Source organism: Excalfactoria chinensis, chromosome 1 (assembly GCF_039878825.1).
Source record: "Excalfactoria chinensis isolate bCotChi1 chromosome 1, bCotChi1.hap2, whole genome shotgun sequence".
In the NCBI taxonomy this organism is placed as follows: Eukaryota; Metazoa; Chordata; class Aves; order Galliformes; family Phasianidae; genus Excalfactoria; species Excalfactoria chinensis.
This window is the reverse complement of record NC_092825.1, coordinates 80,687,578-80,898,092: the sequence shown is the minus strand read 5'-3', so window position 1 is coordinate 80,898,092 and position 210,515 is coordinate 80,687,578. Positions and strand designations below refer to the sequence as shown.

The window sequence follows — 210,515 nt, the reverse complement described above, 5'->3', positions numbered from 1 at the left end:
AGGTTGCGTCCATGTCTCTGTAGTTGTTCTCTGCTTCCACAGACCTGAAAAGCTCTTGAACTTGCACTTATTCTATCAATGCTCCTTGATGGTTTTTCATACATAAACTGGTTCAAAGACATTCTACATACTGCTGTTCACAAAACAGAATCCAGAGAATTCCACTTCTGTGCAATTGGTATTCTAAGACAGATCCCAAACTCTAGGTCTTCCAAATATCAAGGGGCTATTTTTTTTTAATTTATTTATTTACTTTTTTTTAGAGAAACTGAATTATATTAAGTGCATTGGTATTCAAAGTGGACCTAAAATGCAATGTTTTATCTCTGTGACTTCATTGGTTGTATTGAAATGGATTTGGTACCACGTTTCTTCCTAACACGGCTTTTCGTTCTCCAGCTGATGCTTTTTTTTTGAGAAGTCATTGCAAATAATGGAAGTGTTAAACCTGATTCATTCAATGTCTGTTCTTGGGTTTGTGGTATTATATCAGACTTGTACCATATGCCATCTTCTTTCACTGGAGCAAAAGGGTCACTTATGAATTTTCTTCGCTTTTAATATGATTTTAAATGGAGGAGTTACAGAAGTATTCTCCAGAGCAAGATTTAATTTTTATCCTGGTACTCAGGTTTCTTTTTTACGTATACGCATTCATAAATTATTTGCCACCAGGAAGATGCCTTCAAAGGTGATCTCCTAATTGTCTTCACTGATGTTTTGTGGATATGATGGAGATGTCCTGGGTAGCACAGATTGGAATATTTTCGTATGGAGCTCAACTGAAAGTTCAGCTTCGCACATGCATGTGACCTACAGTAGCATGTTAGAGTTAGTAATTCACCTTTCTCTTTACAGATTGAAAGGATTCTGGGCTTGAGGCACTGTAGGCTGTACAAAGTTCTTTCTTTCAGGCTGTACTATTTTCTAAAGCTAAGCATAGTATTGCATGTTAAAGTTATGTTCCAACAGAAATTTGCTTCTGCCTGTTTGTTTTTTGAAGTGAAACACAACTTTTTTCCTCTGCGGGTAATGTCATCTTTCATCGTTATGTAGATTATAATGTTTTTAGAGTTGGTTAGATACAAATTGTAAAATATTTGTTCGAAGAACTGATTTGTCATTTTGTTTTTAAAGACAACACATTTACTTACTTTTTTTTTTTTTTTTTTTAAATTTAATATTGAGTTACATTTGCCTATAATGGTTTGCACTTGCTCTGCTATTTAGGCCTCAGAATACTCAGCCACAAAAAAAGGATGTTAAAAGAATAATTATAATTACTACTACAAATGAGTTTTATAAATTTTGCTATATACTTCAGAATAGTGTAGTTCTGTTTATGGCTAGCTGCCCTTTTCAGCTTAAAATGAAGTGTTCATTTTATAGGGTTTTCTAAATGGATGAATTCTAGCTGTAGTAGTGACTTGCAACCACATTTCAAAGTTATTCACAATGCTCTGAAACAGATAACCCTGGTGATGTTCACTGTAGGCCCTAATATAGCCAAATTCAGTCTAAAAGTTTCTGGAAGATGCTTTTAGGCCAAAGTGACTCATAAGGAGAGGGGAACAAACATGAATTATTTCCCTTCTGTCTTTGTGTACATTCATCATCTCTCTGCATCCTCGCCAAAGAAATAATTTCTTTACGCCAAGAAAATAAGCATCCTTTAATAAATCTAAAAATCCTGTTGTCTTCCTCCATCTCACTGTGAGACTTCTTCACTGATCTCCATGGCTGTTAACAATGTTTTGCTTTTATTACTTGCTCTAGTTATTTCCAGGGTTTCCCCTGGCTTTCTGTTGAAATGTTGCAATGATTGATGCAGGGAAAGGGAACGCGGAGGGAAATGTGCACAGCATACGGCTGCACTGCACCTGCTGTCCCTGGAACGGGCCAGACAACTGTACTGAGCGGTGTTTATTTCAGGTCCCCGTCTATAGTGAGGCAAAATGTATGTCAGTTCTGAATTGCACTCTGATGTGTTTGCTGTCATAATTTGAACAGAAAGCTATGAAGAGACTACAAATGCAGGCAACAGCATTGAACAGTCACTTCCATTGCCTTCTTTCTGATACAAGGGAGAACATCTATGAACAGAAGAGCGGTTCACTCTTCCTCTCCATTTTGTTCTTAGAGACTATGCTGGAAGACCTGAAAAAGCAAAAGATGAAAATAAAAACCAAAACAACAGCTCTTGCAGCTGTGGGTAGTAGTTGCTGCAATTTGTAGGTAGACAATAGTGCTCTGGATGGAAGAACAATTTGCTTAGCAGCACCATATCCAAGCCAGCTAGCTGCTATCAAGGCATGGACTGTTTTGTGCAGGGTAGCACCATACAAATAAAACTAATCCCCTTACCTATGTCTGGTGCTTCAGTGTGCTCTCAGCCAGCTGGGGAGCTAGCTCCAAGATCTTCAGCGTACTCCTCAGAGGTGTGCTTGCTGGCAACTTGGTACAAAAAGCTGGCAGACAGATGTCAGTCATCCCAAAGTTTTGAACCACGGTTGCATTTGTTGACCTTGAAATAAAGTGTTGTGTTCCAGCTTCAGCTACTTCACCCACCTGCTCCTTTCCTCTCTCCAAAGACTTTTTGTAGAATTAGTCACTGTTGATGAGAGGTTGATTGAGGTTCGGCAAACGCTGACTCTGTGCTGCCTGAAAGTTATCTCGGGCATGCCCTCTGGTGTCGAGAAGTGGCATTGCTGATATAGAGGACCAGGGCTTTAGGGCTGGCAGCGCGAATTGCGGTCTTCCAGAGAGAGCTGCTAAGGAAGAATCCAGAGAACAAGCCTAGGGCACGGAAAATATGTGGCCGACTTGAGAAAGAAGGAAGCATGTTATATTTCTCTAAGGTGAGTTGGAGAAGGTGGTTGACAGTATGTGATTAGGATATGTCTGACCAGTGAGAATGGTATATTGTTTATGGCACAGAAGTTTGTATTGTAGTGATAACTGAATCTGAGATAACTAAATCTGTACCAGAAAGAGGTGATGTGAAATATTGTATTCATAATCCTTTAAAAACCCGGTATAGTATAACTAGGTAAGCATTAGGGCAATCAGTCATTTGTGTTTCAGTACTATCTTCAGAAGCAGATGCTCCTACCGATCTATGCTAAAGACAGATCTATCATATCAGCTAGACAGCCTTTGGCATCAACTTTCATGTTCTAACTTACCCTGTAATAATAGACCCCAAACTTCACATCTGAATTCACTAATCCTGATTGTGATTTTAAGTTATATCTTCACAAAGTGGAACATATTGTAAAGAGAGGCTTCAGGAGGATAGGAAAGGCAGAATTCTGTGGTGGAAGATTATAATGAAATATTGAGAGACAGGCTCTGTACAGTGTGGAAGGTGAAGCACATTTTCCTATTCAAACTGTCTAAAATAGACCTGTTGGTTGGTCTTTGCTCTAATTGGGGCAATGGGGACAAACTGGAACACAGGAAATTCTGTCTGAATGTGAGAAAGAATTTTACTGTCAGAGTGGCAGAGGATGCCCAGAGAAGTGGTGGAGTCTCCTTTCTCTGTAGATAATTGAAACCCACAAGGATGATTTCCCATATGGCCTGTTGTAGGGAACTTGCTTTAGCAGGGAAGTTGAACTTGATGGGCTCCAAAAGTTCTTTCCAATCGTTACAGTTATGATTCTGTCATTTTTAAGCTTGTTTTGAGTCATCCAGTTGTGATCCAGAATTATTTAGACTATCCGAAATTCAGTCTAATTCCAAGAAAATGTAGGCTTATTGAGATACATTTTGATTCATGCAGTTATTTTGTTGGAGGAGCTTGTTGCTGTCGCATGCCTCTATGTTTTTTGCTCTTTGCTTTTGCCTGTATTTTAGCACAAAGAGATACTGCTTATGCAAAAAATAAGTATTTAAAGCATTTAAAGATATGGTGAAAGAAGAGATATGGACAGGACACATTTGGGAGAAATGTTGCAGAGTAGACATTCCATTAATGGAAAGGCTACATTTGTGTTAACAGTCTCAAGTGGTGCAAATGTGTTGATGGTAGAAGAAATAAAAGTAGCTTTCTTCAGACAGCGAGGTCTTTCAGTACTCAGCAACTACACAGTGCTCAAAAGGACAGGTAGGTTTTGCTACAGGTGTTGTATAAGGTTAGGCAGTTTGTTTCTGTTAAGACATATCAGCAATGGGGAAGACTTCACAGAAGGAGCCCTTTGGACAAGTATTTATTTATATGTATTGAGTACTTGTTCAAAGAAGCTGTCTTCTCAGTAGTGTTTCAAAATACACACTATAGCACAGACAGAATGCGTTTTCCAGAATGTACTTCTGTATATTTTCAGTTCATACAAAGTGTAATCAGCTGGTTGGGTCACTGGTTGGATGACTGACATCAGAACATAGTGGTTAATGGATTACGTTCTGTCTGAATGCTGATAAAATGGGGAGTACCCACATCTTAGGACTTGTACAGTAACTTTTTTGTCAATGACCTGGAGGAGATAACGGGACTCTTGTCAAATTTTCAAGGGACACAAAACTGGGACAACCAGGTTATACTCTTGAGGGCAGTGCTTTTATCCAGAGCAATCTAGGCATAGTAGAGAAATGGGCCAATAGGAAGCTTAAAAAATTCAGCAAGCTCAGATGCAAAATCTTGCACCTGAGTGGGAATAATCACTGCAGTGACATAGGCTGGGGTCTGACTGGTTGTGGAGAAGCTCTGCTGGAAAGGGTCTGGGGATCTTGATGGATAGCAAGGTGCACTGGAGCCAGCAATGGGCTCTGACGACACAGCAGGTCATCATGGTACTGGGCTTCTTTAAAAGGCAGCAACACAATATATAACATGAGAGAATACACATAAAATCACAGGTGATTACAGAATTTTGGAATACTAAGAAATAATTAATAAAGGGCAAATAAATAGGTCCAAGTAAAATAATGCAAAAATACTGAGAACAGGGTGGTGTTAAAAATCTGTGATAACACTGATTCTCCATCTTTATATACTAAGTAATGATAATGTAGGAGAAAGTGCAGCACCAAATATACTGTGTTGAGCAATGAAGAGGGTATCAAGATAAAATAATAAACTCATTGAGAAAAATAAAAAATGCCTTTGTTGCCTCACTCCATGTCAGGCAGAACTTTGGAGAAGCCCACAGCGTGCTAGTAAAGATGAGTCACTGTCTGAGATTACAAGTGTCAAATGAGTGAGTGCTGGAACATTTGATTGACCATAGAACAAAGTGTCATGAGAGCCCTGCTCTCATTCTGCTCATCCCTTTTGACTGTTTTTCTTCCATTCAGCTTTGTCTCTGATCTCACTGATTCTGAGATGTGAAACTCGGTTCAGGATGAGGATGCAGTAATCCACAGACACTATCACAAATGTGCTGTTAAATAGGAGTACATCTCACCTCACTTTTGACCAATAGATTAGCAAGCTACAAAGTACTTTTGTTAATGTAAGAGTTCAAAGTTTTGCTCCTGGTAGTAAGAAAAGAAAGATGAGAAAGAAAAGCTAATTGGATCCTCTCAGAAGAGGAATGATTTTCCTTTTTGAGCAACACCTCTGTAAGAATATTCTTTGGTGTCTTTCTGTGGGCCTTTGGAGTAGGTCCTGTGACATGTGCAAGAAAAGGTGACCAATTATTGAGTCATATGCAAGAAAATAATAATTAACATTTATATAGCATATTGTATGACAAAGGCATTTTTCAATTGACAACACTGGTGTAGGATACAGTATAAGCAGACCTTACTTTGATGGAGATGGGTCAAGCGTGCTAAAAGTAAGTTTTTACTTCTAGTGAACTCAATGCTTTATTACTGTGCTTTACAGAAGGGAGAGAGGATTTCATTTTTTAAGATTGTTTTACACATTTGCCCTGTTTTAGATTAGAAAAGTAAGGAGTTGAGTCACCTTGGCTTTGGCTTGTCAAAATAATCAGACCTGATAGATGAAACAGAACTGAGCCCAAATTTCAACAAAGGAATATTTGTATTTGAAAACAAAATGTAAAATCCCATCTCCTGCTCTCCCCAGCCCCTGTTCCCCCACCTTTCTCTTTTCCTTCCTCTAGTCTTGTTTTTACTATAATCGCTGGTCTGGGAACTATTAAAATAGAACTCGAAAAGCTCTGTTCTGCTCCCAGACTAGCAGTGATACCATCTTGTTGGAATCTCTGTTTTTGAGATCTGCCCCAGAGAGACCCAGTGAAAGCTGAGGTAAGCAAGTAAATGTTTGAGTATTTGTCTTTGTTACTTAAGCATTAATGTGGTGCTGAAGAGGAGGAGTTGTGAGGGGGCCAAATCTTTAGCCTTTTACTTTACTTTTCCTGAACAAATGTGATCTGATTGAGACTTTCATAACTGTTCTTACCTCATTTTTTCTTGCCTTTTCGCTAAGGTTTATCAGCACAAAACTATCATGAACTGAACCTCCTGCATTTAATCCTCTCCTCATGCGATTGTAGGAGTCAAATGGGTGATACAATTCCAGGGTCGTGTGGATGAGAGAATCCCGAGGAACTTCTGTATTAGATAATTTTTGTTGTGAAGTGTGATGCACGCGTTTTAATTCTGTGAAATGAAACCAGAGGCTGCGTCTGTTTAAGTGCAGATTGTGGAGCAGCTCTCCAACAAGACGAGAAATGCAGTTTCCGAACTCAGGAACTCTTTCTGTTCCCGTGATTGTTCTTTTAATGTAGCAGGCAGCATTCGGTGAACTGCAGAAAGATGTAGGAAAGAGGAAAGCAGAAATAGGTGTGTTTTTTCCATTTGTTTTGTGCAATAGAAGTTTCCTAGAAAAGGCCAGTCCTGTAAGAAAAGTAGTGGACGAAATTACCTGGGTAATGAAGATGGAGGGAGCACACTGGAAAAAAGAGAGTGTTGTATTACTGAGTTTGGATGCTCAGAGTATGCTTGACATAAATTTGCTTAAATTGCATCTACTTATCAACATGTAATTGCCTCTGATGAAACACATACTTGATAAGGCGGGAGGAAATGCATTGTGATGTGGTTCTTTAAAATCTGGGCTCATCTGAGCTGTTATCTACAGGAATGATCAGAGGGGAAGGGACCTGGAGTCTGCCAGACTTTAAAGGGGAAGGTTAAGTGTTTGGCACACCAGACAAAGAAGAATTGTTTGGATGATGCATAGAAGGAAGAGGAAAGGTGGAACTGGCAGCAATGAAGTAAGTGGTTATGATAGCAGGAATGGGACTTAATTTATCTCTGTAAAATGGAAGAAAATCTATGTTGTCATATAGCCAAATAGGCAGTATGTTTCACTGAGATTTTCCTGAACTGAAGCTGGCCTTTGTATACTTTGTTGAAAGGTGTTCTGTGATCTTTAAAAGGAGAGTGAGTTGGCCATTAGACAAACAAATAGAGTCCACTTTACAGTACTAAAAAGATAGCTGAGTATGACCCAGAATTAATTTTCCCACCCCCTTCTCTTAAAAAACCACACCATAAAAGGGTCAATTTTCTTTTTTTAATTTTGAAGTGGAAGAAACAGAATATGCTTCATGGAGCATTTCTTAAAAAAGCCTTTCTATTTATTTATTTATTAATAAAGGAAAAAAGGGAAAAAAGAAAAAGAACACGTTTTTTGTGTATCCAGCTTGTTTTGCTTTCTGTCACTTGGAACACTTTGGCCACCAGGTGTGGTCAGTGTTTTTGGACACTCCTATCCATCCCCATGACCTTTTTAGTATCTTTTCATCTCATCCAAATTGTAGCTGCTGCATTTATCTATTCTTAGCACTCATATAAAACAAACTTTCAGAGTCTATATCCTCACAAAGACCCTTCAGTTAATGGTATATGGGAATTTCCATAGGGGTCTGTCTATAATGTTGACTTCCAACTCACTATTCCCAGATTTGGGTTAGTAAATCAGAAATAAAAAAAATATTTTTAAGTGTTTTTGACTGGGAGGAGGAATGACAGGGAGCAGAGAGAGAGAGATCACTGTTTAGTTTAATAAATGTAACCTCTTTGGCTCTCCTTTTCCATATAGCGAGACCAAATTCTTCCTTACTCATTTGTAATCTTTTTGTGTCGCTCCACCCTATTCTTCCCACCCTCTCAGTTATGGGCAGGACCAAGTGTTATGCTTAGTTGGCTCACTGTGGAGTGAAATAGAGTTTAGTGGAAATAATTAATGGTATTTCTTTTCCATTTACAATTATATAGTTAATGAGAAGGTCTGACCTCTGGAAGATGCATTCCCATTTTGCTTTTACTGAGCATTGTTCCCAGTGACTCAAAGCCGTGTACAAAGGGAAAAATATAAATTGCTTTTAAAGTGACAAAATCATGTATAACAAAACAAAAAAAGAATGTTTAGTTTTGAAAACACAAATCTTTCACTGAATAAATATTTATCTTGCCTATTTGTAATGTCAAGTCAAGCGTAAGTGGTATTACTTTTGCATGAAGGAAAGCCAAGTCTAGGAATCCTAAGCAAAATCTTGAGATTGCAGAAATGTTGAGCTCAGATGTCTGAGCAGCGGGAATGTTAATGTTGCAGGTTAAGTCCAGTTTTCATGGAGCAGTTTTCAGTTAATAGAGGTTCTGAAACATCTGATTTTATTTCTGTGAAATCTGAGTGATGAGTCGAGAGTCTGTCCTGTGTGGTAGAAGGACCCTGTGAAAAAGAAAAAAAGCAGAAGATGATTGTAGGGGGAGCCTGATAATCTTTTTTTTTTTTTTCTTCACTGCTAATTCTCCTTTTCCAGTGGGAGTGAATGATGTCATCCTGTCTCCTCCCACTGTGTGAACTACGCTTGTGTCAAAGTGTTGCTGCCTCTTGTCACAGTGAGAACCGTTCCCTTAAATGCAGCTGCAGTACTTTGGTGTGATACCTGTCAGAATCATTCACGGTGCGAGCTTGGGTTTGTAACCATGATGCCAAGATTGGTCCTTCTCCTTTTCTGTGGATATATTGCAGTAAACCTGGGAAGTACTCAGAAATTGCCCAGAGGCAAGTAACTATGACAACTTTCTGGGGTTTTCATTTGTTTTTCTTCTGTTGTGGGATTTTTGTTTGTTTGCTTTTAATGCTTGTGTTCTCCATGGAAATTTGCTTTCAACATGATGGGAAAGATTAAGATAACTAAAAAGGTAGAAGATCAGTCAACAGGGAAAGGTCCAAGCACCAGAGAGTAACTTCAAAGCTCCTGAATGAAAACAATTAGAAATGCTTTTATTTTATCTTGTGACTCTATGAGAAGTACCGTGAAGTAGCATAACTCTATTTATCATTATTTGAATAGTGTTGTGCAGATTTTTAGTGTAGGATCGTAAAGAATATGTGACTTCAGAAAGCACTCTGTGCTGCTGGCAGATGATTTCAGCTCTGTCTTGAAATAACTTTTATGCTTTCCATTTATGTCTACCATTAACATTTGAATAAGAAATTACTTTTATAGGTCAGATTGCATGCATTTTGAGGGAGAAAAACATGATTATTAAAAACAACTCCATTTCAAACTGTTCTTTCCACAAGAAAAATTAATTCCCCCAGACATTTGAGAATATTTAACTATTCCTCTCTCCTGGTGTCTGGGGGAACAATAGTTTTACACTGATGGTAGGGATCCTTTATCTTCTTTGCTAATGTAAACCATGTAATGTTGTCTTTTACTAGTATTTATTGCTGCATAAAGAACAGTCTTAGCATAAAATGAAAATATTTTTGTATCTAGATCGTAAAACACGTTGTAGTATTTTGGCATTAAGCAGAACTTTCACAACTGTTTCTGTACGGCACGTATTGCTCTTGCTTTGTAGATGTGCTTGCCTGTGTGCACTGTGCTTTGTAATGGATTTTACATCTGCAATATACTGCAACCAGGAACAGTTAAAAAGGAAGATGTGATTTAGTTCCTTATGACAATATTTAGTATGAAATCAGCCCTTTTTGGGCTTCCTATGAGATTCTGATCCATGGTGGGGTAACGTAAAAGTTCTGGGGAGAAGAAAGGTAACTGGAGAAAAGAGAGGCTGGATGTGGCTCTGGGCAGCCTGATCTAGGGTTGGCAACCTTGCACATAGCAGGGGGGTTGAAAGTGGATGAGCACTGTAGTCCTTTTCAACCCAGGCCATTCTATGATTTTGAAGCTCCTGCTTCTCTCATTTTTATTTTTAAATTTTTTTATTTTTTTTCTCCCCTCTTTTGAAAGTTACTATTTCTTTTTAAGCTGGCGTAAATGTGGAGTTTTCTGCATGCTATTAATGTGGAGTAGTGAAATGTGAGCAGCTGATACTGTGGAGTATCAACTGCAAGCAGTTGATAATACTGTTGCCATTCATGTTGAGTAGACTGCAAGACATGAACTTTATCCAAAAAGCCTTCTATAAGTAAACTATTGTAGCAGTCCTTATAGCATATATTAGAGGAACCTTCTATGTATTGTCAGTTTTGAAGGAAGAACCTATAAAACATTGCAGAAGTGAAGTTCTGCTTGCCAAATAGATACAGCTGCAGGTGGAAACTTCATTTCATGTCAATGAAACAATTCTTCAAAGGATGGTGAGATACTGGCACAGGTTGCCCAGAAATGTGGTAGATGCCCCAACCTTGGAGACACTGAATGTAAGGCTGGAGGGTGTCTGAGCAACCTCATCCATTGTTCATTGCAGAGGAGTTGGGCTAGATGACCTTTAAAGGGTCCCTTCCAACTCAAACAACTTCATGATTCTATGATTCTAAAGGCTCTCCATTGCAGTGTTAATGTCAGCCTATTTTATTTATTTATTTTTGTAACTGCAACTCAGGTTAATATTTACAATGGACTGCTGAAAAATAACGAGTATGTTAGTACCTATCTGTTGTCTGTAAAAGTGCAAGGCTTTGTCTGCAACACTCTTCTGCTTGGCAGAACATACAGAATGCTTTCCTAATCAAAGAGTATATTTTGATCTTTAGTTTTAAAATGAGTTGTAGTATTCTGTAAAATCCAGTGAGGTCCTTTTCTCTCTAAGTGACCAACTACTTAACTGAGGCTCTGCAGTCCCTACTTCTCCATAAGGACAAGTGGAGTCAACTTTATAACTTGAGGGAGAATAGCCTAGCTGAATTTGCTTTGTAATGATGTACATGCTTGTGAACAAGTTCTCTTTTCATTCTTAATTTTGCTTTGGAATTCATGTGCTCAGTTCATCTCTCCAGGAGGTGAAATACACTGATCTCTGGACTCGTGGACTGGGATTTCCTTTTAGTAATAGAAGGTGGAAAGAACATCTTGCCTCCCACAGCTGCAAAGGAATAGTGCCAGTACACCCCTCAGATGTCACTGACTTTCAGAACTATTGCAGAGGTTTTGTGTGGATGTGCTGTTTGGAGGGCTAGAATGTGTGTGGTTCACCACACCAAATATGTATGTTTTTGCTTTCACCTCCACAAGCATGAGTTTGTGCAGAATGACAAAGAAAGTGTTGTTGTTGCTGTTCCCAAATGTTCTTTACCAATAAATTATTTTAAATACTTTGACCAAGAAGGACTGGGCAATCACCAAACATGAAAGTCAACAGGAGCAAGTGCTGGATTCTGCACCTGTGACTGGGCAACCCTGGATTTGTGCACAAAAGGGGGACATGAGGCTGGAGAACAGCCTCACAGAAGGGGAACTGGGGGCTCTGCCTGTTGGCAAATTGAATGTGATTCCACAGCATGCCCTGGCAGCCCTAAGGGCCAACTGTACCCTGGGGTGCATTAGCTCCACCACTGCCAGCTGTGTAGAAGGGTTGTCCCACTATGCTCTGTGCTGCACGGCCTCTTGCCCTGCACTTGGTGCAGCTGTCGGTGAGTGCCACAGTGTCCCACAGAAATTTTAGGATGCTTCTATGTACTCTACATTGTAATAGTTTTCTTTACATAGAAAATAGGCCTCTCTGTATTTCTGGTGATGTTATAGTGGCCTCAGTACAGATGAACATCATTTGTCTGGCAATTCTTCATCACATCTACTGTACCAAAAAGCAAATGATGAACTGATAATGAGCTGTGTCACAATTCAGATTCTTTCTATTTTAAGATTTTGCAGGTGTTTTATTGAAGACAGAAAGATGGTCAGAATTATGCTTTGCCATAAAGGCAATGCCTTCTTTAGTTTTATGTTTATTTTTCAGTAGCTGAAAAAGTTCTGTAGTCCACGTGAATGTTCTCTATGTATGGGGTCACAGAATGGCAGAGCAGGAAGCGCTGGCACTCATCTAGGTACTTTCTTTTGTCAGGTATGTGGGCCACTGCTCCTTCAGCAATCTTTCCAGAGTTTCGTGTTTCATCAGAAAGAAAAGAGGCTTGGGCATTTTTAACTTGATGTTATCTCCTCTTTTATTCCACCATGTCAGTGCTATCCAATGTGTAATTCTTCACTTCAACACTGTTATACTTGGAATATTTTATTGATGTGAATGACTCATAGGAGGAAACAGTTGTGGTTCATAGGTGTCAGAGTTATTATTTGTCATACTTTCTCTGATTTGTGTGATTCCATGAAACATTAATGTTCCATCCTTGATGAGGACAGTGTGGCCTTTCTAGACAGGAGCTGACTGCAAAGAAAAGGTCTTACCTTTATAGGATGAATTTGAGAGGGAGATGAAAAAAAGCAATGCCACAGAATCAAGAATAAACAAGTTACAGGACATAATCCACAAGACTGTACTGCCTTGTAAACTGTGTTTCACTGGTATCATTCCAGCTGGACCCAATACAGATGTTGTTTAAGGCAACAGTTGTGGAACAAGTTCTTAGTGTTTGGTAAAACAGCATTTCATGGTTTTGACTTCGCTAGTTGACTTTCCAGTTACAACACAGATGTGCATAGAACTGCACTTTTTCACTATAGTCTGTTTCTGATAGTTTTTGTATATCTTCACGTCCTGTTTTCCCTTGTTAGAGCTGAAAAGAATTTGGAGTTGATCCCTTTCTATAAACTTCTAACTTTAAAACTTTTTCAAAAAAGAAGTCTTATTCATTTATCTATTTTGATGTGTTTCTGACCTCTGTGGCTTTCCTACTATTTGAATTAGTCATCAGGTAGACCGGAATTTAGGCCCATCCTTGTTCCTCTTTCCAGGAGTCAGGCCTGTCCCATTCTGCTTTCCAGGAAACACTAGGGAAACCTTAATTCACCTCCTTCCTTGTTGCTGCCTTCTAAGGAGAAAAGGAATAGACTTGAGATGCCTGATGGGACCATGTGAAAAATCCTGATTTACAGACCTACACAGGGAAAACCAGATCCAAAACTTTCTTGTTTCTGCAGTTGTCATCTGTGGAGATAAGTGGAGCAAATAATAGGTTTACTTTATCTTTTTGTTTGGTAAGTATACAGAGATGTTAGAAACTATTGCAGGTAACCACTAGCTAAGATTTGTTTTCAATGTAAGTATAACCAACATCCCTTTGAGAGAGCACTGTATTTACACTGCAGTTCCAAACTTACCATTGACACTTGTGAAAGGAGTGGGCTAATTTAATTCACTGCTAAATTTATTGCCTGGGCTATGTTATGTAATACTTCTTCCTAAACAGAGATTGAACAGCATGTGTTTTTACTTACTGGTGTCAAGCAGTTAAAAAAATGTTGAGTTATTACAACACATCACAGTCACTGTACTACAACAGCCAAGTTAATCTTCAATCTTTTGTGCCACATGAAACCCTCTGGTAGCTGTAGGGTGGAAGAACAGAAAATGTAAGATAGGAAAAAGATTGAAATGTGTTTATTTGAACATATAAGGAAGGTGTTGTGTCAAAACATTTCAAAAAGAGTGAAAAGACGTGCTTCTTGTATGTTTCTTTCTCCATGGTTTACAAAACCTTGTGGGGACTTTTTCAAAATACACAATTCTTCAGCCTTCAGAAAGCACACTGTAATGAGAAAAAACCAGTTTGGACAAAACAACCATTTTTCATTCATTCATTTACTGAAATGTCTGGAAATGGAAATGACAAATATTTTGATCTTCAAATATTTTTAAAATGAGTGGTAGTATTCTGTTAAGAGGGAAGGTCTGCAATGATAAGCAAGCTTAAATTCCACTGCATCTCTTTATTCTCCAAGTCATCAAATTTTCTTTCTAGTGATCCACATACTCATGTGATCAGGTTTGTGTGAAGTAGTTCTATTATATTTAATAGTGCATCATGACAGTGAAGTCACTTGAGAAATCCCAAAGGAATTCTTTATCTGGTGTAACTGAGTAACTAGGGTTTTCAGTCAGTAGAGATGTCATAGCAAATTTGTCTCCTCCTTTGCTGAAAGTGAAAACAACCCTTACGAATTCTGGCATTGTAGCTGTTCATTCAATCAGAGGTAGCTTATCATACAGACAGTTCTGTTCTAAGATTGCATGAAAAATGTATCACAACTTGGTACTGAGTGTCAGACTTCCAAGTCCAAAGATAATCTGTAATACCAGATTTCTATTTTTATGCTTGCTCTGGCAATGATGCGACAGTGATAGATGTGGGCAGGTTCTGCCAGGATTAAAATCCAGAACATATGAAAGTCCCTAAAATGATATCAATGCTGGGTGATCTGTATAACCTTCCACTTCTTCACTTTGATTTTCAGTTTCCCAGTATCTCGTTCAGACTATAATTTTTCAGTGTACTTTTCATGCTATCTTTTGTATCTAGCCATTTGAGCAATGCAGTCTATTTGACTCACTTGAGGAGGGTCTGTAAGCTAGATGATACTGCTTCTGTTTGGCCAGACCCATCTGTGGATACAGATGTCAGTCTGCACATCTGTTGAGGGCTGGTACTGTGGACAGTCACTGGGGCTGATGCTTTGGAGCGTTTGGTCTTACCAGGTGTGTTCTACACATTGCATGTGCAAACAGAAAGCTGTCTGCTCCAGGGTGAACAAATGGCTAGCAGTAACCTGCCAGTCAGAACTGTTTGTGCAGGTCCTAGTGGATTTCTTTTCCTTGGGGATATTCAGGTGCAGACTTGAAAGTGGTGGTGAACTGAATACATCTGCGGGTGTGGAATGCTCTAAAATTTGGCTTTTTGTGGGGTATGGTCTGAGATGCTCCCTGGCATAGACTGCAGCAGTGTCCTTTTAGATTTTCTATGAAGAAAGACAGATATCAGTGTTCTGAAAAGGTAGGGGCTCTAAACAGGACACTGTAAGGATAGGAGTCCAGTCGGTAGTGAAAGAGGGCAGCTGGAAGCAGATCAGATGCTACCCAAGCTTGCCTGGCACACCCTAGTTCAAATGCAATTGCTTAGAAACTAGGTTTCCTATAAAATAGGCTAGATATATGTTCTATGAATATGCTTAGGAAATTATCTATTTTGTTTTGCTTTGAGGATAGCATTCATGAAAATGATTCATGGCAAGAAGCAAGCCTTTGTGTAGGCAAAAAACAGACCATTCCCTCAAAACATACTGATCATGTCATTACTCTTTGACCAGACCAACCCTAAACCTTCCCACTTGAGCAAATCAGTGTGAGATGTGGTGAAGTAAATCAGAACAGGTCAAGCTTTTGAACCATCAGCTGAATTTCTACTGTTGATGAAGCTGTGATCATACTTAGATCACCAGAATTCAGTGTTCTTGTGCTCATTGCCTTAGCAAAGTGATGTAACCAAAACTAGAGGATATGCAAGTTAAGTTACATAAGGATGGTTAAAGTAGGAATGTCAACTCAGAATCTTCAGTACCTCAGTGTTACTGGAAAAAAAACATACAGGTAAAGAGTCAGGACGCTAGCTACTGGAGGTGCTTGATGCTGAAATTGGGAATGCAGGGCCTCATCCAAGCCAGAGAGCTAATGGCAAAGTGGGTTCTCAAAGAGGGAGGGAATTTGTAGTGTTACTTCTGCTTTTTTGTATACTCCTAATGTTTTACATTATTCTTGAAATCTGCTCAGGAAAAGCACAATTCAATGAAGCAGTGAGAAGCTGTAGTATTCTCTCCCATCAAAACCAGTTGTGGCATCAGTTCATAAATCTATAAATGGCCACAGAGTGTTTGGGGTGAGTCTACATAATTAATGCTTTGGGAGCCTGGCCAATTTTAGAGTACTGAAGTGTGTGTGGGATAACATTATTTTTGAACTTGAACAGGGAAAAAAAATCTTCTTTTGTCAGCTCCTTGCCACTGCTCTACATTTATTATTCACATTAATTTTTCTTTCTATGATGTATAAGTCTGGAAACATTTTAGAACACACAGAGTTATGCTTTGTTCAGTAATACAAATAAGTAAAGCTACATGTAAAACTGAAATGTTTTTCTGACTTTGACATGATTCCGTCATTACCACAGTTCAAGCCTGTACATGAACAAGAACGATGCACAGTGAAAAAAATGCACGACTTCAGGCCATATCGCTTATCAGTTTTGTTTTTAAATCTCAGTGTGTCTGCACGACATGTCCAAGCATATACTGAAAATAAAAGGCATGGGTGCAATAGTCTGAAAATTAGTAAGAATGCGAGTTGTGGGATGCAAAAATAGGAAGAAAATTAATGTTTGACCAGGAAATTTTGGCTGAGTTCCATTATCTCTGGCTCATGCAAATAGTGAGGTGGGTGGATTAAGTGGCACTATACTGCTCTTTATTTATAGAGCAGCGTATGATTGTGCTTGCGTGTTAGTTACATGATTAGAGAAATAGCTTCGTTTCGGTATGGGAAGCCAATGAAGAACTGTCTTAGGTAAAGGGGAGGGGACTGAGTGTTCAGCTGGCATCAGGTCTCTGGCCTTTGTCATAAAGCTAAACAACAGACACTTTCTTTTTTGAACTTGACTTCTGATATTGCACCATGCTGGTAGCCTATTACTTGCTTTTAACTATGCTATGAAAAAATTACAAGCATAAACACTTCAGAGAGGAACCTGCTGAGATTTAAAAAGAGTAAATGAAGAGTCTTAGACCTGGGGAAGAATAACTACATGTATCAGTACAGGTTTGGGGCTGATCTGCTGGACAGGAACTCTGCAGAGGACTTGGGCATCATGATGGGCAGCCCATTGGCAAGGAGCCAGTAGTGTGCTCTTGTGACCAAGAAGGCCAGTGGTATCCTGGGGTGCATTAAAAAGAGCATGGCCAGCAGGTTGAGGGAGGTGGTCCTTCCCTTCTACTCCGCCCTGATGAGGTCGCATTTAGAATTCTGTGTCCAGATCTGGGCTCCCCAGTTCAAAAAAGACAAGCATCTCCTGGAAGAAGTCCAGCAAAGGAAGACAAAGATGATAAAGAGCCTGGACCATCTCCCTCATGAGGAAAGGCTGAATAACCTGGGTCTGTTCAGCCTGTGGAAAAGAAGACTAAAGGGGAGAATCTGATTAATGTTTATAAATATCTAAAGGGAGGTAGGAGGAAAATAGATGAGGCCAGGCTCTTCTCAGTGGTGCATAGTGATAGGACAAGGAGTAAAGTCATAAACTTTAACACAGGAAGCTCCATACATACCTGCAGAACTTCTTTATGGCAAGCTTGACAGAGCACTGGAAAAGGTTGCCATGGGAGGTGCTAGAGTCTCATTTTGTGGAGATATTCAAGACCCAGCTGGGTGCCTACCTGTGTGACCTATTATAGGGAACTGCTTTAGCAGGGAGGTTGGACTCAATGAGGTCCCTTCCAACCCCTGAGATTATGTGATTATGTTCCCTTCAGCATTTCTTCTGGCTTGTCTAGGTCACTTTTGATAAGTATATTGCAATAAAAATTATTTCAATCTTCCAGGCTTTTATCAATCTTCCTGTACTGTTTAGTTCCAGCTGAAAAAGCCGTTTGTAAAAGCATTAGTATGTTGTTAGTGCAAGAGCTCTTAGAGAGCAAAGCTTCTAAATAATGTAATGAATATTGTGCTCTCTTCTCACTTGGAAGTACTTACAGAAATTTGTGATGAGTATCATATGCTATCAGTGTAGTTACTTACAGGGCATGTAAGGTCATTCATAGTGTTAAGGCTGAGAGGAGAAATTATAGATGCTCAGTCAAAGGAAATAGATGCTGTTAGTTGTGCTCAGTTTCAGTTAAGAAATCTCAGACACTGTGAATATTAGGGTTTTTTTGTTTGTTTGTTTGTTGTTTTTTTTTTTTGTTTTGCTTTTTTTCTATGGCCTGGCTTTTTTAGATTTGCAGGTGTTTTCATGTGCATTATTATTATTATTTTATTTCCTTTTGTAAATTTTAAACCATTTGTCAGATGTCAAGCAAAAGGGTCATGAGATAGGTCATCTTGTTTGTTAAAACCTATGAACTGTGAAGTCATGAAACAGTACGTATGTGCTTTATATAAGGTCTTAAACCAGAAATTTTCCCTTGGGAATTAATGTAATCTACTCTGCACTGAGTTTCAAGATCAGTGATGAAAGAGACATCAATTTCTACGTAGCATGAATTTGCCACAAACAATTGGATACATTTCTGAGTGAAGTATAAGTGAAAATATAAAGTCAGTAAAGCACAAATTCCCCAGCTGATGGTTCTGAGCATATATGTGTACATGCCCACCTTCTGCCCCAAAATCATAAATATTTTTCTTAGTAGTGATTTCTGTCCTCACTCTCAAAAAACCAGGAGGAAGTCTGTTGCTTCTTTCTGGAGACATTTTCTTGAGCTGTAGAAGCATTCCTGTCATTTCAAACTCAGAATGTGTAGCTGTAGGAGAAAAGAATCACCTGTGATCTCTCTTAATTTGTTGGGTTTCTTTGTGTGTTTGTTTTGTTGTTTGTTTTCTTTTTAAACAAGAAGCCAGATCATCAGTCTTGAGATTCACCTCATCTAGTGGTGCAAAATGAGATACGTTTTCCATCTGGAAAAAACTGTATGTGTTTGGAATCAGTCCTTATAGGACTCAGCTGTATTCAGCTAGTGTCTATGATGTGTGAGTGTTTGGTTTGGAGATGCAGAGCAGAAGTGAAAACACTTTATTAACTTTATTATCACTGCTCTGTTGGAAATTCTGAGCATGTGCATTATTATTACTGTGTGTGTGTCTAGAAGCTTCTAAACTAAAAGGAAATAAATTGTTAAAAGCTTTGCTGATAGAATTGAGAAGAAGAAATTATATCCCTCAAAGCATTACTAGCATTTGATCTTTGATTATTGCCTTCGGTAACTGATAAGGTTCCATAACTTATAAAGTTTTATAGCACAAAACAGACAGCACGCTTCAGATATTTAATTGCTTTATCAGCTGCCTATATCTGAAAAATAGGGAACTTAATACAATTTTAAAGAATATTGCCATTGCCAACTACATATCCAAAGCTGCTAATATGTGCAGTATTTGAAGTCCTATGTATCTTACATTTTATAAGACTTCCAGCAGTGAATTCAGATACTTAGCATGATCATGGAATGGTTGCAATATTGGAATTTTAGTGTCATCGTGACTTCTGAGAATGTATGATACCTTTCAGTTTTCCTCATGTGCTACATGTTATTATAGAGAGGTGTTTTGTTTTTTTCAGTTTTGCACAGCATAATGAACAATTTATAAATAGAAAATAATTCTTATTAGGCAGTACTAAATTAGGAAGGATATTTTTATAAAATTGCATAAGTTTAAGAATTGTTAAATGTCTTATGCTGCCATGGATCTGGTCTCCAAACACATAATTTCAATGTAACAGACAAATTGTTATTTTTCTAGCTGTTTCTAAAAGAAATAGAACATTAAATCCCTTTGTAATTAAAAACCTGCTTCTATTGATATATATCTGATTTCAGATACCTTTTATTAGTTCTTTTAAGAACTTGTGACAAAGGCTACTGACTGTATTGTGTTTCCCAAGAGGTAAGCAAAAGAGCACTGGCATATTAAAACTACACAGAGGAACAAACCTTCTGGATGCATAGATGTGTCAGAAGTGCAGCAATGTCCGCCTTGTGGTGGACACCTGTTTCTGATTGTTTCAAGCTAGTTAGTCTCTTAAATTTGGAAGCAGATCATTATGTGTAACCCATCTTATTATGTTATCTGGGCTAAGTGTACTCAAATCAGAAAGCATTCTCCTCCACTGAAATTAATTTAGGTACTGCTGTGAATATTGCTTGAGAACCAGAAAGAATATCAAGGAAGGGCTTTGGACTTTTAACCACTGGCTGCTACTCTTTGAACATGGTTTTCCATCCACCTTACGCTCTACCCATGCAGCCTTTTCTTCTTCAGTTTGGATGCAAGAATGCTTGTGGAGATTGTGTCTAAAGCTTTGTTAAGTCAAAGAAAATGTTATGTGCTACTTTTACTTTGTGCGCAAAGCCAGTAATAACATTACAGAAGGCAGCAGGTTTGGTCACACACAGTCTGGCCATGGTAAATTTGTGCTGGTTCTTCTGAATCTACTCTTTGTTTTCTATGTGCTGAGATCTGACCATTTGTTCTATATGTTTTTGATAATTGAGATTAGGCTGAAGAGTTCATCTCTTGGATGCTCTTTTCTGCCGTTCCTCAAGCAAACGTAGTGTGATATTTTTCTGTTCTTACTTGACAGAGGAAACTTGCCTCTCCCTGGTGCTTCTATTTGTCTTATCTATTTACTGAAGATAACCAATTTTACTGGATCTTCAATATCTGTAACTGCGAGATAGGAAATAGGCTATTAGTTGGAGAGGGTAGCACTTCTTGAGGATTCATGGTACATACATAACGTTGTTCTGCACTCCTTGTTGAGTTTATGCAGAATCTGTTGGGTTATTTGGCAAAGATGCAGTTTTAGCCTGGGTGGAGATGCCTTGGACCTGATTTCCTGGACAGGAGAGGAGCCAGGATGGGAAAGACCAGCTTTTTTGGGCAAGATGCAGGCACTGTCTCGTCAGCTCTGTCTAGGTGGAGTTGCATCAGCCCAAAAAGACACACCAGGCCAGTATGGAAAAAAAAAACAACAAACATCTAGTTCTGAGAATAAAATCAGAGGATCAGTACTCTGGAGATCATATTAAGAAGTCCAAATCAACCTCTATCCCAGTATGATTAAATGATCCGGAATCAGAGTTGTAGTGGTTGGAAGGGACCTGTGGAGATTATCCAATCCAACCCCACTCCTGAAGTAGGTGCTCTATAGCAGGTCACACAGGTGGGCATCCAGGAAGATGTTGAATATCTGAAGAGAAAGAAACTCCACAGCCTCTCTGGACAGCCTGTTCCAGTGCTCTGTCACTCTCGCAGTAAAGTAGTAGTTTCTCATGTTCAGATGGAACTTCCTATGTTCCAGTTTGTGCCTGAAAATGGATCTAAATTGAAAGAAGGGTTTGAGGTTCATTAAAAAGGTAGAAGTTCTTGTTTTGTTCATTTTCCCACAGACAAATAAAGACCTTTTAAGTTTTGTTATCTTTATGCTATTGATTCTAAATAATGCCTGTTGAAAATGGTTCAACATTAAGGATATTCAGGGAGGACTATCCACTAAAGGTGACAGACAGTCTTTGTTCTGTCCTTAACTGTTAAAAATGTTAAATTTTCGAACGATGAATTTTGTGTGCTAAACATTTAGATTAAATAAATTTTGCCTTTAAACAGAAATATGTTTACAGACTGAGAAATTGAATGAGTGGGACTTCCTAAGGTTTAAAAGAAAAAATAGAGTGGTATCATGTGGTTGTCAGGCCTCTGACTAAGGAATTATTCAGAAGTTTTACTCCCATTCCTGTTTCCACCAGAGCTGCAGACTTGGTTATTCTCAAACAAGTGTTTGTGTGTTTGTTTTTTTTTTTTTTTCCAATATTGTTTACTATGTGATTTTCACAAATAAAGGGAAATGGGCTGCAGGGTGAAAGCGCTGGGGCTGAACCCCTGACATGGAATTTCAAATTTAAGTCCAGATTCTTTTCAGCTTTATACCTCAAAAACAAGGATAGTTACAGCTCCTAGTCCAATAAAAAAATAATTTTAAACTAAAATGAGTAAGGATCCTTGCAAAGGAGACAGTAAAATGATGGAAATGGAACTTTGAAGAAATGCATGATTGACCCCAAAACCGATTATTCTGGAGTAGAAAGTACTACTCTAGTAGCAATTTCCAAAATCAAGTACAAGGACCAACCATTTGTACTGTGGTTGTACTAGCTGAAAAAATTGTTTCAGCAACGAGAGAAGCTAGAAAATGCAGAATGGAGTGTGATGTTATATTCTTTTTATTACTTGAAGTTATCTTGCTACGGCCTATTTTACTACATTTCCTAGACAAACTTAATTACAATTGTGTATTTTCTACTGACTGATTTAAGTTGACTTCCTCTTTATCACTTACCTTTTCAGAAACTTCTTAGCTCCTCATGTGCCAAATATCAGGAGTTAGACAGAATTTAAGTTGTCTGGATCCTTCTTCAGTGAAGTCTTTTTGTTGCTGTTGTTTATTGTTTGTTTTTGTTTTGTTTTGTTTTGCATTGCATTCTCCCTGTTTTTAAATTATTGCACCTTCACAACTTAACAACCTGAATTGATTACTAGTTTCTGGTTACCAATAAAGAAATAGGCCATAATAATAAGCCTTAAGATAACAAGATTTATTTATTCTACCTTTTAAGCACCATAGTTAAAATGGGAAATGCATGTCATTTATGTATTAAACCATGCCGCTGTAAGCAAAAAAGTAGCATTTCAAAATGAAGTGAGAATTGCTCCGCAATTTATTTCTTGAACCAGCAGAATGTCACTGAAATGAACAGAGCCAATTGACTGGGGACTGGAGAAAATGACACAGAGTGCTAGGACTTCAACAAGAATTATAGTTTGAAACTTTTTCATGACTCATCTCTCAAAATGTCCCAGTAGATCTTTGTGTAATAAATGTAGCTTTATAGGTAAGAATAACATTGCTTTTGTTCATCTGTTTTCTTATCTGCCTGAGTGGAGAGATCCTACAAGCCAAAGTTGAAAGCATATGAGCTGGGTTGCTTTTGCAAAGAAATCTGCATAAGTGTGTTTAGAAAAGTTAAAATAATGAGTGTTGACTCAACCTTTTTCTGAAGTACTGCTAAGCTAGTGTACAGTGTTGATATAATAACATCATTTCATTGGGGAACTTAAGTTGCAAAGACAAAACCATGTACAATGCTTTTAACTTGTCCACTTTTAATAAGAAATTGTTTCTAACTTTTTTTAAGGGTCTATATGGCACCCATTTTCATCGTTAATTTGGATTTTGTCTCTGTAAGCAATTATATTATTTGTATATAATCTGTGAGGGGAAAGATAATTTAACATTGTCCACAGCTACTTGGCTAGAGGATGTAAAGAAAACCAAGAAAGTCTTTGCACAGCAGTATGATGGAAGGCAATGGGCACAAGCTGGAGCATGGGAAATCCCAGCTAGACATTAAGATTTATTTATTTTTACTATTATTCTTATTCTTACTGCAAGAGTGGTAAATACTGGAGCAAGTTGCCCAGAAACATTCTGCAAACTTTGTCCTTAGAGGTCTTCAAGTCTCAGCTGGACATAGCCCTGGGCAAACTGATCTGATTAGGTCTGCATTGAGCTGGGGGTGCTGAAGTCCTTTCCATCCTAAGTTATTACAGTGTTCTGTGGTTGTGGCTTAGGAGTGCCTCTTGTTAATTCTACTGGAGAGAAACAGATCTATTTTTAAACTTTTCCCTTTTCAAGCTATGTTTGATTTTGAGCCAAGCAACCAATATTTCTCCATGTTTGGGAGCCAAAGAAAAAACAAAAATATAAAATAGCAAAAATAAAAGCTGCATGCTGTTAGATTATCGTTGCAGTCTTGGCTGGTGGTATATATGGCACCAGATTTGGAAAATGAAAGCACTGCTGTGAACAATTTGGAAGTAATAAGTGAGATGGTTCTCACAAATAGATGGTGCTAATATATTTTCTTATGGCATGCTTCATTTGTCTAGCACTTACAGAGGCATCACTAGGTCTTTCATTCATGCCCTCTAAAATCTTTGAAATAGAGAAAAATAAACAGCTTCAATGTAAGGCAAAAGGAATTCTGATGATGAAGCCAAATTTGCTGTAATACAGTACAGCTGTATTCACCCTTTTGTAGGGCAGAGTTCATGGCTTTTAGCTCTGTGGATAAAAATGAAAAACAAGATTGCATATGTTCACAAGAGGCCACATACACATTCAGTTCACCACTAGAGTTGCAGAGTAAGTGCAAGTATAGCGTCTTCTCCCACCAGTGTTTTTGCTAGTGAAGCAGGTGAATAGATAGTTCAAAATGTAAGGTGCTAGATGCATTTATTTCAAAATAAAAAATAGCTACTATTTCCATTTCTACTTCAAGCTTGTTGCTTTATTGACTCATCAGGTTTACTTCTGAATGTGTTTGTTACTTAACAAATTAAATTATTTAATTAATGAATTTTCAACCAGCTGTTGATGTATCTTCTTAAGCTAGAGAGAGAAATAGAATGCTCTTCAGCTGAAGACAGTTTATTTGATGTGCCGAAGATACAGTTTTGGTATGGGATAGAAACAGAAAAGAGACAGTTAATTCAAATTCCAGTCAACACATCATCCGATTTTTGTCACATTTCTTGAAACAGTTGAAAATCAAACCAGTTGGCTTTGTGTTAACTGCACAGCTATTATCAGCAGTACTGTAAGGATGCAGTACATTCATGGGACACAGAATTCTGCAGCATTCAGTTCTGTGTTGCTGAAACCAAATTGTTGAGGGGAAAAAAACCTCTTAGTTTTACTTGCTTTTATGTGTTGGAAAAACTGCTGTCCCCAACAGAAAACTACTAAACAAATACAATTTTAATGCAACTAGCCCAGTGATCAGTTCTGTATTTATCTCCTTACTTCTCACCAGCTTTTAAATAGCAATGGAATTACCAAAAATCTGTTTCTAATAATTACCTGTTACTATTTTACCTTTACAAACTACTTTGCAGCTGAGATTTCTTAGTGGGATGTTATAATATACAAAGGTCTTTGACTGGACATGTGCTGTGAAAGTAGAAATTGAAAATTAGAGCTCTCTGTTCTTCCTGTAGCAGTATGCTAGAGCTATCTGCTGAGAGCAGGATGTGGTACCAGCACTTCTGAATTCAGCTCCCTCCCTGTTACTCCGTTCTTAATTAAAGGTATGAGAAAAAGACAATACTTCATATAATTGGCATTAAATCTAAATCCAAGTAATGTCCAGCTAAATATTTCACACATTGTTTTGTGTTTTTCTTTTTTGTTTTGTTTTTTAAATCTGCTTTTGCATTTTAAAGGCATTAAATAGGCTCCTGTTGCCTGTTCATGACTGCTTTTATTTTTTCCCCCATCTACACAGTACTCTCAGCTGGATTCTTCCAGCGATTTGCAGCTATTTTCTTCCTTTTGAGGAGTTAAGAGTGGTTGGTTTCCTTATGATATAGTAGTTTTCACTGGGCTGTCTCAAAATCATTTCCTCTTTTAGGTGAAGCATCCTTTCACCTAGAGTTCTCTCTAACAGTGAAATGCCTCTGAAGTTTGATACAGTTAATATTGTGCTTTTACTTCTGTTATGCTGTTTGCTGTTTTTCATACTGCTATGGGCCACCACTAGAATTTTGTTGAAAAGAATACTTGCGGATCAGTATGGAATTTTTCTTGGTGGGCCTTGAGGGAAAGACTGTATTTCAGATGTAGCTGAGGATCTCAGGATCTTCCATTTAGTGATGGCCTAAAGTTGAATTACTCTACAAATTCAAATAGTTAACATCAGAGTTGCAATATTGCATGCCAAAACCAGACACAACAGAATATAAGTCAGAAAATTGCGACCTTGCTTTGCTCTGTGCCTGACAGTGTTCTTTTCTGTTTGCAAGATGTTTCTAAAATCTCTTTGTGTTGGAATTTAAGGGAATCTGGTTTATCATTCTACTCTTTTACCAGGGAGACAAGGGGAGGGGAAAGAAGAAAGATATTCCAGAATCATGATGCATCAGAGGTATTTTCTCAAAATCAAATTCATTCATACCGCAGTATGATTGTTTACCTGAGTGGTGGCCAAGATGGAGATTAAATTACTCAAAATAAGAATACTTCTGTTACTTGTTTAAAGTACCTTAAAATCAACACAAATGAAACCTGTTCTGCTAATGTGATCCCAAGAGTAATCTCCATTCACCTAGCTGTTGCCTTCAAGCCAGCTATGCCTGTGCTTCTCTGTGCTCTCTTCTGGCTACATAGGCCTCTCTGTGTATCTCTCTCAGCTATTCTTGGATCACAAGTGACTAAATGGGCATTCCTCACAGAAGGTTTCTTCATGGTCTTCTGCGTTTATATTCTTAGAGCATGATTCTAAGTAGACTGTACACAGGTAGGCACAAAAATGAAGAGCTGGAACAAGGTAAGGGTTTCTGGAAAGATACTAGAGGACTAAGCTGTCAGCAGGCATGAAGGCTGGTTTGCTTCTTGGCAGGTTCCCTGGTCCAATCCAATGACTAAGTCTCTCACTGACCTTCTTAGGGTCATTTAGTATGAGTTGACTAATATTCAGGTAGCAATAAAAATTAGGATTTTCAAGATTTCTTCCAACTTGGGCTGTTAAATGAGTCTGTAAATTGGGATTCAAGATCAGTAAGATGGAATGCAAGAAGTTGCTTCAAACTAAGAGTTGGTTTTTTTGCTTTTCCTCCTTGTTTATTTTGATCTGTAAAGTAACTTTATACTGTGCATCATTAAGGAGGAAGAGGAAGAAAGGAGGAAGATATCATGTAGAAGTTGTTTGTATAGTAACATACAAGTTGCCATGGATTTCCTCTGAAATGTTCAGTTTGTAGTTCTGTACTGTTTTGACATCTGATAGCAAGACTTTTCAGCATTGGCTGTGGTTGCATTTCCATCTGAGCACATCCAAGAACTAGTCAGCCTATGGCAGCTACCAGAGTTTGTTGAAGAGAATGTAGTATAGTCACCTGAAGTGCAGTACTTGTGTAATTGGGCTGAGGCCAGTGGGATGAAGTTCAACAAGACGAAGTGCTGGGTCCTGTGCTTTGTCCACAAAACCCCAGGCAACATACAGGCTTGGGGCAGAGAGGCTGGAAGACTATGTAGAAGAAATGGGTCTGGATGTATTGGTCCACCCTAAGCCGAACTTTTGCCAGCAGTGTGTCCACATGGCTAACAAAAGTACAGTGGCATCTTGGCTTGTATCAGAAGTAGTGCAACCAACTAGGAGCAAGGAAGGGATAATTCCTCTGTACTCAGCTCTGGTGAGGCCACACCTTTAGTACTCTGTTCAGTTTTGGGCTCCTCACTACAAGAAAAGCCACTGAAGACCTAGAGCATGTCCAGAGAAGGATGACTAAACTGGTGAGGGGTCTGGGGCACAGGTCTTATGAGGGGCGGCTAAGGTAGCTGAGATTGTTTAGTCTTGAAGAGAGGAGGCTCAGGGGAGACCTTATCACTCTCTATGACTACCTCAGGGGTAGTGAGCTGGGGTTCAGCCTCTTCTCTCATATTACTACTGATAGGACTAGAAGGAATGGCCTCAAGTTGTGCCTTGGGAAATTCAGGTTGGCTGTTAGGAAATACTACTCTGAAAGAGTGGTCAGGGGCTGGAATGGTCTGCCAAGGGGCAAGGTGGAGTCACCAAACCTGGAGGTGCTTAAGGAACATTTAGGTGTTGTACTGAGGGACCTGGTTTAGTGAGAACTATTGGTGGTAGGTGGACAATTGGACTGGATGACCTTGTAGGTTTTTTTCAACTTTGTTGATTATATGATTCTATGATCACCATATGAAGGCACTGGAGACATGCAACTTTGGATAGCAACAACATTCCAAACAGCAGAAACCACGAAGGAACACCAACAGACTTCCAAGTCATCTACATGGCATCAAAGTTTAGGATTATTGCCTCTGATTGGTAACAAATTACATTTATTAAAATTAAGTATTCACCTAACTTCCATTTTATAGTATCTTACCGCAGAGAGGGAAGCATATATGAAAGGATAGTCTTTGTTAAACATTTGTGTCTAAAAAGGAAGGAAGGCTCATAGTGTTTCATTCAAACATGAGATATATAGACTTCTGTATTAAAAATTTTAATAAGAAAAGAAAAAAGGATTATTTAAAAAATTAGCTGACGATCTATTTTCGTTTTAAGTATACAATAGTTTTTTAAAACATCCTCAATTGGAAGAGACCCACAAAGACCACCAAGCCCAGCTCTTGGCTCCACACAGGACCCTATGTCTGAGAGCATGCTGATAATATTTTTTATAACAAAATTGCTGATAATATTTTTATATACTTGCAGTGTGATGATAAAAGAATTTGTTTCCCAGATGAGGAAGGAACCACCACCCTTTTCCGCAGGATGGTGCCTTACCACTGATAATGGCAGAGAGTTGAGGTGTCTCAAACTACTGTCATTTCCTGGGATATGGCAAAGTAGCCTCTGAAGAATTGGGATGGCTTCCTGGCTTTTTTTTCCTGAGTGCATTTACTTGATCACTCTTCAGATAAAGGGTATAATTGATGACAAATGTTTTCCATCAGTTTTGCTTGTATCCTTTGTATAAAGGAAAGGGGCATGAAGAGACTGGTTTAGGTCTTTTCAGCCAGCTTGCAGACAACTTCAGGTACTCATCGCTACTACTAAATCATTTCAAAAACTGGGGACTGTGGCCTCTCAGTGACTCCAGTCGTACTCTCCAGATGAAGGGTAGTGGAGTGATTCCTGAGAACCAGTATGTATTTGTCTGAAGAAATGTTGACTATCAGTCTGCATTTACCTCTGGAAAGAAGAGAGAAAGGAGGAGGGATATGTCAGAAGAGAGAAAGAAGTTAGTGCTCTACCCTCTTGTGTAATGACAAGTCAAACATCTCTCATTGTTTTTCTTCAAATTTTAGCTCCTGAAGTAAAATGACTTTATGAAAATTTCATAAACATTCAAAACATTCAGTGCTTTAAAATGTTTCTTGGAAATTATGATTGATGTATTTGTGTTTTTCTGTGTGATCTAGTTTACTTCCAACTAGAAAATTACATTTCCTTCTGAACACAACTGAAAATAAATAACTGCTGTAGCGTTTTTATTCAGTTACCACTCATCCTCTAATTTTGCAGTATGTCTTAATGCTATAGCATTCTTACAATTTAATGTTTCATTTTATTTTATTTTGATAACAAAAGAGAATGATCTCCTGACTTGCCATTTTGTTATGTCTGGATCCTAAAGTATTGCTATAACTCCTCTATTTGAAGGAAAAGATTTTTCTCGTTACTTCACATACTCTTCTACTATTACAGCTGTAGAAGAAACTGCTAATAATATTACTAAATTAATGAGGGGGAAAAAGTAGACATGTTGGAAGCCACAATTTAATATAACAGCTTGCTTTCTGAAATACACTGAGTTGCCGTGAGACTCCGCCTTCAAACAATTGTTTGGTTGCTTGCACCTAACAAACTGAATGGTCTTATGTTGCTATAATGTCATATTCTGTTACTAAATACATATTTACAAGAGAGTACATTTTGTTCTTCTCCTTTTTTTTCTTTCTGTAGTGAAAAGACAGAGTCTGAAAGTTCAGATCAATGCAACAGATGACACTGTTTGCATGAGGTATCTTCGACCAAGCCAAAACACCAAACTTCAAGGTTTTGTCCTGGGTTATGGAAGCAGCTTCTTCTCTAATCAGTACATTCCTTTACCTTCAGAAGGAAACACCTACATAAATGAACTTGGTAAAGTATTATTCCTTTCCATGCTACTGTTGTCATGGTGTGGATAGAGACAAATGAAATTATGAATCTTTGGGTTTCTTAATTTGTGTTTTTATTGGAGTACTACTTTGGCTTTTTTTGTGTGTGTTTAAGGTTACACTGGGAAGAATTTCAGGTAACAGTGTACCTTTAAGCAGAATAAATAAGTTCTTGCTTGGAAGAGCTTGTTATTGATACTTGAGGGTTTTCGCTTGTGAGAATTTTTAATGCTAAATAAATGTATTCTATTGGCTGCATTAGAGATGATACAAGACAGTTTGCCTAAATCTGCAGTTACCTATGTGGAAGATGTTTATGTTTTTATCATAGCAAAAAAGCAGCAATAAAACAATTTTACATATTGTGTGATTGATTCCCTTTGCAGGAAATGTTTATATCAAAATGATGCATTTGCTTGTAGGGGCATGTTCTAGTTGTACACGTTGCAAAATGACCTGTACTTTCTGTGTTGGAAGTTACAAATAGAACTCCATAAGTTGTTGTATGGAAGAGTTGAAAATACATTGGAAATTTTGTATCTTGCTGATTGGGATAGGACAGAAAGAGTAAGTTAGGCTGTCTTTTTAACTCTGGATTGTCAGTATTGATAGAATAGGAAAACAGGAAAACTGAGACAGTTACAATTGTCTTAAAAATTACAAAACATAGATTTATTAGAATTTTACATTATAAAAAAATCTAATGTCTGAGAATTTTCCTATTGCTTTCTTTAATCTTCCCTAGTCTGGAATGAATTCAGGGTCTTGTATTACCCTCATCATTGCTAAAGATGTTGAACAAGACTCTAAAGATGAGAAAATCCATTATATGTACCCCCTCTATTGAAACTAAAACATTTTCCTTAGCATATCCTGACAGAGAAAGGCACAAGTGATGAGTAATACTCTCTTAATTATTTTAAAGGAGAAAATAATAATAATAATAAAAATGCAATTCACTCATGCTAATAAAAATTGTCAGTAAGTTTTCTAGTTGCACTAAACCTGATTGTAAGTTCTAAATGTCTCATAACTAAAAATGCACTCTGCAATGTTAGTACTGCTTTACGTACTAACATTTCCAACTTGAAGAAAATGTCATCTTTGAAAGGAAAGGTATAAAAGGTGCTAGCAGTAAAGGGTATATATTTTAAGTTGAAAACATTTGATTAAAGCAATTAACAGTATATTTGTTAAAAGTATTGCTTTTAGTTACAAGTTTTAGTGTTATATTATGTGCTTAGTATATTTATTCATGGGAATTTGGAAGCAGAGAACACAACGTATTTCCCATTGCATTAATCCAAAACACAACACTAAACAGCAGCATTGGCTGTGCTACTGTATGAATATAGAACTGGAGCTAAAAGAAGAAACATTTGTTGTGCTTTGGCTCTGTTTTAGAGTGACATGCAACAGAGTTAAAGAGAAGGCATTGGTGACTGCTAGCACCTCCCATAATTTCAGGGACCTGGTGCTGAATTTATTTCAGGATGGTTCTTAGTTTTAGGAACTATGGATAGGTTTAATTCTGTCACTCAGACACTCCCTTATATGGATATTGGAAACATCAAGATATTGTAGGGGGGCAGTGTTAATATTCTCAAGACACTTTCCAAAGGTGCAAGAACTACTAGGCCATATTGTTGAAACATCTTTGGTGACTTCTTGAACTTCTGGCACATCTCAAGTGATGAAATTGGCCTGGTATTCTATCCTCATATTAAAGCAAGGGGTTTTTGTCATTATTTGTTTTGATTGGTTGTTGATGTTTGTTTCTTTTTTAAATTTAGCCCCACAGATATTTTCTGTTCTACATTTTAGATATTCTAGCCAGTCAAGTGGCACTGTGCACTCTGCAAAGTGTATGTTCCAAACATTTTTCCTCACAGCAAAATGAGTTAGGCTTATTGAAAGGTGTTTGCATTCAGGCCAACAACTCTTTCAATCCTCTCATGCTACAGCTTATCCCACTTTTACAGAAAACAGATGGAATGTACATGCTGCACTGAAAAGTGGTTGGTTGCAGCTCATTGTGAACAGTATGGAAGCAGTGAATTCCAAAGGTGAAAAGATGTTAAGGTTTGGTTCTCACCAGTTTTAGTAGTTCATGGAAAGAGAAGACCTTTCCCAATAGCTTTAGAGACTGAAGCTAACCACAACTTTAAACTGGTTTAGTTGCTGAAATATAAAGATTAGAATTGGATATTCAAGGGCATTTGGTGGTAACTGGAAGGTCTGTTTTCCCAGCAGGATAGGGAGCGTTCCTTTAGAATACCATTTTGTGAGAACATGACTAGATCCGGGAAAATGGATTTCCTCTATCTAGAGAAGTGCATCTTGACTTGATAGTATTAAGATTGTCAAGGGACATGGTTTAATGGAGAAATATTGGTAGTAGGTGGATGTTTGACCAAGTAATCTTGGAGATCCTTTCCAACCTCGGTTGATTCTGTTAACATTAAACACAAAGTCATTAAGATTTAATAATTTCTGAAATCACAGATGTATGCTTATATATTTTGAAAGAAATAAATGAGAATATGATCTTTCTTAGAATTTACTTCCAGGAAAATTGTATGGCTTTGTAGAAAGTGTGACATCCATTCCCAGTTCATCTACTAAAATATTCAGCTCCTCCCTAGAGTGGTTCTTCTGTTAAAATAGTTTTGTTTTTTTTTTCTTTCCTTTTACATGGAATCATAGAATCATTACGGTTGCAAAAGACCTCCAAGATCATCTAGTCTGACCATTCACCTACCACCAGTGTTGCCCTCTAGTCATTTTCCTTAGCACCACATCTACTTTCTTGAACACTTTGAGGGATGGTAGCTCACTCACTTCCCTGAGCAACCCATTCCAACAACTGACCTCTCTTTCAGATAAGTTTTTCCTAAAATCCAACCTGAACCTCCTCGAGTGCAACTTGAGGCCACTGTCTCCAGTTCTGTCACTAGTTAAGTGGGAAAAGAGGCTGATTTACACCTTGTCACAACCTCCCTTCAAGGAGTCACAGAGAACAATAAGATTTCCCCTGAGCCTCTTCTCCAGACTGAACAATCCCAGTTCCCACAGCTCCCATAAGATCTGTGCTCCAAGACCCAGCCTTGTTGCCCTTCTCTAAACAGCCTCCATGTCCTCAGTGTCTTTCTTGTAGTGAGGGATCCAAAACTGAACACAGTATTCAAGAGGGACAATTGGTCGATTGCATCCTGCTGGCTATACTACTTCTGATATGTGCCAGGATGCCATTGGCCTTGTTGGCCACATTGACACACTGCTGGCTCATGTTTAGCCAAGCATCAACTAACATCCCCACGTCCATTTTCTGTGCAGAGTCTTACAACCACTCTGCCACAAGACTGTAGTGTTGCCAAAATGCAGTACCTGAACTTGGATTCATTGAACTTCATCCCATTAAACTTCACACTAAATAACTGAGCCAGCAATTGTGTAATATTATCCATGAATCAGGAACTGCCTGCAGATAGCATGTAGAAGAGTTCTATTGGGTTTCCTGGACTTTAATGAACTCCTGCTGGCATTAAACTCTTGAGCAGCTTTATGTATTGCTAGACAGCTCAGTCTGAATTAACATGAAATGTAAATGATAATGATGAGGTAGCATTAAAGTTTAGTATGAAGAAGAATCAGCATGCAAGATGTGTTTTCTTCGGTGCTGATGGTACTTCACAAGCTGACATGATAGTAAGTGACATTATTGTTGGTCAAGGAAGTTAAACGGATGACGTCAAAAGATATCAGAATTTAAATTCAGGTAAACTAATCAGCAAAGTGAAAAGAACCCATCCAAGTATTCTGAGCTTTATTTAGACTTTCATCTAAATCTCTTCAGTCTTCACGACTCACAAAGAATGTTTCTTTGAGAATTTAGCGCAAGTTTAATCTAACTTGGTTAGGAAGATAATAAAGTCAGTCTCCCTGAATGTATTGTTACTGTTGGAGGATCCCAAAAACTTGGATAGAGACAAAGAAATATTTATTTCTAAGACCATTTTCTAAGAATGGACTACAATTAGCTTAAAAACTGAACAAAATGTTTTCAAAGAAGCAGATGAGAGTTGGAACATACTTTGTTTCACCTTTCCTTTACTTGAAGCAGACTGTATAGTGATGAGGAGAATGTGCTAGCAATTCTGCTTTGTAGCAAATGTAATAATTTATGCAAGAAATTTGCATGCAAAAAGGGAAGAATTCTAGTATCTCCTTGCACACATTTTAAAAAGTGTAATTCAGGGATGTGTGCTAGATCATTGCTTAGCTATGTGTGTCACATCTAGTAATATTAGAAAAAACAACCAAAAAAATCCAGATAACAGATTCTTACTGCTAGTGTCAGCTGCATCCAGTGGAGGTGAGCAGCTGCACCCTGAGTTGGACAAACATACTACTGATTCATTTGCAAAAGCTTCTTTATCCTCTTTCTTCTTTTTCTGTGCTTGTTGCACCACAGTACGCTTTGATGCTTTGATTTGTCTGCCATTCTCCTTTCCCTGTAATGTCCCATAGTCAAATTTTTGTAAGCCTTAATATCCTGTTATTGTGTTACATCCTGAAGTTAAATATATATATACACATATATTTATTTATTTATTTCCTGGTCTTCTGGTATATGAATTCTAAAGCTACACTGTAACATTTCATATTAAAATCTAATTTGCGTTTGTTAGTGAATTTATTCTTACATAGTGTTTTGCTTTCAACTACTTTTCTGTATGGTCTTAACCATGAGCTGTATGAAAAGTGTATGTTTGGAATCATGCATGCTTGGACATAAGCAGAATTAGGTAGCATTTTGCAATGCACGTTAACTGCCTGCTTTCTCTGGTTAGAAAGCAAAGCTCAGAGCATATAGAATTGTTATATTAGTTTATATTAGTGACATGTTTTCATTGTATTCCTCAAGGCTGGTTGTCTCTCTAGGCCATGCAGATGGGTAATAAATTTTATTTAATTGTTTTTTATCATGAATATCACAGAATCTTAGTTGAACAGTTGCTTTTTTTTTTTTTTTTTTTTTTTTTTGGTAATGTTGCCAAAGTACTGGTTTAATTCTATCAACTTAACAGTCTTTGGAATGTTTCTTCCATAGACACAATGGTAGGCATAGTGTGCGTGTTTGTCTTACAGGCTATCTGAATGAAAAAATACTGAGTCACTGGAGTTGTTCAGAGAAGTATTTCATTTACCTGGTGAATGGCTCATTGAGCTGTAGTAGCTGTGGTGCTTAAAAGTAATTAGATAGATTTAAGAATATGTATTGCATGTATATGAAGGTGTGTTCTGTATGTATTGAATGCCATAGATAGAATTCCTAGTGTTTAACAAATCCTGGTGCTTCTAGTCTGTAAGTTAGAGGTTATTTTTTTCACATGTACATGACTTTATGAGAGTAGCAGTTTGCTCCAAACTGGCACTGCTTTATTCAGCTGGGAGTATTTAAACTTGAAAGAGCAATACTGATGACATACTGGAGCCACCCAAATGAATTATCAAAACTAAAATAATAATAATAAAAAAAAGTTGGAGAATTATAACACTAAGAATTAAGCATGGATTTGTTGACTAGCAATCATCTGGCACATCTGGTCATTTTCCTACTGAAGACTTAAGCCTGTCAATATTTGGACTTTGATTTGCAGCTTCAAGGGGTTTGTACAGAAACGGTTGCATGCCAGCTGAAACAATCTGTTAACCACAGTGTTTGTCACTCCAACCTTAATAATGGGTGCTATACAGGTTCAAACAAACAGATCTGTAATATTCATCTTTTAGCATCAGCTCATCAAGAAGGCATTAAGCTGCAAGGAGCCTGGAAGATTTTGGTACTGAATTTGTAAACATATTTCAAACTGAACTTGTTGAAGTTCACAGAGTTCTGTAAAGAATTCAGAAGGCACCAAAGCTGGACTATACTGTGGTTGTGGTAGGACAGTCTGGTCAAGATTGGCAGTGTGTTCTGCGGTATTCAAAATGGTCTGACACCTGGTGTTATCATGTTGCAAGGAAAAGATTGTCTTATTCTCTGATCTGGCTACGGAAATTTGAGCCTTTTCAGGAAATATGGAAAGATTGTCCTTTTTCATTCCCCAGAGACAGTGCACATCACTATACCCGCTGAGAGCTGCATCTTGAATGTTTTCTTCAATAGAGAATTCACATCTTGTCACTCTGTGGAGTGCTTTTTTGACTCCGGCCATAGTATTGACACCACATCTCATCACTGCTAGTGTTGTGATCCAGGAACTTGTCACTTTCAGCTTTGTTTTGGTTCAGTAGGTCCTGACAAACTTGCATACAGTGTTTTTTCTGTTCCTGTTTTGAGAATTCCTGGGACACACATGGTGAAAGCTTTGCAATATTCCAAGGTTGCCACTGTCATTTGCAATGCATTGAAGCCAATATTCAGCTCTGTATACTGTTCCCTGGTCATAACCCATACATTCACGTGGATGAGCTGACTGAGACACTCTACATTTCATGGATATGGCAGCTGTACATGGCCATCCAGAGCTTGACTTGTCTTCACATCACTGTCGCCATTGCTGAAACACACCATCCACTGCCTCACTGTGCTCACATCCAGTGTTTGGTCTCCATCAACATTCAGTATCATGAATGTCATTGGGTACCATCAGCCTGGAGGGATTCAGTGACACACCTCTGCTTCATTTTCACTTTTACATCAGATGCCATTTTGACATCCTGTCCCTCTGCTGCTACCTGTCACACAGCAACAAAATGTAGGGGAATACTGGTGGAAGATTCACTCTCTACAGCCATACCACCAGCATCCACCTCTGATGTTGTAGGTATATGTAATAAACTAGGAGAGATTACTTTTGGACCGGTCCTCATAGTCATCACTTTGTGAGAATTATGATGTTCTCCCAAATAGTCATGAATGTGTCGCATGAGGAAATATTACCTCAAGCTTTGTTGGTTTTATTTTTAAACATTTTTTTAAAATTTATTTTAAGGTATAAGCTAACAAATATAATATTTAAGAATAGTTTGAAGTGTCACTTATTTCTAGTTCCAGGTCTTAGCACACTAAGTTTCTAAGTAATTGTATAGGTTCTAGCAGAATTGTATGCCTCTATAGATATTAAAACATGTTTATTTTTCTTTATTTGAAGGGATAATTGCACTTTAGGGTTACTCTCTCTCTTTGCTTTTTTTTTTTCCTTAAACACACTCTTTCATCCACACTGTTCTGAGCAGTTGCTTTCAATGCTTGTGTTATGTGTATTTGGGGTGCAATTGAAGCCCATTGAAAAAACAATAATTAAGGTATGCATGTAGCATGGGTATACAAGATATATGCATAGTATCAGTCAAGTTAGTTTTTGCCATGTATCTTCATGTCCTCCAGACTGCATCAGATGTCTCTCTAATGTGTCAGAGTTTGTGTAAAAGTTGGTTTACTTCATTTCATATGAAGTATTTCCAAAAGATTTCCAGTTCCACAACTGACGCCCAGATAGCAGTGACTGCATGCATCCTTTAGAGTGGCTGAAGTTCTGCTGTGCATTAGAGGAAACTTAGGTCATTCTGGTAAAATTGAATCCAAATATGAAAATTCTTATCTTTGGCAGGGTTTTGTGTCTTTTATGGCTATGTGATCTGTTCTGGTAGCTTTTTCGCAAGAAAGCAGACTAACATTTTGTGGGAAGTGATGCAAATAAATTTAATCTGGAGTAAAGATGGAGACAGCTTTTTCTGGTAAAGGTTTAAAAAATATTTGGCAGTGGTTTTTATGTTTGTTTGTTTGTTTCCTGTGAGACAAAGAACAGGTTTTAAAATTATAGTAAATATAAATTTCAGAAGGTATGGAGGATGTGATTTATCTCTGTTTTCTGATACAAACTTACTCAATAAGGAAATCATTTAACTATTGCTCCCCTCTTGCATGCAATATTATTTTTACCGTGATTACCCTAAGTTTTCAGTCAGACTTAGCCCTTTGTTAGTTCTGTACAAATTTAGTCTCTTGATCTTGCGTGTTATTAACAAATTTATGTTCATTGAGGGTATCCAAAACTATCCATGCATTTGACAGTTATATCTCACAGTAAGTCTTTGGTAAAATATTTATAAAACAGGACTAAGTCTGATGTGAATACTGCATGAAACTTGTCACACATTGTTGTTCCCTGCAACCAAACAGCCATGAAAATCTTGAATAATTTAATATTAGTCTAAGGGAGTATACTGTGCTAGATTGCTGATGTATTTTGCTTGCTCTTTTACAATAAGTCGTCTTTACTCATAAACTGCTTACAATAGTTAAATGAACATGTGCAATCAGAAACAATATATTAATTTTAAAAGAAGTTATTAATAGTAGGAAACATGATGTTAAATGGTTCTAAAAGCTTAAAAACAAAATACAATGGAGAATGCGTCAACAAAATGTTGACACTTTACTGACATCACAAGAATATTTGCCATTAGTTAATGATGGAGGCTATTTTGAAGGGGATTTTTTTGTAGCTAAGCACTACTAGAAAAGGTGTTTGACAATATCTGAATCACCAGCTTGAGAAAGATCTGCTGTGGCAGCATCAGCAGCCACTACAGAGATCTGGTTATACTGAAGTGATGGAAGCAGTAGAAAAATAGCTTTTCCCCACAAGTTATTGCATCCATATAGTGTGCAAGTATATTTAAGAATTAGGATGCAGTATCCTTGTAGAATTTCTCAGTTCTGATGGAATAATTTTAAGAGTGTTTTATGGATTTAATTACACCATTCACTAGGTCATCAAAATCCCACTGGTATGTTCCATCTTGGTTGCTCATGTGCTTGGCTTTTAGATAGGAAAGGCTGAAAGTAGTTTGCAGATGGCAACTGCTTGAGGATCTCTCAAGTTTTTCCTTTTCATTTGAGCTTTCCTTCTCCTTTGCTTTCCAAATAACATCCAGCTTGAAATGTTACATGTATGTCCTGCCAAGTTCACATATTTGTTAACTCTTGGTCAAAAAGAATGGCAAGATGTTTTATCCAGGGATGTCTGATGTGTTATTCTTCCTAATGACTAGAATATTTCTGAATGATTTTTGAGTAAACCTTGAAGAAAATGTGCCTAGAGACCCTTAAAATTGGAGAACATACCAAATCTTCATAGAATATTGAGGTTTTTCATAATAAATTATAGGTTAATCCCTTTCTCAAATAAATGTTAAATCTATACTAATTCTTTCTTCATTTACAGATGCAGAGCCACGGTATTTGGTTTCAGTGAGACCAGCACGTGTTTCAAATAACAAGAAATCTTGTTCAGGTATTTAAGCACTACTGCATCTCTTTCTAATTTTAGCAAGATAATATCCTGTTTTTACATGGTTTTCTCTGAAAAAGTGTCTGTAACTGTAGGTGACTTACTGAGATGTGTGAATGCTATATGTGGGAAACGTGAAGGTTGTACAGTCCTTGAAGACAGTTCTTGTAAAAAGGTTCTACAAACAAGAATTGAAATTTAGAGTATTACAGGAAAAAAAAAAAAATCAGTTAAGATGCTTAAATGCACCTCCATGCATTGGTTGAAAGTACAGATCAGAATTTCATTGAGTTTGTTAAGTGAAGATATACTAGGGATCAAAAGGCATGAAAAGAAATCTGTTTCAGTAGCTTTAACTTTTGGGGAACTTGTGGTCATGTGTATATTTTGAGGAGTTATAGATAAATTAGATATTTCACGTATGAAAAAATGATAGAAAGAATATATGAATTTCCTTTCATTCATCCTCTTTCATACAACTAAGGTTCTGATTGGGCTTGTAGCAGTCCATTAACATCAGGTCCAAAATACTTGCTCTAGATCATTTTTTCATTTCCAACTATTTGTTGGAAAATCTTACTTCTGAAAGTATTTAAAAGCTTCATGTAAATAAAGTTATTTTTCCACACGAGTGATAGTTGTGCTTCTTCAATCAGAGCAAATTTAATCTAAGTATCACCCAAAATATAAGCGTTTTGAATTTAGTATGTGGTTAAAAAACAAAAATGTCCTAGAAACAGACAGTAATTCAGAGCTGCCTACAATTCAAAACAACAAGAATTTTTGTTGATCTTATTTTACTCTTGATGGAAAGTGCTGTTGACAGTGTAAATTATCCATGGACGCATCTGTTGTGTTAGTAGGAACCCTGCCAAGATTTCTTTCTGTCACACCGAAAGAGGAACTTTCTAATAATCTTAGTTACATACATACTAATAATCTAAAAAATAAACATAAAAGTTTTCATAGTCTAAAAAATGAGACATAAAGAAAATCTGCATGTTAGAAAGTTTTGTAAATTAATCTTTCCTGACCACAAAATAATAGTAAGATGTGTTGTTTCTTTTTGATTTACCCTGAATCTACAAGTCTGGAAGTGAAAAATCCCAGTATCTTCCTAGGTCAAAATAGTAATAAAACCCCTCTTTCTGTTGCCTCTGCAGCTTGATTGTGTGTCCAGTACCTGTTTGTTTTAAGCGCTCTCCCAATTTCTGTTCCTCTTGATTTCTGGATGTATCCTCCCTGCCTTTCTGTGAACTTCATACTGAACTTTTTTTCTCTATTAATGCTCAGCTAACTTCAGAAAAGGAGCAGTCTCTTTCAGATATTTTGATTGCTTCAATAAGAAGCCAACAAAAAGACCAGAGACACTCTCCAACCCTATTTTTAGACAATATTTTAGAAATGCTGAGAGAGAACAGTTGACCCTTTCCCTTGAAATTCAGAAGTAGGTCTTCATGTATTTGACTAACCAACTGCAAAATCTTTCCCCTATGTCATGCAAGATAAACTGACTTATAATTGGAATTACATGTTTCTTACCTAGGTCGGAACAAGAATCAAAAGCCTCTGCAGCTGGTAGTTGGCACTCTCACACCAACTTCTGTGTTTCTCTCTTGGGGCATCCTAGTCAACCCTCAGCATGACTGGACAGCAACAAGTAACTGTGCTAGTGACAGGTAAAATAACAAAAAACAGCTTTTGCAGTGATAATGTTTTAATGTAATATTTCAACCTTGAAGCTGTGCAAGTTGTTAACCAGCGCAGCTGAAGAAAAATGACAGTGTAAATTAAAACACTGCATTAGTTCTGAGTGCGCAGTAAGTTTTCTTCTTTACTTAAGTTAGTGCTTAACAAGACTTTACCTGTTTTGATAGTAAATTTAGTCAGGTGCCTACATGTTGAAGTACAGATCTTACTGTTTCACCATAGATCTTTTATTGATCTTATAGCAGTGGTCTTGGCTCTACCTTTGTTTGTATTTGAATAATTTGGAAGAAACGTTGTTTAATGACAAGAAATATGTTCATTTAAAGTTGGCTAAACAGAAGTAAAATATGGCTTTTGTGCTTTAATAGGAGAGTGGCACCTTGTTTTAATACTATTTGATTTTTACTTTCTATGTTTTGTCTCATCACTTTACTGATATTTCTATTAGAGTACAGCTTTCATTAATCTTCTGTTTTAAGTAGAAGTTCTCTTATATTACAATATTTGTTTTGTTGACATTATTTAATGAACATGCAGTAGATGTGGAGCTCAGGAAGTCTTCCAAAGTGGGAGTGTTAAGAAAATCACAATGCTAGTTAGCTTCAAAGATGCTTACATTTTTGAAAACTTTTAGCAGTTGATAACATGTATTTGCAAGTACTGTTTGAAGGTGCTAATTTTAATGTTTTCTGTGTGATTTTAGTATTCTTTTTGTATTCTTCCTTTTATGACAAGAGCTTTTTGATCTTCATTTACCTCTTGTTAAGCTCCATACAACTCAGCAGTGTAAAATGCACGAACAAAAAAATTTGTGTACCACATTAAGAATGTATCTACATCTGTTTTGCAAGCACCAGCATCATCTTTATCTTTACAACAATCATGGAATCAAAGAATATCCTGAGTTGGAAAGGACACATCATCAAGTCAAAGTTCTGGCTCCATGCAGGACCACCCAAAATCCAAACCCAACATTTGAGAGTGTTATACAAACACTTCTTGAGTTCTGACAGGGTTGTGATATGGGGGTCAGGCTGAGTATATTTGAAGTATAGGGGCATTTGTGTGGGTGAAGTACACAGGAAATGGATTTTCCTGCTGCTCTAATCAGAAACCCGCTTCCATTCCCTCATCTCTTAGATCCCCTCCTTCTGCCTGGTGGCAGAGGGCAAGAGATCCTTTATTTGTAGTGGCTGGCTGACATATCCATATCAAGGATGGCAGAGCATGATTCTGCCAGTCTGTCTCCTCCTCCAATTCCCTGTTGCTCCTCAGATTAGTCACCTCCACCTGAAGCTCTGTCTTCTTTCAGGCTGAGCAGTTCTCCCACCTGGGCTCAGATGCCACAGGTGTGCTCACTGCTGCTAACAAAAAATTTGGGCATACCCTAAAGCCAGAGGCCTGGGTGACTACTTGTTCCCTTAGGAGAACTCTTTGGATAGCTATGTCAGTTCGTGTGGATGGAGAGGCTGAAGGGGACTCAGAAGTCATGGCTTCTTGCCTCATGAATACCATGACAAGAGTTCTCTGCAAATAGATAACAAATACTGTTGGAAGCAGCAGAGTGACAGGGCCTTGCCTCTGCTCTCTCCTGCACCAACTGTGGCACCAGGCTCTGGCTGCCCACTCTGGCCATAGAACTCCCTGTGGCTGCTGTGTGTACAGGCAGGGAATGGCCACCATTACTCTAAGCTAGTTAATTCTAAGCTATAAAACACTGTTTTTCAGCATAGTCATCACTACTAGCTAGGCATTTTTGCTAGTGATAAACAACAGCTGGAATGTTGTGCTCATAAAAATTGGCACGTGACACACTCTTTCACAGCTGCTGTGACAGCATCATTTCTAGGAAAATATTGCCTATACAGTTCATTGACTTGAACAGATAGGACATATACAGCACCATATTCAGACTATACCATGGTTGTAGCAGTAGTGTCCAGCTAAGATTGGCAATGGGGCTCCATGATCTTTGAAGTAATCTGGGGTCTAGCATTATTATGTTGCAGGAGAAAGGCTGTTCTCTTCTCCAGCCTGACTCTGGAAGATTAAGCCTTCGACCTAATTAATGTCATGATGGAGTGGTCAGAGTTGATGTTTTGTTTGTGTTTCAGGAAATCCAGAAGAATTGCCCATTTCCTAAAACATGTAGCAAAATCAGTTGTGGTGTGTGACAGTATTTTTCATGATTGGCCTTTGTCTTGTCATAGTTTGTGTTTTAATAATGGAGTAGGGATTTCCCTGTGCTCTGCAGTCACCTTTCATGTATACTTTTGCAATGCACATCTGTAAATCTGGCAAAAGGAATTTTATACATTTACAGTGTTTTACTGGCATATAAAATAATTTTAATCTGGACCTTAAAACTTGATACATTTTTCAGTGTATTAAAAATGTTTTTGATTGTTTTGTTGAAGCCCCTTTCTTTACCACCTTATATTTATCACAGAATATGTGTTTTGTACCCTACAACTCAGATTCCTTTTCTTTTTGTTTCTGAATTATTCTCAGGCTTGTAGCAGGACTTTGAATCTCCATTTATTTTTTGGCCTTAATTTGCTTCCCCAGAAGGCACTACTGAAATGTAGAAAAAAAAAAAAAAAGAATTTGGATGGAATTCATCCTTATTCCATGTGAGATGGAGACTTTACAGTATGTGTAACAAATTTCAGTAATACTTGGATTAAAGAATTACCAAACATCTCTGATATCAAAAAACAACAAAACAAAACCACAGAAAACTGCACTCTAATTTGGCAGTGATACAGTCTGTATGTTGAAAAGGAGACTAGCAAGCAGTAGAGTTCTTGTGTCATAACGCTGGATTTACATTCTATTGCTTTATTCTGGTTAGTATTACAGTCATACTTTTTCAGGGTGGTGCTGCTTGATTTAATTGAGCAGTTTTGGTGGAAGTGCTTTTAAATTTTATAATCCATAAGTATTCATCACACTAACTTTAATTACAGAAAGTAATTAGTTTACTTAGTTTAGTTTCTTGTTTACTTTCTTGTTCAAAGTCTGGGCAATACATTATGGGAACACCGAATGGGAAATGTATTATTTAAATGTCAACTATTACATTTTTTCCCCTTGTGAATATTTTTGGACTAGTTTTAGGGGGAACACCTTACCCTGAAGAGATGCAGAAGTTTCTAAGAAATCTGTTGAAACTCACTAATGAAGAGACTCATGAGTCTATTCAGTTTACTTGTTCCAGCATATGTCAGAATTGCAGAAACTGCTTGTAAAAGAAGTTTGTAGCTTCTGCTCAGAATCACATGTGGATGTTCATAACTAATGAGACTGTTTTTTTGCTCTGTATATCCTACTAGTGATGCTGGGTGCTGTATGAAGGGGAATATGTATGTGAGGTTCACATCATGTTTGTTTGCTGGCTTTTCAGATATTTGATAACTCTAAGGGATCTAAAAGAACAAAAAAGATAGCTAGTAGGAGTCATTTTAGTAATTACTAACAAAAATGATTGCAGTGAGTTTCTTTCTGAAGAAAAACCTGTTTTTGTTGAGCAGGTTCTACACTGTTCGCTACAGAGAAAAGGATAAAGACAAGAAATGGGTTTTTCAGCTTTGCCCAGTTACGGAAACGGTGGTAGACAATCTGAAGCCAAACACACTTTATGAATTTGGAGTTAAAGACAACATGGAGGATAGCGTCTGGAGCAAGACTTCCAATCATAAGACAGTTATGTCTAGTAAGTATTTTCTAGTAATTATCTAATAGATAATAATTTTGACAGCATTTTTTCCTGTTGTGATAGAACTTAAACTACTGATCAGTTTTTCACTGTTTTAATGCCACCTGCATGCCCCTAATAAATTCTTTTAGGAATTGGTGAAGGAGAAATTGTTTTTCAAAAACTGTTAACTACTTATTTGAAAGATGTTCTCATTTAATTGTGAATGATAGAGGATCCATTTCTACCAAATCTGCAGTTTGGTAGAAGTGTAACAGTTTAGGTAGATACACACCAAATATTGTCTGTGTATTTATACAACTGACTGGATTCCAAGCTTTTTCTTTGGGCCTAGAATAGTAAGGTCTTTACTAATCTGATTTGATGGAAAGTATTATTCTTGTTTGAGTCTTATGCTTATAAATTAAAGCTGGTTAAAAGCTAGAAAGAACTTGTCCTAACCAGCACACGTCAAAATGGGCCCCTTACAACTCTTCAGAAAAGTTCAATTCAAAGCTAATTTTTAGTCAAAGAATTATAAAAACTGTGTTCATAGGAAACTTACATTCTAATGTCTGCCTTTGTTTGGGTCTTCACAAAGAGAGAATATGGCATTTCTGGATGTTCACACAGATATATATATAATATATATATCTGTGTGTATATATGTATATATATATACACACACACACACACATATATATATATATGCAAAGTCCTAGGAAAGTGCAGGCAAAGTAACATCAAATTAACTGTTGAAAAAACATGTACTGTTCAAAGGATCACTGCTGTCAATGGAAGAATTATGCAGCAGTTAAGTCTTCCTCCTTTTAAAGAAAGAAAGAAAGAGATGAAGTCTGTCACCTCAAAAAAGATTTATCATACTTATTTCAATCTGAGCTTTCCTCGGGCATTTAATTAAAGGTATTTCTAAACATGATGTTTGTCAGAAGATGCTTCAAACTCCTATGTTCAGTATTTATAGCTTCCCTGAGACAGGAAGAACAGAAATTCTCATAAAGGAGCTTTATTCATGTGAGATTTGCATCTGAAATTTTATTTTGACCTCAGTTTCAAGCTGCAGGCAAGTTATTTAACATAATGAGGATAAGGGAGCAGAGTGATGGATGGCTGGTAGCACTGCAAAAGCCCACATACTCTATACTCAAAAACCTATCTGGCCTTCAGCATACATTAGAAAGCTGTAACTTTACAGTACCTGCCCAGTGCCTGCAGAGTCATTCTGGGCATCCAGAACAATGCCATCATTATACCATGAGCTTAATGTGGAGAATACTCTTTTCCCATACCCACCTCGCAAAAGTCACTCTCCTTCACAGCACTAAAAGAAGGCTTAATAAAAGGCTGTTTTGCCAAGGAATTTGTAGAACAGGTGCTGAAGTATTTTTGAACATATAACAGGGAATAAAGAATGCATAGTGTTTATAGATTAATACTGTGTTCAAAACTATGACTCAAATATGTACACTGCTATCACTAAACTTGCTGTTTATACTGAAAGATTTTCTAACTGTGGTTTCTTATGGACGTTGCATTTTTTAACATGCCAGAAGAATCATTCTTGTCAGTTAGGCAAGCACACTGAGTTGAGCTGAAAGATATGATCCTATAAGAATGTGTATACTTTGCATATAAGATTTCTTTTTTCTGGAGTGTATAGTCAGTGGCTGCTTCTGCAGCATCTAAATACAGAGGGCCTGCTCTTACTCTGGATGTCTACACTCTCATTTGTTGGTACAAACACTATTCTGTTACATATTTGAGGTAGTTGATTTCAGCAAATGTTAATGTTCTAATCAGAAAGCTGGCTGCATATTTCAGATTCAAGCCATTCATACTGTCAGTTCATGGAGAAATTGTGAGCAGTAAATAGAGCTGAATGTTCTAAATTTGCTACCATCCGCTTGTAATGAAGTTTACCAAACAGCACAAAATGCCACTTTGTTTCCCTACTTTATCTTAGACTGCCTTGCAGCCAAAGTCTTTTCGTATATTCAGGAACATCTCCTTCACTGTAGATGTTCTTTCCTCACTAAAGACTATACAAACTATTATAAATTGGAATTACTGCTGTATGTTCCTGCATTTGTTGAATTTGCAGGCCAAATTTTTGTTGTATCTTAAACCTGTTGAGAGGGTTTGGAAAGATAATTTTATTTTTTATTCATGGGTTGAGAAAGACATAAAAGGAATGGCAAATGCTCAACATTTATTGAATGAAAATTTTCCAAAAGAGATGAAAGTTATTTCTGACCGTCTTAACTTGATTTTGTCATGAAATCATTGTGAAATATTTGTCTTCATGCCAGCAGTATATCCTGTTCCTGACAAATATTAAGCACTTTGAAGGATTCTGCATGATGGCATGTCTAATTAAATGTCTCTTCACTCATTTTTCTGTTGATATTTTTTCTATCGCTTATTCACTTTGGATGGATTTGTGAAAAAGTATGATATTACCTTGATCTTTGTTTGAGTCTGTTGACTCAAAGGGAGCAGAAGAATGCAAAAGCAGAATATGTAGACAAATTCTGAAGCATTGTATTAGGATATAAGAGATGAGGAAAAGAGACTCTTTTTTCCCTTGTATATTTTCAGTTCCATCACATCGCTTTTAATTCTAAGAAGTTAAGAGTAAAAAGCCGAAGTGAAAAAGTTTAGAGATTCCAAACCATGAGTTATTTTGATCACATATTGAGACAATGGAAAACGTGTCACATCCAAAGAGAAGTTACATATTTGCTCTATACTGCTAGAGCTGGACATATATTTCTTTTGGATGGATACACTTGAAGTGCAAACTACTGAAGAGTTTACAGTATGCTACTTTAAGCCAGTAGTACCAGCCTGACAGACTGTATGCAGAAATTCTTTCTCTTTCAAGTCTCTTCTTTGTATATTGGTGGTGTCCCCATAAAAAGCCCCCAGAGACCTTTCAGGCTTTCTTTTTTCTTCAGGCTTTCTCTGTGGTAGAACTAAAACAATTTCTCCTCGACAAAATGTGAAGAGGAGGCTTTGCAGATCAATAAATTAATAAAAAAACAGAACAAAACAAAACAAACAAACAAAAAAAAAAAACAGGAAAAAAAAAGTGAACAAATCAGTTACATGGTATATTTTCTTACATTTGAAGTTATTTCACCCATTAAATTAATTTCCCAGCCATTGAAAAATCCAGATAAGATTTGATTTGTTTTCCTTGGAGAAAACAAAAAATGATAGTGTGTCTTTATTTTTAATTTCTGTTAAAACAGATAAAAAAGTAAATGGACAACTCCAGAATATGTACAAGTTGGTACCTAGTACGCAGTCACAGGTAAGCAAAAGTAGTATTTATTTTTTATATTAGTTCTGCATGGTCAAATTTTTGCTTCTCTGTTACAGTAAAATAACAAAAAGCTTACGGCCACAAATGTCAATATGAAAAACCTGTTAAATCTCAAAGTTGGTAACTGTATGTAGAAGTGTCTAAGAGTGTAAACTGGTACAATTCTTAAGAATGGCAGCTGAATTGATCAGAGTTACTGATACTGGTTTAGCAAAAAGAGAGACGATTTATTGAGAAGGGTATGCAGCTCACTAAATCCCAGCAAGTAGGAAGGTAGAATTTTTAGCCGTTTCATCAAACCAGCTGGAGAGTTTTGTGTAACATTAGAATCAATATTACTCATTTCCTTAGTTTTTTACTCATCCAGCACTTGCATTAACAGTCATGTCTCTCATACAAGAGAAAATGTTTTATCTGTCAGTGATGTTAACCAGTTGAATACATATTCGAGAAGGTGCTCATTTCATTATGTTGTTGATAAAATCAACTGTCCTGTTTTTCCCATTGGCCCTGTAAACATTATTAAAGACGTATGTGGCAGCCTAAGACCAGGTAATACATTCTGGCATCTGGTATGATAGCTATGTACCTTTATTCCTGTGTGTCACGAGCTTAACCCTGTTAGGACACAGCTGTGGGAGCAGATATTCTATTTATGAAAGAGAAGTCCTGAGAAAGTGAGCTAAAACAGTTTTCCAAATATTTGCAGAACTTAAACGTGAAAGCAAAACTGGAGCCAACATCTTGTCTTTTTAGACAGCTTCACAAGGCTCAGATCAAGACTGGTATGGCTTTATCAAGCTCCACATAAATATCATGAAAACATTCCACAGATTATTCCAAAAATTCACTTACCACTCTCACTTAGTGGTACAAAAAGTCATAAAACTATGCTAATGGTGTCCAACTCTTGAATTTATGTTATTACTTCAGTTTCCACAGCATTAGGTGGAGTATTTCTCAGTGACGCAATCATATCATCAGCGCAAAGCCAAAATAACAGTTATTTAGGCCAAGATTTGTTTATGCCTTGTTTTGCTTCAAAGACACAAATGAATTGTTTGAGCTTGGTTCTATTTCTTCTCTGTACAGAGACATTTTTAAAGGCCGTTTATTAAGGCAACATTACCAACCCATCTAGTCATTCTCCACTTTCAACATCAGTCAAATATCAGCTTGTGTTTCTTTTGGCCAGTTCATCCACAAAGTTTGACTAAGCTCCTGGAGCTGTGTAAGCTACAACCAGAAAGTGAGGGAAAAAAAAGAGACCTTAAGGGACAGTCATGTTGTTTTTCTCTTCATAAACAATGAGAGGTGGTAGGGTGGAAAGAAAACAAGAGATTTCTTTACTTTCCATCTGATGAGGTTCCTGAAGTTTCATAATGTCAGACTGAAATATGGACTCCTTCTTGAATTTTTCATTCAAAAAGCACAGCTACCATCTTCTGTTATTTGAAAATGTGTTTTTCCAAAGCTTATCCAATCCAGGCCAACTGTGGCGCTTGAAGAGTCTCTTTTAAATGCATTTTAATTATTTGTGGCTTTTTTGGTTACTGGAGTGTAAGAAAAAAAGAATAAATACCTCTAGAAGACATGTTGCTATATGCTATTTGACAGAATGTTGAAGAACCGCACCATGTCATAGATGTGCCATCTGAACTTAAGATGCTTGACCTATGGCATAGCTTAGACATCTAATTTTCCTTTGAAATTAATCAGTACCTTCTTCATTTAGTAAGTTGCCACTATCATGGAAATAACTAATGTTCCTAATACCTATGGGCCTTATGTTCTCTGACTGGAAAATACAACTAAGAGTACATTTTAATATCACTGACATTACAATCATTCATTATTTTTCAACAAAGGAAGTATGCATTTGTCAATGAAAGAATCCTTTATTGTTAAAAGGACTGGTAATAAGTATGATTATATGTTTGACACCGGAGGTGTGTTAGTGTTTGCTATGGATACAAGAGCTGTTTATTTTATTGTAAGGCTCCTGATGTGACATATAATAAAATGGACAGCAGCTTCTGATATATGCATTTAATCCCACTTGCAAGTCACATAAGTTTCAGGGTTACTTCAAAAGCTGATCATCTGAAACACAGTTTTTTCACTAGGAAGCAAATAAGAAAGGTAAGCCTTATTAATATGTATTAAAGGAAAAATAGTGAGTGACAAGAAAGGAAAATAATTTAATGTCCTTTGTTAAGGACAATGACTGAAAATGCCACTTAACATCAAATGCAAACTTCTTTTCAGGTAGCAGAAATTAATGGCTTTCATAGAATAAGCAGCCACTGTCCATTTTCCTGAGAAAAAGACATTTTATTTCTTAAAATCTGGCTTCTTCCTGCTTCCTCGGCTTTTAGTTTGTATTTGAAGCTTCTTGACCAGTGGTTTATATTGATTTAAATGCTTAGAAGACAGCAAAAATATATACCCTTAAGTAAATAAATCTGTCATCAAATGCTAAATCTTCATGTGTTTTCACATGAAGTAGATCAGCTACCATGAAGTGCTAAACTAACTTTAACTGATGCTGACTTTAAGTGGAGTGCATTTAACAGAGAGAGGTATTTTTTTTTTCTGACTTATTTTTTTATTTGTGACTCTGGTATAGCTGAAAGAGGTTCGCTTTTAATATACTGAGGATTTTCATATTGCCGGCATTACAATGTCGCTTTTCCCCTTCCCTCATTATATTAGTAGGCTCTCAAAACTTGATCCTATGACACATGGTAACATATACTTATTTATAGTCTTGCAGATCAGTTTTATAATTTATTTTTTAAATGCAGAGTTCATTCATGTGCTTTTTATTTTCATAGTTATCAAAATGTAGAAAAAGATTCACACTTGAGCAAAAAAATCTGAGTAAAAGACAAATGAGGAGAAAAGTGCAACTATTACGTGTAAAAACTCTGAGAGAACAAGCGGCTTGCCAATTTCTTTGTAAACAGTTTCACTAAATAAAGCAGCTCTACACTTAATCTTATTTTAAGCAGAATACACACACAACAGTGCTGAGTACACCTGGTTCTGGAATAGTTTGTGCTGAAAAATACTATTCCTGAGAGTATAAAGTTATCCTGAAACCAAATTTGTAATTGCACGTATTTCTGATGTTTTATTGCAGCTAAATGTCAGTTTTTCTTAGCTTTCTGGTCTACTCCCTAGTGAGTGCTCAAGAGATTTTTAAAAGAAAAAAAAGATTGGGATTTCCTAAGCTGTCAAATACTGTGTTTTTATGAAGCAAAACATCTCGAGTTGGAAAAAGGAGATAAAAATGTTAATTCCATGTTAGCCCTTGGGAACTGAAGCAATAGCGTAACCTTCAGTAAGAGCAGCCAGAGCCATATCCAGTGTCAATGTGGGGCAGGCGCGGTTTTGGATCAGAGCCCTCTATTTTGGTTACTAAGAAAGTTCAATTACTATTATGGCAGTTATCCCAAGTACTTTTTTTCCCTTTCTTCCAGCTTACGCTAAGAGATAATAAGAAGTTGGTCCCTGTTACAATAATCAAACAAGGTAATTTTGTCTAATTTTTAGAATTCCTGTTTTGAAGGACAAGAGTCCTTCAAAATTAATAGCGGTGAAAAACTTGTAACTGTGTAGTAAATGTCATGAATATTTCCTTTCCGTTTAGAATAGATAGAACTTCAGAAACAACCATATACTCAAATTACAAATACTATTAACTCATGCCTATTTGTTAATAAAATGAGTTACTGATTTTCATTATGAACAATACCTTACTTGAATCAATGAGTAGATGCGAGTATTTTTTTTCTCCTGCTACTATTCATTCCTTTCTGTCTCAATTGAATTGTCCAGATATTTTAGTCTCTCAGCTCAATACTTGAGCTTGAAGTGCAGCAGTATAGATAAGATTCCTGTTACCATTTTTTTATTATTATTATTATTATTTTTTATGCCTGCATTGCAGGGATTTTCAGTTATATCACTGTTTTACCCTCTTTTCTCCTCCCTTCCCCAGTCAGTGGGGTGAGACATCTACAGCAGGAATACATATACATCCTTTTAGAAACTCCTGTTTCTTAGTAGCAACTATAGTAGTGAGAATTATCATGTAGTTATCATGTTTTTGAAAATTTAACACTTGAAGATAGCTGTGGAAAATGAACTGCAGATTAAAATTTGCCAACAGAAATTGAATAGTGAATCATTTTAAGTAAGAAAATAAAAAATGCAACTTCTGAAGCGGTTCACAGTTCAAGAACAGGATAAAAATGAGAGGTGATATGAAAGCAAATTACAGCGATTAGCTATAAAATATGACTGTACTGATGCTTACTTCACATCTGTTTTTTCCATCATACATCTTTTCTGAAGACATGTGGATGGTAACATAATGAAATGGGTTGGAAGTGGATGTTTATTATATTAAGTATACAGTGTTTTTATATCAAAGATATCAAACAGACATGCTAGGGGAAAGAAGAGATGCACCTTTAAGGGGCAATGTAGAAGAAACGCAGTTTGTAGTCTTTTAAACTGAATGCAAATACAGAAAAGCTGAAGATGGTGTCCTCATCTCTTAGTATTAAACTGAGAGGTTTTCAGAATGCTGAGATTTGTCTCAGGTGTATCTTTGTTTCCTGTTTCAGTTTTTTGACATGATTTCCTAACATATTTTTGTTTCCACAGTTATTCAGAATCGGACGCAGTCAAAAACTTCAGATAGTTCTTCTCTGCCAGGAGCAATACTAGGTGACAAGAAAATTTTTATTTTTAATATTCCCTCCTCTGTGACTGAAAATTAGAACAGCGTAAAATCTTACAATTTTCTTTATCTTGATAGTTCTTTCCCTTTATTTATACACACACACACACACACATATATAATGTAAAATTAGAACTGCCTGTAATAGGTGAGAGAGATTCACTGCATCATGCACCTTGTGACTAGTTTATTCCTGCCTTTGGGAAGGTGTTTAGTTCTTTAACTATGGAACTACTTTGAAACTTTAGCTTAAGTTTGTTTCATGTGAGTTTTCATGGGCAAATGTGAGTCAAACAGGTAGTCATTCACCACAGGTTTGCTGTTGAGTCTTCTTTGGCCTGCTAGATGGTATGTCCATATATCAAGGTACTCAAGGGTTATATGCTTCAGAATTTGTTTGCCATTTGAGTTAATAGTGAAATTGTGCTAATATACTGAGTACTAAAATCTGGAAATTGCACTCAATGCTCCAGAGGGAAGTAATAGTTACAGAACAGAACTAACCCATTTCTCAGATATTCAGACTACACACCTTATCGTTCTGTAGGGCAACATGTATATTGTTCATTTTTTCTTTAACTAATATCTCTTTCATTTTTCTTTGCAGTGCATCTTATTGTTCCAGGTCTCAATGACACTCAGCAAAAACTTCTTCCTCCTCTGTCAATAGATGACATAACTCAAGTGTCCACAAAAAAACTAGGTAAGCAGTAATGAACAAAGCTGTGTTCATGAGCAGTATCAGTAGTTTAGGTGGTAAGAGATTGTGTATACAAGAGAAAAGCCTTTTATTTTTCCTATTTAACCTTTGTTTTTTATTTGTTTAAGTAATAGTTCGATTAGATTAGAGTTCATTGGAATCACCTATTTTAGAACATCTGATCACAACTCTAATTTATTTCAAAGCCACTCAAAAGAACGAAGAATTGATCCAAAGGAAAGAAAAGATGGGAAACCAAAGCCATGTTTACCATCCTTGGGATTTTTGTGTTGTTTTACATTTTAACTTTTTTTTTCCCCCCCATAGATATTATCTTTTAATGTTTATCTTGAAAAAGTGGAGTTTATGTCCTTTTGTAATAATAAAATTTCAATGAATTTTTACTGTATGAATTCTCATATGACTAAATGAGAGAAATTATTTCATGGAGAGATTCCTGTAATAAAATCCATGGGGGGTAAAAGAAATTGTCACAAAGCAGAACATTTCAGTACAAGTTTCATGAATGTTTGATGAATATGACTGGAATCTGCAGGTTCCAGCTCACTCTGAAGGAGATTTCTCAAAGTTTTTTGTTTAAGATTTGTAAACTATTATACATCAGTCTGTGAACAGCGTACTCATGAGAAATACAGCTATTTTTTAAATGTTAACAGTGCCCCTGGTCCATCTTACAGAGATCTCTTTAGAAGAATTCGAGAGCTGATAATTTTTGGCTTTTCTAGTCTTAGTACTTAATTTTTATTCATAACAACTAGATTAGACTTTCTTCCTTTCATATTTCTACTTTGTTTATTTTATTATCTTGCTTCATTACTGACCATGGCACATTCTCAGACTAGTTTGCTTTGCAGTGAGAAAAGAGTGCTACTTGGTTTTGTTCAGATGTTAGGTGCATGTAAGGGTAAAGCCACACAGCACAGTAAGATTTGAATGTGTTCTGACATATTGCCCCTATTATAATTCTCTATTATTTGGAAAAGTCAAAATAATGCATTCCAGAATATTATGTTTATTGAATTGCCTTTTTTTTTTTTTTTCAATTTAATTTTTCAAAAATCTACCAGTATTTTTAAAGAATAGTAGCCGAGAAAAACAGAAAATATCTCATCTACGAAACACATTTCCTCCTTCCTCAGTGAAAATAGAAAAACACAGGTGTTGCTCTTTTCAAAATGAATGTCCCCAAGATCCACTATTTTTATTAATGTATATCTGTTGAAATTAAAGGATTTTGTCCAGCCACTACAATTGACTGAAATAAGAACACAAACACACATCTGTCACTGTAATATTTGAAAATTTATATGACTGTTCTTATAAAATCCTTAGATCTGTTTTACATCTTTGAATTCTGAAAAGTATTTGACTATTCTAATGTTGAAATGTTAGGCAAAACTGTTTTGCACTATGAAAGTAATGGCTCAGAAAGCATTAAATTTATGCTGTGAATCCTATTCTCTAAGTATCTTTTAAGAACAAAATAATACTACAAATGCATGTGTGTTTAGCATCTTTAGGCAAATCCTTGTGTTCATTGTGTAGTGGAATTTTATTGATTCCTAAAGGTATTCTGCTTTCCACATTTATCCATATTGGTTTACTTTGGCAAACTGAAGTGAGACAGAAATAAATCTGTAGTGGAAAAGAGCAGATGCAGTTTTGCTGTAACTCTCTAATGTCTTTGTCCCTTTAGGTAAGAATGAAACTCAAGTATGGCCTGCTGAATCCAAAACACCAGAAGTTCAAGAAATCTCACCTCAGTCCCTCCCAGGTAATAAATATTCTATTTTCAGAAACTCTACTGCATATCTTTGCCAAAGATGTAAACTGAAATTACATTCATTTTAACATTGCTTACTCTGCAGTTAAATGCAATAGTTGGAAGACAGAAGCATAATGAAGCTGAGTTAGTAGCTGTGAGTGATACACAGAATAAAATGTAAATAAAATTCTGATTAATTTTGGAGCAAAGGTTCCGATACTCTAATTGTTAGGTTAGTAAATATGTATATATTAGAACTGTACATTTGTGGACTGCTGGATATCTTGAAATGGCAAAACAAAAGCAATCTTGAGATGCATGTTGAACTTCTGACTTTGATGAAATAATTTAGAAAGAAAATGATGAATAAGAGCACGCTAGTGCAGAATGCCTATGTGACATTAAGATGAAACAGTCATAGTTCAGAGATTCAATTTTAGAGATGCAGGTGCTAACAGTATTATTTGCCATTGAAGTTCAGTTTTGAAAGTATGAATCTTGACCACAATCTGTGGACTGACTCATACTTTTAAAGTAAGTGGGAGCTGTTCACAAGCATGGGAAAGGAATATAAAATTCAATCCTAGATTCATAATAAAGGTTATGTATCTACCAAATGGATATTAAATTGTATGCAGAAGACTTCCATTGTTATCATCTATTTGTGGCTGTAAAATATCACTTACCAAAAAGGGTATAGTCAGATGCTTACATTCTTCAGATTTGTGCGATTAAACTTGTAATCTCACAAGATTTACCCCTTTCATTTCCTTTAGAAGCAACATAGTATAATGTAAGTAGTATAATGTAACTACTTCAGCAAATTGTATAGGCAAGTATAATCCCGCATTTTAACATTTGCAATCCAGAGGCAAGGAGATTGGAGAGAGCTCTATTATTCAGTAACAAATGATGAAGCATGACTTTTATTTACTAACATTTCTGAATTGTTTAAGTAGACTTAAACCTCTTTCCATTTTTCTATAGTCAGATTTTCATCCTGTAACTGAAACTACAGACTTGGTCTGCTGTAGTTAGAGACAGTAGTTAGCTATTCCAGTTTCTTTGCTGAAAGGGGAGCAAGGAGGCTTGAATGGTAGCAAGTCTTAAAATGAAAAAGAATTTGAGAAATAAATACAATAAAGGTTTGATTTTATTTAGTCTAACATTAACATTCCATCTATTAAGTGTTCCTCGTCTGGCCAGAGTGATGTAGTACATTGTTATTTGGCATCACATAGTTCACAGAAATAATGCCCTTAAATATATCTGCATATATTTCATTCCAACGCTTCATGTTGTCTGATAGATTCCATTCTAAATAAATAAATAAATAATACCTCTTTCCAGTTATGCAAGACATTTGCAGTCCTAGATATTAGGTATGAAGTAGAAGAGATATAGGATGAAGCTGGCCAGTAAAAGCATATAATGATTGTTAGCCATTTCTTAGATGAAACAGTCTGTTGTTTTTAGTCTTTGGAAAATATTTGCTGATTTTTATTTTCCACTCATACACATAGTAATACACATAGTAAGTGTATTTGCCAAATTGTAGTTTTGACTCTAACTTTATTCTTGGAAGACCTTAGTATGAAATATTCATACTAAATATTAAAGGGGAAATAAAAAGCTCCTTCACATGAATGTGTTATTAAATAGACTCTAACATATTTTTGTTGTTTTTGTTGCTTAATGAATATTTAATGAACAGCTCATCTTTAATTGGAAGTATATGGATACTTTACAGTTTGAGTTCTCTTGTGTACTTGAGTTACACAGTTATCTTATGAAATAATTTGCATAGTCTCCATAACTGCAAACATGCAATTTACAAATATATTTTACAGAAATAACTCTTCTGTGAAAGTGAAAATGGAATGGATAAATTTATGTAATCATTTGCTGTGCAAAATCCTAGTCCTCAGGCTTGCATTCTAATCAAAAATCTAATTAAAGTACACTGTTCCTTCTGCTAGAATTTACTGGTTAATCAAGTACACAGCGTGAAATCTGACACAGAAATTGATATTTCACCTTGAAGGGAGAGAATCAGCCCACTCCAGTTTCTTTCCTTTGTATTATGTCATTATGTATCTAGTAGACAGTAATTCCAATCATAAGCATAATCATTGTACAGAATTATCTTTTTTGAAATTGAATAGTGTGTTTCATTATGACAGTAATCAGCAAGTAAAGTCCTTCTAGTAGCAAATGGTATACCGCCATTTATAATCATAGAATCATTACGGTTGGAAAAGACCTTTGTGATCATCTAATCCAAGCATCCACTTACCACCAACTTGCCCACTAAACCACGTTCCCTAGTGCCAGATCTAGATGTTTCTTATATGCTTTCAGGGATGGTGACTCAGCCACCTCTCTGGGCAGCCCATTCAAGTACTTGACTACTCTTTCTGAGAAGAAGTGTTTCCTAATACCAAATCCAAACCTCACCTGGAGAAACTTGAGGCCGTTTGTTCTCTTCCTCAACCAAGGTTACTGAGGAGAAGAGGCCGACCTCCACCTCACCACAACTTCCTTTCAGGTAGCGGTAGAGAGCAGTAAGGTCTCTTCCCAGCCTTCTCCAGATTAATTCTCATTTCTCTCTGCCACTCCTCATAAGAGTTATGCTCCAGACCTCTCACCAGCTTTGTCGCCCTTGTCTGGACAAGCTCCAGGGCCTTGATGGGTTATATTAAGGGGCCCAAAACTGAACACAGTACTCAAGTTGCGGCCTCACCGGAGCTGAGTACAGGGGAACAGTGACCTCTATTCTCCTGCTGACAACACTATTTCTGATACAAGCCAGGATGCCATTGGCCTTCTTGGCCACCTGGACGCACTGCTGGCTCATGTTTATCTAAATGTCGACCACCACCCTCAGGTCATTTTCCTCTGCATAGTCTTTCAGCCACTCTGCCCCAATTTATAATGCCGCTTGAGGTTACTGCAGCCAAAATGCAGGAGTCACAAATTGGTCTTTTTGAATTTCATCCCATTGGCCTCAAGTCAGTGATCCAGCCTGTCCAGATCCCTCTAAAGGTCCTTCCTACCTTTAGACAGATTGACAGTTCCTCCAAGCTTGGTGTCATCTGCAAACTTACTGAGTGTCTCTGTTTCCAACCTAATTGATCATTGGTGATTATTTCTTTTCCTTATGTTTTTGTTGATCACAGAACCAAGGTCTAATATTAAAGTAGATTTTTCAGGAGTTTCATGCCATTTACATTGAAGAATGTATTCACTGTGATTATGGTATTTCAGTTTAAAGGGGAAAATGATTGTAGGAAACCAGGAAGCAGGAGCAAATCCTTTGAAAGAAAACAGGTGTTATCTGAATGGAATCTATGTCTACCTGTTGCCTATGCAAAAATAACCTGAATAGTTTTGCATTTAAGTCAGTCTTGCACAAGCAACTGAAGTCAGAGATCTGAGCACCAGCCTTTTGCAAAGGCTGCATTTGAGAAACAGGATAAAATGTAGACCCATTTGGACGTAACATTGGGATCTGTTTCATTATATTTTGCTTGGACTTACCCATTTGACAATCATATTGGATTTTTTTTTTATTTTTTTTTTTAAAGTAAGACATAGTAATTATTTGCTGTGAAACTTTTAAGGAGTGGTGCCAAAAGTGGCTTCAGAATGTTCATTTAAAAGGAACTAGGTGATCTTTGTCATTCAAGAAGGGAATAAAGGAGCTTAGAGTGTTTCAGCAAGCAGAACTACCTGAGAGGCTCCATGAGCTGGGCCATTCTTACACTACTGTGAGCCTTTGCCAAAGGGTGTGTTCTGTTTTCTGTGGGTCAGTAGCTTTTTTGTGTGTATTTGTCAGACAAACATCCCACCGTTTTCTTAATTTCAGGCCTCCCCTCCCTTGGCATGCACTTTAACAGAAAGACTAGTTAGTAAGCTCTTTGTTGCTTCATATTTTCCAGGTAGGAATATTATATTCTAAAAAGAATACTATTTTGTAATATTTTTTATTTTTTTTCACAGACTTTAAAATTCTCTGAGTTGAATCAAGTGTGAACACTTTCTTAACTTGGCAGGGAAATTGTAGTTGACCAGTGGTGAGAAATATCAGTGCATTTGTCTAGGACGTAGAAGAACTAATTCAGAAAAAAAAGCAAACAAACCCAGCAGGTTATTTCTTTTCATAAGGAGTTGTACCAGAAATACATCAGAGTAGATCTGTGAAATAGAGAACAGACTTGAATTGAAATGGACCACCTATGAATCCAAGCTAGGTAGGGCTAATTTGAGTAGGAGCAATTCCTGCGTTGCTGTCTTTTTCAAGTTCATCCTGATTCTAGCTCTATTCCTTGCTGTAATAGCAAACAAACTTAATTTGCTTAGTTTTGTTAACTTTCCAGCTACCACTGAACCATCCCAGGAAATCATTAAACCTACTATTAAACCCAGGAATTCCTGGGAAAAGTCAGAAGTATTTCTGAGTGAATTATTCTTTTTCCCTATTTCAAACTTGGAGGCCTGAAGTTTCTGTGTCCTGTGTCTCTCTGTACAAAATTGCTTCACATCATTTCTACAACATTTTGTGTGAAACAGAAGAGAGCCTCATGTCTTTTATCTCTATTTTAGACATGCTCAGCTAACTTAGTTGCCAAGGTCATGCTTCATGTGAGTGAAAACCAAAAGGCTTCTTAAAAAAGAAATCATAGTGATGTCTAAATATCTGCATTTGCTTTTTTCTCGTGGTTACACTTAAGCAGAAGGAATTCCTTGCTTTTGAAGCTCTTCTGAGGAATTTGTTGGGGTTTGTTTGTTGCTGCTATTATCTTTCAAGGTATCTCATGGATGAATTTTCTCCCACAGAGTTCATAGAGATAAACTGTTTTAACTTCTCTGTAGAAATAAATCACTTTCCACTGATGATAGTAATAACACTGTAGTTGACTTAGGACCCAATTCAGTTTCTTCTAATAAAGCAGCATGTATGGAGATTATAGCTTTTAAGGCAATGAAACACACAGTCCTCCAAAGCAGAAAACAGTAAAAAGTTTCTAACTGTAGCAGCTATCCAGCTATTCCCAAGCTGGAAAACAGCATGTTTTCTTTAGGAAGTGAAATGATAAGCTAATACACTTAATTCAGTTCTTGCCTGAAGCATGCTTAATGGGCTGTGAAAGAAGTATGGAGAAAAAGGGGAACAAGCAGAAATAACTTCTCTTTTACTCCATTTCAAAATGAAATTGATCTTAAACTAAGTAAAGGCTAAAATGTAATTGTATATTGAAGCTAATCACCACTATCTCCTGTATATACCAATATGTGCTAAATACTGCGTAATTTGCTTTCTGGAAGGAACTAATGTTCTCACATTTAAGGCTGAGAAATATCTAGTGTTCCATACTGTTCTTCTTTCAGAACCTCAGATTTTTGCTTATATGCCCTTTATGATTGATTAAACACTGAAGGACCTCTGACAAGATGGAAGAAAAAAGTGATACTGGCTTACACACCATAAGAATTAAGTAGTGTATTAAGATGTAATTAGCGATTCAGTATAGGTAAAATGAATGGCTGCTTGATTAGCTGTCCATGCTTTACTGTGAAGATGTAGAAGTAGAAGAAAGAGTAAAAGTCAAAAGATTGTTATATTGCTATCACTAGATAAAATGAAGGGCTAAGGTATTACAGGTGAATCTTTATTCTTGTTTTTTGTTGTTGTTGTTTTGGTTTTGTTTTCTTTTGTTTTTGTTTTTTCCTGACAGTTTTTGCATTAGAATGATTAAAAAATCCAGAATAGCAGAGAAAATATTCGCAAATACATTGTGTTATAACAATTCTGTTATGCTATGTTCTAGGAAAGAAATCTGGGAGCCTGTAGCAGACGTACTGTTCGAGCTTCTAAGTTCTTCTGATGAACATTTTCCTTTTGCTTATAAAACTGCCACAGAATTACCCCAATACTTATGGAATTCACAAGTGAAGATAAAATTGAATTATGATAAAGTTAAGCTGCTGCAAAAAAAAAAAATGCTAATCAGCTGACATAGAATAGTGATTAAAAAAGCAGTGGGCTTTGGGCAGTAGATGGATAAAGGGATTCAAAATTAAACAAGGCTTCTTTTTTTCTAGCTCAGGCTGAGAAAAAACACAGACCTAAGGAATTTAAATCAACGTCTAAACCTGAATTGCAAACTCAAAACATACTGGGTAACTAATTTTGCTGCTTTCTGCCTTTTATATACAGTAAATGTTTTTTTCATTTTCAGATGACTCTTTCTACTGCATCCCTTCTACTGAGCAGCATCAAAGGAAGTCTTAATTAAAATTTTTTGTTCCCTTTGTTCTTTCAGCATCTCACAGGTGAAATGTAAAGCAGAATGCATCCAGAACTGATTGATCTGTATCTGTTATGCATGATTATTGCAGCAGTTTCTCTGTACGTGATCTGAATAACTCACATCAGATAAAAATTCCATCAGTAAAGTGATTTCAGTCATAGAATCAAAATTGCAACTCATTGATTTTCCTTTGACAACAGATTCGTTTAGATAACATCAACAGTGATGTAAAAGGAACATTTTATATTGCATATGACATGCATTTGTGTTTGATTGGGAGAAAAATAAAAGCTGCAATTTTTATTTATTTATTTATTTTTGTTTTTGCTTTTTGAGATCTCTCACTACCTAACAGATTTTTTATGTTTCTTCTAAGTTCTCTAATGTTAGTTTTGTTGCCTTTATTTTAATCTGAAAACTATGCAAAATTATGAATGCAAACTATATGTGTTAATGGAAAAGACTAAGCTTTTTCCAGCAAAGAAATATAGATGTTCCACATGAAAAGGTCTGCCAGTGCTTCTCAACAATGTTGTTCTTACGTATTCCTATTGATTCAAGATAATGTCATCCTCTCTTTTATCTATTACAGTTGGAAGCAGGTTTCCAGAACATACTAAAGTTAAAACATCAGTCTCACTTTCAAACTAACATTTAGTCACTTTTTAACCATAATTAACTTTGCCTGTTTTCTAATATGATTTTTAAGATGAAAATATGAAAGTGAATCAAGATACATCATTGCTTAATTTCAAACTAAGTGATCATAGTTACAGATGAATTTTTATTACTGGCTTCCTCTAATGATGGTTCTTACTATTATGATTAAGGGAAATGATTCTTTTGTTCAGATCCCATGCATCTTTTTAAGTGCCAAAATTGCATATGTTGTTTTGTTGTTGTTTTTTTTTTTTTTCCCCAGGACAGAACTCCTTATTGTTGTTATTCGTAAACATTGTTGGTTTCCAGAATGGCTCAGAAGTAAAAATATAGTTCCATTCTGTATCTTGCAATATTCTTTACTAAATAAAGCCTTGATTATTTCTTTTATCATAGCTTCTAATGAAATACATCCACTTCCTTCTGGAACCAGAATCTTTGATGCTCCAAAAAGTCCATTGACAGAACTTGGTAATTATTTTGTTTGTAATTTGAGAAAACTTCTGTGTAAAATTATCTGAATTAATTAATTTGTTTGTTTGTTTTTAAGACTTCAACTGCAGTAATATTTTGTATATAAATCATCGCAGCCATTAGTTTTTTTCCCCAAATTTGCAGGTCACATCCTTCATTCTCAGTCTATTTTCATTATAGTGACAGGTTGCTCTGGATTCATGCTTCTTAAAGAGTAAAAGGATAATATGAGCTACCTTTTGTAACTTTTATTTATGGTATGAGGATGGCAAATTATGCCTTGTTGAAGTATAAATCAACAACTGAATAAATAAGTACATCATAGTACTGCCCAAAGATAATAAAAAGAAAAAATATATGTATGTGTTCACCTAGTCAATTGGAGAAGCTGTCATGGTGTAACAAAATTAAAGCAAACCTATAGGCAGGTCAGGGAGAGTTTGGGAAGAGCAAACCTGACTGGTCTTAGTCCTGAATTCCATACAGAGCCTTCTGCTAACAGTGGCAATACCATATTATAGGGCTGCACAGTTACACAGATGCCTTACAGATTGTGGTCTTTTCATTAGTTGACTGGAGTGACCTAGAGTCAGTATAGACTAGTATTTCACTAAGCCTTGCATGAGAATTTATCATGTAATAGTGCTGATTTAATTAGACAGTGTACGTAGCGCACTGCCAAATTTTACAGTCATTTCCAGGAAGAGCTCTTAATTTCTAGAAGTGCTTATTTGAAACAAACAGTACAATTTGAATGATCTGGAGAATTTGCTGTTGATTTGTTACAATATTTGACAGCTCTTTTCCAAATGTGCTTGAGGGGATAGAGATTCATATTTATTTTCACTGTATGGAAGTAATTTTGGCTAAATGTATTCAGAGGTAGCATTAAAATTAAAAAGTCCTTTAACATTTTATGAGCAAGCTCAAAAGAATTGTAGCTGTTTAAAGTCTGAAAATTATAGCAGATAATATTTTTGCTTACTAGAGAATAATCTAATCCTGTGTTTGTGTCAGTAGTAAAGGTAAAATGATAACAGTTGAGCCAAAATACATGTTAAATTTAAGTGTATATTCTGGTCTTGTTCTGATGTCTGCCACGTGGCAAAACCTGAGATTTAATTATGTGAGGTTAGATCCTGACATTGGATCATTTGGAGCATCTGTGCTCCCAGTGAAGTCAGTGCTGAACTCAGTGCTGAACTCAGAGATACTCTGTGAGAGTGACTGCAGGAGTCATATGTGGGAAGTTTCTCTGCACTGTGCCTCAGCATGTTGTGATCACCTCACGCCATGAAATCAGTGGAAAAAAAAAAAAAAAAAAGAAAATTTAGTTATTGAAGCTAAAGTGCATGACCTGTATTCTGTTGTAGTTCCTCAGAAGATGTTTTCCTTTATTTTTCTATCAAGATTGTACCAGAGGGAGATATCTCCCACTATTTTATAAAAATTCTGTGTGGTCAGTGTATTTTGAATTCAAACATTTCTGAAAAGATAGCTTTGTTAACATAGCTCCACTATTCTGATGCCTCTGGGAGATCTCTCATAGCTCTTACTATATGTAAAAAAATCAAAGGAAGCTTTTGTTGACCAAAAGCTGTGAATCATAAGGCTTGTTTGTATTGTTTTCTGCTCTACTGAAATCAGTACATAGTAACCAGAAATAATATTTATTAATATGATGTGTTGGTTAAAGGTAAATGAAGATTCAATACATGAAACAGAAGTCTATTCCTTTTTTCTTTTTTTTTCCTTTTTTTTTTTTTTGTCATATATTCATATTGTCTGCATTCAGACTGAGTCCTACACCTTTTTATTTGAATATTTTTCTCAATCTCAAAGAAGTTTAGCTTTAAAATTCTTGTGTAACTACTTAAGAAGAAAAAAAATCTTACTGATAAGGAGCAATTAAAAATGCAGATAGAATTTTTCTCTTTCGTATATGGTATAGACATAAGTGGCAACTGATTTTTTTTTTTTTTAATGGGAAAAAAAAAAATGTTATTAAGGGCCTGTACACTTGGTTTAATAGGATCTGTTTCTTATTTTTACTGTAAAACCCACACATGATGTAAACTCATTTACGTTAGCCTTTAGGTAAGAATACCGAATTCCAGCTTGATTCCTTTTCATTGAAGCACACAGGCTCTCTTGAAACCACCTATATTTCTAAGTGAAATAACTTTAAGGTCTTGTAGTACAATTCATTACATCACAACAAATTAAAGATCCTGTTTTCTCACTTTCATTGTTATTTCACTGACTTCATCTTACTTCTTTCATCATTTCCAATTACATCTTTCTTTTAAAATAGTTCCGTGTATTGTACTAGGAACCAGTTGATACATGCTTCCAAATGCTGCCTCCAGTGTGTTTGTTTGGATTATAGCTTCTTGGTTGTGTATAAAAATCTGATTAGATTTATGCTAAAGTTTGCATATGGTAAAAAAAAACAAACACTTGTGAGAACAGAAGTTCAAACTAAATAAAACCTTAATGGTTACAGCTAAAGTTAAATTTCACTCCACTTAGAAGGAGTCTGTCTGCCTGGATATCTTAACTTTTTTCATGTTTGCTCTTAGCTACTCAGAGTCCAACCTTGAAATCTGTATCTCTACCTTCAGCAGATACCAGAGAGATGGAGATAGGTAATCTGTGGATTATTTCCATATTTTTCCATTATCTTTGTATCAATTAGATCTGCAAATGGTAATTTTAAGTTCTGCTTTAGAATCTTGGCTACCAGCGCTCACATCAAGCTGCTTTTGTCTGTGTAATCATCTGAAAAACACATTTGTGACCACATAAAGACGACGTTGTCATATCTTATTCTTTTCTCACTTCTTATTGCAAAGCTGCATCTGTCATCCACCCAAATTTAATAATGTAAAATTTCATTCTTTTTGGCATGTGGAACTCGAATTACAAGGCCTGAAGACTGTATTGTGAGCCATCATCTCCTGTTGTTATTACACAGTTGTCTCGTGCCTCACTATTTGTCCATAATGCTTTGCATTAGCATCATCTGGTATTTCACAGCCTTCACAAAGCTGCCTTATGCTAACACATTAAGTCACAGGTCTCAGCAGTTTAAGCTCAGATTCTTTTTTCAGCTTTTGATGAAATGCAGCCTATTTCGTCAAGATCCAAACCATCTGGTACCACAGAAGTGCAACTCACAAAATCTGGTAATGATTTCTCATCAGATTAATTCTCTTGACAGTCAGGAATTTTCAGAAAAGACATACTGTCTCTCATTAAACAGTTTGTTCAGTTTGACATGATGAAGAATAACTGCAGATATGGAAGTGCTACATCAAATTATAGGTTTCCTTATGACATTTTATATGAAATTATAACTGAAATACTGGTTCACGGATGAGTTTTGTTCTTTATTTGGTTGGTTGTTTTGAAAGCATAGGCCTTCTTTTAGTCTTCATATATGAATATAGACATGCCAACACCCAGATCTCAAGACTGGAACTATAAAAACATGTTACTGAAGACTCAGACATTCATTCAATTATAGAATGCCTTGGGTTGGAAGGGACCATAAAGATCATCTAGCTCCAAGCCCCTGCACCTGGGCAGGGCTGCCACCCACCAGCTTAGGCTGCCTAGGGCCCCATCCAGCCTAGCTTTGAACAGTTTCAGGGATGGGGCATCCACAACTTCTCTGAGCAGCCTGTGTCAGGATCTCAGCACACTCTGAGTAGATTGGCTACTTGATGTATAGAAAATATCTCCAAATATACTACTCCTATTTTAAAGATGAGGAAATTTGGGTGTAAGAATAGTTTTGTTCTTTTTTTATGCGGGGCCACTGCCAGTTATCCAAAAGAAATAAATGTATAAAGAGCCAACTGGAAAGATTTCATTTCACTCACATGCCAACAGTGTAATGCCAGATGCATATGTTTTTGGAGGAAATCCATTACTAAAGGGAAGATCAACTGGAAATGTCAGCCATTCACGATGCCTGACAAAAGGCAGTTCCTATGGTTCATGCTTGCTTTGTAATCTTTTTCCTTCTCCAGTTTCAGCACCAGGACATCCTCCTGCTTGATCCTTGAACTCTAGACAAAGATTCTATAGTGTACCAATCTTCTAATTTTTATTCATAATTTGCTCTCTTTCTTCTTTGAGTTGTTCTTCTCCATATAAACTCAGAACTTCTTAACTGATTCTGATGACAATTTGATCATCAGTAGCATTATACATCTGTGCATTAATGATGATAGTTTTGGAAATAAATGCAATTGTTTGGTAAGTCACAGTTGATTATAGTACATTTGAGTCTATCTTTTTGGAGGACTTACTGTGTCAAATGCTAGCAAGAAGTTTCTTCAGCTCTTTAAAGATGGCACTGCTGCAGATAATTCTTGTCATTTTAATAACGCGACATGATTTGTGTTTTTATTTTCCAGCTTCAAATGGCTTTCTTCATGTTACTTCTACCCCTCAAACTTTTACAGCTTCAGAAGTGACAGATGCTGGTAAATGACACTAATATTATTTTAGAAGCATTATCTATTTTGTGTATTTTTTTGTGCTGAAAGTTATTAGTGGTTTTAGACAGTTATTCTATACTACCTGCGTTGGATGTTGCAGTATGTGTTAATTCTTCAAATTGTATAGCAGTGTCATAATTCCTGGGACCAAGCACAACCGAGATGAAAAGCAAGACTGCAATTAGCACACAGCTGAATAGGGCAGTATTGATCTAATAAATTCATCAAGAGAAGATATAAATTTTGTAAGGTGGAAAACTGTCACTGTCAACTAAGATATATTTTCCAATGATAAACCTGTTTTCTTTCTCACTTTCTGTCTGTACATTTTACTGTACACATTTTGCTGTGATTACTCCTATATGTTGACTTAAAAACAGCAAGTAAACACATTTCAGTCCAGACCTCTGTAATACTGTGGACTACAGCTGTAGGGGTGGTTTGTTTTACTTCCCTGGAGCTTTTGGTATGTGATGATATTTTTAGGCTTTGTTTGAACATGAGCATGTATGTGCATGAGAAGTGAAAGCAATGAGTAAGAGATAGAAGAAGGTGAGGGGAAAAGAAGCAGTTCATTGCTGCAAACTTACAGTAATAAAGCTGTAGTTTAAGTTCTTTGCTGTATAATTAACTGGATTATGGCACCCCAATACAGTTTTTGGGAGTTCAGTTTTGGTGCAAAATATTATAAAGCCTCCTAGTCCCAGGTAATGATTTTAAATCAAATTAGTTAATTCTTTTATAAGGAGCACGTGGGCACAAGTTGAAGTGAACAAAAATTGAGAAACTGTATAGAGATAAGTGGCTTAATGAAGTGGAGTTATCTCCTAAACCTACAGTTGTTTTCCTAGAGTTTATGAAGAGTATTTATATATATATAGAGAGAGAGTTTATGAAATTGTGGGCCCATTTTTTTTTCATATGCTGTTTAAGGCAAATGTATATATAATTTTATATAGATAGATAGATTTTTCATCTCCTCTGAAGATATTCTCTCAGACAGGAAAATAAGAAAATGCCTTCAGCCATGTAGTTAGTTAAGGTATATAAAATACTCAGACAAAAACAAGGTTCATTAAAAAACAAACAGACAAAAACATTTTGACTCCTGGAGAGAGGTGAAAGTTGAAATTTCTCTCTTTTCCTTAATTCTACCCCCATAATTTATTTACATGCAACTGTTTCTCAGATGTATTTGCATTTTATTTTTTTTTTTCCTGCAGCTGGCTTTACTGATGATTTGGAGATAACCGTGCCTGTAATTACCACAGAACCCTATTTGTTAGAAACAGCACTGGGTAAAATTGATAAGTTGACTTGCTTTAGTTTTAATGACTTACTTTCCATTTTTATCCTTACTGCTGTTTTTGGAACATTTCCCTTGCTTTAGTTGTCACCATCCCAGTAATTCATACCATTTATTGTTGCAGTTAACCAGATTCTCATCTGCACTTGTCATTTGTCTTTATAGATGGGGGTTAGTCTTTGAGATGGGTTTTAGTTGGTTGGTTTTGGTTTTCTCATTTTTGCGGTTGCCAGCCGCAGGCCTACCTTTCTCAATGTTTTTCTGTTGTTCTTTTTTTCCCATGCTAAGAGCACTTAACTGTGGAAGGTAATGAGTGGCTTAACATATGTTTCTGTGTAATATTTCCGTGAAAAGGTTGTTTTGACTGGCTTTATATTAGCTGGCACACTGTCTGCCTTCTGGATCAAAAGGTGTTAACTTATTACCTGCAAATCTTAATACATGTTTTAAGATTCTTAAACAATAATAAGAATTCTTACTAAAATTAATAATTAAGTGATATTTTTCTATGTTGACATACTCACAAACCAACAGTTCATAAGACATTGTGATTCCAGGCTAGCTTGCAAGCCAATTTCTTTCTACTTCCATTTTAGCAAGATTTTATAACCAGACCTCTTATTTTGAATGGTTGAATACATCCTAGAATGTCAAATCTACTCCTTTTGTATATTGCATATGCAACATACTTGTCCATCAGTAGAAAAAGCTTTAGATACTCTTAATATCCCACAAAGTTTCAAACCATGGGAAAAAAACATTTACTGATTCAGTTAGTGGCTCACTGAATGTTTCTAGAAGACCTGAACTAAAATTTTCAATTGCTAAAGCCTAGGAATGTCTAAACTTCCCAGAGAAATCACTATTACCAGCAATTTCTTCAGGCTTTTGCAAGCTGGGAAGCTTTCGCTAACAGTCTTACCTGACTTAGATGTCTAATAAGGCCCACAATATAGCAAAGAGCTGCAATACACAGAGAGTAGATATTCCACTGGTTAACATATGTTTATGTATCTTTTCTGTGCAAAGTTAGAGTGAGAGGAATAATATATATACAAGGAATTCACTTAAGTCAGGTTTTCTTCAGTGGGCTGTCAGATGACATACCATACAAGTAGAGGTGGATGAAATATGTCCCTAGGACTCTGCAGAGAAATGATTGTTGGTCAATTGTTTGCTCGCATCTCTATGCAGAGACACTGAGCAAGCATTAAATGAGCTGGCAGTTTAAGGTTACTGAAATGCAGAATTGAGGAATATGGAAGATTCTGATGAAAAGTAAGATCTGATTTCAAATAGGTGACAGTGATTTGGCCAGTCATTTGTTTATAATAAAACAGAGATTAATATATTGTTAAGCTTCTCGGTCCCTCCAAGTCTGTTCTCTGCTAGATATGCCTAGTTCACTAGAATGCTAACTGTTCGTATTCTGCATTAACTCAGTTGGGCTACGCTGATTTAGAAGTGGAATAATACTGTAGTGAGTGCACGTATTAATGTCAAACAGCAGAATGTAATATGCCCTTCATATATTGAAAACTCTGTTCTGGCACTGCTTTGAAGAAAACTGTTCGTCTCTAGAATCTGAAGACAGTTCTCTGGTTTGATCTTAGCTACTCAGAGGCCAAAGGTGAAACCTATGTCTCCATATGATGGAAGCCAAAGAAGAGTGGAGGGTAAACGCAGTTTTTTTCTTTCATCACTTCACATCATTTTCATCATGAAGCTTTTGCTAACAGTCTTACCTGACTTAGATGTCTAATAAGGCCCACAATATAGCAAAGAGCTGCAATACACGGAGAGTAGATATTCCACTGATTAACATATGTTTATGCATTTTTTCTGTGCAAAGTTAGAGTGAGAGTTACAATACAAGGAATTCACTTAAGTCAGGTTTTCTTCAGTGGGCTGTCAGATGACACACCATACAAGTAGAGGTGGATGAAATATGTCCCTAGGACTCTGCAGAGAAATGACTGTTGGTCAATTGTTTGCTCGCATCTCTGTGCAGAGACACTGAGCAAGCATTAAATGAGCTGGCAGTTTAAGGTTACTGAAATGCAGAATTGAGGAATATGGAAGATTCTGATGAAAAGTAAGATCTGATTGTAAATAGGTGACAGTGATTTGGGCAGTCGTTTATAATAAAACAGAGATTAATATATTGTTAAGCTTCTCAGTCCCTCCAAGTCTGTTCTCTGCTAAATATGCCTAGTTCACTAGAATGCTAACTGTTCCGCATTAATTCAGTTGGGCTATGCTGATTTAGAATTGGAAGAATACTGTAAATAGTGCACCTATTAACGTAAAGCAGCAGAATGCAATTTGCCCTTCATACACTGAAAACTGTTCTGGCACTGCCTTGAAGAAAATTGTTCGTCTCTAGAATCTGAAGGCAGTTCTCTGGTTTGATCTTAGTTACTCAGAGGCCAAAGGTGAAACCTATTTCTCCATATGATGGAAGCCAAAGAAGAGTGGAGGGTAAATGAAGATTTTTCTTTTTGATTTTCTTTTCCCCTTCCATCACTTCACATCATTTTCATCTGCTTTGAGCAACGCCAAGGTTTAATATTGTACCCAGTCTTGCAGAAATGCTTGTCACGCTAGCTACACGATTCTGTTGTTTAAACCCATGCTTCTGCCATCACCTGGAAACCATTTTTCTGCGGGGACATTTGGCAAAAAGAATCCATCTCATCATGCCTTCCTTCTCAGTGTGTCTCTCCATGCTTTTTGTCTGTTAGTTTGCTCTGAAACTCTCTCGAATGAAATATTCCAATATGGTCTTGCTAAAGTCATGGGACAGGTGTCCCAGAACTTCCTTACAGGACATCAGTTATTCTGTTTTCCTTGTTTGTTGCAGTTGTTTGATCCCTCGGGTTCTAGTTGGATGAGTAGGCGTGTTACTCATTGGCTTAGGGAGGAATCCAAAGGAAGAACTGGGATTTTCAGGTGTAAGGGGGAATGTTGAGGCCTTCTACGTGGCCTGTTTGGGGAAGACTGTGAAGGTATCTGAAGATCATTTCCCTGTCTGATCGTAGTGACGCAGAGATGGGGCCTGGACTCCACCTCAACTGCTTCACCGAAAGCCACGAGGACTATGAAGGGTAAATAACCTCTGATTGCCTTCCTGCTCTGAGTAATTGTGCAATGCCTTTTTTTTTTTTTTTCTGCAGAGATGAGCCTGTTCAGATATTTACTGTCCTGAAAAGGGGGCCTGTGATGCCACTGGTCTCTTATGACTCATGCTTAGACATGGCTCCATTTCTAATCTTTCTGATCCATTCAGGGAGCTTGCCTACCCTGCAGGCCTCATTCATTCTTAGGTTTACGCTGCTCTCTTGTCATGTCGTGTGGGGGGAAGGAATGCTGTGACGTGGCAGCCTGCCTTGAGCCAGGCTTGGTATCCCTGTGTATAGCTGCATCTCGATATCGCTCAAGTGACGATGACCAGTGTGAGGACCTGAAGGTGGTTTCTGTGTTTGATCTTAGCTACGCGGAGACCGAGGCTGAAATCCACCACTCCTTTCTCGCTGACGACCCAGCAAACTGTGACTGGTAACTAGCAAACATCCTCCTTTTTCTGTTTTCTCCTGCTTCTCTCGCTCCCATTTACACTCCATGGCCCAACACACCCAGCTTCATTCCCATCTTTCTTGGACAGTCTGAAGATTTGCTGGTGAGACTTGGCTTGCAGAAACACCCGCCACACTTGTTACGCAGTTGCACTGTTTGATCTCATGCTTTATCCATTGCTTGCCAGCGCTACCTGTGGCAAGCCAATGACAGCTTCTTTAAAGGATGCATTATTGTACCTTGCTTCCAATACCATTTCACTGCTTGTTTTCATCAAGGGAACAGCCTTCCCTAATGAGCTGCACTCAAATGATACATCGCTGCTCAGAAACCACTTCCTTCTGTGGCGCTCCAGGCCAATGCAGTACGGCGGCACTGCAGGTCTGCTGCCCCTTGAGGTTTCCCTTTCCCAGGGTGCAGCTGTCAGGTTCTTCACCACTGAGGTCTGCTGTGCATGCAAAGATGTTGTTACCATGTAATTAATTTTTAAGCAGTGTATGAATGCTAGAAATTTGACATTGAATTTAGGGTAAATAAGTTTGGAATTGTAAATTGTATTTTTTTTTCCTCTGCTGACTGTATTTGTTTCTATACGTTTTTTACACACTATTGTTTTTTTGTTATTCTGCTTGTTTTGTAGACTATTTTATGTTTCCTTGGTTCCTTTTTTCTCAGACATTATACCACCAAGTCCAGATGATGCCATGCTGTGATGGCTTGCGTCATTTGAATAATATGACTCACTTTTTTTTCCCCCCTGCCTCACTTGGCATTTAGAGAGGCAATTTTTAAAGAGATTTGGTGGCTGAACACTGGTTTCCTCTAGAATTTTTTTATAACCTTTAAAAGTACTGTCTTGATAAAGTGATATGTGGAAGACTGTTGTAGTACAGTTCTTTGGTATTGAAAGTATCTTTATGGTTGATTCTTCTTTAATTTTTCTCTGTGTTTTTTTTTTAAGTGTCTTATTTAGTAGGCAGAACTGTGCACTTATGTAGATTGTTCTAAAAGTAATCTCTCCAGAGCACAATAGCATTATTTGATAGAACAAATTCTCATCTACAAAACATTATTTTTCAACATTGCCTTGACAGCTTGACTTCCTTTACCAGACTCCTCACAATAGTCTTTTCTTGACATTCAAGATTTAATACATTTAAAATGCCTAGCCTTCCAGAAATGCCATCTAGTAAGTGTTTAAATTTTATTTTCTTAGAAGTTGTGGGGTTGATTAGACCTAGTTTATTCAGCTTTGTATGAAGCAGTTGGAGAATTGCAGAGAATAAAATTCTGAGTTGATGAGAATGCTATTCATGAAGGTTTCTGGACTGTAATTAGAATAATACTGTGGTATGTTGACTTTTTCATATGTTCTTGATATGCTTATAAGAGTATGCTCAATTATTTTATGGGCAATGGCATTAACCTTTCTGAATGCATTTTTTTATGTACTATATGATCCTCATATGTCAAAGATATGCATCTTACGACCTGATTGAAATACTCTTGTTTACAGATTTGTTGAACACATAAGGTCATATCATATCATAGTATCATAGTATTGTACGAGTTGGAAGGGACCTTAGAGATCATCGAGTCCAACTCCCGGGATTCGAGCCCTCTGTGTAGCAGAGCGGCACTTCTACCCCCTGCTCCACAGGGGGGATTCGAACCCGGGCCCCCTGGTGTTGCAAACGGGAATTCTACCGCTGCGCCACCGGGGCACACATGGTCATGGTACAACCTACATATTTGTGAGGGGCAATGTGATCTAAAATCCTAAAAAAGTGGCATATTTCTCTCCTACAGTAACTTTTCAAGCACTCTTCGTATCTGACAAGTGGAATTGAGTGAATGATCATTAATATATATTTTTTTCATCTTAGGGTTAGCTTATTGCAACATACATATAGTACTCATGTTTTCCCTGGTCTTTGTTAAACTTCAATCAGCATTCTTTTAGTTTCTTGTCATCAGTAAATTTGGAAAAGCCTTCACTTTTATGTGTTACAAAACTCATACTGAACACAAACACGATGCAGCTGTGTTAATAATACACCATGGGTGGTACTGACGGTTTTCCTGCCTTTGCATTAATGCAATGTTTTTGTTTCCTTTTCAAGTTGAGAACTGTATTCTATCCAAGGTCATTTCAGTCACACCACGCTATCTTCATTAGATGGAAAAATGTCTGCATCTAGTCAGGTGTGGCTTTTTTGCTCTATGTGGTGTGTTTTGTCAGAACTACCACAGCATTATCCCTCATTGAAAAGAATCAGACCATTTAGGTCTCTTATTTCTTGTTATTTAACTTGAAGAGGTCATGAGTGTTCCTAGCAACAAGAACCTACTTTTCAGTTTTTCATATACCACTATCCATAGGAATAGTCCAACCATGTTTCTTTCAGGCTGGCTGCATAATATTTCCTACAAAAAATCAGATTAGAATCTGATTTTTTTTTTTTCATCTATTTTTTTTTTTCATTAAAATGTACTCACAACAACTTAAATATGTTTTTAAGACATTTTCCACCAAAGAATGATCTTTTTATATTAAATTAACTTTATGGCAACTAGGTGAAAATACAGTACCTGGTTTGGTTATGAATTTAACCATCCACAAGACGGTAATCCTACTTTTGGTACCTTATCTTCTAGAAACAACCTTCATCAGTGTCTTTTCACTTTAGATGTTAGCTATCCAGTAACCAACTACAGAATTTATAAACTTTTGTGTAACTTCCTATACCATTGTTACAAACATATATGGTCATATATTTGCCGACAGTTTCTTTAATTTTTTAAGCTACTGTTCTGATTGTAAAGATTTTAGAGGTGAGAAGAGAAACTGTAGGATAACATTTTTAATCACATGACAAATGTAGGATAACGTTTTTAATCGCATGACAACTGCATAGTTGTGGAACCCAAGTCCTTTTATTAAAAAAATGTGTCATACTTTAGCTATTCTGAAGATTATATGCTGTCTAGCCTGCCTCATCATGAACTGCACACTGCTAGTAAGGCAGTGTAAACCATCTAGATTTATGAGCTTATGTCACTCCATACCTAGATTCAATTTTCAATTTATGATTAATGTGGATTTCATAGGAGAAAGACCTAAGCCCAGTATTAGTCAATTATTTTCTCAATGACTCAGCTGATAAAATGACATCAGTGGTTGTTTGGCTGGTAAATAACAAGCTTGGAGGCATGGGAGGGTAGAATATGCTTCCTCAAGGACAATGATTTGCCATATGCAGGACTAATCAATTGTATAACTGCATGATGGAAAACTACAATTATTCAGGAAAGGATCTTTTCATTTTAGTGAATCAAAAGTGTGAATGTGCAAATGAGTCTTTACTGATGATGATCTGTACCCACTATAGTGGTATGGAGGATACCAGCAAGAGTGAATGAAAGTCCTGAGGATGCAGCAAATAAGAGAAGATAGAGTGAATTCTGGTTGTTTAGTTTGCTTGAATGAAAAAGGCATTAAAATGCAGTTGTATAACAGATTTATTCATGTTTTTGCTCTACAGCTGTTAATAGTGTTGAATTGGAAATATTTGTTCCTCCAAAGTCCATACTATCGCATTTGTTGCAACTAACAGTTGGTAATGGTGATATAGTCCCTTTACCTTTACTTCTTTAATCACTATTTGATTTGTACAGACTTTTTTTTTTTTTTTTTTTTTTTTTTTTTTTTTTTACAAAATCTGAAATACTGGATTCCCCTACTGCCCCAAGTTATACTGGGTGCTTTTGATTCTGTGACAGAGTATTGGGTTGATATTTCATGCTCGTATTGGGCAGTGAAGCTGGAATGATTTAAAAATGCAGGCAAACAGGATTTAATGTGCATTCCATATTGTGTCTGCTTTGGTGTACAAACAAAAATAGTGCTTCTTGTATTTACTCTACCTCTTTGTCTATGGGTTGTTTACAGGTTTTTCATTGGGTCAGTTGTATAGGATTTCCAACTTGTGTGCTTGAAATGATGTTTTAAGGAGAAATTTAGACATGATGCATTATTTTATGACTAATTCTTAATGTGAAGGCATGCTATATGAAAGTTTACCATCATATGCAAACAACTAGCTTTGTATTAAGTACATCAAAATTAGACCCTATGTATCAAATATATATATATATATATATGCACACAAAGGACAGAGTAGGTTATCACAAAATATTGCATAGTAATGAGTATGCAAGAAACCTAAAGTAACTACAAACTTCTGACTTTGCTGATATGAGGCCAAAGACTTCTTCATTTTAAGACTAACCTCATTTAAGTTTTCAAGATTGTTTTCGTATTTGATCTTAGCTGCCCAGGGACCAGTCCTGAAATTCATATCTCTTCTCTCCATAGAACTAGAAAGCACAAGATGTGTAAATACCGTATAATTCTGTTAACTTCTCTACCTCTTGCCATCATATGGACAGTGCTAAGACTCAAACACATTGCTTTGAAGGCTACTTGATGTGATGCTTTTTTTTCTTCCCAACTAAACCATTTCATTGTAATAAATTTTATTTCAGAAAATACTTACTCAAGTCCATTGAGAAGTATTCTGCCAAGCATGAGATGCTGAACTGACACTACTTTATTTCACGCTAGCTTCAGTATTTATGTAGCACTTTATTTCACAGCTATCTTTAAGGCTGCTGGTACCTTGCTTGATCACATCAGCGTTTAGAGCTGCTCAACAACTGCTCTGAAGTCTGTTTTATTTTTAACTCTAGATTTTCTTTCAGCATTTGATGACAAGTGGCCTGTTTCTCCAATATATGAAACATCTACCATCCAAGAAATGCTGTCATCTGTACCTGGTAATACTTGAAAATATGATTTTTAAATGTCTAAGCAGAAATTATGACAGATACTTTATCATACTTCTAATATATTATTAGTTAACAAGAATTAGAATAACTACAGAACTGTAGTATTTAATGTGTTCTGTCTTAGCTACCAAGCTAACTTAGGAAATTTTGTGTGATGCTTCAAAATAATAAATATTTTGCTTTGGTCCGCATTCGTACTATATTTACAAGATTGTATTGTCGTGCTTGATGATAATAGGCTTTGGAATTCTTATTATATATGGTAGTATTCTCTTTTTCATGTGCAATACTTCAGGTGTGTTATAGTGTAAGTTAATATAAATTATGTCAAAATCCATTATCAAAACTGTTATAATGGTTGAAAGGATTGATTAAGTCCTGTAGAAATAATAGCAAGTTGACAGTGATTTGAGTGACGTAGCATCATGCATATTGCTCACGTCAGCTAGACTACTGCAAACTTTTTGCATGTTTAGTAAGTTTTGGCCAATGTGACCAGTTCCCTTAATACAGTAGTCTTTGCTTGACAAAAGTGTTACTAAATCTGCAACATATTTATAGTACGACACAAAATGAAGCAAATGAATCTTTACTGATGATGATGCTGATCTGAAAAGATAAGAACAGGTACCCTAAATCAATACATGTGATTATCCAGTTCACATGGAGACAAATGTGTGGAGTTCCATACACTGGAGAACGGATCCTTAAATCCTTTCATTTGAATATCTTCAAAGTACTGGTCTAAGCTAGACATTTTGTTTTGCTGCTAGTAAGTGAGACAGCATAAGCCTGAAGCTAATAGAAGTTAAAATACTTAGCATAGCTTGAGTACAACTTTTTAAACAACTGCATAGCACTGTAATTCAAAAAACAAACAAAAATAAACAAACAAAAAAAAAAAACAAAAACAGTGTAACAAATTGATCTCAGGCTGGCACTTCTGTGGTGGATATGGTGTTATAAACCACTCCTAAAGTCTGTTACACCACACTCCAATAAGATTAGACTGGTTAAGTAACTTACTTTCATTAATCAACAATAATTGATCTAAGTATGTGTAGTTTTCCTGTTCTTCCGTGATGTCACTTATTCCATAGAATTCCTTTTCTCCCTTGTTCAGAAAATAAATAAAAGCTTATGAACAATGCTGTTGTATCAAGGCTTGGGGTTCTGCAGGTTTTAGTGTGTCTGTATGAAGAAATTTTCATTTCCTTTCAGTAATGACAATACCTTCCAAAGTCCATTCCACACTGTTGCCAGAACTCTCTTGCATTAAGATGTGGACTAAATGTGCATTTTTTTAGGAAACTTTTAGCAGCTGTTCAGTTGCCTATAATTACAACCTAATAACAAACCTTGTGGATTTGAACTGAACATTCTTACAATCGAGAACTGTAGATCACTTAAGTTTTATGCGCTTATTCTTCAAAGATATTAATATTTATTACTTAATATGACTTTCATTCTGAGCAGTAACTTATGCTATAGTACTTAAACATAGAGGTTAAGCAGTCATTTTCTATATATTGACAGAGTAACAGAGCCAAATTCAGCTCTTTTATTTTGTATGTTTGTCTATAAAGAAAATTGCACTGTATTTTTTTTTTCTAAAACAGATAGTAGATAGATTTTCAACACTTAAAGTGTCTAGGAGTGCGGGTAAAATCATGTCTGGTCTAGCCTGATGTTCATCATTTTAATAAAACATGAATACTTCTGTGAAAATTCCCTGATTTCAAGGAGAGTTGAAAATGTGATTAAGCAATGTGATGAAAATGTGATAGCAATGATTGTTTAATGTGTAGTTCGAGATTATAACAGTTAGCATATACAGTTGTTTGTATTTGACGTAACCTCACTAAGACCTAAGTAACCTATTTTTTTTTCTTTTTTATTCCCAAACATGCAGCTTATTAGACAAAATGTTGAGATTTGTAAGGGTGACTGGGAATAAAGAAGTCAAATTTATTACTGTAGAGATTAAATAAACAGTGGTCACATACAAAACATGACAGTATATTTGATGCGGGCAGAAATTAGAAATTCTGGCTATGTATTTATTGATGAAGTCTTAATTTATAGTTTGACTATATATTTGATAGAAGACAAATTTTAAGAAAAAAAAAATACAAATTTAATGCTGTTTTATTTGGTTGTGATTAAAATGATGTGTTCCTATGTGCAAAAGGAATGCTTTAGCATTTCAAGACAATTTCCATCTCTGACCATAGCTCTCCCAAGCTCAGAACTGGATTCAGCCTCTTTTCCTTCTCTGGAAACCACAAGACCTGTGATGGGTAAATAGAGATTCCATAAAAATATTTATCATTTTGGCAAAATATAAATATGAAGAGGATAATTATAACTTTCAGCAAAACTTCTCCACCTTAATGTATATTACAGTACCAATTGTGTCACTGCTTTGGCCAGTCATTTGCTTAAAATAAAAAGGAGATTAATATATTGTTAAGCTTCTCAGTACCTCCAAGTCTGTTCTCTAATAGATATGCCTAGTTCACTAGAATGCTAACTGTTCGTATTCTGCATTAACTCAGTTGGGCTACGCTGATTTAGAAGTGGAATAATACTGTAGTGAGTGCACCTATTAATGTCAAACAGCAGAATGTAATATGCCCTTCATATATTGAAAACTCTGTTCTGGCACTGCTTTGAAGAAAACTGTTCGTCTCTAGAATCTGAAGGCAGTTCTCTGGTTTGATCTTAGCTACTCAGAGGCCAAAGGTGAAACCTATGTCTCCATATGATGGAAGCCAAAGAAGAGTGGAGGGTAAATGCAGTTTTTTCTTTCATCACTTCACATCATTTCCATCATGAAGCTTTCACTAACAGCCGTACCTGACTTAGATGTCTAATAAGGCCCACAATATAGCAAAGAGCTGCAATACACAGAGAGTAGATATTCCACTGATTAACATATGTTTATGTATCTTTTCTGTGCAAAGTTAGAGTGAGAGTTACAATACAAGGAATTCACTTAAGTCAGGTTTTCTTCAGTGGGCTGTCAGATGACATACCATACAAGTAGAGGTGGATGAAATATGTCCCCAGGACTCTGCAGAAAAATGACTGTTGGTCAATTGTTTGCTCGCATCTCTATGCAGAGACACTGAGCAAGCATTAAATGAGCTGACAGTTTAAGGTTACTGAAATGCAGAATTGAGGAATACGGAAGATTCTGATGAAAAGTAAGATCTGATTTCAAATAGGTGACAGTGTTTTGGCCAGTCATTTGTTTATAATAAAAAGGAGATTAATATATTGTTAAGCTTCTCAGTCCCTCCAAGTCTGTTCTCTGCTAGATATGCCTAGTTCACTAGAATGCTAATGTTCCACATTAATTCAGTTGGGCTACGCTGATTTAGAAGTGGAAGAATACTGTAAGGAGTGCACCTATTAATGTCAAACAGCAGAATGTAATATGCCCTTCATATATTGAAAACTCTGTTCTGGCACTGCTTTGAAGAATATGATTCATCTCTAGAATCTGAAGGCAGTTCTCTGGTTTGATCTTAGCTACTCAGAGGCCAAAGGTGAAAACTATGTCTCCATATGATGGAAGCCAAAGAAGAGTGGAGGGTAAATGCAGCTTTTTTTTTTTTATTTTTTTTTCCCCTTCCATCACTTCACATCATTTTCATCTGCTTTGAGCAACGCCAAGGTTTAATATTGTACCCAGTCTTGCAGAAATGCTTGTCACGCTAGCTACACGATTCTGTTGTTTAAACCCATGCTTCTGCCATCACCTGGAAACCATTTTCCTGTGGGTATATTTGGCAAAAAGAATCCATCACATCATGCCTTCCTTCTCTGTGTGTCTCTCCATGCTTTATGTCTGTTAGTTTGCTCTGAAACTTTCTCGAATGAAATATTCCAATATGGTCTTGCTAAAGTCATGGGACAGGTGTCCCAGAACTTCCTTACAGGGCATCAGTTATTCTGTTTTCCTGGTTTGTTGCAGTTGTTTGATCCCTCGGGTTCTAGTTGGATGAGTAGGCGTGTTACTCATTGGCTTAGGGAGGAATCCAAAGGAAGAAGTGGGATTTTCAGGTGTAAGGGGGAAAGTTGAGGCCTTCTACGTGGCCTTTTTGGGGAAGATTGTGAAGGTATCTGAAGATCATTTCCCTGTCTGATCGTAGTGACGCAGAGATGGGGCCTGGACTCCACCTCAACTGCTTCACCGAAAGCCACGAGGACTATGAAGGGTAAATAACCTCTGATTCCCTTCCTGCTCTGAGTAGTTGTGCAATGCTTTTTTATTTATTTATTTATTTATTTATTTTTCTGCAGAGATGAGCCTGTTCAGATATTTACTGTCCTGAAAAGGAGGCCTGTGATGCCACTGGTCTCTTATGACTCATGCTTAGACATGGCTCCATTTCTAATCTTTCTGATCCATTCAGGGAGCTTGCCTACCCTGCAGGCCTCATTCATTCTTAGGTTTACGCTGCTCTCTTGGGCATCGTGTACCACTTGAAAGATGGGCTCATGTCATGTGGGGGGAAGGAATGCTGTGACATGGCAGCCTGCCTCGAGCCAGGCTAGATATCCCTGTGTATAGCTGCATCTCGATATCGCTCAAGTGACGATGGCCAGTGTGAGGACCTGAAGGTGGTTTCTGTGTTTGATCTTAGCTACGCGGAGACCGAGGCTGAAATCCACCACTCCTTTCTCGCTGACGACCCAGCAAACTGTGACTGGTAACTAGCCAACATCCTCCTTTTTCTGTTTTCTCCTGCTTCTCTCGCTCCCATTTACACTCCATGGCCCAACACACCCAGCTTCATTCCCATCTTTCTTGGACAGTCTGAAGATTTGCTGGTGAGACTTGGCTTGCAGAAACACCCGCCACACTTGTTACGCAGTTGCACTGTTTGATCTCATGCGTTATCCATTGCTTGCCAGCGCTATCTGTGGCAACCGAATGACAGCTTCTTTAGAGGATGCATTATTGTACCTTGCTTCCAGTACCATTTCACTGCACATTTTCATCAAGGGAACAGCCTTCCCTAATGAGCTGCACTCAAATGATACATCGCTGCTCAGAAACCACTTCCTTCTGTGGCGCTCCAGGCCAATGCAGTATGGCGGCACTGCAGGTCTGCTGCCCCTTGAGGTTTCCCTTTCCCAGGGTGCAGCCGTCAGGTTCTTCACCACTGAGGTCTGCTGTGCATGCAAAGATGTTGTTACCATGTGCAAAGGAATGGTCTGCTGCTCTGCCCAAGTTGTGGTCACTGTAGGACTTGAGACACACTGCCTGTTCTCACCTTTTGGCCAAGCACTGCCTGTGCCTTCGGGCTTAGAGAGACCTGGTGTTGATGATGTTGGCCTTGTCTGGTCACGGTTCTTGCCCGTCTGTTAGTGGTGCAAAATGGATTTTTTGTTTCTCCAGTTGTTGTTGTGCTGTCAGGGGAACTTATTTTTCTTGAACCTACTTTTTGTGATGCATCCATGTGGAGCTGTAACTGCCATACGTGTTAATCTGTGTTTGCTTAAGGGCTTGGCTGTGTCATTCGGTGACAGTGTGGGAGTAGCTCATGGTGGCATCTTCTTTAGTATTGTCAGGAATGGGTTATGCATTATCCAGACCCATGGTCTAATGAATCAATTCACGAGAATAGTGTGAAACCTTCCAATTTATGGATGTGTATACTGTGAAATAGTATGGAGCATTAAACCTTCTAGACCTGTACAATGCACATTAATAGTAGGTTTCTAGATATTCTGTCTGTTTTTATTATCTCGCTCTTAATGGTTAGAAGTTAATCCTGAAATGGTGGGAGGTTATTTGGCAGTGGAGAAATCTTTTTTTTCATGTCTACTACCAAGAAACTCGGCTTGCAGTTGAGAATCTCACCTGTCTTGTTCCTGGTCTTTCTTTTTCCTCTACTAAATGCTATTAAGAGTTTTTAGATAGATTTGCATAAAATAGTCATGACTAGTAAACAAAAAATTAAAATTACCTAAATTTTAATGAAAATCTTTATTTTACATTTTTCTTTCAAGCTTATGAGATATCTTAGGGTATAATTATTATACTCTCAGATAGATGCATATACAAATCTTCTCCACTTTTTTTTTTTTTTTTTTTTTTTTTTCCTGTTTTCCTGTTATATTAAGTCTTTTTCTTATAGTTTGGTTATTTTTTCAAATGTATTTTGTGTGTTTGTCTCACTGCCTGTGTATGTACACAGAGTATGTACACGGAGTATGTACACAGGTTATACAGAATTAAAACGCACTGAATGAATCTTGATAGAAAACAATTCACTCAAAAGATTTAAGTCCTATTTAATTTTTATTGATCTACGTTTATCCTGTGTGTGTGTGTGTGTGTGTGCGTGCACTTTGTTCTGACAGCTCATTTACTAGAGAAATAAAAATAAACATGCTTTCTGAATCGCATTCAGTCATGTGGACCATATTGTATAGGATAATATAGCTTTGGTTGGCTGCCAGCTTAGTGGCCATCTCGCTTTATCTACTAACTCCAGTTCTCAGTTTAAATCAACACTGCTCCATTTTCAAGGTAAGGAATGCTTGTTGCGGGTGAACATTTGCATTGCAGACTAGGTGAAAGAGAAAAATCTATGTATAGAAACAATAATTATACATAAAAATTACCTTGTTTGTTTGTCTTAATAGCTTTCTATGATACTGAGCCTGTACTTTCAAGCCCTGTGACACCTAGTAAGCCTGAAATAGCAGATACTGGACCAGGTACAACAATCAATAACTAATTCTTATTAATCAGTAGCTCAGACCATGGTCTAGAACTCACTGAGATGACTGTACTGGTAATCTTCGTTTGGATTAGATCCTAACATTTGAAATTTTAGTTTAGATTGCTGTTATTGTTGACATTGTTGTTTTCTCACAATTATGATACATGTGGCAATTCATAGTCACTTGATGTGCCTTTAGTATTTTGAAAAATATACTGCAGGCATAGCTGAGAAAATAGTTTTTGTTGTCCAGTGTAGTTGATGTAAATACTGGGATTTATGCTGTACGCTGTCTTCTGCTGCTGACATCTTGCTGAGAATATTAAGGAGAGTGTCTTTTTAATGGCATGAAATTGGATAACAGTCATGGACACTTAGTGCTTTTGAACTGAAACCATAGTTGGATCAGTTGTCAGCTTTCAAATCCAGTTTTGTATAGTTCAGTTGTCTTGACTGATTGATAATTCAGTCTGTCCTCTTTGTTAAATTCCTGCATTTTACATCATACCATTTTCCTTACACATTGGACCAAAACTCAAAAGCTGCAAATGCTCAACTTCTGAATCTTACTTGACAGTGATTAAGACCCATATCAGTTGCAATAAAGCCTGGAAGAAAGGAACATCCAGAATTTCTGCATGTCACAAATACAGTGATTTATAGTCACTGAAGCTCTGTGTGCTTCAAAAGACTTTATTTCTCTCTAGTATGTACTGAACTGATAATCTGAAAAATGCCAAAGCATTAGTGAAATGTTTATATCACTCTTATAAAAACAAACTTGTTTTTGCTTATGAAGCAAGAGGTTCTTCCATTAGTTCTTTACTGTCTTATGACTGTCACCATTTCTTCCAACAGCAACAAGTGAATCCATTCTGGAATCTTTCACACCTAAAACTTCTCGTCCTTTTCAATGGCCAAGGGTAACATTAGGTAATGTTGTTTTCACCCACTGAAAAACTTTTGAGCCCATCCATCGCATATGAATGCATTTCTTCCACCATATCATTTCACATGCATAATCATCATTGTTTTTCATGGTGTAGTCTTGTTCTGCCATTGTCATTAGACTCTGATTCCTCTTGATATTATATTTCTGTATGGGGATGTAGTTCAGAACAGTTTTACTGTCGTCAGAGCAGTAAAAGTTGCCTCTCAGTAATTTGCATGAAAAATTCCATCATCCTTTTATCAATAAGTTTTTTCCATCTTTTTCCATCACACATACGCACATTCTGTCTTTCTCTCTGACATGTGGGACTTTCATAGAGAAATTCCAGTTGATTTGGGGACATATATTTCTGGTCAATGCACAGCATTTCGCTATCATCTCCATTCTGCACTTCAAACTCAAATTTCATCAGATGGCTTTGATGTTCCATGCTGAGTTATCCATTTTTCAATATAAATTTGTGGCATGTGCTGTTTGTTGTGAGAAACTCTTGTTAAACTGTGATTGCAAACTGAGCTCTTTCTTTCAGCTCCTAAAGAAATGCCACTTACTCCTTCTAAACTGAAACCGTCTGCTATCCCAGAAGTACAGCATGTGGTAACTGGTAACTGTGCACACCATTCTTATAAGTCAGTATACAGAAGCATGTTAGCTAAAAATATTTCAGCCAGTCTTCCTAAAATGGACAGGAAATACGCAGTACATGAACATCTTGAGTAACTCACCATTCTGAAATTAATCATTTGATGTTGCATAACCAAAGGAATGAGGGTTAAGCTCATCAGTTTGTTATACAGTTGGGTCCAATGACAGAAATATAAATATGGCATCTGGGTTTTGTAACATAATTTAAAAGAATGGTGGGAAAAAAAAGTTATATTATTCTGTTGTCTCTCTTGCCAATTGCCATCTCCCACTTCCATGCAGACATGGCAAAGATGACATCTTTGTTAATCACAACAGCTGTTGATTTAGAGTAAAGTAGTTCTTATATGATTGGTAAGACCTCCCTCAAGGAACTCACTGAAAAGAATTGTGACTTCAGGGGAAGTAGGAGAGCTACCTCAAAATAGAAGGGGAAACTTACATATATGTGTAATAAGATCATTCTTTGGCCATAGAGCATCATAAGAGTGTGTTATCCTTTTCCCTTTTCTGCTTTTTAATTAAAATATATTTATATATATCCTTGTAGTCATTTTCTTCTGATTTGCGGTTAAGGAATATGGGCTTTCCTTCTTGAGTAGTTCAGGTACTGCACCAATGAATACTATGGTGTGCATTACTAGAGCTTTACGATGTTTCTGTTCTTGTATATAAACATGCAAAACACTAAAAAGCAGGAGTTGCCTTTGATGTCTTATGTATGTCTTGACTTCTAGTTATGACTGAAGACTTTCAGCAAGATTTTGGCATTTTGAAGTTGCTTCTTAAGTATAGATTTTCTGGTATTTTTTATGGAACAAGATCTTTCCTTTAGTTACAGCCTTCATCTGTTCTTCCTATAACTAGGAAGGCAGATAGTCACAGCCTATCCTTTTCCTATAACTTTTAAAGAAAAATGTTGTTTTTTTTTTTATTCAAGCAAGCAATGGGTTAAAAATACCCTGATAGCACAAATATGGGAAAGGAGCCTCAGAAGCAGATTCTTACACAAAACCATGAGCGTACGGTGTGTGGTTTCACAGGAAACAGAACTAAAGGGAGTGTAAGATGTTATACCTAAGATCAGGATTCACGAGTGCTTATCAGGTCTACTAAAATAAAAGAAAAAATTCAGCTATTGGGATTGTAACATTTTTGGTCTGTTCAATTTCACTTGATTTTTTTGTTTTCTAGCTCCAAAACCCCCACTTTCAGAGACTAAAACTTCTAAGACTGTTGAACAACAAAAAGCAACCTTAGGTAATACATACTTACGCAGCTGTTGGTCAGTCCTCTGCAGCCCAAGTCACAGCTTGAACTCATCTCATAGCTTGAACTTCATCTCATAGCTTCTTTCATTTGGAATCCATTTCTTTTAGAGAAGAAAAAAGTTGGGAAATAATTGTTCTGAAATGCATCTTTTGAAACTTAAGATAAAAAGTTACTTGAGGTGTTTTGTGGCCTTACTAGTTCTATAGTACAGTAACGTTTTTGGAGAGCAGAATATCTCCCATTTTGTCGGGAGTGTTGCTATTAGAGCAGCAACGTATTTTACCCTCAGAAAATCATTGGAAATTCCTTAGAATCATTACTGAGAGACTAAGTGGAAGGTCAGCTTTATGGCTGTTAATCCTAGAAATCTCAGTGTATGATTTCTGTGGCACTTGAGATGTTAATTCTACTTCTCTTTTATCGGTCTTTTATGAATGTTGGTTTGACTTCAGAAACACTTCTCAGTCACTTCACATTTCTGACTCTAGTCTGTTCTTTCTTTACCATATGCTTTTCTAGTGTGTCTACTACCCTGAACCATTTGGAAATTTCTTTGAAAGGAGTCTCTTTGCACTCCTTTATGAAAATGAATTTATTACTTACTATAGTACCTGATACCTCCCTTAAGCTTTAATTGATGTCTGATTAATGGTCATTAGCTAATTATACTTTCAGCTCATATAAGTTCAGGGAAAAGGACACTTCCAGATTTCTGTTTGTGTGTTTTTGGGTTTTTTTTTCCATTTAGATGAAATTATTTCTATGTTATTAACAGAATGCAATGAATGAAGTTGTGGAGCAACTTCCTTTTATATTACTATTATATCACTATTATATAGTGTTGAAAATTGAGACTATTTTTGAAGATTTTGTTTACATTTGTGCTTTGATGGCTTTAAATTGACCAAGAGGATGAATTATTTTTCCTGCTACCTATCTTACAGAAATGAATTTGCTGTTTTAGTGAGGGAAACATTTTGATGTGATTATAAGCTATAATTACATCCCTTCAATTTACTTACTGACTTTTGCAATGATGAACAAGCAGGTTTTAGGGGGAGGATTTTGAAAAGCCTTTTTAGCAATTTAGATTTTGTCATTTGCTTTTGTTCCAGTTGACATTTATTGCTTCATTTCTGGCTTGGAAAATGTGATTCTTATGTGACACAGTAGAAAGAATAATCTTATAATCCAGTATATTTCTTTCAGCTCCTAAAGAAGCAGAACTCACACCTTCTGCATCTAAACCTAGACCACCTGGCCGACCCAAAAAGCCACAAAAAAAACCTGGTAACTAGCTTCCATACAAAACATTTACTGTACCCTATCACTTAAATAGTCTTATATACTTTAGTTTAAATTCATTCTGTGTGAAGTGCAGCACTATAGACTTAGAAAAAATAGGCAGTGAGGGAAGCTGCGCTCTTTGAGGAGTATTGTTTTTGTATTCAATAACAGCAAAAAAAAAAAATAAATTAAAAAAAAATGAAGCAAAGTCAAGAGACTTACTATGGACTTGTATATCAAGTCACCAGGCTGCACGGCCTTGTGGAAACAAATTGTTTTGCTGTTTTTCATTTCAAAATGAAAAGTTTTTTGAATTGGTTTGATACCGGATCTAGAAGATGCACATTCTCTTTTGTTGCTGATGGATGAAGCATTTTACCTAGAACCATAGGATTTGTATTGATTCAATGATCATTAATTCATACGTAGACCTGTCTGAAACTGTGGAAATAGGAGTGAAATGCCATTCTGGAATTCAGTGAAGGCATATTTTATGGTGACAAATGAAACCAAAAGGTACCTTATTCAAAGGCTGAAGAATATGTGAATAGTTTTGGATGGTTTATGCAGAAGTTCAGAAAGTGTGTTATGATAATATGTTACATAATCATGGAAGATCTTAGTCACCATTATTCACTTTTCTTCCATATTCCAAGTAAATTCATCCCTCTTACTTTTTCTCATAAGAAGAATTGCTCTCTTCAGACCTAATAATTCCTTGTGAAACTTGTTAAATGATTCTCATATCTTGGAAGTTTCTCAAATTAATATGCACACATTTTTTTTTCATTGTGATTACATCTCCTACAACATTTTTAGTGGAGAAATTCAGTACTGTAATACTAGAGTCATTAATTTCATGTCTGCCATAGATATCTATGCATATCTGAACATAGACATCTCTTCTTGAAATGACAAACAACTCCTTTGGAAATTTGAATAAAACTGTTTTACACCTTTGGGCCACCAACATAAACCTGGTATATTGATGTTTCTACATCAGTGGTTGATTGCTCTGAGCTGACGTATCACTACAGAGAAAGCAGCATGTTTCTGTATTTGTACATATGCCTCTTGCCTGTCATTTCTTTGTTAGCAATCAAATTGATCAATACAGATAGAGTCTTAAGAAACACTACTCTTTATTCACTAAAGTTGTCTATTTTGGATGCTAAGGGTAGACCTCTACAGCTATCTGAAAGGAAATTACAACAGGGAAAGTGCCAGTCTATTTCCTCAGGTGATGAGAAATAGGATCAGAGGAAATTGCATCAGGAGAGGTTTAGATTGCATATCGAGAAGAATGTCTTCATGGAAAGGATGGCCAAGCTTTGGAAGGTGCAGCCCAGGGATGCATGGTGAATTCCCCATGCCCAGAGGTGTTTAAGAGACAAGTGCACATGGCACTAAGGGACACTGATCAGTGATGCAATTTGGTAGGTCAGATTGATGGCTGGACGTGATCTTGGAGGTTTTTTACAACCTAAATTATTCTATGGTTCTGTTATCATAATTAAGCTTGTGACTATCCTTCTGGGAGAAGGTATTTGTTACTGTGGCACTTGATGATATTCAGAAATGATTATTTGAGGCATAAAATATGTAATGCATGGAGATTACGTGGTTTTTCGTTAGGTGACTTCTGTCATATAGTCACACCAGAGAACTATGCCTTCTCTGGCTATGAAATTTTTCTGAAAGCTTGGTGCATGTCTGTCATATTATTTTCTATACTTCTAAGTTTCAGGTTACTTGGCTGCTCACTGCTTACAACCCAATAACCTGGTAAACAGTTTGATAATATTGAGGGTAACATGCCAGAGTCCTGTTGCACTGCCTGGGAGTTTTCTTTAGATGCTCTGCTTTCAGAAAGGTCAGAGAAAATTAAGAGCATTAAATTTTCCGCAGTCTTATTCCACCTCTCATCCTCTGGAGAAACATTATCTCCCAACTCTACCTTTTCTTTTCACCTCGAAAAATTTACATCAAATGTGAATTGTATATCTAATATTGACTTTTTAAAAACTGCTGTAGAAGAGCATCCAACTCTTTGCTTATCCCTTTTGTCAAGGGATAAACCCTGTGGTTGTTTTACCCATATCCAGTAATATCTCATATTAAACCCACTGCTCCAGTTTTCTCTGCTTATTCATTTAAATGACTGAAGGTTATTTTCTAAACCTTATTTCTTCATTGATGAATGTGTATCTTTTATGGGATACCACTTACTTTCAGCTAAAATACTGATTTTTACAAACCTGTTTTGTTTTTTTTTGTTGTTTTTTTTTTGTTTGTTTTTGTTTTTGTTTTTGTTTTTCCAGTAGCCAAAACCATGTTCCAATGCTTTTGTAGGGTTTCCTGATTTCTATTACATTCTCTCTATGGTTGTCATCAAGTTTGTGCGCTATTTCTTATTTGATCCTGTGTTATTAAAAAGCTTAATTGACCATAGTTGAAAACATGTTGATTTGAAGATAGGCATTACTGTGGTGTCATATCAGCAGCTGCTTTTACACTTATCAGTGGAGTAATTTTTCATTTTTTGCAGTACATTCCACACTTAACTTGTCACAATATTTCTGTTGCAGTGGTGGAATCTTTTACACTTAGAGTTGAACCACCTGGGTCAACGATAGGTAATGGTACTTCTTTGGCAAGCTGTAGCTTTTGCTTTTTTCATCACAGAAAGTGGGAACAAAGTTAATCATCTTATGCTTTAGGTGTGATTCATTAACTTCATTTTTCTTCTAGGTATTTCTCATTTGGTATCCATGTCAGTTGGGCATATTGCTCACTTCACCATTGGAATGCCTACTTTTTGAGTAAACGAGGCTTGCAGCTTTGAATGACTTTTGTCTTAATTATGCTTGTCTGTGTCAGTCTCAGCTTCTTTCATTTAAAAAAATAAAAAGCTGGGCTTCTGTAATGACCAAAATTTCTATTTCTTGCTTAGGCTGTTGTAAACACATGGGTATTATTATCAGACTTTCTTTGCTGTTTCCTATAAAGAGAGTTCTCTGTTGCAGGTGTGAGCATTCTGTGTTTGCATGTTCAACTCGATATCAGATGCTGATCACTTTGTGTATTAACCAATTTATTACCCACCTTTTTTTCTTCCAGCTCCAAAGGAGACTCCTCGTATTCCTTCTAAACCTAAACCTTCACCCAAACCTCATATTCCACAGGCTGAATATGGTAAACTCCTTTGTGTGATTATTTCTAACACAGTGTATATTAGATTGAAATGTGTTTCTGTGCAGCTGCTTATTTATTTGAACAAGTTAAAACATAATTGGGTTCTGTTGTGCTGTCCATTCAGTGGTGTGTTTGCAAATTTCAGGAATAGTAACAGATTTTTATTTCTAAATTCATACCATAGAGATAATGTGTGTGATAGTACAATACTCAGTAATGCTTTTTAACAGCATCCAGAAAGCAAACGAGTGTTCTCCAATTCCAGTTTTGTGCATAAACAGCACTTGAAATACCACACAAAGGAGAGAATTTTCTATACTTAAAAAGCCATTTTCTTAATAAGTTAATGACAGATATTTGGATATCTCACTACAACCAGCTGGAGAACTAAGTTCACACTCCTCTTTCACTGCTTATTTTCTCAGTGACTTCATTTAATATAACAGCTTTTGTATGAGGCAGTGCATTACTGTAGAAATAATACTAACTGTAATAGAGTTAGTCTCTTAAAATTTCAGAACAGCTTTTATGTCTTGTTTTTCTTGATACAGCCCTGGAGTCTGTAACATTTAGAACTGATCAACCAAAACCAACAATAGGTAACAATTCTACCTAAAGTGATCACCACATTTAGAATACATAATGTGGCTACTTGAGTGGTACAGTACTCACCCACACTGCTTTGCATGGTTAGAACAAATGTTCAGTAGATGTCTAGCATCACAGGCACATCTTCACTGTATTTCACCATCATAATTTTTACTGTTAAATTTCATCCTTCTGTAAGGTGATTTTTGTGTGTTTCTGTGATTTTACACTAACAATTCATATTCGGCTTGTTTGGTTTTTGTCACACAAATGTGTTCTGTAAAGGGGATGGCAGCACCACAATCTTGCTTTGACTGTGTTTCATTATATTCAGTTTGTGTTACATACTTCACCTTTTCTGCTAATTTCCAAGTCAGACATCCATCCTGGCCTTGCTTCTCTTGATTCTGTTACAGAGGTTCCACACCAGCAGTAATTCTTTGTGTACCAGGCATTCATACCTCTTCATTACTTGTACGTGGCATGTGTTCAGGGTTTCCTTGTTGGTTTTGTGAGTTGTCAGTTTCTTGTTTGTTTGTTTGAAATGTTCTGCCTTCTGACAGTCTTCTCTCAGGAAGATATTAATAGTTGTATTTGTTTTATTCCAGTTCCAAAAGAATCACATCGTATTCCTTCCAGACCTAGGATTTCACCAAGCTCAGAGGTGCCACAGACCAAGCCTGGTTAGTACATTGTTTCTTTACTTTGTCCTGGTGTGTGTATCTTACAAATTCTACTGTGACCAGTGGAGTTTCAGATCCATGCTTGTCCCTTGGGTGTGTATGTTCATGCATTCCTTGAAGGATAAAATCTGGTGTTGTACATCATAAGAAGAAGAACCTGTAAGCAACCTTGTAAGTTTAAATTTTTTATCTTCAGTTCTTTCTTACATTTTAAGTCACTGCAACATTGGGCATTTTCTTTGCAGTCTTCTGTGAAAATAGTTTCCATAATGGTGTTTACACAGTTTCATATAGAGTAATATACGACCATGGCCTAATCAAGGGTGGAGGAAGAAAGTTAACCAACTTAAGCTAGCAATTGAAGGAAGTACTGTGGTGAGTTGACCTTGCCTACTAGCTAAGTATCCACTAGTTTGCTCACCACTCTGACCTCCTGCAGGAGAGACAGGAAAAAAGAAAGAAAACAAAACAAAACAAAAAACAGTGATTCAAGAAAAAAAAAATGTAAAAAATGAGGGAAAAAAAAAAAACACAAAACAAAACCAAAAACAGAAAAACAAGAGATGCAAACACACTTGGTCACAAACCTAGTGCCAGCCGATCAACCGCTAGCAAGGTCACAAGCAGCGGCTTGTGGAAAGACTGAAAGACTGCCCACCAATTTTATTGCTGACTGTGACATTATATGACATGATGCAGTCCTTTGGTCAATTTGCTTCAACTATCACTGCTGTGTCCCCTCCCAGCCTGTTGCCTAACCTCAGTCTCCTTGTGTGGGGACTGTGTGAGAAACAGAGAAGTCTTTGACGCTGTAGAAGTTATTTTTCAGGATCTGCTAAAACGCTGATTTGTTACTAACACTGGTTTGGTCACAAATTTAAAACAGAGCACCTCAGGGAATGCTATGAAGAAAATAAACTCCTTTCCAGCCCGACTCAGTACAAATATACAAGGTATTCACAGCATTAGGTGGTGCTGTTGGGAAAATGGGCAGAAGGATGAGGACTAAGATTCCTTTCTGCCCTGTTAAGTCTGCATTTATTATTTGAATTACAATTAAAAATAAGCAAGAAAACTGTGTAAAGTTGAAGATGAAACACCACCCACAATTTCTTTGTGATTTATTACAGAATTTACAGTTTTATATTCACAGCGCAGATCTGTATTAGAGCTATAGCCCTTAAGGCAATTTTTGAGTTGCATAATACTGTTGTGTATTGAGTTTCAAGGAGGAGAGTCCATCTCTCCCCAGCTGTAGGTTGGATTACATGATTTTTGTGGAGGTGCTGACTGCAATGTTTTGATTGTTCTAAGAGTTATTTTTTTGTTGTTGTTTTTATCACACTAATGCAGCTCTGGAACCAATTACCTTTAGAACTGAAAAACCAAAGTCAACATCAGGTAACAATACATTCTTATTTGTGTAGTCACATTGTTTTTCCTCTTCAACAGAGATCATTAAAAGTATATATGCAAATAATTTTAATAAATTAATTTAATAATAGATTAGATATTAGATTTAATAATTGAACAGTCAAGATTCTCTACCTCTTTTCATTTTTTCTTCAAAGCGTTCAAGAAGGATCCTCGTGCCTATCAAGTTTTTAAGCACATAGAACAGGATAATTTCCTTTGGAATTTAAAAAGGCTGAGGATGGATCAGATCAGGATCCTAAATTACACAGTAATACTGTTAAGGTGACACTGTTCTAGTAAGCCACATGAACTGAGAAAGCAAAGCTGCATACTTTCAGTTTTCGTTCTTTGCTCTCCATCCCCTCCACTTTTTATGAGTTCAGTCATTCACAGAATTCTAAAATATAATTCTGTTTCTCATAATTATCAGTTCCACTGTCAAAACAAAACTCTTCGGTAATCTTTGGGATATATGAGGCAGATCCAGTTGACATTTTTATTTGCTTGATTTATTTGCTTGAGAATTATTCTGGTACAATCCCATTTCAGTAAAGTGGTGTCTTTGTATTTCAGACTTCTTTTATTCAGTTAGTTTCCATTCTAAATAGAAATAAAAATTCTGTCACATGCTTTGTTAATGATATGTCACAGAGAAGTATATTCTCTACTGCACAATTTTGCTCCAAAAAATCTCTCCACTTCTTTTATGTTTCCATACAAGTATCATTTTTTCGAATCTTTGCTGCATTTGTATTGGTTGTAGTGAGCAATGACGCTTCTGAAAACGTTAACATGGTTTAACCCAGATTCTTTCAGTTCCCAGAGAGACACGTTATGGGCCTTCCAAACCTAAAACATCACCCAGTGCACGTGTTCCTCCAACCAGAGCAAGTAAGCTCAGTATTCTGCATTTCAGTAAATGAAAGTTTTTGCAATTTGAAAATTATAAAAATATATGAATTTTTTTGAAAATACACAAATCTTTATTTGATAGCTTGTGTTTTACTGTTGTCATGAAGTGCTGCTATAGAGCTGTCATAAGACAGATATCTGTGTGTGTCAGTAATTTGCACAATGGTTGGGGTGTGGGGATTAAGCCCACTAATATAAAGCCCCTGGAAGTTGGAAAAGTTGGGTCTCAGTTTCCTTAAGATATGAAAGAATTACTTGTATTTTCTCATTTGCAAGAGCAAAATTACAGTACTTTCTTGTACCCCAATCTTCACTTTGAGGATAGCTCCGCCCATTTGAAAGTTAGTGTTAATTTTTCATATTTCTTCTACTTTGACTTCTTGATGATTCTTAATGTAAGACTGATTTAACCAAGCAACAGATTTTTGGAAACACTCTCAGCACTAACGTTTACTTCATTGGCAGGTGGTTTCTGCGGTTACTTTTTCTGTGGATACTTGCAAATGGAAAAAGCACTTCCTAAAAAAATTTCTTTGCAGAAAATTAATGCCCTGTAAGAGCTATAATTAGTCATTATCTTCATTACTGTGTTTAAAAGTTTGTAATCTTCACAGGTCCAAAGGAAAGTCGACGAGTCACTTCCAAGCCCAGAACATCACCAAGTCCAGATTTACCACACACAAAACCTGGTAAATAGATAAATTGATTAATAGATAAATGTTTTGTTGTACTTAAATATTTAGATTTTCTTTGGGTTGTCTTTTCTCAGTTTTGTCAAGTGTTGTTGCAAACATATAGATTTTCTAATGAGCATTAAATACATGTTTAAAGAAAGAGAGAGCTGATTTACATATTTAATTGCTCAGTTTTGATGAGTTGTATATGCTTTTCAATCACATGACAGATGTCATCAATGAATAATTTGCATAAAGGTTAAGCAACATATAACCATTTTAAGAGTGTTCTTGGTGGAAATATTCCCAATCTTCTTTTCTGATCAGATGTGTTCTGGTAATGGAATTAGATCCTTAAAAATAAACCTAGTAGGGATTTATATGTCAGTGAACTGCCAAATCTCTTTAACATGTAATGATTCTTGTTTTAATGAAGTACTGACACACATTACATTTACAGCTGAGTAACCAAAGACAAACAGGCAATCTTGGGCTGTTCACTATTATTTTTTTTCCCCTGCTGTTAATTGACCAAAGATTACAAATTATTATTGTGTTTTTTGCATTACTTGTTTGTAGTTTTGATTTGTTTACTTGTTGAACACAATACTATTCTGTTCCAGGTATTCAAAGATTCCTAGCTGTGCTGTTGTCTTCACAAAACTATTCTCTCACTCTTCCACATATTGCAGTTTCATGCTGTGGCTATCGCAGTTGTCAGCTTTGTAATACAAATGGAAACACCTTAGCTATAGCTGTCTGTGTTCTTTGTTCCTTGGGCTCCAGATGAGATTTTTCTTACTTGTTCACTTTTTCACGCTTATTTACATTTGTGGTTTTCTCTTTCTCTTTAAGTTTCAGAATGTCTCATCTGTCAATTTTTCAGTCACTCACACAAAGATCTTGTTTTTCCTTGCAGGTATTCATTTCTAAAGAGCATACACCCTTAAAACTGGTCTTTTCTTTCAGCTCCTAGAGGAACCCAACAAACCTTTTTTAAACCTAAACCAGCTCCCATTCCAGATGCTTCACAACGCCAGCAGGGTAAATTTATCTTCCCTTTTATCAAGCTATGGTCAATAACTGAACACTGGCTTTTGGGTAGGGTGCTGGTGCTTAGCAGTACATTTTCTGTTACCTTTGTACCATTCTAGCTTAAGAAACTTCTTCAGTACTGTGGTTAACTGATACCATTAATGGAAACAACAGCAGTTCCAGGGTTGACTTTTTTCATTGGTATTACATGGATATTACCAGAAGATATAGTAATGATACATATATTGCAAAGAACAATACGAAGTTATTAAGAGCTTGCATCTCAGCAACATTTCTGTTGTTTGTAGCATGTATTATAAGCTCTTATGACAGAAGCCTTTTGGGGCTGTTACAGTGCTTTCCCTTTAAATATTTAAGTGTTTTCATCCAGATGAGGCTAAGACTTCCCATCTGTTTTATTCCATTTAGGACATTCTCCATCATAAATCTGGCTAACTTGTGTAAGATAATCACTAATTTCACTGAAGGGTTGCAAAACAAAAACAAAAGTGGAATGCTTCATAACCAAAAATCTCTGAGAGAATGTCAGTTACGCTGTAAAATGTTCCTTTCCTGCTGCATATAGCATGCAACTGAAAGTTGTTTTTGAGTAGGTAGAGGGGGAAGGAAAAGTATCTTCATTATTCTGAGTATTTATCCAAATTTTTTTCCAACAGAAATCATTCCATCCTTCCGTGAACCAGATACTACTATGATTCCACAAATGCCTGAAAGAATAAAACCAACACTGGGTAAATGTGTATTTCATAAATAATTACTCTGTTTTCCATTTTTGCTGGATAAATGGTTGTGCTTTGTTATTGATAGCGGCGGTAACACACAAACTAATTTAAAATTTACTTTTGAAGGTTCTTTTCCTCATCTTCTAGCCATTCCAGTCAGGAGGACATAATTCCTTCAGTTGTTACATATTCTCCTGTAAAAGGGGGAATTATTTAAAGAACAGGTAGCAATTTCTGATTTTTTTGCATCTGAGGTACGATGCTGTTATCCTAAAATACTGTTCTGCTTTACTCCTCATTATCTACTTTTACAGAGAAAGTTGCAAGAAAATTTTAAGTGTCATCTACAGCATAACCTGCACCAAAATGTACCAGCTACGTGACTCTCCAAGTCAAACACCAGTTCTTAAAACCATCTTCCCTTTTTACCTTCTAGTCATCCCTGTTGTGAAAGCTTTCTTAAATATGTTTAATATGTATATTTAATGTATTAATACGTTGGCCTCATAATTATTTTTCCTTACTTGCTAGATGTGAACCAAATAAGAGTGAATTAATGAAAGCAGGATTGGGCAGTAGGAGTACTGCTTCAGTAATCTTTGCTAATAATGAGTTCTCTGTCCCCACTTTCAGAGGAGATGTTGACCAAGATTTTCTGAGAATGCATCATTATTGAAGTACTAACAGCCATTCAATAATCTTTGAAATCTTTGATGAAAAGGAATTTAAAAATTCTTTTCATCATGTTCAAATTTTAATATATATTCCCTGTATACATCAATACTTAGGTTAGTGTTCATTTGATATCTTTACATATTTTTATAAAGTTTATGTGCTTTTTTATACACATCTGGGGACACGTGATGCAGTTTTTATACGCAGAATACATGTGAAGAATGTAAAGGGTAAGGCAGATTTTTCTGGGGACATCTCACATTGCTATGGACCATAGACTTTCAGGTGTTTGCTGTAAGTGCTACCTTTTGCATTAAATGATTCTTGCATGACAAGAATTATAAAATAGAAAAGTTCCTGTTGGAACGGATCTATACAGATTATTGATTCCAGCTCCCTGATTGCTACAGGTATAGCAAAAAGTTAGAGTACGTATTATTAAAGGTATTTGATACCAATGCCTATTAAACATGGACAGACAGGATGCATCAATCACCTCCCTCCAAGAAGCTTATTCCAGTGTCTGACTACCTTTTCAGCAAGGACATTTTCCCGACATCTGATCTGAACTCCTCTCATGCAGTTTTGAACCATTCCCACGCTGGATACTAAAGACAAAAGATGTCTCCATCTTCACTTCCCCTTCTTGGGAAGCTGTAGAGAGCAATCAGGTGAAAACAAGGAAGTTAATTTAGAAATCGTGTTTGACACAAAGGGCCAATGAAAAAGGAGTACTATCCTCAGGAACTCCCGTACATTGTACATGGAATAAGTAGGCTACTATTGTGTGGTTTTGTCCTATTACTTTACTGTATGGTGGTATGACCAAATTCTTCACTGACACATCCGAAGTTACAAATACTTATTTAATTACTGGGAAATCTGCTTGTATGAGTGGCTGTTTCATTTCTTTTCCTTTCTTTGCAGCTGATAGATGTTCAGCTTTACATTTATTGTTTTCTATGATATTCCTTATGCACTATGAAAACAGTGGGGCTTTTTGTTTTGTTTCATGGTAGGGTTTTTTTGTTTGTTTGTTGGTTTTAAGAACATTTGATTTATTGTTTGGGGTGTTCCTTGTTTTTATTTTAATTTCAGCTGCAACTGAAAAACAATTCATTCACACCAAACCAAAAACATCTGAAATGTCAAGAGTGCCATACACCAGACCTGGTAATGGAGTCATTCTTGTAATACTTCGTTGTTGTTGCTGTTTGTATTTAATCATTCTTTCCCCCTAGCCTGAGTCTGTGTGCTTTTTTTAACAGAAATATTCATGCATGTTTTTGTGCTTAATCAAATGGATTGCCTTTAAGTCAGTCACTTCAAAATGTCAAAATAACAAGTCAAGTCCAAACTACACATACAATAATATTAGTATCTGTAGTCTAGCACTGGAAACATTTTTCCTGCTTTCTCTTATACTCAGCAAGTAGTGACTGAAATGTAGTAATTTGAGTGCTGACAAATTTCAGTGGCTTGAATACACTGAGTTTTCTCTTTTAATTATCTTATAATTAGAGAGGCTCTTCGTAGGCACATTTTGCTCCTTTGAAATGTGCTTATACATTCAGCAACTGACAGGTTATACTAAAACAAAGTATTCACAAAATACTTGAGGTAGCCTTTATCTCTTTCTATTTTTGTTATGAAATCAGTGTACGGGGAATCTTAATAGAAGGATACTGAGATCAGTTGGTTTTTAAGATATTCTGTTACTCTTTAGATTGGGATGTTTTTCAAGTTTTACAGATAGTGAAAATGCAAATTTATTTCTATTACAGTTTAATATTTTAAGCATCTCCACATTTTCTCCCTTAACAGCAGTACATCAAACAACCCCACAACCAATTATCACAAAAACTTCCACTACCACTGGGCAGTCAAGGGCAACAATGGGTAAATAAATTTCCTTACACTTAAGATATTTATAATTTTTGAATTGAGAAATTTCTATAGAATGTGCTCTGGTGTGCTATTTTCTGTAACATCTTGCCACTGTCCTTTATTCTGCTTGCACATGCACGTTTCTTGATACAGATGAATCTCAGTTCTGTCCTAGACAGAAGCCTTTATCAATTGCTCAATTAAATTCCATGGTCTAATTTATTTACTCTTTTTAGGGCAAGAATTTTAGCCACTGACTCAACACGTCCTACAGCTCAAATCTAGATTTTTTCTAGGTTTTGGATAGCCATCTTGTTTCAGGTTCCAGGAACCCATGGAATTGTTATTGTCTCTTTTTCAGGCATTTGAAGCATGTGCTTTTGGTGGGCGAAATATGGTAATGAATTGTGACTCTGAAAGAATACAATAATAATATTTTTCCTTTCTTTCAGCTCCAAGAGAAACAATGCTCATTCCTTCCAAAACTAAAACATCTGTTGACACAGAAGTACCACAGACTAAACCTGGTAATTAGAAGTTTTTAACTTTGGAAGTGTTACTGCTGCGCTGTCTTAGTTATAATTTTTGCTGCAGTTCCTTACTGCAGTGATATGACATGTTCGATATTTAGAGAAAAATTAATATCATTATTCAGCTCGAAGTACATCAACGGATTATGTCAAAAATAATGTCCCAAAATTGCATAATATACTTGGGACACACAAGTAAAGATGTATTTTCTAAAGGGTTTTTTTTTTTTTTTTTTTTAATTGGAAGATAGAAGCCATTTAAAATATGAGGAACTTGACTAATTTGAATGAGAGTATACTACTGTAGATGGCTTCACTAAGGCTTTTGAGAAGCTTATTACGGAAAATTAATGTGCTCTATTTTTGCAAGTACTTTTGATACTCAGACTACAGAATCTTAGTCAAAGATGGTTAGATGATAAGAGTATAAGTACTGTCTTCTGATCAGTGTAGTAATTACTACAAATTTAGAGATCCAGAGTTATAAAGAACCATATATGGTATATCATCATCACCCTTTGTGTGAACCATTTCCATAAAAATAACTTGGTAGAACAGTTATAACAAAGAGAGAAAATAAGAGAAGGAATGACAGCATGATCGTAAATCTTAATTTTTCTTAATCCATAATTCTCAATCATCTCCAACTGGTAAAACTTGTTTTTAGGTAAGTAAGTTAATGAACAGTTTTATCATTCCCCCTTTTTTCCCCTCTGAGTTCTTTTGTAGCTAGAAGCATTTTAAGCAGATACCCCATTCATTAAAGAACAATACATGTATTTTGTTGTGAAAATCAAATTGACCAGTCCAGCAAAAAGTCTTATTTTCCAAAGGATTATTTTGAAAGACTCTCTGTGAGTAACTTAGCTAGATTCTAAGTCTCAATGGAATTTGAGCTATTTCCAATCATGTAATATTTAACACATATCAAATTTTGGCATTACTGCACAGTTTGGTTAAATAAAAGAATCTTAGAAAACACAGCTTAAGGGGTTATTTTTTCCTTCTAAAATTTAGATCACTTTAATGATCTTTATGCAAAATAAACTCTACTGTTATCATGAAAGCTGTTAAAAAAAAAGTCACTATTTGGTCATCACTCTTTATACTAACAAGTAGGTTATTTTGCAGCTTCTGCGTTCTAATGTTATTTCTGAAAGAAGCAAAAACTCATAAAGGGTGTTTCTGCTTTCAAGTCTCTCCTTTTCAACCAATACTTTAGATATTACTGACAAAATCTTGTCACGTCTGAATCTGAATCATAGAGTCATAGAATGCCCTGGATTGAAAAGGACCACAATGCTCTTCTAGTTTCAACCCCCTGCTATGTGCAGGATTGCCAACCAGCAGACAAGGCTGCCCAGAGTGACATCCAGCCTGGCCTTGAATGCCTCCAGGGATGGGGCATCCACAGCCTCCTTGGGCAACCTGTTACAGTGCGTCACCAGCTTTTCACCAGAAAAGAATGCCTTAAAGATACATATATGTTAGGAAAGTGCAAGTTAGTGTCCACCATTAGGGTATCTGTTCTGAACCTGATGAAGGCCCAACAGAATGCTTGCAGTGTCTGGTTGGCAGCATGAAAATACCTCCAGGCTAATCAGAGCACATGCCTGATTCCTGTCATCAAAAATAGTCTTAGTTGATGTGTACATAGATTTTCATGAATCACACAGATACTTAAGTAAATCCAACATCGCTGATTTCATATCTCACAGAACAATCTTTTATTTCTCTATTTATTTCTCTATTTTATAGCTTCAAAAACAACACACCTGGGATCAATTAACCTTATAACAGTTCATGTTGGTAATGGGTCCAAAATGACTTTGGGTAATGAAAATATTACATCAGATTATTATTTTTTTAAACTTTCCTTTCTCTGCTTTTCTATATGATTAAACTTACACTTTAATCAACAGAAATATCTTAAAGATATCTTTGCCTTGTTCATTTGTTAGTCTTACTCCAATGCATGTACAAAATGTAGATGTTTTTAATTTTCCAGGAACTTTCCTGACACTTAGTTGATATTCCTTATAGAAATTAATGCTTCTCAAACATGAGGAGTCATATAAAAAGACATTAGCTGCTCATCTTTTCTACTGTCTTTTGACTTACTAATTGTGTACATCTTCCTAGTCTTTAAGTCTTTGCATGAAACCCTGATTATCGGCCAGGTTTCTACCACTGACTTGCTTTGCTTATGGTCTGCACTCAGAAATCATTTGCATTTGATAAACAATAAAATCTCCTATTTCAGTTCCCAATGAAACATATCAGATTTCACCCAAACCCAAAACTGCTCTCACAACTGAAATTCCATGGTTGTATACAGGTAATTCTTATTATTTTCTATGTTGCATTGAGTGCCTGTAGCTCTTAAGTAAAATCAATATGATTTAAGATTCAGTGGCTTGTTCTAATTACCCTTAAATCCTCTTAAATACTGTTAGTGTTTTGTCTCTGATCCTCTATTCAATTCTTTTGCAAACACAAATATAACTGATCTCCACATTTTTCTTTTCCAAAATACTGGATCTAAATTTTTTGAAAGATTTCCCAACTATAATTGTCAAAAATGAGTAATACGTTCCTTCCGCAATAAACGTTTTCTCAGACACTTAAAAGAAGTTAGAATAAGTGATGTTGATCGAATGTTTTTTAGACTCAAATATCAAATAGCTAGCTGTATTTATGTAAAAGACATTTACCTCAGAGTTACTTAGGTCCATTATTTGGCATGAAATGAGAATGACAGCTACTTACTTTTTTAGCTTTCAGTGAGATTCTCATACATACTGTAATAACTAAAGTGTCAAAACTATCGGACAAGTGAAATGTGGCAGTAGGAAAAGGTTGAAGGCTTGTAATTTTAACCTTGATGATGATGTTATATTTCTATAGCTCTATATAGTGTCTGCATTGAGTGCTTTCATTTGTCTTCACAGGAGTATTTTAATATTTCTTGTCTTGATCTGAATATTTGATTTGGAGAGATTCAGTTTGGTGTTTTATTTTGAGGTTTTTTGTTTGTTTGTTTTTTACAGAACCTAATTAATGTCTTAAGGCCATGGATACCTTGCAGAGCTAACTCTGTATCCATATACAGTTGGGTAACTGGCTGTAAATATTTTATATCTTTTCCTAAACCTAAACATGAATGTAACTGGTCAGCCTGCATGACGGAGTAATCTGACCGCTAAAGAAACTAGCATTTTCAACATGCATTTTGGATCGGAACTCATAGAATTCTCATTTGTCCATTCTGCTATATCACATTGGTGCATGGACCATTTTTTTGCGGCAAATTGCACTGCATTATTGATGTTGGTTTTATACACAGTGTTTAAACTGAGCCTTATTTCTTTTAGCAGGACATAAAACACGTCTCACTTCTTTAAGACCAAGGCCATCTGATAAATCACAGGCCAGACCTGGTAATAATCATTTATTTATTCATTCTTATGGGAATGAGAGAAAAAAAAAAAAAAAAAAAAAAAAAAAAGATTGATATTCACCTGTTCTTAGAGGAATTTTACATATTGCTGGGAAAAAAATACATGTTTTTCTTTCAATTAATGAGTTTGCAGGTAATGCCTTTCCAGTGTTGGAAAAGAAATTGTACATACCATCACAGCAACTGCTACTCATTCTTCTCTAATATGGAATTGTTGCCATCACTAATAAGTCTGTTTGATTTTCTTCTTACGATTTTTTTTTCCTTCTTTTTCTTACTATGTTTTTTTTTTGTTTGTTTTTTTTTGTTTGTGTGGTTTTTTTTCCAACTTATTCTCAGCACTGAGTAGAACTACAGTCGCACCAGCTAGAACGAAAGCACCTGTCTTGCCAAAGTGGTTCATGCCAACAACAGGTAGAGCTATTTGTTGTTTTTTGTTGTTGTTAATGTATTAGGAATGTTACTTAATGAAATAATCTTGAACCCTGCAAAATATTTCATTACACTTGATTTGATGTTAATTCCTTAGAGTACAGTAGAGTATAATTGCTGATGTTAAGAATTCTGTACTGTTCTTGAGTGCTGCTGTGAGATTATATTGTAAATTATAAGAGTAGACTTATGGATAGATTATTACATGCCTATTTTATCCAGAATAATTACTGGAAATTGTTGTGTCAAACAGTTATCAGATTATTTACGTCAGAAGAGTGGTTAAGAAAGCCTTAAAACCAATCATCTTGTTTGTTTTGCAAGTGATGTGATTTTGTGTTCAGGATTTTGAATACTTCCAACACCAAGGAATCTCTGAGTTGATGAATGCTAGAAGAGACTGAGAAATGTCTCATTGTTACACACTCATATAGTTAACATCCATCATTAATCACAAAGTCTTATTAAAAATATTGCTTTAGTAAGGGGAGTAAATATTTTCAAATTTTAATTTTACTTGATTTTTCCATTCAATCAAAATGACATTGTCAATATTAATCCATACTAATGATGGTACCTGAGTTCTTTTTTTTAGTTTTGTCTACCATTAATTTGTTATGCCATTGTTTTTTACCACAGACATTTATTAATTAATTACAGATTTTGGTGATTCTTCATCAATTACACAGGGTTAAAGTAATAAATAATATAAATTAAAAGAAAAATACATAAACATATTCCATGCTAACTTTCAGCTGTTCATCCACTACCACCTGTACTGCTGCCCCATAATATTGCTCTGTGCTAGCTATGTTAGGATAACCTAAGTAACATATGATCTACTTTACACACACCTTTTTTGCCTTTGTAATTATTTTCTGCATTGAATTTCCAAAGTAACTTTGGGAACTTATTACTTGTTGTTGGCCTTAGAATGACATGGGCTAGCCATTCTTGTAGATTATTTTGAGAAGCCAACCATATTCTTACTCAGAAGATCTGGTCTTCTATTTAAATTGAATTTATGATAGCTTGAACATGCTAATACCCCTTCCTATTAAATGTAGAGTAGATGTCTTCATTGGAGGTACGTGTTCTTTGACCTTCCGTATTCTTTCTGGGAAATAAAATGAGCCCCCCTGATTTCAGGACATCAGAGACATTTACAGTGCTAAATAATTGATGGTGGTAACATGGATCAAAATGTTTTGCTATTTGTGTTGGACAGTCTGCTTAGAAGTGAACTTTCAAGTGTCTGATTACCAAAACAGGCAGAATGCATGCAGGTTTCCAGTAATAGGTGTCTTTGAAATCATGTTATGAAATTGTGTCAATACACAATTACATTAGACAGCATGTGAAATTTTTCTCATTCATTTTATATCGCTGTGCCCATGGTAGGGACATTTTTAGATTAAAAAGAAAAAATAATTTAAAAAAAAAATGCATTCTAGGTAAACCAGACATGTTAAAGTAATAACAGATATTTAAACTATTTTAAGTGTAGTTTATTATTCTTGCTGCTATTTTAGGTCATTACTTAAGTATTATTTTAAAAAAGAACTACTTTCACCATGGTAGATGATGTCTAAAGATCGTCTATAACCCTCCCAAGAAATATGCAAGTGCATGTTGCAACCAATCTCTTAAGTCCACTGAAGACACTTAAAAGAGAGAATTCTGCCAATTTTGAACCCTAAATCTAACCAACTGAGCAAGGACAAAAGAGTTGTTTGGGTTTTTTTGTTTGTTTGTTTGTTTGTTTATTTTGTTTTGTTTTCAGTAGATGACATCTTACAGAAATTATAATATAATTTAATATATTTTCATTATTTTTTGAGAGTAGAGAAGTTTATTTTTTCCACTATGAAAACAGTGTGTTATTTTCTGTGCTAAGCTGATCAGAATCCTTAGCCAGCCTTTAAGGAACAGTATGTTTTCAAGTTTACATTTAGATGTTACATCATTATTTTCTCTTTCCGAAGAAGACTACATTTGCTACTCCATTGTTTGAAAAGCAGTTTGGACATTTTACTTCCATACTGAGCAGGCATCACTGCTGAATGCACTCCAGCTGTTCTTCCTGAGCATACACATTAGCATCAATGCAAAGGTGTTTCACTCCATGCAAAGTATGCTTGGCAGCTGTAGGGCCCAGATGATAAGCTGTGGAATCTGTTCCTTCAAGCAAAAGTGCACGGGACTGCTGTTGGTTTCCAGGAAGGCTTTTAATTCTCCTGGCTAGCTGTATAGGTAGCTGTAATGCCAGCTGGTTAACATGACTGTGGGAAAGGAGAAAGGGTTGCGCTTTCCTGACTAGCATTCCTTTTTATTTTTCTGCTATGTTTTAAGTGATTTTAAACCAGTTCTCTACAATTTGATTCATGCATGTAATATACTTTAGCCAAGCATTATCTGGTTTAATCTTAAGCATTTAAAACATTATGGGCAAAATGTAGCAAAGTTTCAGCAACATTTAGCTTCTCTTCTGAGAGACAGTTGGTTTTCATTAGAACAGACATCAAACTTTATGCTCTGCTTGATTTTTATTTTTGAAACTGTGTGTGTATAGCAAAGTTCTAGAGGAATTCAAACATTAAGGTGTAAAATGTAGATACTGTACTGGGGAGCATAGTTGAGTGGGCAGCACTGGTGGTAGGTAGAGAATTGCACTAGATGATTTGGAGGTCTTTTCCAACCTTAATTATTTTATGATTGTATATGTTCAAATTTTTTTATCAATGGCACCTTTTCTACTTCCTTCCCTAAAATACTGAACCCTTATAAAGGCATTCCTGCTTTTCATGATGCATTGGTTGGTTTCAAGGTGTTTCAGACCAATTGCATACTTTAAAAAAATATATTGTAACTTAAAGAAACATAGACACACATTCATCTAACAAAACTATTCTCATTTCTATTACGATTTTGGATGAATATGGTAAGTTGAAATGCTTATATTGTACCAGCTAACGTAGCTTGCTTAATGCAGATGCTATGATAAACACAGAAAGCTGTATGACAGTGCAGGTACTTTGTGTAGAAACAGGCAAACAAGTGATTTTGAAAAGCATTAAAACACTCAAAGTGGAATTTTTGTCAAAAGGAGTGCGTTGTGATCAGCTAATAGCTTGATCAGCTATTTCCTTCCACTTATTTTTCACTACTGTTTTACAAACTTAATGGAAGTGCACATTTCTGAACAAAATGTTTCTTCAGACATCTGGAATGTTTACAGTATTGTTGCTGTTGTTGTTGCTAGCTGATAGAACTCAGAACAGATTGTGATTCTCAATTATACAGTAAAGAATAGAAGCAGGATTTCTGTAGACACAGGTGCAGAACTAAGTTACACTTGTAGTAGATAGTTGGGTTCTTGGGTGATTTTGTGAGATTAGGCAATGTGATTATATATTTTGTTGAAGTATTTGTTGTGGGGTGAAGTTAAGAAGCCAATATACTTGCCTATGCTGTTTAAGATTTCTTTTTAAAGCTAACACTAATATTCTCATACACTTTCCTCAAATGCCATTTACATGAAACATCAATTAGCGCTCTGGTGCTTTGTATACCTGAAGACCTAATTAATAACTTCAGTTACCTGAAGATGAAGTGCAGTTACATCAAAATCACACAGTACATTTAGGACTTTCAGACATAGGCACCAGGAGACCCACATGCTGATACAACTTACTTCAAGTCTCATCATTTTAAGCTTTAGCGAATCATTTCATGTTTTCATACTGCTACTTTACTCTGTGAGGAATACTGAGATTCAGTTATATTTTTAGAGTGCACACTTTCCATCCAATCCTATTTTTACTGTGTATTTCTAAGATATACTTAGTATGAATAGTGAAAAAGTAAAATATATATAAAAAAATAGGTTCTTCATATGTTGAAATACTAGTGTAGTCCAGTAACAAGCTGAATACTGGATTATAAAACTATGAAAACCTCTGTTGAAAAGTTTAGGTTATATATGTTTATATATATGTTATACATATGTTTAGGCTATCCAATTTGATCATTAATCTCTCATTTATTTTCTTTTTAAATTTCAAGGTTTTCTCTCATGTCATGAGAAAGGGTGAATTTTTCACAAATGTGATGATTACGTCTTCTCAGTCTACCATATTAAGAGATTTTTATGAAGTAAATACACTCATAGGGAAGGTTATCCTATGAATGTCAGCATGTGAAACAGTTGTTCTGTACTAGGAGTAGTCGTGTTGGTCTTTCTAATGTCTTTTACTTTATTTTTTTTTTTCAGTGCTAATATTACTTTTAAGTAGGACATTCTTCTGTATACAAACTGAATTTTATAGTCACTTTGCCTCCAGTACTCCAAATACAGATTATGGGTTTGTTTGGTTTTTGTTTTTTTTTTTGTTTTGTTTTTTTTTGAATTCCACTAGTTGTTCAATATAGACAACAACCAAGGACATTATTTTTTGAGAAGAAGAAGAATTTCTCCATTTACAAGAATCAACAGACATTTTGTGTGCTGAAAATTTGAAACATTCCTTGTACTCATCTTTCCACATATAATTTTGGTTTACATCATCAGTCTTCCCTTAATCTTATTCTCTATGTCTAAATATACCTTCATCAATGAATACTTAAAATTGTAAGTGTAGGCTCTCTAGATCAGGACTATTTTCTACTTGTCTAAATGGGAATACAAAATAGATATAACAAAGTGATCACTAAAAATAACTTTGTGTGTGTGTGTGTGTGTGTGTGTGTGTGTGTGCTTCATGTTGGCTAGAGTTTGAACATATACAGTGTAGAATTGTTGCATGAGTCAGTGCTGCCCTGTAGAACATTAATTCATTCCCTTTCCCTTCACAGATGACATATACACACCTGAGGATATTGCCAGACATATTGACATGGATGTAAAAAAACCTTTGGATTATATTGACAACTGGGAGAAGCCATTCTCTGGTATGATTAATTAACAAAACATGTTATAGAGATTTGTAATAGCTATGAAAAATCAAGATGTTGTCTTTCTTATACAAAAAAACTTCCACTAAAGAAGAGAAAGTAATTCTTAATCAACATCATTCATGCATGTTCTTGTCACTTCAGGATAGTTGTCAGAAATATAGATAAGAATATTTTGTGGTCTCTTCTTATTCTGTGGCATGTCAATCTAGACAGAGATTTTTTCATTTTTCTGCATTAAAGTAGTATAGGATAACTTGTCTCTAATAATAGTTCACTTTTTGCTACACCTTACACTCCTGTCTGAGGGGAACGGGTTTCATCAGTTAGAAAGTACAGAAGTACTTTCTAGAAGTCATGAATTTTGTAAGTAGGGTACTGAAGAAGTTTCACGTTACACTCAGATGTTGTTTACTGTGGGAAGAAGTATCCCATTGGCTGCCAAAAGAACGGTTGGCAGAAATGAGACCTACTACACATAAAACAAATCTTCAAAGCATTTGTACAAAATCCCAGAGGAGCTTATTGTAAATTTGGTGTAAGATTCCATAACATACACTTTCCAAAGAATTCAAGGCTGAAAATACAACTGTATTTATTTTCTTGTTTCATCTCTTTGCTTTTGATACTAAATCAAACATATCAAACATGAAACAGAATTTCAAATGTCAGAATATGACTTCTAGTGCATTTTCTGATTTTATTGAGTTTTGAAATTAAATAATTAATGACAGTGTCCTGTAATGTCATTCAGCAACTACATCACCTAGACCTCAGCATCCTCCTATACCTCATGTCAGGCCTACACCAATGCGAAGAAAGCCTCTGCCTCCAAACACTGTGACGGGTAAACCGGGCATTCCAGGTATCTCAGCCATTTCCTGCATGAACATTTTATGTGTTAATAAGCTGACACTGTATACAGAAGAATTTTATAGTGTCAGTTCTTTCTTAAATTAAATGTGATATCTATAAAAACCAGTTTTCTCAGAGAGCCTCGTGTCTTTTTTCTGAATATACAAATTATTCTTATATAGATATATTTAACCTTATAATGTAACTCATTCACAGTAAGGGAGATAAGATCAAACCTGCATCAAATTAGTATAATACAAGTCATCCTTTAAATAGATCAACCATTAATGTTTACTAATAGCATTTGCAGTTATTTAATGTATGTATCAGATGGGTGATATCAGATATTATGCTTCAATATATACTCACAGCTGATAATTTATAAAAAATTCTGTCCTGTTTATCTGGTACGTGCATTAACAGCTGCATATGACTTGAACTGATGGGCAGCCAAAACTAACTTAACTGAGAGGTAGAGGAATACAAGTTATCACGTGTACTACTTTAGTTTCATTCATGTGTAACAGTATTCTTGCTTCTCAGTATCGTTGTTAGAGCATGAGGAATCTTTTACATTTCCTATTTTATTTTAGTTTTTATTCTGAAGCTAATACTCAGTAACATTCCATATGTTTTCTCTCTGGATTTGAAATTAGAATCCAAAGGTGAATGTTAATTCATCTCATTCTGCTTAGCATCATGAGTAATACTCTCCTCTTCACATTGCTCTCTTTATTTCACTGGAAATATGAAGTTCTCAGTTCTGCTTTATTAATCATATCATTTTGTTTGTTTTTTATTTCATTTGAGGAATAAGTGTGCTATTAAGACAAGAAAGTTGTGCATTTTTTTCCCCCATTATCTTGAAAGCAAAGACCACCTTTCTGTTTGGGTCTGTCAAGGAGGACTCTTGTCTTCTACCTCCTTTGCTCATCTACAGAAACAAAGCTGATCCATCTCTGCTGACTTTGCTGTGAGAAAGCTTACCCCACTGGCAGAGAGTCATACTGGCAGATCTTCATGGTGGCAGGACCTAAATAAATCTTTAATATTTTGTGCAGCAATTTAGAAGTAAAAATATCTCAAAGATGGTTGAAACAAGCTGTGTGTCTGCTCAACAGCAGAGCCAAGAAATGTTGTGTCTGCACTTCCTGTTGATTGGTGGTGTTTCCTTAGTAATAGCTAAAACAGAACATGTCAGTCAGTCTGAACATGTAGAAAAAAAACCAACAATTTGCCTTGATGCATTTTCATTTGCTTGTAATGGGATCTATTCTTATTTTCTCCATTAAATTTCTAATTCATCTAACAGTATTTTGGAATTCCACCCTTTTTCCATACACTGGAGGCCAGGTTATGGAGTAGTCAGCTGTTGTCATGTCTTCCTAGACATTCAAGTCAGAATAAATTGGTTAGTTGACCTGGACCTTCTTTGTGAGGCCAATAGTAGATTTTCCTTTTTCTTTGTTTCACTGTGTTTATTCAGCTTAGTTTTAAACATCGTATAAGTTTATTTCAGTTCCCTGGAGAGGTTGTTCCACATCATTAACAGGAAAATTTTTCTTCTATGTTCCTCTTGGATTTTCCCTGTCATAATTTTGTTCTGTTTCTCCTTATTAATGCTGTGATTAATTCCTTGCTTGTATCTTTCTTACTCGTCTACTAGAAGTTCCAAAGCATTTGTGGAACTGGAACGAAGCAAGAAGTGAGAATCTGAAATTTTCATTTTTATCCTACCTTCCATTTTTTGAACTTAATTCATCAATATTCAGCCTTCAGTCACCATGTTGTGTGTCGTACTGTCAGTGAAGGTGACTACATTATGTAGTTTGTGGATTTTTTGAGGTGATATTTCCTAGTCATGATTATCAGGGAGGATTCTGGATATCAGTTACTGACTTAGCTCTTTTGTCTTGTAAAGAAACGTGCTCTTTTATTCAAGAAACAGAATGTTAATGTTAGTTATTTTATGACTTTTACCAGTCTGTGCTTTATAACCAGGTCGTGTTCTAGCTAACTGAAGTTCTCAAAGACAGACTCCAAATAGCAAAGAATTTTATTACTAAATTTCAAGGATAAGTTATATTGGCAGTATGGACAGCTCAGAATTTTCTTAAATCCAACTGGAAGCTATTGAGTAAGTTTTGAGGGGAATAGTTTTAGTGAAAGTATATACCCACATGTTTTGTGAAATAGTCACCAGAAACTGGAATTCCATTAAGAGAATGAAATAGCTTTTTGATTTTCTAAATAGTAAAGACCTTTTTGCCACAAGCTTCTCCTTCTGTCACTATAGCTAAACCAGCTGGACCAACAATGCCAGTGAAGACAGGAGTGCCATACAAGACTCCAACAGCTTATGCAACTCCAGAGTATTATGGTGAGTATAGCACAGTTCTGGTCACTTCTTTTTTCTAAAATGCACATAAAGGTTTCCTTGTTTTTTTTCTTGTTTCTGTTTCTTGAATTACACTGATCCATGACATATTTAATATAAGAAGTACTCTGGGATGATTCTGAATTCGGTTGTGCCACTTTGACTTCTGTAACTTGGCTGAATTCATACGGGTGTCTTCTAATATACATCACTGTAAATGAGAAAATGAACCTTTCTCTATTGGTAGAAATTGATACATGATAGGCAGGATTTCAGTACTATTCAGCATCTACTTTTAGTCTGTGAAATAAAATAGATAAGACGCTACTTTTACGGAATATTTCATTTTGTATAGGATGTAAATTAACAATGTTACTTGACAGTGGCAAATAGCGCTCAACATGATTGCGGTGTCCTACTACCTAAGATCAATATGTTACTATCTAGATCAGGAAAATAAGAATAAAAATAATGCAATAGGATAAACATAATAATATGTTGTGAAATAATCTTCTATAAAGTTAGGTAGGAGTAAGCTACAAGTGGAGGAACAATTCTAGGGATGTTTTAAAATGCCGGGACTGTGAGATTCAAGTTCTAACACTGAAACTCTGTATTTATTGCAAACTGTGTCATAAATGTGTCTCTTACAGTTGATGAAACTGTCTTCAGTTCAAGCCCTACATCAGAAACAGATTCTTCAGGCAAACCAAGGTACCTAGGTAGGATTTTGAAAGCTATGTCATTTCAATTTGGGGGAATACATGAAAACTGTCTTTAATCAAAATTGTCTTGTTTGATTATTTGAGGGTCAGAACCTCATTTGATTCTTTTCCACTTCACTCAGATTAAACGTGCTCTATGGAGGGTCAGCCATATTCTTTGCTACATTTTTACACCTATTCTGCTTTCTTCCCTACTACAGCCTCCTACTTTGCAGAACAGCAACTTTGAATTTTAGAGCTAACGTGTTTATAATTGTAAATTTCAGTAATTTTATTTTCCAAATTTTCATGCAGAATGCAACATATTTGCCCCATGTTTACTCCAATCCTGTACTGCTGAAAATGTTTGAGATTTTGGCAGTTTCTAGAAGCTGCAAGTTAATGACCGAGTTACTCTCTACTAAACATTACTCTTGCTGGTGGACTTGTGGGCATTACGTCTTTGTATTATCATAGCACTTGAAATTTGCAAATGAAATTGTGGTGTCACTTTGCTGTAGAAAGAGTACAACCAGTTGTACTCTTCAGAACAGAATTTAATTACTTCAAATTGTTTAACAATGTGTATTGCTCACTAGTGCCTGCAAAGTAACTTTTCATCAGTGGTGACTGTGGGAAGAGAGTGAAGACAGTGCAGATTCCATACCTAAAACAACCAAATATGAAAATTTTAAAAATAAATGAATAAATAAATTGGAGAAGCTTAGAGAGAGTATTGAACATATAGTTTTAATTCTTAAACTTCTTGTGGTTGATTTTGACTTGTGCATATTTTTGCTATATTCCCTGAAATGGAGGTTGTATACTGGGTGAAACTGCATTGATGTTTATTAAAACGGCAATGTTTGTACTCTGTACTGAATAATAATTCTTATTGCTTTCAGCACCCCATGTCAAGTATATGAAGAAAGATGATGATGTGCCTTGCTCTATCACAAGCTCTCTTGAACATTTCCCTCAAGAAGAGGCTGGCATCAAAGAAGAACCTACTCGTCCTCCACAAAATCCTCCAACCAACCTCACAGTTGTGACTGTCGAGGGCTGTCCAACATTCGTCATATTGGACTGGGAGAAACCAGACAATGATACTGTTACTGGTTGGTTTGATTTTTCATCTGTTTTATCAGATTACAGTATTTCTAGCTTATTTTCATTTTGACAGTGGTTTTATGCAATTTAAGAAAATACTTTTATCTGAGGGGAACTTTAGTTTCATGCTACTGTCTGTCAAGTATGCGTAAGAAAATGCTAATAGATTAGAACAAGATTTTCTCAACTATATCACTGGAGTCTGTGATGACACAGTAAGAAATTAAGAAATACGACTGTATCTTCCCTTAATTTCTAACATTTGTGTTTACTGTAGATAAGCAAAACAATCTACAACCTTTCTGGTAAGATCAAGTCAAGAATTTCCAGCAACGCAACAGTACTCTTTATTATTTAGAGACACAAAAAAAGATGCAGACATCTTTTTTTATGTCTTAAGGATTTTTTTGATTAGTGAATCAGTGAGCCAAACACAAGCCAGAATGCTTACATCCTTCTAGTAGTTCAGCAGAACTCTGCCACATGCTACCTGCTGAATCCAGCATAAGACCACCAAGTTCTCTCTGTTTAAAAGTATCTGTTCATTTGCTCTCATTTGTAAAGGAAGGATATTGTATGAAGAGTAAACACTTTGCAAGGCACGCATGAATGAGTACCTAGATAGGTAAACATGTAAGGAGACCACTCATAATTCTTCCATCATCTTATATCTTCATCATCCTTATATCAACACAAGCTGACTAGATTTAAGCATGAAATGTATGATTCCTCTGTTCTGTCAGAAAACAACTTTAATTTTTTCCTCTGACGTAAAAGAAAATGTTGATATGCTGTATCACTGGTATGCCACTACTGTGGCCAAACAGATATAGCTGTGTTGCTTTATGAGAGACTAAAACAGTTAAGAGTAGGAACTTTGGAGAGCAAGACTTGATCATTAGCCATTCACTTTAGAACATAAGTGTGATGTTTTCAGATGTTGCTCTTTATACCTGTCATGAGAGATTTCAGTGCAGAGGTATCGTGATGACTGTCGTAATCTCTCTTTCCCAAATTAATCCTTTCTTGTTCCTCTAGAAATGATTATTACATTCAGCCTCCATTCCTTCTTACTTTTTCCTCAGTTTGGGGAAACAATAAATGCAAATTGAATGGGACACACAAAACAAAAATTAGTCTTCATATTCTCTTCAGAGAAACAGGAAAAAAGTTGCCTCTCCTGCTGAATGAAAAGGGGGGAAAATGCCTATAGGCTAATATAAAGTGTTAACAAAAGATAGGAATGGTTACCTAACTTGCTGTGTTGTGCTGGAAAAAAGGTGTGAACCTATTTGTAGCCTAAGCACAAGGCTAAGGAGAGGCTCTGTGAACAGTCCCCATTCTAAGTAGTACTGCAATGCCTCTTTTTGTTTTGCTTTGTTGTTTTTGTTGACATTCGGAGGCCTTCTCTACATACCTGACCTTAGTTTGGTTAGATCAGATATTTGCTTAGTCTGCATGTTTTCTTGGAAGCAGACCTGCTGTTTTTCTTGAACATGTCATACCCACTGCAGCACAACCAGTTCAGTTACAGAAATACAAAAATATTTACATAATAGCTGGGAAAAATGTCAACATGTGTCATGTTGTGATGAAAGCAAATCTCGGTTGCCATTTAAATACAGTCTTATTTCCTTTATTTCTCACATTTGTTGTGAAAACACAGCAAGCAATGCACAGTGGATTTTATAAGTCTTTGGGTAGAAGTGCTTGCTGTAATCAGTGCTTGCAGAAGTCAACTGTCTATGAGATCCTTCTGGAAGACTATTCTGAGGCACCTGGCATAACTCTCTCTCTCTTCTGAGAAAGGAGACTAAAACTTTCTGCAGAACATATGAATAGTATTTATTTTGTTTCACTGAGATAAACTTTAGTTTTCATTCTAGCTTAATATGGATAGCTTAATTTGTATTAATTTTAACTTTCCCATAAATACAATTTTGATTCTTTTAAAATTCAGTTTGTGTAGTACATAATGTTTGAATTCTGTGGTTTACAAAGGCTCCCACTGAGATTGTCTTTCATTTTAACTTCCAAATAAATAAATAAATAAATAACTCCATTATTGACTCATCCAAGGACATTTTCTGTATTCAAGAGAAGGCAACAAGTCCCATTTTCTCAAGAAGGTGATTATGTCACGTTGGCACAAATATGATCTCACTTGTTTAGACAAACAAATCAAATTTTCTGTCATCTCTTTTTATTTTTGCATTTTTATACATGCTGTTTCAGTTTGGGCATCAGATTTTATTTCTTTTTTTTCAGATAGAGCTGTGGAAACAGTGGTGTAATTTTTTAAGCCTTTTTTAAGAAAGAATTGCTCTGGTTGACCTTTAGCTAAATAGCATATTGCATGAGGGTTTTCATCATTTTGGTTATTACTAAAAACAAAATTGTACTTCAGTAATGGAAAGGTCTGACAAATACCAAAACAGTGATCAAGTTTACCTTGTTGTTTTCATAAAGGCTGCAAATGTCAGGGACCAAGACAGTTTTGCTGGTGCTCTGCTAGTCTGGTTGTGTTGCCTTAGTGACGTAGTGCAGCATATTTTCTAATCCACTGAGGTTCACTGTTATTATATAGTAACAACCAGGTGCTGGATGCCCTCCATTAGTTCTTTGTGTGTGTGCGTGCAGGCACATGCCTATGCACACATTGTTTTATGTTTTACTTTCCTACTTGAATGAGTTAAAAGTTCAAACCGCATGGCTTTTTGCATCTGAGCTATCCATTTCTGCAGGTCTCTGATTTTGTTTTTGACACGTAGTGGTCTTTTACTCTTCATGGGTATCTTCTAGGGGAGCACTTTCGAGCATGGAAAGTCTGAAATCTTCAGTATCAGCAGTAATTCTTTTCTTTGTGCAGATATTCTGTCATACTCTTAAATCTATTTTAATATTTAATTTTGCTCTACATATGCTCCAAATAATTGAGACAATTTTAAGATATGATATACAAAGACCCTTCTGAAAATATTATGACAAGTGATCTAAAATCCACACGTGCGTGTATATATGTAATTACTGGGACTGAAGGAATGGCTTAGAAGCTTGAAATTTTTGAACACCAATTTTTTGGGGATGCTTTGCACCCCCACTTAATCGTATCATCATTAAATAACTTACTACAGTATTTTCAGTGCATAGAAGAGTGAAAAGAAAGCCAGAGTTGCATATTCACAGTCAAAATTAGATCAGATTGTTTCTATATTTGTGTATATGTTCATTTTCATACACAACTAGGAGAGAGCATGAGTCTAAAAGTACAGCAATACTTGCAAGAATTTTATTCCTTTTCAACACTGAATTTTATTGCCAGTAATATTTTATCTTTCCATGTTGACAACAGATGTATTTGTATGGAGAAATTAAGAAGAAGAAAAAAAAAAAAAAAAAAAAAAAAAGCTCTACAGCTAGCTAGTATTTACTTAAAAGCTTGAAAATTAATAATGTCATGAGAGAAAAGAAAAAAAGAAAAAACCAAGAAGTAGTTTTGTAGGGCTCATAGGTAGTTCCTGTGTTCATTTTCACAGTATAATACATGCTTTATTCTACCATGCTATAGATCTAAATTACATGTGATCTTTGAAATGTTCTGCTATGCTAGCTTACAATTAGCGAAGATGAACTTGGGATTATAGACAGATTTTAGGAAGAGAAAGTATGATCCTGAGAAGCTGTGAATTTCTTAACAGAGAAGAAAATTAGCAATATACTCCATGATTTCACTAGAAAAGGCAGTTGTGAATAATGTCAGGAGGTGCATATAAAGAGAGACTGTATCTTGGACTTAGCTATGGTTTGTTGAAGGGTTATCTTCTTCCCACATACCTGGCGTTACTTCCCTAATCAGAGCATGACTTGCTCTTGGTGGTACTTAGCGGTGAGAGAAAAAGAAAGTAATAAGCCTTTGTAAGTAATATAAATACAGAAGTAAATTTAAACAAAAGTATTTAATTCTAAAATAACATATTCCGTAAATGCACAACCAAAAGTAGTTTCTTGTGAAAATCTTGAAAACTTAGTTTTGTCAAGGTTTAAGCATTTAGAAACTATAATGTCATTTTTGATTCTTCTTTATTCAGATGAAAGGATATTTAAACTTCTTTGTGTTCAGAATTCTGTAGTAGTGAACCTTTGGGCAGAGGTGAGATGTTGAATATCCTCTGTCTCTTAACTGAATTATGAGAAAAGATGAGGGTCTGGACACTCATCAGTGTGTAATTGGAACTCTTCAGGGGTTTTTCTAGCTGTTTTATAATAGTGATGCCCGGACTTGTTCACATGAGAAATCCATGCAGCCTGTTAGACAGTGGAAGATGAGAAAAAGATTAGAAAAAAGGGAGCAACAAAGAAGTATGAGCTAGAGCTGTTATTTAAGTAAATTTCTCTTTACTGTAATTTTGCAGAGTATGAGGTTGTGTCAACTGAAAATGGAGCAACTGATGGTGAAAAGGAGAAGTCAATTATCACTACAAATCAAACCCATTCTACTGTGGAAAACCTAAAACCTGATACAAGGTAATTAAATAAAAATATTTTTCTAAGTTAATTCAACTAATTTAGACTGTCAACTATCTGCTCCTTCAAATGAAAATGTATTATATGTATAAACGTAAGAATAGTTATTTCAAATTATATATACGTATATATATGTAATGTATAAGAGCAAATTTGTTTTAGTCATGCTCTGATAGGAAAAGGTATATTCGTATTTTGCTTTCTTTTACCAGCTAAGACAGTTCAGAGGAATGTTTAGGAAATTTTCAATAAAATATACGTGGTCTGGAGAGAGGAGGAAAAAAAGTAGTGTCCTGCATTTCTGTTGTTCATTTATTGTATTGCAAAGTTAGTGGTTCCTCCTGTAATGCTGTTTGACTGTGGTAATCATATTTTTCCATCACAAATAGACTCCCTTTTCTATTGCTAGCATTAAATCTGTAATGCAGCAAAAATTCTGTGCAGAACTTTCAATGAGCCTCAGCTTTTAGGTGGTGTGGGATGAATCTGGCACACTGGTTTTAGCTCACCTGCTTGTGACCAGCAGCTTCTAGAAGGATGAATAAGGAACTGCTGCAGAAAGTGGGGAAGAAAGGAAGTAGAAAAGAAAGGCTAAGCACAGTCTGTTATTTCCTGAAGGCACACTGATTGTGGAAGGGTGAATTGCCAATATGTTGTTCTGTCAGTTGTTATATGTTAGCAATACAACTGATGCTGGAGACCAAGCCTTAGTTTCCTCCATTTCGTCAACTGAGGAGGCCGAGATGAGACAGCAAAGCAAAAGATCTCTGGAGTAGCAGCTGAAGAAAGACAGTGAGCGCCTCTGTTTGTACTTTCTATTTTAAGCTCTTCTTTGGAATGATGCAGTGGCATTGCTTTATTGAAAACCATCTTTAGACAACTGCTTTTTTTTATCAGAAAGGAAGCAAGGTGTAGGCAGGCAGAACCAGCTAGAACTCTTGGAAAGGTCATAAGGAGCTGTGGGAAATAGATAAGCTGGTTTCTTTAATTTGTAACAGTTCTGTCAGTACATATGAGAAGACTTGGGGTTTGGGCAGCAAGAGCAGAGTGGAGACCATGGACAAAAGCTGCCTTGTGTAGTGTGGATTTCATTATAGCAAGCTTGATATGAGATTAGCACCAACTGGCAGGTGATGTCTTAGGATATAAAGGGGTACCTTCACCCTGATGAGATGATGGCTATAATCCCCACTGTCCCACTCTCAGAAGGGAAAGGCAGTGAGTATTTCTGGATTCACAAAGCCATCATCTGAAACTGAAAATATTTTACATGAACTGCAGTGTTGTACGTCCCTTCAGTCCCATAGGATTTCAAGGAGGTGAAGTCCTCAGTGCAGCTCTGATTAAATTCCAGTTTCAAAATGTGTGTTCCCTAATTTTGAAGACTCAGAAGGACAAGAAGTTATTACTGTTGCTGTTTGAATCCGGGCTTGTTGGCTCATTATGTTCAGGAAAAGTAAGAAAGTCATTGAGGACAACTGGCGTCATGTAGGCAGTGTCAGTGTTGTGAAGAAAAACACATGTCCACAACAAAGGTATCCTATCTGTCAGGAGCTGATTGCTCATTGATTATGTAAATGGTCTGGTGGGTAGAGGTGACTGAAAATAGAAGAGAAAGACACAGTGAAACACAGCTGAATAAATTAATTAACAGAGTCCCTGAAACGTCTGCAATTTCATCAAGTAATACATTAAATCCAGGAAGGAGATTTTTCCATAACTAGCCTTGAAAGAAAGAGCTGTAGAATAGGTGGAACTGGAAAAGAAACTTGGAGGAGAAAAAGAAATCCGTCTTGCAAGGGACCAACATTTACAAAACTACCAGCAAGTATATGGAAAGAGGTGCTCAGTAGCAGAAAGTGAATTAGCTAGGAAAGAACCTCTTGGCCCTGAAACACTTTGGAGAAGCTGACGAGCTGAATTTGAGATTCTAGCTTTTCCAGCTTTCCTGAAGCCATCAGTGATGCTGTGTGAATCCCATATGCCGCTCTGAAGATTCAGTGCCTCCAGAGCTGAGGAAAGTTCAAGATTGATCCAATCTGGGCAGATCTAAATGGTGGGTTTCCAAAAAGAATAAGAATGACTGTGAATCTCAGTCTCTGTGAGTAAATTTTAAACAGAAACTTCCTATGACAGCACAATTACAGTTCAAGCCTGTAATTCTCCAGATGTTTAGTTTTGAGGAGCCTTACATGACAAAGATGGTTTGCAGCCCCCCTTGTCCTGTTGAGGTAAAACAGATAGGATATGTTAGTGCCTGGCCAGAAGCTAAAGAATTAACTGCCCACATCCAGGAGGAGTGAAGCAATGTGAACAAATCATCAGTGCAAAGGGGCAAAGCAGGCAGCTGTGAAAAACTGAGTGTATCTATGCCTGACAGATTACGCTGTTCCTTTTTTCTGTTGCATTCTTCTTTCAAATAGATCATACTGCTACACCTCTGGAAACCTCTGCAGTAAGCCAGGCACCCCTCTTGAGGAAGACAGCTTTTACAGATGAGGAGATAATGGCCAGAGTTGGAGTATGTAAGAAATTTGGACTGTGTTAGGAAGACAGTTGCAATGAGAGACTGTCAGAGTCTCTCTTGAAAAATTGATTGTGTGGTTGCAGCTGCCAGTAACTATAAACATGGAGGATAAGCAGGATTCAGATTTCTTTGAAAAGGAGGATTATTATAATGGCCATTTACCTGAAAGGTGACTAGATCCAGAAAAAAATAGTTTTACCAAAAGAGAAACGGAGTTCTAGTTAGCTGATTAGGGGGCATTATGTCTATTCCGCTCTCTCTTAGTGAGGCATGCCTGGCCAAGGCATTTATTTAAAGAAGTTTTCCTTATAGGACAAGTATGTCTTTTTCACCTGGAGGTCTGCCAAACACAATGCTTGAGGTATTTCACTATCGCATCTTAGAAAGCTGCTGTTCGTGTTAGCAACCTGGAAAGTATTCATTGTGGTATACATAATGTGGTTGGTCAGAGTTCTTGAAATTGCTCTCCTCCTGGCACTAAGCTGTTCTCTGGCTCCAGATGCTCTGGATCTAGATTTCTATTTAGTTTCATCAAATATTTTGCTTTTACCCATAATATCTCAAAGTATGCTGTATAGCTATATTATGCAAGATAAAGAGCTCTAGATAATTCTTACACAGAGATTTATCATGGAATCATAAAATCATAGAACGGCTTGGGTTGGAAGGGACCTTTAAGATCATCTAATTCCAACCCTCCTGCTATAGGCCTAGAGGACCTATAGAACCCCCTAGACCAGGTTGCTCAAAGCCCCATCCAGCCTGGCCTTGAATGCTTCCAGGGAGGGGGCATTCATAACCTCACTGGGCAATCTGTTTCAGTGCATCACCACCCTCTCAGTAAAGAATTTCTTCCTAATATCTAGTCTAAATCTGCCCTCTTGCACTTTAACACCATTTTCCCTTGTTGTGTCGCTACCCGCCGTTATCAAAAGTCCCTCCCCAGCTTTCCTGCAGGCCCCTTCATCTAATTGTGCTCAAAGAGGAAATCTTTCTCTTGTTTTACGAATGTCTTCTGCTTAAGAATTTCTGCTACAGATGTGCTTCTTTTTACTGAAGTTGGCTTTCATTATCTTTCACACTATTATCATGAATTTCAGAGTAGATTCAGGTCACATTTCAGTCAGTCCTCTGTTCCTTGTCAATCATACCACACCAAATTTTCTGTAGCTTTTACTATCTTTATCCTTCAATTAGTCATTCTCGTTAAGCAATGTGAAATAGCTCAACACCATTCATCCTCCTTTCTTCTAGTTCATTCAAGCAGTGAGTATCCGTGAGCTTGTTTGTGAGCCTCTGAGCAACCTCATGTAGCTTTTATGTTGGCCCTATAATGAAAAGAGGCACAGATCAGATAGACCTTCTGACCTCCCTTGCAACCTGAATTATTGTATGTTTTTTTTCCTCATGTGAGTAGTTTGATCTTGTTAATCTCAACTTCACTCATATTCTTTGGTGCAGGCTGAGATATTTTTGTGTGTTAAGGCAAATATCATTTATTTCTTAGCAAAGAAAAAAGGAAAAATAATGTTCTAGTACAAACTATGTTATCAGCTTAATATTTGCCTTCTAACTGTAAAATTCACAGTTGTTATGCTGAGAGCAGGTTTTTGAGAAGTGCACCATCTACTCTACTTGGAAAACGTCCAAAGCCAAACCACAAGATTAATCATTTTGGTCAAAACAATTACAGTCTATTTTCCAAGCAGTCATTTGAGGAGACCTGTAACATTCCATCTAACTTGTCATACAGATCTCATATATCTGAGTTTGTTTACAGGACTGCCTCCTCTAGAGCTCTTATTTTCAGTGGCATACCCAGAATCCCATTCTTTGTGCTTTTTGTCTTTTCTTAGTTTTACACTGCCCTTAAACAAAGAAAGTACTGCAGTAATTTCTCCTATGATAATAGTCAAGCAAGGTCTGCCACGTGAGCACCTAGCAAAGTAAGCTAATTATCCAGTTTTTTTCAGCATTTCCTCAATTGAGACACTTACTTGTAATAAGCCTAGAGAGATCTGACATAGAAATGGGCTTAATATGATTTTTGACTCCTTCATTTTGTCTCATGAGTAATAATGATGGTGTTCTTTTCCATCCTCTCCATCACTAAGATCAGCTTTACTGTTCTGCAACTTTTTAATAGATCTTTCCTAAACTAGAATACTAAGAACAGATGTTGGGGTTTTTGTTTGGGTTTTGGTTTGTTTGTTTGCTTTTTCTTTTCTTTTACTTCCAAATCTACTTTCCCATTTCCAAAGGAATTTTGCCTTTTTTTTTTTTTTTTTTTTTTTTTTTTTTTTAAATAGTTTTCTAACTGTTTAAAATTAATCTAATTTTTCTAAGTCTCCCAATCATCTGATCTGGTATCATTTTTACTTTGCTGTTTCTGCTGGTTCTCCTGCCAAGATACGTTGGTTTTGTTTATATTTGCCCTATTTTACAATATATATATATATGAAAATATATAATATATATTATTTTTTTTTTTAGCTAAGGGTATGTTTTCTCTTTCATTCTGGTGTTTTTTTTAAGGGCAGCTAGGTTCATAGAATATGTCACTAGTGTCCAGGAAACTTTGCAGCGCTAATTACTATACAAGCTTTCAAAAGAGAGTCTGAATATTGTTGAAAACAAGTTCTCATGCATGTTTGGGTTGGCAGTAATTGGAAGGTAATAAAGGAAAATATGAAAACTGCAGTTCTGCTGTGTTAGTCAGAGATGTGCCAAAATAGCCCTGGGGAAATTCAGATAGTCATTAAAATAGGGGGTGTATCCCCTCAGTCTACTGGTGAACGCTTTTATTCCAAAAAATATTATTAATAAACAAAAAGGCTGTGATGTTTGCATTCCACAGGGAAAGTTTCTGATCTTTTCCCTGGTCAAGTAGTTTGATAATTTCAAATACACTTTTCTCCTTTTTAAGTACGTTTGGAGGGGTCTTCTTGGACTTTTGGTTTAGATTGTAACCCTAGGCAAAGTAAAGTATGTTTCCAACCATAAGGTTTCTTGAGGAATGTAAATAGCAGGAAATGTAAAAGCAGAAAAAATCTAAGAAAAATGCACAAAAAAACACCAAAAAAAAAAAAAAAAAAAAAAAAGAAAGAAAGAAAAAAAAAAGAGAGAGAGAGAGAGAAAAAAAAAACTAAAATCTTTAAGTAAAGATAAAATGGGTAGGATATATATCGGTTATACAGTTGGTTTGGGGTTTGGTTGTTGTTTTTTTTTCATGTTTACAGGTATGAAAGAAAAAAGTTTGTCATAATTTACTCAAAGGCCATGCCAAGTAAGTATTCATACCTCTACTGGATAATAGAGTCATAGAATGTTGTAGGTTAGAAGGAATCCTGAAGACCATCTGGCGCCAGCCTCCCTGCTCTGGGCAGAGACACTTCCCACTCAACCAGGTTGCCCAAAGCCCCATCCAACCAGGCCTTGAACGCTTCCAGGGATGACCCTTCTCTGGGTAATTCTGGATTCAATGCCACACCATTCTTCTTAATATTAATCTCAATCTAGATAATGAATTTAAATCATAACCCTTTGTCCTGTCACTGTGCTTTCTCACAACAAATCCTTCCCCATGTTTTCCCCCTTTAAATATTGGAAGGCCTTCTCATTGTAAGGTGTCTGTTATAATATTGAAAGACCTCCACTGTAAGGTCTGCAGAGAGCCTTATCTTCTCTAGACTAAGTAATCCCAACTGGAAGTTAGAACCTTTTTGAAAGTTTATAGTATTAATCCATATTCACATGCTCATGTCATTATCATTCTCTGGGTGGTGTTGCACTTAGCAAAAATGTGCTAACCACATAGAAGAGAAAGATTTCCTGATGCAAAGAGATAAGATTTTGTTAACAGCAAGGGTCAAAAGGTGAGAACTATGGTGAAACCTGCAACCTTTTCTCTTGGCCCTTCTCCTAGCCTGGTTAAGAAAGAGACTTCTCAAACAAGCTGAGCATCATTTGCTTAAGGAAATGTTTCCTTCTGTTAAACCTTGTTTTGTTTTACTATGTGTGGTGACAGCAATTCAGGCACATTCTCCAGAGACAGAGAAGCTCACTGAGACAGTCTTGCATGATTGTTATTTAACCACAGGCATCTCACAATCTGCTGACCTTATATCCCAGGACTGTACTCAACTCCTCTAGTCCTCAGCATTATGATGGAAACCTTTCTTCAGATATATTCTGTTCTGCAGTCTTCCACCTTCTTCTTTTGCATGATTTGAAAAATGCAGGAACAGTTACATCTGCCAAGGTTCCATGTGGAATAGTGATTTCCTATGGTGGAAAAATGTGCTCTGCACAGTAATTACTGTTGAGTCAAGTCCATTTAATCCGTACAATGACTTTTATTGTCTTATGTAGTTTGGAAGGACTTGGGAGGCTAGTCCTCTCCCAAGTGTGTAAGACATCAGTCTTAAAGAGGTTAGAGGCGCTAGATTGCTGCATATATTGGGTAGCAGAATATTTGGCATGACGGGTGCACAGATATTAAGATGAAATAAAGGCTGCAGTTTCTCATGACTATCAAATCTTGCTATGATGTAGGCATGGTATAATCATTATACAGCTTTCCTATTCCCCTTTCATAACTTTGCCCTACATGCTTTCTTGAACCTCTAAGCAATTCTCCCCATACTTGTAGCTTATGCTGAAATGCATAATATTGCAGCAAGTAAGCACTCATATTTTTACACATTTTTATATTCATAGAACCTTAGAATAGCTTGGTTTGGAATGGACATTAAAATTGTCTAGTTCCAATCCCTCTGCCATGGGCAGGGATGTCTCCCACTAGATTGGATAGACAAGAGCCCCATTCAGCCTGGCCTTGAGCACCTCCAGGAATGAGGCATCCACAACTTCTCTGGTCAGTTCCAGTGCCAGACCACACTCTGAGTTAATAATTTCTTCCTGTTATCTAATCTGGTTCTACCCTCTTTTTAGTTTAAACCATTACCCCTTTTCCAATCAGTACATCCCTGATAACGAGTCCCTCTCTAACTTTTCAGATCTCCCACCTGATACACAAAAAGGGAGATTGCTTTTCTATGAAGAGAGCCACACCATAACTTTAAACTTACAGTCAGATCTGTAAACTCTATCACACCATAAGATCAATCCCAATTCTGGGATTCCTATTTTGTTGTGTGTTTAGTCTATTAGGGCCATTAGTCTATTAGGCCCACTGTGTCCCATGCACCTCTCTAGCCGATGAAAAAAATGTTATATATTAAAAGAAATACACTATGCAAGCACCCAAAGCATATGAAAAATATTTGTAACTGACATGCACAGGGCAGATTACTGCTTCTAACTCAAGGGGAGGCATGAGGAGGGTGCTGTTGACTGGTGTAGACACAAGTAGGTCACAGTTCTTTGGCACAGAGCTCCTACATGTAAGCAGTGGGTGAGAAACTGAGCTGCTGCTGAGCAGTGAGAAATCCCTTGGTGCTGCCAGTCTGCAGCCCAGAGAGGTAAGATCATGACCATGACCAATCTCCACTCCTGTAATACTCTTTTCTGCCTCATCTGGCTGGTGTCTTTTGTGCATCGTTTTTAGGCTTGTAGCTAACTTTGAATTGCTGTTTACCCACAGCATTTCGCTGAATGTTAGCTGAGTTGCTGAGTTAGCATTTGGTTAGTTACCAGCAGAGCTATGTGGAAGAGAAATCATGAGATAACTGCAGTATAGACTGCTGTTTCAAGATGGTACTATGAAAAGATAAGGTGGCATTGCACAATATGTTCCTATTATTACCTCTATTTGCTGTTGACACATATTTAAGTGACTGGATTCTCACCTTGCATTTCAACAATGGCCTCATCTGTTGGTGGTGGTGAGACTGGGAGATACAACATTGGATTTGTGTTCTTACAAATTAAAAACGTGCAAATATAGAGCAGTGTGCTTTACTCAATCTCTCCTTATCAGATTGTTTCTGACCTCATCTAAACTGCTTCTTTTGCCAGAACTGAAACTGCACACGCAAGAGGAGACTTTAACCAGTGGTGCATTAAATCAAACATTAATAATATTTGTGCAAAGAATTATGGAAAGGGTTAGTAAAATATGTGTTCAGAGTGGCTTTGAACAGTTAGGGCAAAGAACATCTCAGTGTTTTCAATGCAAGAAACAACGCCCTTGGGTTCATCTCTAAGAGTGAGAAGCACCAAGGTGTGTGTTGGCAGTTTGCTTGCTCCAGACTCTGAGAAAATGGTTGGTTTGCAAAATTTCATTCAGATGTTTTTGTTGTTTTTTTTTTTATTCTCCAGTTATGAATTCCACGTGAAACCTAGAAACCCCCTTGGTGAAGGTCCGAGTAGCAATGTTGTGGCTTTCAGTACTGAATCAGGTAAGGGCTTCCAAAGGTTTGACTGTAATTTTATTATCCATGTTTGTGAACCAACTTTCATCCGTTTGTTTAAGATATATCAAACGTTCTCTTTCTTCACTTTGTGTTTTTGATCTTGCTCTTTCTGATCGAAATTGGCTTTTTACTACTCAGCATTAGTAGAGGATGGAAGGTGAGGGCATAAGATGGTCATACTGAAGAGAAAAAGGCAGGAACACAGAAATCTCCTGTTGTTTCCTGTGGAGAAACAAACTTTAAAGAATGTTAAGTCTTTTAAGATCAGTGTTCCTGGTATTTTTATACCTATCAAACTCATTAGTATGTTCTGATTGGAGGACATAAAGTTTCTCTTTGGGCTACTGTGTTTATACACAACTTGCTGTCTGCTCAGAATGCTGCTGTGTAATAAATAGTGATATCTTAAGGATGAAAAAGTGATCAAGCAATAATAGTTGGAACAATTGGTTTCCCAGTATGTCTTCTTCCATCCTGTTTACTCTCTTGTGAAAACATTGAAGAGGTATATACAAGTCTATTTTGAACACTGGCTCATTTTCAAGCTTAACTCCTGTATGACTCAAAGGTGAGAATCAGAGATCACCTTACTTTCTGTATTTCAACTCCCCTTGAGGCTAACTCAAGTAGACAGTAAGTGACTCTGTACAAACTAGGTGTCTTCTTTTGTGTAGAAGTAGTTTTTGTTTGGTAGTACTTAAGGACCATATAAATAAAAAGATGGGTTTAACCTTTTTGAAAGGGCTTTCTTAATCTGTATTTTAAGCCAGGTGTAACAGTATAATAGACCTGGTCTAATGCTCACTGATGGATGAGAGTTTCAGTTGAACAAGGGATTAGGCAGGGAGGAGCCCAGACTAAGCCACACGTATTTAAAACCATGAATGCACTCCTTGTTGCCCTAGATTGTTAAAACTGAATTAATGTTTATGCCAGGTGCAGTTTTCACAAATGACAAGGCTTATGTTCTGTCTCCTATTTAACTTGGCCAAATGAAGCATTACATTTTATTTTGTCTTAATTGCACGCATCCATTTCTCACTTTTTGGGCAATCATAGCCAAGTCTTGAGTGGCAAGTGTAACAGGAGTGTTCTTTTTCTTTTATTTAAGTATAGGGACTGAAAATAATAATAATAATAATAGTATTAAAGGAAGGAAGGAAGGAAGGAAGGAAGGAAGGAAGGAAGGAAGGAAGGAAGGAAGGAAGGAAGGAAGGAAGGAAGGAAGGAAGGAAGGAAGGAAGGAAGGAAGGAAGGAAGGAAGGAAGGAAGGAAGGAAGGAAGGAAGGAAGGAAGGAAGGAAGGAAGGAAGGAAGGAAGGAAGGAAGGAAGGAAGGAAGGAAGGAAGGAAGGAAGGAAGGAAGGAAGGAAGGAAGGAAGGAAGGAAGGAAGGAAGGAAGGAAGGAAGGAAGGAAGGAAGGAAGGAAGGAAGGAAGGAAGGAAGAGAAAAGAAAAAAAGAAGCACGGTAGAATTGAGTTTTAGAGGTTTAAATTCCTGTTTTCACTAGAACCCGGTTTGAACACAGAGGCCTGAGATGTTTGAAAGCACACTGATGCTGTAGTTTCACACAGTGACATTCCTTTCTTTAAATTTAAAATGTGATTAATTTGGAACTTTGCTTCCAAAACACTTTCTATTTCACAATACGCAGCCTGTGTCAACTGTAGAAAATGACTTGACAATGCTTTTCCATTGGAATAATGGGAATGTTAATTTTACAATGTCTGATTGACTGTTTGTTTCATTTCCACAGCGGACCCAAGAGTGAGTGAGCCTATTTCAAGTAAGCCTTGTATAAATTATTGTGTCTTCTGATCAGGCATTTTTTCAGAAATAATGTAATTTTAAGGGGGATGGTGGTGGCGGCAGTCTGTACTGCACCAGTTAAGTGAACTATGGAATCCAATAGCTGTTGCACATGAATTAATTCTTTCCACCCATATTCCTTGTCAGGAATACGTGCCAGGCTACTTGTTTACCTGAGCAGAATGCAATCAGTGTGATGTGATGCTCCCATGGCAGCTGGGATGGCTTCAAACCAATGTACACAGATGAGCCAAAAGACAGCCTCATATTTTCTCAGTTTTGTCACTAAATCAGAGGAAAGACTCTTCAGAATGAATAAGCTTATTTCACACTTTTTAAGTGACTTAACAGAACACAACTTGGAGGATACTATTTATCTGCCATTATGTTTTTAAAAAAGAAATATCTGCTTCCAAAGTGCTCCACCTCTGCTTTACGACACTTGTGAGACTTGCTGTCTTCAGCAGGAGGTGGACCCAGCTTTGCAGCAGAGAGACAATCACGCAAATCAAGCACTCTTTGCATTTGTAATGGACAACGCTGACAAAAACTGACACCATTTATTTCTGCATGATTTGTGACACTTTTATGTGTTTTTTAATCACGCACGTTTTGGTGCAAGTTGACCTTCATGTCTTGATTCCACATAGAAACAATGACTGCATTGCATACATTGTAAATGAACATTTTGGCAACACAAAGATATTGTTCCCCTCCCAAGTGAGAGCTCCCAGCTCCAGAGCTCCAGCAGAAGCAGTTCACTGCATCAATCATAGCTGAGTACTCAGTGCTTCCCCGAAATAGCTTTTATGCTCAAAATGCAGGTGACAGGTGCTATTAGTATATTTCAAAGTGCATTCTGCTCCTTCAAGGTTTCTAATTCTATTTAGTAGAATATATTTGCCATACACAGTTTTATACAAACTGCCTTACCTTAGTGTCTTTCTTCCTCTCATGCAGTGGGAAAGGATGCTATCTGGACTGAAATCCCATTCAATTCTGACACTTACTCAGAATGCAAAGGGAAACAATACGTGAAAAGGACCTGGTATAAGAAGTTTGTAGGTGTGCAGCTGTGTAATTCTTTAAGATACAAGATATACCTCAGCGATTCACTTACAGGTAAGAGATACTCAAGTCAGCGTTGTTCACATCATACACTCTTCAAAAATATGAAGAACTAAGAGGCTTAACATGATGGGCACTGTTGAAGTGTGATTAAGTGTGATTAATGTAGTCCCTAGACAGATTAATCATAAATAATAGTCTGGTTGTGCTCAGTAGTCATTATTTGATACTGAGTTTTCAGACTCAAGTGTTACTTCTCCACAGTCATCATCCGATTTACAGCACCTGGTGGTATCCTGGGGATCTTAGAGAAAACCGATAAATAACAGATGTCTGACAGTTAGTAGTTTATGCTGTAATGGCACCAAATCTGTATTTGAACGGTAGCCTGGAACAGTTCTTAGTAGAGTATCAGGGCCTAATTTTAGGTCTAGGTTAGAGCGCAGACATTCCCATTCGGTTTTCTAAACTTCTTGTTATGTTATTACTATGGGTCTTAGAAATACATTCCTTCAACTCTAGTGAAGAAATTTTTCTCACCTGCTTTGACATTTTTGTTTTCACATTGCCCATTTTTATCTTGTGCTTTCATCTTTCTTTTTCTTGTGTTATGCTTTATACAGCATAACACAGCAGTCACTTGTCCTTAGTTTCTTAGGCTCTGTTCAGCATCCTACAATCATTAGCAAGTGAGGTACTCAAGATCTGAATCAAGTGACATGTCCTGTGTCTGAACTGGGGAGGAAGTCTGTAGAAGTGTTGGTTTTTGGTTAATTGATAGTTAAGCAGAACTTTGTATCTTATATAGATTGTAAAATGTTTATCTGGAGATATTTTAAGTTATAATCCTTTATGTATGTCCATCACACTGGATTGAGTTAACTAAGAGAGACTGAAAGAATCATCTTCCATAACCCAACACTGCCCCACTTCTGAGCTCAGCAACTCACAACAGCAGGGCTCAGTGTTCTCTGTGTGTGGTAACAGGGAGTGAAAAGGGAAACAGGGACCATAGGACAGCCTGTGCCAAAGTAACATTAAGCTGCCATCACTGCTCCCCCGTGAGCAGACAAGGAAGGAAAGCCCAGTCATTAATAGTAAGTACAATACCTCATGCGTAAGTAATACCTTGGCAATTATGTGAATAAAAAGATGGTTTTGAACAGAGGTATCATTCATTCAGCTGTTGCTGCACTAACCAGCTGTGATCAAATGACAGAAGCTGGCAATGAGGCGTAGCATATCACACAACCAGCCAGTAGAGGAAATGGCAGTGCTAATTTAGCAGGACTACACTGTAGCTCTAAATCAAGTGAATTAACACTGCAATGAAAGCTACTTCAATCTTAGAATAAAAGTGTAATATGTCAGGAGCCCAATTTCCTATTTTTGTTAGATTGGTTTTGTTCTTGCTGGAAGGGTGGTGATTTAACTTGGCTGGGGAAAGATCATGACAGCCGCATTGTATTCGTTATGCTTGCTAAACTTGGTTCTTGCACTTGAATTCTTACAAACAGTGCTGGCCACTCGTTGCACTATTTGAAGGAACTGAAATGTTTATGTAAGAGGAAAGCTGTTCTGTGATTTTTTCCCCACCTATCATCTCCTAAGTGAGGCTGTGATGATGTGGGCCTCTGTATTACAGAGGGATAATTTCCAATCTGAAGCCAAACTCTGTTCTCCTGCATTTTACTGTCATACCTTGTCCCGTCATGTTCCCCAGCCCAGCAGAGGTTTATTTGCTAGCGCCGCCAGCTGTGCAGTATGCCAGGAGCAAAAGGTCTTTATTTAACATTATGCTGAAAGCATCTCCCAAAGCTTTGCTGTTGAAGCAGCAAAATGATCTTGAAATCTGGGTGCACTGTGGACACATAAGGCCACCAAAAACCGAACCTCTTGCATACTTGTTTTTAGTATGAATTTGTACTTCTGTTTTTGCAGAAATCATGGTGTGTAAAGTAAAAATAGTATTTAATTTTCTCAAGAGCATCCATAAAGGAACGCTGAAAAAAAGCTTAACTTATGCCAGAATTTCTATCCCCAAAAGAGAAAGACAACTCTAGTAGCCTTTTGTTAGCAAACCTGTGGAATCAGGCTGTAAGAATTTGATAGTCACTAAGATTGCTGTGGAGTGATGTATGGCAGTTAATTGTTTGAACTGTGCATAGGTTATGATGTGGACTAGAAGGCTGTGTGTATCTGAAAGTTACTGTTCTTTTGTTAGCCATGAGGTGTCTGCTTTATTTTGTCTCTAGTGAAGATAAGCTGATCCACGTTACACATGCCAGGACTGTTCTATAAAGCAGCTGCTACCTCATTTAACAGTCCTCCACAGCAGTCACAGTAAGCATTCCAGAAAATCAGGCCACCTAAAAAAAAATCAAAACAACAGAAGCATTTATTGGGCAGCAGCAGGAGATAAATTCTGTGTGTGATGTTCAACAGCCATGGAAAGAAAAGGCAAAACAAGAAAAAGAACCATGCAGTTTTGGGCAGCCTGAATGTTCTCAACTTCAGATCAAAAATTTACCAAGAAGAACTCCCACTGACCAATTCCTGCATGGAAAAGAAATATGTTTGCAGCCAAAGCTAGACAGTAATAAATTATTTTTTAAGCCTAGACTGTCAAGTGGAGGTGAGAATTTTTGGCAAAGTATTGATCAGACCGCAGAAACACGAGAAAGAGTGAATGTATTGGTAGGCTGCTATTTTATTAATTGAACTTTAGGGAGTAGTATGAACTACCTCACCAGCTGTCACACAGCCAGGTGGGCACAGTTTCAGGGCCACAGGAGACCCAGCATCTAATGAGCAACTGAACTTTGTGCTTAATTTATTCCCAAGCACTGAGCCTTAGTTGTCACCTTTCCTTTCAAAGTCACAGCCTTGAGGTTGGACGTGTCAAGAAATGCTGTGAAAGGTCAGATGAAATGCTGATTTTATCTGGTGATGTTTCCTGTCTGGGCCTTGGAAGTGAAGATGACGCATTTTCTTCCATCTTTTGAACAGAATTGTGCTAATTTTCTTCTTGCAAATCATATCAATAAGTAAAAACCTCTGCCAAAACTCCTTCACATGGAGTCCTCAACAGGTTAAGGACAGCCAGTAATGTCAGCACACACTGTTTGCTACTTGTGATCTTATTTTCTGCTCACAGTCAAGGGTCCTGTTAAGGAGACCTGCAAGGAACCGTATGGGCCCACTTCATGTTCTGGATAAGTAGTTACTACACCGAGGTCATATATTAGTTAAAGGATATCACTTGCACATACAAGCTGTAAAAATAAATTTTTTAGAACAGGGTTTGCATGCAATATGAGGTGGGCTATAAAGACTTCTTCAAATATTCTCAGGACTTCCCAACAGGGAACCAAGCCCACCTTCTATTAACATCGCTAGCAAAACTTACCTCATTTTTTTATACAATCAGAATGAGGTTGTATGTAATAACAGGATTTTGCTTACTATATGAAAGTTAAGGAGGGGAAAAATACATCCAGGCATGGATTTTGGCAGAGTGGGGTGCTTCTGTCAGCAGTCATGAGCGCTGTGCTTGCACTGCACACTTAACACGCTAATTACAGCTGCAGATTCTGAGAGGTAAAGAATGGTTGCATTCGCTTTGGCTTCCCTACAGAGCTAAGAGTATCAATCTGTGGTGGGTGGCTTCAGCCTTCACTAAATGGGACGTGGATTTTCAACTTTGATGCTTATTTCCTTTCAGGAAAATTCTATAACATAGGAGACCAGAGGGGCCATGGAGAAGATCACTGCCAATTTGTAGACTCATTCTTAGATGGAAGGACAGGACAGCAAGACGATCTACCAGTCAAAGACGGTAATTCCTTAAGAATGTCACTGCAGCAGTCCTTGGCAATTTCTTTGTTTATCTGTTTCTTTTCCCTGCCAGTGAATTGTGGGCCCACTTCCAGGGTGGGCAGTGAATGAGGGCTGCTAACTCTGCAGGAAGAAGAGATAAGAAATTGCTTAAGATGAAAATTGTAGTTAAAAAAACTTAACATGAGTCAGTAGCTCTTGCAGCCTTGCAGTTGGCCTTAACTGTATCCTGGACTGCATCAGAAGAGGGGTGGCCAGCACGGTGAGGAAGGAGATTGTTCCTCTCTCCTCTGTCCTCATGAGGCCCCAGCTGGAGTACTGCATCCAGGTCTGGGGCTCCAGGCACAAGAAAGATGTGGAGTGTGTGCTGAGCCGGGCCTTGAAGATGATAAGAGGGCTGGAGCACCTCTCCTGCAAAGACAGGCTGAGAGAGCTTGGCTTGTTCAGTCTGGGGAAGAGAATGCTTTGGGGAGGCCTCATTGTGACCCTTCAGTACTTGAAAGGAGCTTATCAGCAGGAGGGAAATCAACTTTTTACCTGGGTAGGACACGGGGGAATAGTTTTAAACTACAATAGCAGAGATACGGATGTCATGGGGAAATATTTCACTGAGAGTGTGGTGAGGTGTGGCACAGGCTGCCCTGAGAAGCTGTGGGTGCTCCATCCCTGGAGGCATTCAAGGCCAGGCTGGATCGGGCAGCCTGAGCTGGTGGGTGGCAGCCCTGCCTACAGCAGGGAGGTTGGAACTGTGTGGGCTTTAAGGTCATTTCCAACCCAAGTTGTTCTGTGATTGTATGATTCTAAGATGAGCCATGTCTTACTTAATAAATACCATCGTGGCTCAGGTTCTGTGAGGTAGTAAACAGCCTCCCTCCTGTTTAAAACATTCCATCAGGTTATTCACATTTGGTATTGCATATTTAAACCCAACTGCAATTTTCAGTTTGCATAGCGGCATGAAGTGTTATGCTGAAACTATCAAGGTTAATGTTGAGTGCCATAAATCATCACTTGGGCATCAAACAGCTCCGTTTAGTGCTAATGAGAAACTAAGAAGTTATTACTGGAAAATATAATTCATGCTGCAGTAATTCTGAATACACGGATTCAAGGTGGGTGCCCAAAATGCTGGTCTGGTCTAAGGGGATGGGGTGTGGATGTCCTACAGGCAACCGTGACTGCCCTGCCTATTTTTTCACATGTTCCCCAGGCTCAAGTGTAAGCGGGTTCTGTCAGCTGAGCCTCCGCCTTGCTTGTTTGCAGCATTACCGCCTCTTGTAAGAACATCGCCTGTATTGATACAGGTGTGAGTGCCGAATGAGTAATGGAGTATTTTGATGAGGAAAAAAGTCAGAATAGTTTTCAATATGTTGACCAAACCTTTGCGTATGCAGTGCTTTGTTTGTAAAAACGTCTCGCCAAAGTGCATGAATGCACTGTGGTAGGTGTGGGTTAGGGTTAGCTTTAGGCTTGACTTCTTCCCCAGTCACTGTTCCACGCTTGTAAAGGAGTTTTGTTTGTATAAGGAATTGCCTGAATCCTGCTCAGCACTGCCAGGACAGCCGCCCTCTCAATTGTATCAGATCCACTTATTCAAGGTTTTATGAATCTGAAATAATCTAATATAAATCTGCCTACCTTGTAAGCTTGTGAGGAACATAAAGCCAGTTTGTTTCCAGGATTTAACTGGCTGGATTCATAGGCTGCATTCATTTTTAGTTTGAAAACCTAAACAATCCACCAACAAAAAAGAAAGCGAAAGACCAACCTGCAGCTCCTATTTCTTGTACATGGCAGGAACAGGGGAAAGAGCTGGCATATGTCGCTGCACTGTTCCTCCCTGGTTGAGGTGGGGCAATTCAAAACAAGAGTTAATGTTATGGATGTTTGACCTGAAACACAGGGAGGGAATGATGACTTGCGGTGTATTGTTAGCCATTAATGGGACCATACATACGCAAGCTCCATGGGGAATTCAAAAGGTACTCTCTGCTGGCTTCCTGCAAACAAACCCCCGTTCTCTGTTCTAGGATTTTTCAGGGCAGTTCGTCAGGAACCTGTCAAGTTTGGAAAAATAGGTGGGGAGACTCAGATCAACTACGTGCGCTGGTACGAGTGCGGAACATCAATTCCTGGGAAATGGTAGATGTGATGGGGACCTGGTGAAGAGACCCAGCACCAAGCACCCTTGCGACTGCCCCGAGCAAGCTCCAAGATGGGAATGTTATGGTATGCCTGTCACTTACACAAGTTTGCTGGCGTGTAAGGTTTATGCAAGTCTAATGCCAATACTGCATTAATTGTGTAATAGCGTAGGCTGCTTACTGTAGTTATCCAGTTTTACAGATTTGTCTTTAGATTAAAGAAAAAACAACAACACAGGCTAGGGACACGGTGTAGGATAATGTATAGGGAAGCTGGCTCCCTATTCTTGAGGTATGGTTTCTAAGGTATTTTAAGAGATACGGTGTGTATATTATTTATCACAGTGTTGTAATAAATGTTTAAGGCACGGTCATGGTAAAAGTTGGTCATGGAATGCAGTATGCGTTAGTTTTTAAATAGTCACTGGTCTTGTAAGTGCCATAAGCTGTCTGCCCAGGTAAATCTGCCCTTTTCCCCCCATTGTAAATTATAGACAAGTCCCCACAGGTTTTAATGTCCTGCAACCAGGAAACTTGAAGTGCTTTCCCCCCACATGTGCCAACAGCCCATACTCCTGCCCAAACACTGAGTTTTATCATGTGTGGATCTTTGAATGATCGTGCTTGTGGTTGTTTTTTTCCGTATTTCTTTCCAAATGCAAGTTTCTCCTCCAGCAAAAACCTCCAGTATGGTCAGCCCGTGCCTATGGAGTTGAGTTAGAATAGAAGTGCTGTCCGTTAGCAAGGCAATAGGTTTGTGTTCCTCTAATGAAAGCAGGCAGGTACACACGTAGGTGAAGGAATGAAACTGAACTCCGTTACTGTGGCCTTTCATAAAGGTGTCCCTTTCAGAGACTGAGAGTTGGTGGTTCAGAAATGAGATGTGTGTACATAGCAGGAGGGTTTGGGACTATAAGTTAGATCAGCGGTCGTAATGGCATCATCGGTCAGGTTTGGTTTATTAAGAAAGAAGGAATGGTGTAAAACGTTGCTCATTGGGGAAAAAAAGGGGAAATAGCGATAACTGAACTTTTAAAACTGCTTTACGGCAATTAAAACCTCTCCCAAAGCTACTTGTTGTACTGCTTGAACATTTATGAACTAAATAAAGAGATGTAGGTTTTTCTTTTTCTAGGAAAAAAAAATAAAAAAGGTGTTATTCATTGCATTACTGATGTATTGAGAAATACGAACAGGACGCCCAGATATATATATAGTAGAAATAGTCATTTATAGAAAATGCCTTATAAAGTACATTGCAGGTACACTGTACTCCGAATAAAATATTTTTTAATCAAGCGTTTCTCCTACTGTTTTGCATGCCAACAAGTGCCAGTTCCTGTGCCAAGGGCTGCGGCAGAAGGGGGTCCTCTGGAAGGAGGCCCCTTTCGAGTAGTTGGGTGACCAGCTGATGCGTTAGGGCTGAGGAGCGAGAGGCAGCAGTGACATTCCACAGCTTCCTGCTTGATGTATGCATGCCTGATTAGGAGAGCAGTGACACTTAGGGATGTGGCAGGAAGGGATTTTTTTCAGCTCCTGCTTTATTTCCTGCTCTGCGTTGATGAGAGTTCAAGCAGCGTGCTGCTCCGTTTCATGACTTTATTCCCTCCCCTCAGTTTTATGTATTCCTAGAATCCATAAGATGGAAAATATTAACTGAAAGAGCATGTTTTGCCCTTTGCTGTTTATATGGTTTATTGAATGCTTTTACAGATCTCAGTCTGCTTTTTCTTGGCTCAGAGCTGACTCACTGGGATCACGCTCCCAGATTTTTCAGGGTGGCAAAGGACCTGTGCTAAGTTGTTCCTCTTGAACAGTTCTTTATTAAAATACAGACTTGGCTTCATCTTTTAGATAATGAACCCATTCTCCCCCTCCCCTTGTTAAAGTGTTTAAGGGGTTAATTCAAAGATTCTGTATATTAGCTATAACCTGACAATTAACAGCAGACAGTGCAAAACCACCTGCTGCTGCGTGGTGGCTCCAAGAGCTTTACATTGGGTTTGAAGGGGTAGGGAGAGATAACAAGGAGTGGGGAAGCACAGCTGAGTCAGAGAGACAAGGTGCTAGTGGGGGCCCTAACCCTGCTGCACACTTGAAACCTTATGAGGATGAAGGTAGCAGGAAGACTAATGGTAAATACTTCAAAGGAATTAAGGAGTTATCCTTCAGGAAGATGACAAGACCATCTGCCCAGCTGAAGTGTCTCTACACCAACACATGCAGCTTGGGAAATAAACAGGAGTTGGAAGCCACCATGCTACTAGAAAATCAAGACGTCGTTGCTGTCACAAAAGCGAGTGGGATGATTCCCAGGACTGATGGCTACAAGCTGCTCAGGACTGGTGAGGAAGGAGGGGAGAAAGGGTCACCCTCTACATCAGGGTGTGAAGAGCTTTCCCTTAAGAACAGCCACAAGCAAGCGGAAAGCCTGTGGGTGACAGTTAAGAGACAGAAGCAACAAAGGGAGACTTGTGGTTTGGCAGTCCACTACAGGCTGCCTGATCAAGTGGAGCTTGTTGGTGGAGCCTTCCTCCTCCAGCTGCAGGAGGTGTTGTGTTCTCAGGCCTGTTGGGAGCCTTCAACCACCCTGACCTCTGCTGGAAACAGCACAGTGAGCTGTAGGCGATGCACAGTGCTCCTGGAATGTATCGAGGATCACTTCCTGAGCCAGGTAATAGCCCAACCAGGGGGATGCCATGCCAGACCTGCTGCTCACCAACAAGTGAACTGATTGGTGACATCAAGATTGAAGGCTGCAGGGGCTGTAGTGACCACACAATATTGGAGTTCACACTGTTAAGGGATATTGGACAGACAAAAAATCAGGAAGTTTAATTTTAAGAAAGCCAAATTCCAGATCTTCAAGCAGTTAGCCAACAAAACCCTCTGAGAATCTATCCTTGAGGACAAGGGAGTGGAGCAGAACTGGCAGACCCTTAAAAAAGCTTTCTTTGATGCACAAAAGCTCTCCATCCCCAGGTAGAGGAAGTCAGGAAAGGATGGTAAGAGAACAGCATGGCTGAACCAGGACCTGCTGGTCAAACTGGGGAGCAAAAAGAAAACACACAGGCAGTGGAAACAGGGACAGGTACTCCAGGAGGAGTGTAGGGGTGCTTCTGGATTGTGTAGGGATGGGATCAGGAAAGACAAAGGTCCAAATCGACCTGGACTTGGCAAGGGGCATAAAGAAAGGTTTCTGTAGGTACATCAGATGGAAAAGGAAGTCCAGGAGTGTGAACCCTCTTAGTGAGCAATACGGGCAGGCTGGTGACAACAGATAAGGAGAAGGCTGAAGTACTCCACATCTTTTTTGCATCAGTCTTCACTGGCAACTGCTCTACATACAACTGTTGAGTGGATGGTTCAGAAGGTGGGACCTCAGAGAGCAATGCCCTTCCTGTTGTAAGCGAAGATCAGTTTTGTGACTACCTGAGGTACCTGGATGTCAGTAAGTCTATGGGTACCAATGGGATGCATCCCAGAGTCCCAAGGGAATTAGCTGACACGGTCACTAAGCCACTCTCGATGATATCTGAAAAGTCATGGTGGTCAGGTGAAGTCCTGCTAACTGGAAAAATGGTAATGCTGCAACCATTTTAAAGAAGGGTAAAAGGATGACCCAGGGAAACTATCCATGTGTCAGCCTCACCTCTGTGCAGTGGAATATCCTGGATCAGATCCTCCTTGTAGCTATGCTAAGGTATAAGGAAGAGAAGGAGATGATATGAGATAACCAGCACCTCTCCTACAAGGACAGGCTGAGAAAGCTGAGGCAGCACAAAGAGCAGGCTCCGAGGTGACCTGAGAGCAGCCTTTCATTATCTAAAAGAGGGGCCTGTAAGAAAGGAGGAGACATTCTTTATCATAGTCTGCTGTAATAGAACAAGGGGAAATGGTATCAAATTAAAGGAAGGAAGATTTGGACTGGATATAAGGAAGACATTTTTTTTTACAACAAGGGTAGTGAGGCACTGGCACAGGTTGCCCAGAGCTGCAGTGGACGCCCTGTCCCTGGAGATTTCAAGACAAAGCTGAACAGGGTTCCACACAAACTGACCCAGCTGTAGGTATCCCTGTTCATTACAGGGGAGTTGGACCAGATAACCTTGAAGGGTCCCTTCCAACTCAAATGAGGCTGTGATTCTATGTCTTGGGAACAGTTCTCCATTTACACACATAGCTTGCTGCTTATGTAGTTTCCTTGTTCCATACTACCTACACTTTAAATTAAAGACCAGGCACATAATGGATTCAGGGCTTTTTTATTAGCTTTCCATGTGAGCATTACAATTTACAATACATCATATCTAGTTTTTACCTCCAAATTAATCTAATTTAGTAATCATGTTATTAGTGGGCTAAACTTCCAGCTAGCATTTTAATATCCTTCAAACGAGGCAAGCTAGGATGTCAATCGATCACTTGACAGACACGTAGGTAGTGTTCCCAAACCACCCCAGCCCCAAATTAAACTAGGAAGCAGATACAATTCAAAGCATGAACAGCTCAGTCGCTCCTTCCCTCCCCCCACAGAACTAATGAACACTTACGGCGACTCTTCTGCCTCGGGACAGCTCCAGATCTTGGTAGGGATGGCTGTCAGGCTGCAGCAGCCAGCACTGGGCACTCAACCCTTACCGGTATCCAGGCCCAGGCTGCGCGTAGCCCTGGGGCCCAAAAGGCGGCCGGGTGCGGGCATACGGGTTGGGCCCACTGGGTGGTGGCGTCATAGTGTTGCCGGGTGGTGGGGTGAAGCCAGGCCGTGGCTGGAATGTGCCGGGCGCTGCCTGGGCACCGGGCGGGCCGCTGTAGGGGGCTGGCTGCGAGGCCTGCGTGGTGTAGGGCTGCGGGGGGAAGCTGCCCGCCGGGTACTGCTGCGGCTGCTGCGCTGGCAGCTGCTGGGCCTGGCCCTGCCCTGGGAAAGCAGCTGCTGGGGCTGGTTGCTGGCTGTAGGCTGGGAACTGCTGCGCCGGCTGCGAGGTGGCCTGCTGCGGGCTGTAGCCGGCTGTGGGAGGAGAGATGTGGGGTAAGGCATGGCATGGCACCAAGGACACACGCACAGTGACCGCAATGACAGCAGAAGTAGCGCAATAAGCACAGACAAGCAAACATAAGGAACTGTGAGTTTTCCTGCTGTCACATGAAAGCACGCAGCCTGGTATTCCCACAGCCAACAAGAAATTTAAGACAGACAAACAGCATTTTACCATCACAACACGTTAAAAGTAAAAAAAAATCTTCCTTCACAAACAAGGCAAAAAAGTAGCCTTTTTCCCCCCCAAAAAATCAAGATCAAACTGTCATGGAAACACTGTTAGTGCTCACAGTACTCTTAAATCCTTGTGTGAGTTAAATCGTAGATGTTTTCAGTTCTTTAAAAGCAGACTTAAGTTCAACAGAAACTGTGCAGAGCAGCATACTTGAGTACAGAACTCCCATTGAAACACACCCCAACTTGGTGTTTCTGCATAAAACCAGCTTCCAAAAGGAATTTTTCTTGTTGAATACTTTAAAATAGCGTTAATTCCCTTTATGAAGAAATAAATAGCTACTTTTATCCATCACGAAACACACCTGCAGCTACTTGCAATGAAACCTCTCCATTGACTGGAATCCTGTCAGCATTAAACACCAGACACACAAGTTATTAAAAGTGCACAGCCCTGAACAGAGAGTAAGGATCGAAGAATGCACTGAAGTATATTTTGAACTCACCTTAAAACTGGGATCAAAATTTACTCATGAGACAAACCTTAGAAGGCTGCATGTTCACTACCATGAGCAAATCTTCTTGTCTAGCAGAGCTACTGGGCAGAGTGGGGATGGATCCCGTTCTGGGGGATAGGGGTTCTGGAGGTAATCCTCGTGGGTACAACAGCAACAAGCAGATGAATAACTACTTCCAAGTAAAGCTCTTCCATGGCAGCTGTCAAAAGGCCCTCACAGTGAGACTGCTTGTGATAGATCTGATTACTCAGGAAATGGGTTTGGGGAACCACGAGGAGCTCCAGATCATTTTTGGTGATAACAGTGTCTTAATGGAGACATTCTAAGAATTGGGGATGCAGAACTCATGTTGAACTGAAACTGCAGGAACTTCTGCAGTAAAGAAACAGTTTAGACCATGGTGGGAAATGATTAGTACGTAGATGGAAACTCGGTTTTTTTCCTCAATTAGTTCCTTAGCTCTACACAGAACGTCAGACAGACATTTCTACTTCTTTAAGCCTAACTTCAGCAGAAGGAACTGGACTGGTGGCAGTCTGTCACAGATATCTACCTACACAGAGCAAAGGAACAAGAGATGAGGCACAAACCCTTTCTGTTCCAAGTGTTCTACAATTCTTACCCAAGATAAACATGGGAATTTCTCATAAGCCACACAACTATTCACATCTACATCAAATCTGATGCACTTCCACTGTATACATTGTGGGGGAAAAAAAAGCAGTGGTACAGACTGGTTTCTGAGGCGCTTAACAGTATGGAAGTCTTTGTTTTAAACAATCTAAACTGCAACATGACAAATGCTTTCTATCTTCTTCTAAAAGCAATAAGCAATTGGAGATATATATCCATTCTTGTACTGTAACATATGCTATCTATTATTAGATGCCTGCTTCTGATGAAGTAAATAACTGGAAATTCTGAAGTCGAGTTTATTTTGGAGACACACAAAATCCAGTTTCATATTTGCAGACATACCACTAATGCACTAACATGGTCTCCTGTCAAAAGCAGTAGCTCCTTTAGTTGAGGCATCAGTATCTTTGCTAGAATGCCAAGATGCAGACCTCAACCCTGAAGACTGCTCACGCTTTATATTTCACCTCCTTTTTTTTTTTTTTTACCAGTGCATTCTTCTGACAGATGGGTAGAAATGAGATACTAGAAGTCCAGCTCTAGTAGCAACAAACACTGAAAGCATCTGCTAACTAACTGGTCATTTTTGAATTGTGCCCGTTTCCCTCAGAAGCGCAGGTGTTTGAGATGCTCAGCACCCTGAGCTGCCCCACGCATTCAGGATCCACAGCTCAGAGGGCTGGGCACCAATGGAGACATCCCCCAGCCAAACCACAGTTTGCAGGAGCCACTTACCTGGGTACTGCACGCCATACTGCTGCTGAGGCTGTGCCTGTGGCTGCTGGGCAGGGTAACCCGGCTGCTGGTACTGCTGGTACATCTGGCCTGGGGACAGAGAAATCTGTTGGCTGGGAAACAATACCTGACCTATATCATAAAGATCAGATGCACGACATCCTAGCGGTTTGAGTTGCAGAAATAACACATAGAAGTTACAGATTTTAGTCTCTGAACCATGCCATTCTGAAGACAGATCACACAGTCCTAATTTGACGGGAGTCCCACTATTCTAGTGGATGCCAAGAGCCATATACCTTAATTAGCACTACGCTGGTATATAACAGAGCAGAAATCTTTACACGGCTTGCTAACTTCTCCAGTACTTACACTGTAAATCAAAGTACTTCAGAAGTTAAACATGTCCTCAGATTGTCTGTTTATAATAGTTTTTAAGACTATTTCTGTACAAAGTACTGTAGTCATGGTACATTATTTATGCTGACCACACTTTCTCAGCAAGTCCTCCATCTCTTAACATCTGACTCACTGTAAGCCAGGTTTTCTTAAAGAGACCCAGGGGTACAGCCCCTAAAACTGAAATAAACTGTACATTCTTAAGGCTGGGTGTTCAAATTCAGTGCTGATTTTTCCTGACTTTATTTTGTTCATTTTCTTGGCAAGCAGAGGCAGAATATTTGTTTTGACTTAACCGATGGGCCCTGCTTAGGATTTCTGCTTCTGCTGTTTCTTGTTTGAATAACACATACAAAGAACAAAACTATCTGCCAAACCAAAGCTTAGCTGAACTGGAGCAAACTTGGAGACTTCACTACTATAAAGTGTTACTGTACAATCAGTCATTCTGCAAAGATCAACAGGCTGTATAAATAGAACTGCAAATCATATCATCTGAATTGCACTAAGACAGTAAAGGGAGCTCTGCTCCAAGTCCTCCCACGTCCCCGTACGTGCTGCTTCAGCAGGACACCCCCTTTCCTTTTAACTCTGTATTAATTACAGCTCATAGCAAAGGTGTTTGACATTCCCACTCACCTTTCAAAACTTTATTTGGTATATGACTCTTATGAAACAAAAAGTGTGCTGAGCAGAAGGGCTGAAGGGAATGCAAAGCACACAGACACTTTGTTGTGCTGATTAAATTCTTACTGGCGAATGACTGAAACTTTTGACTGGGGGCAGTCAAGCCATTCAGAAGTATCTGCACAGAGGTCTAATGACCTTGCATTCACAAAGAAAAATAACTAATAACCAACAATGATATCATACCTAATGCCATTTTTAAAAATTCTGGGTTTTAAGAAAATCTTTTTATATAAATCAGACACTGAATCGTTATTATAGCTTTAAGCCAGAAAGATGAGTCTTCTTTCCCATTTATATCCCTTAAAAAGCATAAGAGAAATAAGCAAAAAAGACTGAAAGCAGCAAAAACAAGCATTTTAAAAATGCTCCACTTCAACCAACAGCTTTCATGCACAGACCTAACTACGGGTTGCTCAAATACTCTGCTCAGTCACAGTGTTACTGCTAACCACCAGGAAGGGATTTCAATTGACTGTGAACACTGTGATCACCATCACCAATGTTTCTTACACCTGTCTGTTAGATCAGTAAAAAAAGTAGCAGAGGGTTTTAACATTTTTCTGCATCAAAATACAGGAACATCTTTATAACATAATTGGTATGGATGTACAAGCAGCAGAGCAAGTCATGCCACAGCTGTGTCTAAATCTATGCAAGTCTGAAGGCTCGGTGCTCTTAGAAAACAAGAGAACACTGAAACTCTTTAAGTTACATCACTACTCTTTTAAATGGAGCGACTGCTCCACCTGCCGATCGCATGTTGAATGACACATAGGAAAATAACATCCTGCCTGGTGGGACAGATGAATTTACAGCTGTGTATTGATTTTGGGCCTGCTAATTAGAAGCCATGCGTACAGAGCACAGAGATTCAGGCAGCAGCACTCATGTCAAACAGCACAGTACAGTTCCTCACCTTCCACCTGCTGACCTGTCTGTGGCTGTGCTCCCGGGTACGGTGCCTGCTGGGGCTGCACGCCAGGGGGGTGGGCTGCAGAAGAGGAGGAAGCGATGCTGTCTGGTGTTCCTGATCGTTCTTCTGCAGGGGCACTGGGTGGGCCTAAAGGAGAGAGAACAAAATGCACTGAGTAAAACGAAGAGGGAGTTTGAATAACAAGTCCAATCCCATGCATCTAATACTTCTTCCAGTTTTCTGTAGGTCTGCCTTCAGAAGTATGTATTTGCACACCTCAAGTCTATCTTAAAAATCTATGAGGGGGAGAGGGGGGCGGAATTTCCCACCTGTCTCAGGTCAAAGTCACTCAAATGTCATGAACTTCTGCTCTGTGGATAAAGCCTTCCATAACAACACTGTTTCTGCAGCTTCAGGCACTCACCCTGCACACACGCTCCAAAAGCGCACTGCTGCATTTGGAGAGAACATACACCTAACGCATCGCACTGTTCTTCTGCACCCTGAACAAAGGTGCAAAACTGCAGGAATTTATTCAAATACTGTCATGTTTTACTGTGGCTCATATGAGCACAGGCAATGAAGTGTTGTGCCAACACACAGCATGTGAACAGAAAACCTCTAAGGGTACGGCACATGTCAATCTGATAGCAATTGTTTGAGAATTGTGAAAGTATCCCAGCTACTGAGCAGCACCCAAAGAAAGCATGGAGACAGAGAATTCAGTTTTTATTTAAGTTAATGAGAAGGTGTGCAATAGGCATGTGAACAGGTCTGGCATGCTACAGTTAAAGTCAAAACACTTTGTTAGAAACAAGGGAACTTGAGCCCAAACCTTTCCAGCTCTTAGGTTTATGAGTACAATGTATGATAAGCTACTTTCAAACACGTGCATAGAGTTAAGCAGGATTACTGGACTTTCTGCAAATTCTCTACTGTAAGATAATTGTATTTACGCATGCAACAAGCACATAATTGCATTTTCACATTACCCTTAGTAGGGGGAAAGTGAATCGAAGCTGCCCACTTCTGATTTTGGCTTTAAAGCTATAATCCTGCAGTTACACATATAGGAATGTGATATCTCATATCCTGCTTAAATGGTCCTTTATGAAGTCCTTTGTGCATTCAAAGCATAGTCAAGTCAGTTCACTCTATCAAAAGAATTATGGAGATACGCAGATCTCTAAGTATCACTGATGCTATGATGAAAGCATTAACTGACAGTGACGCTTTGTACCCAAAGAGCAAACCATTCCTTTAAAAATTAGCTCAAATTTTCAACCAGTTGTACTTCACAGTCTAAGGTAACAGCTGATCACTGAGAAGTAGTTCACTGTAAGTTTTCAAGCACCAAGTGTGTGAAATAGTCATGCTGTGACATACCCAAAACACTACATGCAGGAAGAGATTGCTCAAGACCATGTGAAATCATATGAAGACCACATTGGTCTAAAGCGAACATGGCAAATCCTGTTAATAGCAGGTTTTCAGGCAACAATGTTATATTAAATTTTGCCAGATTCAAGAAAACCCTCCGTAAATTCATTTCTCTATATTCTGCATCACATTCCCCATTCAGTAATCTTGTCTAAAGCTGACAGTATTCAGTTCAGTGTAAACTGCATTTAAACATTTTGCATTCTCCTATTTGTCATACTAGTACTAATAACCATGCAGTTCTCCAAGAACAATTATCATTCTAACAAGCAGGCAACTCCTTTCTACTAAGATAAAAAAACATTGTCACTGTTTACTTTTGAGATGCAGAAGAGAAAATATGGGGTTATACAAATATTCTGACTGACCCAAGGAGCAGAACACAAGCTGAGAACCTAAGCTGAACTGCAAGATCAATCCTTAAGGCCAAGCAGGGCGTCCTGTTCTTCCATCACTGTCAGTTACAACTAATGTACAGTAACTTTATTATTTTAGTACTAGCTTTAATTAGTTGAAACAAAAAATAACGAATTATTTTGACTCCAAGCTAAAACATCAAGCTACAACCAACAGCAACATTTTGGCACTTTGTACACAGAACTTAGCAAGCCCATTTACAATACCTTGCTGCATCACACATTTTAGAGTTCTGAAAAGGAATAGTCAATACAGAATGCAGCTTAATACATCTAAAAAACAAATCCTCTGTTGCAAATCAAGCTTTAGGTAATCATTTATTAACAGGTTTTGCTTTCTTTTTCATAAGACATATTCTTACCTGACACCTGATCATCTGTCAAGCCAAATGCTGACATGACATTCTTGCTGATCTCATCCTGGTTCTTTAGTGGATCGAACGCAGACATGCTTGCTGCTATAACTTGAGTGGATGGCTTAACATTAGAGTCAGCAGCAGCAGGCTTTTCTTCCCTACCATCCACAGCATCTACAAAACAAAATGCCCTGGTTTTAATTCTCAAAATCTCAAAAAAACAACCTGTTGAAATGCTTATGTTAGAACAATGTGATTAATCAATGCAGTATCTGAAAACGTGATGAACTGCAAAGCTGAGGTCTCATTGCATAGTTAAGGATACACTGACACTGCAGCATCAGATCTCTTCAGTCTTCAATTCAAAGGTTGAACAACAAGTTGTTCTGGTATGATTTGCCAACTGAGAATTCTAAATTAAGAACACTTATAGGACAGCTTCCAATTTATTATATTGTTTCCTGAACTGGAGTTCTTGTTCTGTTCCCCACCTCCCCCAGCCCCCCTCCCCACACTGATGGATGAAGCTCATCTCCCTGCAGAACTGGTTCCCTCTGAAGCCCCTTGTCTTCCATGGGGCTCCATTTTCACTGAGAAACAAACAAGTGCAGGCAGAGTTTAAAGCGGCCGTTTGTACTCTATGATCATCATGCTAACTTCCTTCCAAACAGTTTACAGCCCAAATTCCCAGTATTCCACCAAAATTAGCCACTACTTATATTGCAGAACAGAGACTGGATTTGTGAAGGCTTTCCTGTTAAAGCAACAAAAGCAATATTTCTTAGAAGAAAGGCTGGAGCTGCTAGTTCACCTCTTTACTTGGAACACTGTATTCCATTATTCTTCTATGCTAGGAGATCACTGTCTCAAAACTGGGAGAATACGAGTTCCTCCCCCACTTCACCCCCTCCCCCATAATCCTTTCCCACCCCTATTCTGCACCCTTGTGCTGCTTACCCTGAGACAGCTCTGATGCTGGTCTGAGCTCAAAATGTCTGGATTCAATTTCCTAACCTGGCAAAAGAAGTGAATATAATTTTTGCTGAATTAGCCTTTTACTGTTCTAATGACTCAAACCTGCTTAGCAACATGACAAGATAAGCACCAGAGCTAGCCCAAAGTAAGCAGTAGGAATGCTCAGCTGGGAGCAAGACCTTCTCTCTTCAGCCATAACATACTATTAATTTAGCTGAAAGCCCTGTCAAAAAGCTGTCCCGACTCACAAGCATTAGTTACAGCGTTTACATACATGAGAACAAAAGTCATACTTGGAGGTGTTATTTCTAAGTTAACTTACTGCTTTACTTCACATAACCTGAGGCAGATTCTGCCTCTGAAATAACTGAAGCATTACAAATTGAGCAACGATCAAGAATGATCACAACCAGTACCCAAGAACTCATCTTTCACTCTGTTAAATAGCACACAACCCTACAAACCAAACCCCAAAGTCTTTGCCAGGCTGCCTACCACTTTCAGGCAGGTTGGTGGACACCCCTGGTTCAGCAGGTGGCTCTAAGCAGTCCAGTAAGCGATTAACTTTATTGCGAAGTTCTATCAGCTCTCGACGCAGGTATTTCACCTGATTGGATTCTAGGGGTCTTGGCTGTCCGTTAACTGCAAAACAATAATTACATACATTAACGACTGTAATAATGTACTGATATTCAGTTTAAAACTGAAAGAAAATCAACCCAGTGTTTCCAACTCCAGAATCATCCTACTGTGTGAAGTTTGGAGTGACACACAGTGAGTAAACTCACTCTAGAGTTTACTGTTCCTTTACATCATCTCATTCTAGACTGACACTACTAAGAACCAAAACTGCAGAGTAAATCTTGCAGCAAGTTTCTGCATTGTTAACTCAATTTCCATGACCATACCCTGAACAATACAAACACCATATTTGGTTGTGGAAATCTGTCCCATTAGACTGTGCCTTTAGAACTAACGCAGCATATGCAGCTCTTACGCCTCAAGAAAAGGGTGAGCCTTCTGGTTAAAATCTGCCTGCTGTTCTGTGGAACTATGCAAAATTACTAACAGCAACCTGAAAATAAAGAATTATTTTATCAAAAGCAAAAGGATAAACATTAAAATCTCTTATACTAGAAGCATTTGATGTTATTTTTAATAGTGTCCTAGCGACAATACAAGTTTATCATTAAAGTGTCTCACGTGCCTGTGAAGAAAACCCCTCTACATAGAGGCTAGAGTGGAAGATAACGTGGAAAATAATATTATAGTATAACAACTGACCCTATTTTTGTATGCCAGTTAATGTAAGCCACCTGATAAAAACTGAGACAGTTTCCGTTTCTTCAAATTCAGATATCGTATGAAAGATCAAGAGAGAAAACAGATGTCACATATTAATCCACTGTTTGTAATTTACTACTTTCATTCTTCCAATGTGATATAAACCAAAAATCATAGAATCACAGAATGGCTTGGGTTGAAAAGGACCACAATGATCACGTAGTTTCAACCCCCTGCTATATGCAGGGTCACCAACCAGCAGACCAGGCTGCCCAGAGCCACATCCAGCCTGGCCTTGAATGCCTCCAGGGATGGGGCATCCACAGCCTCCTTGGGCAACCTGTTCCAGTGCATCAGCACCCTCTGTGTGAAAAGATCTCCTAATATCTAGCCTAAACCTCCCCTGTCTCAGTTTAAAAATACTCTGCCTGAATTTTAATAAAGGTTATATAAAAAAAGGTATGAACCATCTTATACACTTACCAAACAACGTCAGCTTGAGTATCCTGCTGCACTGAATTGCAAAGGAAAGATCTGAGCTATCAAAAATTGTTATAAGATCTCCATCTGAAAAGAATATTTTAAAAGTTACGTTAAAGCGAGGCCTATTCACTACCAAACTTCATGTGAGGGCAGAAGCATTACTTTATTTCTAAATACTGACATTCCCTATTTGATTCCAAAGCTACCAGAAAAGAGGTTACCAATTAACATTATCACTCACCACATCCCATTATGTGTACGGGGAGAAAACTGAAGACATAGAAGCAAATAACAAAGGTTTTGCTCTGTGGTTACTAAGCAAGACTTAGCTCTGTGTTTCCCTGAGCTACAACCAATAAGAAACACTTTCTGTTGATTTAAAAGGCATCTGCAGTAAGCTGGGTAGAAACATTACATATATACACCTTCCAATCCATCTCATGACTGAAGCAGACTTAAACAACAACCTTAGCCTAGCTGAAACAAAGGGAAGAATACCATTGACCTCACATAGCAACCAAACTGAACCCCATTCTACTAACTTTTTCCTTAAACATTGCTTATTAAAATGCGTAGTTTATAGTGGTGACTATGTCAAAACATAGTGTTTTGTACCTGAGAATTTCTTCTATCAAACAGTGTTATTGTGCGCTTTGTACCTGTTTAGGTTTCCACAGAAATAAATAGGAGGCATTGATTTCAGAGTGGCCTACCTATACATGGCCCTACACGATTCCTTTTCACTCTGTGTGGCCCATGCAAGCTGAAAGGCTGGACACTCACAATCCTCTAGCACAAATACCATCCCCTTTGCCCTCTCTTCCACACTGACACTCTAAGATGAAAAAACCCTCAGGACCACAGCAATCACTCCATACATCTCAACCAATGCATTTTGCATACTGTGAAAATACTCCATAAGAATCACTTTTTAAGTCTAAAGAGAGCTTGTGTTAAATCATATGTATTAATTCAACTTTTTTGGACAACTTTGTAAAGGTGAGTTGCACAGTTTCCGTTCTGCGTAATTTCTGGATAAATGGTATCAGAGCAACAGTAGTAATTAAACTGCAACAGCAGTAATTAAACCTTACCTTCATCTTTATATTTTATTGTGACTTCATCGTTGCTCAGAAGTTTTCCTCTAAAAACTCTTTGCATCATTAACACTAACTCATCATAGGTGATATCCTCATTATGGATAGGGATTCTCCTAATGTCTTCACCAAGCTGAGCTTTTATAATCAGCTTCCCACTTAAGTCCAGCTGCCCATTCATGGTGGATTCCTTGTCACCTCCAGGCCTGTTAACAAGAAAAACATTAAAAACATACCTTAAAGAACTGAATTGCTAACAACTTAAATATGTCTGGCAGTAGTTCAGATGCTTTCCATACTCTAAATAAGAAAACCTCTAGTACCACTTAAAAAAGTTCTCTCAAACACATTCTACAGTAGACCAGTTTCCCAAACAGTGAAGTAGATCATACAATTTCTAAGCCCATACGCAAAGCATAAGTAGCTGGAGGGGACACAGGCAGGACAGCTGATCCAACATGGCCAAAGGGATGTATGTCCCAAACTACATGGCACTGCACTCAGGAAAGGGGTATGTTTGGAGAAAAGGAATTTGTCTTCCCAAGAAACCTTTACATGGGATAAGTCCAGCTCTCCTACTATTAGGTGACACTGACCTGCCTGCTGATGGGAGGTAATAAATGAATTTCCTTGATTGCTTTGCTCACAACTTTCTCTTATCACAACCTATGAGGTTTCACACTTTTACCTTTCTGATTCTCTCCCCCTACCCACTTGGGGAGGATAAGCAAGTGGCTATGTGGTACTTTGCCCCTCATGAGTCTTCTTGAGACCCAACCTAGAGAACAAAGGGTTCCACAACAGATGAGTGTGTTAGACTAAATTTCTAGATATTACAGCTATGTAGCTGCTAAGTGACAGGCTCCCGTGCTTTTCATATGGCTTACTTGCCTAACTGTATTTAAGAGTCCAGCACTTCTTAATGGTTGCTTTTGCTTTTGACATCTGGTGTACTCCTTATCATCTTTCTTTATTGCGTCTGGGAACATTCTGAAGACAACCATGCTCATGAGCCTGAGCTGGAAAACTGCAAAGGCATCACTGTTGTCCCCATGCTGCTGTACTGGATTGGCTGCGACTTCAAGCTAAACTCAAGGCAGAGGGACTGCAATCTCTGGATGAATCTGCACAGGAGAACATGTATCCTGAAATGTCTATGGCCATGGAAAAGTCCCCTCTGGAGCAAGCACACCTCAAGGCATCTGTGGCCATGCAGAAGCCTGTGTAAAGTATACCTTACAGTGTTCGTGTCTGCAGACAAAGCCATGCCAGAATACTTGAAAGCATGTGTGGCTGCGGATAAGATGATGACTCAGTGGTGTCTGAAGGGATCTCTGAAGGGACTACTGACAAAGGAAAAGGCCGTGGCAGGGAAGGTATATCTCAGAGTACCTACAGCTGTGGATAAGTCCATGCTGCAGCAGGTACACCTCTGAAGAGGCTGCGGCCCACTACAAAGCTCACATCAAAACAGGCAAACCTTGAAGCATCTCTGGCCATAGATACGTCCATGACACAGTAGGTAGACCTCTATCTACTGTACAAGCCCAGAGGGCCAAAGGGCAAGAGCTCACTTCAATGTTATATACTATGGCCTGGTGAAAAAGGTCATGGGATGGAGGTTGCAATGGATATGCCTTCAAACTGTTGAAACCCATTATGTGCATTAAAGGAAGTTCTAAAGAAGAAACCACACAAACAAGATGATAAGCCTCACGAGAAGCAATATATTCTGATCACTGATGTCTTAGTGTAGGAAAGCATCAGATGTGGAAGGCAGCCGTGTGGAGTCTTGTGCAACAGGTCACAGAAATTGCTGAAGAAGTTGCTGAATTGATTTACAGAAGCGAAGGTCATCTAGCTAGCTTTAGATATCACTGAGTGAGAAAAGCGGCCTGCATCCTGTCTTTATACTGACTCATGGATGGTGGCAAATAACCTGTGGGGATGGTTACAGCAATGAAAGCAGGACAACTGGCATTATGGAGGAAAACCCATCTGGGCTGCTACATTGTGGAAAGATATTGCTGTTCAGGTAGAGAACATGGTTGTAGAAGTATATCACACAGGTGTCCACGTACCTAAGAGTCATGAAGAAAACCAATCAGCAGGCTGCTAGGATTGAAGCAGCCACAGCAAGTGTCATGTGCTTACAATGGTTGAAGCAACCACTAGATGGCTGGAAACATACCCTGTACCACATGCCACCGCCCAAAACACTACCATGGGCCTCAAAGAGCAAGTCTTGTGGTAACATGGCACTCCTGAAAGAACTAAGACAACAGGACTCATCTCCAAAACCACCTCACAGACACCTGAACCAAAGAGCATGGCACTGAATGGGTATGTATCACACCCCCTACCTTGCACCAGCCTCCATGAAAATCAAATGATATAATGAACTATTAAAAACTGCACTTAGAAAAACGGGTGCTGGCATACTCAAACACCGAGGCTCCTGCCTCAAGGGCAAGCCCATTCATAGGACTGCTTTTGGTCAAGGACCTGAGCGTGCTTAGCAGGTAATACCGAAGGATGGGGATGTTTGGTGTGCACCTCAAGGGGAATCTTGAGGGTGTTGGGTGAGAACAGATAATAATTCTAAATGCATGATGTTATTTGCCACATAATACTGCACATGGCAAGTGTCACCAAGATTAATAAACTTTGATAGAACTGAGTAAAGTGCAGTGGTGATAGAGCTGGATAAGCACAGTCAGAACTGGCTCCAGCATCCACCACCATACACTCTCCTGCCCTGAAAGACTGTTATGTCAGATGGACCCTAAAGTCATGGACAAAAAGAACACAGGGTACATTTAACATGGATGGCCCACAGACTAGGAAATGATGTGTGTGTATATTTTAAAATACAGGAAAGGCAGTAGTGATTAACTGGGACACATTGCAAAGTATGTGAGCAGAGCACAACATAGTTGGTACAGAATAAAGGGAAAATACTGTCCTAGTTTCAGATGAAATAGTTAATTTTCTTCCTAGTAGCTGGTACTGCGCTGTGCTTTGGATTTAGGATGAGAACAACACTTAAAGCAAACCAATGTTTTAGGAGTTTTCTTTAGACAGTCAACCCAGCCTGGCCAAAAGGGATGTTGTGCTCAGGAAAAAAACTGAAAGAAAGGAATAAAGCTGGGGGGAGACATCTGGAATGATGGCGTTTGTCTTCCCAATTAATTGTTACATGTGATGAGCTCTGCTTTCCTTGAAGTGGCTGAACACCTGCCTGCTAATGAAGCAGGAAGTAGCAAGTAAACTTCTTGCTTTGCTTTGGCTGCATGTGTGGCATTTGCTTTACCTAGCAGAATGTCTTCATCTCAAATCACGAGTCCACACGATTTTTCCTTTCTGATTCTCTCCCCACTCCCATCTTCAGAGTGTAACTTAGCAGATGTGTGGTGTTGAGCTGCCTGCCAGGGTTAAACTACAGCAAAGACAGACACCCACTGAACAAAACTCATTCTTTTAAAAGAACAAGAGGTAGGTGGATACAGAGAAATTCAGTCTAACTGCAGAGAAAAGGGACCTGTTATTCACACATCAAGGTAGTGACAGAGGCACTGATGAAATAGTGAAGCTCATGACGGTGTTAATGCCTTCTAATGCATTATACGCATTTCACAAGTCTTGACTACAGGAACATCAACTCTGTTTCACTTCTACTTTGATTCAGCAGAAGTTGGTTTTAAAAGGTTTCTTTGCAGGAGGCTTTTTAGAACAACATTAGCATAAAAAAATTAAACAGCACCCACACACGAGTCTTCTTTCAATGTTTTTACTAAACATTTAGCACTACGTTACCTTGTCTGTCTTACTGATGTTGGTTGTTGGTCAAAGTTCCCACGTCACTTCAGGACAGAGTCAGGATAAGCCGCCATGCACTATCAGTGGCAGAAAACTGGAAGCTGCATCAGAAAAAAATAATTAAAAAGCTTTATTTACTATCAAACTTCCTTAAACACTCTAAAACATTTAAACAAATGTACCTAGTTACAAAAAGCCATTATTTTATCATATGTAACAATCACGTTTACACTTCTGAGTACAGTGCAGTTTGAGGTTCGGTTAAAACAGATCCTGAACAAGAGTTTTGATTTCATAACTGAGCAAAGAACGGTGTTCATTTTTCTAAGTTTTAAATGCATCTAGGAGCAATGTGTTCCTTTGCAGGAGGACAGCAGTCCTAATCATATCCCCAGCAGTCTTAAAACGCTCACGCACATGGCCTCTAACTTAAAACCCCAGGTGAAGTTGTATTAATTAATTAAATCTAAGATAAACTGATTTTGCACTGTAAAAACCTAGAAATCCGTTTCTGGAGCCTCTGTAGCATTAATCGGTGCATCCTCCAGGCAGCACCAGGACAGACTGCCAGCAGTAACAGAACATTCCCACAAGCAGAACCACTGAACCGGACAATTTTACACTACAGTCAGAAACACACAATGCTTAAAAATACTATGTGCCCCCAGTTCAGCTTAGAAGTCTGTTTATCCTACTGAAAATAGAGCAGTGAGCTGCCTGACGTTTATGCAGTCCACCTGCTTATTACACATGCTCATCATCCAGAGCCACAAGACAGTGATTTAGCATACAAACTCAATGAAAACATAATTCCCTCCCAAACGTTAAGGGTACGGCCACTCTACGCTTTCCTCTCTGTCATACACACGTGGTTAACCTCTGACACTCATGATCTGAGTTATAGACAATTTGATGGTAAACACAGGGGAAAAGTGTGATCCTCTCATCCACAATGAAAGCCGTCTTCACAGCTCTCTTCCAGCTCATTTTGGGAAAGCTATCAGAGTTACGAGGAGCACAGGGCTGAAGCACAGTGCAAGCAAGCCCAGGAGAATGGGTAGAGCCCTTCCCAAGTTCCTTAATCTGGTGACTGCTCCCCTCCCTCTTCCCTAGCATGAAACATCCACCTCTTCCAAGGGCTGAGCTCACTGCTAACAGGTCGAGGCTGTGGTGACACACCAGGCAGGTGAACATGACAACACTGCTTTTCTGACTCCTCACACACACTTTGTGAGATGAGTAACACACAGAGATGGGGCTAATCTCACCCTGAGCTTACTACAGCTCCGAGTACGCTTTAACGTGCTGAACAAGTACAGAAAATGCATCTCCAAGTGGATTAAGAGAGTTCATTTAACTTGCACATCACGTGGTTTAAACATCACAGCTGGACACTCGTTTGGCTTCTTTAGCACTACGGTGCAATTCGCTTTGAAACCCACAACTAAGAACAGAACTTCATCAGTCATTCTGCTGCTACATTTCAGGTGACGCACCTGAGCAGCTGTAGCCTTTGGAATGCATCACTTGTATCTTTGTGCAAGGAAACTAGCTCAATGCTGTAACATACTTACATAATTACATTGTCTTACCAACACCACTCACAGAAATACACTGCAAAGAGTAAGAAAAGATAACAGAAAAACACTGGAATGCACTATTTATTTTCTTCTTTTTAGTTTGTTCTTTTTTTTGCTCAAGCGTCCTCCGCTTGGCTTGGGATAAAAGAAAGGAGACTCCCAACGCTGCACCTGCTTGCAACCGTCGCAGAAAACTACCCACAACAGCATTCCGGCTCCCCTCCCCACAACGTGACACAGCTCGATGGATCACCGCTCCCCAGCCGCATCGAGGCAGGCCCGGTGCAAGGAGCGGGGCCCGCTGACGGAACGCCCGCCAGCCGCCGCGGCTAAACGCGGGCCGGAGCCTCCCTGAGGCACGGCCGGGTGGACGCGAGGGGTCTCCCAGCCCCTCCGCCAGGGGTCGCGGAGCCCAGCAGCCCCCCGGCCCAACGCCCCAGCCGCTGCCCTCACCCGCCCCGCAGCGGCTGACCCCGAAGCGACGAGGGGAAAGGAAGCGGGCGGGCCCGCTCTCTTACTCTGGCTCCCGCGTGGTCCTGCCGGCGGAGGCCCAGGCGCTTTCCAAGCCTGGATACGGCCACCGCCACCCGTACGTGGCAGAAGAGAGAAGGGGCGGCCGGAACGCTGCCGCTGCCGGGCCTGCGCGCTGCGTCCGCATGCGCACTGCGGCCACCGGCCCGCCCGGGGCCGCAGCGCGCATGCGCCAAGCTGGTCGCTGTGGCCGCCGCCACGCGAGGTGGTGGGGGCAGGCGGTGCTGCTGAGGTGGCTCGGTCTGTGGCCGAAAGGCACGGTGCCTTCTCGTCACTTCTGCTATCTCTCTCACGCAAGCAGGAGAACAGGGGGGTTCTTTTGTCCTGTCGGCTGTCAAGCAGCTAGGCTTTGTGGACACAGCCTTTCAGATCGTTGTGCCTGAGAAAAGAGCCACTGTGGACTTCTGAGATGAGGAGCAGGTCCAGCTGTAGCCACAGTGATGGGAAATGTTGGTTCAACCAGAGCACAATGGCTTTGATGCATGTAGGATGGCAGTGCTGGGAGGAAGTTTGTCATACAGAGGGTGGTGATGCACTGGAACAGGTTGCCCAAGGAGGCTGTGGATGCCCCATCCCTGGAGGCATTCAAGGCCAGGCTGGATGTGGCTCTGGGCAGCCTGGTCTGCTGGTTGGTGACCCTGCACATAGCAGGGGGTCGGAACTCGATGATCATTGTCCTTTTCAGTCCAGGCCATTCTATGATTCTATGAAAAATCGGTCATGAAATGCCACCCTGCTTGTGGCGCGCAGCCACCATCCATGGAGAGCCTGTGCCTCCACAAACTGCTCGGAATCTGTAAGGTTGGAGAAGACCTCTTAGTCCAACTGACCTCTTGTCCAACTATCAGTCCATCCCCACCATGCCCACTAACCACATCCGTCAGTGCCTCATCTGTGCAGCTCATGAAGACCTCCAGGGATGGTGACTCCACCACCTCCCAGGCAGCCTGTGCCAATGCCTCACCACTCTTTCTGAGAATAAATTTATCCTAATATCCAATCTGAACTTCCCCTGGGGCAACTTAAGGCCATTGCCTCTCTGAAGTTGTTGTCCTGAAGGGGTGACTAGTAGCTATCTTGGCCATAGTGACTATGAAGTAGTTGAGTTACAAAGCTTTGCTAACAGGAAGAAAACTGCCAGAATCATAGAATCATAGAATGGCCTGAGTTGAAAAGGACCACAATGATCATGTAATTCCAACCCCCTGCTATGTGCAGGGTCACCAGCCACCAGACCAGGCTGCCCAGAGTCACATCCAGCCTGACCTTGAATGCCTTCAGGGATGGGGCATCCACAGCCTCCTTGGGTAACCTGTTCCAGTGCGTCACCACCCTCCTAATATCTAACCTAAATCTCCCCTGTCTCAGTTTAAAACCATTCTCCCTTGTTCAAATCAATCTTCCTCCATAACATTTCTTTATCAAAGGAGCTTTTTCCCTGTGTTAACAGGGAGAAACTTCCTGTAAAGCACATATATCGCAAAAAATGCCAAAGTTCACTACATTATTAAGATTAGTATATTCCACGTGTATAGATAAGAGTTGAACTATTGAGCCTACAAGAATTAAGCATATAAGGAAACGGCTAAATTTGCTTTGCTTCAATTCTATAATTAAGATCCCCTGGATAAGGAAACAAACAAACAAACAAACAAAACCACCAACAAAAAAGAACATAAAAATTATAATATTTTCAATATTTTTTATGCTGGAAGTGTTTTCTTTTAGTTCTGACATCCTCAGTACTTGCTCTAAAGTGTTTTGCTAGTATCTGAAAGCATTCAAAACAGTATGTTTGATGTGGCTAGTTAAAAGTCAACATTTTGTAATCCAGTGTTATATAGTCTTTGGTTGTAGTTTTTGTGTGTGCATGTTTGGTTTTTTGTTTGTTTGTTTTTGCCTTTTTGGTATAATATGGTTATAATGTATTTATTAAGCTTTTAAAAAGATCTGTGTTCAAACTTAAATGGGATTTGGAGAACAAGAAAGTGCTATTACTCTTTGAAGGAGCCACCCTCACAATATCTTAGCTGCTTTTGACAGCACGATCATCCTTCCTAAACCACATTATAATTTCTAAAATCCTTTAACAAAGCTAAAGGAATCAGCAAAGGCAGGTGTTACAAATTGGATTTACAAGTATATGGAACCTGAAACGTACATAACCTATCCAAAAAAAAAGCCACAAAAGTATCGATTGCCTTTCCTAGATAAGTTTTACTGACCTTTGCCTTTCTGGAGCAATGGTAGTGAACTTCAGTCTTGTGTCTGATAGCTGGCTCTTTTGGAGGCTTATTAATGGGGGAGGCTGGCCATGCTTCTTAAAGCAGGTTATGAAAAACTCAACGTGGTGATTGTATTTGTTTTGTAAACCAGAGAAAGCAAGGCATACAAATGCATTTGGGAAAAATAAAAATAAAAATGATAATGTTTTTTAAAATTGCTTGTCCACGTTTCTCAGGCTTTTTTTTCTTCACACAGAGAATGAGATGTGTCAGAGTATTTACTTCCATTTGGTAGACAGCAGCCCTCTACAGTGGGCCTTAGAGCTTTGCTCAAGGTCACAAAGGGCAAAGAGCTGCTTGTTCCTCTGCCAGGCTCCCCATAACACCAAAGGACAGAGAAACAGAAAGAAAGGTGCAGCCAAAAGCCAGAATGTGGCCAAATGCTGGCTGAAGTATCCCAGCTGGTATCTGGCAACACCTGTGTACTTCAAAAGGGAATAGACATCCTAACATAGGCAAATGCTGGGGTGATGGGAATAGCACCTAGGCTATATATTTATAAGACAGTCCCAAACTCAACATTTTGTGGAGGTAGTACATACAGTTTGGACTCAGAACCAGCAAGAACTGTGCATTTGATTCACCTTCTGGTTTCTTATTAAATTAAAATTGTTCTTGCAAAAGGGAGAGAAGAGCTACATTACATAGGCTAGATAAATGTGTTATACTGGCCTGAATAATGAAAAAGGCATAAACAGAGCAACTTCTGTATGTCTGTACTGTAACACAAATCTATAATAACCTCCTTTCAAAGACCTTTCTCCATTGCCTGCAGTGCAAGTGGTATCAAGATGTACCATTGTGTTACCTCTTCACAATCACACACATGCAGTTCTACTTTTTACTCCTGCTGTTCTTGTCTTAAAATCTATTCCAGGCTACCTGCAGTTGGAACAGTATGTCCGTCATTCAAGATACCAGTGAGATCTACATAAAGCAAACCATGAAAAAAAACATTCATGATTATATTTAATATATTTAATATATTTACAGGTTTCTAACAGCCGTGAGGGAGAGTGGACAAGGAAATATTTTCTGTAGAAGTCTCAGATAATCTGAAAATTTCCTGGGAATGCTTTGCAGGCTGTGATTTTGAAACATGGTAAATTTCTGAATGCAGATAAAACTGTATCCCTGGTACCCTCAAAACAGAAAACACTTCAGAGACTTTTTTCTTGAAGATTGGTGATCTAAAAGTGTACAGAATACAAATCTGAAGTCCCTATGGAAAAAAACAGCATTAATGTTTCATTGATAAAACTAGAAGAAATTAGTATTATTTGACCTGAAAAAAAAGAAAACAACTACAAGATAGTTTTCAGCAACCATTAACGATGACTTTAACACCTTGAAATACATGAAATTGCAGCTATAGTTACCTCATTCGCACATTGTAGTGAATTAGTTAATATGTCTTCTAATGAATAGGATGAATGTAAGACTTGCTTGACTCTTACGCAATAAACATGACTGGTGTACCCTATCATTATTTTCAACAGACATACATGGAGGCAAAGCAGTACTACGAAAGTTCTGTTCTGAGTTCTCATTTAAAGCATTAATTGAGAGAATCCTGGAGGGAAAGGAAGAAAAGAAAAAAGAGGGGAAAAAAAAAAAGGAAAAAACCCTAAATCTTAGAATGAGATTTGTATTCTGTCTCTGTTCATGATTTTAGTTTTTAAATCACAGATTCATGTAATCATAGAGTCATAGAATGGTTTGGTTTGGATTGGAAGGGACCTCAAGGACCATCGATTTGCAACTCACCTGTCACAGGGAGGGCTGCCAAACACTAGACCAAGTACTTGATCACATTGCCCAGGGCCCTATCCAACCTGGACTGGAACACCTCCAGGGATGGGGTGTTCACAGTCTCTCATGGGCAGCCTGTTCTAGCACCTCATCACCCTCTCTCTGTGAAAAACTTCCCTTTGACATCTGATCTAAATTTTCCCTCCTTTAGTTTAAAACCATTCCCCCTTGTCCTATTACTATCTACCTATGTTAAAAATGTAAGAAAATTCATTGTATCTATTAGTATAGGAATAATCATATCAGGAATTTTTTGCAGGGAGAGTTTGCAGATCTGATCCCTGCTGATATGCAGGGACTCAGTTCTCAGCAAATCAAGGTGACAGTAAACAATTTAAGATTTGGGGATGAAGGAACTGTGGGAATTGTCACGTATGTCCAGTTAGCTGTTTTTCCAGAAAATATTTACTAATATACTAATGAAGTATCCATTATTTCATGTACTTCATATGCCTCGTATGAATACAAAGTCAAGAATTCTTAAGGTCTGTGTTACTCCTGGGGGAAAACAAGGCAGATGCTTTCCTGTGAACTTTTACTCAGAATCACTGTGAAAGTTCTCAAGGCATAAATCTCTAGTTACTTCCTCTGGATGCTTTTTCCACAGCTGACAAGAAAGTTGTTTTTTTTTCCTGATATTCACTCTGAATATCATATCGCTTTGGAGAAAAGCAGTTGTTTTTTTTTCTGTCTTCAGTGGCAAAGCTCTCCCTCAGGAATCCCAGAACCTGGAGGTTAGTGAGAGGGTCTGGGGAATGGAAGACTTCCCTTTAGTCAGGGAAGAGGTGGTCCATGAGTGCCTAGGCGACACCAATGTTCATAAATCCATGGGACCCGATGGGGTGCATCCACAGGTGCAGAGGGAGCTGGCAGAGGTGATTGCTGAACCGCTCTCTATCATCTTTGAGAGGTCTTGGAGAATGGGGGAGGTACCTGAAGGCTGGAGGATAGCCATTGTCACTCTGGTCTTCAAAAAGGGCAGGAAGCAAGATCTGGGTAATTACAGGCCAGTCAGCCTCACCTCTGTCCCTGGAAAGGTGATGGAACAGCTTGTGCTGGATGCCATCTCCAGACAATTGGAAGAAAAGGAGGTTATCAGGAGTACTCAGCAAGGGTTCACCAAGGGGAGGTCATGCTCAACCAACCTGGTAGCCTTCTATGACATTGTCACTGTCTGGGTGGATGGCGGGAGAGCAGTGGATGTAGTCTACCTTGATTTCAGCAGGGCATTTGATACTGTCTCCCATGACATCCTTATAACAAAGCTGAGGAAGTGCAGGACAGATGAGTGGACAGTGAGGTGGGTTGAAAACTGGCTGACTCGCAGAGCACAGAGGGTCGTCACTGGCAGTGCTGGGTCTGGTCTTGTTCAACGTCTTCATCAGGGACCTTGTTGAGAAGATAGTGGCCACCCTCAGAAAGTTTGATGATGATACAAAGTTGGGAAGATTGGCTGACACACCTGAAGGTTGTGTCCATTCAGTGAGACCTGTACAGGCTGAAGAGCTGGGCAGTAAGAAACTGGATGAGGTTTAACAAAAGCAAGTGTAGAGCCTTGCACCTAGGGAGAAATAATTGCATGCACCAGTACAGGCTGGGGGATGATCTGCTGGAGAGGAGCTGTGCAGAGAGGGATCTGGGTGTCCTGGTGGACGACAGGTTGGCCATGAGCCAGCAGTGTGCCCTCGTGGCCAAAAAGGCCAATGGCATACTGGGGTGCATTAGAAAGAGCGTGGCCAGCAGGTCAAGGGAGGTGATCCTCCCCCTCTACTCTGCCCTGGTAAGGCCTCATCTGGAATACTGTGTCCTGTTCTGGGCTCCCCAGTACAAAAAAGACAGGGATCTCTTGGAAAGAGTCCAGCAGAGGGTCACAAAGATGCTGAAGGGCCTGGAGCATCTCCCCTATGAAGAAAGGCTAAGTGAGCTGGGTTTGTTTAGCCTTGAGAAAAGAAGACTGAGAGGGGTCCTGATCCAGGTCTATAAATATCTGAGGTGGGGGGGGCAAAGTTGCGAGGCCAGGCTCTTTTAAGCAGTGTGTGGAGACAGGACACGGGGAAATGGGCTGAAACTTCAGCATAGGAAGTTCCACATGAATGTGCACAAGAACTTCTTTATGGTGAGGGTGACGGAGCACTGGAACAGGCTGCCCAGGGGAGTTGTGGAGTCTCCTTCTCTGGAGATATTCAAGACCCGCCTGGACGCCTACCTGTGCAACCTGGTGTAGGAAACCTGCTTTGGCAGGGGGGTTGGACTTGATGATCTCTGGAGGTCCCTTCCAGCCCCTACAATTCTGTGACTCAGTGATTCTGTGATTCTGTGACCAGAAGGACAACATCCCTGTCTGAAAAAATTCTGAATCTGCATTCAGGTCTTCCACTCTACCACCGTCCATTCAACAAATGGATCAGGCATATATGCATTTTTTTCCATTGTCTAAATTGTTAGTCTCAGAATAGCTAGATACTTTACCTGTGTGGCATTAAAAATACAGAACACATAGCTGAAAAAAAGATTCATTTTCTCATGACTTATTAGCATAAGATAGCCAGTCGTCCAGGTGATTCCAAGCACTACAACTATAGAGATAGTGGCAGTCATCTTTTTCATGACTGAATCCTTTTTATTCCTAGAAAAAAAAACACACACACACACAAAATCCTTCTCTATATGATTTAATCTCTTTTTGAGTTTAAAATTTCTTTTGTTTTACTTACTAAGGGCTATATTGCAAATATCTGTTACTCAGCTGAGTTGCGAACATGTATTTTACCACATTTGTTTGGGATATCACCCGGGAAATGAATTGAGAAAAAGAAATCTGCCCAAGCGTGTATGAATAATCTGTCTTTGGAATATCTAGTGTGGTTGTATATTTCTTTGATTAAAATGTGATGTTTACATGAAACACTGGAAATCAGCATGTTTGCTATGATAAGCTTTTTGGAATAACTTCAATCCTAATGTTCACAGTAGTCAGTATAAGAATTAGCTGCCATTTACATTTGGATATCCAGTTTTTCTTAAGCCCAAAAGGAGTCAGAGATACAGTATTTCAGTCTGCTCCAACTATTAAAATCATATGTAAAAGGAGTGAAGTGTGAAGCTTTGTTGAATAGGTTAGTTCTTTGGCATCCACAAACAGTAAAGCATAACCTTCATTGAAGCCAAGTTGAATAACATGGCAACCAAAACCAAAGTGGTGGTGGTTAGTGAGGGAAGCCTGCAATGTGCTCATTTCTGTAAATGAGAAAATCCTGACCCCTTACAGCAGTGGAAATTATTCTCTGACTGCTTTGAGCGTGCATTTCTTTAAAACAACTGATTTCTCAAAAATCTGAGTTTCTAACAAGAAATTCGGAGATCTTAACAAGAGATTTGAGGAATATACATTCTGAAAGATCTCAGGAGTTCTATGCTACCTCACCTTGTCAGGTTCTTGTTCTCCTTCCATATCACAGAAACAATGATCTCGACAAAGATGATGATGTTAAAGAGGAGGATGAATGCTACCGGCAAAAGGAAGGACCAGAACATGGGCTTTTTCATGCTGAAATTCTGATTGTGATCCAGGGCTGCAAGCCAGCAACTTTTAATATAAAAAGAGACAGTTTCAAAAGATTTGTCAGGCACGTTGTTCAATACGGCAAAACAAAACCAAACAGTTGGCTATTTTTCATCCAAAAGGACCTCCTAGGACTTTCGAGCCCTATCCTGTCTCTGAATGGCAATCATTCCACGACAACAGGGCTTCAATCATGTTTCTGTGGTGAATGCCATTGATTTATCAAATAAAATGCAGAGGTAAATATTACAAAGGGGCATATAGCTAACTGAATAGGTATCTGTCTGCTATATACACGTTTAGAGTAAATATTGTAATAAATATGAAGAGCAAAAGGAAAACCTTTACAGGTAAAAGTTGAAACAAAAGCAGGAGTAGCTTCAGGAGGGTGAGGTTACCCTGCAGTCTTATTTACCTCCTTTTTTTTTTTTTGTTGACAAATAAAGTGAAAGTTAAGTTTGAGTGAAGATTTTGTTGTTTTTTTTTTCTTCAATACAGACACTTAAATATACAAAATAATATACTAACAATAAACCTGGAATGGTATTAATAATAAGCCATCACGTGAGGTATACAATAGCAAGTACTGAAATGATACACAAACTTACAATTCTTCCTGTCGGTAGTTTAAAGCTTTCCCTTCTCCATAGGTAGCTCCAAGTGTTATTGCAACTACTACAGCAGGGACCCCTAATTGTTAAGAGAGACATTGGCTTGTTATTGTTCAGTTACACAGAAACGGCTTATCTCCATTCTACGTAAATAACTTCTTGGTTACTTCCTCCTTCAGCCCTACTGTATATCTTCCAGACTGCCAACTATTGGATGTGCTCTCAAAGTCTGAGAAGCAGTGAGTCAGAACTGTGCTCTTTCAGGAGTGCAAATAGCACCAGAACAATGAAGAACCTAATGCTGGAGAACTTTGATGTGTGGCCAGGCAGCTTTCACTGAACATTTTCTGACTAGCACATGCAGTCAAATTCCTAGAAGTTTTAGGGAAATTGTGTCTGCTTCCACCCAAATGCAAAAAATGATTATAAAAAAGAAATCAGGATCTAAGCTGCTTGGTAGATACCATTAGAAACAACATACCACACATGCTGAATACACAACATGGAAAGGGCAGGTAGTCTTGTCTACTGTATCAGAACAGTGTTTTGAAGGAGGCTGGGATTTTTACTTCATCTACTGAGCATTTAACTGCATTCTTCAGTCCTCTGTCATATAGTTTCCTTTCAGCCTGCAGTGTTGCTACAGTGTTACTGTTTTAAGAATGCACCCTAATTAATTTTATTACAAAACATTATATTATTACATAATATCACTACATAATATTTATTATTATTATTAATAGTAATTAATATAATAATAATATTATCATTACATAATAATAATAATAATAATAATAATAATAATACATTGTGTATAACAAATTATGTTAGTCAGCCCATGCTTTTGGATGCATGCAAGGCTCTGGTGGAGGTCATGACACATCTCAGAGAGAGCTCAATGAAGACTTTGAGTCTATATATGCAATCACTGTATGTGAGAAAAATAAAATCCTGTAGTTGACAGAAACTGTTTGTTTCTGATTGTTGAATGCCTCAATTAGTATAAAGGTTTGTCCTCCATGCAATAGATGTGTGTTGCTTTGCTGGTGAATGAGCTCTTGGTTACAGTGCTGCATCAAGAAAGTGAAAACAAGCGTAGCTTATACCAGTTGAGTAAACTTTAACAAGGGATTATTTATTAAACCATATTGCCTAAAGCAGAGAGAGATCAATTACAGTTCCTCACTACCGATCTGCTATTTTATACCTCTTTCTGACTGTACTATGTACTGATACTTTGGTAAGAGTTGGAAATATGTACAGCTTTAAATCTTACCCCATCCGATTGCTGACATGATTTGAACGAAGTGTCCAGGAAAGGGTTTCATGGTTCTAAGCAGCAGTAAGTACAGCTGTGCAGAATTGAGTGCTGTCCACATAAATGTTGCCAACAAAAAGTAGTGCAGCAGGACAGCCACAACCATGCACCAGGCATCTGCAGGAGGATCTACCACATCAGATGTGAGTATGGTATTAGTGGTGTTGTAAGTACTGAATTGCTGGTTATTTCCACTGGTATCACTACTGGCTTTCCTGGCATTTTGGTTTTCAATTCCACAGATGAAGATGATGTTAAAAATTAGCATGGAAAAACAGAGACTCACTAACATCCACGTTATAGATGACTTTCGTGTTTTCCTATTTGTAGGAATATATTTTGGGGGGAAAAAAGGGGGAAAGCAAAATAAAAGAGATTATAAAACACTTATTCATTCAAGTTGATGTCAGAAGCAATGTGCAGAGAAAAAATCTTAAATACATTGACCTTGATGGAATTACTCCGAATTTACATTCATTCAAGCAAGATGAGAGAGTTCTTAATGTATAATAGCTACAGCTCTGTTGGCATGACTTTGCTCCTCGCTCAAGGAGGAATCACACGACACCATTAAACCCAGACAAGTCCATCTAGAAAATCTATAGTTGTATCTGAATGAAATAATTCATTATAAAACTTGTAACACAAGAAGCATACTTAACCTGCATTGCTATGTATTCATGATGCTTTAAAATCATATATTTCCTACAGACATTTTATAAACATGAGACAACAAAGTATATAAACTATCAAACAATAGGCAACAGAAAGCAGAGAAATGTGTAAATAGGACAGAAAGAAGAGAACCTTAGGGGTGATTTATATTTTTCCACATGACCACTAAAAATCAAAGGGAAAAAAGTGTGGACTGAAATGACTTGCACTAAATGAAGATACGAATGTAGCAGGCGTATTCATAACTAGTGAGAAGAAAGATAAATGATTAGACATTGCATGTAGTAGCCAGGCATGGGATATACAGGAATATAAGAAGTGGGCCATACTGGTGATGAAAGATTATTTCACATTTTTTAAGTAATTAATGAGAACAAAGAAGCAAATGCCTCATGTGTGGATCAATATAGCAATAATACAGCTGAGGGTCTGTATTGACAAATGTTTGACCCAGACATCAGAGAGTCAGGGAACATACTGTTTTTACACAACAGACCACCACTACCCCCATGGAGACTGAGCAAATGTCATGCTAATACATAATTCAGAGATCACATTTGTAGTCATGATTGTGGGAGACGATGCCAAAAAGGATAAACCCTTGAGTTGGTCCTCAGCAGCACACGGTGCCTGCTTTATTATCTCATAGCTGGTGAGCTGCTCTGTAGCAGCACCCCTACCCATTCTTAGATTGAACATCTGTGTTGGAAAAAACAGAAAACAAACCATCCACCACAGCAAGGTGGCATGCCATAGCTTCTTGTATATAGACATCTCATAACTTCACCAACCAGTAAGACACCTTCCTAAGCTATGCAAAACAATTAGCTTTTTAATACTGTCTGCTGATCAATAATATTGCAATATGCTCCAATCTGGATTCTGTGTCTGGTTTCCCCCAAACTAAATACAGAGCTAAATATTGTAGCTTGGCACAAAATACAATTTTACATCTTACCTGGTGAATATTTGAAACAAAATGGTAATGATGAGACCAGCAATGGACAATCCAACACCAACGTAAGAGATATACTCCAAAGGCTTAGCATATTTATATTTGATCTGAAAGGCCTAGAAAACAATTTGCATCAGTTGTAAGATAAAAAGATATTATTTTCTTTGTAAAGTTTGTTTCTATTTGCACACAGAAATGAAAATGGTTTAGTAAAGTTATGACTGATGCAAGATACTGCCAAAACTTCCAGATCACATAAAATTATCCCTGACATCAAATCAAGAGAGGCTTGTGAAGAACTACAAAAGGAGATTTGAGAAAGCCAATCAGATGTTCAGCAAAATAGCAATTGAATTATTCATAAAGAGATGTAAATCAACTTAGACTGAAAAGAACAGCTTTAACTTTTCATATTCTAAATTTTGACTTCTGAGGTCAAGGTCTAAGAGAAAATGTTGTGAGGAATTCTAAATCAAAACCAGCTTTTGTATTGTGTCAATAAAACAGTGAGCAAAATGTAAATGCAGTCAGAGAAACAGAAAATACTGTTAACTATGCTTAAATGAATGGAAATCTTCTCTTAGAATATAGTTGTTTTATGCAAATAAGGGCATGCATATAAAGGGAAACAAGTAAATATTATAAATATGGAAATGCTGTTCTTTGAAGGCAGAGTAAAAAGAAACTGAAATCCTTACACTCAGAAAGTGAGTGACCTGATGCCACCCAGAGAGTGCTTTGCTCAGAGAAGCCAAAACCAATACTGGCAGAATAATGAAGGATGGAGACAGTCGCACCCAAATAGTCTTGTAAGTATAAGAAGGCATTATATAAAAATAAATGGTAGTAGGTTTAATATTTACAGATGAACTGTTGCTTGTTAACATATAAGCAAAGTGCCAAGTGCATTGAGTTGTCTGCCCAACACAAGGTAGTACCACAGCCAACACAGATCCCAAGGTACTCTGTTGTTATTGTCAGGCTACCTTAAGTTCCAGACATTTAACAGTCAGCTGCAGCAGCTCAGGTGCAGAGCTGGGGGCTACCACAGCAAGAGGGGAGCCACCACTACCTTGCAGCTTAGGTGCAAAGTCAGGTGGATATGGCCAGGCTTTATGCCAGAGTAAGCCAGGATGCACCCATACCTTTGTCCTTCCAGCATCCCGGGGAAAATATGTCCCAGTTTGCCAGCTCTGCCAAAGATCAGAGAAAAATGGGTACATCTTCAGCAGTTGCTCCTTCTAGCTCAGCACTCTCCAAGCCAGGGTACTTCACCCAAGCCCTTGTAACTCAGAGGACAATTGAAAACCAATAATAAAAGAACTACAGCACCAGACTTTGCCCGTTTGGGAATGATTAATGCCCTACCATCAAAACAGCAAAATTAGTAGTGTGATTGCACTTGCATCTCAAGAATTGGTCTCTTCCCTTCATACAGCCTGCAGTGCTCCAGTCGTTGATAGTATAGTCCCAAAAGACACAGGCATGATCATGCAGCTGAAGTTCGGATGTATTGTACTGTGGAATGGGGTTACAAGAAGAAAAACGGGCTAGAAAAACACAAACAAGTATGCACCGGTGTACAGGCTCTCTCTTTTGAAAAGAGAGCTGAAAGCTACTAAGAGATTTCCAGGCTTTCCAGTAAGCTTTATGAAGGATATCAGTAACAGTTGGCTTTTCAAACTCTCAACATCCTTTCTCAGTCAAGACTGCCAATGAAGTTTCTATGAATTATTCAGGTAATTACAGTTCGGATAAACATCCACAAAGCACTAAATAAAATTCCAAGAAAGCCTGCACAGGCCAAACAACACTTTTTATATATTAGAAATCTTAAATTACTGCCAATTGATAACTGCTGAATTTACACTGTAAAAGGAATACAAGTAATATATATTCTACAAACCATCCCCTGCCCTCAGCACACAGCTTGCTGACAGTCATATGTCAATTTGGATGCTGTATTTTTCAGACAAAGCACTTCATCATGTTACTGCAACCTGAACTGTTTTTTTAAGAAGCAACAAACACCTTGAAGTGCAAATAAATATTAAAAGCAACCTTATTCACGTTATTTGCCATTAAATGAGACATAAATGTAGGAGTAAGGAAAAAAGTATTTTTCCACGTCACAGACATTTGTTCCTAGAACACCTGACAGTAGAAATCTATGGTGGTGATTACTGATCTTTCGTACTCATATTGAAGCCTTAAAAGCTTTGTTACAGTGCTTAGATATCTTAAGAAGAAGCCAACTGTTGTTTTCTGGGGAAAACATACTAAAAATGAGTATATATCATCTATGTCAAATGGGAACTCATATAAGGCATTTCTGGAAAAAAAAATGCAGTAACATCTGGAACAATTTACTCATAGAGGAAATCATAGAATGGCTCAGGTTGGAAATGGAATGTAAAGATCATCCAGGTCCAAATCCACCTGCCACAGTCAGAGTTGCCACCCACCAGCTCAGGCTGCACAAGGTCACATCCAACTCAGACTTGAATGTCATCAGGGATGGGGCACCACAGCTTCTCTGGGTGGTCTGTGCCAGTGTTTCACCATCTTTTTAGTAAAAAATTTCTTCCTAATCTCTAATCTAAATCTCTGCTCTTTTTTTTAAAGCCATTCCCCCTTGCCTTTATCACTATCTGCCCATGCAAAACAAATCAGTCTTCCTCATGTTTATAAGATCTTCTGAAGTACTGGGAGGCTGCAATGCAATCTCCCCGGCAGCCTTCTCTTCTGCAAGCTGAAGAAGCCCAGCTCCTTCAACCTTTCTCATAGGAGCCCTTTTATCATCTTCATGGCCCTCCCTGGACCTGCTTCAACATTTCCACATCTATCTTATGATTGGGGCTCTAGACTTCATTGCAGAACTCCAGCTGAAATGGGTGGAGTAGAGGGGGCCTGCTGGCCACATCTTTTTTTATGCAGCCCAGGACACAGATGGCCTTTTGGGCTGCAAGAACATGCTGCTGGCACAACAACCAAACAAAAAAACACCTCCACTTATATCTCTTTCTGAGTACTGAAGACAGGTAGTAGGACAAGACAGCCTCTGGTCAAACTGAACATGGCATTTCAAAGAAGCTTACCTTGGGATTGAAGGCTATTTCAACACCACTGGCTCTTCCACCATCAATATTGCCAGAAACAATTTGTTTAGATAAATTATTGTTACTCCTATAAATCCTTGACTGGAAGAGTTTGTCATTTTGATAAAGGACAAAGCCAACTCTGCCATCGCTTGACGAACCTTCGCTAGGCAAACAGCAAAGAAGATATAGATATCAGAGAAGCCGGTGCCTTAGAAGAAGCCTATTTTATGCTGTTTCACATATCCTCTATTTACAGCAGATTTTTGTCAAGATATGTAGGTAGAATCTTTTTAATCTGCAGAGAAGAATGTCTTTTCCTAGGAATCTCAAAAGATTAATCTTCAATTTTTGCTTCAGTGGAGTGTGAAAATAATTTCCTTTCTCCTAATGCCATTTCTGAGGAAAAACATCGACAATGAGGACAATATCCTAAATCCAGATACATATACACACTCAAAATGTCCAGGCTTTTGGTATTACTAAGTAATAAATACTAACAACATGGACATTTACAACTGGTAGAAAGTCATAAAATGAAATAGATTGGCTGCTCTTCTCACTTCAGCCTGTTTTTGGACTCTCTTGGTTTAAATTACGAGTCTTAATTTCTGCTGAAGTAAAAAAGCAAAAATTGTGTTTTATATAATTGACTTCCTCCCTAGTTTTCTACTTTTTATTTTATCACAAAAGAGTAATATGATTTGATAGCTATTTCACAATTGTACATTTAATACTGAATAATATATATATGTATTTAATAAGCTGTGAATTCAGTTGAATCCTCTTGAGATAAGTGTTACAGGCATTATGATAAAGACTTCACATGATCACACTGGTTTTCCACAGGATCATTGTCTATGTCAGTGAGCAGAATGGATGGTGATCTGTCAGTGAGCTCTTCCATGTTTGTTTTATTCTTGTTGCTGTCTATGTGTGGCTACCTTTATCTCTTTGACACTTTCCTAGCTCTAATGAGAGGATTGCCTTGTTCATTGTGGAGGAAGAGTGTCAATAATGGGCAGCTGGAAAAATCCTGTGTGTCTTTAAATACTCTCCTGACACGCTGATTTGAGAACAATTTGTACTGGCTGACACCTGACAGTAGCAATAATTTTCATTGAAATGGCTGATGACTTTGGATTTCAGGCAAGGTAGATATGTACTAGATTTTTATCTTTATGTCTACAGAGATTTGGACAAAGATTCTTTACATTCTGAATTTTTAAAGAACAGAACAAGTGAAAAACAAAACATAAAAAGCCTTCAGACAATAACAGGCACATTTGCATTAATCTATAAGATTATGTGGCTCGTTTGACATGTGTGGTTTTGTGCCATTGTATGTGGTACCAACATGCATTAAAAACATCATTATAAAAAAGTTTACATTCAGGTTCCATTTTTTTAAAGTTATTTCCAAAGCAGGTTTTTAAGGAATATTCATTCAAAATGTTCCCAGTTTCAGGTTTCAGTAGGGGAAAGAACTTACTGTTACTTTTAATATCAAGCAGTATCTGGACTTCAGTACTCAGTTCACTGGTAAGCCCAGGGACGTTTTCCTGTATTTCTAGTTTTGTTGATGGAAAATATCCCAGGGTTGTATCTAGGAAAAGTAACAACATCTGCATTAGAATTTATGGTACATACCTACCTGTGCTTGTAAATCCAGCAGCATGCGCAAGCTTACCTCTCTGTGCCAAAAACAGAACTGTAGAGGAGTTGAGTTTCAGTGGAGCAGACTGGACTGCCACGTTGGGCTGAGTGACATTGCCCATCAAAGAAAATTCTTCCATTGTTTTTGTGAGGCTGCAATAAAATAATGAATGGGGAAAAAGTCACCTCTAGTTGTCACAAACAGCCATAGGTTCAGCTCCCTCTCTGATCTGATTCTCTGGCACATCAGGTAGAATGAAGAGTCTGTCCATGTTCTCTGTAAGAACAGGGGAAATTCTGCTACTTTTGAAGTCAACAGAAACGTTGCTTTCTAACGTCAGGAGAAGCAGGATTTAGTCATATGTGCACCTAGGAACAGGGCAGTGTGAAATCTAGCATACAGTCAACAGCTTGTTAGGTAAGTCAGAAATTCCTAACAAACACAGGAAGTTGCTCCTTTGCACAGAGAGTGTTGGTAGCTTTCCCTTTCCACATGCTACGAATTACAATAGTACTTCAGACTTCTAGGAAGTGCAGTGAAATAAAGTGGAAATGTTTTTAAGTGGCAGAATACCAGCTAGTAGGTTAGTCCATCATGTAAACCCCTATATATCCACAGACAGTACTGTGAAATGTGAATAGTTTGTCAAAACTGCTGATGACAACCAACAACCAAACTGGAAAATTCCAAAAGTCCCCACTTATTCCCTGCCCACATTCTTTATCCAAAGCAGAAAAAAATCAGCCAAAACTGTTGGCGTAAATTTACTTAACCAATCAAACACACATTGAACACTAAAGAAGTTTTCATATGTTCGTGATGATTTTCATTCTGAAACACAAGGGAAAATGCAGTTTGCTAGATCTAATGTAAAGGGCAAAGGCTGACGTTACCTTGCTGTAACATTGACAAGATTATTGTCATTGAATTCTGTTTCGTTGGCATCCAAGAGCTGACTCACTGTAGTTAAAACTGCCACAGATGCCTGAGTCAAGAAGAAAAAAATAAGTACTGTTCAAAAGCAGTTAAACTTAAGAATCCCATGTTCTACAGTGAGTGTCCAACCTTTTTGCTTGTCTGAAACAAACTGAATAGAGAGCAATTATCTTGGGCCACATATAATATATATATAATTGTATATAAGTATCAAAACTTTTTGTTTAATTTATATTCTTTATTAAAACATTTTAAAAAAGCAACAAAAACATGAAAGTAGGGGGTCAGACGTGTGTGATCTACACAGTGCACTGGCAAAGTAAGAATGCAATAGTCATCTCTTGAAAACATATGCTGTAGAATAAACAAAATATAGGGTGTAATTAGAGAGAATATAGGCTTAGAGCAAGTGGTTCACATGTACCAGACTTCTATTAACTTAGGGAAGATTAAATGATGACTTTAAACATCAAATGATGCTAGCATTAGAATTCCAGGTATGGGCAAGTCCATACAACTGATAAACCCAAATTTACATTTTGTTTTGGGAAATGAAGCAGCAGTGAATCCACAAAAATGCACTCAGGGCCACTGGATCACTAAATGGCAAAATGGATGCGTTTGGTTGCGTTGTTATGTAAAGTTAATCAGAAGCACACTGGAGAGCGTGTTCCTTGTGCTGACAGAGGGAAGACAGAATCTATATCCCAAATATTAAGCCATAAAAACTTTCTTCTGTCTTACTAATGCTCACCTGAGAGTCTTCTGAAACATCTGGTTTTCTTAGAATCTGCACTGCGATATTTGCAGCAGCAGAGATGTTCTGCGTTGTCAGTCGACTGGGAATGGAGGTAAGGATCTGAGTATTACTTGCAATTGCTGAAACATTGCTGGTGTCTGCAGTTCCAACCTATCAGGGAAATGCCATTCAGCAGAAAGAAAATAAGAAAAGGAAAAAAAGTGACATCATTTTCAGAACTTTCTTACGTGAAATCAAATTATACATCTGACCATGTCTTTCTCCACTTCTTCCTAGCAGGTGGCTGCAGGCAGTAATAAGGCCTCCTTGAGCTTCTGAGTTTGCAAACTTCTGTCTGCCTTTCACTATTCCTTGAATAACCTGAACTGGATTTTTTTGAAAAGCCATCTGAAGAACTAAGAAATGTCATTCAGAATAGCAGTACTTCTTAGCACAGCACTCATAAGCTGGACTGAGAACACTGTCGTCTCTTTTGCACATTGTAGGGGATCAAACTGAAATATAGAAAAGGAGAAAATGTTCCAGTGCTGGGGATAATAACAAGAGTTTTTAGAAGCTCTGGATGGATCCAGGTGGAATCAGTTAGCACTTGGCAGTGCATAAACACCTGTAATATCTTAAGCATGCAAACACAGACACAAAATAAGGCATTATCTGTACATTACATGAAAGCATAGCTAGGTGACTGTAAGATTTAAGGGCGTGCTAATCATCAGAAGAATATTTTTCACAGGTCATAGGGATTGATGCACCAGGTCATCCCTTTTCTAAACCATTAAGCTATCAAAATCAAGTTTAATTAAATCACACAAATTTGAGGAGTTTCTACAGCTCAAAGTAGTAGGAAAGAAAGGTTAGTGTGTTGCATAGGGAGGAAAGAGTTTTCTATCTATAATCACCAGAGACCTACTATTTGATTTGACAACATACCATGTGAACACATATGTCACTGTTCTGACTTGCAGCATCACTTTGTATTCATAGTAAATATTTGCACTGACAGGCATAAAACCCTTTTAAATCTGCCCTGTGGATCATTAGGATAAACATCCCTTTGTACTCCTAGCTTGCACCTTCAGAACCTGGGCTGGCCTAGGTTCACTAGATGGCAGCACAACATAAAAAAAATCGTAACAAAACTAAAAATCTGGCAGCAGAATAACTTTACTTTGCAACCAAATACATACTTGTGGTATCTTACTAGTATTATAAACAGCTGCTAATAATATACATATGTATATTGCTGCCCAGAGAGGTTGTGGAGTCTCCTTCTCTATAGATATTCAAGAAGCTTTCCTATGTGACCTGCTGTAGGGGACCTGTTTTAGCAGGGCATTGGACTCGATGAAGTCCATAAGTCCCTTCCAGCCCCTACAGTTCTGTGGTTCTATGATTCCATGATTCTGTGACATTATTACAGAGATTTTACTTGTGATCCATTTAATGAAAGTTATACACTGGGAAATTATCTTAGTCTCAAGGATTCAAGAAAAAAAAAAAAATATATATATATATATATATATATATAATGAATAATCAGCTCTCCTAGAGGAACTGTAGCTGGTTTCTTTTTCCTTTTTTCAGTTGGAGCTAGTAATAGGGAATAGGAAAGTAGAAGCAGAAGAGGAGCAGTTGCTGTCTGTAGCATGCATAATGGTGTTCGATGACCCATGTTTTGGGAGTATGGTAGAGCTAAGCCTTAAAGCAAAGCATAAGGGCTTATGGTTTTATCAGGAGTTGCTTGTCATTCATAAAGTTATTGAGGGACAAGAGTGTTTCATCCATGCTCATCTTATCATGGGATTGAATGGAGAGGCTTTGCTCTTAATCCTTTTTAACAGTGTTAGCACCACTGTGTTCTCTCCCACTGGTCTTCTCCTAATCCCTTCCAGTTTCTCCTTAGTTCAGTATCCTGGGTCAGCACTGCTTCTGCTCTGAGGTGTTTGCTGTGAAATGGGAACCTGAGGGGGGAACTTCCAGGCCGGTTAGGCAATATAAAATGGGATGTTGCGTTCAGGCAAAAACAAGCAAAATGAAATAATCACAGTTGGAAAAAGGCCATTTGCAAAACAGACACATCCCAAGAATTCCTCTGCAAATATGTTCATGGTTTGTTTTCCTTTCTGTAGACTTTTAGGAAATGTAACACAAATACATGCTTTGTGCCTCAAGTACCTATTGCATTTCTTTTAATGTGATGCTGCAGAATCTCTGCCACTCTTCAAAGAGCATGTTAAGATATAATTGAAGATTACCTGTAATGCTAGAGAGTCCAGATTTTCATTACAATTCAGAATACTGGGAGGCTCTAAAACAGGAATTATTCCCTTTCTGGAACACAGCCGGACTGCAATTGAAGAGTTACCTGTAATATTGTAAAAAACATTAGGGTATGCATTTAGTACAGTAGTACATGCACATGACTTCATTGGGAATTGAAAATGCACAGTGGGTGTGACTATCTATCTGGTGTTATTTGCCGTTTGCATCTAAAACGCTTATCTCTTGGGATTACAAGTGTCCATCAATCACTGTACATTTTCAAACACGTTTTGTACTCGGATAAAAACTTGTCAGAGTTGACAAAATTACTTCTGCCAAATTCAGATCGGCTTTAATATGCTAGAGCTCTAGAAACACTTCTTTTAAACCAGAGACAAAAAAATGCCAACACTAAACCATCTGAAAAACTGTTTATCGTGTCTTGACAAACATACTTCAAACATCACAACATAAATAAGTAAATAAAAAGGTCTTGTGAAGATCCTTGTAATAGGAACTCCTCTGAAAGGTCTTGAAAGCTGGTATATGCTCTTGGAGTACTCTGTACTTCCCAGGTCTCTTATGTGAGAAGCCCAAATCCTGCTTTTTTTTCCTGATTTAAGTGATACCAAAATGCAACCACAGTTTATGGAAAGTGTCCTGAATCCTAACGTTAGGTAGTAAGTTATAAAGAGATAATCCTTCTATCAAACACTTGTTCATTAGTGACATGAACTGACTCTCAGCCAGGTTCTGAACAGGCATGTATATGTGTATCATATCAATTGCATTTGAGGCAGAAGACTGTGTGGATAGTCTTATGCTCCTGCTGCTTGAGTTCTGCTTTAAGCAGAGAGCTCTGATCTCCTGCTCTAATGAGCTTGTATCTTTCACAAACCTTACATTTGCCTTTGGGAAGCAGAAGCGAAAGAAACACGTACCATTCACAGTGTTAGGTTCACACTTCTCTTTGGAGCTGCTGTATTTACCCACTACAATCCTTCCAAAAGTAAGGTTTTTAATAACGTTTTCAGAAACATTCACTGTGTAAACACTGTCTTCACAGAAGTTAACTGTACAGGAAGAAGAAAACATATTCTGATCAGATGTTTTTAATAAATGGAGCAATTTTCACAAATAAAATGTTAGTGAGACAATAGAAACTCATTGAATATTTTGCTTTAAATGAAATAAATGCCTGTTAAAGCAGTTAGGTAAATCTTACCTAAAACGAAACTGCTATAAGAGATGTTTACAAGGTCACCGAAGACATAAAAGCCCATAACTTTTAATATCTTCTCTATTTTCACTGCCTCAGCCCTGGTATATTTGAAAAAGATGATAAAGCTTCATTCTCAGAATCTTGTTACCCAGGTATTAATTAGATTTGTAGCTTAATGCCACAGAACACAGCAGAGGGGGGACAAAAATCCAGATTTGCTGCAAATGAGACTCCAATAATTAATGGGGGACAGTCTTTGGTGACTGAAACATGATGTGGTTGCTGGAATGGGAGGTGGTGGCACAAGAGGGCCCCATCATGCTACCCCAAACACCACACCTTTGCCAAACACTTCATATTGATTGCTTCTACCAGCAGGATGGTGAACTTAGTAGACCTGTGGCCTGACCCAGTATGGCAGCCTGTTGCATTCTCATGTCACACTGCTACAACAATGCAGATTGACCTTGCAATGTTGCAAATGCTTGAAAACATACCACAGCATGGACTTAGGATCTGCAGCATCTCATACTTGCTAACTATTGTCAACTGAGACCACATTTCAGGTGATTGTGTCCCATTGACAGGCATTAGACAAAGAATATTTATTGTCCTGATAGGGCTCAGGAGATTTGGAGCCCCTCTCTATGTTCTGGCACTGACTTCCTTGCTAAGACACATAACTTCCTGTGGATCTTATTTTCTATAGATTCTACATTTCCTCAACCAGCAGTCTCCTTGTCTATACCCATGTCCCAAGTGCAGAGATCAGCATCTGCCTTTGCTGGCTACTCTGAGGTTTTCACTGGACTGATCCCCAGATTTCTCAAGGCTCTTGTTTATTGAGGTGAGAGCTAATGGCCTTAATTTGCACCAAGGGAGGTTCAGATTGGGTACTAGGAAAAATTTCCTTTTAGAAGGAGTGGTGAGGTACTGGAACAGGCTGCCCAGGTAGGTGGTGGAATCACCATCCCCAGAGGGAAGGAGTTAATTTCAACCCAGCTAATGGTCCATTCACCCAGATTGTACGTTATCAATCACTTACCAAATAAGAATGCTGAGGGAGACAATAACAGTGGTATCTTACATCTGTCACTGTCCTGTTGTTTACAAAGCCAGCCATTTCCTACAGAAGGCAGTCAGGTTGCTCAAGCTTGAATTGCCATTTGTAAAATCATACTTACTGCTCCTAATTATTCTCTTGTCTTTCTCATGCATGAAAATAGATTCCAAGAGAATGTAGTCGGGCATCTTCTAGGGTCTGAGGTGAATTTGACTGGCTTATGACTTCCCCAGTTCTCATCCTTTAAGGGTGGGCATAATGTTGGTCTTTTTTCAGTTCTCTGTAGCCTCTCCTTATCACCATGGTTTTTCACAGGTGACAGACTGCAGCCCCATAGTGACATTAGCTAGGTCTTGCAGCACTCTTGCGTGAATCCTGTCTATACCGATGTACTTTAATACTTCTGTGGTGACGCTGCCTTCCTTCTGACAATGAAACCCAGGAATGAGTTGCTACATTCATGTATGAATGCATACACATTCACAGGTGAACACCTATTTAAGATTTAGCTTGTGTCTTTTCAGCTATTCAGGTCTGAATGGGTTTTTGGCTGGTCTGTATATGCACTTACACTACTTAGTCTTTGACTTACAGGAAAGAATTCATCTGAAATAAAATTATTTGGTGATTTTTTTCCCCACTTATGCAAATCTCAAATTACTGCAAATATTCTGAATCTAGTAAAGTTGGTCCAGAACACAACAATGAGCAAATAAACAAAGTAGGAAGAAAACCAGGCTCTTTAATATGACCTGTGACAAAAAGAGCCAAGATATATGTATGAAAGAAATGAAATATGAACCAAGAGGAATATTTCCATTAAGACAAATGCAATTGGATTACAAAAGTTTATTTGCCCTATGTTCTCTGATTTTTCCTTCTGGCATTAAATCATCACCTACCTAGCCCCACCACTCCTTTTTGCAACTTCCTGAACACCCTTTATGCTGTTTTTCCACACTCTTGATGCTCCATTGGGCCCTTGCCCCTCACCTTTATGTCCTACATTTATGCTTTTATTCCCAATACATGATATACACATCTTTATTTTGTTAGTTCTTAGAGAGGAGGCAATGTCATGGATAGCTGGGAGTGGCTAAGAAGGACTGACCAGCCCATTAGCAAACTGAATTTGTCACGAAAGGATAATAATGGACAGATGGGCACTATAAACTTTTACAACTGACAGCAAATCAAATACAGAAAACACGGAGGAGAGGACATAGGAAATGAGAATTAACATGATTTGTTTTCCAGTGCTGAAATCCCAGCCGATTCCTCTGAACTATTTTGCTCAAGTGTTCCAATACGTCATGAACTCATCCAACCTGTCATTGTTTGCTGGCTGTTGTACCCAGCCCATCACAAGAAAGCAGCACAGCAGACCTGAAGTTTCCATCTACTTAGCATCCTCACCAAGCATATTTTCCTGGATAAGCTGCAGACCTTGCAGCATCCATCTGAAAAATAGAGTGAGTTCATTTGACAAAGGGACAGCTGCACAGCTAAACCACATGACAGCCTACCTGCATGTCAGAGTGGCCACAGTGAAGGTTGTTACCTCCAAAATTATGTGCTGGGTGGTCTTGCCAGCTGTGGTGATCATCTGAGAGCACCCTCTCTGTTTACACCAGTGCAAAGATGCTGTGCCATGGCAAAGAAGCCTGAAATGGGAGGCAGCCAGGCCAGTGCTACACCAGGTGTCTGAAATCTGACTCACCCAAACCTTGTGGCTGCGATAGCAGGAACTGAGGATACTGCAGTCCCATCAGTCGCTCAGAGTATTGAGCTGAATAGTGCCCTCTCGGCACTGGAAAATCCAGAGGGAGCAATACTGGCCCCTGAGATCTGACTCAGATTTTCAAGTCACTGTGATGTTCAAACAGAGGAATTCAAACAAAGGCCAAATTGGCTAGAAACAGACCACAGACAGCTGAAACCCCTAATATCTTCCCCAGATATATTACTCATTCAAAAGAATGACAGAAGTGGGTGAAAGATAGAGCCTCACCAAGCAAGATGAACCACATCACTGCTTGCACGTATGACCCTGCTGAGCAGGGCTGAAGAGACAGGAGGGGAGTCAGCAGCCTCTCAAAGCAGAGGGAACCACTGACATAGCACCAATTGCTGGTGCTGCCTTGCTTTTACTGACCTATATCACAAAATGGTCCTGCCCACTCGCTGGGGCACATACAGGTAGAATCCTGGCAGAATCCACCATTGAGGCAGAAGCAAGCAGGTGCCACAGGTCCTGTAGTTTCTGCATAAATAAATTATCAAGATGTTGATACATATAAATAAACATGTAAAATATACATGCAGATGAATAATTTGATGAGGGGAAGAAGTGAATACGATGCTGATTTATTTGGATCTTCATCTAAAAAATATTTCATTCTGTGATCCACAGGCTGGAACATACTCAGCCAATAGTTCGTCCTTATCCCCAGTAACAATGCTGGGGATACACCTGTGACAGTGGTGTCAAAGCTTTCAGAAATTAATCTGCATTCCCACAAAGACATAGGCAGAAATTGTTCTGTGTAGCTGCCAAAAGAGCAGGAGTAGTGGTGGTGTGGGCCTCCAGTCTGCAAGAAGCTCAAGCTGTTGAATATGTGAAAAGCACAAATTGCTTCTGCAGGGTTTCACAGGAACAAGGGGGCAAAAGAGGGCCACAGATTCCCCAGACCCAAACTGGTAACAAGCAGATGGATAATCATACATCCAAGAATCACAGAGAGATATTCTGATTTAAGCCAGGAACTATGGGATAACACAGATAAAAACCCATGCCCTGGTCTCAGCCAGTTTCTATTCACACGCCAGGACAGGTGCCAATTTTCATTCCATCTTCTGGCGAGGATAGAGGGCTTTGTCTGAAGTAGTCATTGCACAGGCTGCAGCAGCTTTAGGAAACAAAAAAGCAGGATATATGCAATAGCAGTGAAATTGCTGATCTCAGAAACTTCTGAATATGCCACGATATTGGCATTTGAGAAATGGCTTGAAGACATGGGGAATTCCCCATGAACCAAGACTTCATCTCAGTTTATATCACTCAGTCCAGTAGTGGAGGGTGGAGTTTGGAGTCCAATTGTGACATTCACAGTAAACATTGTGCTCTGAATGCACTTTATTCCTTGGAATTATACAGAAAGATGAGACTGAAGCCTACCAATGGATATGACATTTTAGTGTCTGTGTTTTGAGATGCTGGCAAAGGGAATAAAGCCAGGCTATGTAAAAGTTAACAGTGCTGTCAGGAGCATGTGTGCTATTGTATATTCCTCACATTCTCACTAAGACTGCTTAACTTCTTACATTTTAATGGGATTCATATAATTGGAAGATTATTGCCAAATAGAGGGGATCTGCCACGTAGTAATTCAATTCTTGGAAAGCATTGCTCAACTCTTGCTCATGTTGCTGCTATTTAGTATTTGTATTTCAGTCTGCCTCAGCTATGTTTCATCCAGATGTCTATGATGCTAGTGGAATAACATCAACGGGAAGCTAGGTAATGTCTCCACTTGCCATCAGCTGTCCAAAACACATGGTTTCTTCACTGGAAATCTTACAGAAAAAGGAAGGGAAACTCATACAACAATTGAGAGCTTGATGCATCAGATTTCGGGCTGCCTACAGGAGTGTAGGGGAAAGCAAGCAACCGGGGCAGCCCTGGGCTTGAAGCACTGATGGTGGTACTTCTACAGCCAAGAAGGCTGACAGGATCTAACTTTCACATGAATACACTCCACGCACTAAAACTCTTAGGCCTAAATAATAGTGGCATGGGGTTAAAATATAGGGTTCTTCTGTTTTTATTTTAAGTTTCAGAAAACATTTTCTTTTTTATTTGTCTTTGGCTTTTAAGTTTTGCAGAAATTGATCATTTCAATAATCACATTGATTTTGACTTTATACGTATATTTTTAATCAAAACTAAGATTATTGTATCATGCTGTGTCAAAAAGAACTTTTTATTTTGTCGTGTTTTGTTCTTAAATCAAACATTCTGGGAACTGCTAAGGCTGATACTTGCAGTTCAGCTTTGGAAAAAGAAGAAACACTACACCATCTATGCACAGCAAGTGCTGCGTCATGTGGGCATGAAGATATCCTCCATCCTTGGAGCAACTGCAATTTACAAGTTAAGCAATTAATATTTACTTCTGTGTCATTTTGTGTGTTTAGGTTTGTTCCCTCCCTGCAAACATCTGATAAATCACCTGAAGCAAATATAGAATGAATCCAAATGTAAACTTTCCTCTGCCTTCTCTTAGCCTTCACTTACATCTGACTTTTTGCTGAGCAAGCAGCAAGGAATAGCTGATTCTTTCTATGAACTTTATTTCTACACATGTCCATGCATGAATTTATATCGTATCAATTTACTGAGTATTCTACTGATAGGAAACCCTGGCAAATTTTCTGCTTCAAGTTCGTACAAGGAACTGTTTTCAGAGAGCGCAGTGACCTAATTTTCAGGTATAGAATATACAAATCAGTGTCTCCTACACCATTCCACAAAATTTTCAGTAATGCAAATTGTAATAAAGTCATGGACAAGTGCTATATAGCATGTTTTGCTTATATGGTTTTCCTTATCTTGTAAAGCTAGATAGTAACTCTTCAAAGCACAATTTACCAGCCTAGCAAGAGATTTGTTTCTATCTTTTGAAAAGTAGGTCAGATTTCTACCAGAAGAGTAAGAAACATTCAAGACAATTCTCCAAAGGCATGTCAGAGAGTTAATTAAAGACAGACATTTCCACCTAAAAAGCCCAGGGCAGGGATGAAGCTAACAATAATCATGTTTAAGCACTTCAGAAATGACAGAAGAACACAAAGGGCTTGAATAGAGCTCAAATGGTGCAGAACTGTATTTCTTACCTTTGTGAAACCTGACAACAAGCTGCCAAATGCACAGGGAACAGAGGGTCACAGTCACTGCACAGCAGGCAATCCCAAGCAACACTCTCTCCCAGTGGAGTGAAGGCATGTTGCGGTGCCGAATGTCTGCTCTGCTATAAAATTATATTATACATCCATAACCTCGTGACGGATAAACCATTAACTGCTACTCGCCTACTGCTAGAACTTTAACCTTTTCAGTTCCATTTAGGAAAATAAACACAAAAACATATATTTGTAGAGAAGTAGCACATAATTATTTCAAACATCTTTCACCCCCCAAAATATCTCACTTATCAAGATACTCTATCTCAATTATTCTTGTTGCTTGGAGCAGGCACCCAGCTATGCTTGTAGTAACAAGGTCAGAGCCCACTTGCTGTGTGTCAGGCCTACAGCCATGCTGCTGGACCACTCCTCCCACCCAGCACAGCACTTCAGTGCACATCAACATAGCCTCTGGTCCCGAAACCAGACCTGTCCACGCTCCCAGGACACTGGCATGGCTCTACCCTTGCTGGGCAGGGTGTTAACACCAGAGGCCTGTCAAGGCCACTACCAGAGTGCTAATGGCGGAGAAGCCAAGGTTCCAAGGGGGGAGGCTGAAGAGGGAGAGGAGGAGGTCTTCCCCTGGTGAGCAGTAACAGAGATGGAAACACTGACTTTGTTAGGGCTAGCCAACAACAGGCCTTGGTGCTTAATTTCATGAGTGTAAATGGCACCTCCACGCTATGTAATTGGGACAGGAGGTGAAGCAGGGACTGCTCAGCAGCTGCCCCTACCTCTGCCCAGGCTGGTAGCTGCAGCCACTGCAAAGGGCCTGTGTCCATCTAATAGGGGGTACACATGGTGCAACCACCAACAGCTAAATAAGTGGGCTATAGAATCATAAAATCTTTTGAATTGGAAGAGACTATTAGTGGTCAACTCCCCTGCAAGAAGCGGGGACACATACAACTGAAGCAGGTTGCTCAGAGCCCTGTCCAGACTGGCCTTGAGTGTCTTCAGTGGTGGGGCATCCATCACTTCTCTGGGCAACCTGTGCCAGTGCTCCATAACTGCTCTTAACACACAGAAAAAAAAACCTTTCCCCTTACATCCAAACTAAATCTCCTCTCTTTCAGTTTGAAATCGATTTCCCTTATCCTGTCAGAACAGATCCTGATAAAGGGTCTTCTCCCTTCTTTTTTATAGCCTTCCTTTACGTGCTGAAAGGTCTCTGTTGGGTCCTCCTAGAGTCTTCTCCTCTCCAGTCTGACCAGCCCCAGCTCTCTCAGCCTGTCCTTGTAGGAGATGTATTCCATCCCTTGGATCATTTATGTCACCTTCTTCAGGATGTGTTCCAACAGGTCTACATCTCTCCTGTACTAAGGACTCCACATCTGGATGCAGCGCTCCAGGTGAGGCCTCACCAGTGTAGAATAGAGGGGAACGCGGGTAGTAAAACCTCTCACTTCTCCCCATCTGAAATGGAGGTGTCATCTACCTTATTCCTGAAGGGATGCAACCCATGGTCTCCCAGGGAGAGAGCCTCACTGCATTATCTCCATGCATCTCTTCCATTAAATGTGGTCAGTGAGCAGGCACTGAGGCAACAGGGAATAGAACCTGTATCTTTGGGCTCGCGAAACATCTGTCTCATCCAAATAGAATGAGGTAGGGAAAGAAAACACTGGAAAAGCATACACAAAAAATGTGAAGAAGAAAATTCACAACACAGGAACTGCTAAAACCAATATTCTCTTCATGCCTTCATGTCTCCTGCTGACAAATTTAAAAGTAGGAGATTAATGTCACTGTCAAAAAGAAGAGGCAAACGGAGCTATATAAAAAAAAGATTCAGAATAAAAACTGTAATTTTGTCATCGGTAACCAGTGAAAGAATCCCTCGTACACAAGCAGGAACAGCACCCTGCTTTTTCATAGTGCTCTTCCTCAGCAGTTCTTAGGAAGGGAAGGGGGCTTGTTAGGCTTCTTTACCTACAGAAGCACTTTCATCCCAAGTTTAGAAACAGGTCTCAAAAAAAGGCCTTGTGTAGAGCTGGTAAGAGCAAAGTAGACATAAATAGACGGGACATTCTGGGAGGAAACTGAGTCACAGAATAGTCCATCAACACAGATTTAAGCTATATTCAGTATAGACCCAACTGTGAGAACTGTTATTAAAAGCATACCCAGCTCCCACATCTTTGCTCTTAGAAGCACTTCTGTGTGATAGCAAGGGCCTTGTGTACTCACAGAGATAGCAAAGCAGGAAAGACAAGAAAAAAACTAAATTCCATCTTTACTAATGCTGCCTTTACTGTTGAGTGAAAATACCATCCCTCCTTCATTTCTTTATACATCTGACATCACTGTATGTCTTTGAGTGAGATGTTGTGTCTCTACCATGATTCCAAAAGTTTGGGCTACAGTCTCAGTTTGCAAATGAAGATGGCTTGTCAGCTGGGAAGTGGCAGGAGGACTATAGGCTAAAAAGACTGGGAACTGCTGGCTTCATCAGAGCTCTTTACATAGGCCTTAATGGTCAAACAATAATGGCATAAGGAAGCAGATGTTAAATTTTAAACAAAATACATCCTAAAGGATAGTACATTTTATTTATGAAAACAATAAACTTCTCTTATATCATAGAAAAATCAAACTGAAAGAAAACCTTATTCCTTGCAAGTTTGTATGTGACACAGCTGTGGGAAGACAGAACTGTTCTTGAGTGACTTGATGTGTTTCTTCTGCTTCCCTCCATTTCCTTTGAGACTTAATTGAAGCCAGATGTTTCTTATTTCCTTTCTATTTTTTTGTTTTCAAGCCCAAATAAAGTGCAGTGCCAGCAGTAAACACCACCTTTGACATTTTTTCACGTGTCAACTACATCTGGTTGAATCATGGTTACAAACAAGTAAAACTCCAGCAAAGCAGTGCAGGATTTCATTCATCCTGTCATTCGCTTGTGGAGCAGGAGCTCAGTATCATTGCTTTTGGGGCTGCCATATAAGTACCTTAAAAACCTACAGTGTATCCAGGAACCTCATTCCACCTAAACAGCACTGGAAGTAGACTGGAACACCATATGCCTTAAATGCAGCTTGCCCATCCCTTTAGTCCTCGAGCTAGGAGTGATTTCTAGCTACTCAATTGCTAATCAGTCACATGGATCTTCTTTAGGAATGCAGCCTGTTTCACTTTTCTTCTTTCTCCCTTTCAGAGATGCAACAATCTGCAATCATAACCATTTCATTTCATGCCCTTGCAGTGATGCTGACCCCTTGGCTAACATCCCTTGCAGAATATCTTAATAAAATGCAGTAGCCCTTACACAAGAACTTTTTTTTTCTGAATAAAGCTCCAAACCATGATGTTGTAATTATGCTTTTTCAACTAATTTTAAAGTATATTTTATTCTAAGAAGTGTATGCAGTGTCTTATAGAAATCCATGAACTGCAACAATTCCACATCAAGTTGCTAGAAACTACTGTTCTGAATATCATTTAAAGACTAGTTATGCCCTGATTGACAAATATTAGGCTTTTTTTCCACATATTTGACCTAGAACAGATTTTAAAGGCAAGTGCCCAGCAGTTTTCCAGTCATTCACCTCCCTTTTAACAGATGTGCAGTTGTTGTGCAGCCATTGGGAGTCCTTGAAATTCAGTCTTTATTCCACTATTGCATGTGCTACGGATCTTTTTGAATAACTATACTGTTTTCTTCCATTAACTTCTGTACTAGCCCTAACCCAGCTGCCATAGACCACCAAAGCTGAACCATGTAGCGGTAGTACATTAAAGTATCAGATTTACCAAAGCTTTTTGTTACCTCGGTATATAGGATGAAATCCTCTGCACTGACAAATGTACTCTATGTGGGCTGTCAGAGTAACATATCTATCCATCCCATCCCGTCCCATAATGATTGCTTTTCCCCCTGAAAACATGACAGACACCTTAGATGAATAAACTGATTTTATTTAAATAAAATTACAGGCACATCTTATCTATTGTACACTACCATATAGTTTTTAAAAGGCACCAATATTTAACAATAATTTAAATTCTCTTGAGAGCAGCTACCTTTTCTGAGTGGTGTTTGCAAACTTGGCACACTTGCCTCCACTCATTCAATTCCAGCAAAATCAGATGCTAGTGAAATGCCAACAGTTTTATGCTTTCCACCATACAGGCACCCTCCCGTTCTTGGACATCTGTTTTAAATAACCCTTGAAAAGACTGAGTCGGATGTTTTGCGTCATGAAAACCCACCCCTGAAATGGATGTTTCTGTCCTTTGTGATACATTATGCACAGAATCCCACCACAACACTCTACATATTAAAAAAAATAATAATAATCCAAGAGACTGCTCTTTCCTTAAGACTTCAGGACCTGTTTTACTTGCATGTCTTCAAGTCTGGTAATACAATGCCACCTTCTCTTACACAAAGAGAGGTTTCAGAGGCAGTGCATCCTGCAGTTCTTGTTAATAGACTGCACTCATCTCTACTTCAGGCTTCTTTAGAGTCACCTTTGCTAAGCAAAGCAGCACCGCAACCGGCAGGTGTGTCTGGTGGTCTCTTATCATTTACAGGGAATTCACCACAGAGGAACATGGGGAGATGCAGGAGATACCTCAGCAGGCTGTTTCTCACAAGAAGACAAGCAGACAGAAAAACACTTCTGAAATAACATCCGGACATGGAGAGGGACAGAGCTGAACTCATGAGGCTGAGGTGGTCCCAAGAGGAAAAGTGGCAGCTGGCGGTTCTCCTGGTCATTAAGTCCAAGTACTGGTACTTTCTGCTTCTGAAAAAGCAGTATTTTGCTAAGCAACTGCCATATTCACAGCACGCTCAGGTGACTGAATCCCATGAGGGCCTATCACTTGGCCAACTGATTCTGGCTCATTGAGATAGACTTTTGTAACATTCCTCTGGTTCTCTTCAATAAGTAACCATCTTCTCCATTTCCCAGCACTTCAGCCATGTAGTGCAATGAGTGAGTACTAGGTTACAGCTGGGTGCAGTGATACACTGCATTTGGCTTAGGTAGCCCCGATGCTATTAGCAGATGAGCTCCTCAGCAAACTGAAGGATCCTTCTCCTTGCACCCACAGAAAATTTGATTTTAATGGAACTGCAGTAATCAGATTCAAGTCTTAGATTTTCAAAGGGAATTAAATATCCATCCCTTCAGAGTTTTCAGTAAAACTGCCGCAAAAGTGAGAGCTACAAAAATGCCATACTGATACCTACTCTACAGTGATGTCCTGAGACACACTTTGTTAAAGCTTGCCAAAATCTCCGAGACACTTCAGAGAAAGATAGTAAAAAGGAGCAAACAATAAGAAAAACGGTGATATCAGACCACCTATTTGCAGTTTCCCAGTTTACATTTGTAAACACAGAAATGTCTGGGAGCCGGCTAGTTTTACATCCTGATGTAGATTCAGATAGATCATCTGACACTACATTCAAGTGTCATAACACTTGGTAAAGAAAGAGCTAAAATGATTTAGAAAAGGACTGACTGAACTCTTCCTAGAAGGCACGTCTGTCTAAAGTCAGCCATGTCAACTTTCCTGCTTAGGTTTTCACTTTGGAGATACAGCACCTCAATATTTGTACAGTATTGACCGGGCTTGCCGAGAAAAGCACCAAAGAAACTTGCACTGCTTCTGTCTATGAGAAGAAAAGTTCTTTCTGAAGATCTCCTTCAAAATAAATGACCCCGCTTATTTTAGAAAGGCACTGGCAAGCCTGATGTTCTAAAATTCAGCATTAACACCACATGCATCTAAGGAAATATTCTTTGGAAGAGAGGAGACAAAAGGGAAAAATCCTATAAATGAAGTAAAATAGCTTTCGAAAAAGCCTTTAGTGCTATTTTTTTTCTGATCCCCTTGAGCTAAAAACTATGTTTTCCTCATCTTTTTAAGCAATCAGCTTACCACAATTAGTAATTTTACATTACTCATTCTTCTGGTGAAACTGGAAACTGGAGAGGCCAGACTCTGTAACTCTTTCTTCCAGAGCCTGGTGCTGCATTCCCTCAGGAGAATATGGAAATAGCAGAATAACAGAAGAAACACTTCTGCAGCATCAAACCCAGTATTATTTGAACAGAACTCCTGCATCAGCAACTAGAAAATAGTATTTTTAGGTGGAATGTTCTAAATGCTAGAAGCTATTTTCCAGAATAACCACCTCACCACAGCTGACCGTGCATCATCGGCCATGACCATCAGCACATCTCCTGTCATCAGACCCCTGGAAAACTGAGCATATGATGCCCTGCTGCTGAAGCCAGGTTCTGTAAGATGCTGGGAGAGAAAGAGCCGGGCTGCAGGAGTTAGCCCCACGGGGGCAGTGTGCTTAAACACTTATTTTTCTGCTGCCTTCTGCCACGTATCAGTTATTTTGCTATTGCAACCGTTGAGGTTGGAGCACATCCCAAGTGAGTCTGAGTGTTGGAGAGGGCACCCAGGGCCTGGCTGCAGCTTTTCCAGTGGAAAAGGAAAATGCAATTAAGGAAAAAAAAATAAAAATAAAAAATAAAAATAAAAATAAAATAAAAAAGGATTTTTAAATTATTATTATACAGAGAGTGCAGTGGCCAGTTAGGCACAGAACCTCTGTCCCTGCACTGACCACTGTTTTGCATTGTATAGACTGCTCAGCATTTGTGGGAAGAGGTGCGTATCCACCTCATCCACCTCACAGTTCAGTATCACCTAGTCCTAATCCAGTTGCTGGGTATAGACGCATGTCTGCCCCCAAGCCTTGTTGAAACTGCACCAAATCCCACCTAAGGGAAGGAAATAGACTGGGGAAAGGAACTGCCTTTTCAGCCAGGGGCTGACGCAAGACGACTTTACTGGAAAAGAAGGTTCTCTGTGTGCTGGGGAGAAACAGAGTCAATTCACTGCCTTTCAAAGCCAAATGATAGCAAAGAGGCATAACTATCTAGGCAAAGGAGAGAACTGTGGTGGTTTTCATTTACTATACACCCCTCTGGTCCTCCTACAGAACTTTAGGAGTGAACACACAGCACACTGTTGAAGGAAATGCTGAAGGGCTTTGCTGTGAGTAGTTCTTTCCATTTAACATAAAGCCACAAGCAAAGATGAAAATTTGTTATAAAAGACAGCTGCAAGGCTGTGATTTTGTATGTTGTTCTACTCTCTTCCAGGTCCGCAGATTTGTTTATGCACTGTGCTGTTTGCAGTTCAACAAACGCACTTATTTGGACACCCTAATTGTGGAAACAAAACCATTCGTTCAGCAGCAGATGGAAAACATTTTGCTTAGCTTTTAATGAGTCTAACACACAGGCTTGGTAATGCCACCTCGCTCAAGTTTGAGCATGTCTAATATTAGTCTGTTTTTCACTGAGGCATGTGATAAGCAAGGTACTAGTGGCACCAACGGGAATCAATACCAGGCTTACCCTCCACAAATAAAGAACTAACTGTGTAGATGTAGACAGTTCTTAGGTTATGATATTTCCATTGCAAGCTGTAGTAAAGAGCAAATAAGACGGTAAACAATTCAAGAAATGAGGTATCAGTTAGCCTAATGGTAGAGCGGGCAAACTAGTTGAGCCATATTCATACTAAATTTCATCTTCTGACTCCTGATCTCGTTCAGATGTTTTCAGTAATCCCATTTCCATGGATTGAGACTGTTTAATCTTTGACCGAACTGCCCTGGAGAAAAGAAAGAAAGTTTTGTCATAAATATTAGGAATCAGACAGCGACTCAAAGACAAACGTGGCAGCTTTTAGAAGGTAAAAAACTATTCAACTCTTGCATCTAATCAGGGCTTTCAGATGGTTGATTTATGAAGACCTGTAACAGGCCACTGCTGAAGACACTGTGAAGAGGATCAGGATCATTCTTATAGCAAAGTTTACACAGCAGTCAGCATTCTGTCACAATTAGCACTGTGAAGCAAGGAAAAGGACTGTCTTTAGAAATCAGAGGATGAAACCAGCTAGTAAAAAAAAAATCAGGTCCAGTCAAAGGAAAGTAGTAGCAGTGAAACCTGACCAATCAGCCTCAAGTCATTAAGTGTGTTGTTAAATCCAGTTGGAATTAGTAAGGACAACCACTGAAAAGAGGGAAAAAGGTCTCCCCAACTTCTAACTCACTGCAAGTTATGCAGTTACAGATGTGGAAGACTATCAATGCTAGAAGCATTATTCTATCCAAATTGTATTTGATTAATGTTTTTCTCCTTTCTACTGAAGCAACTAGTCACGTTTTCCTCACTGATTAGTTATAGCTAATTTTATTTTACCTTCCAAGACAATTAATTACTTTGTGGAAACTGTTTGATTTGCTGAATAAGTCTTCCAAAAATAAAGCTCCTGGTAAACAAACAGGTCTCCATAGTTATAGACAGCTGCTGTCAGTTAACTTACCAGCTGACAATTGTGTAGTTCACTGCAAGTATAAGAAAAGCAAAAGCATAATGCCAGCAGTAGCACATGGTCAGGAACATCATATTGGTATGATCCATTTGATTCCACTCTGGGCTCCCATTTGGAGGATAAAGAACGAAGCCAATCTGCAACAAAAGAAAAGATATTTAGCAGACATCATGTGATGTGTATGCTGTGCCGTATCATATATTATGCTACCCATCACACAGCAGACATTCCATTTGCTTATAGTGCTGGTACAAACAGATTTGTAGTCACACACAGATGGGATGGATAACTTCACAAAGCTTTGTGAAGAAATGCCTTTGAAGACACAGAGCCAGTTTCAGAGTCCCTGTGCTCTTGTTCAGAGAGTGACTGAGTGGTCCAACAAGGCTCAGAGCAACCAGAACCAACTGTAGTAGTGAAAGGGGCTGATTCTCAGCCACATGTTTTACAAACCGCAAACTCATCACTGTGCAAAAAACCCACCCAGCCACTCACATGTATTCACTTCTTCTCAACAGTGTCCAGGAATGTGTTAAACAATTCAGGAGATGAATAACAAATCAATAAAGGCAAGCCCTAGATCTGCTTCCATCCAGGAAAATAATCAGGTTTTGAAATAAAGTGAAAATGCAGCTTTTTCACCCAAGGCTACGAACTTGTGAGAAATATATAGCTGATTTGCTTAGCCAGAGCTAGGGAAGACCAAATTAATATCCTTCCATAAACTAGAATATTAGTAACCCCATGGCTGGTGAGGAGTCAGACCCGACCAGCACCACTCCTCTGTACTGTATGACACTCTTCAAAGCTCAGCTATTTAGTTGAGGATTTGGGAGCTGGGAAGAGGGGGAAAGGAAGAAGGAGGGGAGGAGAGCATTTTGCATTTACACGCTGAGAATTCAATGAATGAAGGTGTTGATGATGCAGAAAGAAAGCTCCTTTACCTTCTACAGATTTGTCATGCTGCAGCCAGTATGTGGTTTTTAGTCACGCATACGGTTGAAGTCTAATGTGGGTGTGAAAAAAAAAGTGCACTTCAATCTCTTGTATTTTTAGTTCTTCAGCCTTTTCTTTGAAACAAAAAACACATTGTCTCCGGAGCTGATGAAATAACTTGTTTTAAAGTTAGACTAGATAGACAATGAAGAATAAAAGAGTGGAACCAATTCCTCTTTTCTTAAGTTTCTTAAATCAGTGAAGAAATGTTTACAAAAAAAGAAAATAAAACAATGAGTGCCACAGCATCAGGCTCTTGAGTTCACTTATAGAAAAATACTACCGTTTAGGAGGTCTGTCTTCCTGCCAAAGCAAGTATTTAAATGTTTGCTTTGCTGCTGACTGTCCAGTTCTCCTAAGGAACAGCAAACATTTTTATTCATCGTGTCTGGCCAGCATATAAAAAAGAGAAGGCAGTCTAGACATGCCGGAAAGAAAAATCACTGTAGTGACCTCAGTTCTCCACTATAAGATCAAACACATGGAGTCACCAGTACTCCTGTTGCTGTTATAAGTTTGCAGCAGTTTATGAGATTCTCTCTAACAGCGAAGGGATGCTATGAAATATCCATTAATTCTACAGAATCCCACATAAGCCAACACTTGGCAGCTACATTCTGAAGAGTCCTTTCTGGACAAGTCCAAAACGTACTTAGACTGAGACGTACATAAACGTACTTAGGCTTAGACTGTTACTTCCCCTGCTCACATGCTGGAACACTGAAGAAGTTAAACTGTACAGTACCTAATTAACAGGAGTTGGGAGTTTAAATACCTTTTGAATATAGGTTACCACCGATGAAATGCTTTCAGAATGTAGAAAGAGGCAACCTGCCTCAGTGCATGAAAAATCATTTGTGCCTTCATTCTTCTTCATGGCAGGGCAATGGAGCTGCTTGCCTCCCCTTTACCATTCTCCCCTGGGCATTGACCCCCTGTTCCCACAGCAGCAAACATTGCAGGGCTGTAAAATAGCTGCCATTTGGCTTGCAGATTTGGATAGGATGTTACAGAGATCAGAGGGGACGCTTAATGATTATAGCAAGGGAGAGCTCAACAAAACCACATTAGGTTTTGTACTGATTCAGATAAAAGACAACAGGAGTAAAGCGGCCTATTGTCTGTAAAATACCTCTTTAAAGGGACATTAACGATGTGCTGTTTCCTATGAGTCCTTTGAGGTCTGTATTTAAAAGGCATGTTATATCAGCTTTCAAACACCTGCAAAGGGGTAGATGACTAATGCCCGTGAAGGAAGGCATTCCCAAGGCAAAACAGTGACCCACCTGCCAGAACCAGCTGCCTTGTAATATGCAGAGGCTTGTACGGAGCATCTCGAGTACAATACTGCCACGGAAGAAAACTTCCAGAAATATGCATATAGCACCTCCGAAGATAGCATACAGTAATAACTGATGAACGTGAATATCCAGCATGGCTCTCCCGTGAAGGTGGTAACAGAAAAGAAAACCTGGAATAAATTAAGTGAGCAGTTTAAGTAAGAAGTGTAACAAGAGAGATGTCTTGTGCTCACAGAAGGTAAAAATGGAGTATGTCTGTACTGTAGTTCCAGTGTGTGACAGCTGTGCAGGTAGAAGCACACATGTTGGCAGCATACCCTCTTGGTACATACACTGCAGCAAATGCCTGAGCTACTGAGCACTTAATTAAAACATTCTCACAACACTCATGTTAATATCTTAGCAGCTTAGGAAAGCAAAGGTGAACCTGTGTATCGCAGGTCCATACTCTGGCTACAGCGTGGACAAATCCTTAGCAGGAATGCTTGGGGTTTTTTTTTGAAGGTTTCAGAGTGTCTAATGCTCATCTTTCATGGAGCTCATTCTCTAAGGCTGATTTGAGAATCCTAGTCAAAGGGCTTATGTCTGTGTGCCAGTTTCACAGGCACCTCTGCAGGGAAAGGTAAAGTGGGAAGTTGAGTACCTTCAATAAAAACTGCTAAGGAAAGCATCATCCTGTCCATGGCCACTGGCAATGCGTTAGTCCCATGAGCCACAATGTCAACCAAGCCTGAAATGCCGTAAAAGAGATACATGGTGGCATGCTGCCAGTTCATCAAGTGATCCCAGTGCTTTTCCTCGTAATTATACAACTTCAGGTGAGGTCCATCAGGAACAAACTGCTCAGCCACCATTCCTGCACGTGAAATGAGAAATATTACTGTTTGTCTTAGGATAGAGACTGATGAGAAGGCTTTTTACAAACAACGGAGGCAGCAATATACACTAATACAGCAGCACAATGTCAGACATCTGAGTCCAGTTTCCAGAAGTCTGCTCCATGCGATTACTTTGTTTTGCTCTCTTCTTCCCAGTTCACTCATTCCCAGTAGTTTCTAAGATGTAGTGCAAATGCACAGAGGCCTCAAAGACATTAATATTCTGTACATTTTCAGGAAAGAAAAGGCAGTGGGTGGAATAGAGGTGAAGTAAATTTATTTGCTGAGGGAAAGACCACAGAGTGATCTCAAGCATATATTAAGCATCAGACAATCCAGAAAGGAGAAAGCCACAGGAAGCCGGGCTTCAGCACCACTCCTGATGGGATTATGTGCATCCTGCAGTTCCCACTAGTGAAAATGGATGTGGCCGTTATGTGCTTTTTTTCTTCTTCTCCTTTTTATTTTTAAACAATCGCTACTGAGTAAAAATTTCAGCTGTCTTTCCCAGTGTTTCAAACATGAGTTTAACACATGCTGAAGTTCTCAAAAGGAAGACTTCCCGTTTCAGTCTCCTGCAATATGCTTGATGGCAGAGTTCAAACTCTTAGTTCAAGGGAGATCTTTATGACAGAACCATAAAAGGAAATCCTTCCGCTGTGCATTGCTATTAAAGGTCCCATGAGAACATAGACAGAGTTTGTAATGCTACTCCATCGTTTTCCCTACCTTGGTGTCTTGTTATCTTGATAACTGAAGAGTGTTCTAGAAAAGGGAAAGTTGCTTTAGGACACTTTATATCATCAATTAAGTTTGTGAAGGGCTTGGCATACATCATGCTTTTCAGGCATTTCAGTTATTTGTGTTGTTTAATACAGAATCACAGAATCACAGAATTATCAAGGTTGGAAAAGACCTAAAAGATCATCCAGTCCAACCATCACCAATACTTTTCAGCCAAATCATATCCCCAGTACGGCATGTGCCAGTCTCCATCTCTATAAGGAGACACATTACAGAACTAACGCAGACTTTTTCACCTTTCTTTCAAATTTTTCTAACACAGAAGCAGCAGTTTTCATTCCTTCTGCTGCTTTAAGTGTTTATCCTTGCCAAACTTTCTCATCCACATTTTTTACTGGAATTGAAATTACTACAAGTTAAGATGATAGCTTTTCTTTCCACTGGATTTGTGTTTTTGTTGCCTGTCTTCCTCTAGACACTGACTGGGGCATTTGTAGGAAAGATGCCCTTACCCACACCACAAAGTGAACATAATTATTCAGGTTTTGATAACTTTTTTAAAGCATATTATATTGTAATCATAACATTACTTCAGTGCTGCTGTATCTTAACTGGTACAGCTCCCAGAGGGGACAGGAAAGCAAGAAAAAGGCTTTGGAACAACATATGGGGATAAATCCTGGATTACACACCGGGGAACTTTGAGCATTTAAAGAAGAGTAAATAGATAAAAATAGAGGCTTAGTAATAAAAATCACAATCTTTTCCAACTTGAAGCCCATGTATGCTGAGCTCCCCATGCCCCCCCCCCATTTAATTTACTTTCTCAACAAAGGCAAATGGCTTCTGTGCAGCACACTGTGATCCAGACATGGCCTGAGCCTTCCATGTCTCTACACAGCCCTCTGCATGGCCTCACTGGTATACTGTGTGAGCCACTTTGCCTCAACATGAGAAATGGGAACCCTGGCAGCAAGAAAACCTCGAGTTTGGTCTTTCTCTATTAATATTTTCACTTTTTGATGGTGTTAACAAAAGCCATCTGCACATTATATCAATAGCTCAGTAGAACCTACCAACATCTGAGAGCTGGCAGGCCATCTGAAACCATTCATAGCAGTGGGCTGGATTGGCTGGATTAAAAAAGAGCTAAGCAGTGCCCCACTGCCTATAACAGGCTGCATATGAGGGCCTCTTGCCTAAAATACCTTTGCTCCTTCCCTGCAACAGTGAGCAGCACATGGACACTCAAATGGACCACCTCTGAAGGAGCCAAGAGATCTTACAGAAGCTCTGGAGGTATGCTATAGATGGAAACCACGCTATAGTCATAATGATGTAATTACTGATGGATGCTTCACTAATTATGAAACACATAATATTCAAAGGCCAAGGGGAGTTAAGTAAAGCACCAATTCTGACCCAAATGTCTATCAGAAGATTCCAAAGAGCACCTCACAGTTTTTTTTACTGAGCAGAACAATATGTTCTGCTGCCCTGTTTTGGAATGGCATCCTCTCTTGAACTCAAGACAAAAAAAAGATCAAGAAACCTGTCCATGATGCTATCCTTCCTGCACCACTAATTATAAACAAAACAAAATGATAAGTCAACAGTGAACAAACAAACAAACAAAACAGAACAGAATACATTTTGTCAAGAGAACAAGCTTTTTTGGGGGGAGGGGGGAATACTGTTAAAAAGAACAGCCTTTTGCATTTTTATTTTCTTTGTCAACTCCACCCAACTTACCAATCAGGGCAAAGACAGCCTTGATGATGCCCTCAACAAATTCCAGGCGCTGAAATCCTGCCCTGGAGCCCAGGTAGCAAGCGCTCTTGTTTTTTCGACAGACATACTTCAGGGGGTATTTCACTGACCACCACAGGCCAAATAGAAGGAAAAAGCTTCCAGGGAGTGCGTGGCCTTTGAAATTGCCCATGGTTTTCTATTGTGCAATACCTGAGGGCATAAAAAAGAAAGAAGCAGACATTATTGGAATAGTAGGATAATTCTGTGGGTTATCATTTAAACTGATCTCTCTGCTTCAATCAAAAGAGTGTAACTGAAATAAGCACTCACACTATCTAAAAACGCATTTGGGTGCTTGTTTCCCCCGGCTGCTCAAGACATCCAGTCAGTCTCCTAAGTTTCGCAGCTTTGCAGATCAGGAGTAAGTGACCCAGCTGCAAGGGTGCTGACCTGAAGTGCAAAGCTGGCAGCTGGTGAGTTAAGGCAAAAAGCAGTTATCATACACAGTGGCACGCTGTTGGTCTCACACTAGCAGATCATGTTAAGATGAATATTCAGATTTTGGCTCCTTCACCTTCAGAGCGTTGTTATGTTTCTCTGTTCCACAGATCAAGATAATACCTGACAGAGGGGAAAATTTGCTGTGTACAGATCTTATGGGCAACCACTTACTAATAAGTTATTTTGTATTTCAATCCAAATGCCTTGTGAGGATTTGCAAACATCAAACCATTCTCAGTGTTTGATAGGTGAATTACGTACCATCAGCTCACCATGTTTTGCCCCATCAAGTACACTGAGCTGACTGATAAGGTTATGCTTCATCAGTGTTACCCAGCTGTTTAATGGCAGCATCATTAAAAGGACCTAATAATTGGGGTCATCATCCCAGCTTCCAGGAGAGCTAACTTGGCTCCAGCAGTTTCTTCATGAAAATTACAGCTCTAAGATCAGACTGCATTTTTTCTTTAAGCTTTTATAAGCCAAGTTGCCGTGCATCATGACTCAAAGGCATACAAAATCTCTGTGTAGACAACATGTAATCAAGTATAACCACTTAAAGAGAATTAGCAAAATGCACTTTCTGTTACTATTGTTGCTTCCTTAAAAATCTTACCACCACACTACACTGGAGCCATCTGGGCATTAGCAGAATACAGAGGCTTTGTTTTTTTTTTCTTTTCAGTAAGTATTTCCTATGGTCAGTTCTGCATAAGTTTTAAGCTGTGGCTTGCGGGCCACAGAGTGGTTGCAGATGGCTCACGTAATGCTGCCTAGTCACGTAGCGTGAGCCCATTCCTATTTCTGGAGGCTACATTCCACTTAAAGCATTATTTTTCTATTTGTTATTTTTAGGAAGGGAAAACTTTTCCACATACACAGGTCATACAGTTGCCATAAGACTACTGTGCAGTTGCAGGAAGAGAAGCGACCTATACAGCCACAAAGGAGAAGGGAAAAAACCAACATGAGTATGCCACTCTCTGCCCACTGAGAAGGAAAGTGACAGCTATGGAAACATCCATTCCCACTCACAAAATACTGACTTGAGCTCTAAACCCCCCCAGTGCTCAGCACGCCACTGATGATAAACCAGCTGCTGGGTTTTTTACCTGCTTGTTTTATTGGGATGTCTGCAGGAGGGGACAGCCCTGTTGCTCAGTTTGGTTCTTCTAAAACCAAGTGGCCTAAATGGCACTGATGTCTTTCCAGACCTGTCAGTTTTTTTCCTTCTTTGAATCAATGTGAGAAGAGAGGCGAAGGAAGTGGCCTTTCCCCACAATATGTCTGCACTCAATGAACACCCTTCATTAAAAAGGTTTGTTCATTAGATATTTCATTATTCATCACAGGTGCATAGCATTCAAAAAATGTATTCTGCACCACTCATCAAAGCGGGATAATGCATTACAAAGCTAAATGAAATCTATGGAAATCCAACCTCCGGAAGATCACAGCTGCAGTAAGGTTCAAAGAAATAACCGTGCATTAGTGTCATTTGTAGTGCACAGTATATGAAATATCAAAGGTAAATCTCAGTCTGTAGACTGGGTTAATAAATAACCTGAGTCATTTACAGCTCTAATACTTCAAGGTTTGTCTGCCATAAATCTGGGTTATCCATCAAGATACTCTGTTCAAAACTATTCAGAACAAGGAAAGGAAGAAAATAAGGAAAGGAGGAAGGGGAGAAGAATGATGCGTGCAACAGATACTGCGTATCCAATAAAAACAAAACAGAACCAGAAAAAGAATGATTACTGTATGCAATACAATTGATTATTGCTAGTTTAGGGGAGTGAAACCTCCAGTCTGAGTTCACTCGGAGACACGGGGACTTGTTTGGTAGTTTATGCAGAAAGACGCACATGAGTTCTGTCAGCTGCACACTGTGGCCTTTCTATAATGCCAAGGGCACTGTGAAGACCCACAGAACCTGGCAGCAGGAGGAGCACACAGCCATGGCAGGCTGCTGCCTTCCCCGCTGTGGGGAGCAGAGGGAATTCAGCAACTCTCTGTGCAGCCCATCCCAGTAATCAGTCTGAGACTTTATTTTCACAAAGTCTTATCCGATAAGCTAGCAAATAAACCACAGGAGAGCTGATGCTGTGGGGCATGCACATCCCAGAACTTCTTCCATCCAGAAGGGCCAGAGTTGCTGGCATATCCCCTTCTTTCTAAGAGCTACAGCCACACTTTCATCTGCCAACCCTTCCTTAGAGCTCAGCACCTGCCAGGGATGCAAACAGAGAGAATGCCAAGGCTGTTCTTGTCCTGGGCTGCATCAAAAGAGAGTTGGCCAGCAGGGTGAGGGAGGGGATTGTCTACCTCTGTTCTGCCCTTGCGAGGCCCCATCTGGAGTACTGTGTCCAGACCTGGGGCCCCCAGCACAAGAAAGACATGGAGCTCTTGGAGTGGGTCCAAAGGAGGGCCACGAATATGATCAAAGGGCTGGAGCACCTCTCCTATGAGGAAAGGCTAAGGGAATTGGGCTTGCTCAGCTTGGAGGAGATAAGGCTCCGGGGAGACCTCACTGCAGCCTGCCAATATTTGAAGGGAGCTTATAATAAGCAGGAGGGGGACCAACTCTTTACAGAGTCTAATAGGGATTAGGATAAGGGAGAATGGCTTTAAACTAGACATTTACATTTACATTCCAACTCCGGGTAGGAGCTTGATGATCTTTAAGATTCCCTCGATTTTATGATTCTATGAGTCTCACCCAGGACCCAGTGGTCCTGTGGTGTCAGGAGAAGAGGAGGAAAAGATAACTAGTCACAAGGATGGCAATAGAACAGCTGTCTAGGTAGCTTCCAAATACTGAGCACTAGGCAAGGTTTCTGCAGCTGACTGGAATAAGGAATGAGAATAATTTACAGCTACTTGTGACTGTGAGACACGTATTTTTCCCTGCACATGTGAGCTCAAAGTATCATTTTGCTTGCAGTAATCACAGAAAGTTTTGCATGATTTAAACCTTTCCAGAAATTACATGCTGGGTGGTATTGCAAAAGTATTTTTACACTCAAGCTTTGCCAAGCAAATACAGGTTGTCGATGGCAGCCCACAGATTCCGCTTGTAACTGTAAAAGCTTTGTGTACCCTGGGTGTTCATTCCCCAGCTCAGGCTGCACCTTTCTCCCTGGGGTCAGAAGGGAATGTGGGGATCAAGAGGGAAGGGAGGGAATGATCAAGCCAAGCATGCAAGAAATGGTATGCATTTTCCTGGGTATTGAAAGCTGCCTTTCTAGCCTGAAAATTATCTCACTTATGCTAGTAGAGAAATGAAAGGAAGGTGAGAAACAGATCTAAAAAAAAAAAAAGATTCAAACATCCTCTGACATTTTTTGAGAGGAAAGCTTCATAACTTTCACAGGTTTCACTCAAGATCTCTTGAGGATGCAATGTGGGGACTGAAGCATGACTTGTGAGCTGTATGGAAAAGTAAGCAACATCAGCTGGCTACTGCTGCTCAGTCACTTTCTAGAGAAGTAGACAGATGTGCTTTTCTTCCCTTCTCCATTTAAAAATCCAGAGCCTGAGGCAGGATAGCCTGAGAGGGACGAGGCTGCACGCACCCACTCAGTCAGAACCAGCAGCACAGCACGCAGCTTCCCTGCCTGCACATTCTTCTGTCACATCAGCATGCCCTGTAATTTCCTGTGTTTATCAGGCCCTGGAGGATGTTGAAGAGGACAGTCAACCAGAAACAATTTTTTCCCCCAAATGACAGGAGTTATGAGTCCACAAACTCTTCTGCAATGCTGCAGAACTGTGTGATAACAGAAGTTAAAACAGAATATGAAATGTTAGCAAAGTTACTGCAATGGTAAAAATAAAGTGTTATTTTTCTGCCACAGATTAGGAAATAGACAGTGTGGCATTTAAAATATTTGAAACAGTGTTTATTCATCCACAGTGCCCATGGTAATCAATCATGACGTCAGTAAAAATAATGCACACTGATAAGAGGAGGAAGTAACACATTGCTAGATACTTTCTAGTCAATCCACATCTTCCAGTGAAAACCAAAATCCAGCACATTCCAATGCACCTGAGGTGAACAAAATCCCAGACAAATTTACTTGAAAGCAAAGATGCATTCACAACGCAAGTGCCTTTTACCCTGCAGCCATTAAACTGCAAACATCAGAAAGGGGCATGCTTGAGATGATCAAAAAAACACCAACCCTACAACCTTGATAGATTTCGTTTAAGGAGGTGGAAGATAAAGAATTTTAGGTCAAAAAAAAAGTGTTATGAGTAAGGTATCTCTGAAACCCACAAGAGAATTTACACCTTGCTTGAATTATCAGGCCCACAAGAAGATAGGGATGAAAAACAAAAGTCCCAAGGCTTTAATGATCAGAAGTCCATAATACTGGCCTAAGACTGGAGGAACTCTAAGCTAGCATCTCTTAGTACCTCCTGTTCAAGAGCAGCTCCTCTTTCCACAACGTTCGTCCCTCTCAGCCTGAGTGCTCCATGCTGTGTTTTTTCACTTCTCGTGACCCTCCATTTTTTGGCTTTCTTTTTCTTCCTCTCCATGTCTGCTGAGTCCGTTTCTGCTCCCATACTCAAGCAGTTCATCTCAGGGGTTACCCGGGGACAATAAACATGCTGTTACTATCTTACTATTGGCTCTCAACATCAGAGCAACTACTTCTCTGGGGATATGAAACTTTTAGAATCCAAGACTTCCAATCTGATCACACATCCATTATTTCCTATCACTGCTTGCAGTTAAGTGTAAAAAAGCACAAGTAGATACTTCCCTGCCTTCCCCTCCCTCAGCTCTGCTCCAATGCACAGATCCTCCTGGGGTATCAGACTCAAACCATGCTAAAGCAATTGCTCCTGGGTCCCCTGAATAAAAGACATCCCACATCTGGCTCTGATGTGGGCCAACATCATAAAATAGGAGGCTCACAAATGTACGTACTGCCAAAAACGATGACATGGATAAAGCACAACTGAAGCGAGGAATATCTTTCTCTGGTAAGAGGATGCTTATAAAAGTCCAGTAGAGAGACACTGTCAAACTTTTGAGTTGAATGTCTGATTCCATTTGAAAATTTGCAGATAATATGGTTACGTTGACTAAAATGGAATCGCAAATATACCAGAAAAGGGATGACTTTTTCAGCACTCTTGAAACCTATTCTTAAGTCCCTTTATGACAACAGGAGGCACATCTGCACATTATTTGCTGTTCACAGGGCTGTGTTCAGCCAGCGTACCAAAATGCGTAACATTATTTGCCACCACTTGGGTCAGCACTGCATGACCCAATGTCCCATTTTCAGCCCAGACAGTGCCAGTCACACAGTGCTGTGTGGTTGCTGTGAGCAATGAATGTGCGCCCAGGGCCAGGCCAGGTCATTCAGTGTGGCAAAGCCACCGCCATGATGGTGTGGGGCAGGGAGTGGCTGCAGAGTGGGATGTGCCAGGCCACATGAGGCCCATGGGCTGCTGGTTGGACATGCCTGCTATAACTCTTTGTAGTTGCAGGTGTGTTTACCTACATTCTCGCTGCTTCCTGCTAGATGTGCTAGAAAAATATCAGGACACCAAAAGTTTGTTGGATCAGCTGGGGATTTAGAACTGAAAGCTCCTGACTGGGCACCAAGCAGATGGTTCCTCCAAGAGCAGAGCTCCTCCTGTACCCTGTGAGGGAGGAGACTGGAGCACAGCGGCATGTGTGTTCTGCGTGCTGGCTTCTCATGGAAACTGCTGACTCCTGTGAGACACAGCCTCTTTTTCCTGAATGTATGACTTCTGAAGGTATTTCATTACATGATTCCTCACCCCCAGCCATCCTGCCTGCCTGTGGTGTATGGGCCCCTGCATGAGCCCCCGGGGACATCAGCAGGAAAAGGCAAACAAAGTGATTTCAAATATGTGTTCAAATCTTAAGGATTTGGACTCTGTAACCAGTGATAGAGCATGGGGCTTGCAGAGTTGTGTTGTGATATGAAGGGAAAAAAAAAAGACTAAAAGCTTTCTTCTGAGTAATTCTCATAAAGCCAAGCAACAGAGCTGAAGGTGGGATTTGCATCAAGAGCTTTGCCTTGGCAGACTTTCCTTTGTACCTGGAAGTTTTCTCTGTAAGTCATGGAGAGATATACTGTCTGTCACAAGGGTAAACAAATTCACTGCCTCTACCCACTACTGCTTGGGAGAAACAGGCTTTCAACAGCAGAAGGGTGGATGCAAAATAAAAACACTGATGAATGAGCGCTGGCAAGGTAGTCAATATAATATCTCTCCAAAGTATTCCAGCTAGAAAAATTAAAATGCCCCACAGAAACAGGTATGGGTCATCATTACAGGATCACTTTCATTTGATGGATCTGAATCAGCAAGAGCTAATGCAACATCATCAGGGAATGTGATGAGTCCTCCGTAACGCAAAGCTACATCAGCAGCAGCCCCTGCTGTCCCTCAGCTGGCAGTGGAGATGGCTCAAGCAGGGACATTGCTGCTGATCAGGAGCTTTGGGATCCCAACAGACCTATAACTCATCTAAAACCACTGGTATTTCAGATTCTACAGTCTTAGAAATGGCTCAAGCGTACAGTCATGCGAAGAAGTTTTAAGAATTTTGCTCTTAGAGCACTAAAATGTTAGAGCAGGTCCTAGTTCAGGCATAGCTGGATGAGAAGGGACTTAGGGCACCTTCTTGTCATCCAAGGCACAAAGCAGTGCCAGCACTCAAGGTCTGGCTCATGCTGCACAGTACAAAAGGAATGTGACGGTGTTGTGCTACTCACTTCTAAAACACAGGTATTTTAAAAAGCAATGTTATTTACAATGCCTGGCGTTAGGAGCTTGCTTGACTCGTGTCAAATTAGAGAAGATCAAAGTGACCACTGCTCCCCACCACTGCAGTGTGTGAGTGCATCCAGCTACACCTCAGACGTAGAGCACGAGCCAGCTGACAAGAGTTCTGGCACCAAGAAGAGCTGACCCAGGTTGCCAAGAGAAGCTGTGGTGCCCCATCCCTGGAGGCAATCAAGGCCAGGTTGAACAGGTCCCTGGGCAGCTGAACTAGCATGGGGCAGCCCTGCTCATGGCAGTGGGTTGGAAGTGGGTGGGCTTTGAGGTCCTTTCCAACCCAACCATTCTGTGATTCAATGATTTCTGTCTTAAGCCTGAAAAGCACAAGTCTCAATTTTGTGCCGCCACGCTGGCTTGTCTGCTGCACCATGAGATGGTATTTCCAGGCAGATTCACTATGCAAGAGCAAACAGAGATTGGTTCAACCAAACACTGGCATAATTACTCATGCTGCCCCTTGAGATTCATCTGGCCTCTCTGCCCCTGCAGATATTTCTACCCATGCTCTCCACAGCCGAGAGAAATCTGTTTGATTTACCCAAAAGTGTTTGTAAAGAGAAAGATACAGGAAACGTCTGCGTAAACAACACTGAAAAGTGGCAAAAAACTTCTGAGCAAACTTTGGAAAGGTAACAGCTGTCAGTGATGAGTTTTCATATCAGATAGATGCTGAATACCTTCCTTTTGCAAATGACAAAGTACTTACGGTGATGTATGGAACAGCACAAGCTGTAACTCAAAGAGGACGACAAAAATAGCACTATAAGGCAAAGCAAACAAAGTTACACACGCTGGAGAAATCACAAGTCTGAGCTACGTACGTGCATAGCAATCCTCAAAGAATCCATTCGAAGCAGGGAAAAAAACACACTTGTTCAAGTAGTTCTACGTTCAGTTCCTGAGCTCTGACATCTCCAAAAGCCATTTCTCAGAAGGACAACGCAACCCTTGGATACCCAGTCAGCCTTAAGTGCTGTTGGGCGAGCGGAACGCGATCCATCTCCATAAAACCGAAACGAAACGCAACAGACGCAGAGGCTGGAAAAGTTTTCCCGAGCTTTGCTCCGTTTCGAAAAGGAACCGAGAGGCTGCGAGAGCCGAAGAGCGGAGCACCGCTCCCCTTACCTGCTCTGCCGGCTACCCCGCTGCCCCTCGGCGCCGCCGCTGCCGGCCCGGGCTGCCCCGCGGGAGGGCGCCCTGCAGCTGCCCCTGGAGCCGGTGGCCGCGGGGGGCGGGCGGGCTCCTCCCCGCAGTCCTCGCCCAGCTTCGGGGGCTTCGAGGAAAGAGAGAAGGGGCGGCCCTGGGAGCGGTCGGCACGGGGCAGGGATAGGGATGGCCACTCCTCTCTCGTTTTCCTTCTTCCCTGAAGAGCGTGGTTTTCTCCGCGAAAATAGTTACCCGTCGCTGTAGTCCCTGTAATTACACAGGAATGTATAGCGGAGCCCTGAATCTGAAAGAAGAATGTGCAAAAATACTGACAGGGTGATGCCACAGCTTGTTTACAAATGTTTTGCCGTCATTAACGGTGTTACTAACAATGCTCGATCAATCACATCGCTTTGATGCAGCTCTTGCACCACCAACTTAATCCTCAAATCTTACGCTCAGAAAAATCCTCCGTTGAGATATTTGCCAAGAGGCTGTGACAAACGGGTCTGATCAGCCTTCCTGACCATCCCCCCGCCCCCATGCCAACATCAAGATCCATGCCAACATGGCAATATCTGTGGCACCTGGAGTGGCCAAGCAAAAGTGTTCCCCCTGCAGCTGTTATCAGTAGCTGGGACTAAACCTGAGGCTCTGACAAGTTCCCTGAATTTCTGCCATGCACCATGTGAAAGTTTTTTGCCTGGAGGAAATAATGGATGAAATTAACCCCATGTTAAGATTAAAGCAGATTATGAGTGTGTTCCTGTTCGATGCCAATCATAGAATCATAGAAAGATTTGGGTTAGAAGGGACCAATCCCCACCCCCCACCCCCATCCCCTTATTTGCACTTCATCTTCTCAACCAGCTCTACCCATGTTTGTCTCTTTAGTATCTAGTTACACTTTCACTCTCAGATAAATAGTACTACAGCAAATACCCTTCAGCATCTGGCAAGCAGATGTCTTTGCAAGTTGGGTGATGTCACCAGTACAGAGAATGAGCCAATGAATATTTTCCAGGAGGACCACTTCTCTTCAAACAAAGCTCAAGAACCCACCTTCTTTGGCAGCTGCTCCTCTTTCCTGGTATAAGCAGCTTCTCTTGCAGTATGTTTTTATTTTTTCTGACAGCAGAATGCATTTCACATAATGGCGCTAATTCCTATCTAATGGATACTCTTCTGTTGCAAAAGAGTTTCCAGTTGGACTGAACTAAATCAGCAAATGAAACTCATAATCGCAATTATCTCTTTGCCCTAGGTTTGATGTTTGTCTCAGAGGTGGAGAAAAATCACTTCCTGGGATTCCTCATTTCCATCCATTATTTAAATGACATAAAAGTGATTCTAAGTAACAATTAGTATCTCCAGTGTCAAAAACTCCAATTACAAAACTCTAACTGGAAGGAAACCCTGCAGGGATTCTACACGTCTACAAGGATGACAGCGATGTGCATCAAGGTAATTACAGAGAAGTAAGTGTGCAGTACTTTTAGTGACTACAGAAGCAACAGAGCATTTGTCAGAGCTTTTTAGAAAAGACCAATCAACAAGAAATCAAGGATTAGGATGCCGAATCATTGTACCTGTTCCAAATGCATGACGCAAGCTTGGCACAACTGTGCTCTCCTCTAGCTGAAGGAATAAGAGCATCTACTCATTTCTGAAAGGGTTATGTCCCAAATGTTTGTTGGTAAAATGAAACAGGAACATTTGCCTTGTTCATAGTAGATTCTGAGGACTAATACAAGGGCAGTCTCCTTAAGGAAAACTCAAATATGTAAAAATGGAATAAAGTAAGTGAAAAAGACTGGTTTGGTTCATACTCTTTCCCTGTCTGTTCAGGATTGTTTCTGCAATAAATTTGTAAAACACAATCAAAATAGATACTAGTATCTAATAAGTAGTAATAAGCTATTGAATCCATTCTACTTTTCTTCCTTTCCGTCTGTCCATAAGGAAATGAACACTTCCTTCACAGGCTTAACATTGTATTAAAAGTTAGGTCTGTGATATGAGAGATGACCACTCACTGCTTGAATAATGTGGTTTTGATGCAATTTACATAGCTTTTTGTTCTCTGGTAAAATTACCTCATAATCATAGAGTCATAGAATGGCCTGGGTTGAAAAGGACCACAATGCTTATCTAGTTCCAACCCCCTGCTATGTGCAGGGTTGCCAACCAGCAGACCAGGCTGCCCAGAGCCACATCCAGCCTGGCCCTGAATGCCTCCAGGGATGGGGCATCCACAGCCTCCTTGGGCAACCTGTTCCAGTGCGTCACCACCCTCTGAGTGAAAAACTTCCTCCTAATATCCAACCTAAATCTCCCCTGTCTCATTTTAAAACCGTTCCCCCTTGCCCTATCACTATTCACCCTCTTAAACAGTCGTACCCCCTCTTGTTTATACGCTCCCTTCAAACATTGGAAGGCCACAATGAGGTCTCCCTGGAGCCCAGTTCCCTCAACCTTTCTTCATAGGAGAGGGGCCATGATTCCTCTCCAACATGGTAAATCCTATTAACTTGGTAAGAAGAAGATATCAAATAAAAACAAATCAAAACTATGGCTTCTAAAATGGAAAAGCAAAATTCTTTGACCAACTCAACCCAGGTGCATCCTGTATGTCTGCCCATCTGACAAACTCATTATTTCCATATGCCCTTGTGTCCTCCTGTTTTTGACTGGAAAATTCCTTCATAACTGTGATCCCTCTTTTCTTTCTAGTCAAAGGAAAAAGTATCCACAAAAAATATTAAGAAACAAACTTCAAATAATTATCCATTGGCCTTAAGTCCCTGAAATGCTTGGCAGAGTAGACTCTCTCATGGCTGGTTGGTTGGTTGTTTGCTGCTGATACTGAGCACGGCCCCCTAAGCAAGTCATAAAACATTTCTTCAAGAGTGAGTGCTATGGTAGGAATTTACAATTAGTGCCTGAATAACTTTTCAGAGAAGTTACCTGAAGAAAGCATTGCAAATTAACGTCTGTGGCTTTGAGACGTGCAGGTCTATTACAGTGCTCTTGGTGCTGTGCCTGGTTTTTTGCTTCATCAGAGTTATCAGAGATATCAGGCACTTATATACACCACAGCAAGAACTCTCCTCTGTACTTTGCCATTTGCTCACTGCCACACATCTGTGCCTCAGTCCAAATGCATTAGAGACAAATTCGAGTTACGCATGTTCTAGGATTACTTTCACACTGTAGTTTGACCAAGAAGGCTCTTAAAGGCATCAGAGACATTTTCAGCCTGGTCACTTAAGGCACAGCCCTTTCAGCCACTATCACCACAACCACAACTTTGTATTTCTCTTTTTTGGGCAGCCTGGTCTGCTGGTTGGTGACCCTGCACATAGCAGGGTGGTTGAAACTCGAGCATTGTGGTTCTTTTCAACCCAGGCCGTTCTATGATTCTAACCATGCTCTATGAGCTGCTTTCTTCAGTGCTGATAGCTGCAGGCCATGTCTTTGACCCTTGCTCTCTCACTTTGGGCAGCAGTCCTCATGGCAGCCTGCCTTCAAGGAAGAAGGCTTTGCTCCAGCATGGCTGCAGAGCAGACATCTATGCCATCCCAGTTCTGCACAGCCTGTGCACCTCCTGGGCCTGCTCCAATCCAGCATGGCACAACTTAATATTTCTGTCTGAAAACAAC

General features: G+C 38.5%; 4 protein-coding genes across 5 annotated transcripts; 1 reads left to right on the top strand and 3 right to left on the bottom strand.

Annotated features, from left to right (window-relative positions):
• Nucleotides 1-8,835: 8,835 nt before the first annotated feature.
• ABI3BP (ABI family member 3 binding protein) lies at nt 8,836-137,348 on the top strand. The gene is made up of 56 exons (XM_072337308.1): nt 8,836-8,986; nt 29,448-29,627; nt 38,884-38,952; nt 40,496-40,628; nt 44,193-44,374; nt 47,632-47,693; nt 51,191-51,242; nt 52,383-52,445; nt 53,066-53,161; nt 54,876-54,953; nt 62,315-62,389; nt 64,975-65,040; nt 65,506-65,580; nt 66,820-66,888; nt 68,127-68,201; nt 69,823-69,885; nt 70,628-70,690; nt 71,251-71,316; nt 71,702-71,767; nt 76,550-76,624; nt 78,871-78,936; nt 79,365-79,427; nt 80,797-80,862; nt 81,292-81,357; nt 83,303-83,377; nt 84,241-84,315; nt 84,864-84,938; nt 86,174-86,239; nt 87,461-87,541; nt 90,127-90,174; nt 90,659-90,733; nt 91,285-91,332; nt 91,930-92,004; nt 93,358-93,405; nt 94,237-94,311; nt 94,947-95,021; nt 95,976-96,050; nt 96,719-96,793; nt 98,558-98,632; nt 99,284-99,358; nt 99,799-99,873; nt 101,635-101,709; nt 102,140-102,214; nt 103,251-103,316; nt 103,676-103,750; nt 108,623-108,718; nt 109,476-109,586; nt 111,873-111,956; nt 112,607-112,675; nt 113,563-113,775; nt 118,180-118,291; nt 127,101-127,180; nt 128,950-128,979; nt 129,963-130,124; nt 133,795-133,908; nt 135,938-137,348. The coding sequence occupies exons 1-56, from the start codon at nt 8,908-8,910 to the stop codon at nt 136,051-136,053; spliced, it is 4,617 nt and encodes a 1,538-aa protein (XP_072193409.1). The 5' UTR covers nt 8,836-8,907; the 3' UTR covers nt 136,054-137,348.
• Nucleotides 137,349-140,299: 2,951 nt separating this feature from the next.
• TFG (trafficking from ER to golgi regulator) lies at nt 140,300-157,269 on the bottom strand. 2 transcript variants are annotated; one of them, XM_072338837.1, is made up of 9 exons: nt 157,123-157,269; nt 155,022-155,101; nt 151,203-151,411; nt 150,109-150,192; nt 148,837-148,983; nt 147,373-147,540; nt 145,158-145,301; nt 143,153-143,242; nt 140,300-141,059 (listed from the first exon to the last, which is right to left on the bottom strand). In XM_072338837.1, exons 3-9 carry the CDS (start codon nt 151,384-151,386, stop codon nt 140,689-140,691), a joined length of 1,188 nt encoding a protein of 395 aa, XP_072194938.1. In that variant the 5' UTR covers nt 151,387-151,411; nt 155,022-155,101; nt 157,123-157,269; the 3' UTR covers nt 140,300-140,688. The 2 variants fall into 2 exon arrangements, with proteins under 2 accessions (XP_072194938.1, XP_072194930.1); XM_072338829.1 differs by having other exon boundaries at nt 155,022-155,125; nt 157,123-157,266.
• Nucleotides 157,270-160,417: 3,148 nt separating this feature from the next.
• On the bottom strand, nt 160,418-184,356 carry ADGRG7 (adhesion G protein-coupled receptor G7). Its single transcript, XM_072327004.1, has 16 exons — nt 184,248-184,356; nt 181,507-181,614; nt 178,008-178,139; nt 177,060-177,169; nt 174,799-174,954; nt 174,002-174,093; nt 173,142-173,260; nt 172,944-173,057; nt 171,452-171,612; nt 169,722-169,871; nt 168,357-168,469; nt 166,682-167,043; nt 165,403-165,484; nt 164,657-164,818; nt 163,702-163,858; nt 160,418-160,642 (listed from the first exon to the last, which is right to left on the bottom strand). Exons 1-16 carry the CDS (start codon nt 184,354-184,356, stop codon nt 160,418-160,420), a joined length of 2,352 nt encoding a protein of 783 aa, XP_072183105.1.
• Nucleotides 184,357-191,806: 7,450 nt separating this feature from the next.
• Nucleotides 191,807-206,955, bottom strand: TMEM45A (transmembrane protein 45A). The gene is made up of 6 exons (XM_072356384.1): nt 206,833-206,955; nt 198,367-198,576; nt 195,636-195,848; nt 194,978-195,162; nt 192,687-192,832; nt 191,807-191,969 (listed from the first exon to the last, which is right to left on the bottom strand). The coding sequence occupies exons 2-6, from the start codon at nt 198,554-198,556 to the stop codon at nt 191,876-191,878; spliced, it is 828 nt and encodes a 275-aa protein (XP_072212485.1). The 5' UTR covers nt 198,557-198,576; nt 206,833-206,955; the 3' UTR covers nt 191,807-191,875.
• Nucleotides 206,956-210,515: the final 3,560 nt, after the last annotated feature.

Bases quoted from the DNA above. Each gene is read 5' to 3' on its own strand.
- ABI3BP (XM_072337308.1), top strand. From the start codon at position 8,908: ATGATGCCAAGATTGGTCCTTCTCCTTTTCTGTGGATATATTGCAGTA. The intron at 44,375-47,631 runs GTAAGTATTTTC...CTGTTAAAACAG, and splicing joins TCATAAGACAGTTATGTCTA to ATAAAAAAGTAAATGGACAA. The intron at 62,390-64,974 runs GTAATTATTTTG...GTTTGCTCTTAG, and splicing joins AAGTCCATTGACAGAACTTG to CTACTCAGAGTCCAACCTTG.
- TFG (XM_072338837.1), bottom strand. From the start codon at position 151,386: ATGAATGGGCAGCTGGACTTAAGTGGGAAGCTGATTATAAAAGCTCAG. The intron at 148,984-150,108 runs GTAAGTGTATAA...ATTGTTTTGCAG, and splicing joins ACTCAAGCTGACGTTGTTTG to TTAACGGACAGCCAAGACCC. The intron at 145,302-147,372 runs GTAAGAATATGT...TCTCTCCTTTAG, and splicing joins GACAGATGATCAGGTGTCAG to GCCCACCCAGTGCCCCTGCA.
- ADGRG7 (XM_072327004.1), bottom strand. From the start codon at position 184,356: ATGCCTTCACTCCACTGGGAGAGAGTGTTGCTTGGGATTGCCTGCTGT. The intron at 174,094-174,798 runs GTGAGCATTAGT...TTCTTGACTCAG, and splicing joins ATGTTTCAGAAGACTCTCAG to GCATCTGTGGCAGTTTTAAC. The intron at 164,819-165,402 runs GTAAGTTTGTGT...TTATATTAAAAG, and splicing joins AACTACCGACAGGAAGAATT to TTGCTGGCTTGCAGCCCTGG.
- TMEM45A (XM_072356384.1), bottom strand. From the start codon at position 198,556: ATGGGCAATTTCAAAGGCCACGCACTCCCTGGAAGCTTTTTCCTTCTA. The intron at 195,849-198,366 runs GTAAGTTGGGTG...TTTCACGTGCAG, and splicing joins GGCTGTCTTTGCCCTGATTG to GAATGGTGGCTGAGCAGTTT. The intron at 191,970-192,686 runs GTAAGTTAACTG...TCTTTTCTCCAG, and splicing joins AACTACACAATTGTCAGCTG to GGCAGTTCGGTCAAAGATTA.